This window comes from Bacillus rossius, chromosome 1 (genome assembly GCF_032445375.1).
Source record: "Bacillus rossius redtenbacheri isolate Brsri chromosome 1, Brsri_v3, whole genome shotgun sequence".
NCBI lineage: Eukaryota > Metazoa > Arthropoda > Insecta > Phasmatodea > Bacillidae > Bacillus > Bacillus rossius.
Window position 1 is genome coordinate 44,068,023 of NC_086330.1, and position 288,358 is coordinate 44,356,380.

The 288,358-nt window shown below is 37.7% G+C and overlaps 1 protein-coding gene across 4 annotated transcripts; it reads left to right on the forward strand.

Moving 5' to 3' along the window:
• Positions 1-272,476: 272,476 nt before the first annotated feature.
• Positions 272,477-280,037, forward strand: LOC134535406 (uncharacterized). Of its 4 annotated transcripts, XM_063374507.1 has the most exons (6): positions 272,485-273,120; positions 273,648-273,790; positions 275,968-276,222; positions 276,301-276,366; positions 276,442-276,572; positions 279,375-280,037. In XM_063374507.1, exons 1-6 carry the CDS (start codon positions 272,897-272,899, stop codon positions 279,486-279,488), a joined length of 933 nt encoding a protein of 310 aa, XP_063230577.1. In that variant the 5' UTR covers positions 272,485-272,896; the 3' UTR covers positions 279,489-280,037. The 4 variants fall into 4 exon arrangements, with proteins under 4 accessions (XP_063230553.1, XP_063230570.1, XP_063230561.1 ...); XM_063374500.1 differs by having other exon boundaries at positions 272,480-273,120; positions 276,301-276,572; XM_063374491.1 differs by having other exon boundaries at positions 272,481-273,120; positions 275,968-276,366.
• The last annotated feature ends 8,321 nt before the right edge of the window (positions 280,038-288,358 follow it).

Below are 288,358 nucleotides of genomic sequence, written 5' to 3' on the forward strand. Positions count from 1 at the left end.
TATTATCTGGTTTTGAAAGCACGAACTACAGTACCTTAAAAAAAATCTAATTTTTTTTTCCAGAAGATTGTTTACTTATCCTCTGTCATTGTTGTTCTTTCAACAGTTTTTATAAACAACGTAATGTGGTAGTTAGTGTTCGCAAACAGACATCATGGTATGCTTTCAAAATTACATTTGCAAAATGGGTATCACCGATACTGCTACTTTAGAGAACTATTATACTTGAGGCATTACATAACCTCACGGAAGTTTTACGAGTGCGCGTTTTTCATACTGGTGCGTATCGGCACATTATCTTAACTACACGCGTATTGCAAGTAAACTCATCTCCCAACTTACTCATGTTAATATTAGGTGTATATATATATATATTCTTAAAATAACGTCACAGCTCCTTGGTTTATTCCATTTCGTCAACACACACATTGCAAGTTGCAAAAAAAGTTTTTGTAAATGTAACATAAATAATCATGTAAAAATTATATATTAGTATATTTTTCATTTAAATTAAAGCAAATGTATCGCTACAAAAAATTACGCAATAGCACTGGGTTCAAATTCATGATCGGGCATTTGTGCGTTCTGTTGATCCAGTACCTATATGAAAGTTTTTTTTTTTAAACCGTTCCCTGATTAACTTTCCAGTATTAATTGGCGCCCATTAATAAGAATAGAAATCTTAATTAAGTTCAATTGTTGAATATTTGATTATATTGTCCATGGTTTCAAAATGTATGCTTGTATACAACATAAATCAAAATGTAATATTATGTGCCAATGTTCGTAAACAATGTGTTGTCCAAATTTATAATACTTATCTTGTATTATAAACTATTTCTTGGCAACTGGTTTCCAAATTAATATTTTATATACATAAAAAAATTAATTCAGTTTTTAATTTAGGTAAGAAGTACGGAAGTGATAAGGTCGTTGGTGGCACGTGCATAAAATGTCCCATAGCCCTTACACGCAAGGCAATGAGTTAACTAGCAATCTTTGCTTCGCAACGCGTGAAAATACGGGACTTCAATCTGCCACCGTACTGTGACTTTGCGATGCAAAATTCAATGCAGATCTATGTATCAGAAGAGCTTCAGTGGAATGTTTTCAAGAAATGCAAGTGTCTTAAATATTAGCTTCCAGGTCACACGTGACACAGAAAAAGTTTTTTTTTCGATGCAAAAAAATCATTGTTTTTATACGGCAAAACAAATTTCGGCCTTACAAAATTTTACGAGCAACAAAAATTGATTTTGCACACTTAATAATAATGTACAGTTGAGTTGACGAAACAGTTTTGTTGAGTCAACAAAATATTTCATACTATAAGCTATTTGAACGAACTGTATTTTGTTTAGGCAAACAGAACCTTTCTCTCAGCGTTTAGTACGAAGCTTGTTTCATTTTCGAGCGAAAAAAAAATGTTGCGATAAGGTAAACTTTTTTTTTGTTGTTGCAAAAAAATCGCGTATTTCAAACCCTTTGCAGGGCAATTTACGCGCCGGGTGGATAGCGCCTGTTTCCTGTTAGACTTCCGAGGCCATTTCGCGGCGGCGTGTGCTGGAGCGGGAGATTAATGCAGGCTGTTCACTTGTGCACACTTAGCTACTCTATGACCGGGCCCTCGCACCACGGCGACACATTGGAGGCGACGGCCCGACGTAACTTCTTACCGCGGGGGCGGAGTGTGTTTTATAGCTGGCCACATCCACTCTCCCGTGCCGTAAACATCTTGGCATTATGTGCCCGATACATCACATTCTCGCAAATAAAACTCTTTCTGCCCCCCCCTCCATCCCCGCCATTCCCCACCCACAGACTCATACACTTTCTCCCACGACAATTTATTCCGGCACTCCTGTGGCCCAGGAATATTTCTCGCCTCCGCGATACACATTAAATGGTCTTCATCACGGAGGTACACGTTTTATGACTTGAATTTAAAAAAAAGGTTCTGCGGGAAAATTTTTGCTTACGATGCTGCAAGGACCCCACAAGATATACATAACTTAAACAGCCTAAAAAAATTTACTCTATCTATGTAAAACTAAATTAAAACGGCACAGCTATAAACAACACTTCTTATGCGCTAATTTGTATTTTATTTTAGTTGAAAATACATTACATAGTTAAGCATGGCTGGTTTAGGATATACGGCTTAGGCGATGGATATTATAGTTGTATCAGTTAAGGCTGTGTATTGCATCAGCCTGGTAAAAAAAATTGTTAGTAAACTGAAGTTTTGTTGTTACTGTTTTTCTTCGCACGGTTATGCTCAGAAGATATAAGGACTCCGAACCACTCGGATAACCACTGAGCGCATTTGAATAGGGCGCTGGGATCGACCCGGAGCATTATGAAGTGGTTTTAAGCAGTGAAGTTTCCATACTCGAGCTTACCTGAAAACAAAAAGCCTTTCATTACTCTCCACAGATAAGTAACATCTAACCTCGGTAACGAGCAAATTCACGTGTTCTCATCTTTCGAAATACACTTTTATTACGAAACCAAGACACGAAATCCAACGTAGAATTCTTCAAAATGATGCCGAGAGTTATAAATGTAGGCAAATTGTGTTTCCAACTACATTTATGGACGCGAATCACACGCAATTTCCTCACCCGCAGCTAGAATTCGCTGCCGGGGCAGCTTCGTCAACTATTGGAATCATATGATTAGCAGACCGAAGGTTTAAACTATAAAATGACACAGCTCCGATAAAAGTGAAAAATATTGAAAAAAATAAACACCCAAACCCTGGCTTTGTACTTGATTTACGACAAGGAATTTTATAAAAATAAAAATTACTGCTAATCTTGTTAAAATTGATCGAACAGTTAAAATTAAAGTTTTTTTTTGTAATTGTGAACTTTGGAACGCGCCATCCGCCGCAGATGGCAGCACCGTTGTTACGAATTTCCGTTCCTCGACTTCCGTCGCATTCAAGAAGCCAGCTCCCACCGAGAGCTGGGATGTCGCAACACCGCGAACACAAAGAGCTCTGTTCCAGTAGCGGACTGCGCTTTCTAGGGTCGTGGGCTCGATCCCCACAAGCGCCAGGCAGTCCGCGTCCAAGAAGAGCTGGCGCGTTGTCGGCGGCGGGGCTTCCCCGAGCAGACTTCTCCCTCCTGCAGGGAGGCAGCGACCTCACGTGAGTGGAAGGGTCTCAGCCGGGCAGGGACTCGATGCGTCAGCCACGTGCTTGTATCCCGAGGGAGGAGGGGCAGAGGGTTCCGGTACATCCCTCCCCCCTTGGAGCAACAATTACATTCACTGTTTCACTCATAGCCTACAGATATGATGGAGAAGGGAAGATTTGCGAACTATTGAAATATTTTTTGACATGGCCAGTTTGGTCGCAATGGCAGTTTTGAAGGGGGAAAAAAAACTAATTTTTTTAAGCTTACTAAGTTAGGTAAAAGGGAACTTAAATAAATTGCTACACTAGTAGTAGGTGAACAAATGACCAGGGAATCTCAATCCATGAAACACTTTTTTTTATTATTTATTGGATAACGACAGTTTTGTTGCAATCGTATGCTAGGAAAAAAAAGGCAGTTAAAAAAACCCATCATATTTTGATGTGTTACTAAGTAAAGGAACAGGGGAGTTTTAATAAATGACAAGGGTAGTAACAGGTGATTGAATAGACACATAAAACTAATTCCCTACAGATATATATTGTTTTAATTTTTGGATAACGATAGTTTTGTGATTCACATGCTCATTTGTATTCATCGACAGATTTGTTGATGTAAGCGTGATTAAGACTAATTTTAATCGATACAAACGTACACGCACCCCTCAATCGGGGAGTTGAACCCAGATACCCTCTCCGCGATGAACGGCGCGCTTGCATCCATACGTGCGAAAACTTACCCTGCCCTGAAAAAAAAGTTTTTTTGCACTTTAACAACTATTTTGCGCATTTTTTAAGTAACAGATATAACCTAACCAAACTTTAATTTTAATTAAAATCACGTAAAGTTGAGAAAATCTACCTCAATGAAGAAAAACAAATTTTATTTATTTTATTTATTTAACACACCTGCACTTATCATCCCTTTTAATTTTGCAAAAGATAATGGATTCTTGGTCTCTACGGGTTCTAAAAGCGAAACTTTACAATTTAAAAGTTCATTTGAATGATAAAACAAAGTCTTCAGTAATTAATTTGCACGAGAAAACTAAACAATAAATTCACTTTGGAGATTTGCCCCTGGAGTTTAACAATTGTAACAAACATGGCGACAAATAAAACTTGCAACGGTTTTATGGTTGTCTCTCTATTTGTTTACAAACTAGCTGTACCAGCCACGCGTTTCTGTGGCTCAGTCTTGTTAAATAATGGAAAAGAAAGAAAAGGGAAAGCACACGATTGTTTTGTAATTGCCAAAGAAGTTTCACTTCTATCACGTGTACTGAGTTACACGAGCTCATTTTTTATTTATTTTTTATTTTTTATTATATAAAAACCCGCTCGTTTACGAATGCAAAATTGTGTCAAAATTTGAAAAAATTGGTGAAGAACTTTCGGAGATAAGCTATTTTGTACAAACGAACATTTACAATTTTATTTATATAGATTATCCTTCCTCCCCTTTCCCCTCTCCACTAACGATCAAAACCATTCCTGAGCGTTGCTCTGTAAGTTACGCCTATCAGTCATCTCCTCAACTCACCCTACCGGTTCGCAACGAAGTTTCACTTCGGAAAAAAAAACCGAAGATGCACGAATGCGGATTATTCTGGCGTCTGACTTGGGGGTCAGTGGATAGTAGGTTTCCATTTTTATGCATCCCCCTCGGAAGTTGGGGAAGAGAAGGGAGAGGGGATGTCGGAAAGAATGGTGTTGGCTTCCGTGGAAGGGGGGGGGGGGGAGGGTAGGTAAGGGTTTGAAAAAGGGGGCGGGGGTAGCCTGCAGGTTATGTGTTTACTCTTCGTTGCCGCATGACTGATAAATCACCGCACTCGTCTGCAGCAGGGACAAAGCGGAAGGTGAGAACGAAACGCGAGTGAAAGAAAAATGTAGGGGAACTATTTTTCTTACTTTATTTTTCAGAAAGGAAAAAAAAAAAACTAAATAAAAATGATAAAAAGCCCACGAGGGTTTACGCCATGATCAGCAGCGTGAACGATTTGTTTTAAGTTGGCAGATAATTGTGTGCTTGGACTTCACAACGTAATAAATCCTGTTTGAAATTGAAGTCAGAGTTTCAGTTTTGTTGCATAGAGTTTAGTTCAGTTTGGTTTTCTAAACCTGCAAATTGGCTGGTGATGGCTTGCAACGTCAGCCAACACAGGTAGGATTCGCTTCTTTACCAATAACATGTCAGGCGACTTTGTAACATGTCACCCTCAGATTACCTTTTCAATAAGCTGATGGCTTTAAATCAGCTCTGCGCTACTGTAAAAATTTAAAAATGTTATAATGAATTAATTTAATATAATGCAAGTGTCCTGATGGCAGCCACACTTAAGCAGTTTCCCATTACAGCAGAGCCGGTCAAATATTTTAACAAATGTTCATATTTTAAATAGCATACTGATAGAAAATGCACCAATACCCACTGAGATATATTTTACGAACTTCATATGAAGAAATGAGACACTACGTCATTGAAAATTAAACATTAGTTTGTAGTAAAGGTGTGAATAATGAAACATTAATGGGCCAAGTGAACTAAGTGAGAAAAAAAATTCTCAGTTAATTAGATTTATAGCAATGCAAGTACGATCTACCATCTCGCTTTTGTACTAATAGGTAACGTCGGACAAGCATAGATCAGAATGCTTTGCATTCGTGATTATTTCTTTGTAATTATGCACGAAACAAAATAAAATCATGTTGGAAAATATTTGGCACTTAGATCACTTTGCCCTGGAAATTTCCAATAATATTTCAGCTTACATATTTCTGTGTATTGTCTTGAATTCTCAGAATTTCAGTGCAGAAATGTGGAAAGTTATTTGTTTGTAAGTAACAACCAATAATCAATGCGGGGTTAAAACCAGGCATGTTGATTCTCAGCGAGAGTTTCTAAATTCCCGAGAACACCGAACCCCCCCCCCCCCTCTCCATCAATATCACATCTGTGCTCAGCGTGGGCCCAGATATCGGATTTTTTCTTGTTTGAGAAAATAAAAATGATTTTACCAGCAGGCAGCCCTCCGCTACATTTCGCGATTTAGTTGGATCGCTCCGCCGTGCGTTTCCAGGAGTCAGTCGAGGTATCTTGTCTGGCCTTTCGGAAAGCAACCATGCCGTCCTGTCATCGACACTGCTCTTTGGGCAGCTGGACCGATCTACGACCACTTCCCCTGCACTGCTTTCAACTCCTTATACCATCCGCGTCCAGTTTGCCCGCCCGTATGTCCGGCCATTGAAACATCACTGTTCTCATTGGCTATGGCAAACACTCTTCCCCATGGCTTCCCCATGAAAAAAGGACGCTTGCACTTATCTACGCGGGATAGAAGTTATACATACTTGGCGTAATAAAAACTAACTTTAATTTTGGATGCAAATGATTAATATAAATAAAATAATAAAAGGACTGGAGTGATATTATAAACACGGTTGGTGAACTATGAATTCAATCAAATAAAAAATATATTCTAATTTATTGATTTTTTATTTGTTAAAAAATCTATATACATAAAAGAAAGTCGTGTTAGTTACACTATTTATAACTCAAGAACGGCTGAACTGATTTGGCTGAAAATTGGTAGGGAGGTAGTTTAGAACCAGGAGCCAGACATAGGATACTTTTTATCCTGTTACCCGAAGAAAAAATAAATATTAGTTTAAAAAACTAAAAACATGCTTTATATAGAAAACCAAACTAAAAAATAGAAAATCAACAAATTATATTGTTCACAATAATCATAACCCACTCTCACTTTTCATTTAATTAAATGTCACTTTTCATTTAATTAAATGTCACAATATTTAGTAGACTTTGTTTATATCGCGCCAAAGACAAACTGAAAGAAAAGAGTTCGCACATGAGCGAAATGGTTCTCTTTAAAATGTGCGAACTATTTTCTTTCAGTTTGTCTTTGGCGCGATATAAACAAAGCCTACTAAATATTGTGAAATTACATAAATTGACGAAAATCTTATTTTGCAAATTTAAAAATGGAATAATCTTATCAAATTAGTGTATTGTTTTCGGTCCTCGATAAATCTACAAAGTTTAAATGAAATCTGGCCTTTTAAAGTGGGTCAAAATCGCACCCAAAGGAGTCGGTTACAAACATACAAACAAACAAACATACAGGTGAAGCTAATATAAAGCGTGTAAAAAAAGTGGTGTAACAAAACGCAACTGAAAGCAAAACGAAAAAATTTATCAGTCAAAACATCAGTCTAGCCGTTCATTTGTTAAAAATGGTATAGCAAAACGCAACTGACTTGGAATAACAAAACACAACTGACAGCTAAACGTAATGTTGTCTATGGTTAAGTATGGTTGAAAATTTGACAATTAACAAAAAACAACTGACAGCTCAACATAATGTTGTCTATGGCTAAGTATGGTTGAAAATTTGACAATGTAAAATTTTAAAGTTGACCGGTTCATGTGTTTTTTCGAGGTTCTATTGTCTTATCGTGCCGATATTATCATTAACAATATCATGCCGCGACCAAGACGATCAAATCTTTCCCGACAAGGCCGTAATGCAACTAGGATTCGAAATATTGCAAATGAAAGGACTGAGGAAGAACAAGAAATTGCACGTGGAGAGCGCCGCGTTAGTATGACTCGACTTCGTGCTTCTCAATCACAAGAGCAAAGCGAGGCAGCCCGTGAAACGGCTCGGTTGGCAATGCCAAATCGTCGAGCAAACCTCAGAGATCAACAACTAGATAATTTTCGACGCACAAGAAGAAATTTATCACGTACTGATTTGAATCGAGCAGCGTTTCGATAAGATTGCAGCACTGATTACTGCTTGCATACTAGCGTTCGCATTGGAACAATGGACGTTGTTTGCGAGTTTTGTGGCCCATTGAAGTTTTCCGGAGAAACGCCAGGATTGTGCTGCCTTAGTGGGAAAGTGAAATTGCCATTATTGACTCCGCCACCTGAGCCATTGCATTCATTGCTTCGTGGCGAAACACCCGAATCACGACTTTTTCTAGCAAACACTGAAAAATACAATAGTTGTTTCCAAATGACCTCATTTGCGGCAGACATTATCGAAGAACGAGGATTTAATCCGACATTCAAGGTATTTATTTATTTTTGTACTTACATACAACACAGTAGAATAATAATATACTATACTTATTCTTATGTATTACTAGCTTTTATCCGCGGCTTCGCTCGCGTTATGTTCTTAAGTATCAAAGATCATTTCAAATAAAATAAAATATGGTAATTGTTTTTTTTATTGCGTGACTGGAATCATCAGTATTTAAAAATTCTAACATCCGATTTAGTTTAAAAAACTGAAAACATTCTTTATTCAAATATGTTTCACTATTACAAAAAAAAATCATTTTTAATCCTAACATTTTAAAAAGTTCAAAAAAGGTTGAGTAATTAGATCCACATAATTTTCACTAAATTACAAAATTCTCTTGAAAGTAAACTATAACCTTCAGCATCAATGTCCAAACAACAATCACCGAAGAAAATAGACACCTAACCTCAAAAATTTAAAAAGTTTAAGTATTGCTTGGCGGTGACAGAAAAATAAAATTGAATAGTAAATTGACCGCCGGTATTATATTATTAAACCAGGCGCTTCAATGAAGAGTGCAACCTATGCACCAAAATACATGGCCAATAAAGAATCATTAAAATACTTGATTTTTTTATTTATATTTATTATCTTAATAAAAAATTGAATTTAATAAATCCAAAATCTGCTCATTTATTGACTCTAAGGCGGAACAAAGTTCGCCGGGTCAGCTAGTAAAGTTATAATTCATAATGGAAATAAATTTTACATAAGTGAACATAACCTCGTAAACACTACCTTGAACACGGCCGGGGGACTACTAAACCTTCTACAGACACACTCTGCCAGGGACAATGGAAGCTTACAAGCAACTTGACATCGTTATACATACAGTAACATAGCCACCATTATATAAATACCGTTGATAATACACCTGAAAAAGTTTATAAACATAATTTATATCACTAATATTCACCGTAAATTAATATTCAACCAATATTCAACATCAATCTCTAAATTATACGAATTAAAAGCGCATATATAATTTTTATTCATATGCAACTTTTTTTTTTTTTTTTATTCTGTCAATAAAATTTTTGTTTCATGCTGCGCGCGCATCGCAAAAAAAATTTCTCATATTTATTTAATAACGCGCCTAATGGAACACGGTCATATAGACAGGTCTGGCGACTTACTATCCTTTGCCTTGGCGTGTCTCGTTGGCTTAGTGAAGTTTGCGGCGGCCTGCGACCTAACGGTGCTAGTAGTATGCGAGATCATCATTAAATGGGAGTTTCGTGTATAATATGACATTATTCCTAATTCCGTCCCAATTATTTGAAATTTTTTCCCAGAATACTATTTATTCATTAGTCTGGGTGCTCGGTAAATGTCTAGTCTGTACCAATGCCTTATTATTTTTCCGCATTTGTCAGTTAAGTTGACGTGGTGATAGAGAGACACTCGCTCTTGTATTGCGCCTGGTTGTAATGAAGGTTAAAGCTTAAAATCTTCAAGTTTTTTTTCGTTTTCATACCTACCTAACGACCCCGTTAAAAGAAGAAAACATGGCAAACTGCAATACCAGGAAAATTAAGAGCTGAAATATTACTTGGAACAAAAATAATTACTGGATTAAAAATCACGTTTAGATAAAAAAGACACTTGCTTGAAGATTAAAATGTATAGCAAAAAGAATTTTCTTGTTTTAAGTACGTAATTAAAATTTAAAGCATGGTTTTTTTATGGGAGGTCCTAGTTTGTTCGGGTTCCATGTAATGTTGACGCATTAGCTGAAATGACGAGATTACGTGAACATTAATGAATTATTTTAAGTTCATTGTAAAAAATAAATTTTAATCAATCATATTTAGTATCTTTAATTTGTTTCAATTACTCATATTCAATATTTTTATTTTATATTGAGACTAAAAGAATAAAAAAACTTACAGTTAAAAAAAACCAAAGAAAACTGCCTTTACCGTCGAATAAACTAATAATTAAAAAATAAATTTAGAATTTTTAATGTTTTGTCCAACAGCCAAATAATGCACCACAACTCTGTAGAACTAAAAGCGTGGGGTGCTCTCTTCTTTATTTTCGTAATGACTATATCATAAAATTAGTGACAGAACATTTAAGACAAGTGATATCAAGCCCCCACGTTTCTAGTTATAGGCTACAGAGTTGTGGTGCATTATTTGGCTGTTCGACAAAAACTTAAATTGAAATTTTATTTTTTAATTTTTAGATCATTCGACGATAAACGCTTTTTTATTTTTTAAACTATAAGTTTATTTAAGTTTTGGGTCGCTGGAAATTTTCTCACTAACAAGCTATAGGTATTATATTTTTGACGAATTTAGACCATTGAAATTCAAACCCATGCCTTACCCGGGACTCACTCATAACCCCTCGCACACTCATTGGCTTGCATATTTTAAGGTTCTCGCTGTTCCTCCAAACCTTTAACTGTTCCATGGACAGTTTATGGCATGCGAACAGGACTGTGAAAAAATCATGAACTAACAAGTTTTTATTTCACTTTCCTGTGAAACGATGAAATTAAATAAGAAAATAAAATGGATTCCACGTAAGTTGTTCTTGCCTGCAATAAAATGAAAAAAAAATGCACTAAAATGTTGCAGTGAAGGGTCCGGTTTCAAATGGCGAACACTAAAATTTTCCAAACGCTCTACAGCAAACAAGAATTTTTTTTTTGCAGTTGTAATTTTCTGTTTCGACATTTATCTTTAGAAATATATAGCAATATTTAAAACTATTTGTCTGTTTAATAATGGACACTTGCAAAATTCGTGTTACTCTTTGGTGAGAGTCCAGAGTACACTGAATAAATCGTGTCATTGAAACACGGTTAATTTGACACAACTTTGGACTAGAAGCCAAAAACATAACCTAAAAAATTCACATTACCGAATAATGCGTGACCAGTAGAGAAAGTTAATAGTAGAGGCAGTCATTGAACGCACGAGGTTGACTTAAATTTGCACGTGTTTTTATGTTCAAGCCTGACAGCAAAAAATAACGAAATTCGTATATCCTCTATGAAGGATATTAGAAAATCAAGTAAGTTACTTTAAATTATTGGGGAAAAAATTTCAAAACAGAAAAAGTAAGCATAATAGAACAAAATAAAGTCAAATTATTGACTATTCTATCTTCATTTACATGGTTTAAATAATTATGCTCAAATGAAACATCAATTAAAATATAAAAAAATTGTGCGCCAATTTTCGTAAGAATACTCCTTGGGAAACGTATTTAAAATATGGAAAAATAACTCTAGACAAGTTACACTGTCTTTCTTGTAGTGTTACAAACCATTTCTTGACAACTGGTTTCCAATGGAATATTTTGTAAAAGCACAGAAATAAATTTTCTGTGCATACTTGAGTACCACCGTATGTAGGAAATATGCAGCTGAAAGACAGGCGGAGTGTGTTGGTCACCGTGTAACTGCGTAACTGAGAATGCAGCACTGCAGCGTCGCTGCATCGACGCTTTACCGAGAGCGAGGAGTGGGGTGTTCAATATCCCACCTTCCCTTCCAATAACACAGATCGCCAGCTCTAGTTTCAACGGCAGTAGTATATACATACTGGGGATTCCGAGGTCAGGAGGAGGAGTGAGTGTTGGGATCGTCGGGTCCGCCATATTGGATGACCTCGACCTTTAAAGTTTACTAAAAATTCTCTAAAATTGACTATGTACGTGCGTTAGAAGTTATACTTAATTGGCGTAGTAAAAAAAACTTTAATTTTGCATGATGTGAATAATTAATAGAAATAAAACAATACAAGGGCTGGAGTGAGATCATAAATACGGCTGGTAAAAAGTAGATTAAATCAAATTAATTTTTTCTAAAGAAATATTCAGTATTTAATATTAATTTAAGCACACGTATTAAAATTAATTATTAAAATTATTAATTTATCGAGATAAATTTTAATTAATAATGATAATCAATGATTATTGATATTAATTATTTATGAAATAATAACAAATAATTATTAAATATAATTCAAGTTAATTGTACATACGGGAACATAAACGGGAACATAAACTCGTATTTTATAAATACCCTTGAAAATACGCTGTCAGCAATGTTCTCAGAAGTTGATCCCACGACCGCACGGCCCACCAGCAACCCGGTTGCCGGTCCTCCTAGTCTCCGCCGCCTCGCAATCAGCCCGCCATTGTCCCGCCATCGGGGCTCGCGGTCTGACGGCTCCGCCGCCGCTCGCTGGTTTCCCCGGCGCGCGACTCCTCTCGAGTTCGGCCAACGCGTTTGTGTTTGTTCAGTGGGTTTACAGAGAGTTCCTCAGCGGAAAAAGGCCAGTGTTCGCACTCACATTACAGCATGTATCACTATTTTTGTTTTGGAAATGCTGAGTCGGCACTTCCTTCGCCAACTTCCGTTCCAATTGCTGTATCAACCCAATCGGAACAAAATTTATGCCTTCATTGACGTCTGTTTTTTTTCCACATACACTACAAACTAAATAAATCCTGAACTTAAGCTGCAGATAAAAAATGTTACATATACACCAATGTCTCACCTGAGATACGAACCATTAGAACGATGTTTCGGCCGAGTTAGCCTCGGAGTTCAGCATAGAGAAAAAAAAAAACATGATTCTCAACGGAAACTTTCGGCAAAGTGAAGCGTGGGTCTCCTGGCGTGTCGTGTTGCTCATTAATTAAGTCGCTGTAAAATGTTGTTGAAGTGTTGGTTGGGGAGGCCCACCCCTCCACCCCCCTCCCCCGGGTCTGATGATCGCCGGGACCTCGTAACCGACACGTAGTTGAGCCCCGGAGTTGTTGGGCAAGGGACCAAAAAGTGATGGTGAGCTGTGGGGAAGGGGGGGGGGAGGATGGGAAGCTGCAGTAAGCCAACGTTGCCCCAGCAAGTCCTTCTTATCGCACCGCCCCGCCTGCCACCTCACACCCCCCCCCCCCACCCACACTCACCTCATCCAGGCCGCAAGACGGTCCCCCTCCACCCGCCCCTGTTCGTCCAACCGCCGTAACTCATCCCGGGCATAATCCGCAAAGCGCGAACAGATGTTCCGAGACATGGGCCGGAATCTTAATGAGTTCATTACGGCTTCAGCGCCGCGTGCGATTTATGGTTCCCTACAAAATAACACTACTTCATTTGCATGTCAAGAAGTTTCGCGAGAGACGTGGGCGCGGGGGGAGGGAGAGTGGCTGCCGTCGCCTTTCTTACGCCCCTTCCCCCTCCGCCCTCCTCCAACATCCCCCGCAGCTTCAAGCACCGCCGACGTCGCGACAAGAGCGGCTGCTCGCTCGCCACGTAAGAAACCAGCGCCATCATGCGCACCGCGCCCGGAGGCGGCCATTATCAACTAACTCTCTCTCTCTCTCTCTCTCCTCTTCGAGTGCAAACTTGGATCCATCAAGATCCTTGCTGCAACTCGTCTTTTGGACCAGCCTAGCATTCATGCAACCTATGTTGGATAGTCACATAAGACAGTCACTGTCAGGATCACAAATTTACTAGCACGCAGACTTCGTACGTGCTTCACTTCAATGTTTACACTGCGGCCTCAGTACTGCCAGTACAAAAATCAAAAACAGCCATAAAAGTAAACCGACAGATTTTTTTTTCTCTGGTTGGTTATGCACTGTAAAAAAAATTGTACTTTTACAAGAATAGTCATTGGAAACTCAGTTACCAACGACATTACTTAGAAGGTTGCGAGGCAGAGCTTTGTACCATTTGCAATTATACAAACCGCTGCCCTAAAGTTTTACAAGTGATATCGTTGACAAATGAGTTTTCAAGGATTCTCCTTGTAAAAAGTACAATTTTTTAAAAATATTTTATGTCGAATGCTTAAGAAACAAAAAATGCAGAAGGAACGCCTAATCGAACACTAATATTTTTGATTTTATTTGTTATGTTGGGATTTATGTGTGTTTACCAACACTTCTACAGTAACTACCTGAAGTACACATCCTCTTTGACCCAGAACCTCATGTGGGTACGACCAAGAACTAATATCTCACGATAATCTCTTGTTTACGTTTTTAAGAGTCTGGTGTTGATAAACAGAACATCCAGTCCTCAGCAGCCGGGAGGAAATGTGACTTCTTCACATGAGCGATTGCGCAGATGTGATAGCTGCACCAGATCGCGGATGCTGACAAGACACTGTGACAGCTACAGTTAACATTTAAAAAAAAAGCTAAAATTTCTGGGTACTACGTGTTGATACTACCTGTTGATACTATCTATCTTGATGTAGACATGAGAGTACTATTTGGATTTATCTACAAATTTTACTTTACGTTGGGCTTCGTGTCTCATCGACAGTGAAGTCATTAAACATACAAAAAATAACTTTCATTTTTTTACTGTGCCAAAGAAGTATTTGTTTATATATGATAAAACAAGAACCAGGGTGCATTGACAAATTGTTTAATGCTACAAAATAATTTGGTTAAAGAAAAAAAAATATGGAACTTTCTTTAGTAGGTAAAAGAAACCTCCCAAATCTATCCCAATCGCTTTTTTGCAAACAAACTTTGTCCTCAGCATCATCAGTGTAGATTTGGACATTTAAAAACAAACACAACACACTTATAGATATCGGAAAAGGGATTGGACATTTCATTCATAATAGTAAGGAACCATTACAGCTTTTACCTGGCATTATTTCGGGAAAAAATTTGAAAACCAAAATCAAAATGTGACGCTCACTTTTATTGCCCTCAAGGATTCACCCTTCCAAACCCGGGCGCATGGGGGACTGAATGAACTGCCGCCTACCTGGGCACACATGCGGTATGCCGAGCTTCAGGAGAAACCACTTGATTTGAAAACTGCTCAAGACATCTTCGTGGTGTCTGTGAACGAAAATCATTTAATAATACGCTTAGGGCAGATGAGTAGTGGTCTCCGTATTTAATTTTAAAACTTTATTTTTAGGATAGTGAAAAGGGTTAAAACGTGTGTTTTCAGAATATATTTTAAACGATAAACGTTTGGTAAAGATTTTTTAAAGCACTCATTCGAGTTGCATTAAACCTTTATCTTAATTTGCCCACCTTATAATGCTATGGTTACCGCTCAAATATCATAGTTGTCCTATGCACGATGAGAAGACCACGCGCAAGTTCCGAGCCTTGCGCTTAGAGGAGACACCGCGCTAGAAGCCCCAGCAAGCTTAGCACTTATCATACATAGTAACTAACAGATATACACATGATTAGGCAAGCCCGTTAATCGGGGTCATCAGCGACGACTAGAAATGAGATGGCATTAGAACGATACACCAACTGAATGAATGTTACGATGGTGAATGCGTTTGGTGGTGGGGGGTGGGGGGAGTACCGCGGTAAAACAAAACCACCAGCTCACGGCAAGGTGCTCCATGTCTGCCTATTGACGAGGAAATACATCAGGGGTTTGTACTCCGTCAGGCTGGTGACGAGACCACCTGTCAATTTGCTGCAAAACATAACAAGTGCTCTAACTTTTGATGTGTGACATCTTAGCTTCGGTATACGGCATTTGGTGGGAGTTTTTTTTTCGTGAATGGGACGGAAGTAACATGGAACGGAAATGTGTAACCTCAGTGCTGACCAATGTCGCGGATGGTGCAAAAAAAAGTTCACAAAGTCAAAGAAACTTAATAATATTAGTGGATTAGTGAATTTTTAAAAAGATGGGCAGTATTTTAATGTAATTATTGGTCGAAAATCAGGTCCAAAGCCGGGGTATACTATTTTATTTGGTTTATATACAAACCAACTTCGAGATATCCGCTGTGAGCAGCACATATTAAGCTCTAATTAGTGACATAGAAACGATAGAAAAAAATAATAATTTCAATAGGTGGTCGCCAACTTGATGTCAAATTGGCAAGAAACTTACTTTACGATATACCTTTTTATGTTATGAAGCACAAATTGTTTTACATTGTTAGAAATTACAGTTAATATATGGAATTTTCAACGAAAAACTAACCTGAAATATACGAAGGTTTCTTCGTAATCGCAGAATATTGGATCTTCGTCGAAACTACGCCCGATTGTGACTGCGAGTAGAGTCTTTCGTCGTGAATGGGGTAAACACAAGCGTGGGAGGGAAAAAATTACATTTTTTTTTACTGTATATTCAACAAGATTCTGAATGTTTTGTTAAAATAATAAGATTATTATTGCTGATTCATGTTGAAAATACGTTAACTCAGTACCGTTAATTCTCGAAGATTAACCGTAAAATTACGAAGATCGTTGGGTACTTTGTAACCGGCGTTCTTCGTAAATTTAAGGTGAATTTTTTTTTTAAAAGTGTACGGCACAAATCAGCACAAACTGAGCGCTAATTTTTGACAAATTTTGAACTAGAAATTCCACTGTGTGGACGCCAACTTGACATGCATAGTTCACGAATGCGATCATCGTGTTGTCTCAGGGTTAGGAAGGGAGTGTAGGTGTGTGTGTGTCTGTGTGTGTGTGTGTTGGAAGGGACCCTCGATCGGCGAAGGGGGACGAGTGTGGTCCGAAGGACAAGTTTGATGACGTAGCTCGCCGTCGGATCACGGGGTTGAGAGAGATGGCACCCCAGAGGAGCGAGACAAGGGCACGCGCCGCTGAAAGAGACCAGGCGACGGTTGGTATAAAGAAGATTGCTTTGGATTTATATAGGTTTCTTTTTTTTTTTTGTTCGCGTCGGGGAAGAGCAGCGTCCCGGCGGTTGTTAAAGCATCGCGAGCGACGCAGCGCCACTTTCCTTGTTTATCACCTCCGCCCCGACGGCCAGGTATGCTTTACGCGAGGGCGTCTTTTGTGCTGCGGTTGATTGATCCATAAGCTTTTATGACAGGATAGGGATGCTTATTTTACTACGCTGATATTACGTTTCGTACCTTCCTTCCTTCACGCGGTATTTTTTTATACTCATGTGCTTGCAACAAATTTAATACTTATGAGTTGGGCTGATGTGGTTCGCGCTCTCTCTCTCTCTCTTCCTTAAGTTGGTTTTTTCCTTATATGGTTCAGGACCTAATTCCCTGAAGTTATCTTGGACTTTTTTCATGAAGAAGGTAAGAAAATTTATAGTGTTATTGCAACCAATTCACATCATCATTAAATCATTCCAAGTTAGATTGTGTTAATATCTCCAATATGGGAATTAATATTTTTATTCTTCTTATTATTTAATACATATTTTTAATGAGGTCAATAGTGACAGAAGAGCATGGCAGAAGGACATAATGTGCAAATGAATCACGCAATGATTATGAAAAGAAAATATTCTCATATTTTTTCTGGCGTAATTCCTTGAAAATCACTCGGATGGACCTAAATCAGAATTGCTAATCCTGTTTCTAATGAATGTGTGTCAAATGTTTTAGCATAGCACGTTTATTATGAATAAATCATTATTATTTTACAATGATTAAATTTCTTTCTTTATCTAAACAATAAAGCAGTCACGTACAATGAAGTTATTTTTTTTAAGACTGATATTTTTAATCGCAAAATGACCTTATTTAGATGTGAACTTGACGTACTGCTGGCCTTAAGGCATTTTGAGCAAGTGTGTTCATTTGGAGGAGAAAATACCTTTTCATTCTTACCTGTTTACGAGCATCCACTAGTTAATAATATGGACTGTGACAGTGAGCTACTGACGCCTGCGCTATGAGCGTTTTGGTAATTTAGCGTGAATTAGTGCATAGAAATTATATGTTAGCATTCGCTGTAATTTTTTTTGTACTTTTACAAAGATTTATCTTGGAAACTTAGTTGCCAACGATAAAACCTGTGAGATTGCAAGGCAGATATTTGTACCATTTTCAATTTTACAAGTGACATCGTTAGCAACTAAGTTTCCAAGGGTTTTCCTAGGAAAAAGTACAAATATTTTTACAGTGTTCCTACAATTTTGTTCACGAATTTCTTAAGGGGCCCGCCTACCTGGGCTCACATACGGTGTGCAGAGCTTCAGGAAAAACAACGCGATTTCAAAACTACTCAAGATATCCGAGTGGGGCCTATTTACGAATAGCATTTAAGAGTTCGCTGAGGGCCGAAAAGTACTTTTAATTTCGGATTAAGTTTTTAAACTGTATTTTTAGAAGCGTTAAAATGCCTAAAACGCGTGTTTCCAGAGTAATTTATAGGCATAAAACAATCAGTACAGATTCTTGAAAGCACTTAAGGGGCTTGCATAACACCTTTATCTTCATTTCTCTGCCATAAAATGTTACGGTCACCGCTCAAATTTCACCGTTATCCTGTGACGACGAGACGAATGCGCGCCAGTTCAGCGCCTCGCGCTTAGAGGCGACATCGCGCTAGAAGCACCAGCGAGCGTCGCGCTTATCATCCCGCCTCACTAACACACATACACCCCTGACGAGGCGGGCCCCTTAAGTGTGCGGTTTGGCTTTATTATTCGAATATGAAAACTATAGTTGTTACGATCTTGAAAACCACATTTACATTAGGCTCAGCTTGATCTTGGATCGTAAAAGCCAGTTTCGTGAAAAAGTGAGTGTTTTAATTGTTTTTTTGTTTGAAGCGTGATTTTAGTTATTTATCACTTATCTGGTCAGTATTGTCCCTCAGGTTGAAATAGAACATTCTTAATCAATTAAATTGATTAGCTAATCTGGTGTTAATGAAGGTGTTTTGTTTCATGTCACACTTTTCAGCTGTCTGAATGCTTCCTGAAGCATTTGCCAAAAAGTAACACCTTATATTGAACAGAGTGTAGGTACAGTCCGCTTCAACCAAACTGTACAGTCGGGTTGGCGTCTAATGATGTACTTTTACTTGTGCCTTATACATAAGACCATGTATTTTTCTCGAAAGATCTCCAGACGAGCTGTGTGTTAAAACTTTGTAGTATTGTCTGTGTTTCGTGGTTTGTTTCAGGTGCATGTATCCTGTCAGCACACCTATCACAGACATCCAGGGCGTTCTGAATGGCCCGACTATAGTGTTTAAAATTCGTTTTGATATGTTTTAATTTTGGCGTACCGTAATTTATTTTCTTGCAGTTGAAATCTTTTTATCCCTTGACATGAGAATGAGCATGCGAGAGAAAGGCAGAAAACCACTTGAAATTTGCACCAAGTTTTCAAGAAGTAGATTCTGTTTCTAACTTCATCGTGTCGTGCCGCACGATGGAAAGCAAAACGGAAACCTTACAAAACTAAACTTCCAAAATATTTATCTATTTGGTAAATCTTTAAGATGAAAAACGAAATTTAGTTTTTATGTTTGAGTACACTTTTACATTTTTAGTGTGACTTCAATTGTTTATTACGTTTATTTTCAATTTTTACCATAGCTAACAGCTGTCAACATATCTATAGGTTGCTTACTTGTATCTAAATTAAACTTAACCTCACTTTTTGCAGTAGACTAGTACACGTTGTTTGGTTATGCACTTCAGCTATCAACAGGAAATAAAAGATTCCTATAGGGCCTGCACTGTTCTAGTGCATTACATACGAACTTTTATGGACGCATTTGGCTTGGAATGATTTGCTGACAGCCATTATAAGAGTTCGTTGAGTTAATGCCTATAAGAGTTTGTGGTGGTATTGCGACCATACGCTATTAGCACTGTCGTGCTGGAACGACGTACGATGCCTAATCTGATGTGTTGTGTCTTGTTGGTCGTGGCATTGTGACTCCGGCTGTAAACTGCAATAAGGCATACCTGCTTGTGATTGGCGGCCAGAAGCCACTGCACTACTCGGCCGGGCCAGTCAGGACGCGTCAGCTCACGCGCTGGACGACTGTGGCGTGCTGACAGCAGAAATGTCAGCTCCGGTTACTAGCCTGGACAGCTAGTAGAGGTTGGATAGGCCTCCACAGGACCACGGGTTCACTGGGTGATGTCCCAGTGAGATGTGGGAGAACGGGGTGGGCGCCAGCTATGCTGAGAACGTCTAAGAGCTTGGGATGCAGCCACTAGTCTGGTTAGCTGAGTCAGGCAGGGGGTGACGGTGGTGTCTATTCTGAGATAGGTAGCCTCAGTCTCTGGTCATAGCTGGATCTCTAACACCTCTCCTGTTTCGACGTATCCGTATCCACGCCCGTGGGGGCCCCAGGCCGGTAGGGCCTGATGGCTAAGAGGGCTGGGTTAACAAACAAAAAGGGGAGCAATCCCTAGACAGATACTCCTGACAGCAGAAATGAATCTGAAATAAACCCAGCCAACCACAGAACACAGACAATGGCACGAAGTTTCAACATACAGCTGATCTGAAAATCGTTTTTGCGAAAAATACATGGTCCTAAGTATGAGGCTCCAGTACATGCCCAGCATTACCATCCGTCACCCCGACTATAAAGTCTGGTCGAAGCAACCCCACATCGACAGGGGACACGTACAACATAAGTCGTAACTTATTGACAGTTGCTTCAGGAAGCATCAACAAGTGTGAACTGCTGTGATTATAAAAACAGTTGTAGTCGTGGCGCTTACAAACTAGCTCATGTTGGTAAATACGTGGTCGCAACAAAGTATGGAATGTTTTGGGAGGTATGATTTACGCCTTGAAATCTTAAAAAAAAATAGGATAAATAGTTGAAAATTAGGGTTGCACCGAAAAAATGGGGGGAAATCCAAGATGGCGGGGCCTTATCCCCTTTCAGAAGGAGCATTCACACGCTGCTCGCCCTCCCATCCTTTGGCGAACTCTCCGAGACGTCAGGCGGAGAGAAACCGTAAGTTCGGAAGTGCACAGGTGCGAACAGCGTGGTTAGGGTTGGCGAGGTGAAGACAGGGTTTTTGCCGGGTTGAGGGGGGGGGGGATGTGGGTGGTAGAAGCAGACACGCATCGGGAGACTGTGAAATCTCACCCTTTCCTCGCGTCTTACGTTGCCGTGTTGATGGAACAGCTTGGCGAATAAACTGCGGGGAGAAACGTTAAGGTTTCCGCGCAGTCGAGAGGACGAATGGGGCCAGCAGACCTCCCTCCTCGGAGGCGAGTTCCACCGGGACACACGGAAATAAGTACACCGAGCAAAGGACGCCCATATGAAAGTTTTAAACTGGTTGGGTGGTGGGGAGGCTATATCTGGGGCTATGGAGTATTTTTTTTTTTAATATTTTGGAAGACGGATGGCGACATGCAAGTAGCCATAAAATATTTTCAGACACTACCTTGTTAAAAACTTTGTCCTGTTACTAATATGACTTAATCATTTTCTTGAAAGAAAAACACCTGTATACAACATTTTTTTCCCCTTTCCCTGAGAGCTAGGAGCCCTCCCCCTTCCACCCCCCTTGGCCAGTGGTCATAGAAACGAAATAACCACGATACTTTTGATGCTAGAGGTCACAATTGTCGTGCGGTGGTGTTCACTCGCTGCCAAGGTTATTCGGGTTCGATTACCGACATGTGTTCCATCAGGAATTTCTCTCTAGAGGGAAATGTGGTCTGCAAGTGGGTTTTCTCGGAGTACTCCGGTTAAACCAACCCACTCATTCCGTCATTGCTCTGGTATAATCTCATCACCTTTCATAATCTCTAATGACTTTGGAGCTAACGAGACGTTAAACTATAATTTAATGATTCGCTAGTTGGTGCATCCGTGTATTGCTACGGCCGTCTGTAGGTACCACTCATTATACACGACCCTTCTTGTGGGTACGCCACTACCACGCCTCGTATGAAAAAATCTTAAACAGTGCAATAGCCGTTGTCGGGAGACGAATAAATGATCAACAATGCAAAAGCTGTTGCCGTGGAGACTAAGAACGCGCCAACTATACAATAGCGAAATGGCATCAGGAAATATCAAAATTCTGCTTCAGCGGGTCGTTTTCTCGAAATCTCACCTAAACAGTGACCTTCATCGTGTTTTGAAAGTCGAGTGTGCCGAATTTAATCTAGATCGGAGTGAAACTGTAGATTCATATGCAAAACAAACAAACGTAAACTCTTCTTTATATAGGTGCTGACGTCATACTAGATGATATATATATATATATATATACTTTGACATAAGTGGTGGGGGGAGTCAGTCTGCCAGCGGCTTCCTTGCAGGAAGCTTCGGTAGCCATATTTTTTTGCCCCCACGGGTACCGAGGACTCCGAGCTCCATGTTGTAAATATGTTTTTGAAATATTTTTATTAAAATTTTATTAATTGAATTTTTTATAAATTTTAAATTTTTTTTCTTTAAAATAGGATAATAAATAAATATTTTAAAGATGGCGGCTGTAAAGGAAATTGAAACGGTGACGTCATAATCCATGATGACTTCAGAGGCTTATCGGAGGCTGTATCTATACATGGATGCTTAAGCCTCATTATGGACATTTCTAGCCGCTGGTATTTTTAAGGACTAAAACGGGAAATTTTCCCTCGAAACGGAAATTTTTCCTTCGAAAACTGAATTTTTTTTCTCAAAACGGGAATTTTTGAGTCATTTCGAGTCATTTTTGAGGAATTGTGAGGAATTTTTGAGTCCAAGATGGCCGTCGTGACTCACAAATCCGAGATGGGTGTTTTCTCGAGCTCCACGCGCTTGCACCAGGGCCCGGAGCCCCCAATACACACTACTTGAGTGCATTGTTTTCTATGTAAATACGTGCTAGTCAACTACTATCAGACCAAGTGTCGTGTCGCGTGGTGGCTCATTCTGTGCGCGCCCGGCCCAAGTGTCACAAGGTGCGCGCATTGGTCCTTCGGGACGCCACCCGATTAGCAAGGTCGACCCGTCCGCAAGGGTGGTCCGAGTTCGATACCAGGCACGCCAACTCCTGGAGGTTCACGCCTGGGGAACGTGGCGCACGTTGACGAGGAACCTTGGGTTTTCTCAGGGTCCTCTCGGTTTCATTGCCTACGCCCTACGTTGCCGTTAGAACCTGGCCAAAAAAAAAATTTCAATGACAAAAAAGGTTTTGTTAAAATTTTAGGAGTTTGTGTTCATCTCTATCGACCCCACTATGATACGAAATCCATTTAAAAAAAATACTTAATTTCTCGGTTTACGAGTCCCTTGTGAAATAATAACTAAACGCGCTAAACTTAGAAGTTCTACATAAATGCAGCGAAATAAAGTAAACTATGCAAAGAAAAATTTATTTCATATTATTCCCATATATTGCCATACAGAATGTAAGCTTGTTGACTGTAAATATATAATCACAAGTAACGAGTTAGATTCGAGACGTCTGCAATGAGAAGCTCGAGAAGTTTCAATCAAACATTTTCGAGAGATGTTTCAGTTGAAACTATTTAAGTAAGCTATATTTAGAACAGTCGGTTCGCCCGAAGTTTAAGCTCTGCACACAGCGTGGAAAAGGGTATAAGACTTGCAACTGCTGCTCTAGATGTACTTATATTTGGCCTCACAATCGCTTCCACATCAGCGAACGTTCGATTGGGGTCTCGAGCGGGCGAAAACTTTCACAGGAAAACATTATCATTCCACTGTAATTTTGTATGTGCGTCACTTCCATCCAACACATAACTAATTCAGTTGTTTCCCACTCATCTCTCAACGACACGTTAAAATGTTGACGAGAATTTCAGGGCGATATGTAGAATACCCGGTTATATAAGTGATATACCCAACGAAATGTTGCCGCATAGTTTATGGCTAGGTTACGGGTGGTTTCCGCCAACCGCCATGCTTGTTCACTAAGACGTTTATCTTGTTTTTGTGACGTATCCCTGATTGGACGCAACCCGCAGGACTCGTAGCGCGAGTGTCTTGTATTCGCCTGTGGGGTAGGCTACCCGGCAATGCTTGCACGCGGCGGAATCAAAACTTTTTCGTTCATTCCACCACCGCGGGGCACCGGAACCTTCGTCCGGAAAGCATGCCTTAGAGACCGTTGCTACTAGCAGGGGTGTACAAACCCCTCTGTTTGTGCACGGAGAAACATGCCGAGTGAGAGCTACCGACGTCATCACCGCCACTCGCTACCCGCCTCACAGCGAAGCTCTGCCCCTTTCGCTTAGCCGGCACATGGACGTCATCAACGTAAGCTGTTGAATGTGACGTCACCCATGGTCCTGGGCAGCGGGTGCAAAACCAGTGTCAGCGAGTGGCTACTCGCTCAGCGAGTATGGTGGAAGTACGAGAGATATTCGTAAAGCAACCTCCGTTTGACGTGAAAAAATATTTTATAGACATTTTTAGCTTACTATATGTATAATTCACATTTTCACATATTCACCATTCAGTTCCAAGCACTTTACGCAACGCTGAATCAGTTTATTTAACCCTTCTGCACAGAAATTCTCCGCCAGAAATTTAGATTGGAATGTGATCAGGAGTAAATACCCTTAATCCTTTTTTTAAAGCAGTTTTTATCACTATTTAGATCTGTTTTAGTTATAAAGTTTGCCTGAACTTTATCTTAATCCCGTATTGTACCTATGTTCTCAGCAAACATGTACAAACGTCGGCACCCTGAAGTCGGTATTTGTAATCAAAAAGCCAACGAATAAATACATTTATTGGAAAGAATTATAAATTATTGTTATCTCAAGATTGTGAATGAATGCTCATTTATAACTGGAATGTTTCGTGATGTGGCTCATCTTACCCTCGTCTTTTTATCACACATTGCACCCAAAATGTTTTAACAGTTGTTTACTTCTTGAAATTACGTATTAAACTTTGCCACACGTTTCAAATACTTCAACTATAAAAATGAAATACACGAAACTCTCGGCACACTTCTTTGACGGTTCAAAATTTTGTTTGACTCATAAACAATAACGGAGAAAATGAAACGTAGCAGTTTAAAGATGAATAAATATTTATGTAAGAAAGCCAGCAATAAAATGTGATACTATTCATACCACTATTTTACACATTTTTTAATGGATCAATTTTGCCTTATTGGTCAGTTGGGTTATTAGGTTATCTAAAGAAATAGGCAGATCGTTTGGTACAGCCACAACTTGACACTAATTTCTAGAGAAGAACCACTTGGATATTTTTACTACCCACAGAACTCATTGTGAAACCATGCTGGTTCTATTTTTAAAAAAATTGGCAGGAAATATTTTATCCAAAAATATAATTTAAAATTGGCTTTACATTACTTGGCTTGAAGCACAGGAGTGACAAATATTTATATTTACGAGAAAAGAAAACATTTCCCTTCTAGCGTTTAAAAATACCGACATGTCAATAGTATATATTATAAGAATTAAAAATGTAAGATTTAAACACTGATAATATAGTATTTAAAAATAATTCTTACACTGTTTATAATGCCTAGAACAAGAGAGTTTATCTTAATACAGTGAAAACAAAATAAAATATCCATTAATACAAAATTCATGTTTATAAAACATGTTTTCACCGTCCCTAGAAATTACATAAGCGTTTATTGCAAAATATGATTAGTATGTAATAAAAATATTTTTTATTCCTTAGGGAAGCAACATAATAAAAATGGTTGATATAAACATCACAATGTAATGAAAATATACAATGTAAAGTTTCAATTAAAATAATAATGATATTTTTTTTCAGGGTAGGACAGCTAAAATCACTTAGAAAGTACATACTCATACAAAATGCAATTATTTTCCTTTGTAATATTCGAAACTTTGGTACATTACAATGTTACAATTATGTTAAGAGAAACAATAGTAAAATTTTTATTTTGTAACCGTAAGTGTACCTAATATATAATTGTATTGTATTGTTACTAAATAAGAACATTTGGTAATGTATAAAACTATTTGCAAGTTTTGTTACAGCATATTATAATTTTTTTAGCTTTTTATGCATGTAATAACAAAAAAAAATATATTAAAGTTATTATTTTCTATTCTTTGGCAATTATATCACATTTATAATTAAGATAATCGTGCAATGTATTTTAAGAAACTCATTATTACAAATTACGAAATGATGGTCCCTTCATGTTGTGTTGATAAGGTTTAACTGCATGTACTGATTGCTTGACGTCACGGCGAATTGTCTCTCTTCTCATTGATAGTGCAGGGGGTGAGGCCTTACTTAAGGCGCTCGAATTTAAAGTCGGGAGCCGCAGAAGGGTATACCAACTAAATGCAGTGAGAAGTACGGTCCCTAGGCAAAAAAGAATGACCTGGATAATAATTGAAAACATCACTGCCTGTTTACTATTTAATATTCCTGCTTGGCATCGGCTTGGTACATTAAAATACAGAACCATTTACACAAAACTGCAGAAGATCTAGATCTCGCATTAAAGAAAAGGACATCTAATGTAATCACATATTATAAACACTATATTACGGGTAATTTTACAAACATTTAGAAAGGTTAAGTTTTTCCCTAACAGGTCCGTTGATTACACTCCTGGATGACGTAATAGTCTATAAAAGTTATTTAGGCACAATTCCCAATATTTTGGTCTAACCGGACTCTCGTTTCGACGTAATTATGCGAGTCTCACATCCCGCACCACAGCAACGTGATAAGTCTGGCTTGCAGTTTACGTAAATTCTCACGTAGCGTAAAAAGGAGAAGTAGAGTTTATTTCGCCACATTACGATTCAAGAAACTAGCAAGATAATGAATTTGAGTTTATGATCAGTCAAGTCTCTCTGCTCATTGTTTTTCCTTAAAAAACCAACCCGATCTCCGGTTGTTAATAGCGGTTGCGTCGAGGCTTACTTGTAGTTGCGCAGCATGGTGGACGATAACCCGGGCTGGGCACTGGTCGATGTGTAGGTGAATGGAACAGCCTTTTCCATTTTAGCAGCGGCGCAACACGCCTGCACCCGACGAGCCGAAGTCGACTCCACCAGCCGCCAGCACCGTCTCCCCGCTCGCCAGCCGCAGACCGTCGCAGGTTAACGCGTCACCATGACGTCATAAGGCTTCGCGCGCCGCGCGGTGTTGGCTCGCGGAAACACACACAAGCGCAGCGCCGTGAATGTCCGTAATGCTTATGTTTTAATCAATCTTCAGGACGAAAATGAACCAAGTGCCAAACAATCTATCATAACATATGATATAATTAATTACCAAATTAAAAGGAGGCGTGGCAAACGCCTCAATATCCCCCCCTTAAAAAAAAAACTAAATTAACACCAAAAACCAAAGAAATTTAGGTAGCTTCGAGCCACTATAAGGCGAGAAAACGGGGAAGCACTCAAAACACGCCATTCAAACAAACGACCTCAAAGAAAAGCAAGAAGAAAAAGCACACAGTGGGAAAAAACACGCGAAGAAAAACACATGAGAGAGACAAAAAAAACAATGATTAAGACCAAACAATGCTTTGTGCCACTTTCCCGTTTACTCGTTAACATACAACAACATACTTCAAAAAAAAATCTCTATTCACATGACTAAAAAGGGCAAAAACAATCATTTACTTTGATCGGGTGTGAACCTCTTAAGATGACTAATATGCGCCTTACGTGTCTCAAAACTTTTGTCCACACGCTGCAAAAGAACGGTTACTCCCCCTAAATGCCTTATCACCTTGTAAGGCCCCTGGTAAGAAAACTCTAATTTAGCGGTTTTGTGCAGCGCTTTGTTACTGATGGGAAAACTTTTGCAGAGCACCCAGTCTCCCACCTTAAAAGGATTTTCCAAGCGCCCCTTATTATATTGTTTCGCAACCTTATTCTGAGCGTTCTGGAGATTTTTTATAGCTTCTACCCATTTACTTTCTAATAAACGTGGACTACTGATCGCCCATAATTCCTCTCCTATACCCCAAACATTTAAAAGAGGGTGTGGTATTTTCCGCCCCAGAAATAATTCGGCGGGAGTGAAATGAGTGGCGTCATGTTTAGCCATGTTAAATCCTAAACTCAGCATATCCAAATTTTCATCCCACTGGCGATGGTCTTGATGATGATAAATAGTAAGTGCAATCTTGATATTTTTATTCACTCTTTCTACCAGGTTTGGGCAAGGATAATGCGGGCTGGTGTTAATGTGGCAAATTCCCCAACGAAAACACATGTTCCCAAATATTTGACTATTGAAATAGGCCGCATTGTCAGAAACCACATTCTCAGGTGCTCCAAAAATTTGCCATATTCTTTGCGTAAGAGCCTTGACAATTCTCGCCGCTTTCATGTCAGATAAAGGTAAAAAAAAATTAAATTTAGTGAAACCATCCACAATAATCAAAAGACAATTATTTCCCTCTCGAGATCGAGGCAAAGGACCAAAAATATCTATGAAAACCTTCTCCCAGGGACGCGTGGGCAGAGAAACGGAGTATTTACCCAATTTCGAATTTACGGTTTGTTTACTTAACAGGCAACTTTCACACGTGTTAACATGATTTTGCACATCTCTTTTCATATCCGCCCAATAGACTTCATCTCTCAATTTATGATATGTCTTGTCCACTCCTCCATGACCCCCAAACGCACTATCGTGATAATATTTTAGCACCATAGGCCGTAAGAGCTTAGGAATATAAAGTCTTTTCTCTTTCCCACTTTGTTGATAATATAATCTATGCTTCACTAACACGAAATTCTTATTTTTGCCCTGCAGTAAATCCCGCATTATATTTTGCCCTTCCAAATCTTGTTCTAACACCTCCTCTACTTTGTTGAATAGTTCTGGCTCCACAGTAAAACGCCCACACCTGATTACTTCACTCTCGTCTTCCAAATCCTGTTCACCGCCTTCCTCCTCAAACATCCGCGAAAGGGCATCCGCGACCACATTGTCCTTTCCCTTTACATGAATTATTTTGAACCTAAACCTAGTGAGCCTCATTACCCACCGCCCTATTTTCCCTAGTTGTCTCGGATGCGAAAACAACCAGGTCAAAGCCTGATTATCCGTGTAAAGGTCAAATTCGTCATGCTCTAGATAAGTGTCAAAACGTTCCAAAGCATACACGCAAGCAAGGGCTTCCTTTTCATATGTGCTATAACCTTTTTCATGTCTATTAAGTGTTCTTCCAGCAAACATAATGGGTTGTAGACCCTTGCCAAAATCTTGCAAGAGAACCGCGCCTAACGCGACACTCGAAGCGTCAACCTGCACTACAAATCGCCTCTGGAAATCTGGTAACGCTAACACCGGTGGGTGGGAAATGGCTTTTTTCAAACCGAGAAAAGCGGCCTCCTCTACCTCACCCCAATTAAAAATAACCCCTTTTTTTCTTAAATTATTTAAAGGGTAGCACAAATCCGCATAGTTCTCAATAAAGCGGCTAAAATAGCCCATCATGCCCAAAAATCTCATGATGCCTTTTACATTACGAGGTCTCGCGAAATTTACAATGGCCTCAATTTTGTCAGGGTCCATTACAATTTTTCCTTCCCCAACAATGAAACCCAGGAACCGAATTTTCTTTCTGGCCCAACAAACTTTTTCAGGATTGACTGTTAACCCTGCACCTCGTAATTTTTGCAAAACCCCTTCCACATGTTCCAAGTGTTCCTCGAAAGAATTAGAAAATATACAAATGTCATCCAGAAAACTAATGACATTTTTAAATTGATATTCTTTCAGAATGTAAGATAAGATACGCGATAAGCATTGTGAGCCAAAATTTACCCCGAAAGGCACTCTTTTCCATTGGTACTGTCCCCACGGGGTAACAAAAGCCGTGAACTTCTTGCTACTCTCCTCCAACATGCATTGGTGAAAAGCAGCATTAAGGTCTAACACCGTAAAATATTTCGCTTGCCCCAAATATTGCAGCACAGTTTCCACCTTGGGCAGCGGGAAACCATCTAGTTTTATGCGATCATTCAAGATTCGGTAGTCCAAGACTAAGCGATACTTCCCCGGTGTTTTTTTTTTTTACTAAAAAGGCGGGTGAAGCGTACTCTGAACTCGCTTCTTCTATAACATTTTGCTTAAGTAAATCATCTATGATTTCCCGAAAAACTAGCATTTTGGGAGGAGCACATTGATAGGGCACACACCTCACCGGACGTTGATCAATTAATTCAATCCGGTACGGCATCAATTCACATTTTCCCACCTTTTCCGTAATTACATCGGGATAACGAAAACAAATATCCCTGATTTCGTCCTTCTGTTTTTCTGTTAAGTGTTCCTCCACCCCCTTTAAACCTCCGCAACAAACTTCAAATTTATTCTTGGGTGCCTCAAGACTAATTTTGACTTTTTTATCAAACGCGAAGCATAACCTCCTATTCTTACAATCCACTATAGCTCCCGTGCCCTTTAAGAAATCCCATCCTAAAATCAATTCTTCGAGTAGTCCAGGCATTACCCAAAAATCACGTGTCCAGGCAAAATTTCCTATTTTAAAGTGCAAACGTACTTTCAAGGAGATTTTCCGGCTTTTCCCGTCAGCCAAATGTACCTCAAACCCTGGCTCCGTTTTTAAATTTTTTTTTAGTTCGGGATGTCTCGTTATTAACCTACTCAAAAACGCCTGCTGTACAAATGAATTGCTAGCCCCGGTATCAATTAAACCCGAGACTATCTCCTCATAAAAACTTACCCTGACACACATATTACTTCTAGCTTTCAATACCGCCAGACGATGCTTATTTTCAAAACGAAACCAGCTAACCCTTTTTTTTGTAAACAATTGCGAGACAAATGCCCCCACTTGCCACAAAACCCACACACTCGTCTAACGTTATTCCCCTGACCTTTACTCTGCTTCTTCTCTGCGCATTTAGCGATGAGATGGCTCTCACTGCCACATGCATAGCACTTCTTTCTAATTTTATATTTATTACTTTGATCATATGCTGAAATTTCGGACTTTACACCCACCTTATCAACTTCACTGCACCTATCCACTCTCGTGACATTCAAGTCCGCTTCCCCATTTATCCCCACGCTACTTTCACCCTCTTTTAAAATGTTTGATTTTTCCTCCTCTTCGCATAAATCGGAAACCCAACACACATTATCCACCTCCACCGCCCAATTACTAATATCGAACAAGTTGGTGGGCCTCTCCACAAAGCTACACTCCCTCCTAATGTGGGGATGCAAGTTTTCTAAGACTAACCGTATCCACTCCATTTCCCTCATTTGGACATTAAGGGCCGAACCATGGTCCAAAATGTCATGTACATAACTCAAAGTTTTTTCCCCTTTTCTTTGAAAACGACGGGTTTTCTCTATTATAAGTTCCTCTCTAACTCTACAAGGACATAAATTTTCCCATAACGCCTCCTTGCAATCAACCCAGGACATATGACTCTTATAACGCGCAATGAGTATATCGTAAGCTAAGCCTGTGCAACGCGAAGCAACAGCTAAAATTAAATCGCTCTCATTGGAAAAATAATTTGCGTTAGCTAGCTTGTCCACGGCCATGCAAAACTCTAATATATCCTCTACATTTGCTGACTGCAGTTTCGGAACGTTTTCTAGTGATCGCAAAGCAAACTTATTTTTTAGAAAATATGTACTAAGCGAGCCAGACCCACTCGCTTCAGCCTGTTCCATTTGCCACGAAACTCTTTCTCCTTTCAAATGCGCCACAATTTTTTGTCTTAAAACATCTATGCTTTCGTCCGCACTGTGCTCGACTGACGCAGCTTTTAAATTAGTCATAATCTCCTCTTTATGTAATTTATATATCCAAGCCAATGCCATACTGGTGATATAAAAAATCAAAAAGTATCTTAAACACCGAAAACTACCGCGTCTGCGACTCTGACTAGCAGAGTAGCGCAGTTTTGAGGCCTTACTTAAGGCGCTCGAATTTAAAGTCGGGAGCCGCAGAAGGGTATACCAACTAAATGCAGTGAGAAGTACGGTCCCTAGGCAAAAAAGAATGACCTGGATAATAATTGAAAACATCACTGCCTGTTTACTATTTAATATTCCTGCTTGGCATCGGCTTGGTACATTAAAATACAGAACCATTTACACAAAACTGCAGAAGATCTAGATCTCGCATTAAAGAAAAGGACATCTAATGTAATCACATATTATAAACACTATATTACGGGTAATTTTACAAACATTTAGAAAGGTTAAGTTTTTCCCTAACAGGTCCGTTGATTACACTCCTGGATGACGTAATAGTCTATAAAAGTTATTTAGGCACAATTCCCAATATTTTGGTCTAACCGGACTCTCGTTTCGACGTAATTATGCGAGTCTCACATCCCGCACCACAGCAACGTGATAAGTCTGGCTTGCAGTTTACGTAAATTCTCACGTAGCGTAAAAAGGAGAAGTAGAGTTTATTTCGCCACATTACGATTCAAGAAACTAGCAAGATAATGAATTTGAGTTTATGATCAGTCAAGTCTCTCTGCTCATTGTTTTTCCTTAAAAAACCAACCCGATCTCCGGTTGTTAATAGCGGTTGCGTCGAGGCTTACTTGTAGTTGCGCAGCATGGTGGACGATAACCCGGGCTGGGCACTGGTCGATGTGTAGGTGAATGGAACAGCCTTTTCCATTTTAGCAGCGGCGCAACACGCCTGCACCCGACGAGCCGAAGTCGACTCCACCAGCCGCCAGCACCGTCTCCCCGCTCGCCAGCCGCAGACCGTCGCAGGTTAACGCGTCACCATGACGTCATAAGGCTTCGCGCGCCGCGCGGTGTTGGCTCGCGGAAACACACACAAGCGCAGCGCCGTGAATGTCCGTAATGCTTATGTTTTAATCAATCTTCAGGACGAAAATGAACCAAGTGCCAAACAATCTATCATAACATATGATATAATTAATTACCAAATTAAAAGGAGGCGTGGCAAACGCCTCAGGGGTAGGGGGAGTGGCACTTTAAGTCCTCAACCAGGCGAAGCTCCCTTAAAAATATTTTAACGAGTAAACATGCTTTATAAATCTTATTAAAATATTATGACATTAATAAATAATAAACAGAATAAATTCTTTGAGATTTTAATATATTGAGTTTAATTAACTTAATATGTAGATGCTTATTACTAAGTCTGAGAATTATATATGGACTAAGTTATTAATAATTACACAGCGTTTATTAAAAGTATTTAAAATTATTTTTAACAACTGAAAATTTATCCAGTGCATCTTTTACCTTTCTGAGAGAGGCGGTGGTACTACAGGCATTCCCTCGTCCTATTTGAATACACCTCTGGCCGTGACACTGGTAGCCTCAGAAGGTGGAGGGCCCTTCGAACAAGCCGCATGCCCGGGGCATGTTGCCGCATGCCCGGGGCATGTTCGCGCATTGGGGGGGAGAGGAGAGACAACCTTCCTCCCTCTGAGGTAGATGATCTGTCAGAGAGAGCTCGCGGAGAGTGATTGTGGAAGAGAGAGGGAGAGAGAGAGAGAGAGCGTGTGTGTGCGAGGAATATGGAGGGAGAAGGACAAAAAGTATTCGAAAAAAAACTGTGCTATGACTACTACAAAGTAAATATTTGGTGACTATTAGCCTAATTAATTTTTGAACAGTAATGATGTCTTTGGTTGCACGGTCATTAACGGAAGCTTACCTAAGACCTTGCCATATGCCGATTTACTTGCATTTGTTTGTCTAAATTGCCAACTTTGTCACTAAATATTGACTAAATATTATTATTTGCGATCTCTTAAGAGTCAATAACTGATAGTAATTATCATCCATAACGCTTATTAAATACATGTCGAACATGTTTGTGACTTATCAACAAATGCAAGAGAAAATGTGATAAATTCTCAGGAATAATGTCCTAAATAAAAGTAATGACAAGTGAATGAAACAACCAATTTGGCGATTGAGAACAATATGGCTAACTGCCATGGGAAATAATTTCATGCCCATTTGAGTGTATGTGATGCAAAATTAATTATCATCCGCAAAGCACTGTCCAAACCACAGAAGCTAACACAAAAGGTTTTTTTTTTAATAATTGGTTTCTGATTTCAGAACTACGTTCAATTGACGTACGTAAATTATGATATATATCGCTTAAGTATTTCAAAACAAGGAAAATATCTGATACGTCAAAAAAAATGCGTAGTATCATGAAAAAAAGAAGCGATGATGAGTAAAAAAAAATTCCTGGTGGATTTAAACGCCCGCAAGGCGTCCTCTACGAAGAGAGAAAGAGAGAAAGAGAGAAAGAGAGAAAGAGAGAAAGAGAGAAACAGAAGGAGGAGGTAGAAAACGGAACGACACGCGTGCACGCGGCGCTAGGAGGTCGAAGAAAGATCGTGCGTCAGAGGACGAAGCAAGAAGCGAGGAGGGGAAAGGAAGAGGGAGAATTGTTTGTTGGAAGGAGGGGGGGGGGAGAGAAGGAGAACACAGGACGGAAATATTTTTTTTCTTTCTTAAAAAAAAACAAACAACCGAAAGTATCGGTTTCGCTCGGAACGTGCCGGCGCTGACCGCAAGACCCGGCCTCGCTGCCGTTTCCCGCCCTTAACGATGGTCGCTACGTGACTCCACTCGCTCCCATAAATCTCACTCTAAAATATTTATGAAAAAAAAAAAAAAATCCTTTCGCCCCCTTCTTGTCTTAAAGAAAAGACTTGGTGAGAAAGGGGATCGCAACAAAGGGAACAAAAAAAATAATTCTTCATGTAATAAAAGTTTTAAATGCTTCGCCGCAGTGGGTCGCGAGCCTTGTTTAATATTTTATCGTTTTCTCATCCAAAGGACGGCCCCTTTTTCCTCCTCCGGGAGAAGCGTCGATGCCGCTCAGCTATTCGCGGATCACGCAGCGGTGGTTTGCGTCACGTTTCCGGTTCGCGAGAGAAGCGCCTTGAATCATTCATGCACGCCTCGCTACTCACGACGCGAGTTGCGAGAAACGATACGGATCCGAGCAAAGTGACTTTATTCATCCCGCGCTCACAGAGAACGCGTGGTTCTTATTTCTGAAATATATTTTTCATAGCTTGTTTGCGTAGGGCCAAATTCCCAATACTCGATGGCCACTTTAATTTTCAAACGCGCGGCACCATGGCTTATCTTCAAAAAGATATAACGTTATAATACTAAAGTTACCAAAATTAAACGCTGTTATCTAATTACGATAGTGAATTAATTAACATCTCACTTGTCTCTAAAAATATTCAAAATTAAAATATTTTAAAACCTTTTAATAGACATACGCCATCGCTGGTTTTCCCTGTATGTCATAGAGAATCCACAATAATGAATACATAAGCACACAGAAAAACAAGCCGAACTCAGCCGATGTAGAAGGTGTGAATGCCTTGTTAGCTCAGAAAATTCCGTGGGAGGAATTATAAAAACATTTCACGGCAGAAACGTTCCCAGTGTGTTGACAACTACGAGACAGTTATGATCGTACGTGCCGTGATATTTTTCCACGTTTTTATTTACTCGCTTTATTGTCTTTTTTTTCCCCGGTACAATTATTGCAATCGATTTTAAACTAACTTCCCCATGAGTTAGAGACTTGAAACTTCGAACATGGCTCGGAACAGGATGACAATGCAATATTAACTATTTTTCTTGTCTGTTTGTTTGTCTGTTAAGTACAAATTTTTTTTGTTTTGTTTAGCAAGCCCCTGGATTTGTGGCGTTAGGCTATGCGTAGAACAGTACAGTGGTGCGGGATGCATAAGCCAGCACTCCCAGGCGATGCCTTCTTCACCGAAGCTCCCGGCCAAGAAGTTTTAAAATCGATTGCAAAATTTCGCACACAATGTTTAAAAGCAGAAAATAACAATAAAATAAAAATATTTAATATACCACGTTTTAATAAACGGACTAGTATGTATAAAGTAATTGATGCTAGCTCCATATAGTTATATAACCCCATTACATACTATCCTGAAAATTTGTGACTGTGAATTTTTAATACCTATGAAAATACTTGAAAGATTAAAATCGAAAAACGTGGGGCACATGCAATAGGTAACAGTAACGAGTGTAAAGATTAGCTGTCTTTGAGAAAACTAGCACATTTGCAGTGCAATAAAATTGTTAGTGACTTGGATGAACTATTCATGTGTATATTTTCTACTGTATGAGCCCCATGTTTTCGTTTGAAATATTAAAAGTTTTTCATGGCTATGAAAAAATTCACATTCATAATATGTAATGGGGTTAGGAATCTGTATGGGGTAATAAATCTGTAAGGGACTCAGAAAATTATTTTATACTTTTAAGTCTGTTTTTTTTAAAAAAAACCGTGGTATATTAAATTTTTTGTTTTTTAAAATATTTCTGATTAATTCCTTCTACAGAATTCTCCGTGTTGTCTACGCATTGAGTTATTTGACATAGGCTGATTTTAGCTTGCTTTTATGTGGGTTTGTATATTCATCTTTCATGTCCATTCTTGTGGTTTCTCTATGACATACACTGTAAACCATCAATTAATCATGTCCATAAAAGTGTTTTAAATCATTCTTACTCATGAAATAATGATTCAAAGAACACAAAATTTTGACATTGTATGAGCCATTTGTGCAAGTACTGCGTTTTTATGTCGATAAACCAACTTCAGCAGGCGAAATCGAATGATTAAATGAAAATTAAAAAAAAAAAAAAAAATTTAAAAAAATTATGCTATGGTTGGTGGTGAAACGTAATTATTACAGATTAACGAGAAGCGTTGATAATTGAAGTAAACTGAATTCAATTTAATCTCTTGTTTATACATTCATTTAATTTTTTAAATAAACTGAATCGATATGGGCAAGTTGTTTGCTGAGACGTAACTAGACGGGGGCAGACGGGGCTTGTTCTCCGGGCGTCGCATTTTGGTTTTTGGTTGGGGGGGGGGGGGAGGTGCTGAACTAGAAGATTAATTTTTGCTATAGATATTTACTCGAATATCGTAGTGTTAGAACACAAAATAAAATGTCGTAGGGCAGATTTACTTAATCATTTGTACTGAAAGATACATATAGATACATGTATATAGTCAAATATTGAAAAAAAAACCTGGTATACTTTGCGTACCATTGAACTAGCGATGTATTAAGAATGTAATGACTACAAATAAATCTATTATTTTACCATCTAAGTTGAATAAAATAATACTGCGAATAGTGTAATTAATATGTAGTGGCGATTTGAGGCGTTGTCGGGAAAGGTTTCGGTTTGGTTGGTATGGATAAAAAGGGGTGTGCATAGATGATTTCTTGCCCCGGGGGAAAAACTAGTCTAGTAACGTCTCTGGGTGTTTACGTCTTGAATAAGTAAAGACTGAGCGTATATCTTGAGCTGCAAGCGTGGCCGAGAATAAGTGTCACGGCAAAGCCAACCACCTGTGGCACGGTTGGACGCACGTCGACTATCGATGCGAGGAGTTCTGGGTTCGAATCCTGGGAAAGGCATGGGTGTTAATAAATATTCGTCTCACTTTGTCACAAATATGGCGCACAGTTCTTGGTACAGTGAAATTAATAAAATACGTCGAATTCGTTAGTTATAAATAATTAATTCAGGACACGTGTCTCGAATCAGATCATTAATGTATAAATACGTTAAACACTGTTAAACTCGTATACTTGTTTAGTAGCTTAACTTAAAACAAATAGGTTTACGTATATTACATCATTTTTATAAGATAGTATTAAATTTACATTTGTGTTGTTATTGGGGCGTAAAAATAAATATAATTAATTGTATTACTGACCTTAAACGTTTTAGGTTTAAGTGTTATGCTTTTGACTATGTCACTATAAAGTTTTAAATCCTTTCTGAAAATAAAGTTAGACTTTAATGAGACATTAAGAATTCTTTAATGTTAATGGATTTTGACAGCCAACCGAACTTAAAATGTTTTAATTTTGAATCAAAACGTTTTAAAAACTAACTTTTTCAGCTAATCACGCAAAAGGTTTTATATGTAATATATGGTTGTGAGGGAGTTGAGATACTTAAATGACTACAAGTTTAACATTGTTAAACGTAATAACAAAATTATTTTTAAGTTAAAGTAATGTCACAAAAAAAAAACATTGTGGAAACACATCTGACCCGCCGACTGCCATGTGGTGGTGGCCTTACGCACCACCCTGTTAATATGGCGTCTAGCTCCATCATTACATCGAGCTTTAGCCCAAATTACATCCATGACGACCCTGCCCGAGTAAGAAGTTCTCGTGAGTGTAAATTGCGATGGTGGAAGGAGGGGGGGGGGGAGACATGCGTATTTTCATTTTCGCCCTCGAAGTAGCCGCGCGTGAGGTCGAAAGTGTTTTCCGCGGCGCAACAAGATGGCGGCCGGGGGTGAATGGATGGTGTAATTCCAGAAGTAAAGCGGCCGGCCGCGTGCAGGGAGGAGAGATGGTGGCTCATACAGCATCCCCTCCACCTCTCACCCTCCTGCCCCTCCCGCCGCCGCATCCACCGCCCCAATCTGAATGGAAGACTAATGATATGGCCAGGCACTGACGGAGCGGCCGCCCCGCAAACACGATTTTCCGCGCGGTTGATACAGGCCCTGCCAAAAGTTCGAGGCTCGTCGTCACCCCGCCATTTTTAATTTCTGAAATTGAAAAATTCTTCACCGCCGAGGCGATGACTCGTCAGGGCGTAACAAAAAAAAATAATGTAACACTCAGGAGCGGGGCCGGTTGGTGGAGAGGGAACATCGAGCGCCCCACTCCCCACTTTCGGGCCTGCGTTAGTGAAGCGACGCCGCGAGAGCTGCATTTTCTCGTTTCGCTGACGACACTGCTCGACCCTTCTCGACCCACTGACCACCGCTGCTCGCTGGAAACACGGCGACAAACACGCGCGCACCATCTTACCATTGCACACTTAGAAAACAAGTATTTTATTGTTAAGTTTTATCATCCAATTGAATGACTGCATGTTTTGATTTTATCGTTGACGTGGTTATTGAAGTGTGAAGTTTCACTACTATCGCGCGTGGTGTCCAAGATAAACTGTATATACCTAATTAACGCAATACGAAAATGAGGCAATGGAATAAAATTTCTATGTGTTGCTAAACTGCAAAAAAAAAAAAAAAAAAAAAAGAACAGAAACTTAAATTCTTGGAGTTAGACATTTTAAAATTGTAATGAGGTATTTATGTATGTCTGATATTTTTTTTAAAGCACAGCAGATAACGTTTATTGTATATTTGGGGACATAATTTCGCTAATGAACACGAAATGCAATATTTATACAATGAAACATTCGTAGAAGTTTGATCTGAAGCAAAACTAAAGATACGGCCACACATCTACCCAGCTTTGAGCGAGCAGTGTTCAGTGAACACGCTCTCTGGATCAACTCATCCACCTCAAGATGCGTTTGTGGTTCGATTCCCGGGAGGAGACAAATACAACATGTATGATCTGACCACCGAGCCGTTGTAGTCCCAATCAGAAAATATGTTTGTTTCTGTAGGTTAACCAGACTCTTACTATGCATTTTAATGAATTCGTCAGCAAAAATATGCCAACAATTTTTTTTTAAAACGAGCTGTGGAAACTGGCGTTTGAGATAAAGTAATTCACTGAAAAATCAGCGAAAATCTTCGATAAATCGGAGAACTTCAATCGTAGGAATACTCGAGGAAATACAGGTTCCCGCCAAATGTTGAAGAAGATTAGTTAAATGTAATACATTAATACTTGCTTTCAAAGTTCTAGTAAGAATTAATTTTTAACTGGGGTAAAAATTTTTTTATAAATTTATATCGACAAGCTTTTAAGTCCTAGATAGCAGATTTTATAGTAAAAAAAAAAGACTACAAATTTTTTTCTTCAAACTGATATTAGTTTATGTAACTTTCTTTGCGGTATTTTTTTACACGGCAAATTTTAGTATAAACACAAAAATTTACACAAGCACCATTGTATTGAAAACTTTAAAAACATTAAACATAATTTACACTTTATAGGATTCAAATTTTTTTGTTAAAAGAATTGCCACAAAAAGAAACAATTCTTTGGTTATTTAATAATCTGTTAATTTAGAAATATTTTCATTATTAAGTTATTTCTGAGAGAAACTTAAAAATAAATATATCATTTTAATTCTACTAATAGTCTTAAGCTTTTGGTGGGACCTGTACAGAGGTGCAGTTACAACTGTGTGTAAAGATCTTAAATAATAATAATAATAATAATATTGTGAGCGAGTTTTACAGTACTCGCCTGTGATATGTAACATCTAACCTCATTAAAGAGAAAATTCATGTGTTCTCATGTTGCAAATAAAACTAATGATATTAAACTCGACATGAAATTTAACGCAGAATTATTTAAAATAAAACCGGACGTGATAAATATACGCAAATAGTGTTTTCAACTACATTTCTTGACGCGAATCACACATAAATTTCCGCGCCCGCAGATAGATTTCGTTGCCGGAGCAGCTACGTCAACTATCCAATCAATCGGTTTGCAGACCGAGATTTAAAAGTACGTAATTAAACGCATTCCAATAAAAGTGTAAAATACTTTAAATTAGTACGAAACTCCGGCTTTAGGGCTGATTTTCGACAAGGAATTTTATAAAAAAATACTGCCTATATTGTAGAAATTAATTTAAACAGTTAATACAAATTTTTTTTCCTTTAGCTTTATGAAATTTGGTTCGCTACATCCGCCACAGATAGCGGCACCGTGGTTACACACACACCATCCCATTCACGAAATTACTTCTACCAAATGGCGTATACCGAAAGTTGAGATGATGACAAATAAATTTTTTTTTTTTTTACTTCGCCGACGTGGAAAAGTATTTGAAGATAGGGACGATGTTCATTAGACACACGGGTGTCCTCGTAATTTTGGGAGGTGCTGTACCTACCTAGCGATTCACGTGGCCCCGCGCGCTCCGAAATTGCGGTGTCCAATTTGATCTCGCGGACGTTCCTTTCACGCCCGGGAGATGGATCTCCGAGGCAAATGAGTGGAGCGTCAGCCACGGAGGACGCAGCGCGCCAGTAACACGAGGTGTGCTGTGATTCCCGGCCCTGCAGCCACGGACACATTTCTGGAAATGGAAGGTTTTAAATAATGCACTGGCGCAGATCTGTTCAAGGATTAAATAGCAGGGACCAATAACTAACTTTTATAAACCTTGTATGTTATGTTGTCACCTTAGTATTAAGTAGGGACGGGGGAGGTTTAAACCAAAAGACACCATATTGGATTAAAAAAATATTTTTTCATAACATTTTTAAAATCTTTTATAATTGAAAATTCGGCATCGATAAAACTCATAGGTATCACACAAAAAGAGAATTACAAAGAAAATCAAAATAGTTTCTATTAAAAGTAAAATTTTCAAAAAAAAAATATAACTAACCATAAAGACTTCATAAGGGAAAATATTTTTTATCAGCTAGTCTCTATTAAAAAATGTAATAAATTAAATTATACACTATGCTTTGGCGAAGCTAAATTTTGAAAATCAAAAGAGGGGAAAATTTTAAGGCCTAAACAATTTTGAAACCGAAATTGTATCATTCGGTTTGTATCTCTCCCCCAACAAACAAAATTCCCCTCTCCTCATTTTACCATTGATTTCATGATTCTTTTTTGTTTTGTTATTTAACGTAAGTGTAAGCAACTAAGAAATGTATAAGTACTCAAACACAGATTTCATCTTCAGCCGTTGAAAAGTTTATATATACAAACTAAATGTTGTCAATGTGTTGTGTTGTTTGATTTACATTTATTTGGAATTCGAGTAGCGATTTCTGTTGATGTGGTGGGCCACAGCCAAAGTCTTGCCAGGTCGAAAATCTGCCCTTTGGGCCAATGAGTTGGCCGTCGCTGACTATTTAGTTAATTATTTAGCTATAGGATGCTTGCTTATAGGTTCATATTTGAGAATATAGTATGAATAAGGATCTACTCACGACCACGCGGTTTGACGACAAAGTTGTTCGGAACGCCCTGTAGTTCTGGTGGTCGTAAAACCGTGGTGTGTAACATCCTGCCTCACTATGTTTGTGCCTGATGACAGGAACAGATGCCAGTACCCGAAACGTCGCATCTGTTTTGTCATTAGAAACCTACTGTATATGTCAGTACTGTCGTCGTTGTCCAAAATACGTGTTTAGGTTCATTTTTGGGCATATCTGATCGACATAGATGATTTAGGCTTGTTCTCCGTGGGTTTATATTGTCATTAATTTTTTTAATTGTTGAGTTTTATCCATGAAAACAGTAAAAAACTGCAATTGCATATGTCAAAAAATTGTATTGAATAAAAATTCACTGTTGCATGAATCTTGGAAAGAGGTTGTGCTGTTTATATTGACCTCGTTCTAGAAAAAGCTATATTTTTGATGTGCAACATCTTAGCTATCGGTATTCGACATTTGGCGGTAGTAATTTCGTGAATGCGACGGAAATAAAGGAACGGAAATGTGTAATAACCACGGCGCTGCCGTCTGTGGCGGATGGCGGGTTCCAAAGTTTACACAGACAAAGGTAAACCTTATAGTATTATCTGTTTAACGAGTTTTAACAAGATGCAAGATGGGCAGTATTTTTATAGAATTCTTTGTCAAAACACATGTCTAAAGCCGGGGTTTAGTATATTTCAAGCCTTTACTCACATTTATCGGAACAGTTTTATTAGTATAGAGTTTAAGAAGTCGCTCTCCGCAAATCGAGTGATTCGATAGTCGACGTAGCTTCTCCGGCAGCGAATTCTAGCGGCGGGTGCGGAAACTACGTGTTATTCACGTCCAGATATGTAGTCGAACACAAGTTGCGTATATTTATCACGCTCGGCATTATTATTAGGAATTATACGTTAAATTTCGTGTTCGAGTTTCTAATTAGAAGTGTATTTGCAACATGAAAAATAAAAACACGAAATTGCTCGTTATCGAGGTTACATGTTACACACCACTGGCGAGTATAGAAGGACTACCGAACATTTTTTTCAATTTGAATTTTTTTTGAGTTTAATATAATGATAATTTTACAACCGAAAAATACACAGTTATAGTTCTAGTCAGTGATGCAATAGTCAAGTTCTTCCCTTTGTAAAAAGTTCGTTATCGGCGCATGAGTTCGTAGGCAAGATAGTAAATCCAGCAAAATCGCCCGATAGCAGCATCCCGCTGTGAACGCACCCGCCCGGGGAGGATCTCAACGGCAACCTCAGGGACAAACCTCGCCTCCAGGAAGACTCCCGTCCCCCCCTCCCCCATCTGCTCCTCCAGGCGCTGCACCAGGTTCCCGTGGAACCCGCGATCGGATCGGGGGGAGAAATGGGGGGGCCGTTCCGAGAGGAAAACAAGCTAGGCCCGTCGACTGGGGGGGTCGAATGATCGTGATCGAAAATCGATGGCGTAGGAAATGCAGGTGCGCGTCACTCCTGCCCGCGAGCTAGATCCCGCGACCTGAATAAGAATATATACTGCCACGATGGCGCCGAAACAATGTAGCAGTCAAAACCTAAACGTTGTGGGCGATGGGTGGACTACTTCAAGTTCATAACCGCTAGTAAATAAATTCACAAAATTTGCACTACAAAAATCTTATTTTAAAATATAACAATTGCAAATGAATAAATAAGGTAAACAAATATTTACTCATTAAAAAAATACCAAATGTAGGAGATAAATAATACAAAATAAAATAAACGAGGAAGCGTTATGAGATGATCCAACGATATTATGTTATTATATACCAACAAACATTGGCAAAAAAAAAACATTTGCTCAGGAAAGAACACTTTATTGTAGCAGAATACCAAAAAAGGTGTGTGCGTGTAGTATTGATTATTAGGTATATATAGAGATAAATTATTTACATTTTCAATCAGACTATTCACATAAATATGAATGATACTTATAAAGTGATATGCACAAATCAATAACTCTTTTCCACGCGAATAAATAATGTAGCGTCCATCGTTATCAATTACTTAAACTGAGTAGTAGACAAACACAAGCAGCGTAATGAGGATTCCGTAGCATCACTGCTGCGCCATTCCTACCTCTCCCCTGCTGTCTCCCCTTCCGGCCGTTACAACTAACATATAGCATGCTCTGCTACGTACCTATCATCTCCTCCCTTGCCGTCTAGTGCATGCGTTGGAGTGGCGTTCACGCTGATGCACTCTCCTCCTCTACCGATTCCCCCACCACGTTCATAACTATTCCCCTCATTCGATCGGAATTTTCGTAACGCTCGAAAATTGTAGCCCTCTCATTAAAGAAGTTTCACTTCAACACAAATTTTAGGATAATTGTACCAAGCTAAGTAATTCGTGAATTTTTAAATTATTTTGTGTAGAGGAAGGAGACTCATAATGAGATATATAATTCAGATTGCATTCAGAGGAGCAGGCAGGGGTGGGGAGAGGAGGGGAGATATATAACACACCAATGTAAAAAAAGTCTGTAATTCCCACCAATAAATGGAAAGAAGTTCAAAGCAAAAAGCAGGAAAATATGTTCTATCACTCCTACCCCACCAAATTGAAAGTATGTTTACGTTCCTGATTACATGTACTTCACTTGTAAGTGAAGTTTCAGTGCATTTTACAATAACTACTCAAACAGAAGTGAAAATGGAATTACAATAAACCCGACGACTCCCTCCGTCCGTCATCCGCCCGTCGGTCACGTGACCTGCAGCCAATAGAACGGCCCGGAAAATTCTGTCCGCCCGTCCGTCAAAAGCTTGGCAAGCTCCGACTTTGGACGGACGGACGGGTCATATCCATGGTTCTAGCCGCGGCAGTCAGTTGCTAACCGGAACACAGGCCCGTGGTGTTTGTGCAGGGGGTTCAGATGTTTAGTGTAGTAACATTGCGGTTCTTAAAACTCATGATCAAACAATTGTGTCACGTCCCTGAATTATTCTGAAGAAAAATCATACATAAAAACGACATATATATTAAAAAACAATATAAATATACGAGAGAAAAACATTGATTTTTGGCAGCACCTATTTGGGAAAAAATTATGACGCACGGATTGGAGTCAAGTTGTGAATCGCTTCGCTGGATGCGTGACGTTGACGGACGAAAGACGGACGGAGGCAACGGGCAATTGTAATTCCGCTTTCAGCTGTAGCGATCAACGTAAGCAACTGGCGGGAGTCAGAAGGCCGCTAATTTATTTTCTTTTTTTGCCACGTGACCAGTAACGCCTGAGACTCGCATGAAGTGTGACGCGTAATTAGAAAAACAAATTCAGGAAGTATTATTTTTGAATACATAATATCAATATATCAAGAGCGGCGTGTCTCGCGGATACCAATAAGCACTTAAAACTTGCAACACATGCTTGGGTTGAAGGTGGCCGAGTGGTCAAATCACTCGCTTCCCGACTATGCCGACCCTGCTTCGATTCTCCGAGGGCCCACACAAATGGAAAAGTGGGAATTTGGCTTAGAGCAGACGAGTGTGCCAGTGCATATTCCGTTAACCTCCACCACTGCACTCTATCACTGCCCAAAACAATCGTGGTATTTATCCTGGTCTTGAAGGCCTATGTTGCCAAGTACGTTTTGTTTGTTTGTATGCGTTGCCTGTTACAGTCGTAATAAGTGACAAAAAATTTTCAATATGAACATATGGGCCTAACGATATAAAAAGTAATACATTTTAAATACTAATTTAACCAAACATACTTTGCTATTGAAATATCTACATAAATCTTTATAAAATACCTATACTACACAAGAGAACTTTAATATTGTTTTTAATTTTTTTTGCAATAGGCAGAACTAAAATATATATTTTTTTCGTTCAGCGAGACAAGTGAAATATCTTTAGCTAGTTAAGAGCCGGGCACCGAATCCACCCTCGTGTACTCGGTGCCGAGAGGCAAGTGTTCCGTAAACAAATGAAAAGCGTCTGAGGGAGTTCTGCGCCACTCCTCTCTCGCCTAACCTCACGCGTAATCCGCACGAAGCACGAAAAGCTATTAGCACAAGCGATGCTCAGTAAAAGTGGGTGTGCAGCTAGTTGATACGGAATAGCAAGTACACTGTTAGGCGACTCCCAAGTGGAATGGGGAAAAACTGTGAATTCCAAGAAGCTACTTTTATTATTTGTAACTACCGATTACTACCTGTGTTATTATTTTGAACAGGTTGCTATCGAGAATCATACAAAATATTCGACAGTACAGTATTAACAAAAAAAATCTTTATAACTTGATTATTAAGTATTATAAAAGAAGATGGATTTTTCGAGCCCAAAATGTGGAATTCTGTAGTTTTCATGAAAAGTGTGTGTGGTGTTTTAAAAGAAATTACTCGTAAACGAATTTCTTAAGTAAATATTTAACAAGTCGCCATTTCATAGTCCATCTCTACTCTCGATATAGTATATCAAAATGTAATAAATATTTGAAGTATAGAATATAGGAGAGTATTTTTAAAAAAATGTCTGTGTTTTCCATTTTGATAACACAACACGAAAAACGAATGCACGGAAGCAATTTCCGTTCCTCTTTCGAAAACGAACGCACGGAGGAACGGAACGTTTTCCGTGCGTTCCAGCCGGTATCGGAACGCGGCCTGCGGTCCTGGGTGATAGGGGGGAGGGGTGAGAGTGGGAGAGGGAGGGAAAAGCTGGCTGGGGGGGGGGGGGGGGGGAGCGAATGGTCAATGTCCCGTGTTTCCTCGGCGGAGACCGGACAATGCGCGAGGTATTGTGCCATTCCTCCCCGCCCCCGCGGTCCTACCATTGTGCCGCCTCTGATACCCGTCGTCGCAGGACAATGGCGCGCGCGTCTCCTGGGGTTGTACCAACTGCGCGACGCTACGCCTAACCTCCCCTCCACCGTCGCTTAGAGGCTCTCTTCCGCCACGGCGTGCTGCGATCGGCTCAAAGAGATCTGCTCCCGGAGCGGCGCACGTGTGAAAACTCCGGAGTCTGCAAAGTCCACAAGCCTGGAGTGCGTTCTCTCTCTCTCTCTCACACACGTAGCAGAGAAGGGCGATTCAGGGCTCCTGGTGACCTTCTGACTTAATACAAACTTCCCTGAAACATTAAGGTGTAGCTTTCCTTTCATGATTTTAAACTGAACGTTAAATACTGTTGCACTTGTAGACTTTTTGATTGGCTCAACTCTCAAGAAATTATAAAATAATAACAAAATATTTCTTTCATTTAATTAGCTGCGTAGGTTACATAATAAACGTTTTTGAAGCATAAAAATGATTTATTAAAATCTGATGGTTTACAAAACTGAAACGTTTAAGTTTTAAAGGCGAAGCCACGAGATACTTTAAGATATAATTATTTCATTTTACTTAACTAACAAATTTATACAAGTGTTAGGAATATGTTAAATGACTAATTAAATTTTATAAATCTGTCCCCTGGAATAAATTTAAATCATATTATAAAATACTTATTTAAGCGATCCCAGTAAGCGATCCCTTTTAAACCTTAAAAGTTCCAGTTTAAAGGTTCATTTACTTTCGTATTATATGTACGCCCCCAAAACATTAAAAAATATCTTGAATAGATAATTATTTAAAAAATGCAATATATATTTTTTTATTTTGGAAAACTCAATTTTACAGATCGCTAACTCTTATTCGCTTTATACCGTCAAATATCACACGCGTGGCATATAACGTAACAAAGGTGCGATAAATACTGTCAAAAAAGTGTTGTATTCGTAATCAAATAGCTCTTTTCTGTGGTAATCTTCTCGAACTTCGATGATCTGTGTCTTAATAGCAAAATATGTTTTCATATTAACCCTGCTAGAGTTTGCTATATGTATATTTCGTTCAAGAAACAAGGACTTGAACGCCTGTTCTACAATGACACGTAGACGGAGACGGACCCGTACGGATTAATTTTACCCTAATTTTTTAGCTTAAAAAATTGGGATTTTCAAGATGGCGGCCGTAACAAAAATTGCAAAGACGGCGGTTGAATTCTAGGTCAAGGTCAAAGCTCCCCTCCAGAGGCTGATTGAGGGCTTGTAAACGGGGAATTTAAGCCTCAATATGGACATTTGAAGCCTCTGACATTTTTGGGGAATAAAATGGGAAATTTTCCCTCAAAAAGGGATTTTTTTTTCTCAAAATAGGGAAATTTCTAGGATTATGAGAAATTTTGACGAAATATGACACAAAAAATGGCCACCGTGACGTCATAATCGAGGATGGTGGCCGGCACCTCTTCCTGGACCCTGGCGCAGGTGGAATCAATGTATACTCCTCTCATTGGTTGCCATTTGTTAAGTTTCTGTGCACTGAGTAAGCAGCATACGTGAAAGTGACATGTACCGGGAGATCCGTCTCCTTTTCTATGCCATTGTAGAACGGGCTTAAGGGTGATTCCAGCTCGCTCCCCAAGGGCTTCGTCACCGTTATGGGTGACTCAGTGAGCTGGCTTGACTTTGCACAGTTCTGACGTCGTGACACTGTAATATTTTTGTAAAAAATCAGTGGTTTTTAATCCGTGTACCATTTATAATAAAACGCCAATTATTCGGATTCAAAAACTTAGAAGAAGATACCCTTGTTAGTCATTTTAAAGTTCACGTAAATACAAACTATTTCTTGTTTCCTGAGTTAAGGCCACGAGAGAGGAGTGCCTGTCATTTCGGCATGCCTTCGTGCAGTCATCTTCAAGGGCGATTAACAACTGAAGGCCAGGACGAGTTCGCTGATTGGCCAGACCCCCCTTACAGTCATGGCCACCCACACGGACCAATCTTAGCTCGGCTGCGGATGACCCTATAAAAGTTCTGTGCCAGAACGACAGATCTTCAGTTGTTCATGGCAAAACGTAGGACACTATATTTTTTTCCCCACGATCGTGGACACAACCTAGGATTCCACAATCTAGACAGAATTTAGCTAGCATTAAAGAAACTGACTCATATATCGGCTTGCTGAAAGTTTCTTGAATGCCATTCGGAGAACGGCCTGGCAGCTGAATGTTGAGATGTTTTCCAATAACGAACGTATTTATAATGCTTAACATATCCCTTAGTAGCACAGATGAAATCGTCTTTCACGCCTGGCTGTTAGACAGTGTGCAACGCACGTAACATAACGCTTGTTTCCCACCTCTTACGTGGTAATGGTGTACAGTGTAGGTATGTAATTTTTTTATACTATCCGATTCATTTCACCACAGCTTCTAAACTGTCATGATTTATAATTTGTAAAATGCTTGAATTTGCGGTCCTCAGCTTAAGGTTTGGCCGCTCCCGCTATGTTTAATAATTGCATAACGTCACGTTATGTTTTATATAGGAACAATTAAATGGATGTTCCTTTAAACACGCAAGCGTTGAATTTTGTGATTTTTAGGAAATATTGTCACCATTATATATGTTACTTGATGTTTGTAAAAATAAGTAAGACAAATATACTTAGTAACAATTTTTTGCCTGATTAATTGTGTGATTGACACTCACCAGAAGTTCATTTCTTGGCTTCCGCAGTTGAATAGTGCATACAAAGTAGATTCAATATTGTTATTTATGAACTTTTGCTTCATAACAAATAGAAAAAAATACAAGAATTCAACTTGGTGGGTAAACCCGAGTGTTAAAAACATACATTAACGTTTCGATTCACCGATTGTGCTTTAATCGTTTCGTCTGGAAACGTCCCACCTTAATTCACGCAGCAAAATAAACGTAATAAATGAGTTAGGTTTTTCACTAAATTATTCGCATGAATTTTTTTCACTTTTTATAAATGCATTCCTAAAATCTCTTTATTTGATAGTGGTTGCTAAAAGTGTTTTGCCTGGATCAGGCAAATGTACTTATTTTTAGGAAACACAATTTTAAGCAAAACGATGAACCGTCAATTTGCATTTATTTTGGTCAAGGCATAAATGTGTTTTCCAACTTTGATTCAAGTTTAGTTTATATTGTAAACAAAACCCTTATTATCCTGGCAGCTCCAAGCACAGCGTAAAAAATATTTTAAATAAAAATAAATAAAATATGAACGACAGTGTACGATATGGATTTGATAAAAAAAAATTCACACACTAAAGTGCTATAAAACTGTGTTAAAATTTTTTTTTCCATCTCATTATCCCAAGCTAAAACTGAAAATGAAAATTCCTATACCGTAGCTGTTGTGAATAGAGTTTAGCGGTAAGTTACGAGCTTCGCTCGGCTGTCATTTGGGAACTGAATCATTAATTAAAGTGTGACGATACCGCCATTGTGAGCGCGTCACAATGAGGCCAGGTGGCTGCAATGGTGGCTGCTGGGTTGCAAAGCCACTTTGTAATTAATGGACGAGCCACTCGAAAATACGCAGGGAGATCATTTTAATGTTCGCGTGGAATGACGCTCATCCAGGCAAGGAATTTTTTTATTCCTCATTATTTATACCCATATGCTTTACAAAAATATTTTTTTCTTACTCTCAGTTTTACAAAAAATAATATATGTGGAATTTAAGAAAATATTGTGTTTATTAAGTCGATAGTTCTAGGATAATTTTATGAATAAATACTTAGTCTACTTTGCTCAGTAATTTTTTGTTATGAAGTAGGCACAATATTACAAATAAACATTTACACACATTTTCATGAAAATCTTTCAGGAATTATTTTGGAAAGCATGTACCTTTCAGCTCTAAAAAAAGTACTAATAATTTTTTATTAACTAAATAAAAGAGAAGCTATTAAAAAAACAATTTCTACCAACACCGAAGCATTCGTAGTATGAAGACCAACTATTATATGTAGACCACGTAAAATGATGTTGCCGTATGAATTTCAATGGTATTTTTTTATTTACTAATGTGAGCCAATAACAAACAACTATGTCAATTCTAAGAAATGTGTGTGTATTTTTTTTTGTTTTGTACAGTATTAATTTATTATTTTTTTTGTTTTCCTGTGGTTCTTTATATTTTTTGTTGACTCCTGTAATGGAAACCGTACATTTTAATTATTGTCGAAAATAACAGTTTTACACGATGACAAAGATGAGAAATGTCTTTAATTAAAGAGTATTACCATTATCACAATAGTTCGTTATCACATAATGAATGTTTGTGAACATTGTAACTATTTTTGATGTGAAACATTTTAGCCCGTTTGTATACGGCATTTGGTAGGAGTGATTTCGTGAATGGCACGGAAGTCGCATGGGACGGAAGTGTGTAACCACGGTGCTGCCATCTGTGGTGCATGGTGCGAATCAAAGTTCACAAATTCAAAGGGAAACTTTATAGTATTATATGTTTAATGAATTTTCACAAGTAGGGCAGTATTTTTGTTTTTTTTAAATATCCTGGTCGAAAATCAGTTCCAAAGCCGGGATTAGCATTTTTTCAAGTTATTATTTTTTTTAGCTTTTATTGAAGCCATTTAGTTAAATTGTTTAACATTTCGATCTGCTAATCAAATGATTAAATCGTCACAAAGCTGCTCCGGCAGCGAATTCTAGCGGCAAGAACAGAATCTACGTGTGATTCGCGTCAAGCAATTCAGTTGAAAACACATTTTTCGTATATATGTATCACGCTTGGCATTATTTTAAAGAATTATACGTTAAATATTGTGTTCGAGTTTCGTATTATAGGTTTATTTCCAAACATGAGAACACATGTATTTTCTCGTTACCGAGGCTAAATGTTTACACGTCCCTGGCGAATACTGAGAGACTCGCTCACATGTACTTTAGAAAATGTACTCTATTCTGCAGAAAATATACCAAGAAAGGTGGTGAAGTAGTATGGCACTGGACTCAAACTCGGGAGAACGCGGGTTCGAGCCCCGTTTATCCATCCAGATTTCCATTTCCCATGGTTTCCTGAAAAAGCGCTCAAGGGAAATGCTGGGATGGTCCCTCAAAATATACCTACCATGGCTGAATATTTCCCCAATAACCACGGAGTTAGGAATCGTCAGAAGACGGCAAGCTGTTCCGTAGTTGAAGTCACTATTTGACCTCGCATTCGCCGAATTGTAACGCCCCAAAACATTGTGGGAATGGTGGCTTGACTACGTCTGATGATGGTTAGTAAGAGTCTCCGTCGTTAAACACAGCAACTTTAATAAAACACAGTCACTTAAAACTGTTTTCACAATGGAAAAAACTACACTTTAGCCGATATTTTGGGCGTATAACCAAATGTCGCAGACCACGAATTAAAAAAAAAATAATAAAAGACAGCGTGTAACTCAGTACACGTGAAAGAAGTAAAAATTCTTTGGCATTTCAAACCTCGACTCGTAAGTATATCTTAAGGAGTAAAACGGCAGAGAGAGAGAGAGAGAGAGGGAGAGAGAGAGAGAGAGAGGAAGAGAGAGAGGGAGAGAGAGAGGGAGAGAGAGGGAGAGAGAGAGAGAGGGAGAGAGAGGAAGAGAGAGAGAGGGAGAGAGAGGAAGAGAGAGAGGAAGAGAGAGAGGAAGAGAGAGAGAGAGGGAGAGAGAGGGAGAGAGAGGGAGAAGAACGAGAGAAATAAAACCATTATCTAAATAAAAATGAATTTTACTCACTTCAAAATAAGCTCTACCCCGTTGTGTTACCTTCTGCCCAAACACTCCCTTACTAGATGCCAGCAAGTCGGATGACGTCAGGCACAGGAGGGTCCCTATCGCCGCGACCCGCCTATCCCTGCAGCATGGCAGGGTTCAACCTGAGCCGCACGCCGCCACGTGGAGCCCGCTCAAGGCATCGCGGCCCGACGAGTTCTCTGCACCGTCAGCTACATATTCTCCGCCCTTTTCGCGTCAGAAGTAGTTTCACAACAATGTTTCATGAAAACGTTGCATTGAAATTCGGCCTTGAAATTTTACTCCCATCGCGCCCAAAGAAGTTTCACTTCAAAAAATTGGCTTCACCCGGTTGCCATGCAATAGTGCAGACGTGGTCACCTCCTGCCAATATCCCTGATCGGTGGAATAGTGTGTAATATTCTCTACGCAATGACCCCATTTATGACAAGACTATAGTGATAAGAGGTAAAGGAGGGGATGTGTGGAATGGCCATGCTAATAATTGAAACCAAAATGAGAAAAAAACCCGTTCCCATCTAGGTAATTTTTTTTTTAAATTATAATCATGTTTGAAAAAATTCCTTGCTGAATTTTTACCCTCCTTTTTTTTTTCTTTTAAACCATACTTAATAATTCATGGTGCATTTTTCAGGATTCTCCCCAACCCGTTATTTTCAAGATATGGGTCCCACCAAAAGTTTAAAACCAATTTAATAATAAATGATTTTAAAGTTCTAAATGGAGTTGCTTCTTAACCCCAGTAAATCTTTAAAATATGTAAAATTACTATCAAATGGCTTTTGAGTTCCAGATAGCAATATTTATAATGAGCAAAATATATGTGATGATAAATTAATCTCCAAACTGCCATTGGCTTACGTAACTTTCTGTACTAGTCACGATTTTTTACAAACAAATTCACATATTATTGTGATGAATTATTTTTTTACTCGATACTTGTTTGTCCAACAAAAAACCCTTCAAACTCCAATAATTTAAAAAAAATTGAATTTTTTTTTAATACTTTCTAGAACTCATAATTTGTGTTTGTTTGAGAAAAATTGCTATAATTAAGAGCTATTACTTAGTCTATTAATTTAAGTTGTAAAGAGTTGTTAATAAGTCATTTCTACCAGATGATTAGAAATCATGAAACTATCATCTTAAATCTACTCATGGTGCTAAACATTTGGCGAGATCTGTTATATATAAACTTCTAGCCTGTATGAAGCTACTTTTTTTTTGGCAACCAATTGATAACGACAGTGAATTAAACTTGAAGAGCAGACACCCCTTCCACGGACCAATGCCTTCATGGGCACGAAGCACGGCACCAACTACAAAGTACAGTTTGCGAAGCTCCAAGGCTGGACGGTAAACCTCGAGCGCTGGCAGTTTTCGACGGGTCAGCGACGAAGGCGCGGTATCCCCCCACCTCCCTCACACCCGCCAGTTCGACGGGAAGCGCGGTCGGTGTTTAATGAGGGCCGGCGCAGCGGGCACAAAGCCGTCGACACCGCCTGGAGATCCAATCAACTGGGCGGAGCGGGTCCGGCGCAGATTGTCGGAGCGCGCGACGTCGCCGGAGGATTGCCCGAGGATCAGCAGCCGTGGGAGGTTGTTTGCCCTGGGCGGGGAGGGGGTACGATCCTGACCCCTGCTTCCCTGCAAGGGAGGGGTGACAATCCTGGCCCCCCGCTTCCCGTCAAGGGAGGGGGTACAATCCTGGCCCCCCGCTTCCTTGCAAGGGAGGAGGGTACGATCCTGGCCCCCCTCTTCCTTGAAAGGGAGGGGGGAAGTAGCCCACGGTATTGTTGGGGGTACATCCCGTTACAGGTCATTATTTTATTTTTACTTTCGTCGTGGTTACGCTTGTAAACATTTTAGTGTACAAACTTGAACAAAATAAAAAAGCAGCGCATATTTTTTTTGCATAATTAGCTGGAAAACTTGAATTTTTAACATTTTTTTGCAGTATGGATAAGGAGAACTAAATAAAATAAAAAATGTAAAATTTTTGTTTTAAAAGGCAATGCTAGTTGCAACTGCACGGTATGTTTCAATTTTATTTCAGACAAAAAAAGTATACATATTTATTTAACCTTTAGAAATCATAAAAATTCCGAGTATTTTAAAACGCTAGCAAAGTTAAAATAATTTTTTTGAACAAATCAAACCATGTCACATAGTTGAAAGATAAATTTGCTTCGAACCTAAAAAGTTCCATTTTTATTTTCCGTGAAAAATATGTCAAAAGCTGAATTTTATTCACAGTGTTAAGAATCAATTAAGCTTGGTAACAAACCTTGTGCGACGCACTGTAAAACTGCAGTAAAGTCCTTTATGACAGCGAATCACAGCCATCCATTAAAATTTTTTCCATTAATGCATTTTCTACCGTAGACTCTATCGGTTAAATTATCGAAATATCTAGAAACGTCATTATGTTTTTTTAAACGGCCAGCAAACAAAAATATTATATATGTACAAATTAAGGCCACAAGAATGTATGAAAGAAGACGAGCGACTCTTCTTTTTACGAACGGCTGCATAAACGAGCGTGTAAAGGTCCTGTGACACGTCAACAAAAATGGCTGATATCCTATAAATTATGCTCTTCAAGAGACTAAAGGGCCATTTAAGGTGGTATTCTTTAACAGCCAAATAGTTGACAAAAATTACACTGTTCAAAAATTTCACCCTAAAATTGCCGAAAAAACGTGTGTTACAAACTATCCAGAGGTCTTCACAATGTTCGTAAATTTGCTGGTATAAATGTGACTTACTTTGAATTACAACGCACAAGAATAATCTCTGTATGTAAGAAAAACATTCAAACTCATGCAAACACACGTTATTTCTTCCACGTGTGCGTTTATCCTGTTAATGTAGAAAAATATAACTCGGAATTTGAAATACGGTGTTGTTTCAACGAAGATCCAGTTACTTTAAAAAAAAAAAAAAAAAAAAAAAAAAACCTTCGTTTATTTAAGGCGAATTCCTCGTGAGAATAATCCGTAAATTAACGGTAATTTTGAACAGTGTAAATACTGGTTTTTTTTTGCCTATATAAATTATTTATTTATTTAGTAGAAGTATAAATTTAACTGCTGTCTAATGCTATCAATTTATGTCATTGATTTTACATTGTGTTTATACTATGCTCGCTTTTATACTACATATTTATTTATTATATACTTTTAGAAGCATATTTTAAATTTTTATATAAATTCAAATTGATGTTAGTTTTCACGCTTCAAGTTGCGTCATTGTCACTCACAAGTTCATATTCTGTGATTTCATAGTTCGGCAAGCACAAAAATATCCTACAATCCCATTTACAAAATGTCTCTTCAAAAAGGCATGGAATAAAAAAAACAACATTCTGGATGAAGTAAGGTCTTAAAGTTTGAGGACAAATACTATTTAGAAAAAATCGTCTACCGCTAATGTACGTTTACTGTTAACTCCATACCACTTTAATTATTTATACAAATTTCTTTTTAAATTTTCTTTTTAAAGCAAATTATATTTTATCCCTAATTAATTGAGGTATTTACTAGCACCAGATGAAACTTGAGTTTTGAAAACTGTAGTTTCCCATGTTCAGTGCCTATTTATTATAGCACGTAATATTTTTTTTAAGAACTAATAATCACTTTAAAGAGTATACTTGCATAAAACGTTTTGATGTCAAACATTTTTTCAGCTTTATATTTTGTGTGTGTGTGATTTTTATACAATTTTTCTCATACATTAAAGTATAATAAATCATTTGAATATAAAACCAAGATAACAACAAATAAAAGCAAACATTATTCATTGCGGTTTTGTGATTTGAAAACATTCCAATGTGGACAGTCCACTGTTGAAGAGGTTTTGATCACAAACCACTAAAAATTTACGCCCATTGATTCTGATGCTGCTTAGAGGATAATAATATCAAACCACGCAGGAAATGCAGCCAGTTTGTTTTTAACCAGCTCTTGGATCAAACGGAGATGGATATAATTCCAACCCAGTTTTTTGTTTAAATGGCTCATATTAAAATATAAGCGAAGTTTCCACTAGATCAATTCGCTCAAGCTTAATAAAATTAACAAATTTAGGTTTTTCGTATTCGCAATGAGACAAGACACTAAAAAACACTTTTTACATTAAATTATATGATGTTTTTAAATGTTCTTGGATACTATAAAGAAATGTAAGATTGTACAATTACCAGCAACCAAAAAACGTGTGTTTACTGTAAATGTATTTTGTAATGTGTTAATTTTTTGTTTGTTTTAATATCTTAAATCTAATGCATGGCATAATAACCGATAAGTGATTGTTCTTGTAATTAATAATCCATGCCCTTTGTATGTTTAATGCTAATGATAGGATTTTTTATCAATATAAGAAGGAAATCTAAAATCTGTTAACACGAAACTATTCAAACATTACAGAGAAAATCAAATTTACACAAAACAATTTTTTTTTGGTTTAGGAAATTTTTTTTTCAAGTAGGCATGTATTGCATGTAAATAACTTTAAAAACTTTACTTTTACCTATATTTAAAATTGTTCGGAATATTTTTTAATGATTTTGTTGATTTTAATGCTAGTGACGTTATAACTGCAATCGTACAGCTAATCATATCAGTACAAGAAAGTAATAAAATGATAATGTTTTAAATGTTGAACTTTCACCGAAAATCTGTGAATATCTCAATGTATTTTAAATATTGTGATAACTATGGCCCTGGCTAAAAAATTATGACTGTAATAATTAATATATATATATTTTTTGCAAATTGTGTACATCATTATGTTACACAGTTAATTGAATTGTTTTACTGCAATAAATGTACAAGCAGTAAATGCAATGACTATACCATAATACAAAACACGCAATTTGGAATTTTTGCTGTATTTAGTATACTTCTTTATTAACAACTTTTGTAAATAATACTCAAAATGATGGAAAAACATAATTAATTCAGGAATTTTATTTTTAATATGGGATAATTTTTTGTCTTACGAAAAGAAATTGAAATAAATATTCAGCCTACCTTAGTGTACCAGAACCCACAGTTTATTAAATATCTGTTTCCAAATAAAAAAATACACCACCCTGACAAAACTAATATGAGTTAAATCGATAAATAACTACACGCAGTCTTAAAACCACATTCTTTCATTGGATTCAACCAAAATTTCAACCTCGAATTGTTTATCTAATCAGGTTCAGTGCATTTGTTGGCAATACCTTACGATAGGACGGGATTACACCGGAATAATTATTTTGTGAAAACTACGGTCTACAAGTTCTTTAAATTGTTATTGCAAAGGGAAATATTGATTATATTTTTGTGACATACGCCATTGCGCATTCCCCTATGTGTCATAAGAAACCTCAATAATTGACAAAAATGATGAATATGCAAACACACAGGAAAAAAAAAGCCAAAATCAGCGGAAATAAAAAAAAATTATAAACATAGAGAGCTCAGAAAATTTCTGTAAAAGGAGTTAGTCAAAACAATATTACGGCACAGACGGACTCAGCGGGCTAGCATCGACGAGTCAGTAGCAACAAGAACGGCAAATTAAGACAGAAAACGACCTTGGAACACTCAGAGACAAACAGACGAAGAAAACAATGATAGTGAACGGATAACGTGGACAACACAACGAAACTCGAGACGTTCAGCGTGGCTACTTGGCCACGGCAAATGTAAATTTACTTTAGTTTCACTGTTAAAATTGGAAATATATTTACGTCACCTATATGTATATTTAAAGTATTTTCTAATTTAATGTAATGTTTGGTTACTACTATTTTTCCTTTCATTTTGATTATAAAGCTGTTATTTCTAACTTTCACATGGTTGGTAAGAGTTTTAATAGTTTTGGTTTTACCGTTGTGAATGAAGTGTTTGACCGCACGACCGCTGGGAGCGCGACCGACGACGATGACGTCACGCACAAGGACAGCGCTCGAGCGGCGAGGCGCGTGAGGACGGGCTTGCTGGGTGACGCGCGCGACGATGGAAGTCCGTTGCGAACTCCACGTGTGCCGTACATCGACATTTTGAAGGATCCACGTGTCCTTTGGTGGACGAAGCTGCTAACGTTTAACAAAGACGAAACAATGTTCTACCGTATCCCACATCGTCCTACTGTTTCCCAACGTATCCTGCAATTACCCACCAGGACCAATCATGTCCCACCACTAAGTTCCTTCCACGGGATTCTCGTGCTGTCTGATATTTAAGTCTGAATGTGTTCGTCTATCATGTCGTCGTTGTGTCGTTCATAATACCTGTTTAGGTTCATCGTTGGGTTTATCTTTTCGGCATCAGCTGATTTAAGCTTTTTTTATTCTGTGGGTTTATGTTCATTTTTATTTCTTATTTTGCAATTCTGAATTTTTCCCATGACAAATAGTGAACAACTGCAATGGCATATGTTCAAGAAATTGTATTAAATAAAAATTCCCCTTTACATGAAACATTTAAAGAACGTATGTCCCACCATGTCCCAAAATGCCCACCATGTTCCACTTTGTCCTACAATGTCCCACCAGTATCCCAACATGCCCCACCATTTCCCACTATGTACTACCATGCCCCACTGAGGCCCACAATGTCTTACCATGTTAAGCAAGAAGATCAAGAACGTACATTAGCTATTCGTATCGTGCACTTGTGGAACCCAGCTGTTATTAAAAAAAAGTCTTATTAACACAATACGGAACCTTTATTAAATACTACATCCATTTTGGTTGCACAGCAAACGGTACCAAACTTTGAAAATATGTTTTTATTGAAATTTATTAAGGGTGTGGCACACAGAAAATTTAAGTATTTAAAAAAAATAATAATAAACGCACCAAAAATTACTATGATATTTCATTGGTAGTTTTCGTATTGTTATTAACGGTACCCAAAATATTTAGTACTCTTATTATGTTCGGAGATATAATTATTAATCTTAAAAGCATACATACTTACCCCCTTTAACCCCTTATGGGTTGAATTTTGCAAAATATAAAAATTGTGATCGGTAGTTTTCATATGTTTATTATTGGTACCCAATATAATTTGTAAACAAGCCAAAAGTACCATGCCCCCAACATGAATTTTCTATTCAACAACTGGTCTTGCCTGGTCCCTGACAGTACATGCTCAAATGATAAATGGACATGGCTATAAACTGAATGTACATGGCTGCTAACTACGTGCTTGGCTAATGAATATACATTCTTAGCTATCAACTGGGCGTGGCTGGTTAATCGACTGTCATGTGGAGATGTCAGGAAAACACATGTCAAGGCATGAAAATGACTCACTTCGCCTTCTAAGAAGCCTTTAGAAAGCGAGAAACGCTAGTAATTTTATTTTTTGTACTTGTAGAAATTAAGTAATTATTTTTTTATTTTTTTATTTATTTTTATGCTTGAACCTGTTAATTTTTTGGTAATTTTAATTAAATTATTTTTTTTCTGCATCTCGTAAGGATCGAATGAAGGATGGATATCGTCTAATCAATCATTATTTAACAAACAATTTTTGATTAATTTGTGGAATTTTTACCGAATTTCTATGTTAATAATTACAAATTTCCAAGATGGCAGCCAAAATGGCTTCGGTAGCTTACTGACGGCTGGTGGATGAGAATTTTAAGCAGTGTATAAGGTTTTTTGTCATATTTTATTGAATAAATATATTTTTTTAACTGAAATTAATTTTTTCATCAGTCAAGGATCGAAACAAGGACAGAAATGAATAAAATTATTAAATTTTTTAATAAGCGAGTATTTTGATAGTTTTTGGATTTTTATCGAATTTCTAGGTTACTATTTACGAATTTCTAAGATGGTTGCCTATATGGTATCACTGGTGCTATTTCATTTCTACGACCTAAGCATCTCACAACCGTTTTTTTCTCTCTCCCCACTCTGGTAGTGGGCTGTGGGGGCTGTGAGGGGAAGTTAAAACAAAATGGCGCCCACTGAAATGGTCAAGCCAATAAGGAACCGTTAAAGAAAAAAATATAAAAAAATATAAACAAAAGTTATATAAATAAAGCGTATTTTCGAGTAGTTCCATGTGAGAAAGTATCAGGGGACCAGAAGTCACAGAAAGGTAGTTAAAGCGCTCCCCTAACCAGGGTTGTTTTGGCGGGCAGTGGCCGAGGCTGCAGCTGTGTTCGCACCGCGGGGGTCCCAGCCACTTTCCCCCTTCAAAGAAGTCCCGTAATAGGGTGTTCCTAAACTTACCACCACTGCTGCTCTAATAATACAGGAAACCAAGACTTAAAAAGGCACAGACCTGTGAAAAATTTGTCCAAAGCTTAATTTTTGCACAGTGGTACAGCCGACTATGATAACAACATGCCAAAAGTTTACCGCGGTATAAGCGGCTATAAGCCGCGTGTTTCCTTCACCTGCAGGGAATTGCTCTCACTAGAGACCTGTCTGACTCACAAATAAAAAACCTAAACCTAAAGTAAGGAAAGAACTATTCAGTTTTTAAGATTGGCCATATATTTTGATGAATGTAATTTAGAGAATAAAATAAATTTCACTGCCAAAACTATCCTTAAGTCATCAGTGTGATGAAAATTATATTAAATTAGTGAAAACTATAAGAGTTTTAAAACCGATAAACCTTCCTTCAATTTTAAAGTACTCATACTATAAAATAGGGAAAAAATATATAATTTTTAAGTTGAGTATATCAAAAAATCTGATAAATTTTAAAAATCAAGTAGAAATCTTTTTCGTTAAAATGCAAATATAACTTGGGAAAAACTCATATTTCTATAATTTTGCAGGCGCACTGGCCAAAATGTTTTTTTTTTTCGTATTAATATTACCAATGTTGTACCATTATAATAAACAATTGTTAAAAAACAGTGCTTTTAACAAGATACCCAAAGTGATAAACTGCAGCATTTAGCGAGAATAAAAAATATTGCAGTACATAAAAATGTACGATGGAAATCACTTAGTGACACGAATACTGAAGGAGACTGAAAAATAATCTTAATCCAAGCCGTAGATAATATTATTAAATTATTTTTTAAAGAACAAAACAAAAACACGTTCTAATGTTGTATGAACTAAAAAGAAAATAATTAATCTTTAAATATAAGAAATGTGTTCAACAGCGACAGAATTAACTAGAATTCTGTATGACAAAAAATTTTAATGCATGAGCTTAAAATAAGATCCAGGTGAAAAACAAATAAACAAATCAATTAGTTTTAATGAAAAAAGCGTGACTTGACATGTATGTTTACAGGTGTGTGAGTGAGGTAAGCTACGGCCACACAGGGCGCCATGCTCGCTATGTTCACTATGTTGGCTATGTTTGGACGACGCCAGGTGTTTGGTTCTCGGCTATTTTTCTAAAAACGTCGCTGGCTTCGGGAATGTGCAAATAAAAATATCTGTTTCCGCCCGGAATTTCACTGTAGCCTACTTTCTGAGTATTCTTTCAATTAGTAGCCTATCACGTCGACGAAAAATTTGATTGAAGTACAAAAATAGCCATGTTTAATAATAAGAACGATAAAATCCATAGTAAGCAGTGTATGCAAGATATTGTCTGTGTTTAGATTTCAATGGTATGATAGGAAACTGTAATGTATTTATTCCTCATGCAACTACTACATCAAATGATGAAATTATCCAAATTAATATATTTTTGGACAAACTGCATGGACTCATTTCATTTTTACGTTTACATACTGTGATGCCAGCAGAATATTATCATCATCGAATCATCACTTGAATCCCACGGCATGCGTCTATCCAACATCGTGAACTAGACTGTGTGGCCAATTGCTGCAGCGAATATAGCGAACATGCGTAGCTTTCTGTGTGGCCGAAGCTTTCGATGTATCTCGGAGTCTTCACTGGATATTTTATTTTGTGGCTTTTAAGGCATTATAGGATACTTAATTATTGTCCCAATTTTTTTCAATAAAATATTTCAGTTTTGAATTGTAATCAAAAAGACACAATAATATACTTAAACCAAATGTTTTATTTGTCTAATGTATCTTTACCATTAAAACTCGAGGAATGATGGAGTATGGGTCTTAAAAATCAGTCAGCTAGCCTTTACTTTTAATTTGAATTTGAGAATAAAATATTTAAACTTTGTATTGTTTCTTATCGTCTTAAAATTTCAAAACTCCATTTAGATATAGCCTACAGGAAATACATGTTGCGGCTCTCTAAAAAAATTTAGAATCTGTTTAATATTTGGCTGATCTCTCTCAAAATTCTTTCAACCCCTGGTCTTACTTATTCACTGATTTTATATTAATTAGGTAGGCGATTTTTTCTGGACTGGAACACACATATACAAGTAAACATTGGGTGCACAAATAGTCTTCTGTTTGTAAGAAAATAACAAATTAGGCATAAATTAGTCAATTCACTGAAGTTACCAATTGTAACAAGAAAATCGTGGTAAGTTATAAATAACATAGGTAATAATAGAAATGATTTTGAAAGGAATCATTATTTAAACCGATTTTATGTTTTACACAGATAAGTAGGGTACTTATAGGCTATCCCATTTTAATAATTTGTGCTGTGGTGGATAAAATTCTGAATATAACTACATTTTTTGACAAGGCAGCTATATACACTCATATTTTACTTAAATGAGGCCAACAAGAACAAAAACTCAAATTATTGTACTTATAATTTATTTCACAACATGTCTGAACGGCGAATAGAATGTGAACAGACCCCAAGAAAATTCAGTCATCAAGGCGAGGCGTCAACCCAAAAATATACACGATGTAAGGCGTTTCCTAGGACTATGTGCTTACTATAAAGGTTTTTTGACTAGGTTCGCAGCTGCTGACCGATCACCACATCATCTGACTCAGGAAAAGATACAGTTTTTTTTTTGGATTTCATGGTGTGAGGCTACCTCTCAGAACCTTTAGGAGTCACTATGTTCTGCCTCCATTCTTGCCCACATTTATCATAATAAAAACGAGCAGACATGGGCTGGGTTCTGTACTTTTCCAGGGTCATAATGAAAGCGAATGAGGTATCAAGTTCACAACAAAGCTTTATCCAAGATAGAAAGTAAATAATTAATATAAAAGCACTTCCAGCTGTAGTTAAGACACTGCAGCATTTTCACAAATATTTATGTAGGAGATAATTCCATGTACGCTGACCATGCTCCACTATGTGTTATTTGCAATTCAATCACACAAAGGAACAAATCACTTGGTAGAGTGAACCAATACAGCAATGCAATTGCTAAATCGCACACCACAAGGGCCAAACTCACAGCAATGCTGTTGCCCTACCTCACTGACCATGCAAAGTAGACTGCAACCATTGCAAAAGGGGAGAGAATGATGAATAAGTCGAAGACATACGAGTTACGACTGATGTTAACAACGAGCATAAATAGGACTGTGCTAGCCTAAAAGTGAAACAGCAACAAGACTCTGGCCTAGGGATACAGGAAATTATCATATTGTCGCATTCCAGAATTTTTCGGTGTAGCAGGCTTTAAATTTCTGTTGGTTTTCTGGCATCGCACATACTGATGTGTGGCATGAGATGACCATAGATCTGGTGCTACCTCGTGCTAATATTTCTGAGTCGCTCTGTGGTGAAACAGGGGGCTTTGTCCCTTGGGGAGCGAGCGACTCGGAGCTCACTCAGCTAGCATGTGCCCTGATTGCGAAATTTGGGGCCCGCGAGCCCTAAGTCTTCTGTAATTGGTAATGATTAGTCAGCCATCTGTTTGTAGATTGGTTTTTGCGGTCGAGGAGATGCCAGGGGAATGGCGGTAAGAATTGACGTGATAAGGTGCTTCCGTCGACATATCCTTGATGATAAATCCCACTTGCGACATGAACCCCTGGATATTAACGAACATGTTGGTGGCAGAAACTATACTGAACTGAACTCTTTTCTGCATTTACACTAGTATTTACACTACTTTGTCCCGGACATTATATGTAGCCAGCCTATCGTGCATAATAAGAGCATACGCTTCAGTGTTTGCAGACGCGTTTTCTGCAGCCATAATCTCGATTTTGCAGTCTATAACTCCAGTATTATTCCGGTCGTCCTGTCTAATCACGTCAAATATAAAGAGAGGAGCAATACTTTTGAATTAATTCGGGTATAATATCGGGGATGGTAACTGAACATAATACGATTGCTGATATTGTGCATACATCCGGTAAGCGAGCAAATATCTTCCATTTTCAAAGCCTGCATTCATATCCAGATAAGGGTTACTTTCAGAGTTTAACAAAACTTTAATATTTTTTATCTTGTCGTGATTAAATGTAGAGCAGTCTGCTCTTATATCTTTTTGTTTGTTTGTTTGAAATGCTACTATAATGTATCGCGGCTTAACTGCAGCAAAACTAGATTTTACATTCCAATTTATGTTTTGAGACTGGGTAAGATTAGGGTAGGTTTCCAAACTCCAAAAACGAAAAGCAATGTCGATATTTGTACCTTTCTCGACAAATTTCAAAAGCCTAATGCGTTCTGCCGTATTCACTTGAACGTGAGGAAGAAGCCATTCGATAGTGTGTATGGATAAAGTTACATTTTCCGGTTGGTTGCTTGTATCGAGAAGTGCATTTGCCTGGGTGTTGGCTAAAAGTATCACCAACTCCTGCTTAGCATTAATTATGATGTGCTTGTAATCTTCTGCATATCCCAACATCATCGCGAGAGGAATGCAAATTTCAAATCTTCCGCCTGCATATAACGACAACTTGTAATCTGGTTCTATTCACCATCAGACCATGTTAGCCGCGGATAGTTGATTATGGGTTAGCGATGAGTAATTTTTTAAAGTACAAGTAATTCCCACATCTGGCGTTTGGTTGAGCTTGATACCATTTAATTCGTAAGATATTTTACTGATCATGTGAAGAATACCATTACGTACGATCTTGGTAGTTGTAGGAATATCACCATCATCTTTTAAAAGTGTGCCTCTAAATTGCAAAAAAGAGTTGCAAGGTACCGTATATATATCTTGGTTTTGTACAGAAATTCATATTTCCGACGACAGAGGATATGGTCCAGAAAGATAAGGTAAGTACGAGTGTATTTCGGTCTTTGTAATAATATCTTCGTAACTAACTGCATCTTCCACGTTCAGGATTTTCGTATCCATTCCTAATCACTTTATACCCGAGTTGATTCAAGAAACGAATGTTAGCGCGTGTTAACACGCTCGAGGTTTGTGTTATACTGACTGTAGGTTTGGTAGTGTCAGTTAATTTATAGTTTTTTCGTATAAAATTAAAACCCATCTCTCTTCAAGTGTAAGCGCAATGTGATTTCATTCTCTCTAAAATTTATCAACTTATCGTTCTGGTAGACTATGCGGACGACAATTTCGTGTATGCTCTTCCCAATGACCGGTGAGTAAATGAGTGTTTTAGGCACTTCTACAACTTTGAACCCAGGAGGGACTAGCACGCTAAACTCGTGTAGCGTATGGTTCGGTCTACCATTAAGATATGATCCGCTAACCTAATTGCAGTTTACTCTTATAACATTTACAGGAAGACTATTCGGTAATGTTGATAGGGCCTACATTTAATTTACCCCCTTCGTAAATTTTATTTTGAAACCCCAGCATTGCTGCTAAAGTATCCCGCTCCCTAAAGTCAACATTAGTGCTACACATCATCTCGCTTTATCGAGTGTTTGGGTTACCACGAAGATAAAACTCTACATCATCTTGTAGTAATGCTTGCTTAATGTATAATGCGATATCCTCGATTTCATATGATCCCGTGGATACAGATATTACTTTCAAAACATCATTTTTCATATATCGTATTTTACAGTTTGCCCTATCGACACTCGGGACGGAGAAATATGTTTGAAAATCGACTAACGCGATACTCCATGTGCCTTCCAAATTCAAGGCAGGAAAATAAGTAGATCGGAGCTCCGAGCTTTTACCCGATAGGATAAAGTTATCGACATAACTGACTTGTTTTTGTCTGTGTTAAAGCTCTTTTATAAGCATATTATTTCATAATTTGTTAACTAAGAAGCGGAGGCACAAGTGACCTCAATTCCATTGATTAGGCAACTGCTCTGCTTTATAATTATTTTTAATGTAGTGTCACGAAAATACTTGCGTAATTCCATAGGTGGCCTAAGATTCCCGAAACTGTCATAGTATTCTGCCGCATTACCGGCCTTTCGGTATGCTACCCAATGTGTACCGCACCCATGCTTACCATCCAAATTTACGATTGCGCACTCCCTCAACTTGGGTTTGCGTGGTAGTTCATCATGCATGTATACATTGCGGAAATATGGTAAGTTGTGTGTAATAGCCGGTCCTGAAACAGGCGCCAGGCGGTGGTACCGGTGCCGAGCCACCATCTTAGATTTGTGACGTCACGGCGGCCATCTTGGACTCAAAAATTCCTTAAAATTCCTCAAAAATTCCTCAAAAAACCACTGTTTCACTTATCGTTACGGTCGCCATCTTGGATTATATAAATGTTGCATGTTTCATTACGCCCGCCATCTTGGTTGAGTACTATGTCATCGTTACACTTTATGTTAATACCGTCATATTGGATCCTATTAATGTTGCATGTTTCGTTACGGCCTCCATATTGAAAATCTTTATTTATTATCCGATTATAATGAAAAAAAATCAAAATTCATCAAAAAATTAACTTATTAGAATTCTGATTGATTATATCGATTCCCGTCCTTGGTTCTAAACCGGTGAGGGCAAAAAATAAAAAAAATCAACACATCCTTACTCCACAGAAACCACCTACAGACTGACCCCCGCCACTTGTTTCATAGCATATGTGCTCCCGATTATCAATGTCAATATTATGATGGTTTTCTCCGTGTGCTCCTGATTATTCTTATCAATATTTTGATGGTTTTTTTCCGTGTGCTTGCGATCATTCCTGAGGTTTCGATCAAAGGTCAAGGTCACACCCATCCAAGATGTCCGCCGTGACAACACAATCCAAGATGGCGGACTGTAAGAAATCTGAGAAGCACTAACAGGAAGGACGAACTTCCTTCTCCTTGGATACTATCGAAGCCATCCTTCTTATGCGATCGATAGTGAGCATCCCGCATCCCGCAAAAAATAAATAAATATTATTTACCTGCAAGCAACACGTGGCGTCATCTGATGTTGAAAAGCGGAACTACTTGCAGCAAGTACCTTTGCATGAGATAAATTAACTCTCACCACCGAATAGTGCTACTGTTGTCAGTTACAGAAATGAAGTTTCGTAACCACGTGGCCAATTAGTCATGCAATCTCGTAACCATGCATTCTGGAAGCTTCGTAGTCCTATGGCCTCGCGATCACGTAACCTTGAAGACTTGCAATCGCATAGTCTCGTAACCTCATGGCTCGTAGTCTCGTAGTCATGATGTATTGGAGCCTCGTAGACTTGAAGCTATGTAAGCAAGTAGCCTTGTAATCTTATAACATAATGCTGATGGTGCAGATGAGGCAAAAGAGAAAATTCCGTCGAAGACAGATGCGGCAATTGGAGCTTTGTAGACGAGTAGCTTCGTAGTCAAGAACTCATGCAGACTTGTAGTCCTGTATCCATGCAGTCACGTAAACTTGTGTTCTAGAAGCTTCGAAGCTCTGTAGCCTCGCAGTCTCGTAAACTTGAAGATTCGTAGTCACGTAATCTCGTAACCTCATGGCTCGAAGTCGCGTAATCATGATGTCTTGGGACCTCATAGAATTATAGCTACGTATCCAAGTAGCCTCGTTGACTTGAAGCTACGTAAGCAAGTAGCCATGTAATCTTATAACATAATGCTGGTGGTGCAGTTGGAGCAAAAGAGAAAATTCCGTCGAAGACAGATGCGGCAATTGGAGCCTTGTAGACGAGTAGCTTCGTAGTCAAGTACTCATGCAGACTTATAGTCCTCTATCCTCGTAGTCACGTAAACTCGTGTTCTAGAAGCTAGGTAGCTCTGTAGCCACGCAGTCTCGTAAAAGTGAAGATTCGTAGTCACGTAGTCTCGTAACCTAATGGCTCGTAGTCGCGTAGACATGATGACTTGGGACCTCCTAGAATTGTAGCTACGTATCCAAGTAGCCTCGTAGACTTGTAGCTACGTAAACAAGTAGTCATGTAAATAATAACATAATACTGGAGTAGTTGGAGCCGAGTGGACTTGTATTCTTGTAACTTCAAAGACATGTAGTTTCGTAGCCACGGGGTCTCTTAGCCATGCTGACTCGTAGCCAGGTATAGCTCGTAAATAACTAGATCCATTTAGACTCGTAGCCTTGTGTCCTCATAGTCTCTTAGACTCGTAGACTTCTAGCCAAATATATTTGGAGCTGATGAGACAAAAGACAGTTGGAGCCAATGACTGTAGAGGCCAATGACTGATGGATTCAATAGACTGATGGAAACAATAGACTGATGGAGCCAATGAATATTGGAGCCAATGAATATTGGAGTCAATGAATATTGTAGCCAATGACTATTGGAGCCAAAATACTGATGGAGCCTTTTGGAGCCTGTTGGAGCATTTGGAGCAATTGGAGCCAATGAATATTGTAGCCAATGAATATTGGAGCCAATGAATATTGGAGCCAATGAATATTGGAGCCAATGATTATTGGAGCCAATGACAAATGTGCTGCCTTTTCGTTGATGGTGCTGCCTTTTCGTTGTCGGTGCTTCCAAATGTGCCGCCTTTTCGTAGGCGTTGCTTCCAAATGTGCTGCCTTTTCATTGACGGTGCTTCCTTTTTGTTGATTGCGCGTAGTACATAATGTAGTGATTGAATATTTACTAGTTTAAAACCTCTTGGTGTAACTAAAATATTTTTCAAGGTCACTTGGTTCTTTAGTAGGTATGTATAAAAAATGTCACGATGGATTAATTGAATATAATTAGCTAACGACGAAGGTCATGCGGTCCTGAAATTACTAGCCTATACATCTGATATTGACATGACTCGGTCTCATGGACTGAAGACTATTGGTCTGTATGTGTGGCTTTGTACATGAACAGCTTATAGGTTATTCAGATTATTGAAAAATTAGACTTTCGTGTTAGGCTAATCGACACTGTATTAATTCGTTGGTTAGGTATATTGACTTGAGTTGTTTTTCGTAGAGTGAATGATTAATAAACTCCGCGAAAGGTAATAGAAAACAGAATCTAAAATTTATTTAATAATTAGTTACAACTGTCTTGGTAGTTATGTTGCAATGGTAGAATGTTCTAGAATTCAAAATGGCGACAGTAAAGTGAAAATTCAAAGCCCCATTAGTTATGATGTAATGGTAGAAAGTTCTAAAAACAAAATGGCGGCTAGAAATTACGTAATCCAAGATGGTGATTGCATAATGGTAAAATCCTAAATCCGAATCCTCAAGCCTCATTGGTAGTGACATAATAGAAAGTTCTAGAATTAAAAATGACAGAACATTCTAGACAAAATGATTGTCGTAAAATTACGTAATCCAAGATAGCGGAAATTCTTGGAAATGATGTAATCAAATATGGTGACAGGAAATGACGTAATCCAAGATGGTGGCCGGAAATGATGTAATTCAAGATGGCGGCAGGAAATGATGTAATCCAAGATGGCGGCCCTAAATGATGTAATCCAAGATGGTGGCCGGAAGTGACGCCAGGGGTCAAAGGTCAAGACCATGACGTCAGAGGTCAAAGGTCACGCATCCTAATTCTAATCCCCGATCCCCTGTCCCCGGATCCCCTATTAATAACTACTGTTAAGGTAGTGGATGGTCACAGTGAGATCCGAGAAGGCTGTTCTGTTTATTGTCACATTACATGTAACCAGATTCTGCCATAGGAAACTAGAAAGCAGAAGATTAAAAGCATCAGAAAATCATATATAATCATAATAATAGTCCTACCGTCTTTATTGATGGCAAAGTTAAGACAGTACGCCTTTTCTTACTTTTAACCACTGTTTTGCAATCACATTAAATATTGAAATATTACAAATAAAGCATGACATAAACAGTGTGATTTTCTGTCGCATTTACTTGTATGAAATTATAGCTGTAAAAGAACACACAGAAAATTTATTTCATAAGTTACGTTGGAAATTTATTCTGGTACATAAATTTCAAAATAGGGATACAAAACGTAGACTTAGATTTTCATTGAATAAAAATACAAAGCTACCGCTGTTAAATCCTTAATACAACAGCAAGGTAATAATATCATCTTGAAAATTACTGATATTTGTTCCTAAATTTTTGGGAGTTTTAAGCTATTATGGACAAAAAATAAATATTGACTGTTTATTTCCTTGGCAAAAAATAAATTAAACTGTCATCAAAATTTTAGATATGCTTGTGATCATACGGTGTAAGTGAATTTAAAACACAGACTCCAAAAGAACAAATTGCACACTTTCTTCATAATTTTTTCTATGTATAGACTGTATATAAAATTGCTGTTCTTGTTTATATTTATGTAATTGTTTCGCTTTTCAGTTTTTAGCTGAGATCAGCTTCTAAATTTAACGCAGCCGGTACGCATAATTATAACAAGAATAAATTAATTTATATTAAGAAAATTAAACCTACTTTGTAGCAATAAAAACTTATATTAAAAATTAATTTAATTTAATTATAATTGTATTCAAAAATGATAGGAAGTCTCAAAAATGTAACATAAAAATAAAAATGTGTGGTGCTTGATAGCCTATCAGTTGACTTGAACTTCTTATCTCCAGTTATTCTGAAATTTCATGTCTTTATATAATTTTAATTATAATACTTGATGTGATTTGATTTTTATTTTGTATCAATAGCTATTAATATTTGCCAAATCAATATAAATACGTAAATAGGAAGGTTGGTATAAGTTGACTCTAATTTCATATAGTCATTTATTCAGCCATTCAAATTAATTTCCTACATTTCCTCAATTTTAATAACGTTACGTACGCCTAATACAAATCTGGCCTCAGCCCTCTATTTAGCTCGAAGCTTTCGCTTTCTTTTCTAGCCCCCCTGTCTTTGAAAATACTTTTTCACGATGGGGCGTCCAGCCGACTCTCAAGGGTCGCGGACATCTTGTTGTCAACTTACCTCCCATGGCATTCTGAACGCCGGATACAAAGCTGCTCCGAAGAGCAGAGTGGAAAAAAAAGTCTCTGTAGGAACTTAAATTATGTTTTAGAGGGATTCGAGCCAATGACAAGGTTCCGATTCATACTCTGTTATCTGACACGTATATTTATTTTAATATTTTTCTTTTCTTGTCCCTAAGGCTGCGCAATGTAACTACAGATAAAAATACTTATGTGTAACAATGACTTAAGATATATCAGAACGTTCGCCCTGAGTATTTAAGTTGTAAACAAAAAAAATTGAAAGCATCAAATCATTTAATGAGAGTCTAAAGACAAATAATATGCTAATAGTAAATAGTAATAATCAATAAAAAACTATTTTGTGGGTTTTAAAAGTTATTCGTTTACATATATATTTTCATCAACTTGAAAACTGGATTGTTCAAAATACGAAGTTTTTTATGTGATGAAAGTATAATTTATTTTAAATGCAAATTATTTTCATGATGTTTATTAGTTTTTTATAAATTCGTTTTCTTTTTACCAATCACTGGTTAGTTTTTAGAAATAGTTACGGCGCAATTAGTGTCAGTGTACCTACAAAACCTATTTCCAGGAAAAAAGCAAGCACGTAAGCAAATATAGAATTTAAAACTGCAAGAAAACTAACATTTGGTACAATAAATTATAGTCAACATTTCATTAAGTTGTCAAACAAAATTATTGTTCATCTGTAGTAAGGTAAATTTGATAATTGAAACATTTATATTAAAAAATTACATGGTTAAAAATAGTACTGTTTTTACTTTTACAGTATATATATATATATATATATATATATATATATATATATACATACACCTTTCTACCGCAATCATAACAAATTTTTGGTTATGCGTTTTATGATACTAATATATTCTTTACTGTTATTTACAAAGCACAATATTGGAAAAATCAAAACCATTGTAACAATTCCATACACGAATTTGTATTTAATTAACTGGGCTATCCGACCTGTTATCCACACTTTTTGAACCTCTTGACAAAACACTTTTTTTTTTATGTGCCAATACGATTTATCTGAGAAAAATAAAGTAGCATAACGATTGAAGTTTAACGAACATTTATGATGCATTTATTACAAACCAATCTTTCTATATACGCATCTTGTAAATAGTACAACTATTTTTTTTAACGGGGTGGGTAATGTTTAGTAAAAATGAGATCGTTAGAGACAGAAACACACATTAACACTATTCAGGTATATTGCAGAAGGTATTGGCCATGGCTTGCAAGTAAAATCTAACTCTTTTTATACCTAAAGTAATTTACAGAAACCATGGAAAACATGAATCGGTATGACTGGTTCGGAATTCTAGCCCAGATTTTTAATATCGTGTCACTTTGCTTTATTGGCAATGATATATTTTAGTTATTGTAACGAGGCTAACACTTCAACATTATTATAAAAACATGACAAAATAAAAAAATCCTTTCGGCACCTCCTACATGCGTGAGTAGATTTATAAGGAATTATTTATTTTGGAAATGTTCTGAAAACTTTTACAAATTCCTGAAACAATTAAAAATTTGAATGTACCTACTATATGAATAATATGTTCACCAATATTAAAAAAAATATATCTATTAAACATTTTCTTATACTCCAAGCAGTGAATATATATTAAATATTCTTTTTTAAACGAATTTATTATTATGCCTCCTGGTAGTTATGCAATTGGTTTAAACCTTCAAACAGTTTTTTTTTCCATCATTCGCACAAATACGTGGTCGTTTGAAAATTTTCTTTTGACAAAGATTTGTGGTAACAGTCAGATAGTCAAAAATAAATACGACTAAAATTTTTAATTCACCCGTTTATTTTTTCAGCCCCCTGCAACAATGGCTCGTATTATCAAAAATATTTTTAAATGAAGTTTTGAATAAAAATTATAAAATGAACTCAAAATTTGAACGGATTTGATTGTGAACCTACCAAGGGAGTTACGATTTTAGTTGTAATTTAACCTCTCTTTTTTCAACCCCTTGCAGCAACGGTTCATATATGCAATCAAAATTAGTTTCAGTCAAAAGTTTTGGGCAAACGTTGTAAGATTAATAAAAAATTCGTACGGATTCGATGTTGTGCGTAGGAAGGGAGCTTGAATTTTTTCGTCCTCTGACACTTGTTTATTCCAACCCTGGCAGTAATAGTTGGTCGTATATTTTTTTGAATAAAACATGTTATGTATAGTAATTTAAGGTTATAAAAAAGTATTCAATATTGTACATGTGTTGTGTATACGGCTACATTAGTGTTTTGAGACATTTAGACTGTTAACTTGATCATTTCTTAATAGTTAAGCAAAGAGAGAAAACATTTAAAATGGAACCATGCATTTAATCCTTTAAGGAATAATGTGTCTTATGGTGAAATTATATACATAACAAAAAATTCGAACCTGATAATTTTGACAAAATTTTACAAAAATATTAAAACTTTTTTCTTAGTTTATATATTTTTTCAAACCTTAGAAGAACTTTCCTTAGCGGAATGTTAAACCATAGACCAGTATCCAAACATTTATGTAGGTGATTCAAAGTATAAGCAAAATAGTGATATGAAAGGATTTTTTGGTGATACAAGATATATATATATATACATATTTGTATATAATGTTTGATTGTATTCATTATTAAAAAGAGTTAGTACAAGTAGAATAATTATTTACATGAGTTACAAAATATAAAAAAATCTTAACTGCTCTCTAATAATTTTTGACGAAATTAAACTATAAGGGATAAATAACTTGAAATTTTTAAGTTCATATATATAACTGTATAAACTCGTAGCATAATAACTGGTAAGTTTTCAGCAATAGTTACGGCGCAAATAGTGTCAGTGTACCTACAAAACGTATTTCCAGGAAAATAGGTAAGCACGTAAGCAAATATAGAATTTAAAACTGCAAGAACACTAACATTTGGTACAAAAATGCGAATTAAATATCGAGACTATTATACACAGTGCCATTTTTTAAATGTTAGATAGTAAATATTGTAACTAATAGTTAATAGAACATAAAATATAGTTACAATGTCTTGACCAGATTTAAAGTAATGTATGTATTTTTAATGCTTTGATACTGACTCCAAAGAAATTAAATTTTTCATCCAATTTAGATATCTATTAAACAGGAAAAAAAAAAAACTACTGAAAAAATGTGTATCTTAGGCCATTTAGTAAAAATTAAACTTCAAAAGCTCTGTTACTAACAAAATTTCACGAAATATTGATAAACATAAACGATCAGTGACGTTGATATTTTTTATTTAAAATATTTAAATATGCTGGTAGTGGCACAGAAAGCTGCGCTCACCTCTCGCAAAGTGATGAGCGCCTGATACCCAGCTCGCCTGAGCCTCCAGTGCTCGGGCCTGTCACCCCCCCCAGGGGTCCCGGGGGAGCTAGCCAATGAGGACAATGGGGCGGGCCCATACTTGGCGGTAGGTCTCGTGGAGGGAGTTCAAAGCAGTGAAGGGGAAACGGTCGGTGATCTGCACAGGTCGTGCATCTGCGAACCGACCGGTATCACTTGCTAACTGACGTCTGGTGGATGAGGGATTTAAGAAGGTTTTAATATTTTACGTCATATTTTATAGAACAAATATTTTCTACCGGAAATTAATTTTTTTTACATCGAGTAAGAATCGAACCAAGGACAGAAATCAATCGAATCATAATTATTTAAGTAAGCAAACTTTGATGATTTTTTGACTTTTTTTTCTTTTGAATTTATAGCTAAATAATTACAGATTTTCAAAAATGGCGGATTTCAAGATGGCGGATATGGAGTCGTCAAACATGGCCGCCAATCATAGTCAATGAGCGGTGGACACGCCGAAAATGGCTGATTCCTGACCAATGATAAGACACAACTGATTAAACCACCAAGCCACAGGCACATTATAACATTAGGCCCGTATGGTCTATTATATAAATAAAATCCTCTCTAACTCTAATTTCCATACTGTTGAATACTGCTTCTGAAGAGACGGCGAATCTCAAGTAGTAATTAGTGCTTGTTTGAAAGGTTGAGCCCAATTACGGTAATCACCGATACTTGACTTCTGCATCCTGTTATTCACTAATTTCCTGTGTAAATACTCTCAAATATGACTTGCAAATACTATGCTTCTGGCACTTTTCATAAAGAACAAATCTGAAATACAAAACTTTTCGTTAATTAGGTGATGTGTTATCCTGACAAATATACAATTGTCCATTCATCAAGGAAGTTTGAGAAAGTGTAGGTATTACGAAATTCAGTCTATTAAATATGTTTAATATTTTGAATTATCAAACGCTATTTATATTTGTATTTCATATGCGTAATTTAGCGAATAAAATTAAATGATACATTTCAAAACTATTGGAAGCAACATTTTTAAAAGCAAAATTTGCGAATTTATTTAATGTAATACGTACATATATTCACTATTTCTTTAAATAGTAGTTTACCAAACAATATGGAATTTAATATCCCGATATTAACCTATTTTTATAACTTTCTTATATGAATTAAAATTAATAATTTTGACTAGCCGATCTGAAGCTATGCTTATGGAGTCCAGAACTGCTTCAAACATTTATTTAAAAATGACGTAACAAAAGACATCTGAAATAATTTTTTTAATTTCATTAATTTCTCAATAAAATTCAAATAAACCAAAGGCTGCATTGGGTCGTGGAACCAAATAATCTATGATTTTTATTAATATCTGTTCATATAACACAGTGCAAGATTCTTAAGCGTGTAAAATATTGACAAAATAGGACAAGAGATAATATGTGTCTAAATAAAGAAGTAACATATATGTTCAAAGCTAATTAATTGCTAGCACTAATGTAAGCAAAGTTCTTATCACGTTTGGATTTATTGGTTACAGACTATTTCGTCAAAATACAATAAAAAAAGCAGCACGTGTAACTCAGTACACGTGATAGAACTGAACCTTCTTTGGCAATACAAACCTAGACTTGTAAGTATATCGTAAGGGATAAAACGGCAGCGAGAGAAATAGAGAGAAAGAAGACAGAAAGAAGATCATTTTTCTACATAAACATGAATTAACAAAATTATTACTCATTTCAAAATAATTGCTCAGGATATCAATAATTACTGATAAATTAATATTGATTATTAACAATAAATATTACTCACTGTTGCAATACTCATAACATAAAGAATTTTTTAGTAAGTATCAAGTCTGGGATTGATTATAATAAATTAGTTTTTAATTTAATTTTATATTTTGTATATATTATATGTGATCGAGCATTTTTCTAGACTGATTTTGTAGTTATGCAAATATCAACTTATCATTGAGTTAAAATGAAACAGATTTTGCCAATAGGCTACATAAACATACTGCAATGTTTCACGAACATTGCATTAAAGTTTAGTCTTGAAATTTTTCTCCCATTGCTCCCAAAGACTTCAAAAACGATTGAAATTAAAAGTATTTTTTTTTCTTAAATGAACCGCAATTTTCAAACATGTGCCGTAAATTTTAATCGGTGACCAACGATGATATGCATCAAAAACATCTGACCCGCAGAAGTGGCTGCACATAAACATTTTTTTTTTCTCGCCTCGCGAAAGCACTCGTCTTCATGCACATTCTTCCAAGAGCGCACTTGCCTCATTCCGACGTCACATTCGATCTCGCAGCCGGCCAACGGGAGACCGGTTCTGTTGTCATAAATTTTCCGATGGGACAATGAGCTGACCTGCAAAAAAAAAAGTGTGGGCGGAGGGGGGGTTGGTTAAAGGGGAAGAGGTACACTGGTCCCGTTCTCTTTGTCACAGACTAAGCCCCTCCTCAGAAACCTTCTCCGCGACTGGGGGAGAGGCGAGGTCTTCACGCCCGCTTGTGCGCCTCGAAGATAAAACTGTTCCCAAGTTTTCTTATCGTCCCGTTGCTCGGCTCGTGAGATTAGCCCGCCTCAGCCTGTGGCTTAATTACTGTGTACGCGACCTCCGGGGAACTTCGGGCCGACGAAACTCTGCCTTCTTGTACCTGTCACCATTCGCGAGAAGACAGGCTTTTGATGAGGCTGTTCGTTAGCGCCGAAGCATTACTTTTACTTGTAATGTGTTGACGGGCTCAAAAAGAACCCACAAGACAATGTAAACTAACTTTTTTTTTTTAACGTAAATAACCGTAAAGACGTTAATTATTTACCACAGTATCCTTGCAGCATAGATCTCACTACAGTAAAACATGTCAGTTCAAATAAATTTTGTATAATGTTGTGGTTTGGCTTTGAACACCGTCTAAAACCCGCGCGTGTGTTCAGGATTTGTTGGTCTGTAAGGCATGCTCTAAATTAAGGCGGAGACGTCAGAACAACGTGAAAGCTGGTTATAATACGATACATTTATGGCCAAAGAGTCAGTAGACAAGAGATTAAGTTCTGACTTAGGATGCAACGTGTTATGTTGGCTCAAAGCTGAAGAGAAGTTCAATGTCTTGACACCATCAGATGATTATTTTATATCTACGTTTAGCCTTGTTTAATTTGTGGAAATTTTATGGGGCTTGAATTCCACATAAATTCTATTTATACATAATTTTTTTCCCATACGTTTTGCATAAGTAGCTGTCAAATGTTTTTGCGCAATGCGGATAAGGGACTAAAGAACTGAAACATTTTTAGGTTTATGCTGCTTAAAGACATGGTTTTAATTTATTCCAGCAAAGAATATTTAATTTTAGACAGCCTTTCAAAAATTCTCAGAAATTGTGGGGATTTTGACAGATTGGTTATAAATTGCGCGAAAGTGTGGAAATATAGGTATTTACAGGAAATTATTGTATGTGTTTGTAATATATTTTTGCATGGGAAATAACAATAATACAAATTATTTAATTTATAGGATGCTTACTGTTAGGACTTTTAACGTTTAGAACATATTTATTCAAATATCTTTATCAAGGTCAAAATATGCATTTTCATACAGCTATGTTCCCATATCTTGTAACTGAATGTCCCCGAAACCACCCAAGCCTTGTGCAATGAACTCTGCTGTAATTATAATTTCGAACTATTTATTCCAATTTTTTTGCATGTCAGGGAACAAATCATATATCCTAGACGTTCTATACCTTGTTGCAACCACACATTTACTAACAGACAGGCTCTAGTATGTAAGCGCCGTGAAGAATCAGCTTAATTAGTTCACGCGGGAAACTACAACCAATCGTCGTGATGATCACACAAGTTCACAGGTGTTGACTTCAAACAAGTAGCAAAAGCTAATTTCTATGCTATGTCAAAAAAAAAAAGTAGTGCGTGGAGTCCCTCTGCGCGGAAGAAGTGAAACTTCGTAATGTGGAAATGTGAGGCGTTTGCCACGCCTCCATTAACTTCACTTTTATTATTTGTTTGTTTTAACGTCCTTTTGTAACAGTAACGTCGTTTTAAATTGATTTGGTATTAATTATGATAGATTGTTTGGCACTTGGTTCATTCTCGCCCTGAAGCTTGATTAAAACAAAAGCATTACGGACATTCGCGGCGCTGCGCGTGTGTGTGTTTCCGCGAGTCAACACCGCGCGGCGCGCTGAGCCTTATGACGTCATGGTGAGGCGTTAACCTGCGAGGGTCTGCGGCTGGCGAGCGGGGAGACGGTGGTGGCGGCTGGTGGAGTCGACTTCGCCTCACGGGTGCAGGCGTGTTGCGCCGCTGCTAAAATGGAAAGGCTGTTCCATTCACCTACGCATCGACCAGTGGCCAGCCCGGGTTATCGTCCAACATGCTGCGCGACTACAAGTAAGCCTCGACGCAACCGTTATTAACAACCAGAGACCGGGTTGGTTTTTTCAAGGAAACAATAAGCAGAGAGACTTGAGTGATCATAAACTCAAATTCATATCTTGCTAGCTTCTTGAATCGTAATGTGGCGAATTAAACTCTACTCCTTTTTTCTTTTACGCTACGTGAGAAATTACGTAAACTGCAAGCCAGACTTAACAAGTTGCTGTGGTGCGGGATGTTAGACTCGCATAATAACGTCATAACTAGAGACCGGTTTGACCAAAATATTGGGAATGTGCCTAAACAACTTTTATAGACAATTACGTCATCCAAGATTGTAATCAACGGACCTGTCAGGGAAAACTAATGCTTTCTTAATGTTTGTAAAATTACCCGTAATATGGTGGTTGTAATGAGTGATTACATTAGATGATTTTTTTTTTAATGCGAGATCTAGATCTGCAGATGTGTGTAAATGGTTCTGTATTCTATGTACCAAGCCAATGCCAAGCGGGAAAATTAAATAGTAAACAGGCAGTGATGCTTTCAATTATTATTCAGTTCATTTTTTTTGCCTAGGGACCGTACTTCTCACTGCATTTAGTTGGTACTCCCTTCTGCGATCTCCGACTTCAAACTCGAGCGCCTTAAGTAAGGCCTCAAAACTGCGCCACTCTGCTAGTCAGAGTCGCAGACGCGGTAGTTTTCGGTGTTTAAGATACTTATTGATTTTTTATATCACCAGTATGGCATTGGCTTGGATATATAAATTACATAAAGAGGAGATAATGACTAATTTAAGGGCTGCGTCAGTCGAGCACAGTGCGGACGAAAGCATAGATGTTTTAAGACAGAAGTTTGTGGCGCATTTGAAAGGAGAAAGAGTTTCGTGGCAAACGGAACAGGCAGAAGCGAGTGGGTCTGGCTCGTTTAGTACAAATTTCCTAAAAGATAAGTTTGCTTTGCGATCACTAGAAAATGTTCCGAAACTGCAGTCAGCAAATGTAGAGGATATATTAGAGTTTTGCATGGCCGTGGACAAGCTAGCTAACGCAAATTATTTTTCCAATGAGAGTGATTTAATTTTGGCTGTTGCTTCGCGTTGCACAGGGTTAACTTACGATATAGTCATTGCGGGTTATAAGAGTCATATGTCATGGGTTGATTGTAAGGAGGCGCTGTGGAATAAGCTTTGTCCTCGGCGGATTCGTGAGCAATTAATTATGAGTAAAGTTTATAGATTTCAGGAGCTAAATGAAACCGTCTTGCATTTTGTGCAGGAGATTTTGGATTATGCAAAGGCACTAGGAGTGAGTAAGACTGAGGAGGAATGGGTTAGTCTTGTTCTTGAAAATGTTTGTCCACAGGTGCGTCATGAGTCGTGTTACGTGAACAAGCCACATAAGTTGTCAGATTTATTAGAGTGGGCAGTGGCGGTGGAAAACGTTTGTTTTACCAGCTTTCAGTTCAAAAAGCAATTAAGTCAAGGCGCGGTGGGCAAAAGCAGTGAAAGTTCGCGAGGGCCAAATAAAGTTAAGAAGGGAGGTACGTGTTTTAGGTGTGGGCGTTTAGGGCATTTCGCTCGTGACTATCGGGTTTGACTTGAGGTCTAGAAGTTTTTTTTATCGTCGTATTGGTTAGTTTTTTTTTGGGTGGCTGCGCGACTTAAGTATAGGGCTAATGCTGCTGAGTAGGTTTCTTATTGCGCCTTACGTGTCTCAGAGGTGGATTACTGTTACTACCTCCTAGTAAGAAATGTGTTGCTGTTTGTTAACGAGTAAACGGGAAAGTGGCACAAAGCATTGTTTGGTCTAAATTTTTGTTTTTCTTTGTCTCTCTCATGTGTTTTTCTTCGCGTGTTTTTTTCCTACTGTGTGCTTTTTCTTCCTGCTTTTCTTTGAGGTTAGTTGTTTGAATGGCGTGTTTTGAGTGCTTCCCCGTTTTCTCGCCTTATAGTGGTTCGAAGCTACCTAAATTTTTTTGGTTTTTGGTGTTAAATCATTTTTTTTAAGGGGGGGATATTGAGGCGTTTGCCACGCCTCCATTAACTTCACTTTTATTATTTGTTTGTTTTAACGTCCTTTTGTAACAGTAACGTCGTTTTAAATTGATTTGGTATTAATTATGATAGATTGTTTGGCACTTGGTTCATTCTCGCCCTGAAGCTTGATTAAAACAAAAGCATTACGGACATTCGCGGCGCTGCGCGTGTGTGTGTTTCCGCGAGTCAACACCGCGCGGCGCGCTGAGCCTTATGACGTCATGGTGAGGCGTTAACCTGCGACGGTCTGCGGCTGGCGAGCGGGGAGACGGTGGTGGCGGCTGGTGGAGTCGACTTCGCCTCACGGGTGCAGGCGTGTTGCGCCGCTGCTAAAATGGAAAGGCTGTTCCATTCACCTACGCATCGACCAGTGGCCAGCCCGGGTTATCGTCCAACATGCTGCGCGACTACAAGTAAGCCTCGACGCAACCGTTATTAACAACCAGAGACCGGGTTGGTTTTTTCAAGGAAACAATAAGCAGAGAGACTTGAGTGATCATAAACTCAAATTCATATCTTGCTAGCTTCTTGAATCGTAATGTGGCGAATTAAACTCTACTCCTTTTTTCTTTTATGCTACGTGAGAAATTACGTAAACTGCAAGCGAGACTTAACAAGTTGCTGTGGTGCGGGATGTTAGACTCGCATAATAACGTCATAACTAGAGACCGGTTTGACCAAAATATTGGGAATGTGCCTAAACAACTTTTATAGACAATTACGTCATCCAAGATTGTAATCAACGGACCTGTCAGGGAAAACTAATGCTTTCTTAATGTTTGTAAAATTACCCGTAATATGGTGGTTGTAATGAGTGATTACATTAGATGTATTTTTTTTTAATGCGAGATCTAGATCTGCAGATGTGTGTAAATGGTTCTGTATTCTATGTACCAAGCCAATGCCAAGCGGGAAAATTAAATAGTAAACAGGCAGTGATGCTTTCAATTATTATTCAGTTCGTTTTTTTTTGCCTAGGGACCGTACTTCTCACTGCATTTAGTTGGTACTCCCTTCTGCGATCTCCGACTTCAAACTCGAGCGCCTTAAGTAAGGCCTCAAATGAAAATAGGAAGGGGTAGAAATTGATTTTTTGTGAAATCATATTGTTTCTTTAAGACAAACTTTATTAACATTGCTTACAATTCACAATTGATCGCATCTTTTAATTATCATTCTAGAGTGGAGAAATATACAAATACGTATATAACATTTACAATGGGATTATTATAACTAAAGTAAGATACGAAATGTTTGAGTTCAATTTGTTCAATATTTCTTGCAAAAACTGCATCAATGGTAGTTCCCCCTTTGGTTTTCACGACGCTCACACTGTTTACTTCGTTGCATGGCAAGAATACCACGCGCAGGTATACTACGCGCATGCGTTCGAGTGACACGCATTCACTCTCGCTCTGTCTCTTTCTATTACCCCTCCCCAGGAGCGTTGAACGTTTAACGCAACAGTGCTTTCATACCCCCTCCATAGTAGCGTTAAACGTTTAGCGCAACCTTGTTGGAAGTCGCATTAGAAGTTTCACTTCAAAAAGACACGGAAGCTTTATTGCAAGCGGTATAAAAATTTTGACATTGCAAGATGTCCCTTAGGACTAACGCTCATAGCCGAGTGACGTATAATCGTGCACCATTCACGGATTCACGGGACTATGACGTCACCGTTGTTCGGTTTGAGCGGGGAGCCTGATCAGCACTCGTAACCGCTTACACGATGGGGCAGGGAGGGGTGTTAATTGGTTACGCAATAGCACCTGCCTGATTAGAATGCAGCACATCCTGTCGGAACAGCCCCCAAGCCCGACGTCACCAGGATGGGGAAAAAAAAAATTGTCATCTACATGCTGTACAAGTCCCGCGCGAATTGTTTCTCTTCTTCCCCTTTCCCTCTGCCCATCCGCGTTACATTTATTTTCTATTGAAAAACGGAGAGGAGAAAAAAACTGACAGTGACCGGTTAAAAAACTACTAGCCGTAAATCTTTTATATTTTTTATTATTTTCTAGCTGAAGTATGTAACACATATTATAAAAAAAATAATATCACATAAAAGTATGTAGCAGCAGTTTATCCACCTATGTTATTCTAATTTTACGCATACATGTGCTGGTGTATTTTTTTTTAGGTAGATTTCGGAGAAATACTACCTATTGTAGCCGTAACAATGGTGCGACTTCCGGAATTTTTTTATGTAGTAGGTATTTCGTATGTACATATCACAGTTTATTAACACGATACCTGCCGTAATTTTTTTTACAAATAAATTCCAGACTGATACATAAAATACAGTATTGGAAAATCTCGGTCGAGTTCGTTACCGGGTAATATCCGACCAAAGGGGTAGAAATGGAGAAGGTTGATTAAAAACAGAAAAATAGCTATAAGTCCTATAATATGAAATAAACTTAATTTTTTTTTCAGCAAGACGTCAATGATTGCTTAGGCTATGAGTAATGAAGAGTTTTGTCTGCCTAAAGTATCTACAACTATCTTGACTGGCTGCAATAAATCAACGATTGAACGTAATATAACAAGTAGGATTGATATCAAACACTTTTAATCAAATAAATTTTTTACGACCAATCGTGAAAAAAATATATTGTTGGAGGACAAAAAATATAACTCCCTTCGTAGGTACACTATCGAATCCGTCCGAATGGTTTATAAATATTTTAATTTTTACCTAAAACTTTTGTCTGAAATAATTGTTGATAAGACGAATTATTACTGGAAGGGGTTGAAAAACACAGGGGTATAAATAAAAACAAATCCCTTTCGGCACAGCCTACAGACGTAGGTAGATTTAGATGTACCTATTTCTTCTGGAAATGTTTTGAAAATTTCTTTAAACTTCTGGATCATTTTTAGAACTTACATTACATACTTTATGTTCACCAATATTCAAAAAAATATCGCTATAACATATTATCATAGTCTATGCAGCGAAATTATTTTGAGTGTTTTTAACTCAATGCATTCAGCATCTCGTAAAGATTTTCATATTATGCCTACTAAGCTAGTTGTGCAATTATTTTTGACCTTCCAACGCTATTTTTCATCCCTTTCACTAATAAGTGGCTGTATAGTTTATTTTTGTTCAAAGTTAATAGATTGTTAGTAATAAATTCCCCTGTTTTTATGGAAATAGTCCGTTTCATCAAAAATTGTTTCAGCCTAAGGTTTTAGATAAAGTCTAGGTGTTTTACAATAAATTATTACGGATCGGATAGTATATATATATATATATATATATTATATTAAAAAAGTAATGACATTATATTTTTCTAACCTTGTTATTCCCACCCCTTGTAGTAATGGTTTGTTAGACAAAATTTACTTAAGAAAAATTTTTTCAACAATATTTAAATGATATACAAAAATAAATATTAATTCGATAGAGTACATGGTAGGGAAGAATTATTTATTTTCTTATTTAAACCACAGTTTTTTAACCCCTTATAGTAATGGTTTGTTTTATCAAAAATAGTTTCAGAACAACGTTTTAGATAAAATTGATAGGATTTACAAACAATGTGAACGTATTTGATAGTATGTCTTCTAAGGGAAATAATATTTTATTTTTGAATTTTAACCCCATTTTTATCTACCCCTTGCGGCAAAGGTTGGTTGTTTACAAAATTATTTTAGACAAAAGTTTTGTTACATCTATAAGATTTACAAACTATTTGAAGGTATTTGATAGTCTGCCTACCAAGAGAGTTATGGATTTTTTTTGTCATTCAGCTCTTGTTTGTTATACACCTTGCATATCTAAAGGTTGGTTGTATAAAATTATTTTAGATGAATGTTGTAGATACAATTTATGGTTTTACAATAAAATGAACAGATATAATTGTGTACATGGTACGGAAATTATGTATCTTTTTTATTTTTACCACTTATTTTTTTAACCCCAGCAACAATTGTTTCATATTTAAAAAAATCGTTTTAGACAAAAGTTTTAGATAAAAAAAAGATTTACAAACAATTTGTACTTACAAGTTATCATACGTTAAAACGGATGTGATATTTTAAATATTATGGGAGTTATAACGATTTTATTGTTTTTCAATAAACCGTCGCCATTCCTACCCCTTTGTTGTAATTTTGCCCATTAACGAACTCGACCGAGATTTTCCGTAACTATATTTTCTGTATAAGTTTGGAAGTGATTTGTGAAAAATTAAAGCAGTTATAGTATCCATAGACACATGATATATATATAGATAGATAAACATATATAGACTTTTGAATTGACGATGGTTTTGCGGAATTTTACGGAAGTCGCATCATGGTAACAGCTACAATAGGCAAATATTTTTAAATCTACCTAAAAAAATTTATAGTTTCCGTACCATGTACACTATTAAATCCTTTCTTATTTATTGCAAAACCATAAAGTTTTGCCTAAAACTTTCGTCTGAAATAATTTTTTATAATAACAACTATTAATGGAAGGGGTGGAATAACCAGGGGTTGAAAAACAAAAAATAAATATTATCTCCCTTCTTAGGCATACCAATGAATCCGTACAAATTGTTAGTAAATCTTATCATTTTGACTTAAAACTCTTGTTTGAAACAAGTTTTGACACAACTAACAATTGACGCAAAGTGTGGATAAAGAGGGATTAACAAACAAAAATAAATTCATAACCACCCTAGTAATCACACCATCAAAACCGTTCATATTGTTTGCAAATCTAATAATTTTTATCTTAAAATTTTCTGTTGAAAAAGTTTTTGTTAAGATGTGCCGTTACTGCAATGGGTTGAAAAAAACAAAATAAAACAAGGGCCAGAAGACGAGGCAGGAAATTGATTATCGACTAAAAATCAACACTGATTTTTTTTTGTAAATGGCACAGAAAAATTTGCATAAAATTAGAGATATTTATATTTTTTTTTTTACATTTACATGAAAATAACTTTATCCCTACAAACTAGTGTTCACATTAATACTGGGTTTGGATTCTTGTCCTCCCAGTACCTGGAACTGTTAAAGTTATTTGTAAATAATTCCCTGAATAGATTTACAGTATTAACTGCGCACATTATTATGCATTATTAAACAAAATAAAGTCCAATTATAAAACATTTGATTAACTTTCTCATAGTTTAAAAAATATGCTTGAATGAAACATCAAATAAAATATAAAATTATGGACCAATTTTTGTAAGAAATACTCAGTATTAGATGTCTCGAAAAAAAATCTAATTTATGCAGAAATCATCCTAGCCATTTGTCGTACAAAATTGCAATATCTTTCTTGTTGTTTTACAAACTATTTCTTGGTAACTGGTTTCCAAAAGAATCTTTTGTAAAAGAAAAAAAAGTTTTCTTTTCAGAGCTAAAAATAGCACCCATAATAAAGTGAACTAAAAGTAAGTCTTAAAATTTTACATTTTCTGAACAATTTAAGATGCCACACGTGTACATCCATTAAAAAACCTATTTTTCAGTTAAGAATCCCGGAAAATTACTCTCGAAAAATTTCCTTAAGGTTGATTTCAAACTAGTTTAGAGAAGCACGAATGTTTCGTAACAGCACTAACACTGTAAATAAATATTTTTTTTTTACATTTAAATGTTTCTAGCACATTTCTTTGGGTCTTAAAAAAATGTTATGCAGGAAATCCGTGTTTATCTTAGTTTCAGCGAGAACGTATATTACTAGTCCCTCACGATAAACCCGTTAGTTTTATATTTGTTTGAACAGTTTGGCAACTATGTAGTTTACAGGTAAATTTATTTCTAAAAATTAAAGAGAATAGAAATTCACGTACTGTTCTTTGAAAACGGGAAGAATAGACAGAGTGTTTTTTTTTTTGTTATTTCGCCGGCGTTCCGCGGAGGGACTGTGTCCCTGGGAGAAGGGATGAGTGTGGTGGTGGGGGTGGGGGGAACGCGAGAGGGCCGCGCACTGCATGCCGGTCACGCAGATCCGCTGAGTGCCCCGGACTAGGGGGTCGTTGTTGTTGGCGGTCAGCGGATCGACCTGCGCCGCGAGGGGCGGAACACTTGCTCCAGGAGAAGGGGCCGATCACAAAAAATAGAAAAAAAAAAATTGGTTGCCTATAAAGTCGGTTTACGGACGATAGTTTAACGTGACAACGTCATAACAAAACATTAATGAAATGATTGCATACTTTATGAATAAAATTGAATCATTTTTATTTTAATAATAAAAGAATAAATACTTGAAATTATACTAGTAATCAGATTTTTAAAATGCAAGAATATTTAACCTTTATTGCCGAAATTGTTGTTGTAATAAGCAATGAAAACCACATTCACTTTTCACTTCACTTTATAAACAGTCGAGTGGAAGAGTGATAGATGCGGCGCAAGCGTACAATGAGCGTAACGGGACACAGCGTAACGGAACAATGTGCGTAACGGAACACTTTTTCGTGCGTGCAGCTGGCGTTCGTCGATTTATTAGACGTTGTCACGTCAAAAAAAAAAATGAAGGCTGATGCAGTGTTGCTCCGACTCAATAACCGGGACAATTACACCAAGAGACTAACACCGGACAGCTCTATACTAACGACAAGGGCCAGAGTGAAAAATAACCTAGCGTCAATAGGTGAGACCACGAGATATTTTATAGATAAATCACTAAACTATATGTTGAACTATACATATTATCTGGTGTCAAAAGATTAACTTCATTTTAAGAACTGTTTAAGCACTGGTTGTTTATTCCCCCTTATAAATCTTTATGATTTTTAAATATTTTTTTTTCTCTAAGATATAATAAATTTATTTTCGTTGTCATATTGTTGTTACACTATGTATCAAATAGCTTCATTGTTCATACCAGTCATGCCGTCTTATATCCATCGGACTGACGTGAAAACAAAGTCAGGTTTTCTCACAAAAAATCTTGGAGCTGTCCGGTATTAAATTCTAATTTACTTGACCGTGGGTTGTGGAAGAGAGTTCACTGCCACTCTGCCTTCGGCTTTCAATCACCGACCAATCGGGCTCCGCTTCGTCGCTCATGTTTCTGTTGTAGATTTTAATCAGTCCGTTCGTTTTGATTTTCAGTCTTTTTTTTACAAGTGGAACCTTTTTTACAGCCGGTAAGGTTAGACGAGGAGATGGCGTCATCAGAGCGTAAAGAACGTGTAACGCTCAGGAGTAACGAAAATTGCAACTATCAGGAGTAGAGCGATCGTTGGCATGTTTGCAGTATAGCACTCTTGCATATTTGCATAACTCGCAATCTTGCATGAATTCATATACATTCTTCTACCTCTTTCTGTGTAGTTTCACATTTAACCCTTGTGTTTCTTTTTATAATTTTAATAAAGGGTATAAATACCGAAAGGCTTTGCAGTAAAATGCAAACATTTTTATCTAAGCCTAAATACACGTAAAAAATTGGAAATGCAATAACTTTTCCTTAAAAAAAATTAATGTCCACTGCCAGAACATATGCATACACAAATGAGATTTTTTTAATATATGGCATCGCTCGAAACAAGTGGAAATCAAATACTTTTGACAGGAACCTAATTAATGTTTCCAACGTATTGACTCAACGGTAGAGCTCCTGGCTAGTGAGCTAATCGACTTTGGTACAATTCCCAGTCGGGTCAAAGATTTTTCACTGTGTGTCTGTTAATATGCGGAATTCAACGGTAAACTACCAAAGTTTCAGCTCGCCGTGGTAACGGCTTGGGTACAATGTACCCTCCGGGTATCATTATCTAAGGTTCCTAATTCATCTGAATTATTAAATGTTAGTACTTTATATATTGTAAAATTATCTATAACCACTTGATGATCAAATGTTTATGTCAAACATTTCCAAGGCTGGTGAACGGCTTTGAATTTTAAGCCAAACCACTGGTTTATTACTTAAAAAAAAAACAATTAAAAAAACGTAACACATAAAGTCTTAATAATGTTTACTTCAACAAAGTTGTACAACCATCGTAAAACTGGTCGTAAATTATGATTTGATTGAAATAACATGGAATAACAACTTTATTTTCCAAAAAAATATTTGTGCATTGTATTTTATTTAATGCAGATTTTTGGACATACGCTATTTGCAATTTTGCACTGTTTTCCATGGAAAAGTTCCAAAAACAAAAATAAATAAATAAAATATGACGATAAAAATTCACAGAAAACCTCACTGAATCAGTTGATGTAGAAAAAACGGAACAAACAGTCTACTGTTGTATCGTGCTCTCTGTAGTTGTATTGTGCATAGTACATTTTTATCCTCATCGTTGTGTTTATATGTTTGCTTGCGTTGTCCAGGTTTGTTGTCTCCCTGCATTTGTTCTGTTTTACCGTTGTTATCCCACTGTGTTGGTCTGTGTTGCTATATACTATTTTTCATGACTAAGTTCCTTCAACGGAATTCTTGTGCTGTCTGAATTTTATATGTTGATAATTTTTTGTCCGTGCTGTCGTCGTTTTTGTGTAGTCCATAATACTTGTTTGGTTACATCGTTGGTTTAGTTTGTCTGGCACAAGCTGATTCAATCTTGTTTTCTGTAAATTTGTTATCTTCATGACAAACAGTGCAAAACTGCAGTGGCGTATGTCCAAAAACTGCATTAAACCAAAATTCCCCATTGCATGAATCATTTCAAGAACGTATTGTATTTCATTTTAAATGGAACTGAAATAATCATGTAAAACTTTAGAGAGGCCTACCTGTAAATATTAACATTTACATGAAAGCCTATCTGGACACACATACGGCGTGTAGAGCTTCAGAAATAATCACACTATTTATAAACTGTTCAAGATATCCCAATGGAGTCTGTTTTCGAAAAGCATTTAAGAATACACCGAGGGCAACGAGTAGTTCTTTTTCCGTATTTCGTATTTAAAATTTGTAATAATAAGAGTGAAAATAGCTTACACGGGTGTTTTCAAAATAATTTTTAGACATAAAAACATTGTAAAGATTTTTGAAGCACTCGAAGGGACTTGTATTACACAATTATTGTCTTCATTTCTCCACCATATAATGCAATGGTTACCTCTAAAATATCATAATTCTTCTATGCACGACGAAAAGACTGCACGCCAGTCCATAGCCTTGCTCTTAGAGGCGATACCGCGCTAGAAGCACCAGTGATCGTCGCGCTTGTCTTCGCGTCTCACCTACACAGGTACACCCCTGACGAGGCGGGTCCCTTAAAAGTGGGTGGTATATTAATTAATAAGCTTTCATAATATTGTGTTTTTGCTAATTATTCCAAAGAATTTCGTAACATAATAATTGTTTATTTTTATAAAATGTTTCAAATATTTTGTAAGTATTTATTTAATAGTTTTTAAAATCTTGAAGGTCAATATTAATGTCAAATTAAGAACGTGTAATCGTTTTCTAGTTAATCGTCTGTGTTTAGCCTTTGAAATGTCCTACTTAATTTTTGTATATAGTTCACAGATAAAATAAAAAAAATATTGGTTTTCTCACAATCCTAAAAACTTGAGTTATTAGGGATATTTTTTAAATCCGAATTTTCATTGATTTATAAATGATAAAAAATTAGATAATGCGTATCAAAGGTTACACACAAAAATAATTAAAAACTGTACACAACACATTTACATGCTCTTAGTTAATGTTAGGATTCACATTAACAAATAGACATTTAAGTTTCAAAAAAATTCAAATAAATACATATTAAATTTATAAATAACTCTATAAACAATTAAAGATAGTTATTTACTCAAAAATAGATCATTTCTTGCATACGTTGCTATGCCTCTTTCAATTTTTATCTCTATCTCTCTATGTCTCTCTATATATCCATATCTCTCTATATCACTCTATGTATCTATGTTTCTATCTTTATCTCTATGAATATCCCTATATATATCTCTCTACATCTCTATGTATATCTATATACATCCCTCGCTATATATTTCTAATTCTCTCTATATATCTGCGTATCTATCTTTCTCTATATCTCTGTAACTCTCTGTATATCTTTATCTCTCTATGTGTATATCTTCCTATCTATATCTTTATCTTTACAAAACAGAAGACGAATACACATTCATTTATATATCTTTTTACCTATCTATATTTTTACTTGTCACAGGCGAGATATAGGTATATTAGAACATGCGCGTATTCGAATGTTACGTTGTGTCAAAATTCCCAACAAAAAAATATCGTTAAAGAACTTTCGGACATTGAAGAATTTGACCAAACTAACATTAAAATTTTTATTTGTATAGATAATGAGCAAAAGCACTAAACTATGGATTTTATTGGATACTATCTACTTAACACAATATTTATAGCGAAATCAGTGATTATAATTGCAAAACACGTCACCTGAGCCCCAGGCGTTGTAGGCGGCAGCCAGGGTGCTAAGCAGACAATTACTTCGAAGAACCAAGAAGAAGGAATTTTGTTAAACAAAACACCTCTCACTTTTCCTCCGCCGCCCCTAACCCCCTTCTACTACGTTCCCGCGAAGACAGGGCGGGAAATTCTAACGTCTACTTTTCCACCTGACGCCATCCCAGAAGCTTTTATCTCGCGTTATTCAGTTATCTCTTTCTTCTCGCTCTCCTCGCTCCGCTTCTAGATTGATTTTTTTTTCCTTACCTTCTTTTCTTCCCTCCCCGTCTCCGCACCCCCTCTCCCGCTCAGCCGCAGTTGAAAGGACCGGGGAAAGGCGTAACGCAATTTCATGTCCGTTCGCGCGCCAAACGCAAGGCGCCGTGAAGGGGTAAATAAAGGCGAACGCGGGCGTGACCGGACCGCCAAATACGTCACAAATATTGCTTAGCGCGCGAGTTAAAAAAAAAAAGGGGGGGGGGGGAGGGGAGGGAGGAAAGTGCCTGAAAAAATTTGTATGACCCCACACGAATCAGTAACACAGTAATAATAGCAGCGAGAAATGTCTTCCAGAGAAGTTATGAGGCTATAAAATGAATATTAATATTACTTCCTACAAAACACCTATGCGTTTCTTTTTTTTTTTTAAGTTTGTCAGTTCAAGATAAAATCTCGTGTATTCGATTCCATGAAGGCTCTGTCACAATATCGAATTTTCGACTCCAATAAGTAATATTTGACAAACAAAGATTGAGAGGAAAAACATTTGTGCGAAATAGCGATTTCCTCCATCAAATTAAATTGGACGGATAACCTCAACAATGTTTTTAGATAATTTCACACTTTATAAATTTATTATTTTACTGGGACTACTAACTTTTTTATTTCAACGTTATTTTATTGTTAAAGTGTTTCACAGTGCTGAATATAAAACGTGTTTTATAAGCTTTTGCATTCCTAAACACTACAAGTATTGTAAATTTAAATTATTTAAATACACATTGAATTATAAAATCAATGTTTTGCGATCTTTAAACAATGTAGACACAATATTCGCTTTTGCCTACTGAGACTACATATAAACGATAGTTAGTTTAAGTAAAAAAATTATCTCCCATATGTTTACTCGAATTATCGCTGTGTTGGCAATAATGAAAATAACGTTTATACAAGAAAAACACGCCCTAAAAAATTTAATTTTTTTCAAACCAATCTCAGTAAACTGTTTTAAAACATACAAAACCAAAAAAATGAGATACCGAAATAAGCCATGAGAACTCCCTGTCTAATTAGGTTGTGAATTTCATCTACCGTTTATAAATGTGGACACAATACCTCAAGACTAAGAAACATTCTCGTTTATGATGATGTACTACGATATTTTTTTAGGTAAAAATACTTCATAAATCTTCAGTTAATAAGTCACTTGACTAAGTTATAAATTATAAACATGTTGGCTTAACATATTTGCATCAGAATGGTTCCGTAATCGGTCTTTAAAATGGCTTACATACTTGTATTGGCATGTCATAGTGTTCCACATTTTGCAGAGCATTTATGACTAAGCGTAGCAGCATGTTCTTAAGAAATCAATAAAATTTTATCCAATAACGTTTTTGATATTTAAAGTATATTTTTCCGCCTTTAGTTAAAACAATTTTAATTTACAGTAACAAAATGAAAAAAAAAATGTTATTTCAGTATAGATCTTCAAATAAAATATCTTTGATTAAATTAAAAAATGGTTTAATTTTTAAACATTTTGTTACAAATTTAATTTGAACTTCTTACGTTATAAAAACGCAATCAGTAAAAACTGAAAAATTAAAGTAAGTCACAATTTATAAATAATGATACGTTTACCAACACTATTGCTGTGTAGTGAGAAATCTATGAACCCATATTAATAATGCGACTTTTGAATGGCTGTTGTCAATGATAGCAACAACATTCTTACAATGTTAAATTACGAACACAAAAATGTTTTACAGATTTTTTTTGACTACAGGCTGGAAGAATTAACGAGTTGAGTGATATCTAAAATTAACTCCGAAATCTTCTAATTTATAGTGCAAATGTTTCCAGCTCGTTTTTTTACAGTTACTGCAGTTTGAGACCTGTCAATGGAAATGCCTGTGTTTTAATACATACTTCTTTTCCAGAGAATTATTTTAGTGGCCCAGATTCTTCAGATAGAAAAACTTAAACTAATCACAGAAGTAGCATAAACATAAATCGAGTTTGAAAAACCATTCTGTTGCGTAATGAATCCGAGAAATTTTCTGGTCTATATATGCGCATGGTGAAAATTCGACTCATATAAATGTCAGTTCATATATGTTTGAATTATTTGAAGGCAAAAAAATATTTTATTTTTCTCGGTTCTTTTCCTTGAATCACCTGCATGCATGTCACACTGTGTTTCACTATGTCCCACCATTCCCCATCATGTCCAAACATTTCGCAACATGTCACAACATATCTCACCATGTCACAATATGTGACCACGTGTCATCATGTACAACAATGTCCCACAATCTCCTACAATGTCTTCCCATGTTCCACCATGTAACATCATGCCTCACCATGTTCCATCATGTCCTAATAATTCCGACCACGTCTCACTATGAATCTGTATGGACCACCATGTCTCACCATGTCCTGCGATATCCTGACATGTTCTAACACGTCTTCTCATGCTCAACGTTCCCTACAAGTTGGAATTTATTGCTCCTGGTGTTTCCTTTAATTGAAGCGAAATGCGTTTCTTCCTTTCCTGCATTCTATTTCCCGCGTGTTTTTTCTCCCCGCCTTAAGCTACGTTAACAAATCTTCCCTCGGCCAACGAGAGGGACGCGAGAACTATTTCACCTCGCCTTAACGATCCGTCTAGTTGGAGGGGGGAGGGGGCGGGGCTGGTTTACTGCGACCATTCGCAACAGCTGTTCATACATAAAAGAAATGTGTTTCGTTGGTGCTGCAACGTGCTGATGTAGTGCGAATTCACCCCCGTAATAACACTTTAGGATAAGCGACAAGGCTGAGAAAAGAAATACAGTGCCCCTCTTTTATTCAGAGAAATAATTATACATAAAGTCATATATTTCATTGGAACTGAGCTACGAACACGAAAATACTAGCCTATCTTGGCTTATAACACCCAACGTTTGAGGGGGTGGTTTCGTAAATTATTTTACATCCATATTACGTGGAATTTTATACATTTTAACTTAAGCATGAAGTAGAGTTTTAAATCATATGCCATATAATTTTGAAATATTTGATTGTTGTAAAATTTCTATTTTAGGGTATCATTAATGAAAAAAAATAAAAGTTCGGGTTTCCCAAAAAATATATAGTTTTGCGATAAAGGCCAGGTACAAACTTATAAACTGTTTGCCACACGTTTACATGCTCTATGTGCATGCTAGGATTGAAATATAAATTGTCATTTAAGTTTTTAATGGTCATTAAGAATATGTATAACATTGATAAAACCATTTATTAAAAATAACACATATTTATATTATGAATTTACTAATAATCATGGGTAGAAACACGAATATATAGAAGCATAATAATTTAGGGTACTGTCCCTTTAAGTAAAGTTTGGGGTTAGCGTACACAAAAATGACATTAAAACAAGGGTCGTGCATATTTTCCGGTGTTGTGTGATTTTGTGACGTACCCCGGAAAGTGTTTATGTCCAAAGGTTTCTACTATACACGTTCTATGAAAGAATGTTACAATCATTATATAACTATACAATGCATAGTATTTATCTATCACAGGAACCTTGACTGACTAATAACAATATATAAATAAATATATACATATTCAGACAAAACAGCAAAAACAAGGTGAGATGAGTTGTCTTCAAAATATGTAATGAAACCCATGTTTCATTCCACAGAATGAACTATTCAGTAATACGAAACAAATCAACACAAAAAAACTGAACGAATAATAAAATGGACTAAATAACTCAAGATGAATTGTTAGAAATTTATATGTTAATAAATATGATATATTTTTTCATTATTTTAATTTTACTACTTTAGCGAAAAATAATGTTATTTATTTATGAATTGATTTTCAGTGATCTAAGTAGTCAGGTGTATTTTCCTCTATTTAAACTTAGACTCTGAATAAGTGCGCTTTAAATACGTTTTTTACCATTGCTGATATAATATATTTCAATAAATTAGCATTGTTTTTACTAAAACATAAAATTCACATCCAAGGCATTTGAATGGGGACCGCTAATAAGTTTATACATTGAAATTTACAACAGACTGGTTTTGTTATTTTTTACATTTTCAAGATTTTAATGAAATTTTATAATTTGTGAAATGCAGCTACTGTACGGTATTGAAATATCTCGGGGAAAAATTATAGTATTTCTTCGTTAATTATTTTGCAGGGAAAATTTCAAACTAGAAGTTGAACCTCACACGCAAAATCGTATTTCAGTCAGATTCTAACGTCAAGATCAAAGTCTTTCAAAATACCTGACCCACTCGATCTTTTAAAAATTTATCAGTAATACTAACCCAGAGAAACCATACCCTGCTACTTATGCGTAGGACATAATTGTAGTGAATAACTTGCTTGCCTTTGGCTGTTTTCCAGTGTGGTTTTTACCTGATGACGGAAACAGATGCCAGTTCCGAAACGTCGCATCTTTAATTTTTTCTTCATAGAAAGCCCAGTGTGTTAGTCTTTGCTGTGCTCGTTGTGTTGTCCATTATACCTGTTTATTTTCATTGTTGTGTTTGTATGTTTGCTTCGTTGACAATGTTTGTTGCCTGTTTACATTTGCTAATATAGTAGAAACTGTCTCTTCATTGTTAGCCCACTCTGTTCGTCTGTGCTGTCAATTTTTCATGTCTAAATTATCTCCACATAATTTCTTGTGCTGTCTGATATATCCGTTATTATGTTGTCCATAATGCCTGTTTAGTTTCATCATTGAGTACATCTGTTCCACTTAAGCTGATTTAGGCTTGATGTCTGTGAAATTATGTTTTAATTTTTTTTTTTGCATTTTTGAATTTTTTCCATGACAAACAGTGAAAAACCGCAGTGGTGTATGTAAAAAAAATTATTTTAATGGTTTTTTGATTGGTTCTTATTTGTACTTTTGTGATCGCTGCAAGACAAGATATAATCTGTGCCAAAAAAATCTGAATTTTTAAAGTAGTATCAATGGTCTACGCATCCTTATGCCACTGTTCTGTTCTGTTAACGTGTGTGTAAACAACTTTGTGCAGAGGGCATACGCAGGGAGGTGGGATAGAACTTCGAAATGTCATCCATACCAAATCTATTTAATTTCATAATTGCACGATGACTGATTTACGTCATGGAGCAATCAAAACTTTTTACCTACTGTTTGCTTTTTTTAAGGACTGTACTATTGTTTAGGAATCCAGGAGGGTGTGGGCACATCCTCCTCCTTGCCTACGCCACTGGCTCCATGGGGTTGCCAGTGTTAGAAACCAAACACAATGCGATACCTTTCAAGTGACAGTTGGTAACCTCTGATAATATTTTTTTTTTTTAAAAACTGTCAAAATTCGAGACACGTTACGTGGGACAAACTGTTACTTCGTAATAATTGTGTTTGGTGAGGCGCGATGATTAAGTCGAACGCTCGATTGTGCATCTGGCCGGTTGTCGCCTCTAAGCGCAACGCTCATAATCTGGCGCGCAGTCTTCTCGTGTCGCATACGAGATTTTGAGCGGTCACGATATAACATTTAAAAAAATATATATATCGGCGGAGAAATAAAGTTGAAGGTGTCATGCAAGTCCCTTAAGTCCCACCTGAAAAATTATTCTTAAAAAATGTTCCAGATCGGGGTAGTTGTTATCATTCGTCTTCCACTCCCGCCGGCAGGGGAGGTGTCACGGGGATAGTTTAGTCATGGTTGCCGCCAGGGGCGCAACAACAGGGGGGGGGGAAGGTATTTCCCCCCCCCCCTCTGACACCTTGAAGTGAGGGCAAACGGGGGCAAAGAAAGTGCTGTGTAATCAATTTTTAGATGATAAAACTGATTAAATAGCACCATTTTCCACCTTCAAATAAAAATTTTCCCGGGGGAGGACCCCCGGGCCACCCGCTTCAATAGGGGGGGATCGATGATTCTTTATAAAAAGTTATATTGCCCCCCTCCTTTTGGAAATTTAGTTGTTGCGCCCCTGGTTGCCGCCACCGGTGGCGCTGCGCGGATCGCCAGCGAGTGTTTCCGTGGTGAAGTGTGAGGGTGAGGGAGGATGGAGGGGAGGGGGTGGCACGTCGCTTTAATCAGCACGCTTCCCGGTCGCGCCGGGGCTGCGGCCAGCCGTGAAATTACCCTCGCTCCCGACACCCGTACACTTTATTTTTGTCCCTCCCCCCCCCCCCCCCTTCAACTCCTGCCGGGGGCACGAATCATTAAAACTACCGCGTGACCAGCCAATCGCTGGCGTGCTCCAGCGAGGTCTCGGGCCAACTGCGCGAGTTATCGCTCGGCGGACACCGCGCGCTCCCAGAGTTACAACAGCGAATCCTCGTACACTTAGAGGTTCGGGTGTTTGAAAAAAAAAGAACAGAAAAAAAATCGTGTGTTTAATCGATGTAATCATTTCTCACGTCCTAGCTACTTTACGTGGAATTAAACTGCTCGCGATAATCACCAGAGCCTATGTACAGTGATTCGTAGCAATTGCTTTCAATATATTCTTTAAAAAGAAAAAAGAAAATTTTTCATCACCATTTTTTTTTTGTGTTACTCATCTTTTATATGAAACTAGCTGCAAGTACCCCGCGTTGTCCGGGCGAAGGGGACAGCAATTAGTCTCCTTCGGGTCCCGCCAAGGAGAAGGATGGGAAGTGTGGCCAAGCCTTACCGTATGACCGCGTGGCGGACATAATGAAATGACACACACTCACTGTTTGTATGTCAATGACCTATCATTTTCTGTTACCAAAAAAAAATTATCCATGGAGATTGGTTGATGCGCTGCAGCGCCATCTATTGGAGAGCTACAAAAAAAAATGGAAAAAACACTTTGATGTGCCAACATTAATGATGATCAGCCAAACGGTGTCAGATTTTATCAATCTAAGATATATATAATAACATCCATATATGTGTATATATGTATATACCTTCCACACAATTGAATCCTTATTGGCCGAGCAACCAGGGCCCTGTGCCCATGAGACATCAGATATTGCTTATTTCGGTTGAAGAGCACCAACCGGGTTCTTGCTTGCCCCGCAGACAATTGTAATATCGGAGTGTTGTCAGCGTGTGTCATCTTTTACCGTACAACTAAAGGTTCTAAATTTACTTATAAGTATTGGAATCACGCTTTTTTTGTAAGAAGGATCCAAAACACGACGTGTAAGTCAAATCTTTCTTACATCCACATTCAAATAGCTTTTAAGTTTCCATTACTTTTAGTAAGACTGTAAGGCGAGATAAATAAAAAAAATTGGTTGTCTGTAAAGTCGGTTTACGGACGATAGTTTAACGTGACAACGTCACAACTAAACATTGATGAAATGATTGCATACTTTATGAATAAAATTGAATCATTTTTATTTTAATAATAAAAGAATAAATACTTGAAATTATACTAGTAATCAGATTTTTAAAATGCAAGAATAATTAACCTTTATTGCCGAAATTGTTGTTGTAATAAGCAATGAAAACCACATTAACTTTTCACTTCACTTTATAAACAGTCGAGTGGAAGAGAGATAGATGCGGCTCAAGCGTACAATGAGCGTAACGGGACACAGCGCAACGGAAAAATGTGCGTAACGGGACACAGCGTAACGGAACAATGTGCGTAACGGGACACTTTTTCGTGCGTGCAGCCGGCGTTCATCGATTTATTATACGTTGTCACGTCAAAAATTGCTTGAAACCGACTTCAAATTTTAGAAATGTGCCTCTCAAGACGTCAATAGATAATAGCTTTAAATTAAGCATAGCGAGCCAAAATCCAAATTGTGAATAAGTTTCTACTTATTTTGTCTTTTTTACAATTTAGGTTATTTAATGCATCAAGAAAATAGCAGGGAATTTTATTGTATAGGTACTGCGTTACAAACATTAATTGATTTTTACTTGAGCAAAACTAGTTTCATTAAGGCCAGTGAAAACACAGTTTGTTTAGTTAAACTTCATAACTGTTTGGATAATACAACTAGTCATTATTTTTTTTTCATGTTATGTTGGATAAATAACAAAAACGTATTTTAATTGAAACGTTAGGTTATTTGGCGTTATTAAAAAAAAAGTATTTTTCAAGGAATTAAAAAAAAATTTCTGTGAACAGGCAAAATCAAAGAGAATAGCCAGGAAAGCAAATTGAGTGAACGAGGTGTGTGCCTGCTAGTCGCTCCTCTATTTCCTGCTTGTGAAATCACAAACACACTGCCTCGGGACAACCAGACTGTCCTCTCCCCTAGCTCACCCCCCCCCCCCCCCCCCACCCGGCGGGCCGGCCACGCGCGCGCGACCAACCCCGTGGAAAAGGTTCGACATGTGGGACGACCGGAAGCCAGTCCGTGTTTCACCACACTTCCGATGCGTCAACATTCAAACTTTTACACAGCCAGCGGGTATTCGCGTGTAATTTTTTTTTACCCCGAGTCAGATGCCCGAAAAACACGTGTTCTTGTGACTTCGATAATTTTTTTTTATATTTAAAAAAATCACAATGTTTGTTTGGTTCTGTTACGTAAATAATACTCCCTCAAAATTGAGCTCCTATTTTTTTCCCTAAGGGCTACAAAACTGGGTGATTTAAGCTTAAATTAAGTGATTGAATACAGTAAAATCGTGAAAATATAGGAATTCTTGTAAAATGACGGTTATTATTATTGTTAATTATTTTACGATTGCAAAGTGGCACGATTGAACAGTGAACTTTCGGATACGTGTGGGACTGATTGAGAGTCATTGTTTCTTCTTGTCTAGAGCGGCCAACTTAGGGATCAGAAAGTTTTGATGTGAAACTTTTTTTTCCTAACCTAACTAATTACTAAGTGTATTTGGGAGGGGTCTGGGTAGGGAAGACTCTAAGTGCGTCTCAAGCCGAAGCCTATACGCTCTAAGCATGCAGGTTATGAACCATGCAGGAGAGGAAGCATGCATCATGTGCTAGGAGGGGATTGGCCAGCCATAGCAACGTTTTAGCCATGACTAACTCCCCTCACTGACTTTTCTAAGTTAAAACTAGATAAGTTGGGCCCAGGTAAAACCTGCATAGACACAGGGAAAACCCTGGGCACTGTCATGCGGGATGCAAAATTTCATGCATTAATTACAAGCAGGTTGGTTACAGGAAACAGAAGGATGGTTCTGGAAGAAGAGTTGGACAGAGTAGAAAGACTACTATGCAAATGGGCAACTTTTTTTTTTGTTTTTTTTCCTAACCTAAGTTAATAACTAAGTGTATTGGGAGGGGTCCGGGTTAGGGAGAGACTCTAAGTGCGTCTCAGGCCGAAGCCTATACGCTCTAATCATGCAGGGGGTACCATGCAGAAGAGGGAACATGCATATGTGCTAAGGAGGGGGATTGGCCAGCCATGGCAGCAATTGGCGCCATGACTAACTCCCCTCACTTGACTATTCTAGACTAACACTAGAGATAAGTTGGGCCCAGGTAAAACCTCCATAGACAGAGGGAAAACCCTGGGCACTCACATGCGGGATGCAAATTTCATGCATTAATAGCAAGCAGGTTGGCTACGGGAACAGAGGGATGGTTCAGGAAGAAGAGTTGGACAGAGTAGAAAGTCACTACTAAGCAAGTTTGGGAGGGAACTTGGACTTTTTGTCCGCATTAAACTTTATTTGGTTGGGTACTGATCTTTAGGGGGCGACTTCGTCGTTTCCCACCTGGCTGCCAGCTAGCCTGGTGTTTGAGAAGGGGAAAAAAATTGTGTTATGTATATATATATACATGCTCAGGCATATATACATATATATACACACGCATACATATGGTTGGTATGCATGTTGTGTGTGTGCGATGTCACACTAGTTGCAATGGTAGCTGGTATTCAAAATCTCATGCCATCAGAAACACGACCGGCACTGGAGGTGAGGCCTGCCAGGCGAGCCATGCCCATCAGGCATAAAGAGTCAGCCCTAACAACACAGGCAGTGAACCCTGAGGCAGGTTAGAACATACACCTGCGTGCTTCGGACCATTTTGAATAAGCATCATGTTTGGTTATCACATGTATTACAGCCATCTGTGTGTTTATTTAGGTGTAATTCAAAATCTCATGCCATCAGAAACACGACCGGCGCTGGAGGTTAGGCCTGCCAGGCGAGCCATGCCCATCAGGCATAAAGAGTCAGCCCTAACAACACAGGCAGTGAACCATGAGGCAGGTTAGTACATACACCTGCGTGCTTCGGACCATTTTGAATTATTATAATCATGTTTGGTTATTACATAATCACATAATTAATTGTCATGTATGATAATTAGGGCGCTTATGTTCTTAATTTACTTAACTTATACTAAGGGGGTGAAACCTTAAATTTATATTAAATTAACGATTACTTATTATTTAATTATTTAAGAGCTGCCAGCACACATGTGTATTGTGCGCGAGCTTTGTTTCAGTTGTCATGCACACACTGCCCTTAATTATGCGGAAGCATAGGCAGATTTGTTTTGCCAGCCTGCCACGAGTCCGTGGAAGGCCGGCGCGGGAGGTCCGAGCGCCGGCAACTAGTTTTGTTTGGAGGGGGTCGTGCGCTGATTGGCTGTCAGGCTCGGCCAATCAGGGGGCGCCTCGCCCGCAGCTACGGCGGGCGGTGCGCCAGGATTGATTTCGGAAGCTTATACTTCTGTGTATTATTTGGATCATAGTTTCCAAGGGAGGAAATATGTGGATTTAAGTTATTTACGCATTTATCGTAAAAATTTTGGGTTGTGCGGATATAAAAATCTTGCAAAGTTTCAGTGTTAGTTTCACTGTGCAAGTTCTCTACTGGACAGTATATCGGGACGTCTGCAGCGATTCGAATGCACCTATTCTGAACTCGCTGCAGTTTTATTAGATGGCAGTATGCTGCAGTAGCCCAGACTGGGGCTGCATACGTGATTATCGGGCGTATGAGAGCTTTGTAGAGCAGTAATCCATTTTTGATTGTGCTGCCACATCGCCTGCTCATTACAGGATATAATGCGCGCATTCTAACCTGAGCTTGGGTTTGTTTAATGTCGATGTGCTGTTTCCACAGGAGTTTCCTATCCATGTGGACTCCTAGGTATTTAACTACGTCCTTGTGAGGGATTGGCTCATCAAATAGGCGTAGTTGCGGCCTGTTGTTGGCTGGCGGGAGGTTTTTGCGTGTAAACACAATCGCCTCAGACTTGGTCGTGTTTACTTTTATGCGCCAGGCTGTACACCACTGTTCAATTTCAGTGAGCGCAGTCTGGAGCCTGGTAGTGGCTAGCTGTAGGTTATGAGATCTGCTATACAGTACAGTGTCGTCTGCATAGCAGCCTAGCTTGACAAGTCTATGTGCGGGGCGAGGCATGTCGCGTACATATATATTAAATAGTACAGGGCCTAGGATGCTGCCCTGCGGCACTCCTGCTTTAATTAATTTTAGGTCAGACGTTGCCCCTTCCGATGACACTCTAAAGGTTCTGCCTGCTAGATAGGATGCTATGAGTTTAGTGTAGCAGTCCGGGAAGTTTGCTTCATACATTTTACGTATGAGCCCTGCATGAAAAACTCTATCAAAGGCCTTTTCTACATCAAGAAACGTAGCAACTACGTAGTCTTGGACGTTGAATGCGCTGGTTATCTCTTCGGTAAGACGGACCAGTTGATGGGTAGTCGAATGAGCACTGCGAAAGCCAAATTGCTCATTTGGCAGCAAGTTTTGTTCGTGTATGTGTACTTTGAGTCTGTGTAAAATTATGCGCTCCGCAACTTTAGACACAGTACTTAAGAGGCTTATTGGCCTGTAGTTCTGGGGCAGTGTTTTGTCCTTGCCCGGCTTGTGGAAGACTATTACTTTAGCTTACTTCCACTGGGAGGGATAAATATTCAGTCTGAGAATTGCATTAATGCATTCAGCCAGATATTCTAAGGCTTCGTCTGGAAGCTGTTTGAGAACAACTGCTTGTATGCCGTCGTTCCCAGGGGCTTTTCGCGGCTTCATATTCTTGATAGCTCGCTTAATTTCTTGGGCCTGGGTGGGGAGAGGCTCAGAGATAGTGGGCTGGTGCAGTTTAGCGCGGAGTTCGCGGTAAATTTGTGCAGTGAATGGCCTGTCACAAGGCTGCAAATTGGGCTGGAATGCTGTTTCTAAGGTGCTTGCGAAAGCACGCGCCTTGTCCTGGGAAAGAAATGCAAGTCTATTATTTGTTTGGAGGGGTGGAATTTTATCAAATTTATTCAAAATTCGCTTAGTCATTGCCCAGGCACTCCCGTCCTGTACATTGAGCTTTGCGATTTTGGCTTCCCACTGGCTGCTACGCCACAACGAGAGTTCATCTGATATAGCAGTTTGAAGCTCGTTGATTCTGCGTTTGATAATGTGCGTGCGTCGCCGTGTGTATTCGCGGCGCAGTCTGTTCTTTTGCGATATCATATCGCAAATGTATGCTGGCAGCTCGTCATGCACTAACTTAACCTCCTTTTCTGGGATGCACTGGCTAATTCCGTCTTGAATTTTCGCGGTAAAATTGGTTATAGCTTTTTCTAGATTATCACTATTATTTATTTCATCAAGTTCTGAAAGATTTAATGACAAAAAATTTTTAAAACTAACCCAATCTGCATTTTTGTAATCCCTGACTTTACGAGGTGGGTTCGATTCGACATTTGCGTCGTCAAAAATTAAGTGAACAGGGAAGTGGTCAGACGTTAAGTCGTGTACAACTTCGAGTTCGAATCCCGAGTTCACACGTTTATTAATAACGATGTCTAGAACATCTGGGAGAACCCCCACACGCCCTGTGTCGTGTGTGGGCTCCATGGGAGCATGAATTTGGTAGTTGTGATTTAGTTGGTGGTTATAAAGAATTGTACCATTTGGTGTGGCTCGCCTGCTGTTCCACTCTCTGTGTTTAGCATTTATGTCTCCTAAAGCGAGGAAGGTCGGGGCCGCCCCATACAGGGCGTCCAGATCCGCCGCACTTAGGGACCTGCCTGGTCGCGCATACATAGAAATAAGTTTTACGTTTTGCCTGTTAATAGTTAGGTTAATGGCTATCGCTTCTAGATTCTGAAAATCGGGGAGCTGCCATTCTGTGTGCTTTATGCTTTTATGGAAAATAAGGGCTACTCCCCTGCCTCTATGATTTACTCTGTCGCGCCTATAGATTACATAATTTAATATAGTAATTCTATCAGTCGGAGTTAAGTGGGTTTCATTGATCGCAGCTATTTTTATTTTGTATTTTTCTAAGTGGTGAATTAATTCCGGTATTTTATTTTTAATGCCGCGTGCATTCCAGAATAGGAGGGACTGAAGACTATGGGCCGCGGTTGGTATGCAACACTGGGCCGGATTACGAGCTGCCATTAAGCTTGGCAGCCAGTGACTGGACGAAGCCCATCATTGCATGGACTTTTTCTGTTAGGGCAACAGATGGGTCGCACCATATGACCATAAGCTGGCACATAGGGACAATTGTGGCCGCCAGATTTGCATCCGTGTTGAAAGTGCGCGACTGCTCGAGCACTTTCTGGAAGTCAGCCAGGCCCGGTTTCGAGGCTGGCTGTTGTTGGGGCGCGGGCGGTGCAGTTGGCAGCACTGGAGCTGCGTCTACCGCCATGCTCATCTCAGGTGCCGGGGCTACCTGCGGCCGGGAGAGCACGGTCGTGCGCCTCGCCGGGGCTGGCGCGGCCTTGGCTGCCACGAGCTTGTCCTGGGCAGGCTGTCGCGGCCTGTCCGGTCCAAACTGCTGGGGTCTGTCCTGAGTGGGTCGCTGGGGCTTGCCTTGGCCATTTTTGTGGCCCGTCGGGTGTTTTTTGAACCCCTGCTTTCGCTGCCAGGGATTATTTGCAAGCACTGGGTAGTCCAGCTCATTGTAGCTGGGCTCGCAGTGTTGCTCCAGGGGCGCAAAACTGTTGCCACCTGCCTGCTGCAGGTAGTCTCCTAAGCTCTGGGGAGGAGGGTACCTCGGTGGACCCCAGGGATTTTGCCTCGGGGGGCCGAAGTAGCCCGGAGGGGGCCGTGGCATCGGTTGCGGCTGGGGCTGCAATGCAGCTTGCTTGTTTGCGCGCAAGTCGCGGCGAGACTGCTGCTCGCGCTGCTTGCGCACCTGGGGCGGGAGGTGCCTGCGGGTCTCTTTCTTGTACACCTGGCAGCCCTTGTAATTTGCGCAGTGTGCCTCTTTTCAGTGAGCGCACTTCTTGAACTCCTGGTTGCCCCCATTGGGGCAGTCGGGAGCGCGGTGTGGCCCGCTGCACCACCGGCACACAGGGGCCGCGTGGCAGGCCTTGCCAACGTGATTATAGCGCTGGCATACGCTGCATTGGGAGGGGCCTGAGGGGCGACGGTAGTCGTCGACACGCACAAGCATGCCGGCGAACTCCTTGAGGCCGTAGATGCGCTCAGAGTCGCAGCTCTGAGGCACCTCTATCACGAGTGCGTCGCACTTTTCTCGTCGCTGCCGGTTCTCCAGGAACCAGTGGTTCTGGACCGGCAGATTCAGGGAGCTGAATTCCTCCTGAAGGAATTCGGATGTTGTGTGGCGGTGCACCCCGCGCAACACAAACTTCTTGGGCACTTCGTCCCGCTGAAGAAGGATGGAGTGCTGGCCGCCTATTGCCTTAAGGGCCTGGACTGCCCTTTGGTAGACCGGGACGGACGCAGGATTAACCTGGATCTCGTCCTTGCCGCGGTTCTGGCAGGTGAACTTCTCTGCCAGGGCCTGCTTGAGGGCGGTGTACACCCTTGGGTATTGGTGCCCCTGGTCGAGGAAAACGAACAGGGGCTTCACTCTGAGCTTTTTGGGCGGTGCCGCAGCTCCGGCGGTGTGGCCTGCAGTTGGTTGCGGGCGAGGGGGGGAGGGGCCCGCCTCGTCGTCGCTGCTGCCTGCACCGGACACCTCCGTGTGCAGACGCTTGTTGCGCTTGCCAGTGGCAACACTCCAGCCACTTGACTGGTCATTGCTAGGCCCTGAGGGGGCCTCGCAGTCTGCCATCTCGGCAGGATCGCTAGTCATGTCGTAGTACCTGGCGCTCGGGTCCACCCACTGACCGTCCCCCGGGGCTAAGTTAGCCGGGTTCAGGCTAGGCTGTAGGGGATATAACTCCCCGGGTGTTGCCGAGTTGTTGGTTGCCAAACTTACTTACACCGCAGCTTACTCTTACCGCCTGTGCGCATGTAGCACACAGGCACCTTTCAAAAACCGCTGGGTAGCACTAAGAAGTGCTAACCACAGCTTGGGCTTCGTCGATCTCTAGAGGTTCACGGCGAGCAGCTCCGGGACACGTCCATCCTCAACGAAGGCGCAGCTGGAACGCGTAAAAGACGGAGAATAGGTTGCGGACGGTGCAGAGAATTCGTTCCCTTGGGCGGGCTCCACGTGGCGGCGTGCGGCTCAGGTTGAACCCTGCCATGCTGCAGGGATAGGCGGGTCGCGGCGATAGGGACCCTCCTGTGCCTGACGTCATCCGACTTGCTGGCATCTAGTAAGGGAGTATTTGAGCAGAGGGCAAAACAAAAGGGTTTGAGATTATTGTTTTGCACCGCACCACGGGCCATATACGCAAGAAAATGGCGGTATTTCAAATACGCATTATTACGAACGTAGACAAGACCGCGACGCGCGCCAGGTTTGATGCTGGCTGGCGGCCCCGCACGGCCACTGACGTCAAGCGCCGTTCACTCACGTAAGACATGCCACGCGTGCCTGGCCGGATTACAAGGGTTCTCCTACCCCCTCCCCCTTCCAGACCCCTCGCAGCGTCCCGCTTCAGGCCATTGTCAATGACGCTTTTAGCGGCCTGGGAATTCTGTGGGTTTCCCGAGGCCGCCGCACGGAGTGGCGCGAGTAAACACCGCCTTTCTGGACTTTTCCGGCGTCGGGTTTGTCCAAGGTAACGCGACACTTACAACTCCTCCAGTCGGTTCCAGAAATTCTACCACGAGTATAAAAGCAATGACGCCGGCCTCCGCGAGAGTTCCGAGCGAAGAGCGAAGAGCGGAGCAGCGGAGAGTCTCCCCCTCGGGGAGTGATACTGGCGATACGCGTGCGATCAGCGAGAGGTGAAGGCAAGTGGCCCTTTTTGAGCGAACCGGACCTATCGGGAGGCGATATCTGCGAATGAAGGCCTGGGGAGCCAGTCGGGTGCGACGAGCGATAGTTGGGGACTGTACTGCAGCGCGGTGTGGGTGAGTATGCGAAGGAAGCGGACAGAGAGGCGGACAGAAGAGCGAGCTACTGTCAAGCCAAGCTTCAGTGGAACGTGTTAATATTTTAGTGACCAGTGTAAGACTAATTGTTGTGGACAGTGATCTTGAATGCACTATTTGAATTTCTTTTGTAGATACTAGTAATAAATAAAACTGAACAAATTAATTGGGCTATAACTTACCTTGCGAACCCAGTTTTATCTCCACATTATACTCGTAAAATTCGTTGTTAGAAGTGGGATAGCCCCAATTAAAAGATTTAGTATAAAGTTTTTTTGACTAAAATTAAAAAAGTAAAATATTATTACAAATTTATTTATTCGATAATTGGGTTAGTTTAAGAACTTTAGTTTTAAATGTAGTAGTAGTAGTAAAGATAGTGTTAGTTTTTAGTAGGGGTTTAGGTTACCTCGTAAAGAAAATAACAGCGTACTTCATAGGACAGTAGTGATATGCTGGTAGTGTATGTGGACACGAAAGTTGATGGTCGACGAACTTAAAAACATAATGGCTTTCTTGGCCGAAATGAATAATAAAATAGAGGAAATGAAGATTGGTCAGGAGGAAATTATTAATATAATCGAGGGTAACCAAGATAAAATGAAGAATGGCCAAGAAGATATGACGAATAAAATTAATAATGGCCAAGAAGAAATAAAGAATGAAATGAAGAACTACCAGAAGAGGTGAATAGGCCTAATGCTATGAAGACCGAGATAGAGAACACGAAGAAGAACCAAGAAGTAATGAAGAAGTAGATCGATGAAATCAGCATCCAGTTGGAAGGCAAAGTGCTGAGTTTAGAACAGCAACTCGTACAACAAGAATAGCAACTTGCCCGATATAACAACCGTTAATTCATCTTGAACAGGCAACCGAACGGTGTGAATAAGCTGTGACCGAGGAGCACCGTCGGATGATTAAGGAAGTTTCAGCTGCTGCAAACCGGAAGACTAACTCCAAGGATGTTAGCGGGAGTAACTATGACTCTCCAAGGGCGGGAGCCTCTTTTGCATGTGCTCCTGATTATTCCCGTGATTTCTCCAAGTGCTTCTGGTTATTACTGAGAAACCGATCTCTGTATGAAGGATTGTTTACCTAATGAGACATGCCATTTTATCCAGAGTTGCAATTAAATTGTGAATTTCTGGTACTAAATCAGCACTTGTAATATTTTTATCAGGTGGAATTAAAAAAAATGATTACTCAGTCCAATAATATGTGATAAGACGCATGAGAACCGCTATCACGATGGACGAACTTCCTTGTCCTTGGTGTTTAGCGAAGCCATCCTTCTGTTGCGATCGTTAAAGAGAATCCCGCATCCCACATAAAACAATTAATTGTGACTCAACACAACACGTGACGACATTTTATGCTAATAATCGAAACTACTTGTAACAAGTTCTTTTGTATGAGATAACTCTCGCTGATGAAATATTAAAAAAAATTCTATTTAAGTAATGGAACTAATTTGAAACTCTCAGTTTGCATATGGTATTAGTCTCAGTAACTAATATGAATCCTGATTTGGTGTCGGTTGCTGTATCGAAAAGACACAGGTGTAAGTTTTGTAGCAAAAAATTTATCTTGAGAAATAATGTAAGACAACATGAGAAGATTAACTGTGTTAAAAATCCACTACGTAATATGATAAGTTGTGTTCGATGTAGCAAGTCGTTTACGCGAAGAGAGAGCTTAAAAAGACATGACAGAACTTGTAACGCCAAGCCTGCGTACAAGCTTGAGGGCAGCGATGGATCTACTAGTCTAAAGAAGAGTGGTCAGCATTACGACAATAATTTTCCTTGTCTTGGGAGAGATTATGTTCGTGGCTCTTCCAATCTCGACAAAGAACTTAAATTGAAGGACGTTGATGATTTATGGAAGAATGAAGACAGTGGAAGAATCCTTAACGTGAAAAGTGAGAACACATTCAAGCCGAATTCAAGTAGATCTTTCCTACTTTGTAAAAATGATGGACTCCAAAAAGGAAGCATGAAGACGATGAAGAAACTTCGACATCATCGATATCGAATTTTAACGGTAATCTGGGCGAAGACGATGCCTTCTACGGTGATGGCTACAGACACTCTGAGGCTGTTGACAAAGGCATAGACTGTGATGAAGCACCTAAAGCTGACACGATCGAAGACTGTGACGGTGTCCTGAGACAGAAACGATGGAAACGTCGCGATATAATAAATAAATCTGATAAAGCTTATTATAATCATTGGACGATAGTGATTTTAAAAGTATTTATAATAAACATGCAAGGATGATGGTAGCAGAAGAGATTGATTACACATCATGGAAAGATCAAAAAATATTGGTTGACCGGCTAAGACTTTTACATGGCTCGCTTTGTGCAGGAAACTATTCGTCCATCAAAGAAATATCCTTCATACATTTGGTGCTTCCAAAATGTGCTTCCTTTTGTTGATTGTGCTTCCAAATTTGCTGCCTTTTTGATTGTGCTTCCAAATGTGCTTCCTTTTTCTTGATGGTGCTTCCAAAATGTGCTTCCTTTTTGTTGATGGTGCTCCCAAAAAGTGCTTCGTTTTTGTTGATCGTGATTCCTTTCAAAGAACTGAGGGAAGCTGGCTACATTTAATAATGGCTTGTTTAACTTGTATTTGTATAATTTTGAGAAATAAATTAAATATTTGAAGTAAAAATGTAATGATTCATTTCTTGTATTCTGATTTCTAACTAGGACTTAGTTCTCGTAACACAGCTTCCTCTTTTTATTGTGCTTCCAAATGCGCGTCCTTTTCGTTAAATGTGCTTTGGTTGATTGTGCTTCTAAATGTGCTGCCTTTTTGATTGTGCTTTCAAATATGCGTCCTTTTTGTTGATGGTGCTTCCAAAATGTGCTTCGTTTTTGTTGATTTTTCTTCCTTTTGGTTGATTGTGCTTCCAAATGTGCTTCCTTTTTGATGATGGTGCTTCCAAAATGTGCTTCCTAATTGTTGATTGTGCTTCCTTTGCTTTGATGGTTCTTCCGATTGTGCTTCCTTTTCAATGATTGTGCTTCTTATTGTGCCGCCTTTTCGATGATTGTGCGTAGTAAAATCTGTAGTGACTGAATATTTACTAGTTCGAAACAACTTGGGGTTGGTAAAATATTTTTCATGGTCTCTTGGTCCTTTCGTATGCGTAAAACATGTTACGTTGGTCTAATTGAATATAATTATCTGTCGATGAAGAAGGTCGTGATGTTCGGAAATGACTGGTCTATACGTCTGACATTGTTTATGACCCGGTCTCGTGGTACGAAGACGAATGGTCTATATGTATGAGTTTGTACATGAACGTTTTAGAGGTTTTTCAAAGTATCGAAAAACTAGACTTTCATGTTAGGTTTATTGGCAACGTATTTAATTCGTTGGACAGATATATTGTCTTGAGATGTTTTTCGTAAAGTGAATGATTAATAAACTCCGCGAAAGGTAATGGAAAACAGAATATAAAATTTAGTTAATATTTAGTTACACTTGACACTGGTCAATAATCAAACCGAGGACAGTAATCCATCGATTCAATATTTAAATTAATCTGTGAATTTTTCGGTGGATTTTGGAATGTTTTCCCGAACTTCTAGGTCAATAAATAAAATTTTCAAGATGGCGGTCATAATGGCATACTGGAGGCTGTAGGTATAGGATTATAAGCCTATTTTAGGATTTTGAACATGATTTATTGAAGTTAATAATTTTTACATAAAATTAAATTTATTTGTATCGACTTGGGATCGAACTAAGAACAGAAATCGATCGAATCAATAATTATATTAATTAAAAATTTATTTAATGAATTTTGGAATTTTTCCCGAATTTCTAGCTAAATGATTACAAATTATTAAGATGGCACCTAAATGATAAGATGGCGGGTGTCACAGTAATAATAAATGATTATTGCACTCTAGCGGGTAAAACTTAAACAAGTATGATGGTAATGCACTCTATCAGACAAGTACACACACACACAAAAGATGTAATCCTCCAGCAGATGAAGACAAGATGGTGGCAATGTCCTCTTGCAGGTAATATATGTTAACTATCGTTCCTGGTAACGAGTACTGAACAAAAATTGGCGGATCTACGATGGATGTCATGGTCATGGTCAAATTTCAGGTCAAGGACAAAGTTCAAAGTCAATGTCAAATTTTAAGGTCAAGGTCAAAGTTCAATGCCAACAGTCGAGGTCAAAGTTCAATGCCAACAGTCGAGGTCAAAGTTCAATGCCAACAGTCGAGGTCAAAGGTATGGTTAACAAAAAATTATACTAACATGGCATCAGTGCACTCTAGCAGATGAAAACAAGATGGTTGCCTCCAGCGGATGAAGACAAGATGACGGACATCACGTCTACCATCTGACGATATATACCTTGCTATTGGTGGTGGGAGGTCAGTCTGTAGGTGGCTTCTGTGGAGGAAGGATATGTTTTATTTTTATTTTTTGCTCTTACCGGCTTCGAAACAAGGACGAATCGATCTAATCGATCAGTATATTAATAAGTTATTTTTTTAATGAATTTTGACATTTTTTTATTAAAGTCGGATAATAAATAAGGATTTTCAAGATGGCGCCCGTAACGATAAATGAAACTGTTACGACATAATCCTAGATGATGTCAGAGGCTTATCGAAGGCTGTAGACATGGATGCATAAGCCTCTTTTAGGATTTGGGTTCTTTCTAAGTCAAAAGGCTTTTGAGGTTTTTCGAAGTCCTAATTTTTGAATTTCCTAGGAAACGAACGACAATTTTTCCCTCTAAAATGAGCTATTTTGAGTCATTTTGAGTCATTTTTGAGGAATTTTGAGGATTTTTTGAGTTCAAGATGGCCGCCGTGATGTCAGAGGTCGGTCGGTCATTGACCCCACCACACACCAGCGCCTGACGCCTGGCGCCGGACCGGCTCTCCTATACTACTGTGTTTGTCTGGAGTGCATACTTCCCCATGCTCCGAGAATGCAAACATACCTGTGGTGGAAATGTGCTCGTCGGTGGGCCACTGTGTGTGCAGCACAAAGCTAGAATAATGAAGGTTGTCCGCCTCATGCAGCCGCTGACCTTGGTAGAGTTGGTGTCTACTGGAAGTAGCGGCAGCTGTGCTCCTTTGCTCGTATGAATCACGTAGAGTTGGGGGTTGCCCCAACTTGTCGGGGCTGCACATAACTGCTGATCTTCTGCTTCGGGAGCATCGATGCTGCTGAGGAAGGTGGACCGAGGGATGAAGAAGATGGGCCTCCTTCATCGTGCATCCTGGCTGCTGACTAAGAAGACAGAATATTATGGACTGTTTATGTGTAATGTGTGTCTTTCAGTTGTGGAAACACCACATAAAAACAATGTACAGGATTGTTTGTATTATGTAAAAGTGATCAAATAAACTATACTTCCAGCGGCCACACAAAATTCAAGCCACCCACCTTCGATGGTCAGTCCTCGTGGACTGTGTACAGAAGATAGTTCGAGGCAGCTGCAGAAGAGAATGTTTGGGGTGAGGAAGAAAAGGTTACGGCATTCGTCTTGGCCCTGCGAGGATCTTTACTAGAGCTGCTTCAAACCATGATGAGCGATAAGATTGCAAATGCGACAATAGATGACGATCAGGTAGTAAATTATAGTGAATTTTAGTGGGTAAAAAATAAACCAAAATGGCGGTTACACACTTTTGCAGAATAAAACAATATGGGGGATCCAATATTGCTGCCATGACGTCATAATGGCGGAAAAAAAATATGTTTTGTTCAAATTGGTAGGGGTCAGTATGCTGACTGGCCCCATAAAGGAATGACTTCAAAAAATATTAAATTGCTTTCGGCGGGGTCAAACCCAGTACCTCCAAGGTCCATGGCATTCGATGTACATTTTTAATATTTAAAATAAAATTTGGTCACTATATTATAGTAAAAAATGTTTTCTTCAGATTTCAGGTAAATATATAATCGAAGTGTTTAAGATTTAAATGTATATATATATAACAAACGAATATTCTTTGACGTCCAAGATGGCCGCCGTGACGTCACAATCCAAGATGGCGGCCGGATTTTTAACCTCTATCTGCTCCCCACCCTAGTACCCTGTGCCAGATTCGGCCAAATCATATTACTGGACATATTTGTATATCCTAAGTAAGTATTTATTAATTACTCATTTTAAATAATTTTAGTTTCCTAAATATATTGTCATTTGTATATGAATTAATTAATATAGTTTGAAGTCACTTGCTAAAATAATTTACCTGCGTTTTTTTTACAAGTGATTGTATTTGTTTTGGTGCCACGTTTTTTTAGGTTAGAGACACGAGGTTTACTTCGGGACGTAGAGAAAGCAGCGGTCGTATTTCGAGAATGCGAGCACACCCCTATTCCCCCCCCCCCCCCCTCTCTTTTTCGTTTCTCCGGAATCCCTTCCCTCCAGGCATAGCGCATTAGGCAGGTGTTCCAGTCGCAGCCGATGGCGCCTCGAGTGGGCTAGACGGGCAGTAAGTGCGACGATCACTCTCATCCGTAAATCCCACCGATTTACGCGGCCGTATACGCTTTGGAAAGTGTTTTCCATAGCCTCCTTCGAAGGACGTTTCTAGCAACGAAGCTGTCGAGTTAAGTTCTTTCACGTAATTGACTCAGGCGCGTCGGCTGAACCGAAAATAACTCTATGCTCTATACTCTATACTCTATATATAGAAAAAAAATATTCGTCGATCCAATATGGCCACCGTGACTTCACAATCCAATATGGCGGCCTGTTCTGACACACTTTTATCTCCCCACCCTAGTACCCTGTGCCAGACTCAGCTGAACCAAATATAACTCTATACATATAAAAAACAAAGTTCTGAATGACTCATCACGCTGTACGCTAAACGGCTGAAAGTAAAAATGTGGAATTTGGAGAGAATGTTGATTTTATTATATAGGTATCATTTAAGAAGGGATTTTTCAAAATTCAATCCTAAAGGGGAGAAAGTTTGTATGGAAAAGTGCATTGAACAGTATATGGAAAATAAAAACAAATCTTGTCGATTAGCTTGATAGTTGGTATTTGTACTTCTAGGCACAATTATTGAAACACGTATATTTGCGTTTTTCTAAATGCACCCCCCAAGGAAAAAAATGTGACAAAGTATGTATGTAAAATTGTAAGGAAAAAGAAAGGTTAGTTTTGCTTGAAATTTGGTATTCATCTTTTTGACACATTACATGAAACGTATATTTCAGCGTTTTTCCAAATTCAACCCATAAGGAAAGAAAATAGACAGTAAAGTTTGTATGAAAATATTTTTAAAAAATTTGACAAATTTACTTGGAACTTAATATTAATAGTCTTCAATACAACCAATGAAATGCTTATTTTATCGTATTTTTTTTTTTAAATCAACGCCCTAATCGAAAACAGTTTGCAAAGTTTGTACGGAAAAATAATTGGGTCCTTGGAAATTTTCATGACTTCTCCTAGTCGCAATACATTCAGCTATTTTTTTTTTTTTTTGGAAATTCAATTCTTAAAGGGGAATAAAGATGTTTATTTCATTTTTTTTTTCTGTCGATGGTAGTAAAAGGAGTCTGGTTGGGGATGCACATTTACTTAACCATTGTCTTACATACTCAACCCGAATAGGCATAATTTATTTCTTAAAGGATTTGAAACTCATTAATACGTAATCCATCCCCCGCGCTTCTCACCACGCGACACCGCCGCCGAGTCCCCCCGAGAATTACCGAATCTTCACGATCGACCACCCAAACGGTCAAACACTTGACAACACACGTCACCATCGTTGTATGCTACAGCAACTAAGTAAATCCAGACGATCCAGTTTTCTCACTGAGAATAGCGCCATCTATGCATGGCACGTAAGGGCGGGTTTGAAGCAGTAAACAGAACACTTATACTTAAGGGATAATGATGGAGTGATGGGTGGAGTTACTGTGCTGCTGGCTGGGGACTTTCGACAGACCCTTCCTGTTGTACCTAGAAGAACTCGAGCTGATGAGGTTAAGGCATGCATATAATCCTCACATATGTGGTCCTAAATAAATGATCTCTCTCTTAAGAAAACCGCGAGGGTCCATTTAATAGGCAACATTTCTGAGCTACTTCTCAAAATAATGACCGGAGACAATCCTGAGTTCAAAGGGGAATTATTATATGTTCCCAACCGCCTTCTCTCAGTAATTTCAACGATGTAAGACCTAGTAGCAAGAAAATATCTTAATATATCGGACATACAATCGCAGTCCATGGACTGTCTGTATAACGTACCATACTGACCCTAAATAACAAAAGTGCGATCGCCATTAACGACATTAAACGTAAGTCTTTTTAAGTACCAGAAATTTAGGTCTGTCGATTTAGTTTTGCTAACAGATGAAGCACTCCACAATCCGGTAGAGTTCCTTAAGAGCCTTACCCCACATGGTCCTCCTTCTCACAAACAACTCTTAAACTTTGGAACTCATGTTATGCGATCACGCAACCTAAATCCTAATAAATATTTTAATGATGTTAATGACCTGATCCCTAAACCTAAGTGTCACTTATTAAAGTATCTTCTTCCATGAAAAGACTAAAGCTAGTGGTGGGAATATTCTGCTATAAAATAAATAATCAACATTGCTGCATTCGCTAAAAAAAATTAATATAAAATATATAAATTACCAAATATATACACTTTCAAAAAGGTGAACCTGGATTTACAAACATGTTGCCGTTGTGAAGAGCTAAACCCATAAGTAGTATAAATCATAAAAAATATACCTTCTAGGGTTCCATGCGTTTGTCACAATTAAGTAAATTGAAAAAAAGTTAAACATTTCCAAATTGCCAATGTTCTAAAAATATTCTTAATTTCATGCTATAAAGAACTTCTCAAAATATACCTATACTTAAAACCAAATTACTTAAAAATCTACATTTGCAGTGTTGCCAACCGTGCATGAAAGTCACAAAACATAAAAAAAAATAACCAGCCAAAGAAATATAAGGAATGTTAATAGTCATTCCGCTTTAAATGTCCTGTCCAAAAAAAGTAAAAAAAAAAGTGTGGATTATACAGTAAACGATCAGTAAAGCTTTTTAGTAGAATTCGATTGGATTTAATTTTTTTCTTTACGATGTCTACATGTGGCGGGACGTGACGTAACACCTCAGTGAGCTAGGTTGCACTACGCGTCGTGTTTTGGTCTGTCGTTGGCGGGCGAGCCGGGTCGCGGGGGTCTCTGCCGCTGTCGTGGTCGTGGTTGCAGCAACAGCAAGTTGGCGGTGCCGGTGTTACCCTCGGAGGAGGGTGGGGAGTTGCGGTCGCGATAATGAGTAAGTTGAGAACACGCTCTCCCAGGCACACCTAGCAGCGTCGACCGAGCCGGCGCGCACACCTCTTCCCACCCAATCCCCCTCCGCTCTTCTGGCGACCCCACAACCCGTGGTCCTTCGTCGCCGCAGCTGTCGCCGACGGTCCCCCACCCAAAACCGCTACGCGTGTAATTTCCACGCCTCGCGCAAACAACCCCTCCCTCCCCAAACACACCCGCCACCCTCTCCTCGACCTCCACCATTGTTCCGGTCCATGGCCATGCCGGATTATCGAACGGTGATAAAAGTATCAAAGGGAACCCAAAACCGGAACTGCCTTTTAATAATTGCAATGACCTCAGTAGGTAAAGTCTCCCTGATGATGGCGACTGCAACGTCGACCGAAACATTTGTGATATCTTCTCCTTCGACGGCGGCTGCAACCCGGAAGACAAGCAACCCCAGACAATGACCGCGAAAGCCTGCGATCTTTATTAGGTAACCCCAAATGTCGAAATATTGCGAAACGCGCTATGCTTGCAACCCGCTAGAGAAAATAACCGTTACTGAAATGAAAACCGGCAGTGACGATAAACTAGCAGCGAACTAAAAAAAAATAAAGCAGCTGGCAGCGCAGCCAAGGTAAACAGCCGTTAAACGCACCTGAACTCTATCGGTGCCGGATTACAGAATATGACGTACCTTAGAATGCCGAATTAAAATATATTTTTGTAGTGACCTTCCGCGTCAACCCCGCTGTGGGAATGAAAACGAACTGGACTGAGCTTCATCGTTCTAGTCGACGTGTGTGGCGATGAGATGGTGACGGAGCATTGCGGAATGAGGGGGAAACAGGAGGACCCCGAGAAAACCCACTGGCTCACGGCAACGTCCGCCGCGTTTCCCACTTGTTTAAAATGAAGAATCACCACCGTGGGTACGCAGTACCGTGGTGTACTGTTAAAGTTTTTCACATTACATTTACGAAGAACACTCGTTTCAAATTGTCCAGTGCTCTTCGTAGCACAGTTTACTTTATTGAACATTAATACATTCACAAGAATAATCACGGAATGTTAAAGAAAACTTCAAAAACTTGTCTAGTCTGCAGTGAAAACACTCTATTTGCTTCCAAGTGCTACCCAGCTTACCACAGAACACGCCAGAAGATCTAGGTAACTGTAACTAGAAGGACACTTCGTTTATTCGATTGCTTTGTTCGGAGGGAATTTCTTGAATTCGTGTACGAAGGTCGTGCCAATCATGGTTAGAAAAGAGAGGTTGCCTCGATACCATTAGGACAATGCAATCCAACCGCCCCCGCTCGCTGCACAATACCGGCTAGCTCGGCTATTTTTACGTTTATATGTCTGATAAACATTCCATATAATGTTTAATCTACTATTTATGTACTTTGATACACAATTAACTCTATTATTGTACTTTCTGATTTTGGCTGTTGCAAAACAATTTCTTTACAAAACAACTCATGTACTTCGGTTTAGTCTATGTTTTCAATGTGACGTATACGAATGTATGGGTGTTTTTTTTAATGTTTTCCATTTAAGTATTTTTAATGAAGGTTTTTATTGGCACCAATACCAAAATTACGAATGTGAAATTGTAAAAGTGCTCGTATGATACTAAAAACAATAGTGACGTCTTATACAGGCATGTAGCGCTAAAGTAGCTACAGTAGATAGCACTAAGTAAATATATATAACCTAGTGTTTGAGTTAGCTAAAGTCCTTATTCAAAACAGAACTTTAGTCTCTACATCCGTTTAGTTATTTTATAGTACTAAAGGAAAAAAAAATAAGAATTAAAAATGAACTATATAATATAATATGTTCTCAAAAATAAATGGTCGTTTCCTAAATTATTACTTAAAAAAATTCCTGTTCAGCAAAGCCTACAAGTGTAGGTAGATATCGAAGAACCTATTTCTTCTGGAAATATTGTGGAAATTTCTATAAAATTATGGAACATTTTAAGACCTTAATGTATATAACATATTTATGTTCTCCAATGATCGATTAAAAGTTTTCTCTTTTTCCATGCAGCCGTAAATTTATTAATGTTTTTAACTCAATGCATCCAACATTGAATAGCTTAGAACGAACTACAAATTATGCCAACTAAGGTAATCATTCAATTTTTTTTACCTTAAAATTATTTATTATCCTTTGGAATAATACCGTGGTCGTCTAAAATTTTGCTTTGCACCAAGGTTTAAAATAAATTCAAATGGATTTTATACTAAGAAAGTTTAGATTTTTTTAAAAATTTTAACCCCTTTTTTTACGATAACAATTCGTTTAATCGATAATTGTTTCAGTTAACGTTTTAGATAAAGTTTAGGGTTTATTCAATAAATTATAAGGTTTTTGACAGTATACTTTCACGCATTGTTATTTCCACCTCTTGCAGTAATGGTTAGTTAGATAAAAATTTATTTTAACAAATTTTTAGTGAATATTAGAAAGTTTAACAAAATTAAGAATGTATTCGATAGCGTAAATGGTAGTGAAACTTTATTTATTTTCGTATTCAAACCCCTGGTTATTCTTACCCTTTGCAATAATTACTTATTTGTATTATCAAAAATTGTTTCATTATCAGAAATATTATTATTATAAGAATTGTTTTACCACCCGAGTTATAATACGTTTAATCGGATGTGATATTCACTATATTATGGGAGTTATGGCGATTTTTCTGTTATTCTAAAAACCTTGCTCATTTCTACCCCATTGGTTGGATATTAACCATTTACGGAATCAACCAAGATTTTCCATTGTTATAATTTGTTTGGAGGTTGTTTGGAGTTTGGAAGTAATTTGTGAAAAAATATAGCAGTATCGTGTTCCTAAAAATGTGATATATTTACCTATATGAATATAAATAAATATATGTATGACGATGTTTTTGTGTCTATGGACCATGAAACAAAAAACTATGTAAAATTTTTCCGGAAATCGCACCATGGTAACGGCTACAACAGGTAGTATTTCTTCGAAATCTACCAAAAAAGAGCGCGTGTAACTCAGTATATGTGATAGAAGTAAACCTATTTGGCACTTCAAACCTCGGCTCGTAAGAATATCATAATGGGTAAAACGGTAGAGAGAAAGATAGCGAATAAAGACAATTGTCTAAAATAAAATTAATAGGATTTAAGGAAAGTATTTAAAGGATAAAAAAAAAATAATTGTAGCCCAAATATCAGTTCTGAGCGTGTGACTGTTTCTTTAAACAATTCTGCCATTTGAAACAGGCAAAATCCCTGAACGAAGTATGAAATTCAAAACACGTAGCGATATCTATGCAGAAAATGCAGGGACTGTCTCAACAGCGCTCTCTACGCTTCTGGTTGAATAACGCTCTCTACTTGGCTGGTAGCAAATATAAAATTCAAGGCATTCACAGATGACTGTATACCTATATCTATTTTATGAAACAAGTGCATGAGCACACATTGTTTTATTCTTTCGTTCATCTGTCTCTCTCGGTTCTATTCTTTTGGTGTGGTAACAATCATCTTACAAAGAGGAAAACGAAAATGAGCCCAGCAAGATATATAGCACAGTGCTTTCTTTATATCTCTTTGGCCAAGTACTTATTTTCTGTCCTTTTCACGTCAGAAACGTTTCACAATAATTTTTTACTCTCAACGCACCCAAAATAGTTTCACTTCAAAAACTTGTAGTTTTATCCTTTGTACAGCTAGCCAGAGAGACTTTGACTAATTGAACACACACTTACTCCGTAGATTAATATCTCCATGGTTACAGCTTTACTTCATACGTAGAGATGACGGAGTGCTGACAAGAGTCCACAGAAGTTATTTATCATTTCCTCAGCTTGCGGGGTTATTTTCCGCGGCCCTGTGTTAACACTCGGCAACAAATCGCTGCACCGTCGTTTTCCCCGTCCAACACTTGGAAAGGCACGGAAAATTGTAACCCTCCCTTATCCAGTCTTCTTGCGAGAAAACAAAGAGAAAGCAGAACAATTTGCAGCAGCGTCTCCATTGCCACTCTTAGCAATTGAATATGCTGATGAGCCGGGGGGTTGGGAACTCTTTGCGACCCGGGGCATACAAATGAGGGGAAGGGAGAAGCAGTGCAGGGGGGGGGGGAAGAAACTTAAGGGCGGCTGGGATAACGGAGGTTCGGGGCTGAATCCCCAATGCTCCTTGCCGGCAGGATCGATGTGCCCTAATGAAAACTTGCATCTGCATGCCCCCCTGCTTTTCCTCTTTCCTCCACGGAGCGTTCATCTGCCATTCCGAAGGGAAATACGTGGATAGCCTCCCATGGTTGTCGGGAGGAATCACTGTTTCTTTCCAACAGCCATCAAGTACCTCAAGGGCTTTAAAGCTGCACTCAAGACACCCTGAAGGAATGTGCAACAGTTGTTGGGAGGAATCACCGGTTCTTTCCAACAGCCACCAGGTTCATCCACGCCTTTAAAGCTGTACCCACGAATTTCTGAAGTATTTTGCAACGGTCAGACTCGAAACATTGATTTCCTTAATTTATTTGTTTTGCTTTTATGTATATGACTGACTTCTAAGTTATTATTAACGGAGACATGCCAGAGAAAAAATTTCAAACGGGGAAAGAACTTTTCCATGAATTTTGGAAAAAGGATTTATCCTGTCATTCGCATGTTGTCATTTCGACAAATTATAGAAGACCCGCGACTGTAGTTCAGTGTTTTCTTTCATAACTTCACCGCCTTAATTGGACATTGGCAATTACTATCCATTACTATACATCTGTTACGTCCCATTTGGAGCGAAGGAAAGCTAGAGGCGCACTATGGCCGGGTTATTAAAAGCTCTCAGACGCAATTCAAAAGCCCAAAATGATGGTGGAAATAGCTTTATGTCTTTACTGCTCTTTTTACTGTCACAAGATTTTAAGTCAAATCATTTTGAAATAATTTTTTTTGCAAACATTGAAGTTGTGCGCATGACAGCTATCAGAAAACAGAAGAATCATACAGGTATATATGTAGAACTATAACAATGACATGAAATTTTTTCACAATGCTTGTTTTCTCAGGAAAAGAGGGAAAGCATGCCATTAGTGTTATATAGGAATTTTTTTTCAAATTTAATTATTAGTTATTAAATAATATAATGATAGCTAATTTTTTTTAACATTTTCAAAGCACCGTGTAGGACTCGAGAGACGAATATGCGTTTCCTGTGCGTGCACAGTTGGCCCTTGTAGCATCCTTTCAGATAAGTCATGCGGGCCTTGATTGTAGCGGACGTAGAACACAAGTCTTGCTGAAGTGAGCGTAAAACACACTCGTCCAGAAAAAGTTTAGTTTTATATTTGGTTCTTGTATCACGTTGCTTTTCTATTGCTTTTATTAAAAATTAAATGTATTAACAATATTGTGTTATTTTTTTTATAAAATTCTGAATTCCAACTGTTTAGGAACGATACGACATTCGTAAAATACTTTCCTGTCATTGCAAATCTTGGTGCAATAGTATGTTATACATTTTTATACAATTAATTCCATAATTAACATTACTTTCATTTTTAATTTTAGTAATCACCGCTTTATTTTACAAGTTATGAGGATTTGCAAATTTATAGAATTGTAGAAATTCAGTACCTACATATCTCAGTGTTAAATATACATATATATACATAAGTAGTACATAATAGTTCCTCTGGCGCCAGGGTCCAGGGTCCGGTGCCGAGGTGCCGAGCCACATCTCTGATTCTGACGTCACGGCAGCCATTTTTGACTCAAATATTCCTCTAAATTCCTCAAAAATGACTCAAAATGACTCAAAATTACCCGTTTTAGGGAAAAATTTCTCGTTTTCTTCCACAAAAATTCGAAAATTAGTATTTCGAAAACCTCAAAAGTCGTTATGCCTTAGAAAACACGAAAATTCCTAAAAGAGGCTTAAACATCCATGTCAACACCCTCCGATAAGCCTCTGACGTCATCTAGGATTATGACGTCACTGTTGCAATTATCATTACGGACGAAATTTGAAATTTTTTATTTATTATCTGATTTTAATTTTAAAAAATAAAATTTATAATAAAATTCAATTATTAAAAATTTAATAAAAATATTTAAAAAAAAAATATTTCGGCACGGAGCTCAGAGTCCTCGGTTCGAACCCGGTGAGGGCAAAAAAATTAAAATGGCGACCAATCCTTCCCTCACTGTGGCGGCTGGCAGACTGACCCCCGCCACCTATGTCAAAGTATATATCGACACCGTTGCAACTTCCGTTACGGTCGCCATCTTGAAAACCCGTAATTTTTATGTTAGAAAATAAGGAAATTTTTTAAAAATCATAAAAAAAATTTAATAATCGATTTAAATAATAAAAATCTTAAAAACCTCTGTTGCACTTATTGTTGCGGTCGCCATCTTGGATTATATAAACGTTGCATGTTTCGTTACACCCGCCATCTTGGTTGAGTAATATGTCATCGTTACACTTTATGTTACGTCCGTCGTATTGGATCCTATTAATGTTGCACGTTTCGTTACGGTCGCCATCTTGAAAATCCGTAATTTTATGCTAGAATATCGGGAAAAAAATTTAAAATTAATTAAAAAATAATCAACCGAATTAAATAATAAAAATCCTTAAAACCACCGTTGCACTTTTCGTGACGGCCGCCATCTTGAAATCATCCGCTGGAGACCACCATCTTGTTTTCGTCCGCTAGAGTGTGCTGATACCATGTTAGTATAATTTTCTGGTCACCATACTTTCGTCCTCAACTGTTGGCATTGAACTTTGACCTTGACCTTGAAATTTTACTTTGACCTTGATCTTTGACTTTGACCGTGTCGACCATCATGGATCCGACATTTTATGTTCAGTACATGCTACCAGGAGCTACTGCCTGCTAGTGGTCATTGCCACCATCTTGTTATCAACTGCTAGAGTGCGCTGACGCCATGTTAAACAATTCTTACCCGCTAGAGTGCAGTAATCATTTATTATTATTGCTGTGACACCCGTCATCTTTTAATTTGGCCACCATCTTGGAATTGTGTAATTATTTAGCTAGAAATTCGGGAAAAATTCCAAAATTCACCAAAAAAAATTGGCAATCATTCTACAGATTGATTCAATCCGCTCCTGTCCTTGGTTCAATATCCGATCGATGCAATAATGTTTAATTTTATGTAAAAAAATAATAATTTCGATAAACCATGTTCAAAATTCTTAAAGAGACTTTAAATCATCTACTACCACTATCCTATAAGCCATCAATACCAACATCTTGGAAAATTCGTAATAATTAACCTAGAAATTCAGGAAAAATTTCAAAATTCATTAAATAAATTTACAAACATTATACTGATTAATTAGGTCGACTAAGGTCCTTGGCACGATCCTGAACGAAGCTAAAAGAAATTTAATTTAAATACCAGAAAAGTGTAAGGTTCGAGATATAAAGCATCACAAGTTCTTTTACAAACATAATATTTATTACACAATTTCTATCCTACTACAGGATCTTATAAACATTTAGCCCTGCATAGACGTGCAACGACTACTTCTTAGCTCCAACATCTCCAAATGCTCCAACAGCTCCAACAGCTCCAACAGCTCCAAATGCTCCAAATGCTCCAAATGCTTCAAATAGTCCAAATACTGCAAATGCTCCAAAGATACAATGCTCCAAATGCTCCAACATCTCCAAATGCTCCAACAGCTCCAAATGCTCCAACTGCCTTTTCTTTCAACAGCTCCAATTATATTGGGCTACAATGCTACGAGTCTAAGAGACTACGAGGCTACAAGGCTACAAGTCTAAAAAGATCTAGCTGGTTACGAGTTATACATGGCTGCGAGACTGCATGACTGAAAGACCGCATGGCTACGAAACTGCATGTCTTTGAAGCTACAAGGATACAAGTCTACTCGGCTCCAAAAGCTCCAACAGCTCCAACACGCAATGTACGCAATGTACGCGCAATACATGCAATTTACGCGCAATAATTGCAACGATTACACAGTACACACAGGAAACGAAATGAAGAAATAGTACACACACAGGAAAAAAACGGAATGCACACACAGTACACACAGGAAACGGAACGTACACACAGTACACACAGGAAACGGAACGAACACACAGGAAACGGAATGATCACACATACAGTAGCGGAAACACAGACTTAGTTGGAAATCAGAATACAAGAAATAAAAACATTAAATTTTTACTTCCAATATTTAATTTATTTCTCAACATTACACGAATACAAGTAAAAGAAGCCATTATTGTATGTAGCCAGCTTTCCTCAGTTCTTTGAGTACGAAGGATATTTCTTTGATGCACGAATAGTTTCCTGCACAAAGCGAGCCATGTAGCCGGTCTACCAATATGTTTGGATCTTTCCATGATGTGTAATCAATCTCTTCTACCACCATCATCAAAGAAGGAAGGCTTCGCTAGACATCAAGGAGAAGGATAAAATGACATAACTCATTAGGTAAAAATCCTTCATGCGGAAATCAATTTCTCATCTGTAACCAGAAGCACACGGAGAAAACCACCAGATGTCTAGTCAGGAATAATGAGAAACACTAGACATCTGATTGTTTTCCCTGGGTGCTTCTGGTTACATATGAGAAATTGATCTCCGCATGAAGGACTTTTTACCTAATGAGTTATGTCATTTTATCCTGTGATGCAAATAAATTGTTAATTTCTGGTACTAAACCAGAACTGAGAACATTTTTTTATAAGGTGGATTTCAAAAAATAAAAAGCATCACTCAGTCCAAAAATATCTGATAAGACGGAAGAGAAACACTATCACGAAGGACGAACTTCCTTCTCCTTGATGTCTAGCGAAGCCTTCCTTCTTTTGCGATCATTAGTATATCACATAAAATAAATAATATTTACCTGCAAGCAAAAATGTGTCGGCATCAGCTGTTGTTGACAAGCAGAACTACTTGCACCAATTTGCTTTGCATTAGATAACTTAACTGTCGCTGATGAAATATTTAAAAAGTTATATTTAAAAAATGGTTACAATTGGAAAAATGTCAGTTTGTATCTAACATTAGTCACAGAAGCTACAATAAATCATCGTTTGTTATCTGCAGCTGAATCGGAAGGAATCCGCTGTAGATATTGTGGCAAGGATTTTGTCATGAGAAGGAATGCTAGACGTCATGAGAGGAATGATTGTGCTAGATACCCACTACACAAAATGTTAAACTGTAATCGGTGTAGCAGGTGGTTAACACGAATTGACAGCTTAAACAGACATGATAGAACATGTAAAGCCAAGCCTACTTACGGCATAGAGGACATCGATGGATCCACTAGACTAAAGAAGAGTGATCTGCATTACGACAATAATTTTCCTTGTCCTGAGCGTGATGGTATTAGCTCACCCGATCGTGACAAAGAACATAAATTGAAGGGTGCTGATGGCTTCGGGAAGACTGAAACTAATTGAAGTATCAATACCGTGAAAAGTGAGAATACATTCAAGCCTATATTCAGTAGATCCTCCATTCTTTGTAAAAATGATGGACTCCTAAAAAGGAAGTAAGAAGACGACGAAGACACGTCAACATCATCGATATCGAATTCATACGGTAATCTGTGTGAAGAGGATGTCTTCTACAGTGATTGTTACAGTGACTCTGAGGCTGTTGACAAAGGCATATACTGTGATGAATCACCTAAATCTGACAAGATCGAAGGATGTGGCGGTGTCCTGAGACCGAAACGATGGAAACGACGTGTTATAATAAATAAATCTTATAATGCTTATTATGATCACCAGGACGATTGTGATATTAAAAGTATGTATAATAAACAGGCAAGTATGATGGTGGTAGAAGAGATTGATTACACATCATGGAAAGATCCAAACATATTGGTTGACCGGCTAAGACTTCTACATGGCTCGCTTTGTGCAGGAAACTATTCGTGCATCAAAGAAATATCCTTCGTACTCAAAGAACTGAGGAAAGCTGGCTACATACAATAATGGCTTCTTTTACTTGTATTTATGTAATGTTGAGAAATAAATTAAATATTGAAAGTAAAAATTTAATGTTTTTATTTCTTGTATTCTGATTTCCAACTAAGCCTGTGTTTCCGCTACTGTATGTGTGATCATTCTGTTTCCTGTGTGTACTGTGTGTACGTTCCGTTTCCTGTGTGTACTGTGTGTACATTCCGTTTCCTGTGTGTACTGTGTGTACATTCCGTTTTTTTCCTGTGTGTGTACTATTTCTTCATTTCGTTTCCTGTGTGTACTGTGTAATCATTACATTTATTGCGCGTAAATTGCATGTATTGCGCGTACATTGCGTACATTGCGTGTTGGAGCTTTTGGAGCCGTGTAGACTTGTATCCTTGTAGCTTCATAGACATGTAGTTTCGTAGCCATGCGGTCTTTCAGTCATGCAGTCTCACAGCCATGTATAACTCGTAACCAGCTAGATCCTTTTAGACTCGAAGCCTTGTAGCTTTGTAGTCACTTAGACTCGTAGCATTGTTGCCCAATATAATTGGAGCTGTTGAAAGAAAAGGCAGTTGGAGCATTTAGAGCTGTTGGAGCATTTGGAGCATTGTATCTTTGGAGCATTTGGAGCATTTGGACTATTTGGAGCATTTGGAGCATTTTGAGCATTTGGAGCTGTTGGAGCTGTTGGAGCTGTTGAGCTGTTGGAGCTAAGAAGTAGTCGTTGCACGTCTATGCAGGGCTAAATGTTTATAAGATTGCTGGCTTTCGCAAGTGATCCTGTAGTAGGATAGAAATTGTGTAATAAATATTATGTTTGTAAAATAACTTGTGGTGCTTTATTTCTCGAACCTTACACTTTTCTGGTATTTAAATTAAATTTCTTTTAGCTTCGTCCAGGATCGTGCCAAGGACCTTAGTCGACCTAATTAATCAGTATATTGTTTGTAAATTTATTTAATGAATTTTGAAATTTTCCTGAATTTCTAGGTTAATTATTACGAATTTTCCAAGATGTTGGTATTGATGGCTTATAGGATAGTGGTAGTAGAGGATTTAAAGTCTCTTTAAGAATTTTGAACATGGTTTATTGAAATAATTATTTTTTTTACATAAAATTAAACATTATTGCATCGATCGGATATTGAACCAAGGACAGGAACGGATCGAATCAATCTGTAGAATGATTGCCAATTTTTTTTGGTGAATTTTGGAATTTTTCCCGAATTTCTAGCTAAATAATTACACAATTCCAAGATGGCGGCCAAATTAAAAGATGACGGGTGTCACAGAAATAATAATAAATGATTACTGCACTCTAGCGGGTAAGAATTATTTAACATGGCGTCAGCGCACGCTAGCAGTTGATAACAATATGGTGGCAATGACCACTAGCAGGCGGTAGCTCCTGGTAGCATGTTCTGAACATAAAATGTCGGGTCCATGATGGTCGACAAGGTCAAAGTCAAAGATCAAGGTCAAAGTAAAATTTCAAGGTCAAGGTCAAAGTTCAAGGTCAAGGTCAAAGTTCAATGATAACAGTTGAGGACGAAGGTATGGTGACCAGAAAATTATACTAACATGGTATCAGCACACTCTAGCGGACGAAAACAAGATGGTGGTCTCCAGCGGATGATTTCAAAATGGCGGCCGTCACGAAAAGTGCAACGGTGGTTTTAAGGATTTTTATTATTTAATTCAGTTGATTAATTTTTTTAATTAATTTTAAATTTTTTCCCGATTTTCTAATGTAAAAATTACGGATTTTCAAGATGGTGGCCATAATAAAACATGCAACATTAATAGGATCCAATACGACGGTCGTAACATAAAGTGTAACGATGACATATTACTCAACCAAGATAGCGGGTGTAACGAAACATGCAACGTTTATATAATCCAAGATGGCGACCGCAACGATAAGTGCAACAGAGGTTTTTAAGATTTTTATTATTTAAATCGATTATTAATTTTTTTTTATGTTTTTTAAAAATTTTCCCGATTTTCTAACATAAAAATTACGGATTTTCAAGATGGCGACCGTAACGGAAGTTGCAACGGTGTCGATATATACTTTGACATAGGTGGCGGGGGTCAGTCTGCCAGCCGCCACAGTGTGGGAATGATTGGTCGCCATTTTTAGTTTTTTGCCCTCACCGGGTTCGAACCGAGGACTCTGAGCTCCGTGCCGTAAAAGTTTGTTTTTAAATATTTTTATTAAATTTTTAATAATTGAATTTTATTATAAAATTTATTTTTTAAAATTAAAATCAGATAATAAATAAAGATTTTCAAGATGGCGTCCGTAACGATAATTGCAACAGTGACGTCATAATCCTAGATGACGTCAGAGGCTTATCGGAGGGTGTTGACATGGATGCTTAAGCCTCTTTTAGGAATTTTCGTGGTTTCTAAGGCATAACAACTTTTGAGGTTTTCGAAATACTAATTTTCGAATTTTTGTGGAAGAAAACGAGAAATTTTTTCCTCAAAACGGGTAATTTTGAGTCATTTTGAGTCATTTTTGAGGAATTTAGAGGAATATTTGAGTCAAAAATGGCTGCCGTGACGTCAGAATCAGAGATGTGGCTCGGCACCTCGGCACCGGACCCTGGACCCTGGCGCCGGAAGAACAATTATATACTACTTACATATATTCAAATAAAATTCTTGATAATGGGTTTAAAGAAAATGATAAAGAAATTTAAAAAAATGTATACAACCTCTTTATTATTGAAATTAACAATAATTAAAAATTGTAACACGATTTAAAGGGTTTATTAGATTCTTTTATACCCAAGAAATCGGTAAAGAAAAACAATGTGAAAGAGACTTTCAGTACTCGCAAGAGATGTGTAACATCTAACCGCCGTAATGAGCAAATTCATGTGTTTTCAAGTTCCAAATACACTTAAAATAATTACGATACTTAGACACGGCATTTAACGCAGTATTTTGTGCTTAATAAATGTACGCAAATTTTGTTTTCGAATAAATTTCTGGTCGCGAATCACGTGTTGCTCCCACATCCACTATATAATGTAACACCCGATAAAAAAAGAAAAGAAAGTAGACTGGAAAAATACTAAACCCCTAATTTGGACATGATTTTAAACAAGGAATTTTATTAAAATACTGATTATCTTGTAAAAATTCATAAAACAGTTAACATTATAAAGATTACCTTTGGCTTCGTGAACTTTGGTACACGCCATACACCACAGATGGCAGCATCGTGGTTACACATTTCCGTTCCAAGAGGCTTCCGTTCCATTCACGAATTTACTCCCGCCAAATGCCATACACCGGGAGCCAAGATGTTACGCATCAAAAACGCGTATTTCCAAATATACATACATATATTTTTTGCAACATTTGAGGTTGATTTCTTCTTAAATCAGAAGCATCTGGCGTGTGGCTTCCTTAGGCGCGCAAGAGCAAGGAGCAGAAGGCAGAGGGTTGTTTGAAGCGAGAGGTGTGGACCCCCAGTTTCGCGTCGACGCCTGGTAAGTGTGATCGATCGACGAAGGAACAGCCGCGCGCGGAACAATTTCGCGGATCGCCGCGCTCTTACCCGCTGATTACCGCGAGACGCAACCCCTCACTCCCCCCCCCACCCCCACCAACCATCCCCACCCACAAGAAGCACGCGGGGCCAGGCCTCCGCCAGTTGCAGCGGAGGACGTTCGTCAGGTCGTCCACGGAATATGAAGCAGTGGAAAATGAAACCGTACTTTGTGCGACATGTGACGCTATCTGTCGGGTGGGGCCAATAACTACTGTCATAAAGCAACTCGGGCGGATGGTTCAAATACAAAGTCTCAGGTCTACAACGTTTGACGCACTTAATGTTGTTTTGTAGTAAGAAAGCATGTTCTATAAATGAATAGGAGATGAAACATTCCTGGTGTATAACACCATAAGAAAAAAGTGGCTACCGAAATAAAGTGAATTAATTTTCACTGGTTTGTTTGCCTGATGATATGCATAACTTCTCGCAATCAATGTGGCTATGTTAAAAAAAAAATATTTATATTATGAGAGCTTCTATCTAGTGGGTGGGCCTGAAACTTCTTCAAAAAACTAGGTGTCAGTCTCGGCAATTGGAGTGTCTCCTCCATTAGTGCGTCGTCAGACGGCTGTTGGGTAAAACGGTGAGTGATCCTAGTGCTTATCCTCATTAATATCCGGACTGTTGGAGTCACTGACGGCTACCCAGATTCTACCCTCAAAGGGCGCACTTACTGGGACGCAGTTTGGATCAATTCATGCAGGTGAAGATGGCCTGATAACATGTAGGGTAAGGACCTCAACCTTATCACAAGTGAACTGCAAGCAGGTTATAATCATAGGCATGGCTTCAGTACGGGATTTGGAAGGGGGAGGGAGGAGTTTAGTGTTTTTCAGACTACGCAGTGCCAGTAACAATCATGTCATCTCTCTTCCTTAAATTTATATATATATATATATATATATATATATATACACAGGTATAATATATTCTGATAAAATTTTACGCGCATCACGCGCAAACAAATTACTAAACAAATTAAAAAAATATAATTGTAGCTGATAAAGAACTCTTTTTTTTTTGGAAGTATTGCAGTGTGTTTGGGAAAATACGTTTCCCAAGGAATGTTTCACGTGTAAAATATTCCAATTCAGTCAAGGCACCTGTGGCGCCTTACTTGTGCTTGTCCGTGTTACAGTTTAACAACAGGTGAGTAATCAAGATTATTTTACGTGTTCATTGGCTACTGGTTCATTTATCTTTCTTTACGGATCGCACTTGATTCGGTCAGAGATTATTTTTTCTTCTTCATTGGCGTCTAGTCATTTAGGACATGTCAAATAACTTGTGATCCAATGACAAGTGACATTCAAGTGTTAGACACTCTCGCGTTCTAGTTTGTGGCCGAAATAATAACGCAGATTTTGGAGGTCTCCAGTGCGAGCATTTTCATGCCATTATTTTACGAGGCGTGTCCGGGAAGTACGTACCTTTTGGTTATTAAATGAAAAAAACTCATGAAAAAATGGTTTTATCGGAAGTTTCAGTTTACGACATATCTACATCACATTTACACATAGTCGCCATTCAGTTCCAAGCAATTTTCTCAACGCTCTTCCAGTTTATTTAACTTCTCTGCATATAAGTTCACCTACGGGACATTAAACCAGATTACAATCGTAATCTTGTACATTTTGCTGTAATTATTGACTCATAAACCAGTTGACAATCGAAACTTGTACATTTTAATGTAATTGTCGACTCATGTTGCATTAAATCAACCAAAATGAAGCCCTTTCCGTCCCAAGAAATGGTAGCCATCATTTTTCGACTCGAGTACGGAGATTGCTTAAGCTTTTTCCGGAGATGTTTACTAAGCGCCTGTGCTTAGGCTACACGCATTGCGTATAAACTCCATGATGGCCGAGTCGTCCGTTCCGTTCCCAGGCGGCGAGCTTCTATCCAGAGGGGTTACATAAACTGTTGGAAGTGAATGGCGTCTATGTGAAAATGTGATGCAGTTATGTAGTAAACTAAAAGTTTCAGTAAAACCTTTTTTAAGGAGTTTATTTTCTTTAATGACTAAATGGTACTTTATCACCTGACACGCCTCATATTGTGTTTTATCACCTTTGACAACATCTAAAGATGTTTCATTAGGCCTTTATAAGCATTGCATTCTGTGTTATATAGAAAATGTTGTTATCAGAGATATTCTACACGTTTTCTTCTGTTTATAAAAAGTAGGAAAACATTAAAATTTAAAATTCCTGCCTGAATAATTGCGTTTTGATCATTCACCAGATGTTTTTAACGTTACGTCTAATAAATCGATGAAAAAAGTGTCCCGTTACCCACATTGTTCCGTTACGCTGTGTCCCGTTACGCTCATTATACGCTTGCGCCGCTTCTATCTCTCTTCCACTTGACTGTTTATAAAGTGAAGTGAGAAGTTAAAGTGGTTTTCATTGCTTATTACAACAAAAATTTCGGCAATAAAGGTTAATTATTCTTGCATTTTAAAAATCTGATTACTAGTATAATTTCAAGTATTTATTCTTTTATTATTAAAATAAAAATGATTCAATTTTATTCATAAAGTATGCAATCATTTCATCAATATTTTGTTTTGACGTTGTCACGTTAAACTATCGTCCGTAAACCGACTTTAAAGACAACCAATTTTTTTTGGGGAGGGGGGGGAGGGGGGAGTAACACGTATAAAATTACAAGTAGCTTCTAAAGAATTTAATTTTCAGAATATTTCTTCAAGAATAGTGAAAAATTCAAAATGACAGGCGAAGACAAGCCTTAAAAAACCTTTCAATTATTTGACACTGCATTATAAAACCACTCTATTTGCCAAAACATGGTTTTGCGACATTTTGTTTTTAATTTGAGAGTCGTCGCAAAAACAATTTTTGTTTGACCTGTTTAGTTTATAATATAAGTAAGCTTGCGTTGTCGTAAATATGGCGCAGCTACTATTTTAATAACTACTTAGTGTCCATCAATACTCTGATACATGTACGAGTACGTATTCCGGCGGTAAATGGGTCATCCTGTTTCCAGTAGCTGTACCTTGAGGCGTGGTGACTTACAGAGATGTAATGTATTCATAAACTTTACAACATAAATTTTGTGAGCTGTGGTACCTAAAGCAAAAATATGTGTTAATTAACAAGTTATGTTTTATGCAAAATATTTCCTCATAATAAAGGTGCAACTACAATTATCTCTTCTGGTATTTGATGACAGCATTCACGTTAACGCGCTTTAAGTTACGTCTGCAGTTGTTTTAGTTTATTTTTTAGTTAAATGCTTTCTTCGGAATACCTTCATTACCGTGTCCATCACTTAACAACCAGTGCCCCTGATTTGAAGCAGCTGTTTCAAACTAAGTGTTGTGAGTGTTGCACCCCTGCCAGGCGTCGAAGTAGTGCAGTTCTAAATTTAATTTTATTTTAGTTTCTCGCGAAAACGGTGAGGTATATGGTAGTATAACAAGGCGACATTATTTGTTACTTTTGACACGTAGATTAATCATCAGCCTCTAAAAACTACATTAGTCATCCACATCACCAACATTTATGGGAAATAAGGATGTTGCATTAAATTATTTCCATTAAATAATTTTACTTCAGAGACAATATTTGCAGTGTTTGTAGAACTTGGTTCAATTATACATTACGCAGAAACTAGGCGTTTCATCATAAATTGTTCTTTTATTAATTAAAAAAAAATGCTTCCGGCTCAGCTGCAACTTCGAAGCAGTCTTAGGAAGCATTTAGACGAGATGTTGTACATATTTTCAACTTATTGTTACGTAAGGGAATCTGCAGCAGAAGTTTTTCGGACGAATTCAGACTCAGCCTGTATATAATTTTTTGTGTTACAAGCAAAGCAATTTAAGTCAATACAAATATTAAAGTACAAGTTAGCATAATGGACTATTATACTAGCTTTACCAATTGATCTAATATAGTTAGTTTATAAAAAAAGTTAACACTTTAACAAAAAATATATTGTGGTAGGAACCGTATTACGATGCCACAGACCAGTGCTTAGAATAGAAACATATATAGTTTGTTGATAGCATGCAAATGTTTCTGTAGAACAGGTATGAACTAAGGTTAAGATTTATATACACATAGTTACCTTGTCAACATGTTTCATAACTAACGTGTTTAACACAAAGGCTTACTGAAAACTTAATTAATACCTATACCATTCTTTTTATTTTTAACTTATCACAGAAATCGTGTGCACACAAATAATGACATAACGTCCCCACTTGCGACCTTTGACGGCTGTGTGCCAAAGAGTGCGACCCTACGGAAGGGAACTACAAGAAGGGTACGTTTTGCAAGCGAATTTTTGGGAAATGTAGTTGCTAAAAAATTTTACTCTAATACTCCGAGTGAAATATTGGACATTTTCCAACATATTTCTGAGGAATATATGAAATGTGTGACGTTACTCCTTGATTATAATATTTGTAAGATTTCGTTTGAGGTAACAAAATTTTTTTTGATACATTATCCCGACAGGTTATCACCCCAATTATTTTACAGAAATAATTTTACCATAGTGACAATATTGAGGTGTTTGTAGAAATTAGTTCAATTAAACATCATCCAGTTTGCTTAAAGTGTTAAATATAAAACAAATACTTTCTCTATTTTTATTGCAATGAACTAGTTTGTTCAGCTCCAAATTCAAAGGCATAATATAAGAGCTTTAGAAGAAAATTTGGAAAGTGAGCAGTGTATAAGTTTTGAACTTATTTTTTTCGTAGTTAACCTGCAGCAGAAGTTAGTTAGTCCAGGCAAATTAGACCAAAAAAAGGCCGTGCTTCCCGAAAAATCGTCCAAAGCTGGAAAGTGTTTTAATACCTTTTGGGGGTCCCAAATAAGAGTCCTGTTAGTTTGCGACGGATTCTGACTCCTGCTTAAGTTTTGGGAGTCAAAAAACCGCGGAATTTTCGCACTTTGTATGGTTTTTCGTTTACAACTCCTAAACGACGCATCCTGAAAAAAACTTTACTCATGGTTTTTTTTAAGAGGATTAAATTCTGCGTCGAATGGTTTTTACTCCGTCAAAACCGGCTTAGCTGTTCAGCCGCAATCGATTTCTGAAGTGGGGCCATATTTTATCAACTAGGCTAAAAAGTTGATTATGCCCTTTGAATGGATCATATGAATCATTTGATGATGTTTTATTCAATGACAATCATCCAGGGGCGGATCCAAGAGTGAAGGGAAGGGGGGCACGGCCCCCCTTTGGAATTTCAAGTATAATCCTTATTTTTAATAAAATATTAAATATTAATTGTTCTGGGGTTTCAGAAATTATAGGATTCGTGCCCCCCCCCCCCCCCTCCTACTGGATCCGCACCTGGACACTCCAAAATGATGTTATGTGGTTTCAAAATATAAGAAGGCATTATAATGAATAATGTTTTATTGATGGTAACAAAAGATGTATACATGTAAACGATAACGGTATTAGTTGTGTACATGAAAGATCATAATATGAAAGATGTACAAGGTACTCATGTTGACGATTTATTTCGTCGTTTAGGAGAAGACGGTCGCTCTTCGCCGATCACGTCATCTAGCTCCTCATCCTCGGAATCTTGAGAATGAGGATTCATTTCTTGCTCTCCTTCGATGATATCAATCTCTTCGTCACACTGGGTGGCATCCAGTATAACATCCTTGTCTTCAGAGATGGAATTGAGGCATGCGTGCCCTTTGCAGGTTATGCACATGGTGGTGCATTTTATCCCTGCCTTTCTACAGGAGCAAGCTGCTTTGCACCCTTTGTTACATGTGCACGATATGGAGTTGAGAAGTTCTTGTGGGGCCGGTGGATCAGTCGTTGTGATGGGAGTAAACCCATTGGTGGTTATTTTCCATCCCCATCTTTCTGGATCTAGTACATTACTCCTCCATACCTGCACCTGTAAATAAACTCTGAAGGAGTGCTGGCGAGCAGCCGCTTCTGTAGGAGGCAAGGACGCCAAGTCGAAATTCTTTTTTGAAAGCGACCTCTGGAAGAGGTCAAACCTCACTTGATTGAGGGACTTGCTGCTGCCACCCGTGTACAAGGTTTTTAGAAGTGAACGCCTGCCTCTGCATCTTGATCAGGAGTTGCGATCGGGTCAAGAAAAATAGAGGCCTGATGAAGGAGGTTTTGGTCTGCCATGAATTTCTTAAATTTTCCCCTGGCAGAAAAAATGAGGATGTGGTGTCGCACCCCGTGAAGGCATGGAGAAACAGTGCATGCTTCCTCATGTTTTGAGGCAGCCGGCAATTGCTCGGACTGTAAACGACAGTTTCCTGGTTCTGCTTCCCGGGTTTAATGAGGAACACGTTGGAGATGGGCTCTTTAAAGACAGCAACATGAAAGAGCAGGACCAACAGATCGGTGTCCTCTCCCACTATGAAAACATTGCCTCCCTCTATAGACCTCTCCATTGCTGTGCTCACAATCAGAGAATCTGCATCTTCCAAGGCTTGTTTCACGTGAATGCCCTCGTCCATCAATTTGTTTGTCAGCATCAATATGAGACGTTTCTTGTTGTGATCATTCAACAAGAAACTATCTTTCGGCATTGTGGCCTTGGTATGTTCCTGGAATATAACCGACGAAGATGACATAGCACGGGCTCTTCGCGCTCTTTCAGCAGACTTTATACTCTTCTCGGCCACATCCTCTGGGTATCCATCGAAAACTATGTTGATACTGTCAGACTTGTAGTTGGATTTCACGTAATTTACGTACTTGTGAATGATATTGGAAAACTGTTCTCCGCTGTTCCACACAACTCTGTGCAGGAGGAAACCACCATCCACTACGTAGTCTGCATTCACAGTGAAATCCACTTTGATTGGAGTGAACAGCTTGTACAGTTCAGATTTTCTACTCTTCCGCATCATGCAGTCATCATAAAACAGTGGGAGTGGGTACGAGGCCAATTCGAATCCAAAGTACGATTCAAGCTGAAGCTGTGATTTCATGTGAAATGGAATGCGGCGGAAAATCGTGTCCGGACTGATAGGGGCTGATTCTCCGTTGATCTTTGCTGTAGCCTTCACGGCTCGTAGAGGCACCACTAGATTTTTTCTGCTAAGTTGAAGTTCTTTGAAGTTTTTCCCTTCAATGGTTTTCATACTGGCTGTGCCCTTTTCAAAAGCTTTGTGGCAGTTGATGCTGTCATCTGCTATAACTCCTGTGCTGATGGACATGAGGGAACTCATTTTAGGGAATGGGTCATGGCACTGAAACCATTCGCTGAATTTCTGCAAATCGCTGTCGTCCCTCCGTATTCTGGAGTTTGTCGTGTCAACATGCTGATCGGATGTTGAGAAGGAGACCTCACAGTACTCTCAATTTGATGAAAAACATCCACTGCAGTGGGCATGCCAGCGATCCACCAGGCTAGAGTCCCATCGCTGATTCCCCGCCCACGGGATAGCCCTCCACAAGAAGATATTGCTCTCATGAGCACTTGCTCGATGGTCATATCTGACCATATTCCGGACCAATGCTTTTCGCTACGCCTTATTGTGAAGTAACCTTGTACAACGAACTGTAGATATTCAGCATGGGTCAGTTTTTTATTGAGCTCCTCCATATCCTGCAGGTAGAGTTGACTAGCTTTTGCGTAGTTGAAGTGTCCGCTGGCGTGGAAATATGGAATCATGTTTCTTATGCTCTGCAGGTGTAACATCCAATTCCCAACTCTTTCAGCCTCGATAAATCGCTTGAGGACTGACACCATCCTGAAATACTGCACCCACAGCCGTGCTGTGCTTCCTCGTTCCTCTAAGATTTCCAATTGTCTTTTGAACTTTTCCATAAGACTGTCAACATTTGGGTTGTTAATGTCAAATATTTCTGATGTAAAATCCTTTATGAGATACGATAGTGCATCAGTCTCTTCGTCTGTCAGCTTTGTTTCTTGAGATGTGGACATCGTCTGTAGAATTATTTTGGCCAAAGCGAGCTGGGCCAATATATGAGCTCGTACAGCTCTGGAATAGTAGTGGCCTGACATCATTGTTTTGTGGATGCCATCGCGAAGCAAACACTCCACAAATCTTGGAGGCCGCTGCCGTCCATAATGAAGCCAATTTTGCCCATGTAGGACATGAGCAAATGAAAACCCCCAAGCCGCACGGCAACATAACTCAACTCGCTATTTGGGCCGACAGATGCAAGAATTTTCCTTGCTTTTAACCAGAGTGGATGGTCCAAAGTGACAAAACAGCAGCGTTGGCGGAAAATCGATTGCGGCTAAATGGCTAGGCCGATTTTGACGGAGTGAAAACCATTCGACGTAGAATTTAATGCTCTTAAACAAAGCTATGAGTAAAATACTTTTCAGGATGCGTCGTTTAGGAGTGGTAAACGAAAAACTAAACCAAGAATCAACTTTTTACCCAAGTTGGTAAAAATTGCCCAACTTTGAAAATCGATTGCGGCTAAACGGCTAAGCCGATTTTGACGAACCAATCACCATTCAAAACATAATTTAATTTCATTTAAAAAGATTTATGTAGGATGCGTCGTTTAGGAGTTATAAGCGAAAAACTAAAAAAAGTGCGAAAATTCCGCGGTTTTTTGACTCCCAAAACTTAAGCAGAAGTCAGAATCCGTCGCAAACTCACAGGACTCTTATTTGGGACCCCGAAAAGGTATTAAAACACTTTCCAGCTTTGGACGATTTTTCGGGAAGCATATGTCTAATTTGCCTGGGCTAAGTTGGTTGCATTATGATTCATCTGAACTCACAATCAAGATAAAACCAAGCGCCTAGCGCATCCAAGCGCGGGAATTCATTATCAGATTGTCATGCTGCAGAGTGTAAATGAGGGGAGGGGGAAGGGGTTCGTGATATAATCAGTAAATTTCGGAGAAGAAATATAGACCATTTGCAAATGTCGGTTCATGCACACATTTTCAAAAAAGCATGATTTCCGTGACCCTTATAAAATTTTTCGTGAACTGGATTGGAAAACTTTGAGGGATTGTTTCGAAATAGAAAAAAAAATAAGCCCTTTGCATGGATAAGTTCTTAGATGTTAAGTAGGACTGGAGAATATGTGTGCTGAAAACATTTTTCAGACAACTTCGTTCGAGAATTAATAAATACGTATTTTAAAATGTAAATACTCTTTTCTTTATCTAACGTGCTTGCATAGAGAGAAAAAATATGATTAATACAATCTTCAATGAAATCCAACTGAATTTTGTTTATCAGATATTTCACCTAAAATTATGGCTGACATATTATTTTCTTTCTTCAAGTTTCATCTTCAGCGGCCTCTTCGGAACAGATTTAACGAGAGGAGAAACTTCCCTGTGATATTACTCCAATTCTTCAGTGTTTCCTTTCACTTGCACTGCTATTCATCAGGTCCGCGATCGCTCGCCATTCATCAAACTTCCCCGAGGAGCGTGTCGCGAGGGCTCAGCCGTCGACCCGGGGACCTCGATGTAAGGCGCCCTCGCCACCCCACGGGATCGAGAATAATCGATATTTGTTGTTTAGACGAGGAAAAGCACTCGGGCCGGCGGCGCGCTCCCTTCCCCCCCCCCCCCTCCACCCGCAGGTGGGATTAGCGCGAGGAAGTGGAAGGGGGGGTTGTCCCACGGCGGCAAGGGCCTAACTCGGGTTTCTTACGCGGAGAGGCGGCGATCCATCACCCTCGCGGCACGAGAGACCCCCGGAGTAGAACCGACACGGCGGCGGACGAGCGCGCGAGGAGTCTTTTTGCGAGCGGCCGTCGCCCGGAGTGATAATCACTTCCCTGGCGCGCCCGCAAGAAGTTCTCTTCCCCGGGAAACAACACTCGAAACAAAACAACCAACTTACAATCTCATTTTTGTCTCCATGCAATAATTTTTTTTCGAGTAATTAAAAAATTAATTAATCCATGTTGATGCAATAAGCTTTCTGGTACCTGAATGCTAAAGAGCAAATTGGAAACCTGTTACAATTTGAAGACATTCATAAATCTTCTTCAATGAAAACAATAATGACATTAGGTGACTATTTTACGAAAGAATATAAGCTGAATTGTTTAAAACCTTGATTAATTTTTCGTGTTATCCGCGAAAATATAAGGGTTGTAAATATTGCAAGAACTCACAAACGTTTAGACAACATATTAGAATTGTGTTTGTTAAATAAACTACGAGCAACTTAAATAATATTAAAAAATATATATTGTAATGCAACCTTGCGCGTTCGTCAAAGGAAAATATATCTATATAAAGAAATATTAAGGGGCCTGCCTACCTGGTACTATATTTGATATTGGGACAGAGTAAAAGAAGCGTTAAGAGCTACACTGATACGCGCGCTAAATGCCTCGTCGCCTATGTGCGCAATCCATTAAGCGGGCGTGGTGAAGAATTTTAATCGTTATAGGCCTACGCGTGCCTGAGAGACTTCAAGCAATTACCGTGTAATCTCATAGTTGGAAATTGTTAAAACAAAATTTAAATTCACACACTTGGGAGAATTCATGACGGTGGAGTTTTCATAGAGAGGTCTATACATTTACAAGGAATAGAAAATTAAGAAAAGTAAGAATGTCTATTTCAGGTACTTATAAGGGCGAAAATAAATCTTTACATAAAGCTTAATGTTTTTAAAAGTAGGCATCTCGTTCAGTAGATAATTATTTCTGTGCAGAAATGCGTTACCGATACATTCATTAGTTTCCTCTAAAACATGCATTCAAAGCACTCTATACAGTGCAATGATTTTCTGCCAGGTAGGCTGTCAATACATTTTTTTGTCCCAAGATACAGCTGTGCAAAATGACAATAATTTTTTCTTAGATTATGCCTGGAATCATTATCCCCTATTGAACATAGATATAGGGATTGAGCCCTCATTTTACTATTAATAAATTCAAAAGTGTGATGTACATTTTTGATTACTAAGTATCTACATGTGGAATTTAAAACATCATATTTTCGGTATTTCATCTGATATTTTAATTGAAATGTGTGAGCCCAATAGGTTACCTACCAGCCAGGTTGTATGACATGAAAAAAAAATATGGGTTAGAAGGGAGAAATACTGTAGCATGCTGACAATTAGGCATTTACACATTCACACAAAGCCTCTGTCGTGACATGGAGTAGGTTAAGTAGATTGAAAATATGGTAGCAGCGATAAAACGGCGCGCCGTCGTACGAGAGCGCCAATAACTCAGCAATTGTGCTTCCATGAGCTCCGATTCTCAGCGATATCACAAATTTAATTTAAACCAAGTTAGTGGTCCCCACGGCGTGGTCCATTAAAACCGCAGCGCGTTCCAAGTGAGCCTTTGACAATGCACAGCGCTTCAAACGCGCAATGGCCACCGGGATTCCACTGGCTGTTGCGAGCATCGCTGTCTCGTCCGCGCGTTCCTCCCGCGCCGCGAAGGGGCGTCGCACTCGTCCAGGCCCTGGGACGCACTGCGCGTCGTCCATTGTCCGCGGAGCGCGCATGTTTGCGCGGAACGCCGCACGGCTATGCCAACTATGCCGCCGCCCCGTTCGTCATCTGCGCTGGCGAGTAAACTCCGCCCTCGACGTAGGTATCCGGTGGTGCAGTCCAAGCCAATACAGCTCCCGTCTGCGCGAGTCTGCATTTCATGCGATCATAAATAGCAAATACCGGCATCGGTTATGTCCTGATTCACATACTCGATCCTTGGCAAATATCTTCAGTTATTACTGCGTAATGCATTCCCCTGCACTACCAAAATGATTAGCATTAAGTCACACATCACCACAAATGTCTGCCTCCGCCATTATTACTTTGGTTTTCTGCTCAATGGAACGTGAAAGGTTCTTTTCATAGCTTACGTAATAAAATAAAGAGAATAATTCTGAATATTGAAGAAGTTAGCTGACTATCTCCCAACCCCCTGTTATATGAGATGACATTAACATCTGCAAGCACAAACAATTGCTTCAAATTTTGTTTGAATTCCTTTCTGGAAAACGAAAGGATGAGCTTGAGTGCTTAGACGTTTTTCTTTACCAATCATAATTTCGACGGTTAGAGTAATTTCCCAACATTCATGTTAAAATTTCATATTAAAACTGTGCAGTTTAATTAAAGAAGTTAAACTACGTGACGCAGTTTGATGCAGTGCTAACCATAGGGCTATGAGTAAGACATGTACGAGGGTTATATTAAATTTAATTATTTTAAGAAAGTATATATTTAAAACTCTTATAACAATGATTTAACATGCAACGCTCACGGCGTTCTCCATAAATTCTTCAAACCAATTCATAATTTATGTTCTGATACATTATGAGTAAAATTCTGTGAATGATTTTTTTATTTACTGCTGGTGAGTATAAATGTGCATACTGTATTCACACAAAATTACAGTACGCTAACGCTTAAGTGGACCACCAGTTATCTAGGCATGACTTTTCCACACAAAATGTTTTATAGATAGAGAAATCTGATGTTCATGATGAAAAAAAATATTTTTAAGTAGACACTGTACTTCATCCTTCACTGTACGTAAGTACTAAATAAAATAAGACGTTTTAACAACTGAAATACTTATAAGTTGATCTTCTACATAAATATTTTAGTAACTAATTACGAGGGAAGAGTCATCGACATAGTTACTTGTGTGATGCACGAACAACGAGTTCTGTTTCGGCTTGACCTCGGTGGTATAATCGCCGTGAAAATATCTTGACAGCTGAAAGACAATACATGGCAAAGTCTCCCTTCCTGGTTCGACGAGGGCTTGACCGCAATCGTGACCACGACGAACACGAGAAGTACGATTACCCACAAATATAGAACTCGAAAAAAAAAAATTTCAAATCGTTGTAGGAGAGAAAATGATTCCTGTTGTAACAACGGAAAGTCATTGCTGTTCTGTGTCTCCTTTCATTTTAAAAATCAGCAAATGAAATAACCTTATTCAGCAGTGACATAAAAACCGTACGTCCCATTACATGTCATTATTTTATATTTGCGTTCCACACTGTTAAAACCCGCCAAATTTTTGAGTGGCTGAACTTTCACCAATTGAATATATATATATTTTTAATATTCAATTTCATTCTTTTAATTCAAACTGCACAAAAACGATTAGAGTTCAACTTTTTCAGCTAGTTATGCAAAACGTACGCGATATATAGCTGAAAAAGTTGAACTCTAATCGTTTTTGTGCAGTATGAATTAAATGAATGAAATTGAATATAATTTCAGAACTTTATAGGTCTGAAGTCAATTTTACTGTCTACTATGTTATGCGGTTTAATTTGTTTCAGAAAAAAGAATAGTTTTTGCTAATCTTTTAAAATCCTCTAAAATGTTATGGTTTTAAAAGGTTAAATAAAGTTACATATTTTTTTTCTGAAATTTCATCTTGCAGTAGCCACCAGCATTACCTTTAAAACCCAAAATTTTCAGTTTTTTGAAGTTTTACTTCTTATACGAGGTTCACATGTCTAACGCTTTCTTTACTTTCTAACACTCCCGAAGATACGAGCCCGGGGGGACGGGAGAGGGATGGCCGATGTGTGATAGCTCAATGGCGCGGGGTTACGGATGGCAGCCACTGCATTTGATTTAATATACTTTCAAGTCCTTTTGTAAACGTTTAAATACTTTCTCATACTCGTAATTTACAACTCTAAACTCTCAACTCTGTGACTGGATCCGATGTTAGCACTAAAAGTGTGACAATATGTATAGACATTTCCAATAGGGTTATTGATCATATTTATAGTTTTCCTAAACCCACTGATTCGTTCTCAGATTCCGTTGAAGACACGTACAGGCACTAGTAAAAGTCTACTTTCAACGCACGATTAAGAGTGTTTCAAATATTATACTGTAGTACCCTAAAAATTTCCTCTCCCTCTTATGTGTGAAGTTGCACTTGTGACGACCACGCGCCAATGTATTTCTTGGAATTTAAAACGAAGAAGGCAATCATAAATCATCATATTTCCATGATAATATACACCAAAGAACTCTGCTTTTACTCGGTACCCACATATAAGGTTAATTGTGAATAATCATCGGGGGAACAGTACATCACGTGGTATAAACACACCTACTATGTCCAGACAGCTAACATAAAGTTACACGCCGAGTTAAGCTGGCGACGAGCACAACAAATTGCAAAACAGTTGTCCAGAGTCCGTTGCCCGCTTATGGAATCTATACCACATTTATAACACCATCCAGTCCTTTTATTTTCATGCAAAATTGAAGTAAATTTTTTTATTACGCCAAGGCAAATATAACTTATAACGCGCGTTCATAACTACTTGCACCCATTTTTCTTTAATTTGGTTCTCCTTATCCATTCTGCACAAAAATATTAAACTTTGACAACTAATTATCTGAAGGTATGCGCTGAATATTTTTTTCTTTTCATTTAAGTAGTTGAAAATCGGCCATGTATAAAGTCTACAAGTGTAACCATGTTAAGGGATACATCCCTTAAACAAAATTAAATAAAAACCAAAATACAAACTTTTTTTGATTAAATGGACAACTTTTTAACTGTTTCAGAAGAACATATTAATTAAGCAGGCTCTAGTAAAAAAAATTAATGAACTGTTAGTGTTTTCCTTTGTGAGTTATAACCCTATGAAAATGTGAATAAAATATTAAATGTCAGTTTAAGTTTAATTATTTTAATCCCTATGAAATTATTATATTACGTTCTACAAATTACCTACATAGTAAATAAATGTTTCAATTGTAAGAATTAAGGGTCTGACATTTATTTTCTTAGAGACTGTAAGCGGAGTCTTAAAAGTCATAGACTTTTTCAACACATACGCAAAGTTTTGTCTTTTGCCGCGAAAACGTCTATTAGCTCGTTACCGTGATAGTCGATCGAACTTACTTGTGTAACAAAATACCGTCAGATTTGAATCGCTAATAACTACGAGACTAATAATGCGTGGATAGACCATAAAAAAAATTGATGATTAAATCACATACTAATACAAAAAAAACATGTTATGATTCTGTCCCGGAGTTATCTCGAAAAATCTACGGGGCGGACACGATCCACGCCTTTCTCTGATTTATGTTTTTTTTCTTCTCCCTTTTAAAATTTGCTGTCAGTTCAGTGGTTTAATATTTCGATTTCATTTATAAGAACGCATCAATATCGCACATTTGTATGAGTGGCGTGAAAAAAATAAATAAAACAAGGAAGTACTTTTTTTTTCTTTAAATCTAGTAACTTTTTCCGGCCAAAGTTGGTACTGAATATTGTTTGCATGTTGGCCATGCTCGGGTTGCGAGAGTTACCTCGAGGACTTGTTGACGGCGCACCGCCTTCCACAGCTCAGGTGCGTGAAACTCAATGGATGTCCATTTCCTCTCCCATTAGGCGTCTATGGACGCACAAGACGATTCAGCTTTAAAGTGCAAATAAATATATCTACCTAAATTAAGCCTTGGTCTCACACAGAAAAAAACATTTTTTGCCAACACTTTTACAAAATATTATTTTGGAAACCAGTTACCAAGAAATAGTTTGTAATACATTAGAATCCCGCTAATCCGAACTAATTGGGAACGAACTCTGTTCAGATTAGCGAAAATTCGGATTAGGCGGGATTTTCTCATATAATGCCATATATTGTCTTTTGAGGCGTATTTAGTGTCTGATATGTCAAATATGTACCAGGTTGCGAAAATGCAGAAGAGTGCGTTGAAAAGTGGACGGCCATTGACGACTGTGGCCACAGATGAAGATATCGTAGCAGCTGTGCAGGGAACGTCAACTGATCTAGATGCAGACGACAGTAAGGAGGAAGGGGACGCGCCGACTAATGTTGTTTCTCACACTGCCGCAGCCAGTGCCCTTGATCTGGCTTTGCGCTACGTCGAGCAACATGCCGATGCAACCCCAACAGATGTTATGTTTATGCGGCGTTGGCGAAACATTGCATCTTCAAGCCGCTTTATTGCTTTGCGTCAAAGGAAGATTACTGACTTTGCCTCTTAGATAAAGGTTTGCTTTTTTACGTTTTGTTTTGTGTCAATCCTGTACATAACATGAATTCTACATATAGTATGTAAGTAAAAAAAAAATTTTTATACGTACATATGTATTTAAGTACTATGTATCTACGTAATCCTATTTTATCTCTTTTCAGTTAGTGAAATAGATAAATTACAAGTTTCTTATGAACATATTAATAAACGTACAACATTACTTGAAAACACTTGTTTTTCTTTACTTTTCCTAGTTCTTAATGATTAAAAAAAAATATTTTGTCCTAGCCATGTTCGAATTAGGCGGATTTTCGGATTAGTGAGGTTCGGATTAGCGGGACTCTACTGTACTACAACAAATATATTGTAACATTGTACAACACATGGATATGATTATTTTTGGATAAATTAAATACGTTTTCCGAGATACAACAAAGTATTTCTTACTAAAATTGGCTCATAATTTTATATTTTGATTGATATTTCATTTGAGCATAAATTTTTTTAACCATAGAAAGATAAAACCAATATTTAATAATCGGACATTATTTTATTATATTATGCATATTAATGTGCTTCGTTAATACTGGAAAGCTATTCAGAGAACGGTTTGAAAATAACTTTAACTATTAGAGGTATTGGGACAACAAAAAGCATAAATGCTTGGGTAAGAATCCGAACTCAGTATTACTGGGAACAGTATTTTTTAGTGGTACAGTGTTCGCATGTAAATTTTAAAATTTAAAAGTATCTGTAATAATAAATTAATTTATGTTCTATTTACAAAAAAAAAGTATAGTGCACACGCTATGTTGATTTTTCAAATTTTTTTCGCCATTACTTTTATTCTAGAGTTATTTGTAAATTTTCGCGCAAGTATTTTAATTTTCATAACTTGCGCGCTTTTTTGCACCTATGATGTTACAGTAATTGAATAACTTTTTAAAATACGCGTGGCAGTACAACACTTGTAAGGGTGGTATCCAGTTATAATTTTAGAAATTGCCCTTAAATTAAATAAATAAATCAATAAAATCAACATAATACGTAAGACTGGGCGTTAGGGAATCCTTCGAGAAAATGCTCTAAGTGATCTACGGAAACGGTAGAAAACAAATCTTGAACCGCCAGAAAAATATTCTAGCGCGCGGCCTCAGAAGGCCGCCTAATGTTTCACCACTGCACCAAAGAGTGTTTGTATGGGAAACTGGTAAGAAATACGCGAGACTAGTGATTTAAGAGAACTTGGCATCTTGGAGTGTATATATGTTTTGGTAAAATAAGTGTTTTAAGTTGGTTATTCTAATTACAGTAGTAGTATCTAGCGGCGTGGAGTGGAAAATGGCTAGAAAGCAATGCAGTGAAGTGTGTCGCGCTTCGCCAATGCTAATTTTCCGGAGTTTACCATATTGTTCAATTGCGATATTTGGTGTCTGCGATTTTTTTTATACAAATCTACGGTTTTACTCCGGCTTTGATGAAATTTTGCACACTTGGTCACCATATGCATGAGATTTATAAAAACCTCCCCCATTCTACTTTCACATCCCTTAAATCAGAATTTTTATAACTGTTGAAAACATTTTACAAACTGGACGTTTAAAATAAGATGAAATTAACTCTTCATCTCCAGACGTTCTACACGAACAAAAGAAAAAAATAAACATTTAGTACCCTCGAGCTTTGCACAAAAAGGTTCTCAATACATAAAAAGAACATTTGTTTGTTCATTTTCCATCTAAATTAAATCTTTAGTTTAATTCAAGCCTGGAAAATTTTTGTACCGCTGACCTAGGAAAAAATAATATGTTTCTTGAAGTACTAAAATAATTGTTGCTGCTCATTCAGTTATAAAATTAAATTTGATTCACGGAAAACACTCATGCGTGCTTTAAATTTAAATTTGAGCAAACAGCTTTATATTAGTGAAATTTTATTGAAAAACTTTTCAAACTGCTTACTTGAATCTGTTGTTTTTTTTTAAGTTTGTTCGTGTGTCTCAATGTTACTAATTTATCAGTGACGGGTTCGAAAATCGCTTAGTCGCAAAGCTTTCTGATGCACTTAGCTCTGTATATATATATATATATATATATATATATATATATAAAATTGAAAAAAAAAAAAGATCCACAATAGCACCCCTATTCAATGGTAAGACAAAGGTAAACTTTTCCTTATAGCTATCGCTAGTGTAGTCCATATCACTATGCGTTGTTTTTGTAAATTCGTTTTAGTAGCTATGCTAAAGTAAATTGTGTTTTATCAACATAAATTTACTCAACTTTATAGGCTACCTTTGTTCGAAAACACTTCAAAATCAGTTCTTTAATAAATATATGATTCAGTCACAATCATCCAGACATGAATTTTTTAAAATTTTATTAGAATGACTCACATAATACAATAGAATAATGAAACTTTATAGCAGTGAAAAAAATATTGATTGTGGTCCATTAATTTCCGAGTTTATTTCTTACAAACACAAAATAACAAACAAACAAAATAACACTCTTCATTAAAAAAAAAAAAATATGTGTACAGAATTCCCTCTGATTTCGTAGCGAGTTCATTCATTCTGACCGCAGTTCAGCAATGAACCGCACTGCTTTGCCATTTAGTAACTTCTTGCCAATACAATGCAAGAAATAAACATCAATACAGAACTTCAAGCAATAGAAATTCCACTTGGAAACTGTTGGAACAGTTTTAATGAATTTTGAAGGTAAATGTCACTTTCCCTCAGTACTTTTAACTGTTTCATGTTTAGAACGCAGAATCATTTCTATGATTGAAGTGACTGATTCGAGTTGGGAGTGCACCGTTTGTAAAGCAGCGGACTGTATGCGCCCTTTGGCCCCCGTCCCCTCCTCCCCCCCCCCGAGGGTCAAGCGATCAGTGCCGGCAACCGTGCGGAATCGAATTCCCCTCGACTCTCGCGCGCGCGACGCCAAACCCATGCGCGCGCCGCTCGACAAAGCTTTGACAGGTGGCGCCCGTTCACGGCTAGAGCACAAAGCTCGTCGCACGGTGAATGATTTCATAATCGTTCCCCCTTCCCTCCCCCCTCTTTTTGCCAACAACTTCACATCCCTTCCCTCCTCCCTCTTTCAAAAACCCTTGGCTCCAGGGTATGCGACAGTCGGTACTGGTAATCGCATTTCCAGGCGAGCGAGGTTACGTTCAACTATGACGGGGAGCCAATTTCAAGGCTCATATGCTCGGCAATGGTCAACGAGACATCATAACCCAACAGCTCACCTGGATTTAAAGGAAAAAAGTCTGGAACTAAACCGTTTCAATCTGTCTACTTAATAAAGCTCTAACACCGACTTACTGACAGACAACGCAACGCCTGTATCGGTGGACCTAAAGATTTTAAATTAGGATGAAATATTCCTTGAGTACCCTAAGGGTGCACTAAGGAGGAATTTTCTTTAAATACCATCCCTAAAGGGGTGAAAAAGGCGTGGTAAAGTTTGTAAGAAGCGAAAAACCTCTCAATGACTCACTCATCACGAATTTTCAGGAACTATAAGACCTACAGACTTGAAATTTGGCACTTATATTCCTTTTGCTACTTAGACATCCGGAAAGAAAGAATTTTACGAAAATCATCTCCCAGGAAGGTTTTCCGGAGCGTTAAAATTCAAAATATCACGTATTTCCACAAAAAGTTCTATACAATTTTGTTAAAGACCAAAATTTCCCCTTCATGAACTGAGAACGAAGTTTTCCAAAAATCGGTTCCCAAGGGTGATTTATCCCGGACAACGCCCGGTAGTTCAGCTAGCCATGAAATAAAATACTAGCAGCGAGTTTACTATAAAGGTAATAGTCGTCGTGCTATTGATGGAAAAGTAATGAACACTTCTACAAAACCATGCCTTCATGCAAAAATGCTCCATTGGAAATTACTTTGCTTATTATTCTCTGTTAAGGAGAAACATTCCCCACCATCTTGGCTGGACACAATATTGTTTTGGTCATAAGTTTGGTTTAAAAATATCTATCCTAGTTATTGTCACTACAAGGCATTAATAATATATTTTAAAGCTTTTCTACATTGTTATTGTTAGTTATTATTTCTAAAAGAAATTTTGCGAGAGTTTTAATTCATGCCATAAATCCGAAGATGCGCGAACGCTAATAATTCAAGCGTCTGTCTCAGGGATCAGTGGAAGTTAGTTTTCTCAACCACAACCTCGCTACTTGAGCTGCGTCAAACAAACAATGGACCCTCAGGGGCCGTCATGCATCGCTTGGCGTGGAGCGCGGGTTCGAACCTAGACATTACGAAGTCTTTTTTTTTTTCAGCGCCGATTCGGTGCGATGAACCCACTCGTGATTTCCGAGTTTCCGTTGCATCTAGCCCCGTCAAAAAACAGGTTTTTATAGACTCAAAACAGGAGGTAATGGGCCGCAGTCCGCTGCCTGGTGGTACTCCTCGCTGGCCTCGGGGTTCGATGCCAAGGTCGGGTACTCGGCCCTTGGGTTCGCCATGGCGATGATGAGATCCCTGTTGGCCAATCTGAAATTACTGCTGGGGGTTTCTTCATTAAGCAATTTCATTTGAGCCTCTGTGCGTTCCCGTGTGACAGATGGAGCGAAACCGCTTCCGCGCATTTTGACGGAATCGAGCGTTTCAGTCTGATGTCCAGTTGGTTTCCAACCATTTGGTTCATTAGACAAGGACATCATGTTGAAGCCAAAAAAATAATACATTATACATTCCTACTTGAAAATATTTTTACGGAAAAAAAAGGTTCCGTTTAAGTTAAAAAAAAACTAGCGTATATTTTTATTTATTTTGTCTTTGCGTGTTGGATAGCCTACAGTTCACAAGGCTGGAAACCACAACCACAAACCGTACAGTTCCGAAGTTTATCGTAGTAAAAGTTCAGGTTAGGTTAGGTTCGGTCAGTGTAATAAATAATAGTTCGTTATTTTTTCCAGGAGGTTAGGTAGGGTAATCACTACTAAAATTAAAGCTTGGTTAGGTTAGCGTTATTATTTATAATACTCGTAAAATAACGTAAAATATAAAAATCCTTGCAATATGGTGATTTTTTTTTTTCACCAGTGATCGGTAAAATTCGGAGAACTCCGGAACTGTTCGGGAGTGACCCTCATCCCTGTGAACTATAGGCTTCCTCTGGTTGGCGCTTCACGTCTCTACACTACCTTGGCTGCAGGGGCATGTTGCAATACACCTTCCGGCGTGCGGGCGCCCACAGACCTGGGTCCACACAGAATTCTAATTTGATACGTTAGTATCACATTAATACTTTCAGAGCTCGCCAGGGACGTGTAACATCCAACCTTGGTAACGAGCAAACTCGCGGGTTCTTATGTTGCAAATACACTCATAATACAAAATACGGACACGAAATTTAACGTAGAACTATATCAGACTAATTGAATACATTTAAATATGTAGTTAAAAAATGTTTGAATTCCTTCTGATAGCAATGAGGTAAGCTATTTATAAACGTATAATACATATAATTCAATAAATAAAAATTAATACAACAAAAGTGCAATTTTCTGTGATTTACCCAAAATAAAGCCAGCAAGCTCAAGTACTTACTAAAATTAAGAAAGCCAACTTCAAAGGAGAATTTATTATTGAAATGCTTGTAAACTGCTTAGTGTGCCTTAATACCAAGACACAAAAGTAAGCAGTTAAAAGTAGTTGAATTCAAAGTAGTTATCTGGTAGATTTTCATTAATTCGTATGCACAGAAAGAATTCTCAGGTAATTTGAACTATTTCTATATTTATTTGAGTTAAAATAAAAGAAAAGACTTGCTTTGAATATTTTCAATCTTATTTTGCAAGTGTAGTATAGTTCTGAATAAATTGAAATAAGTACAATGGATTGAAGAAAATATTGTTCAATTAAAAATACAAAACAATAAATTATTGATACAGAGCCCTAAGTAAATTTCTGTTGAACTCATGACAAATTAATTAATCAAAATTTCTTCTTACCTGCAAATAAACAATTGCACAGAAATAAAATCAGAAGAATTGATTATTTGAAAAAAAAAAAATCATTTTTTAAGCATACAAATGACATGTAACATTTGTTTTGAAGAAATTACTAATTGAATTAATTACTTAATTATTTAATTAATTAATTGAAAAAGGTTGTTGTAGAGTTTTGTAGCCAAATAAACTTTTATAAATAATTCCTTCTTATATTGGTAAGTAGTAATATTTTGTGATCGCGTAGAGCTTAGACTTCCACATTATCACACAGACATATTAACATTGATACACGTAATTAAAAGTTATTCCATAATTCCGCCTTTCGAAAGCAAAATAGGCAAATAATTACGCAAAATTCTCGCCAACCAGGATTTGACAGTGATTAATTAACGTTCCGTGGGTGAGTAAGCAGTTACTTAACCAAGCATGGCAGAGTGCCCAAGCTGACAAAACCAATCTCTCTTGAAAGTACAAAATCGAATAAATTGAAGCTGACTAGTGATCATATTCACCACTCTTTCCACCGGAATCATGGCTTGATTTTTTTTTTTCATTGCATCATCGGAATCAACTTACATGAAAGAGTGTAAACGGATTGTACCACAGTTTTCTTTGCCACAACAAACAATGCTTTGTAGCGACATAAAAGGTAACTTTTGATCAACAATTTTGTTTGATATTAAATTAATTTAAAAGAAAATTTGCATTGTCATTTAAATAATACAACAATTTTCTTAATGAAGAAATTTGTTGCTGTTGGAGTCAAAGGTAAGTTTGCATTTCAGACCAAATAATTGTAACTTGAAATAAATATGAAGTACATCCAAATAAACAAAACATGTGAAAGAAAATAATTACAAGCAATCATAATTAAAACAAAAAAAAATATTTGATATTTTTCTTTGCCTTTATGAAAGTGGTTTTAAGGAATCGTCAAATTTGATTGGAAATCATTACGGAAAGCAGTAATCTTCAGTTTTTCATACCACCGATTGAATTATATTATTTAAAACGTAATTCCTGTACTTTTAGGTGAATGAGTGATCTCTAGCACGTGGTCCTGTTCATCACTCGCGCTATAATAGATTGTGAAGCGGTAGTGAGGGCACAAGTATAGCATAAGTATAAAAATCGATTTAGACAAAATTCTAGATTAAAATAATAAGTTTTAAAAACTGAAAAAATTCGATGGTGTGCCTACGAACATAGTTATGATTTTAATTTGGTCTCCAACCTTTGTTTTTTCCACCCCTTGCAGTTATGGTTTGTCGTATCAAAAATGTTTATAGACAAAATATATTGGTATTATTCCTACGAGTTATAATACGTTCAAACTGATGTTGTATTTTTCATATTATGGGAGTTACAGAGATTTTTTTTGTTTTTAAAAAAAAAAACCTTCCCCATTTCTACTTCTTTGGTCGGAAATTACCCATTAACGAAATCTACCGAGCTTTTCTCTAGTTAGATTTTTATGTATCATTTTGGAAGAGATTTGTGAAAAATTGCGAAATTTATCGCGTTCACAATATTGTGATTTATAAAGATATGTAAACAAATAAATTATATATATATGAACTTTTGAGCTCAGGACGGTTTTTGGGTCTACGGACCACGAAACGAAAAAATATAAAATTTTTTTTCTGGAAGTCGCAACATGGTAACTGCTACATTAGGTACCTAGTATTTCTACGAATTCTACCTTATATATTATATAGAGCGTACATTTTGCATATAGCTGGCAAATTTGCATTTTTAACGTTTTAGTGCAGTATGGACAAGGATAATGAAATAGCTGCAAAGAGTATTTTACTGGTTGCTATGTGATATGGTTTAAATTCTTTGAGAAAAAAAATAATTATTTAAATTACCTGGAAATATTAATTAATCAAAAATTTAGTAAATTTAAAACGCAGAATGAAATAAATTTTTTTTTCTGAAATAATTTAAAACCTTACCACGCACTAGCCAACAGCATTGCCTTTAAACCCAATATTTTTTTCCGTTCAGTTATTTATTCCATTTGGTTCTCCCTATCCACAGTACCCAAATTTTTTTTAAAAAAATTCAATTTTGTTAGCTAATTATATAAAAAAAAGAATGCACTGCATATATGTATATATATTTTCATTTGTTTCGAAGTTCTGCGACTCTAGAAGTCTACAAGTTTAATCGCGTTGGACGTGAAAACAAAATAATGGCCGGGAACGGGACACGCGCGCTCAGACCCGCGGCGAGCGAGCCCCGAGGCTATTCTGGGCTCGGTCTCGGGAGATGACGCGGGGAAACGCTGCCTTTGAAGGAGGGAACGGAGGCCAGCGATCTCTCCAGGGCGGAAGAGTTAAAGTGGCGAGCACGAGTGGTAGGGAAGACGGGGGAAGGTATAGCAGACGGAAGCAAGACGGGGCGGATGGAGTGCTATGTCAACACGGCAAGGATACTTGTTGGGTTGTGGTGGCGGGGGAAGGGGGGGGGGGGGGGTGAGGTAAGAGAGGATGCGCCATCATTGCGTGAAGGTTGGCTCACGGTTGAAAGATGTGTAGGGACGCGATGCGTGTGTGTACATTGCGTAAGATAAAGAAACAGCCTATTCCCGCGGCGCTGTTTATGCTTCACGTTACGTCTTTGCGCGTGTGTTCGCGAGGGAATTTGCGAGATTCTATTTCACGTCTTAAAAATTTATTAGAATCTCAGCAGACATTAGGAAACGGAGTTTAAACATTTTCATATCCTTGACTCTCAAACCACCGTTGAAACGAGATGGAAGTTATTAGATCAATAGTGTGATGAAAGTGTGAGCTAATGAAATTTTTGATAATAATTCAACTGAGTTGTGCGTAAACGGTTGAACTCAAAACATTTTTTTTTCTGCGTACTCTGATTTTATCACACGAGTTCACCTCAGCTGTTGTAAAATAAGCTTCCATGGATCTAAGGAGCACAAGTGTAAGACAGTGATAACAGTGATACGTGGTGAAAACGCATCTTATACATCACGGTATTGAATTAAATTCACTTAAATAAGAACTTGATGTTTGGTGATTTACTTCACGTTTTTCCCCCGAAATTTCTGAATAGATGGATGACAGTACATGAAGCGAGTTTGCTAGCTGCTTGCCCACGTGTTCGCTTGTCGCGAATGAAAACTCTCTCGATGTGTTCACGCTGCTATGCAATGAATTAACTTTTCTCTCTTTACAATCACCAGGAGAACTGAATAATGGTCTACTTTATCTCGCTACTCGCTGGCCAACGCTATGCTTAGATTAGTCATCGAGTCTCTAGAAACAGTTGGAAGTACTATATAATTTAAAAAATCATCATTTCAATTAATTTTAATTCAAAATAAATAAATAAAAATAGAAACATGATTTAAGAATGAAACTCTAAACGTCACGAACCTCTCGTGTGCGTGTAAGCGGTTTTGATTTGGCCTGATGAGCTGGTCAGAATGAGCAACAAAATATGAATATGCAAACACACGAAGAACAAGTTATTGATGTCAAATAATAAAATAACCTAGACAGCTTATATAAATATGTTCTAACTTAATTCCTTCTACGTAATTCTCTGTGTGCTATCAAGGACATTACTGGCTTGCTTTTCCACGTATTTACGTGTTAGTATTTGCCGTCCACTCTTTGGCGTTTATTCCAAACCAGCAATGGCGTACGTCCGTGAAGTTTGAAATGGAATGTGACTCTAACCCAGGAGTACGAGAGACTGCGGAGTCCTTCCACGAGGTCACAGAAGCCCCCGAGGAGTCCCAGTCCCCCTGGGGCGTACTTTCAGAGCTCGACAGCTGGCCAACTGCTTTCGACCGGACTAGAGGCTCCAGCGCAGCGGGGCGCACACCGTCGGCCGTCGCTCGTCGTCCGTCATTTTCCACACGACCAACGTCTCGGCGCTCGAATATGCTATGTCGAGACCCCGCGCATTACACAGCCCTTCACGAAATCTTCGTCCTTGGAACCCCGGAGCCCGTCTACTGTTTCTCGGTGCCCCGACGAGAATCCTTTACGCCACGTAAAGACTCAACTCCCTCCCCCCTCCCTCGCTCCACCCACGCACATGCCTACGCGCGCGGTTTCTGAATGGAAGTCTAATGAAACGGACCGCGTCTCGACTGAGCTCTGCGCCGCAGACTGCGCGCTCCGCGGTGCCCTTCATCTTCGGTAAAGGGGGGTGAGGAGAGGGGTAGCTCATTTGCTTGGATGGCGAATCACGGGGCGCAGCCAATTCAGAACCTCTCTCCCCCCCCCCTTTCGGTCTCACCGACTCTCCTTCATATCACTCCTTTGGGGAGACCTAACACCATCTCCTTTCATCCTCTGTTTCACCCGAGCCGCGGGGGGAGATAAAACACCGACCGGGCTTCTCGCAGGGACCGAGCGCCATTGAAGGCCGTCTCCGTCACGTGACTTCCGAATCAGGAGCGCGATTCTTCCCGCCGAGCACGCCCGCGGCAGATCCCAATTTGTCGCGACGAGAATACTTGCTACCAAGCCGCGATGTTTGGAATATATATTTTAAGCAACTTCAGCCGAGTGTGTTTGTGTTATGTTTGTGTGTGTGGTCGGCGTATACATTTTCATGTGATAAGTTAATTAGCTTAATATGTAGGGTTAAATAATGAATCATTTCTTGTTTTTAGAGTAATACTGATAAGTTTATTTTGTAAATAATATTTTTTTTTAATCTTGTTTATACATCTTTTGAAATTTTATATTTGCATTGTATACTGTATCTCTGTAAGAAATGAGACTAGCATTAAAGGTCACATTAAAAAAAACATATATTATTACTTATATACTTCACAGAGTTTAAGTGTGAGCAATTATCATAGGTAAGTAAATTTTTTAAGAGATCACTTCTTTGTTTTACTATTTGATGTTTATCTGTATTTGGAAAAGTAATATATATATAGTTTAAAATTTTGTAAGTGTAAGATAGGGCGGTATCCACGCCTTAACTTAACTCCAGGTGGTAGTAAGGGTGTTTGGTCGCGGTGGGTGTTTGTGGGTGGCATAAATGTTAATACATATATTTCTGTCCTTTTACCACGCATGAGGACTTATGAAAAGATCTCAAAGTTTCTTGAATGGTCTAGAAAGTTCCAAATTGTGTAAAACGGTTATAATTGATCTGGAATGTTTTTAGAAAGTTCTAGAAATATCTGGAACGATCTAGAAAATTCTAGAATGAGTGCAAACTATTATAATTGATATAGAATGTTTGAGAAAGTTTTACAAATTTCTGGCTTCATCTAGAAAGTTCCAAAATGTCCAAAACTGTTATTATCGAGTTAGAATGTTCGAGAAAGTTCTAGAAATTTCTAAAATGATCTAGAAAATTCTAAAATGAGATCAATTTAGCAAGTGTTGTAAAAATAAATAAAAAAAAAAAATAATACTAAAATAAAAAATGTAAATTTTTTAATATATGTCTATATATGTACCATGTAATATGTATATGAATAATACAATATGTAAAAATGTAAATAAACCTGAATTTTTAATTTATTAAACTTTTTCTTAAAATTATTTTAATTCGTTAATTATTTTACTCTTTTAGATATACTCTATATATACCGCATGTTTAATGGCCGAATAAGTCTCTCAATATCGAAAATAGAAATCTATAATATCTATGTTAAAAAATGTATCGTTATATATTTTTTATACCATTAAACATGCGATGTATCTTAACCGGAGCAATTCCGGGTTTCGCTGCTAGTATATATATATATATATATATATATATATATATATGGATTTGACGAGATAAAAAATTTGATTATTTTATTTCTTTTCGTAAATCCATATAGTAAAACTTACCCAATGCATATAAAAAACCCTGTGGAGGTTAAGGGACCAAGTCTCCAACGAGCGAAGGATATCTTTACATACGAAATCTGCGGTTCACTGACTCTGTGGCTTCCGCTGTAGTTCTACAGACTCTATGCACCGAGTTGTGTGTAGTTACAGATTACGGTTTTTCGGGAAATTTTTTTAAATATAAATTCTCTTGGTATTATGTCTGGAAAAAAATATTAACAATACGCAGTTATTTCCAAAGTCATTCTTGGACTTCGCGGCACACCATACAATACATGGTTCTTATTCGCTCTCTCGACAGCGAAACGAGATTCTCTCGCCGATCACATTGTCAGTGACTGCAGCCAAACTGACGTTGAATTTTCCTGCGATAAAAACACAAAAATACCACTAGGTATTGTTGCAAACAGTTGTACTTGGCGGATAATTTTTGCACTACAGTTATTAGACTTCATCACGTGGTATTCCATTTTGCAAATTATCCTCGGGGCATTTTTTTTTCGCGAATAGAGTTTCAGATTATATTTGTTGTAAAAACAAAACCTTAGCATGGTCTATGTTTCGTGATTGATTGAGATTATCTCAGGCACACGAGTCAGCCATTTTGTGCGGAAGCAAACAATTCCTGAAAGACTCTATCAAGTAACGCAATTAGCTTCTCTTGCAGACAGCCACCAGTCACAAGGAAGAATCCACTTGCTCCAGCATACCTTTTTGAAGTCTAAAAGCGCTCAGTTTATTTTTTGAGAAAAATACCGGCCTCTAGAAGAATAACTCCCCTTCCCCCCGTTTATTTAAGGGCCAATGAAGATGCGCATGTCGTAATATCAAGAGAACGTGATTTGCGGGTTTTTGTGGCCAAAGTATTAACTACTTGACGGCTTTTGGGAATGCTCAACGTTTCAGCATGCCGTTATTCAGCCATCTTAAAGGGCTGTTAGCAACTCAAGGCCTGGTGTCTTGGCACAGTATTCACACAGAAATGACGACGGACAGACACACCAGTATCCTTACGAAAGTGGCTTCAACCCAAATACCAAGGAGAAGTTAATAATTACCCCTTGTTAAAATAAAATCTAACAATCAAAAAACAAAAAAAGAAGAAATGGTTCTTGCTTTCAAAAAATGTTGTGAGTCACAACAGTCAGTAGAAGTTGTAGTTATGGACATTAAGCTGTTAAAAATTACAGTAAATTTACGGACCTTTTCAACGAAGAAATTAACTCAAATAAACGCTAAGTTATTCATAATATCAATAGAAAAAGTGGTCCTAGAAATTACGCGGTATTTTGACCTCCTCGTTTTATATTTCGTTATAAACAAAGTTAAACACACAAATTTACAAAATAAAAGTGTTCTTGCTGTTGACATAGCCAGTTTGCAAATGTTTTGATAATAAACCAAGCATTTTCTTTTGGGTTTATGTTCCAAGTAAGTAAACTCAGTGTCAGTAAATTTTCAAAGTTCCCGGGATAATTTATTACCAGCGTTCTTCGTAAACTGAAAGTAAAAATGTTTAATAGTGTATTTATGGAAAAAAAATATATTTGTTACTCTGAGGCTGTTTGTTATACATTATGATATGTTCTTTCTTCCATATTTCTGAATTTTTTTAATCGTGTGGTTATTTTCAGGAGACTCGCTTATTTATATATTGCATAAGATGCGTAATCGCTGGCGAAGCGCCGAGCCAAGTGTCGCAATGGTATGACGTTGGACTCATATTTGAGATGACCCGAGTTTGATCCAGTCTAATTAGGATTTTCCGGTGGTATACCGCAACCATTTGAAGTAAATGATGGGGCGGTTACTTATAGTACATGATCGAGTCCTTCCCCAATTACTCAGTTTTATGCTACGAAGGGTTTCATTGTAACATATGACCTAATAGTCAACCAGACATAAAACGACATAAAAAAAAATATATCTTACTAATGAAAAATTTCTTCATGTAAAAAGTCTGTAAATCGTACGAAACTGTCAAAAAAAAAGCTTTTAGCAATGGCTGCTAACATTATTTAGAACTAAAAAATAAAGTTTTAAAAATTTTTTGTTTGCACGTTCGTTCCGGCAGCAATCTAAACTACTTAATGGATTTTAATGATTATTTTTAATATAAGGACTTTATTAACTTGGCTATATATAATTACAAAATTCGTCCATCTAAGGGGATTTAAAAAAATGTATATATGGCTTTGAAATAGTTAATCGTCTCTTAAGCTAATTAAACGTAAGAAAAGATACTGGGTATCAATAATAAATAAAAGTTTTTTTTATTAAAATTAAGAGGATTATAATTTCTTTTGCCATTCGAAATCAATTATCAAAGTAATAATGAAAATACTAGCACTAATTATAACTTCATCAATGACATGATGCCTGAATTTATTTTTATACCTACACAATCTGGTAAAACAGCTGAGAAAAATGTTTTCGTTGGCTTTTTGTTGAGTCGGGGAAAATTCTTCAACATACATTTTCACGCGATTAGTTATGTGAGTACTTCACCCGTCCAAGCTAAATCAGTCATCGAACCGACAACACGAATACTATTGTATGAAACAAACTGACCCGTGAACGTATTATATTGCGACAGTGATTGATTACTATCCATCATTCTCGGGACAGTGATTATCCGTCACTTCGCAACAGTGAATATCTATCACTCTCATGACCATTATGACCCATCACAATCGCGACAGTGATTAAAATTCACTCTCGCGATAGTGGTTATCCGTCACTCTCGGGACAGTATTTATACGTCACTCTCGCAACAGTATTTATCCATCCCTCTTGCGACAGTAATTATCGGTCTCTATCGTGACAGAGAATATTCGTCACTATCATGACAGTGGTTATCCATCACTCTCACGAAAATAATTATCCATCACTTTCGTGACAGTGATTATCCATCACTCTCACGACAGTGATTATCCGTAACTCTCGCGACAGTGATTACCCATCACTCTCGTGACAGTAATTATTCGTTGCTCTCTGAACAGTACCTAATTATTCGTCACTATCGCAACAGAGAATATCTGTCCCTCTTGTGACATTTATTACCCGACACTCTCGCAACAGTGATTACCCGACACTCTCGCGACAGTGCGGAACTTTCAAGTGTTAACGGGGCTTGTGTTCGCGCGGAGCTTGTCGAAATACGGGGGACAAACTGGGACATAGCGGCCCAGTGACAGCTGCAGAAGGGATTTTCCGTCCAACAATCACTCAGCCCTTTATGGAATACCATGGCGTGTGGAGGAAAGGAAAATTTTCATCTTAAATTTACGAATTATTCTGAAATATTTTCAAATTTACGGATATCTTTCACAGTTATGGATAATAAGATAACTTAACTAGAATTTGAACTTACGTGAATTATCTTGTATTATCAAAACAAAATTTCAACCCATAAGTTTATTCTGTTTGCAACAAAACACAGAAACTGTATTTCTTACGAAGATAAATTGTTTTGAAATTGCGAGGAACTCTTCGTTTATTTCAGGTGCATACTTCGTTGAAAATTTCCTAACTTTACTGTTATATCTGACAGTGTAGTTCATGTTATAAGAAAGCAGCAGGGATAAATGACAAAGTTTATATCAAGCCCTACAACTAACTTTTGTCTCTGCCACACATGGATACCAGCTGAAGGCGCATTACCGTAGTAAACAAGAATCTAAACGTTGCTTTTCGCAGTCCACGGGGTCGACATGAGGAAATTCGCGTTTTGGGAACCAGCTGGAATTAAGCATTAACTTGGTGTGATGTGATGGTTGGAGTCGTTGAGAAGATGGGAAGGACGGGTGGAACGTTGAAGCAAAGGAATAAGTCTGGCTGAAGAGAAAGTGAAAAGGTTTTTCTCTGCTGGGATTTAAATGATCCAAATTACGAAGTTGTGTGTGTGTATATATATATATATATATATATATATGATGTTTGAGCAAGGGTTTTCCCCTTAAGTAGCTTTAGGAAATAAATTTAAAAATAAATGTTCCCTGTCCAAAAATAACATTGCAGAATGTAATTTTTTTTTTGTAAATGGAACAGAAATATTCATGTAAAATTACATTTATTTGTAAATTTGTACATTTACATGAAAATAACTGTATCACTACAAAATGGTGTTTGAAGTAATACTGGATTAGGATTATTACACAGGTAATTATTTAATCTTTGTGTTTACCCAGTATCTCCAATAGTTAAAGTTATTTGCAAACCGTTACCTGAATATCTTCCCAGTATTAACTGCGCACATAATAAACATGATATAAAACAAAAATGCCAAACTGTTGAATATTCGATTATCTTTTTCATGGTTTAGAAAAAATATTCTTGAACGAAAAATGCATTAATATAAAATAAATAATCTGCCAATTTTGTAATAAATACTTAGTTATACCTCAAAAACGTATTATACCTATACATTAGAATCCCGCCAATCCGAACTAATTGGGAACGAACCCTGTTCGAATTAGCGAAAATTCGGATTAGGCGGGATTTTGTCATATAATGCCATATATTGTCTTTTGAGGCGTATTTAGTGTCTGATATGTCAAATATGTACCAGGTTGCTAAAATGCAGAAGAGTGCGTTGAAAAGTGGACGGCCATTGACGACTGTGGCCACAGATGAAGATATCGTAGCAGCTGTGCAGGAACGTCAACTGATCACGATGCAGACGACAGTAAGGAGGAAAGTAACGCGCCGACCGATGTTGTTTCTCACACTGCCGCACCCATTGCGCTTGATCTGACTTTGCGCTACGTCGAGCAAAATGCCGATGCAACCCCAACAGATGATATGTTTATGCGGCGTTGGCGAAACATTGCATCTTCAAGCCTATTTAGTGCATTGCGTCAAAGGAAGATTACTGACTTTGCCTCTTAGATAAAGATTTGCTTTTTTACGTTTTGTTTTGTGTCAATCCTGTACATAACATGAGTTCTACATATAGTATGTAAGTAAATAAAAAAAAATTTAATACATACATATGTATTTAAGTACTATGTATCTACGTAATCCTATTTTATCTCTTTTCAGTTAGTGAAATAGATAAATTACAAGTTTCTTATGAACATATTAATAAACGTACAACATTACTTGAAAAAACTTGTTTTCTTTACTTTTCATAGTTCTTAATGATTTAAAAAAAATTATTTTGTCCTAGCCATGTTCGGATTAGGCGGATTTTCGGATTAGCGGGGTTCGGATTAGCGGGACTCTACTGTATATGCAAAAATAACCATAGCCATGTATTGTAAAAAGTATTAACATCTTTCTTGTAGTATTACGTGTACTAAACGTGAAGTCCTACCACGCTAACGGCGCTATTGAACCCGATGGTAATCATATATTTATTTTTACCCCACGCAGTTGGCTGCAAGAGAAGAATTTATTCGCCCAATTAAGGGATGTTCGTTCAGAATAGCAAGCAACGGGAAACTGGCGAGTCTTAAAGAAGCAAGAAGAATAATAATAAGAATAAAAACAGCAAAAAACAAAGAAGGAACTTTGTCCTCGCGAGGAGTTGCGTGCACAGCTTCAAATGCGAATACTTCCCCGGTTTTATTGTCTGTTGTTTAATTAGGTGTCCACGGGGCGGAAGTCGAACTCCCGGTCGGAGATAGCGCGCAGCCGTAGCAAGCCACGGCCAGGCATAAATCGCCACGCTAACGTTTCCTGTAAGCTTACCATTTTCCACTTTATCGGTCGGCAGGAAAAGGGAAATCTTCCCTCGCCCATACCTCGAGGATTGGAAAACCATACATAACCCAATTTAATGGCTCACGGTACAGTGCGAGGGTGTTTGCCCGCTCCTACGGGAAGGGCAGGAAATAGGAACGGACGGTCCGTAAAAAAAAAAATCCTTGAATAAACGACCCGTAACCTACTTCACAAATACACAAAACGACATTAACATGACCCTGCCGCCCGGCCCGCCAATGCCGCCATCATATTTGTTTTCCCGCTCTGGTAACGGAAGAATATTTTTACACTCAAATGATTTTCTTTCACATTAAGCCCAATACACTAGAGGCTAATACCAGGCAGCTCTATAATAACAAGACAGGGGATAGAGTAAAAAATAACCTAGCGGCAAGAGGTGTGTCTACAGAAATTTTTATAAATAGATTGTTGAATTATATTTTATGTCAAACGATAAACTTTTTTTTTTTTAAATTTTTAGCACTGGAGATCTATCCCCCATTAATCTGTATAATTTTTAAATACTTTTTTGTAAGAGATAAGATAGTTTTAATTTTGTTGTCATTAAGTTCGTACCATGTGTTTTTAACAGCTACAATATTCGTACCATAGAGGTGAAAAGTAATTTTTGGTTATAATTATGTTTAAGGCTAATTTCTTGCAAATGTGTTGGTATTATGATTCTTTACTAAATTATGGCATATGTATGATTCTTCCTAGCGACAAGGGCGTAGGGAAGGGGGGGGGATCATAGGGATCCATCCCCCCCCCCCCCGAAATGTGTGGAAGGGGTGTTTTTTTACCTCAGTTGAGTTCGGAATTTTTTTGTATCTTAAAAGAAAGATTGAAATAATTCAATTGCCACACATAATTGTTACTGAGCCATTGTAACCATATTAATTATTCAAGTAGTTTAATCTTTCTCCGATAGATGGCAAACAATGCCAAACGATACAGAACAGTGTAGGGAATTAAAATTCGCGTGAAAGTATTTAAGCATTAACAATGGCATTTTTACGAACTGATGTTTGCAACACTGTTTGTTGTTGTTGATGATAATGATACTGTACTTTGTTGACACTGGCGTTTTATTTATATTTTATTAAAGCTTAGTGTGTCGGTGATCTCATTTTGTGATGAAAAAATTAATAATCTAAAAAGAAAACATTCACAAGCATTTGAAGCTACTCATAATACAAAGAAAACTATCAGTCATTATTTTAAAAGTGAACATGTGGATCGTGATGATTCTCAAAGCACCACTTCGCTTGCTTCATCATTGTACTCTCAGTTACAACATCATAATTTACCAGCACAAGGCCAGCCACAATTACCTACCACCGAACCTGATTTTATCAACGTAAGTAGTAATATATCCGTTGATACTTGTGACGATGTTTTAAATAATCAATTTGATGTTGGTTTGTATGTAAATAACAAAATACTTGATTATACTCTGAAATACAACATAGTAAAGATGCCATGGACTCCACCAGAGAATTTTAAATTTCCAGCTGGTAACAGAAATTTAAAATTTCAAAGGCATTGGCTAAGTGAGTTTACCTGGTTAGCCTACTCAGAACACTTACAAGGAGCACTTTGCCATGTTTGTTGTGTGTTTGCAAGTGAACAAGTGGGTAAAGGAGAACATCAGCCTGTAGGGGCGTTAGTAGGTCAAGCATTTACTCGTTGGAAAAATGCAAAAAGTTACTTTAGACAGCATGAATCCAGTAGCGGATCCAGAGGGGGGGGCTAAGGGGCTCAAGCCCCCTCCAAAAGCATCTGGGTCCACTATTGTTTTAGTGTTTGCCTTGATAAAGCCTAGCCTCAGCTGGGTTAAGCCCCTCCCAAACCAAAATCCTGGATCCACCACTGCATGAATCCACATCTTACCAAAAAGACTCTAGTATGCAGAGAACAATACTTTTGAAACTTTGTGAAACTCGATGGGTTGAGCACCAACAGTCATTGTTTTTGTTTCATGAACTTTAAGATTATATATGTGAATCACTGTTAGAGCATCAAAATATTAGTCATGCAGACACTTCTACAAAGGCATTCAACTTTCATTGTGCTTTACAGCAGAGTAAATTTATCATTTCACTTGAGATATGTTGCGAAATATTTGTCTTCACAGTCAATTTGTCAAATATTTTATAAGGTAAGAAGTGCGACATTTCCGCTTGTGTTAAGTATGCAGAATCGCTAAAATTAGAAATCCAAGGTCTGCGCAGTAACGCCACCACTAAATTCAATACTATTTATTCCGCTGCAGTAAAACGGGCGCAAGACAATGATTTTGAAATCACTATACCGAGGAAATGTGGAAAACAAGTTCAGCGTTCATATTATGCTACAAGAAATGCAGAACAATACTACAGGCAGTCAATTTACATACCTTTCCTAGACTATTTTATTAATCAAATTGATCAAAGGTTCTTGCTTCACAAAAATGTTTTGTGCTCATTAGAATTTCTTCTGCCAAGGAAATGTGTTCACCTTTCAGACATTGATATTCGACGCAACATTCAAACTCTACTTGAGCAGTATCCTAAAGACATATCTCAAACAGTGGCTGTTAGTGAAGTCCAGATGTGGCGACGAAAGTGGCTACAAGAAAAGAACACTGTTCAGTTGCAGAGTGGTTTTATTGAATCACTGAATATGTGTGACAGTAATTTCTTCTCATTCACTCACAAAATGCTAAAATTGTCGGCTACTTTGCCAGTTTCCACAGCATCAAGTGAGAGGTCATTTTCTACACTCCGTAGACTTAAATCATATCTGCGCAACAGTATGTCAGAAAACCGCTTGGATGGATTAGCATTGCTTACAGTTCACCGAGATACAGAAGATGATCCTGAAAGTGTTTTGGACATATTTGCAAGAAAAAATCGCCGTATACTATTCTACTGAAAAATTAGAAGTGACTTAAAAAACAGATCTGTGTACAACATTTAGAGTGCAGCTAAAGTTTTTACTAAATTGCAAAAATTGTACAAATCACAAATGTACATTATATCATAACACAGTTATTAATGATGTTGCTAATGTTTTGACATACATGTAAGTGTAAGATTATAATGTTTTTTTTTCTTTAGCCAAATACATGTCTGGATGCATAGAGAAGTGGGGGGAAGGGAGGAGTGGCAAAGCAATTTTTGTGACTTCTGAGAAAACCAAATATTCTCGGAGTATAATATATTGGTAGAATGAGCATACAGTACATATTTTGTGTTCAAAAGAAGGCCAGATTTTCTGGAGTTATTGTTACCTTCGTTATACTAAGGGTGTTGTAATTTTTTGTGAAATTTTTAAATTATAGTAAACAGCCTGCATCTGTTCCCGTTCCTCATCCTTTAGACTTAAGTAAATTTGAATGTTTTGTGATGCCTGAAGAGGACATGTTTCTGAATTTGTTTTATTTCTTTTGTAAAAGTTAATTTGTGTTATTTTAATATCAAAATAAATAATATTTACAGCAGTACAATATTCAATGTTATATTATGAAATCTGCTAAAATAGCACCATTTTACACGTAAAAATCCAAATTTTCCCGGGGGAGCGCCCCCGGACACCCCGCTTCGTAAAGGGGGGTGGGTGAATAGCCAAATGTTTAATTCCCCCCCCCCCCAAAATAAAATCCTGGTTACGCCCCTGCCTAGCGAGTTCTTTTTTAATACCATATAAGCCTTTATACAGCTACGTTTTGTTTTGCTATCCAATTGCTAACCAGTTGACTTCAACTTCAGAACAAACACCCACACTTTAGACTAATACCTCCATTGTCCATACTGTGCATACCGTCTTCCATCTAAAGGACTGATGTGAAAACAATCCCAGTTGTTCAAAAATAAATCTTGGAGCTGTCCGGTATTAGTCTGTAGTGTATTTAATTAAATTGATTAAACCCAAACAATTATTTTTGAATGAAAAATTGTATGCATAAAAAAACAAAAAAAAAAATTGTATTTTAAATTGTTTGTAATAAACATGAGATGCTAGCATAATCTTTTAAAGACAACATTTATACACCCTTTTACAACAACTGCTTTATAAACAATCCAAGTACATAAGAAATTTGCTTATATCATTAGGGACTAATTTCATGACATATTATCGGCCTCTTTGTTATAATCCAATATTTAAACAATATGTTCTACTGCGTAGATGTTGTATACAACAATAACAACGTATAGTTGGTAGTTATTACGAAAACGTTAAGACGAAAACATATAGTTGCAAAGTTTTCTTTAAAGGTTTTAACTAAGGAAGGCATGCGCCCATAATAATCATATTTTAAAACAAATGTTATGTCTAATTAAATTTTCGAAAATATTGCAACTAAGCAATAAACCAGTGGCCTACAGGTAATATTTGAGATCTTAAACCTACTAAGAAATCGTCGACAACATCAAACCAATATAATTTTTCTGGCGTGAAACAGAATCTTAGGTATTTCCATAGAAAATTATAGAAAACCCATATAAAAGAAACAACATTAAGTAAAAGCGTAGGCCCTTGGTGTCCCAAGTTTCATTATATCTTAGATTAACTAGATCACAGATAACACTGAATTAATACAAAAAGCATACAATAATTATTGTAGATGATACCAGATGTTATAATATCGTGTACATAAAATTGAGATATTTTGAATCAATTATTATGTATCTGATTATCTTTTACATGATTTAAAAATATTATGCGTGAATGAAATATCAATTAAAAAATAAAATTGTGCGCAAATTTTTGTAATAAATACTAAGTATTATATCGAAAAACGTGTTTTACGTATGCAAAAATAACCTTTAGCCATGTATTTTACCATTTTGCAATATCTTTCTTATAGTATTGAAAATTATTTCTGGGCAACTAGTTTCCAACTGAATCTTTTGTAAAAGTACGGAAAATAATTTTTTCTGATGTAGTCTAATGACCAAATCCCTTACATCATCAGCTGATAAAATAAAGGTACAAACAAATAAAATAATGTTCCTGGTTGTTTTTTTAGTTGATTGTTGTAACTTCAAAGGTCTTATGCAGTTTTAATAATGGCATATCTTTTGCACATTGAGTGACGATATTTTAAATGTTTCGAACCACAAACCATTCACGTCTGCAGAAAGAGAAAAAATGCCATAGCGTGATATAAAAAAGGGCACATCCTATGCCGTAAACCTTCGCTGCTCATTCGTGCTCCGGACCTTTCAGCGGCATAGGAGCACCATCGGGAGTTCGAGCAAGCGGTAACACCGTTACGTATCGACGCCTCGCTAAGATGCGACGTTGCCGCGACACCAACCAGACTCTGGGAAAAGTCCCTGCTCGCTTTGGAACAGCCCTACAGTTCCCCTTTTATTTACAGGAAGCCATAAAGTGTTCGTCAAAAATTCTTAGCTGCTTTTTCCCCCCCAGAAATATCCAATGCATAAGTTTTACGCATGCACACGGCACTAAGAATCACACACATAAATTTTCAACTTTAGTTTGTCTAAAAGATTGTGTAATTTTATTTATTTTATAACCCTTGTTAACGCAAATTAATTTTTTTTTTTTTAAAGTTTCTAATTGCTTGCAAAATTACCGATTCGAAAAATCTCAAAATCTAAAGAGGTCAAGAATCGCCCTCACACCCGGCGACGCCGTTTGATCTTTTATTAACATTACTATTATTCGAGAGATTTACTTCTAATTTCATCACGGCGCGGTTCCCCTACATTTTATGTTACGTCTAAAAAAATTTCCGTCGGAATTGCACCAAAATATTATCTGAAAGTATTTAAAAATCCACGCAAAATTTAAATTTTTATTTATTTACAGCTCGAAAATGACGTGTTGAGAACGTCTGTGAACAAAGACAGCCATCGGAACGTAATGACGCGGTCGGCAGCGAGAAGGGAAGCGAACCAGCCGGGTGTTCGTTGAGTGACGGCGGGCGGGCTGAGTGCTGCTCACTCCGCTCACTCCGGCCGGCGGAGAGCGCTAGCGGAGCTATGCCGAGCAGTTGTGCCCGCCGACTGCACCGCGCGGTAATGGGCCGCGAGAGCCACGGGCCAAGAGCCGGGGGGGAGGGGGGGGGGGTGGCACACACGTGCTCGGCACGCCATTTGGTGGTAACGAGCCCCTGCGGCGTCGGAGCGCGCGGCCATTGATCTCTCTCTCTCTCTCTCTCTCTCTATCTCCCCCCCCCCCCTCCTCTTCCACCCCATAGGAATATCTCCGCGGACCGAGCAGAATACCCCGGGCCCGTTCTTGCATTCGGACGCGAGCCTTCGAAGCCGTTTTTCCGCAAGCTCTCGCCGAAACTTCACTAACGAGTCTCTCAGCAGATGCCGCATCCGGAGAGCTAAAATAGTTTGAAGGGGAAAAATAACAATTAGCTAAAATATGCAAATGTTAACTTTAAACGTAAGAAATTCAAATAAAAAAAATGTGAATGAGTTAAAGAATAAATTTAAAAAATGTATTTATTAAAAAAGAGGAATTCAATGTTAGTATCAAAATGTCTTTGGGTGCAGAACATTGGTGTAGACGTGCAATGAATATCAGCATTAAGGTTCACGGAAAATCCACAAAGTTATAAAAAGAAGATACAACACTGCTGAAAGATGTTCACAATATATTTAAGGGAAAAAAAAACCGCTGGTTGTGAAATATCCACGGATCTTCGTTAATTTTTAGATTATCTGCGTTACTTTACAGTTGCTGATTCCACTTTCCTTTAACATGAATCCACGAGAATAATCTCAGTGTACCCACTTTAAAAAAAATAAAAAATTCAAAAACTTGTTAAGTCAACGGCAACGCTTTCCGGTCTACTCTTTACCACGGAGCACGTAACAAGGAAGTTGTAATACGGAGCAGTTTTTATGAAGATTCAGTTATTTGAAATTGCGAATAACTACTCGTTTACTTAAGGTAAATTCTTCGCTGAAAAGTCCGTAAAATATTGTTTTTTTTTTCTAAGAGTGTATTGGGAAGCAGAAATGCATTAATTATCATCTACGGAAATTGCACTACATGATTGGAAAAAAAATTGATGATAAAATGACTAACAAAATAAAATGAGTTTAGTTGCACCTGCAAAGTAAATAAATATGTAAGTAATTTTTGCTGAATGTGTTTCTTCTCGTTTTATTTCTTTCGGAGATACGTTATTTTATTACCTATCGCTTGGTTTGCATCAGAGATACGATTTTTGTACCTAAACTAAACGTAACCCATTTTCCCCTTTGTATAACTACAAAACTTTAAAAAATTGATATACATAATTCTTAATGCAAGTTTATTATGCTCTGATTCTACCTCTTGATTAATTAGAGTCTAGTATAGCCTATACAATATTCTTAATAAAACCGAAACACCCATTTTACTTCCTCAGAAGTAATATTCCTGAGTCGGTAAAAACATTTGATGGTTTTGTTTGTTTACTATTTATTCTCAATATCTTAACCTAATCCATTATAAAAACTAAGAATGTTATAATAATCTTATTTTTTTTTATTTTGTAAAGATGCAAGACTTTCTAAGAATTTAAGACTTTGTAAGACTTTAAGTTAGACAAATACCATACTTACAATAAAAGTTTCATCGCAAAACTTTCATTAGACACGCATGTCTTATTAGAAGTTTTGAGTATTTCCTAAAACATGAAGATGCTGAACGTGGTTTAATATTATTCGTTGTATTATTCGGGTTTTCGCTGAAAGTACATTGTAAGATTTGCGTAGATTGTTCAGAAAAGAAAGAAGGAAAAGAGATTTTTTGTTTGTTCTATCTCGCGGGGTGCAAAGAACAGTGGCTGCCAGGCTATCAACCCTTGAGCGTTGAAAAGGTTTCAGGGGTGAGGTTAAAGTTTTGTGGAATGGAAAGAAGGAGGGAGAAGGGGGTGGACATATCTGTTGCTAAAATGAAGGCCCTCATTCAGAGTGAGCCCGGACCAAATGGTGCTTGAAATTGCGTCGCTTCGCCGCTGCAAAAGAAGACATTCATACCGGCGGTCGCGAAAATTCCCTTTCCCTAACCCCTGAACCACCTCAGCCCCCCACCACCCACCACAGAACACTAGGTTTGGCTGCCAGGAATAGAGAATAGAGAATTGGGGAGAAGGGAAGTATGGAGTTTTGAGCACGCGTAGGGAAGGGAAGGAAAGAAATTTGTCGGGAACGAACTACTCAGCCACGCAAGAGTAAAAAGAAGAAAGAAGAAAAAATAGTGGAAGGAAGATTTGCGTGGCAAAATTTATGTCTACCGAAGAATAAAAGCGGGAATGACCCACAACGCAAGGTTTAATTTCCTTACGTGCCGTTGCGTTGGTATTTATGAAGGGGATAAAGGCGATTTGCGGAGCGGATGAAGCGAGAAATCTGGCTCGCCGCGGGGTAAAGGGGAGTTCTCGTGACGAGACCGAGAATTACGCATTCACACTTCTGTTCCCTGGTCAGGATTCTCGCGCGCAAAAAAAAAAAAAAAAAAACATGCTGTGGAACAAATAATTGTATCCAGCATGCAATTAGAATAAAATCAATTAAAAAAAAAACCGTATAAATTATAGCCTCCACCCCCCCCCCCCCCCCGAAAAACAAAATCATACTCATGAGATAACCTTTCTGTCTGTGTGCTTGCCTGTGTGTGAGTATGTTTGTAACAGATGCACCAACATAAATTTTTGTAAAGACATTTTTTTTAGATTGATAGTAATAAAATAAAATACATAGTATATACACAAATGAATAAAAGCGTTTTTTCTGTCTGTGATTTTAGAATTACAACGTATTAAATATTTTTATATGTGAAAATTAGACACATTATCCATATTTCATGTTATAAAATTGTGAATGGACTGAAAATATCTATTGAAATAGTAACGGAAAAAATCCACGTTGTAATGATTTACGGGAAAAAAAAATTCTGTCTGTAGATATTATTCAACTCAAAAATGCTGTTATTGACATAAAATAATATTTTAAAAAAATTATCTCCGAAAATCATTTCAATTCTGAGTTATAACTTTACTGCTTTTTCATTTTTATATACACTTTGTGTGTGATACAGAACGCAATATATTTAATATATTTTTACACTCACATTGACACACATGCGTTCTTCAAATAAAATATTATATTACAACTTCGTAGTAACGTCTTCAGGACTTGAGTGTTTTACTTGCCGGACATAGAGAAAGACCGTGCTCTGTTTTTATATAAAACAAATACTTTTTACTGAACAAAAAAATCATTTTCTCTCGCTGTTTTTTTATTAATAAATGACAATGACTACGCGAGCCGATCTTGACTGAATATGTCGGTTTGAAAGTTTTGAATCTGATAACGGACTCTTTTGAGTAAGTCTTGACTGTTAGTTTCGAGTCTCCTGTTTTTACTTGCCCCCCGCCATCCTTGTTATTCAGCGTCTCCTGACGCGATGTCTGCGTCTCCTCCTCCGGTCGTCCTCTTTAGCCAAGATGTTCATTCCCCAACCTCGTTCACGAGCCCCAGGAGACGGGGAACCTGTCGATATCTCGACGCCACAGCTGTCTATTACTTCACCCCCCTCCCCACTCCAAACCCATCCTTCCTCGCCTGGTGCGCCAGTCTTTGACCCCGGCACAATTACAAACTTCACTTCGGTGATCCAACAACACCTTGCGCCGTACCTCCTTTTCCTCGACAAATAGATATGATTTATATATTTTTTAAGAAGGAGAGGTAGTAATAAAAATACGCTTTCTTAATTCCATCAGTTTTTAAACATAGTAGAATTTTCAAACTTTTGCTTTATTAAAGCAGAGTAAATAACTTACTGGAAGTAGTAGGTATATAATAGTCGCTCCGAGGACTGGAAGCTGGGTGTGGAGCAGAGTGCCGGTGTCCACCATATTGGATTGTGACGTAACTGTGGCCATCTTGGACGACCTTTGACCTTGACATTTGATCTTGACTTTAACAAATCCAACATTTTGTTTTCCGCCTTCTTGAATTATGACTTCTTGTTATTCGCTAGAGTCCAGTGATAATTAGATAATTATTACCCAACAGTCAATTATTGTCACGTCCGCCATCTTATCGACTGCAATATAGAAAATCTGTAATTAATAAACTAGAAATTGGGAACAATCAAAATAGTTAAAAAAATTATCCATTGATATCACGATTGGCTCGATAGATTTATTTCTGTGGTTCGATTATTTGTCGATTCAAAGATTAATAATTTTTGGTAAAAAAAATTATTTGGCTAAATATTACTGTAATTTAATATTTTATTATAAAAGTGACAGATTTAAGAAAAAAACATTAAAAATTTTTACAAACATTATTTATCATGTAAATTCTATACTACAAGTATAAACAGTCAAATAACTAAAATATTTAGTGTTTCTTTATTTCTACAGTCTTCTTTGAGTAAAAATTGAGTCCTTTACATGTATTGGTATTTCTTTTCAGTTTATCAGTTCGACTAATTGGTACGCCACATTTTTCACACAAATATTTTCACAAGTATTTTCGATTTCATTAAAAGGACGGTGGCATTTTTCATGATGATACGCACTAGACATGTTTGCTAATATGTTGCCACAAAATTTACAAACAGGTATTTTGCTTTAACTTAACTGACCCAAGGAGATTTCGTAAAGCGTTTCTAGCTATCTTAGTTATTGAAATTAATTAAATGAAACAGTATTCTTTGTGCAGTTTTCGGGCATCCACTTAATTCATGCCTGCGAGCATTTTATATTTGTAGTGAATGACGTACCACAGTATTTTCACTGGTGCGATGAATATGCCAATGAACGTTTGTTGTTCATTGAAGTCTCCGAGGTGTCTGGAAACAATGGCTAAACTTCACCAACGAAGGTCTCCGATGTTTCCACTGTTGGTGAAACCACACACGTTAAAGCCCCCTGCAGGGATGGGGCACTATAGGTACAGTTGCTACCGGAACCTATGCAGCTAGTGGCACAGATGTCATCCAGATCTCTGCAGCTAGTGGCCCAGATGTCATCGGGATATCTGCAGCTAGTGGCACATATGTCATCGGGATATCTGCAGCTAGTGGCACAGATGTCATCGTAATCTCTGCAGCTAGTGGCCCAGATGTCATAAAGATCTCTACAGCTAGTGCCACAGATGTCATCGGGATATTTGCAGCTAGTGGCAAAGATGTCATCGGGATATCTGCAGCTAGTGGCACAGATGGTAGGTTTACCATCAAGTCAGCGTTAATAATTTTAAAGACGCCATCGAGTACTTAATAATAGGTGACAATGTGACATATGCACCAGACTAGTCAAACTAGACGATCCGCATTGCACCACAACCAGAGGTGGACTGAGATTCGCACCGTCCAGTCCTCACATATATACTCGCAGCGACTAGTATGTGCCGTGTGTCCAAGCAACAACCTTTTGTTAATTAATACGCGTACGAAAACAACAACCTTTTTCATAAATACACGAGTAAAAAAAATCAGTCATATTTAATTCCTTAATTTGAATGTTAACTTTTACTGTCTACAAATTTAAGATTAACTGATCAGATTCGAACTTGGATAAATGGTAACAGAGTTAGAAAAACTACAAGGTTACAAGAATACACGACTACACATCCATATAGAAAAAAAATCGTCGTATAAAAACTCCAATAATTTCAAGTTATTTGTAAGCCCTTTACTCAATATATCTGCAGTATTAAAATGAGCACATTAATAAGCACAAAAAAACAAAATAAAGTCGAATGATTGAAAATTCAGTTAACTTTTCCACGGTTCAAAAAATTAATATTTGTATAAACCATCAATTAAAATATGAGATTATGCGCCAATTTTCGTTAGAAAATACTCGGTATTATCTCGAAGTAATATATTTAATATATGTAAAAATAACAATAGCCATGTGCTGCACCAAGTTTTAATATCTTTCTTGTAGTGCTACAAACTATTTCTTGGCAACTGGTTTCAAAAGGAACCTTCTGTTAAAGTACAGAAAATATTGTTCTGTGCAAACATCCATATACCTATCTCGAATGTCACTGTCCTTAGAGCAGTTGTTCTCAACCTTTTTGAAATCGGGACGCATTTATAATCCTACAAAAATTCTAGACGCACCATATTCAAATTACTGAGAAATAAGTTATGATAATTAAATAAACTATTACAAAAATAAAATACACCTTATATTTTTCATCCGTGCGTTTATAAGAAAAACGAGCTTAATATGTCCTATCGAGTTGCTGAATGTTCGGACGTATATTCAAATGAAATGGTATAATAAGGTATTTAAATTTATTTTTAAATATGGAAAACTATTTCTCTGGTTTAGTAGACGTTATAGTGTCGATAAATAGAAAAAAAACACTGATCTGCTATTTTAAAATTTTGTTTTATCTCCTTCAGGACCAAACCCTGGTTTTTCCCATGGTCGATTCAATGTTTGCAAAAAAAGCCGCTTGCTAATTTGTTTTTTATAAATAGCAGATTTAACCTTCCACAAGCTTCCTTTTCTGATGTAGATGATTACAAATGTGAGCGCGGTTTCATCACTCTCCTCGAGCCATGACGCTGGAAGGAGATATTTCGAAGAATGAAGCAATCCACTAATGAACGCTACGTCGTTCATTCATTATCAGTGGAAGGCGAGTGGCGAGCGAGGAGACTGGGTGGAAGCTTCTCGACCATCATTTTATTGGATCGAGCTAGCTCGCCCGGTTTACAAAACCACTCGAATTTCAACACACGGCGAGCTCACTAAATTACTCGCCACTCGACTTGATGCTTAACAGGCCTTGTGTAAACCAGCCTTAAAGTACCTAGGATGATGGAGCGGGGGGAGGGATGTCATGTCGCCTGAATCATGTATATTATTTGTTACTCGTGTTAATATGATCAGAATAAAAAACGTATCCGCAGTTTGAATGGTTACCATTCATGATTGGATAAAATTCAACCACCGCGCACATCGTTGTAAACAGGAGAATTTCAGTGCTCAAATCTCGGTAAAAAGCAATTTCATACGTTCTCATGTTGCAAAAAAAAAAAAATTATAATACGAAACTCGGGCAAGAAATGTAACGTAAATTTCTTTAAAATTAAAATACGCAATTTTAAACTACATTTCTTGAAGCCAAGCACACGTAATTTCCGCACCCACCGATAGAGTTCGCTGCTGGAGCAACGGAAATTTAATCATTTTAGTAACAGACAGAAATTGTGAACTATATAATGAAACGGATACAATAAAAAATAAAAAAATAATTACGCCTAAAAAAAATTTAAACTCCGGCTTTGGACCTGATTTTCGACAAGAAATGTTACTAAAATACTGTCCATCTTGTTAAAATCATGAAACAGTTAATACTTTAAGTTTACCTCTGGCTTTGTGAACTTTGGTTCGCCCCATCTGCCACAGATCCCAGCACCGTAATTGTTACACATTTCCGTTCCACTCACGAAGTTACTCGAATATAATGTGTATACCGAGAGCTAAGATGTTAAACATTAAAAATAAAATATATTTAAATAATCGATTGCAATATTTCATTTTCTTTCGTGATCGATCATCTCTCGCGGGGTTGATACAATCGATCTCCGTCGACCGCAGCCCGCGTGAGCTGCTGCGGATGCGGGGTTGACCGCGAGGCAGCGAGGCTCCTGGATGTCTGGTTTCCGGTCGCCGCTGCGGGCAGCTTCGCAGACTCGCCACCTGTGGCGCGCTGGTCGCCAGATGACGGGCGGGGCAGCGCCGTGATTTACGGTCCCGACGCGCGACGCGCATGCAAAACAGTCTCTCGTTTCAGCGGACCGTTAGGTTTGGTCGGATTCGCTTGCGGGGGATTTGCCACTTTAAATAGCAAGGCAGCGTCACTGACGCAAAGAGCTGTGAGCTAATATGCCAACGAAAAGAGTGTACAAAAAAAATTCGACGCAGGCAATGCAGGCTATAAATATTCCGCTTCAGTTTTTTCAAACTTTGGCAAATGCGTCATATTTTTTACCTCTACGCGTGCCTTGTCAGTCGTAATCCATGATTTTTGGCATATTTCCAAGCAATAAGCCGGCGAATAAACGTAGGCCACGTCTATTTAGGGAAATTAGGGAAATTAGGGAATTGCAACATCTGAAAAGATATAGATGTGATTGGAAACTTTCTAAAAATATATAATCAAGTACTTTTACGGATTTTCCCCCCAATAAAAGCATAAATATACGTAATTTATTAAGGAAGGTTGACATACTGGGCTAATAGTGCAAAATTTGCATTGATCTAGCCTTTACGCATTTATAGCTAGAGTTTTGTATTTATCTTCTATTGCGTGCTTTTATACCACTTTAAAAATTTTACGTTACCTTTATATTATAATATAGCGATAAAACTTAAAGTTAAAAAAATCCCTTTTGGCACAGCTTTTAAATGTAGGTAGATTTCGAAGTTCCTATTTCTTCTGGAAATATTTTGGAAAATTTTGTAAACTCCAGGAACATTTTAGGAACTTAATGTAGCATACATTAACATCCTATATGTTCGCCATTATACAAAAAGGATAGATTTAACATTTTCTCATATTACATGCAGCAAAAATATTTTGAATGTTTTTTTTTTTTAACTTAATGCATTCAGCATTGAATAACTGAACTAATTTCATAAAATGTCTACTAAGGTAGTCATGCAATTATTTTTGATTTTCATACACTATTTTTCATCCCTTCCACTAATACGTGGTAGTTAAACTTTTTTAGACAAAGGTTTAAGGTAATATTAAGTTAGTTACTAATACATTACGACGAAATTGACACTTAAACATTGTTTCTGCCAAAGGCTTTAGATAAGGTTTAGACGTTTTACAATAAATTATAATGAATTTTATAGCATAACTATTTATAAAGTAATGCCATTTTGTCTTTCTTCCCTTTATTTTCCGCCCATTGCAGTAATGGTTTGTATTATAAAAATTTGTTACAGACAATCGTTTTAGCTAAAATTTATAAGATTTACAAAAAATTTGATTGAATTTGATAGTGTACCTACTAAGGGATATATATATATATTTTGTCCTTCAATCCTTGTTTATTCTACCCCTTGCATTAAAAGTCGTTTAAAAATTTATTTCGGACAAATGTTGTAGATTATAATTTAAGGTTTCATAATAAAACAGATTAAACAATGTGCGTGGTACGTAAATTAGGAATATTTTTAATTTTATCTCTTTAAATTGTCAACCCCTTGTGACAATGGTTAGTCTTATCAAAAAGTGTTTCAGACAAAAATTTTAGGTTGAAATTATAAGATTTACAAACAATTTTAACGGATTTGATAGTGTACCTACTAAGGAAGTTATACATATTTATAAATTCTACCCCTTATTTTTTCAACCCCTTTTATCAACGGTTAATTTAATCAAAAATTGTTTTAGATAATTTTTAGATAATAAATATAATATTAATACATTATTTGTACAAATATTATGTGTCTACGAAGGGAGTTATGACTTTTTTGTCCTACAACTCTTGTTTTTTCAACCCCTTGCATTAATGGTTGGTCGTATCCAAAACTTATTCAGACAAATGATTTTGGTATTACTCATACGAGTTATAATACGTTCCAACGGATGCGATGTTTTTCATATCATGGGAGTTTCAGCGATTTTTATATTTTTTAAAAAAACTTTCTCCATTCCTACCCCTTTGTTTGGAAATTGCCCATTTATGAACTCGGCCGAGATTTTACACTACTAGATTTTATTTATCATTTGGAAGTGATTTTAAAAAAGTTAATACACTTATCGTGTCCACGAAATTGTGATATTTTTAAACTTTTGATGTGACGATAGTTTTAAGGGTCTATGAACCATGAAACGAAAAACTATATAAACATTTTCCGAAAGTCTCACCTGGTACGAGGTACAGAACATTGGAGTACACCCATATGTATATTACATTATGTCTTTGCCACCTAATGGCTATCTTCATTTGTTACTTATTTATATTTGTATAAAACGGTTGGTAAAAACTTATTTTTGAGTTTGTCGTTCAAAAATATTACCGGTTTGCGGAAAATTTCCCGATAAATTTCATGGATAATTTTCTCCAAAAAATACTTTGCCCAAAAACTATCATCTCTTCCGATGGGTGCGGGCATAAACCCCTGTGGATTGTAAACTAACTGGATTTAGCTTAACGCCCTGTCCTTATCGAGGTAAGTGGAAACGAATTTAATGTGAAAGTATGCTATTGGATCATTGGCGGAATGAGAGGGCGTACTCCTAGGAAATCCGCCGGCCACAGCAACGTCCGCCACGCTTCCCAGTTGCGAAAGACGAATCCGGGGAAACGCGCCCAGTAGCGGTCCTGGACTCTGCTGGGCCCTGGGCTATTTATTTCTACAGGGGCCCTCCTGTGGAAAGTTTAAAACATTAACTATTTCAAACAAAATATTAAGCCAACTTGAAATTTAAGTTTCGACGATGGTTCTGCTAATTTATCTTAAGAAATTTTAATATTTTTTTCCTGATACATTTTCCTCAAGTTATCTTTACAAATGCTTAAGATAAAATTATACGACGAAATTGCGTAATTATACGTGGCAATATAATACTTGAATGTTTTTTTCTAATATATGTAGTAATGAAATTAAAAATTTGTATTGAACAGTATTTTAATTTACATGCCAATAAAATATATATTTTTCTTTTTCCCATTAATGTCCATATTTTTAATAGAATACCATGCAAACAATAAAAATGAAAAGCACTGGCGCGTGGTAAGCTTATTCTGCCCCGCAGCCGCCCGAGTCATCTTGGTGTTTGACAAGTGATTTGACCACTCAACTACCGTCACTCTCTTCAAATCATCTGATAATATAATCTGGTACTTTAAAACCTAATTCAAAATAAATTGTCTATAAATTAAACCATCGTCACAATAAAAGTTTTCAGAAGTATTTTTTGTATGTATATGGTTCTGCTATTTTATTCATGAGACATTAGAAACACCAAAGCCTTAAAAAATAAGGAACACGTTGTTTTTCATGCAGTAACACGTATAACATATTTTATCAAATAAAAAAAAACCGCAGGTAAAGCGTCTTTGGCTTTATCGTCTATTACTTTGTGAGTTATATTTTCCCCCAACCATTTTTGGAACCAAAAATAAAAATAATAACTAAAATAAATGTTCAGGGGCAAAGTGTCTAAGTGAAATAATCTAAGTGCCCATATGACTTTCAGTGAACAGCCGTTGGGAATAGTTGTAGTGTAACAACAAATAAAAGGGAGGTGGGCTATAGCGTTAAAAAACAAGAAACAGCCCTTAAATAAAGAAACGAAAAAAAAAGGAAGGAAAAAATCAACATGGCGTGTGAGACCGGGCCATAAAAAACCGCACCACCTACGTAAAATATAATAATAAGTAATAAAAACCTTGAAGTTCTTTTTCGAGAGAGATCTATCAAATGCGTGAGTATTTGTTTCATTTCAATTTCTTACTCCTCGAAGAAAGTTAATAATCACGCCGAAAAGTTACTCACCGATTGGGAAAGTTCAAAATAAAGAGTGGCAAGCCCACTGGCAAAGCTACTTCATTAAAATAAGTTGGCCTCAAATAAATGTGTTTTTTTTTTTTTTACAAAAAAAGTACAATTATTTTTAGAGACAAATTGCGAGAAAATTTAATGAACCAAACGCTGGGGGGCTCAATTCTTCAGCAGGGCTACAGATACAAGGTCATCGTAACTTACGTGCAGTGACGTAGTTGGCGCCGTCCGCATTCTGCGCCATCCCGGCTCTCACGTGCCGAAGAGCTCGCCCCTGGCTCACCGCCGAGAGCAGACCCGATCTTCATTCCGTAAAAACACATTCCAAATCCGTTACACCAGCACTCCCGCATTTTCGTTTCGCAACCGCACCAGTCAGAAGGCCCCAGATGTCTTAGCTGGACTCACAACGAACCGTCTCGTCCGTCCGTAATCCGTAGAGACCTGCAAAATTCGCGGATTCATTTCGTGATATGCTACAATTCAAATAATTATACCTTAGTGCTGCTTCTACCACTGAATCACTGTTAATGTGGATTAATGATAGCCAATTAGAGACCCTCGCTCAAAGAAGTGTCGAATCACAGATACTCAGTTGAGACGACTCACAAGTCAGCAGCCAATGAACAGGTGTCATTTGCCCGAGTGTGTAGAGTGTAGTTGAGTCTATCCTGGAGGTCATTGAATCCGCGAATTTTGCAGGTTTCTAGTAATTTGTCCATCACCCATCCGTCCATAATCCGTCCGTCAGTCACCTATCCATCCGTCAATTAGTAACAAGCTTCAAACGGTTTACCAACTTGACGAAAACTAAAATCTTTAACGTAAACTGTAAGATGTAAATGAAATAAACTTAAAATTATACCTAAAACATAGGTACTGAAATTATGTTAAATCTATAATAAAATAAAATAGACAAAATATTATTTTTTAAAAGTTAATAAGCATTTAAGTCCAGTGCACACTGGTGACCTGGGTCACAAGTCTTAAAACTCGCTCGTACAACATAAATTTCTGCAGTTATTAAAAATTAATAGCTAAGAATGAATTTACAGTTTAAAAATTGTAGTTAAGGATGAAGTTCTTTAGGAACTAGTCGGAAGAATACTTTATTTTAAATATGCAAAAAAAAAAACAGTGTAAATTATACAATGAATTCCTTTGGAATGTATAAAACGTATTGTTTTTCTGAAGAAACAAGTATTGTTGTACTGTACATAATTATGACAAATACGGAGTCACTACAGACGAGTGCTAGAAAATTTACAAATAATTAATTTTAGCGTTAAAATAATGTATTTTAGCCAAAAATTATATAAAATATATTCTTGTCTAACGTGCAACAATTTTTAGTTTTAAAAATTTAATTAATGTATTACTCGAACAACTGAGCTTTTGAGAGAGACTTTTATTTTTTTCGTTTTCTGTACATTTTTGCCACAAAATTTGTTTAGTAAAAACGTATTACAAAAACGAGATACCCTATTGTGGTTAGAAAAATAATTTCATTTGAATAATTACTTCCGTGTGGTTTCAATTATGTATGTATAACGTTTAGAATGGACAAATAAATTTGCATTTATTTAAATTCAAACTCACCAAAAACCGTTACATCGGAATTCAAAACAACGCAACACGGACGAGTATTTTTTTTTTGCGTCGGTGATTATTTTTTGACCCCACCCACTTCGCTGACATGCATCAAAGTTGATTAATGGTAGAGGGTCATCGGACGCATGTTCCTCTCTGCCGTGTGCCACAGTCCCGTAAAACTGCTAACAGCGAACCCGAACTGAACTAATCATCTGGCCTAGAAAGCGTTGGGCCTAGTAGATTCTGTCGGCAGCTTATCTGACATTATGTTATGTAAGCGCTAAATATGGGTTTTATTTTAAAAAAATCTTCAAAGTCATGTAAAATTTGAACTTTTTTTTATTATAACATATTTTGGAGAGAAAACACGAGAGCCAGTCTTTTAGTGATGTGTAATATCCAACATCGGAAACGAGAAAATTCACGAGTAGGCCCTACTCATAATCTGAAACGAAATTTAACTTAGAATTATTCCAAATAATGCCGAAAGAAATAAGTATATACGCAAAATGTGTTTCCTCCTACATTTCTGGATGCGAATCTCTCGTAATTTCAGCACTCACCCCTAAAATTCGCTGCCGGTGCAGCTACTTCGACTAATGCATCATTTGATTAGTAGAGCGATTTTTGGTACTATTTAATGAAACACCTCCAATAAAAGCAAATAATAAAAATGAAAAAAAAAAATATTAAAACCCAAATAGGGGCCTGATTTTAGACAAGAAGTTATATGAAAATATTATCTATCTTGTTTAAATTCACTAAAGAGTTAATACTATAAAGTTTATTTTTGTATTTGTGAGCTTTCACTCACGCCATCCGCCACAGATGGCAGCACCGTGGTTGTTACACATTTCCGTTCCCTGAACTCCGTCGCATCCACGAAACTATTCCCACCAAATGCCGTATACCGAGAGCTATGATGTTACAAATAATAAAAGGATTTAATTATTTAATTATTTTTGTAATATTACATTAGAATTTTGGTGTTCTACACATGGAATGGAAAGTCTTTGTGAAACTGCCCAAAAAAAAATTCACCTCCAAATAAAAAAATAAACACTTATAGTTAATAATTGGGCAATATACACAACGACCCTACTTAACGTCGAAAATGTGATGCTTGTTGCGTTGCGCCTACGCACAAGTCTCGATCTATGTACCATCTCGTTGCTTGCGAAGGGGTTGTTGCAACCGCGAAAAAAAGTTAACATCACTGCAGGAATATACGTTTACTTAAACTGGAGTCGTGGCATTAACTTTCCAAGGATCATCCAGAAAATTTTTTTACAGAACAGTCTCAGTTTGAATACGTATGTTATTACCACACATAATATCATTCATGAGAACTGCAGGCGTCCAAATCCCTTTCCAGCCTTCATCATTTAAATTTTCAACACCCCTTCTATCGAAAGCACCATACAAGCTAATCCTAAGATGGCACATTACAATGGTTTATCTTTCTTCAATATCCCTTACTGTGTTGTGCGTGTTACCAAATCTAATATGCCGAAGGTTGACCAGACTAAAATCCAAACATTGGCCTGTGTATATTGTGTAAAATAAAAACGTTTTCATGAGTAGGTTGACACTGAAGGTATTTTTGATGTGTAAATATCTTAGCTCTCGGTATATGGCATTTGGTAAGAGTAATTTCGTTAAAACATAGTAATTTCGTTAAAATGGAACGGAAATGCGAGGCAACGGTGCTGCGTCTGCGTAGAAGTCTCATAAACCTCGAAAAGATGGCGGACTCACGTGTAGCAACATAAACCCGTATATCGTCACTTTGGTAAATATTAGGGGGCATGCCAATTGTGTTCGTGTGCAAAATGAAGCTTTATGGTAGTGAAACTACCGTGGAATATATTTAGCAAACTAAAATAGTCATAGCAAAAAGTAATCCGAAGTTTTAAATTACCTAAAAATAACTGGCTTTTCAATAATTATAATATATTTTCTCCTCATATTTTCCCCAAAGTTCTTGGTAGCATGAGGTCCGTGGTTCAAATCTCGAGGAAAGAAGACTTCTTTTTCCTTGTTAATAAAATTACGTATAATTGAATATTTTATAATAATGTTGAATCAGCTCAGTAAGGTTAAGGTTTGTTTGTATGAAGTATTCGCAGACTAATTTCAGTCGTTTAAGTAAAAACCAATACAAAAACAAAAGCTTATTGTTAAATGTTTTTTAAAATGTTTCATGTTAATATTTTATTGTGGAAACTTTATAGTATTAAATGTTTAATGAATTTTAACAAGATAAGCAAAAATTAAATATAATTACTTTTCGAAAACAATTGTCCGAATCTAGGATCTACTGGACTAAAATTTCAGTTTAAAAATTTATTACTTCAAATATAGAACCACGATCTTAATAGCTTAGAGAACAACCAAATTTTTAAATATCTTTGACACCATGTTTGTCCAAAATTATTATTTTTGGAAAATAAATTATATTTATTTATAAAGTTTCTATTATATTTTATTATGACTATTCAAATGTACAAAATGATTGTTCCACTTCCATAAAGATTGCATTAGCAAACCAATTCGCTTAGGTCATCCCCCTTGGGTACACCATCTTGACTGCTTCGGCTCGTGGTTATAGCGTTTCTGTATGCATGTGCATTAGAATTTCAACCTGTCAGATTTCCGTTGTGCAATGTGCGCTAATTTCATTTCATTTCTGGTGCATACTACAAACTCACCCTCAACGTGCTTCAAGAGGTATAACATGAAAAACGATAGTAACTTAATGTTAAACAAAATTAAGGCTTGTTTTTACAAAAGGGAAAAAATATTTAATTTTTTTTTCTCCAAAAACAAATACTTCTGATATATTTATCACGCTCGGCATTGTTTTAAAAAAGAAATTACGTTAAATTTGGTGTCCGAGTTTTCTATTATAAGTTTATTTGCAAAATGAGAACACATGTATTTACTCATTACCGCGGTTGGATGTTTACATATCACTGGCGAGAACTGAAAGACTCACTCACATTTTATTCAAGTTTATTTATGTTTTATTGGAGCCGTTTTATAATATTGTTAAACATTTCGCTCTGCAAATCGAATGATTCAAAAGTCGACGTAGCTGCTCGGGCCACGAATTATAGCGGCGGGTGCAGAAACTACGTGTGATTCGCGTCGAGAAATGTTGTTGAAAACATAATTTTCGTATATTTATCACGCTCTGCATTATTTGAAAAAATTCTACGAAAGAATTCGTTTCCGATTTTCTTTTTTTTTTTTTTAAAGTTTATTTGCAACATGAGAACACGTGAATTTGCTCGTTACCGAGGTTAGATGTTTCACATCTCTGGAAATTACTTATAAAGACTAGGTTTTTTTTTCCTGTCTGTAAACATTGGTATTTCTAATGTAAAACCATCTGCAATCTTGCGTTGAAGGTCCCTGCTAATGAAAGACAGTATCGTAGCCCGGCGGTCCAATGCACATCGAAGCAGCAGGGACTCCGTCCGTCTCTAATTACAACAAGCGTCTGCTAGGTTTAGCGCCGCTCCCCGGGAACTAGTTCCGGAAGTTGCCGCGGGACTTGGCAGAGGTGTGTTTGGCTAGCTGCGCGCCAGACTGAGGTAAATTACGTTAACCCCGTTCGGGCGTAAGTGGCCCGTCGGGTGCTGCGGAGGAGGGGTGCGGGGGTAAAGGCGGAGGTCCGGCAGCAGCGCGCGCGCCCTCGCCCCATTCCGCGAGTGGTTTAATTCCGCCCCGGGACTCGAGACCCCCGCTCCTTCTGCCCCATTCGACCGGCGTGCCCTCGTCGCCATGGCGACCGCAGGAGGCGAGAGGGTCGTCGCCGCCGCGCAGGGGGTCCACCCTGCCCCGCGAAGAAACGAAACATCTCTGCGGTTCTCGACAATACCCACCTCTTGCAATACCATTCCCGTTCCGCGATATTGCTGTTCCACTAGCAGACTGCATTTCGGATTGATCGCCAGGGTCATGCATTTCCCGCGAAAATAAACCTAATTAAAACACAGTAGCAACGTCTGTGGTTCGTGATTGGTTCGAGTGTCTTTCACGTGCATTTCTACCGCCAGCACACCAATCACATTAATTAATTCAGCTCGAAAGCCAATGCGTCCAGACTGACTCGTCCACATTCGGCAATGGCTTCTATTGTAGTCGGCCATCATTACAAGAAAATAATTCGCTGTTTCATTTTGCGATAGGCTAAAATTCAAATACTGACACTGTTCTGCTGTTTCTGCTACTGGCTCACAGTTCACCGGATGTCACTGGGCCAATTATATTGTACAAAGAAGAAACGATTCACAGACAACCCAGTTCAGACGTCCCATAGGTCAGCAGCCAATGAGCAGGTGGCATTTTCCCGGGTATGCAGAGAACTTCAGAGTCCACACCAGAGGTCACTGAACCCGAGAATTTTTCCGGTCCCTACATATTAATAGAGGCCGGAAAAAATTACGGTGTCGTTTCGCGATAGGCCGGAATTCAAATGCGTTAAAACTTTTGAAGCTTCAGTGATTGAACCATAGTTGGTGTGAAGGACTCTGGGCCAATGAATAACACCAATCTAAAGAAGTATCGAATCACAAGCATCCCAGTTAACAGGTTTCACCATTAGCCGATGAAGAGGTGTAATTTTTCCGAATACATAGAAGATCATGGAGTCTATCTTAGAGATCATCAAAAAAGAGAATTTTTCCAGTCCTTACATATTACAGGTTATATAGCGATCAGATAATTTTACGCTAAATATGTTCCCATAGTGATAACTAGGGACCTGCAAATTCATTTGTCCGGCGACAGTATAGAACGGAAATTTTAGTTTATTTGACACTCGTTGGTAGATCACGGATTATTTTACACGACCTGAAAAAATAAAAGCCCAAGAAAAACACACAAACAAAAAATCTCACCGCATTATATGTGATCCAGGAAGAAATTGAAATGTGACTACAGCAAATTTATACGAGTCATCGAACTGAACAAGCTCATGTTTATAGATTCTTACGTGGCTCCAGAAATTAAAGCGATTTCCTCAGGTCTGTACATATGATTAGAGACCGTAAAACATTGCGAATTAATTTATTAAAAGGCTAAAATTCAAATAAATATATCTTATTGCTGCTTCTGCTACTGGCTCAAAGTTTGTATGGAGTAGGCTACTATGTGTCAATGAAAAAGCTCAACAGAATATGTGTAGAAACACAGGCTACCCGGCTTAGACGTCGTACAAGTCAGAACAGAATGAACAGGTGACATTTCCCCCAATATGAAGAGGACTGTAAAGTCTACCCTTGAGGACATTAAAACCGAAATTTTTTCCAGTCTCTAAGAGTTTGGATTTCATGATTTTTACAAAATAAATCGTAAATTAAACTTTTCCTTAAATGTAGTAGAGAGCTTCCAAATTAGAGTTACTTTCTATATCCTGGTTAAGAATTCACAAACATGTACTGAATCAAGCCGTTGTGTTTTCTTTTGTTATTGTCACATACGACGTTCTCTCGGGAGCGCCCGTCATTAGATCAGATTTTTTCTTTCAATTATTGGTAAAATAATAAGTATAATACAATAACGTGATCCAATAATCCAATGACAAATAACATTCAAGTGTAAAAATTTTTGCGTTCCACACTGTAACGAAATAAAAAAAGCTAGGTTTTCAAGTCTTTACTCATTTTTACAGGCACGAATATTTCGCGGGTTAATTTCACTCCAAAACTCACAGAATAATAATTCTTGACTTTTAGAAAATATTTTTTTCCAAACCATTTTCCAAGAAATATTTGGTAGCACTACAAAAAAAATATTGTAAAATTGACAACACATGGCTATGGTTATTTTTTCGTTAATGAAATACGTTTTTCTAGATATTTTAGAGTACTTCTTAGAACAGTGGCACGTAATCTTATATTTTAATTGGTTTTTCATTGAAGCATATTTTATAAACCACGGGAAATATAATCAAATATCCAATAATTGGACCTTTTTTATTATGCATATTAATGTCCACAGTTAATACTGGACAGATATTCAGGGAACGATTTAGAAATAACTTCAACAATAGGAGTTACTTGGACAACACAAAGCATAAATGCCTGTGTAATAAACCGAACCATATGTTACTGAAAACACTTTATTGTAGTGACACAGTTTTTTCATGTAAAACTACAAACTAACAAATATCTGTAATTTTCATAAATAGTTATGCTCTATTAAAAATAAATCACAGAGTGGACTCTACTTTCCTTTTCTTAATGGGAATGATCGTTGGTCGCTAATTAGATCACGCCCTTTGTCAGGTAACCCGTTATTGATTAACTATTTCTTCTTCTTGTTTACAAACTGGCTTAGGATCGTCAAGGGCGTGGCAAGAGCAGTGAAGTCCAATAATCAAAGTGAAGCAGAAGTATGAGTGATTTAAGTATACTTTGTTATCCGATGAGTCCGCAAAATAATCGTAGCAATACTGATTATTGGGGGCATGCATATTTCGTGAAAACATTCCGAGACTATCTGAAATTTTATAGCATCTTAGCATCGAATGTGTTTCGTTATTGGGTGAGTTTCTTTCAAATAGATGTCGATTCTGACGACACCAATCACAATAATTCAGTGAGGAAGCAAACACCTCCTGAGGAGCTTGGTCAAATAAGGCAAAGACTTCTCTCGCAGACGGCCGCCAATCACAAGGAAGAAACCGCTGGTGTGGGTATAACTCGTTGCAGTCTAATAGGCTCTGAGATTTTTTTTTTGCGAAAATTTAAGATAATGGTCTGAAATTCAATATGAAAATGATATAATTCTTCGTTAGATTTTTTTTTTATTGAAAACCATAATACTTTTAATCCTAAGGTTATTTATATTATTAGTTTTCATAGTGAGCATCTCATTAATTTTTATTCTAGTAAAAGATTATTTTTTATAACTGCACTTGAGTAAATGTTTATTCTGGTCTGCAATGCGATGGTGCATACAGCAGTCACAGCCACAAGTCTAATAGAGCTTTACGCGTAGGGAGATAATCTCTATGTTGCAAGTGAATATACTATAAACGAAAGGAATAACGGAATTTCAAAGAGTAGTTATATTAATCACTGATGTGGGAGACTGACGCTGAGGTAATTCCCAACATCCGACAAGTATACTGAGTAATGAAAACTTTTGAAACGAGAGAAATGTTTATTTCGAAACGTAACATCGATCGGGAGTGCAACGTGAGACTGTGAGAAAACTGATTGATCCGCGCAATATTAAATTCGAGGGTCGGCTGGTAATGTATGAACGCCGGGCGGGGCTTGATCGCAACTGTACTCTCTCGCAGTACTCAACAAGAACCAGTTACCACTGCAAATAACAGTGCGGTTTTAATATGTATATGCGACCAAGGCCTAAGTATGCAGGCATGTCCCGATTTGGTGAAAATTTTATCTCGTTCTGCGCGCATACGTCACGTTGAAGCTACCCATAAATATGTATTGGCGTTAATTCGGCGCGAGTTTAAACTGGTATTTAATAATTTGAAATGAAAAACTCTTAAATTTCGTGTAGTATGATTGCCCAAATAGAAAGAAAAAAACAAGTATTAATTAAAGAAAAAAACTATATTTCCGTTAAAAACTAAAACTTGGCAAAATTGAAAGTATCCGCAATAACAAAAATAAATTTTAACAATTGTTGGCTCACAAAGAACGTTGGGTTATCAAATTACCTTTTTTATAGTTCCTGATCTTGAGAATTGGTTTGTGAAGTAGGGTTAGACAGTTCAGAAAAATTTACTCTCGATAGAAACACAACATTTAAATTAGGTTTTACTTCTAATTGTCTTTCAAAACAATAACATTTTTTTTTCAAAATTTTATGTAAGCTACAGATTTATTTCACTATCAACTGAATTATTAATATTTATGTTCACAATATTTTATTTAGCCTCCAAATATTTATTTACTTGCCACGTCAATTAAAATAGATGTTTATTTGTGCCATTAGATGAACTAACATCAAATATGAAAACAAATATAAATTTGTCCCAACGCTTTGGTTGGAGATGGAAAGGCAAATATTAGCCGTTAATTACATGTGAGAGCATTAACGAATTTTGGTCAGGCATAAATTTTGAAGTGTTTCTATTAATGCTTCAGATAAAGTTCTGTTTTGATGTTTGGTTAGTTATTATAAATACGGATAACAATATGCAGGTATATGAGTTTTGTATGTGTGTGTTAGCCAAGCTCTGGAAAGCGGGATGGAAAAATTTCAAACACAACGGCTGAAGAAAAACAGAATTTAAAAACACAATTTGATTGTACGTTTAATAAACGGCAAACATTTATCTTAATTATTTATTTTGCAAGTATTACAGTGTGTAAAATTTCTAAACTTTAACGTAAAAAGAAAGTGGCTATTTCAAAAGAGGGTGAAACAACTAACAGATTATTTTTTTGGCATCTACCATTAAAATAAAATTATTTTCAGTGCAGTGCTGTGATTTTACTGTTTTTTTTTTTTTCAATTTAAAAGATTATGTAATTATCGGCGTGGGAAACAACAAAGCCGAAGTCACTGGTACAAATATATAGCTTCATTTCAGCCAAATGATTGCTGTAAATGTACATCAATAAACAACAATCCGAGCTATATTAAAAACAGGCTACAATTAAATTATCTTGTCACGCTCGTCCATTTAAAACCTAACTTCCGACAGAGACAGAAAAATACGCCGTTGAAAAAAAAACGTATTAGGTGTAATAGAGGTAATTTAACTAAATATACGTATCAAATTTTTCTGCTGATTTAATTTAATGGAACCTTAACCACCATAAACTTAAAAATTTGCTAATTATCGTTGTTCGAACAATATGTATATTTTTATCGCAGGAAAATTCGACTGCCAGTTTAGCTGCAGCATTTATTTCGTCACTGGCACTGTGACAGCCGAGAGAATCACGTTCCGCCGTTGAGTGAGCGAACGATAACTATGTATGTTTCGCCGCAGAACGGCCGTAAATGACTTTGAAAATAACTACGTGTTGTTAATATGTTTTTTTCAAGCATAACGCCAAGAAGACACTGTCTTAACGCAATTTTTTTTTTGCAAAAAAAAAAGTTTCTTCATATGTAATTACAACTAACTGGAAGTATTAACTAGTTTTTATCCAGTAACCGGTAAAACGACTCAATCATCGTTAAATGTTAGCCAGCGGCAGGAACGCTTGAAAGATGTAAGTAATTGGTAGAGACCGGAAAAATTCGCGCTTTCGATGACCTCTAGGTTGGACTCCACACTTCCCTACACACTCAGGCAAATGCCACCTGCTCATTGGCTATTGACTCGTGACACCTGTCAAATGGGACGCTTGCGATTCGATACTTTTTCTTGGATGAAGGTTTTTCATTGGCTCATACTCCTTCAGATAAACTCTGAGTCAATCACAGAAGCAATATGAAGACACAGTTGTTTGGATTCTAGCATATCGTGAAAAGAATCCGCGAATTTTTGCGGTCTCTAGTGATTGGATTTTAGAGCAACGCGTGATTTATCAGCGAGTCGGTGAACCAGACCGAGCGTGGAGGGCGAATGGAAGCAGGGCCACGAGTCCGGCTGGCATGCTGCTTCGCGGCGTGCTCCAACGAGACCGAAGACACACGGCTGTCGCAAGGAGAAATCGCAGTTTCGAGCGGGAGCTGGCGTTCGGCGAGGGAGGTCGAGGAGGTAGCGGGGATTTATCGCGCGCCGTGTTCATTAATGCACTGGTTGCGCCGCGCTCGTGAATCCCTTCCCAAAACAATAACTATTGTAACCACCCCTTCTTTCCCCCTCTGCCGTCCCGGGGTTGTTTATCCCGGGACTCGCGTCGCGCGGGCTTCAGGAGTGGGGGGGGGGGGGGGGGGGGAGGCACCCAAGTCTGCGGCTCCCCGCGCAGTTTCGGTCCCGGAGAAGGATGGGCCCGCGCGGCGACCCGGGTCGAAGGCAAGACGGACTGGCGGCCCGTAGGCCCGCTCCGAACTCCAGGTCGTTATTTCCCTTCCCTCACCCTTCTCGACAGACTGGAGACGCGGACCTCGTGGGGCCCTTGGCAGCAAGGGGGTTTGCCAGGGTTTCCAGAGGCCTTGCAGACGTGCATTTTACACTACCGTACGTACCGTGGCACTGCAAGGTACCGAAAACTTACGCACAGGGACACCCGGGTGAAAAAATTCGCGGTCTCAATGATTTCCGGGATAGAATACGCAGTCCTCTGCGTACTTAAAAAAATATATTTTTTTCCCCTGCTCATTGGCTGCCAACTAGCGGGACGTTACAACTGGAATGTCCGAGATTCGTTACATCTTTGGTTCAGGTCTCTCACTGGGCTGGAGTCCTCCATACAAACCGTGAGCCAATAGCTTATTCATCTGAAAGATGTAAGGATTGGAATTTTAGCTTGTCGCGAAATTAATATGATAATTTTTTTCGGTAAATGCTTATGTAATAAAAAAATGTTTGGTATTTTCATAATATCTATAATAAAGTATGTCCATAAAACAATTCCCCAGCAATGAAATTTAATAACGTCAGCTGTAAGCTTTGCAGCTGTTAGTTCAAGGTCACAATTAAAGAGTAACTCATGCAGTAGTGCATGCAAGAATACTGCTTTGTTGTTTTCTCACTTGCAGCGCGAAAGAATGGCTTTTTTTTCCCCAGTTAATAGAGGGTGAACTTGCAAACTTTATTTGGCAACAGGATGGAGCCCCTCCTCATTAGAATCTCGTTTTCGAGAGTGGTGCAACGTCGAAGTCCCTGACTGTTGGATTGGTCGTGACTGTCGAGACGACAGAGGTCTTTTTCGCTGGCCGCTGCGTTCACCTCGCATAACGCCAGGTGATTTTTTTTTCCTTTTGGGATTTAGACAAGATCGTGACTTAATTCCGCCGCTACCTAATGATTTTTAGAGCTGATACAAAGAATTGAAGAGGCTGTTGCTTCCATTTCTCCGGACGTGTTAACAAAAGTGTAGGAAGAATTGAATGTGTGTCTTATAACTAAAGGTGCACATATTGAACATTTGTAAAAAAAAAAAAACTAGGTTAGTTTAACTTCAATTTGATGTATGACTTGTTGTCAAGAGTCTAAATGAAACTGTTATGATATACCATTGAAACTACGACTTTCTTTTACGGACATCCTGTGTTTTTGCTAATACAATGTTTCATAACCAAATTTCCACGTGAAAGATTTAACGTAAAATGTAAGGGACTTAGGAAGGTCAGTGAACTAGCAATGTGAGGCAACGAAAACGCCCTGCTGTTGCCAGTGGGAAGGACCGTTTTTGGCCGGCAGAAGGGGGTGGGGGGCGGTCCCCGAGTCCGGTGGCGGCTGAAGGAAGGCGCTGCTGTGTTCCGTCGACCAAGGGGCCGCCACGGTTGGTCCAGGGCGTACCTCGCGATGTGTCGACGGGAAACACATGTTTTTACTATGTGTTACATCTTGTCTTTCGGGGTACGTAATTTGGTGGGGGTGATTTCGTGAATGGAACGGAAGTCGCATGGAACGGAAAAGTGTAACCACGTTTCTGCCACCTCTGGCGGATAGCGTCAACCAAAGATAACAAAAACCAAAGGTAATCTTTATAATACTAACTGTTTAACGAATTTCTCAAAATGGGCAATGTTTTTAATAAAATTCCTGGTCGAAAATGTGGCCTTAAGCCGAAGTTTATTATTTTTTTTTCAAGTCATTTCCGCTTTTATCGGAGCCGTTTCATTATAAATTTTCAAATTTCAAATATTTCGATCTGCAAATTGAATGATTTGATAGTCATCACAGCGAATTTTAGCATTGGTTGCGAAAACTATGTATGTTTCGCGTCCAGATATTATTTGCGTGAATATATCACACTCAGCATTATTTTAAAGAATTCTACGTTAAACTTCGTGTCTGATTTTCGTATTATAAGTGTATTTGCAACACGAGAACACATGAATTCTCTCGTTAGCGAGGTTTACACATCTCTGGTGAGTGCTGGAAGACGGTGAAATGATTAAAATAAGTGAAATAGAAACTTCTTGACTTGAAACTGTAAGTTTAAGACGCGCATACCAGAATTTCCGTAGTGCAAGAAGAAAACAATTTTTTTTTCATCTTCCTGATTCGCGGTAACGATACAAGAGGAACTTAACAACACGAAATTTGTTTCAAATTCGACAGTTCTCTGAAGTAGAACCACCGGTACCCGTTTCATAAATCTCATTTTCAATGAATATTTTTTTTACGAAGACTGACTACCATATAAAATTGTTTACAAATAATTTGACAAAATAACTGTGGCAGAAGGACATGTAGCACGCTGTAATACTTTTCAGAATTGGAGTTGCTTGGCTTCTGTGTTGTAGTCGCGTCGAAGGCTACAACCCAAAAGCAAAGCAACTACAGACAATGGCCGCGAAAGCCTGCGATCTTTAGACAACTGTTGATTATTTCGAGACGAGTTACATGACACAGACAATACACACAGATAAATAGGTCAAGCAGGATATTGTTATAAATATGTGTACCTCGGAGGCATAATGCACTATGTCACATAAACCATATATTTCACGAGAGCAGTTTAAACATGTTTTTTTACTCAATTATTTTCTACCCAAAATATGTGAATTGTTGACATTTCGTAGATCTTGGTGTTATATGCTAATAAAAACAAAGTCAAACTGTTGTCAAGTTTATTGTCAAAGGTGCATTTTGCCCAAACGTGGATATAGTGTCTTATGCTTTCGAGGTACTTATATAAGTTAGAGTATAAATTTTTTAAGTAACATAAAGGTTCTTAACTACATGAACTATACTACAGATAAATCTCAACAAAAGCATTGTATTACGTAACTAGTTTTTAATAACAAAAGCAATAATAACATATAAACACTGTACGAGATTTTGTTTTTATAGAAGTGGTATCAACCCAAGCCTCCCCTTTCTCTGTACACTTTGTTGCGATATGCTATAAATTATAAAATTTAATAAACATTGTTCCAGATCAGTTGAATTTATACTTCGAAATCACTGGGAATGCATTTCGTCTCAGTAGACGTAGGAAAGAGGGGGGTGATTTTAAAATTAATTTTATGGACATCTAATAACGAAAATCATTTTGAGTTTATTCGACAACTTAATACGGCAATATTGCTTCCACGTTCCTTTTCGGACACAATTTTTATGTAAATGATGACTTTCATAAATAAAATAATTATTTTGGTAAATTTAATATATGGTAAAGTTGATATTTATAACACTCCTAATACTTAACTAGTTCATTTTTTAATTTAAAAAATATATATTTTTTTGAACTTGTCAACACTTGCACATATACTAGGTCTCTCATTATTAAAAATTTGTAAATTTTAACTTAATCAAATTAATAGAACATTAAACAAATGGAAGAAAAGGAAAACATATTTTTATCTCAAACACATGAACAATAAATATTTTAATGTTTCACTTTTCGCCAACGTGCGACACAGTAATAAAAACGTATTCTGGTTTTGAAAGTGAATTAAAGGTAAATACTGAAACATAACCAGGCATACCCAGATAAATTTGCAGATCACTAGAATTTTGAAACCCTCTTACAAAGCGTATTTGAAGTGCAATATTTAATTTCTTAGTGTTTGAAAATAAGATAATTTTGTGGCGTTAAATTGGGCTATATAATAAGTTGAGCCATGTGGTGGAAATCGTTAGACATAACATAGACAATATTTGCTTCGTTGTAAGATGAAGATTAATCAAATTTAGATTTTTAGCTAAGTTTCCCGTATTGTTAAAATAACAAGAACTATCTTTTAACATTTTATTGAGATTTTACGATTAAGGAACTTAATCAAACGTTTAACGTGACGCTAAAACTGACGTGAGCAACATTTTCAAAACGCATTGGAAATATAATTTTTCAACTGTTCATTCACAAGTTCATGAATTTTACAGATATTTGCGACTGTAAGTGACATTCCAAATACACAATTAATTATTTACATAATAAATATGAGGATTTCCTTTGTAAATTAGTTTTGATATACATAATTCAGAATTTATTGTAGGTTCCTTGAAATAAATTTAATTATTTTAGTAGGAAAAATAAATTGTAGGCATAAACAACTTTGCACATGAATGAAACTCTAAAAACAATTTTATTTTTGTTTTTGTGAATAGTTTGATATAAAAAATTAATATTCACGTTCAATTTTTTTGTCCAGAAAAGTGGACCTACATTCCATATTTCGCATTACTAACTGCTCACTAAATGTTTTGCAATCAGACCAAGCGTATGTATATTATATAATTCTGTAGGAAATTTTTTTCTTATAAGAATTTTAAACCCAAACAAAGGAGTTCTTGGGTGCAGAAGTAAATAAGGTAACAAATCTTGATACAAGTTAAGCGTTACAAATGTTTAATTCACAATTTAGAGTGTGTTTCACAATGAAAATTCATCCACAGTCCAAGTTTGGTAATAGGCTGTTTATTATTGTTCTCTCTCTCTCTCTCAATTAATTCCGACGTCTTTGTGCGCGAAGCCGCAGCTGCCCCCCACCCCCCCCCCCTGGCTCCCCCTCCTTCTTGTTTTAAGGACTGTTTACCTGGACTTTCGTAATTAATGCCAAACAGGAAGAGCTGCGCCCGAAGAGAACCCACAGCGAACTCCGGGGTTTCAGAGAGAGGTCGAATTCCTCACCGAAGTTTCAATTACAACTCTTTCAAGCAATCTTAATTAAATCGCATTTGCAAAGCTAACGAGTGATTCCATTAACTTGATAAAATGCTGCCGTCAGGTTTTCACCTGCATCTCGTTTCCATGGGTATCCAGGTGCAGACGCCAAAATAATCGGCGCGCGAGCGTCTTCGTATTTTTAACTTGCCAGTGAAATAGTTAAATACAGGTTATGTCTGGTGTGCTACAATACTAAAATTCTTCAAACAAGCGTACTTTATTTCATCTTGTGTTCGGCAGGGTAGGTCTCCGCTCGTCTATATGATCGCAATTAAAATGAAGGTTTGGTAATATTTAATACAATTTTTTTTGTATATACGAAATTATAGTTTTGAACTGTTATTCATGGAAAAAAAATAAAAAATGCAAAATAAGAAATAAAAATGAAAATATAAACCCACAGAGAACAGGCCCTAGTACAGCTGATGGCGGACAGATAGACCCAACCATGAAAATAAAAATGTATTATGGAAAACACAACAACGATAGCACCGACGAACACAATACGTTTCCTGTGTCAAAACCTTTACGACTTTTCTGGAACTGGCATATGTTTCCGTCACTAGGCACAAACAGACTGATATCGGACACTGATATCGGACAGACATACTGCAATGGCGTATGTCCAAAAAAATTGTATTAAAATAAATTCTCCATTGAATGAATCATTTAAACGTAACAATGCAAATACAAAGGTTATGTTAGCGAAATTTAAAATACTATAAAACGTGGAAATGTATGAACTCTCAAATTGAAATTTTTTTAATTTTATTCCGAACGTGAATTCTCACGGGAGATCGGCCAACTTAGGATATGTACAGGACTGATTGAGGGTTAGTGAGTCTTAGGATTTCCCGTACATAAAAGAGTTCTAACCACCCCCACGTCCATAGGCGGGAAAACGCGTCCCACCGGTAGCCACATCGTACGGGCGAAGTTTTTCTTGAGGATTGGGAACTAAATTTACCTCTAATCTAAACAGATTATAACATAATCTCTGAAACGTTTTTCCTGCCCAGTAATGTATTCCATCAACAAAAGTTTCAGTTTAAAGTAGAGAGATAGAAATCTAACGAGGCTTATCTTGATTTCAACAATTTTTTGGGCCATAAAAATTTTCTGACTTTCGTTTTTTTTTTTTTTTAATTTTCTTCAGTTAAAGCATAATACATATATACTTCAATAGAATGCCTAAGTTAAAAGTGAATGGTTGCTACAAATATTTTACCTTGTGAAGTCATTTACGTTTGTATTTTTTTTTTATGTTTACAATATGTAATTATTCTGTCAACATGCAATATGTTAGACTCTTTGAAAATCCCTCAAAAGCTTTGCCCACCTGGGTATATACACGGTGTTTATAAGGATGGGAAAAAAACGCACAATGTAAAAACTTCTCAAAATATCCTAGTAGGCCTTTTTACGCAAATCATTTAATATTGCGTTGAGGGTGGTTGAGTAGTTCTGTTTCCGTATTTAGTTTTTAAACGGTATTTTTACAAGAGTGAAAATTCCTTAAATGCGTGTTTTCAGAATTTTTATTTTATTTAAAGAAAGCCCAGTTGTGATTATTCAAATCACTCAAGGGCCTTGTATTACCCATTCATCCTCATTTCTCCGCTGTAAAATACCATTTAAAAATTATAGTTGCCAAATGCACAACGGGAAGACTGCGCACCAGTTCCCAGTCTTGCGCTTAGAGACGACACCGCGCTAGAAGCACCAGCGAGCGTCGCTCTTATCATCCCGCCACACTAGACCACATACACCCTGAACCGGTGGACCCTCCCATCACTTTGTGTTAAGCCCAGGCCACGCCGAGAACTTCAGCTAGTATTTATTTTATAAAATTTGTACAAAAAACAAACTGTAACTGATGGTAGTGGCCAACTGCATAAGTTATTGTCTTTTATAACAGGGTGGCAAGGCATGTTAAAAACGTTTCTCGGCTCGCCGCCCGCTCATCTGAGATTCTAACAGAGAATCTTACTGACTGTCACGGCTGAGAGAGACACTGAAACTGCCATATTTACACTTTGGTCCTCGTTTGGTTGAATTTTCAGGAAGTTCTTCTTTCAGATGAAAGTGAGCATTCTCTCACTACATGTTACAAATAACATTTAAAGGCCTATGAGCTGAGAGACTCGACATTGAGGAACTTGGGACAAAGCTACAAGACGCTAGTGAGGACATAACAAACAAGCAGTGAACCCTGCTTTTGGAAGGCGTAACTTTCTAATAAAGCTTGTGTAAAAGACAGATTCGCTTCGACCTTGAACCGGCCATGGCCAGTCAAAACTTTCGTTTCTGTCTTAAATAATTATGTAACCTGATAGAAGATATTAATGTTGAACAGCTATTAATAAGTATGCCATTTTAAAACTAGGAAAGTTAATTAATGGAACGGTTTTATAAACATTTAATACATGTGAGCAAGACTTCATTTACAACATTATTGTGTAAACACTGTTTCATGTTATGTATTTGGTATTGTTCTGTATTTACATTGGTTTGACAAGGTTTTTTTTCCCCAAAAGTTGTATTTATTATTTACATAATTAGTAATGTTTCAGTATACATTGTTAAATATGGTGGCATGTTCTATATCTCGGATCACCCGAATTCATGTGTAATTCACAAAACTAAACAAATAAATGACATAAAAAATATACATTTTTTTCTAGGCTGCCACTATTCGTGAATTATATTAACTTACTTTTCTAGTATTTAATAACCAAAGTATTAACAAAAATAATTTTACTCTTTCTAATGAGTTTTAAGCACGCCAAATACGTGTGGTGGTCAAATAAAACTAATTATCCTACTTTTCCAGTAAATAATCGCTTGTACGTGTTGTTGTACAGCCGAGAAAAAATTATGATATTATTTTTAAAATGTTCACAGCAAATAATTTGAAAACATGTATTGAGTAGTAATTATCTGTTACAAATGGCTGAAAAATTGTTAAAGTCAAAGGAATATACATTTATTACGTCACTAGGATAATGATATAACATGCTATGACAATAAACCTACACTTCCTAGAAGTGTTGTAAAAACATTCCGTCAAAGAAACCTGATGGTTAGTTCACAGGACTTATGATACACCTACCCCAATGTAAATATTTTCATAACCTAATGGATGAAAACGAGCAAAGACATGTTGGCCTAAAGGTTGTCGTGCCATGTCGGGTCTACGTATGGTACATTTTTACGTCTTTGACGTCCACCTTTGGCACGACTCTATCCGGGTAGTTCACATTTCATTCGCCCACGAGTCGGCAACACTGCTTGTCTAAATCTAAAGCTTCCGATGTTCAACACCGGCGAACCACAAATACATGTGAGACATAGAAAGCCTAAATTTCGATTGCTTCTACAAGCTTGTGAGTAGCCTTATTGATTTTGTGCTTGTGATGAGCATAATGCTAGAAACTGAAAAAAAAGTCATTATTATTTTTTTCATGCAAACGAAAACAAAAACAGAAACTCATCTTCAGTTTATTTAAAATCATAATTTTTAAGAAATATTACAACAAATATCTTATTAATCTAGCTTAACTTATTACAACTTATCTGGCATTAAACATCAACGTTAAAGCTAAATTTTAAGTGGTTTTCAGCAGATCATATTTTCATTAGTTGATCTCAAAACACTAACGCGAATTAATTATTTTTGTGGAAAAAAAATACATCCTTCTATATATCTCTAATTCTCTCCTTTATAAAACTATATATATCTGTATACCTGTGTATATGTAAATCTATAGGAATTGAATTATTAAAAATCTATGTTCTTACCTATCTATGTTGTAACTATCTTTTTACCTGTCACAGGTGTGATATTCGTATATGAAACACTCGCGTATTTGAATGCGACGTTGTATTAAAATTTCAAAGCAATCGGTGAAGAACTTCGCGAGAGTTAACATTTTGAACGACCAAAAATTTGCATTTTTATTTACATACATATCTTGTAACTTAGATAAAAGGGTATAAAATCAATCTTGACGAAGAATTTGTGTAAAATTGTAATTTTTAAGGAATGCATTTGATTGCAAAGTCAGCAGCTTGGCTGTAAACATTGCAGAGAACACGCCACCATCACACACACACAATTTTACGTAGAGGCATTGTGGGAGCGATTGACACCGAACATGTCTCCTCGTTCTCCCCAATTCAAACAAAAAAGGCACTTGCTGTTCGGAAGCACGGCAGAAGAAAGATGGACGTGTTGAATGCCAGTTGGCCCACCGCTCGCCTCTGGGGAAATCAACCGAGAGAAACGGCACTTGCAATAATAAAACGACTATTTTTAACTCATGCCCGCGGCAGTGTTGCAGAGAATTCACCAATGAGAGCAAAGGTGTGACAATTTCCACTTCCCATCCCCCCCCCCCCCAAAAAAAAAAAAAAACAAAATCACCAGAATAACTATTTTTTTTTTAAATAAAATAACTTTGATCTATTTACTTTCATAACTTTCAAAATTAGACAATCAGTCAGTGCTGTAGAATGGATTTTATTTTAGGTTGTGTGTTTGAATGAGTGCTTCTCCTACTTGTCTAATATAAATCTGCATTGCTGAATTTTGTATAAAACAAATTTGTCTTGAAAACAAATAATTATAAAAACAATTATGTTGTCAGATAATGTAAAGTATCTTTTATATAACTTATATTTTTACCACCGAGCAAAATGGAAAGGAGGGGGGTAATAGTGGTACTGATACAGGGTCTACGGGCCATAAGCCAATTCCAGTTAACATTGTTAAAATTATGTTTCTACTTTGTTACGTTTACTGCCGTTATTTCCGAACGGCGGGGACTGTGGTGCGAAGGGGCCCCATTTTATTGTTTACGCGACTGTACCTCCAGTCCCATATGCGTCGAAATCTTCCGAGTCGCTTCATCCAAATTTCGTGTCCGGTGTTACGAGTTGACGTCTTGGCGTCGCGCTGATTTCAGGACCGCTTTCCGGAATTGAACGAACGCAATCGCAAATCCCCGGTAAATTGGTCGCTGAGGTTTTGGAAAAGGGAGGGGGGGGGGGGGAGAGAGTTGCTTCTCGCCGGTTGTCGAAGGCGGCAGAACGGAAAGCGACCAGAAGAGGGCAGGAGGACGGTCGCGTGTAGCGATGGGGAAGGACAGAGGAGGAAGAGGGAAAATGAATAGGGGTTGGTTAGGGAGGCGTAAGGGAAAAGCTAGCAAATAGCCGTGGATGGGAGGGACTGCAATTACAGTAAGAGCGCTTTTGTCAATATCCCTAGGGGTGGTTCCACCCACCGTTTTTAGCACTTGGATACTACCGCCAGGACATTAGCGCCGACGTACAACACACAAGCTCCCCACTCTACCTTCCCCCACCCTTTATTCCAGCCACGCAAACACTGACTTTCTTACACCTCTGCCTCCCCTAGTCAGATTACTAAAAAGCTTTATTTTTTATTGTTTTCCGAAATGAAATTATACCGCGCCCTCAACCTACTACCAAAAGCTAGTAGGCGATACTTAGCAGCACATATACATAATTAGGTAGATTTCAAAGAAATACTGCATTTTGTAGCCGTTATCATGTTGCGACATCCGGAAAATTTTTATATAGTTTTTCGTTTCATGGTCTATAGACCCCAAAACCATCGTCAATTTTTCTTAAATAACTTCTAAACTGATACATAAAATTTATTAGTGGGAAGTCTCAGATGAGTTCATTAATGGGCAATATCCGACAAAAGGGATAGAAATGGAGAAGGTATTAAAAAAAAACAGAAAAAAACGTTCTAACATATGGAAATATCACGTCCGTTTGAACGTTTTACAACTCGTAGGAATAATCCCAAAATATTTTGTCGGAAGAAGTTTTGGACACGACCAACCATAACTGCAAGGGGTTGAAAAAACAAGGGTTGGCGGACAAAAAAATTCATAACTCTGTTTGTAGGCATAACACCGAATTTGTACAAACAATATATAATCTTATAATTTTTATTAAAATTTTTTGTCCAAACCATTTTTGACTAGACGAACCTTTGCTGCAAGGGGTTGAAAAAATAAGGGTTCTTAAAAAAAAATCACTACTCTCTTTGTAGCTAGACTATCAAATCTGTTAAAATTGTATGTATATTTATAATTTTAACCTAAAACATTTGTCTGATTCAATTTTTTGATACGACGAACCATCGTTGCAGGAGTTTAAAAAATTAAGTGTAGCATTAAAAAAAAATTGGTAATTAAATTCCTATGTACACTGTTAAATCCTTTATCTTTTAATGTAAAACCTTAAATTATTATCTAAAACATTAATCTAAAATAATCTTTTATACGACCAACCATTACTGCAAGGGGTAGAATATACAAGGATTTGAGGATAAAAAAATCATAACACCATTCGAAGGTTCATCAAATTCGTACAGATTGTGTATTAATCTTATAATTTTAATATAAAAGTTCGCTTTGAAACTATTTTTAATTACACGAACCATTGCGGAAGGTTTTGAAATAATATGGGATATAATTATATATATATTTCTTAACTCCCTCAGTACGTAAACTATCAAATCCTTACAAATGTTTTTGTAAATTTTATAATTGTTTCTAAAACTTTTGTTTGAAACAATTTTTGATAAAACAAACCATTCCTGCAAGGAGTGGAAATAACAAGGGGAGCAAAAGGAAATGTCATTACTTTTATTTTCATTATAATTTATTGTAAAACGCCTAAACTTTATAAAACCTTTGGCTAAAATTTTTTTTGATGAAACGGACTATTACAGTAATAGCAGGAGTAGAAATAAAACATAAACTTTTTTAGAATCAAATTAGTCGGAATTTATTAATACTATCTTAATATTACCTTAGATCTTTGTCCAAAAAAATTTATACCACCACGCATTATTGCAAAGGATGTAAATAGTGTTTTAAAATCAAAAATAATTTCATGATTACCTTACTAGGCATAATATGAAATTAGTAAAGTTATTCAATGCTGGATGCATTATGTTAAAAAACATTCAAAACCTGTTCGCTGATTGGAATATGAGAAAATTAAAAAACGATCGTTTTTGAATATTGACGAACATATAGGATGTTATGTCGGCTACATTAAGTACTTAAAATGTTCCAGGAGTTTATAGAAGTTTCCAAAATATTTCCAAAGGAACAGTTACTTTGAAATCTACCTACGCCTGTAGGCTGTGCCGAAAGGGATTATTTTATTTACTTTTGTAAACTGGTTAGGAAAAATATGTTCACTTTGAAATCGTTGATACATTCTCCCTCTTTGGAATATAAAAAGGGATTCTTCTAAAATTTTTAAAGATTATGTAGGGAATACTTAAAATTAAATAAGAATAAAGTTTAACGTCTAATATATTTAAGATTTTATTGGTGAGAAAATTTTAAATTAAGTTTTTAAAAAATTCTTTTACATCCATAATTTATTAGTCCCGATTTACAGAGACATTGTTTTCTTTCGTTTATCAACTATTTTTTAATCCGTGCTTGACTCATAAAATTAAAAAAGAGTAGCCGATTGATGAGATCTTCTAGGCTAGAGAACTTGCCCGGTATCCTAACTCCTGGCTGTCCACGTACAGCCACAAATATTCCTCAACTGCCGAGAATATTTCATACAGTTCCATTATCAAACAAAAACATTCAGGATGCTCGGAGGCGTTTTCGTGGAAGGGGAAAAAAAAACCTCATAATGAACACGTAGTAAAGTAGAAGGGCCCGATCTTCATGAGCGAGCTGCCTCGTGGCGCGGAGTAATTAACCGCCCGCGCAAGAATAGTTTTTCTCTTTCCGCCGCCGCTGCGGCTGACCGCTGCGGAGTCGCGAGTCCTCGCGTCGGCGGAAGTGGCGCGGACGACGCCAAAATTTAATCAGCGCGACACAAAGAAACCCCGTTAGCGTGCGGCTCCAGTGGCATTCCCCTCCCTTTCTCCCGCGAAGAGACGACCCCGCGCCCGCAAACTGCGGACGAGTTTTCTTTCTCCCCCCCCCCCCCATACCCTCCTTTTGTAGTTTCCACCATCCGGAACCTCCTGTGCCATTTACGGGAAGGCTGTTTTTATTAGTGAGGAGATAATGAAATATGTGCGTGCCGGCGACAGACGTCTCTCCCGGTTAAGAGAGGAACAACGAGAGCGCGTGGGTACGAAAAGAAACGGAAAGAATGCTCGTGAGAGCAACCGGCAGCCGGGGACTTCAAAGCGGTCTCTCCCTGTTGTGTCACAGAAGATTTCAACTCGCACAAACACAAACACACACATTGTGAGACTGACAAAAAGCTTCCCAAACGACTACTTGTGTTTGCTCGTCCTCTCGGTGACTCCTCATCGGCGTTTGCACAGTGGAAACATCGTGTCTCGCTGGCTAGGACCAGCTACGCCGCCGTAGACATAAGGTAGGTACGAGCTCGATTACCCAGACTACTTCCTCCACAGAGGAGCAATCAACCTGACGCCTGAGCGAGGCGCCACGTTTACATACTCTACTGTGATGGCATTTAATAAACTAAAAACTAACATCTACAATGTTTTATTAGATGCTCGTGAACTACTACTGAGAAATTCTGATACGATACGACCTTTAAAAAAGGTTTCTTATACTTGCGTTTGTAATAAATGTTATGTGAATGTATCTTTTTGGTAACATATCAAAATAATACCATGTACGTATTACAATTTGACAACACATTTTTGTTTTTGAGATAGAGAACTTTTTAGGAACTGGAAACCTATAGAAAAAATTCGTTCTTAGAATTATTCTTGCAATGGGGAAGCTTGATTTAAAAGATTTTCATGTTTGACTGTGCAGACTTCGTTGTGTTTACCAGATTAAATGTTTTTTTTGTCAGTGTTGGGTTACGCCGTTTGTCGCTGGGTTGTCCAAAATTGTTGTTTATCTGTATTATCTGTTTTTGTTAAAATTGTCTTGTTGTCCCACTGTTTGTCTAATCTGTGATATTTTTTTCTGACTTATAAACACAAACATTATTTGAGCCGTATCAATTATTACAAGTATGCAAGTTATAAGTTATGTGGTTCTAGTTTGTAATAGTTCTAAGTTGTAGTTATCTAGTTTGGGATAGTTCTAAGTTGTGATTCTATAATTTGTGACAGGTTATAGAGGTTTTAATTATGGGTTCTTAAGTCCTAATTTATGACTAGAGACCCGGAAATGTCGCGGAATCGTTTTGCGTCAGGATAAAATTAAAAGTCTGTTTTTACTCTACCATCATTTGCTTTTACATTGGCTCATTTCTAATCAAGAAACCTTTCGCACATGTTAATCGACAGTATCTGATTCTTAGAATCTGGAAAAATTCGGGGTGTCAATGTCCTCTAGGATAGACTCCACGATCCCATATGAAATCGGGAAAATTACACCATATCAATGGCTAATGACTGGTGCTAACTATTAACTAGGTGTCTCGTGATTCGATACTTCTTTCGTTCAGGGTTATTCATTGGCTCAGAGTCGATCAGGTAGTTTGTTGTCCAATACGGAAGCAAAAAAAAAAAGTTACATGCATTTGGATTTTACCGTATCGCAAAATGAAGCCGCGAATTTTTTCCGGCTCTACTTATTCACTTGCTTCTCCACTAGCTGGGCATCGTAGCCTAACAGTCGCAAAGGATCATGTTTATATAACTGCGCTCCAATCATGAACACGGTGCGAGATTATGAATGTTTGCATTCTAACTTGTGACCAAATGAATCCACGAATATGACGTTATTCTACTCAAGACTAAGGGCATGCATTTTTCGCGAAAAGATTCCGAGACTATGTGAAAGTGAAAACACGCTAGCATCGCCTGTGTTTCGTGATTGGTCTAGTTGCTTTCAGGCATATGTCAGGTGTTATAACACAGATCACAGTAATTCAGTGCGGAAGCAAACGCGTCCTTAATGACTCGGTCAAATAAGGCAACTACTTCTCTCGCAGACGGTCGTCAATCACAAGGAAGAAACCGCTGGTGCAGGTGTAACGTGTTGCGGTCTAATAGGCGTTCAGATTTTTTTTTTTTGAAAAATAATTGCCCTTGCTTATGACGAGGAACAAGCAAAAAATCGCGATTTTAATTACATATAGGTTAGACTCCATTATCCTCTACGCACTCGGGCAAAGTACTTCTTCTCATTGGCTACTGACTCGTGATACCCGTTAACTGGTTTTTTTGTGTTTCTATACTTCTTTTTTAAGGCTCTTCGTTGGCCCGGAGTCCTTCAGATAAACTGTGGCCCGATAACTGAAGCCGTTAAAAGGCAAACGTGTTTGGATTCTAGCCTATCGGAAAATTTATCCGCTAACTTTCCAGGTGTCTGCTTACGACTGATCTAAGTTGTGACTTTCGAAGTTTATGCGTGGGAGCCCTTGTTCGTGGACTCACGAGCCAAGTAGGAGAAGGGTTAGGGGGGAGGGGACAATGCATGCACCGGGGGCTCGTCTGCTGAAAGGCCGGATGTTGGCAAGGGCTCGTGGGGGTGGTTACTCCCCTGACGCTGTAGGCCTTGTATGGCGTGGAAATGAGGGGGGGAGGCACTGTTGATGGAGGCGTATCGGCACATCGCATACATCAGCGGTTCGCGGGCCCCGGACATAATGCGGTGACGGGCTCGTAAAAGCCGGGCTGCCGTGTGTCGTTAAATACGGGGCCGGTGAAGTAAGAGGCGGGAGGTGGGGTTTGATGTCCAATTATGGCCGGCTGCCCGCCGTAGCGTGGAAGGTGCGAAATACTTTAGCCGACCACTGGGCGCGGCTTTCCGCAGGCCTACCAACACCCTCTAGGCTCGGTCTCACACGCCTAGTTAATTTTTGACATGACAACGTCTAATAAATAGATGAACGCCGGCTGCACGCACGATAAAGGATGACTCATTGTCCCGTTACGCCCGTTGTCCCGTTACGCTCATTGTACGCTTGCGCCGCATCTATCTCTACTCCACTAGATTGGAACAACCATCGATTTAACTTTTTCGAGGCACATTAAACTTGAAACACTCCCATTCGTTTCCTACTTTTCCTATCATCGTCCTATCCTTAACAGAATAACACAGATTGGAAGAAGCTAAATAGCAAACATGTATAAAAGTTATAGTTAAAATAACCTGTTCGTTAAAGTAATAAACAATTTGAATTAATGAGTGAAAATAAAAGTAAATTTATCAATTAAAATGTAGATTTCATTTCACTCCTTCTTTGTATCCATACAAAATAGTGATGATTTAATAAAAATGATTCAATTTTATTCATTAAAGTATGCAATCATTTCATCATTGTTTTGTTATGACGTCACGTTAAACTATCGTCCGTAAACCGACTTTACAGACAACCAATATTTTATTTCCGTTTTCTCGTTATTAATATTATTAAGAGATATTTCTGAGATTTCAACACGACACCTCCCATTGAATATTCACTAAGTGGTGTGCAATGGGTGTAAAAATTAGTACAAGTGATAATAAATACTAACACTTGTGTGACGTCTTACATTCATTATATTACCTACACTTACAAAATATCTATAGAAAGAGTTTGTAAAAGAACAACGAATGCAAGGGAGGTATTATGTTAAAATCTGAGAAATGGCCCCGTAATAAAAGCAATGATATTAAAATGATAAAATAAAATCGACATGTGATGTGATACCGTGTCATATAGGAAGGGAAGGGGGTGGTGCGAGAAAAAGGAACCTACATACGGAGTATTGATTACAAAAGTTTCTATAAAATAATAAATTATAACCGTTTAGTACTTATTACCTTCCTTGGATATGAATACGTATATCATACATAAATAGATAGACAAAGGCTTATAACACCGGAAATTGTAATTTTTTTATTTTTTAAATATTCCAGTTGCCAATAAATAGTTTGTAATTCCAAAGTGCATAGCACATGGCTATGGTTATTTTAGCACATATTAAATTCGTTTTTCGAGAAATCACTGAGTATTTCTAATGAAAAAGGCTCATTATTTTAATATTTTAATTGATGTTTCATTCAAGCATAATTTTTTTTTAAAAACCACGTATATCCAATAACTTAACATTAGTAGATACTGGAAATATATTCAGGGAACAATCAACAACTATCTTTAACTTTTGGCGGTACTGGGTCAACACAAACATAAATTTTTCGGGTAAGAATCCGAACCAAGTACTATTGCGAACAATTTTTTTTGTAGTGAAACAGTGTTTATTTTTTCTTTCTAAATGTACAAATGTGGTTTTTATATCAATACTTACGTTCCACTTACAAAAGAAGTTTATATATATATATATATATATATATATAAATGCAAGGTGGGGTCATGCCAGATAGCTTCATCGGGGCGAGTTACCAGCTCCGAAGTCACGGTCTATTCGCCAGCTCAGCTCGTTGTCGCGAAATGCGTTGTTGCGGAATCTCGCACGAGAGGGCTCGCAAACAAGGCGCGATGCATATTCATAACCTCTTCCGTGGAGAGAGGCATCGAGACCGAAGCCTTCTGCCGTCTGAATTTCGAGCGACGCTGAAGTCATCTATCTCCCCGCTCCGACTCCAGCGCCTGCTCTTCCATCGACGAGGATCTACGAGCGTTAAAGCAACGGAAATAAAGGAACATAAATATAAATGTTAAATTACGGAATTTTGTAAATTTATATGTATAATATTTACATGAAAATAACTGTATCACCGCAAAATAGTGTTCGCAGTAATGCTGGTTTCGGATTCTTATACGAGCATTTATGCTTTGTTTTCCCCAGAACCTACCATGGTTAAAGTTGAATATTCGATGATATTTTCCATGGATTGAAAAAAAATATATATGCTTCATTGAAACATAAATTAATATATAATTACTAGCTGCCCGACCCGGCTTCGCACGGCTATACTAATGGAAAAAAATTAAGCCACACCTCCCATTTACAGTAATGGTAAATAAAAAAAAATTCAGTGAAAATTTATTACCATGCTGTATAATGTACCGATGGTTTCCCGACTCGTGCACGCAACGTACAACTGATGTACCCGTACTTCGCTACGGCAGTCTGCAGGCAGATCACTCTTGCGCCGCTCATTATACATGCCCCTCCTTGTGGGTACGCCACTGCCGCGCGATGCCATGGAGACGCAGAAGGCATGAACAATGCAAAATCCTGTTCTCATGCAGACAAAGTCCCTAATGTTGCCTGGTTTTAACCACCCATGGGATCTAATTTTCGGAAAATGTCACCCTGCGTAACATAAGGAACATTACTGTGAAGTTTCAAGTCTGTAAAAGGGCAATTTTTGATATTTAAAGTACTTGCAAAATTTCAACGGTGATGAGGACTGCACTAACAATGAAATAGCCGTTGCCATAGAGACGAATGAAGCATCAACAAATCAACAGCCGTTGCCATGGTGATTTCCTACCAAAAACTGGAAATAAAAAAAAAATTTAGGGGTGGACTACCCCTAACATTTAGGGGGATGAAAAATAGATGTTGGCCGATTCTCATAGATACCGGATAAGCACAAAAAATTTCATCAAAATCGGTCAAGCCGTTTCGGAGGAGTATGGCAACGAAAACTGTGACACGAGAATTTTATATATAAGATGCGCCAATTTTGTAAGAAATACACAGTATTTAGCTAGAAAAAATGTTTTTTTTTTCACATGTGCAAACATAAACTTTGCAATGTGTTGTAGAATGTTACAATATCGTTCTTGTGATTTTACAAACTATTTCACGGCTACTGGTTACGAAAGGAATCTTCTGTAAAAGTACAGAACATATTTTTGTGTGTAGGCCTATTGTGGGTTTGTTGCTTTTGCGCACCCGCACACCACCACACGTGAAGCTGTCTTCTGCTGTTGTGCTGCCCAACTTCACTCCTATCTAGGACCAGATATAATTTTTTAAACAATTCACATTAAATTTCGCCCAACAATAGCATATAAAAGGACATCCTTGTACTGGAGCTGGAACGGAGAGCTGGAATCTTGGATTGTAACGCCACGGCGGCCATCTTGGTGTAAAATTTCGTCACAAGTTACTAAAAAATCGTTATAATTATCAGAAATCTCTCTTTTTCAAGGGGAAAAAATCACCCTTTTTATTAAAATTTTCTTTCCTCAAAAAATTCCTTTGGAAACGGGAATTTTTCCTCAGGGAGAATCAATTTCCTTCAGAGAAGGGCAATTTTCCTCATGAACCTTGACCTAAACTTGAAAGTCTTTAAATTTTTACCAAAATATTCGGAAAAATATATAAAAAAAAAGGTTTATTTCATTCATCTCGGTCCTCGGTTCGATTCCCGGCGAGAGCAAACATGTAATGTAAGTATAACCATATACCTAATATAAATTTTAATAAAATTTATATAAAAATATGCTTACGTCACACCTGCCATTTTGGATTCTAGAACCTTCTGCATTATTCAAATTATGACGTAATTTCGCCATCTTGAAAATATGCAAATATTATTAAATAGAAATCAAGAAAATTTTTAAAATTCATAAAATAATTAATCTAATTTAATTTTAATAGAAAATAAACTTGAGTCTGGGAGTCCTGGGGTCGAACTCAGTGAGATAAAAAAAAATGTCGACGGATACTTTCTCGATGGAGGCTACCAACAGACTGACCTCCCACCACTAAAATCAAGGAATATATTATGGCAGCTAGTATGACGTCACGTCGACCATGTTGGATCGGCCATTTCTTTTCATTGGCTAGAGGCCACCATCTTTATTTTCAGTACTTGATACGAGGAGCGCAAGTATCACGTAGTACTGCTTTAGTGCACTGTCACCGTTATGTTTCAGCGATAATATATTCTTTACTTACGGGAGAATACACAGATTGACTAGTGTTTATGAGTAGCGACATTATCCACGTAGTACATATTCTAAAAATACTTTAGATACATGTCAACATGAATGCTGCTTTAGTTCGTAAGTCGCTGAAATCACTGTAATATTTAAATTATTGTATTTGTTTAAAAGGTCACGCTACTTTGACTTGTGTATAGATGGGAATCCTAATGTTTTGCTATTATTACGTTCACATGGGTTGCTTTTAGAGCAACAACAGCATTACTCCAAGGTTTCGCGTATTTTGTTTGACAAAAAGAGTTCACTAATCCTTGGTTGTTACGAAAGAGTAGATTTCTAAAACTTTAATTGCCATTTTTTTTTCTCAGTTAACTTAGGTGATGTATTCGTTACACACATATATACATATATTGATATTGCTAATGCAAATCATATTAAAAATGCGTAGAAAAGATAATGAAATTAAATGAAATTAATCTTTCTCATCCCACAGCGTTTGAGATAACTATATGACTCCATTGTTAAGGCACGTTATCACATGCCATGTAGAATTTTTCGTTTTATATTTAATATGAGAGTTTGTCTATTTACTTTAATTTGTCAAGATTCCTCTTTTGGAATTTTTGTCCCGCCAGAAATATTTTCATCAGATATTCACTAGGTGTAATACAATAGGTGTAAACTTTTTATGACTTGCGCATGTTTTTATTTAGTGAAAAATCTGTTGAAAATATTTGTGACGGAACAAGAAATTCCAAAGAGGTATTGTTTTGTGTTTACAGAAATAGCATTTAACTAATAAAAGCGACAGAAAATTTGAGGAAAAAATAATGGCGTGTGAGTCCAAGCACTGTACTAAGACAGTAGTGACGGAAACATTGGTTTATTTTCGAAATGAAGAAGAATGCTTTTGTTTCGCGCTCGCCGTCCCCGGGTTCAGCGCGTGCAAAACAATGACGGGGGGGGGGGGGGGGGGGGGGTGCACGGCGACGGCCGCTGCGTTTTCCGTGACGGACGAGCGCGATCAATCAATACGCTACGGCCTCCCCCCCCCCCCCTCTCGGGCTGTGTTTCGACGACAATGCGACGGGCATAGTCCACCGCCTCCCATTGTGCCCCCCCCCCCCTTCACCATCCGTCCTCAGATCCCTTGTAGTCGACAATACCTCCCGATATCCTCACGATCTCGGCGCTATCCCGGCGGCGAATGTTTTCCGAACGGCGCTTTACTTCGCCAGTTCCTTTCCTTAGGCCGACGCAGGAAATATTTCTGAAACATTTCTACCAACTTTTGTCCATCAGCAAACCCTCCTACAACTAAGTTCCACCCTAATTGCAGTACTGCGGAAAGCAATGTCCAAGTTCCCGCCCCTTACACGGTAGTCTCTCTTTTCTGTCCCACCAGCTCCTCTCTCATGGAATATCAATCTCTCTCCTGTACTAAACCTGCTTTCCTAATGTGTGACTTATTGCACCGGTCTGATCTGTGCCCAGGAAGCCGTTACCGTTTTTATATTTATACATCGATGCATATCACAGTTTTATGGACACGATCACTACCGTATTTTTTTTCACAAATCACTTCAATAGTATACAAATGTATTTTCTGGCACAGGCTTCAGGCTGAGGATTGATGATTGTTTACATTGTGACGTCACGGCGGCCATATTGGATGGTTGTGACCTTGCCCTTTCACCTTGACCTTGAATTTGATCCTTAAAACTTGCCAAATTTTGCCAAATTTTGCCCAAAATTCCTCAAAATTCGTCAAAATTTCCATTTTTCTGGAAAAAAATTCCGCCTAAAATTCGCAACAAATTCCTCAATTCAAAAATTAGGATTTCTAAAATCCTCAAAAGTCGCTTTGCCTTAGAAACCACGAAAATTCCTAAAAGAGGCTTAAGCATCCTTAGTGCAAGCCGCTCTAAGCCTCTGACATTATCTAGGATTATGACCGCCATCTTGGATTATGTCGTCACCGTTGCAATTTCCGTTACGTCCGCCATCTTGAAAATCTTTATTTATTATCCGATTTTAATAAACAAAATTTAAAATTTATAAAAAAATTCATTTCATAAAATTTTAATAAAAAATATTTAAAAAAAAAACATTTACGACACGGAGCTCGAAGTCCTCGGTTCGAACACGGTGAGGGCAAAACAATAAAAATTAAACAGATCCTTCCTCCACGGTAGCCATCGACAGACTGACCCCCACCACTTATGTCAAAGTATATATACCGTCACCTAGTATGACGTCATGTACGCCATATTGTCTTCGTATGCTGGAAGCCACAATCTTGTTATCGAATACTAGAGTGCGCTGACACCATGTTAGTTTAATTCTTACCCGCTAGAGTGCAGTAATAATTTATTATTACTGTGACACCCGCTATCTTGTCATATGGACGCCATCCAGGAATTGTGTAATTATTTAGCTAGAAATTCGGGAAAAATTCCAAAATTCATTAAATAAATTGACAATAAATATACTGATTGATTCGATCGATTCATGTCCTTGTTTCGATCCTTGGATGATGAAAAACATTTAATTTTATATAAAAAATAATAATTTCAATAAACCATGTTCACAATTATTATAGAGACTTTAAATCCTCTACTACCATCATTCTATAATACTTTACGACCGTCATCTTGGAAATTCGTAATAATTAACCTAGAAATGCAGGAAAAAGTTCAAAATTCATTAAATAAATTTGTTAACAAACAATATACTAACTAATTAATTAATTAGATCGACTAAGGTCCTTGGTACGAATCTGGAAGAAGCTAAAAATAATCTTAATATTTAGGTAAAAATGCCTAAAAAAATTACAGGTTCGAAAATAAAACACAAGTTCCTTTACAAACATAATATTTATTACATAATTTATATTCTACTACAGGATCACTTGCGAAAACCAGCAATCTTATAATCATTTAGCCCTGCATAGAAGCGAAATGACTAATTCTTAGCTCCAATCGGTTTATACTAGACAGAGACCAACCAGAACCGTTACTGACATAGTCCTCCTCTTCTTGACAGAGTTTCTGGGCACCGTGTTTAACAGTTTGCTTCTCATCGTCAGAACTGTAAATTGTAACAGCCAATGTCTTGAGAGAATTTCTTCTCTAGGTCCTCGGAATGGATACAATTTACCATATAAACAGTTCAGTCACAAGTTATAATTTAATTTCCGTACGTTGTTACTTCATAAGTAAGCTGATTGATTATGGTCTACCTGATATCCTCAAGAAAAATAAAAATGTCTTTAGCTCCAAATGCTTAAGACAGCTCAAAATGCTCCAAATGGCTCCAACAGCTCCAAATGACTCCAACAGCTCCAAATGCTCCAACAGCTCCAAATGCTCCAAACCTCCAAATGCTTCAAATGCTCCAAAAGGCTAAAAGGCTCCAAAAGGTTCCAATTGCTCCAACAGCCCAAATGGCTCCAACAGCTCCAAAAAGGCTCCAAATGCTCCAACAGCCTTCAAATGCTTCAAAAGGCTCCAAATGCTCCAACAGCTCCATCTTCAATTGGTTCCAACTGATTCCAATTACTTTTCTTATCGAACTTGGCATGATTACTGACATGACTTTATTATTATACATTTTGACTGGCAGTGGTAACGTTTTTTTACACCTTTAAGTTATAAGTTTTATTTAGAAATCAGATTACGATAAATCGTAGATACCATCTGGAAAGAAAATATATTTATTTATCTTCACGTTTATACAGATACAATTAATTTAAGCCATTATTGTATGTATCCAGCTTCCCTCAGTTCTTTGAGTATGAAGGATATTTCTTTAATGTTCGAATAGTTTTCTGCACAAAGCGATCCATGTAGTAGTCGTAGCCTGTCAACCAATATGTTAGGATCTTCCCATGAGGTATAATCAATCTCTTCTGCTGCATTCATCATTCTTGCATGTTTATAATAAATATTATTATGTCTTGTGTCTATCGTTTTAACACCAACCACAAGGTCACTTTCGTCATCTTGCCAGTGATTAACACAAGCTTGATCAGGATAATTTATTTTATTACGACGTTTCCATCGTTTTGGTCTCAAACCACCATCACAGTCTTTGCTCTTGCATGCTTTTGGTGCTTCAGCACAGTACTCAATCATGACAGCCTTAGATGTGTCAGCACAGTCTTCGTTCATGCCAGCTTCTGATGTGTCACCACAGTCTTCAATCATGTCAGCATCACAAACTTGATCAGGATAATTTATTTTATTACGTCGTTTCCATCGTTTTGGTCTCAGACCGCCATCACAGTCTTCGATCTTGCCTGCTTTAGGTGCTTCAGTACAGTACTCAGCCTGTACAGTATGTCAGCCTCAGATGTGTCACCACAATCTTCAATCATGTTAGCTTCAGATGATTCATCAAAGTCTTCGACCTTGTAAGCTTCAGGTGGTTCTCCATCTTTCACATTTTCATGGAGACGACTAGATATTGGAGTAAATATCTTTTCATTTCTAATGTGGTTACAACTTCCTTGGTTTGTTTTAAATTTTAAATTATTATCTTGATCTAGATCAGTAATTTTAGCATTAGCTTTTTCGCCTTCGTTCCTTTTCCGCGATGTTGTAGCCCAGTCTTCGTTATCTTTATTCATCTTAATTGTACAGGTCTTGTAATGTCTATTCAAGTAATATCTTCTACCAAAGAATTTCTGACACTGACTGCAATGAAATGGTTTTTGACAAGGACCCAAATTACACTCGCTTCTCTCATGTCGTTTAGCATTCTTTCTCAAGGTAAACACCTTGCTACAGTATCTACAGTGATGATGTTTTGATACAGCAACAAATCCAGAATCAGGATTCATATTAGTTACTGATACTAATGCCAGTTGCAAACTAAGAGTTTTAAATTAGATATATTACTTAAATAGCATTTTTAAATTATTTCATCAGCGAGAATTAATTTATCTCATTCAAAGGTACTTGTTGCAAGAAGTTCTGCTTTTCAACAACAGATGTCGCCACATGTTACTTGCAGGTAAATAATATTTAGTTCTTTTATGCGGGATGCGGGATGCTCACTAACGATCACAAAAGAAGGATGGCTTCGCTAGACTCCAAGGAGAAGGAAGTTGTCCTTCCTGTTAGTGCTTCTTAGATTTCTCAGAGATTATTATTTGACTGAGTAATGATATTTTTTTTTTAGTTTCCACATGATAAAAATATGACGAGTGTTGATTAAAAAGCAGAAAATCTATAATTACATGTAACCTTGAATAAAATTACATGCCTCATTAAGTAAAAAAATCCTTCATGCAGAGATCAATTTCTCATCTGTAACCAGAAGCACTCGGAGAAAACCATAAGATGTCGAGTCAGGAATCCTTTGGTAGAAGATATTACTTGGATATACATTACAAGACCTGTACAATTAAGATGAATAAAGATAACGAAGACTGGGCTACAACATCGCGGAAGAGGAACGAAGGCGTAAAAGCTAATGCTAAAATAACTGATCTAGATCAAATTAATAATTTAAAATTTAAAACAAACCAAGGAAGTTGTAACCACATTAGAAATGAAAAGATATTTACTCCAATATCTATTCGTCTCCATGAAAATGTGAAAGATGAAGAACCACCTGAAGCTTACAAGGTCGAAGACTTTGATGAATCATCTGAAGCTGGCATGATTGAAGATTGTGGTGACACATCTGAGGCTGACATACTGTACAGGCTGAGTACTGTACTGAAGCACCTAAAGCAGGCAAGATCGAAGACTGTGATGGCGGTCTGAGACCAAAACGATGGAAACGACGTAATAAAATAAATTATCCTGATCAAGTTTGTGATGCTGACATGATTGAAGACTGTGGTGACACATCAGAAGCTGGCATGAACGAAGACTATGCTGACACATCTAAGGCTATCATGATTGAGTACTGTGCTGAAGCACCAAAAGCATGCAAGAGCGAAGACTGTGATGGTGGTTTGAGACCAAAACGATGGAAACGTCGTAATAAAATAAATTATCCTGATCAAGCTTGTGTTAATCACTGGCAAGATGACGAAAGTGACCTTGTGGTTGGTGTTAAAACGATAGACACAAGACATAATAATATTTATTATAAACATGCAAGAATGATGAATGCAGCAGAAGAGATTGATTATACCTCATGGGAAGATCCTAACATATTGGTTGACAGGCTACGACTACTACATGGATCGCTTTGTGCAGAAAACTATTCGAACATTAAAGAAATATCCTTCATACTCAAAGAACTGAGGGAAGCTGGATACATACAATAATGGCTTAAATTAAATGTATGTGTATAAACTTGAAGATAAATTAATATATTTTCTTTCCAGATGGTATCTACCATTTATCGAAATCTTATTTCTAAATAAAACTTATAACTTAAAGGTGTAAAAAACGTTACCACTGCCAGTCAAAATGTATACTAATAAAGTCATGTCAGTAATCATGCCAAGTTCGATAAGAAAAGTAATTGGAATCAGTTGGAACCAATTGATGATGGAGCTGTTAGAGAATTTTAAGCCTTTTGAAGCATTTGGAGGCTGTTGGAGCTTTTGGATCCTTTTTGGAGCTGTTGGAGCCATTTGGAGCTGTTGGAGCAATTAGAGCCTTTTGGAGCCTTATGGAGCCTTTTGAAGCATTTGGAGCATTTGGAGCATTTGGAGCTGTTGGAGTCATTTGGAGCTGTTGGAGCCATTTGGAGCATTTTGAGCTGTCTTAAGCATTTGGAGCTAAAGACATTTTTATTTTTCTTGAGGATATCAGGTAGAACATAATCAATCAGCTTACTTATGAAGTAACAACGTATGGAAATTAAATTATAACTTGTGACTGAACTGTTTATATAGTAAATCGTATCCATTCCGAGGACCTTGAGAAGTAATTCTCTCAAGACATTGGCTGTTACAATTTACAGTTCTGACGATGAGAAGCAAACTGTTATACACGGTGCCCAGAAACTCTGTCAAGAAGAGGAGGACTATGTTAGTAACGGTTCTGGGTGGTCTCTGTCTAGTATAAACAGATTGGAGCTAAGAATTAGTCATTTTGCTTCTATGCAGGGCTAAATGATTATAAGATTGCTGGTTTTCGCAAGTGATCCTGTAGTAGAATATAAATTATGTAATAAATATTATGTTTGTAAAGGAACTTGTGTTTTATTTTCGAACCTGTCATTTTTTTAGGCATTTTTACCTAAATATTAAGATTATTTTTAGCTTCTTCCAGATTCGTACCAAGGACCTTAGTCGATCTAATTAATTAATTAATTAGAATATTGTTTGTTAACAAATTTATTTAATGAATTTTGAACTTTTTTCTGAATTTGTTGGTTAATTATTACGAATTTCCAAGATGACGGTCGTAAAGTATTAAAGAATGATGGTAGTAGAGGATTTAAAGTCTCTATAAGAATTGTGAACATGGTTTATTGAAATTATTATTTTTTATATAAAATTAAATTTTTTTCATCATCCAAGGATCGAACCAAGGACATGAATCGATCGAATCAATCAGTATATTTATTGTCAATTTATTTAATGAATTTTGGAATTTTTCCCGAATTTCTAGTTAAATAATTACACAATTCCAGAATGGCATCCATATGACAAGATGGCGGGTGTCACAGTAATAATAAATTATTACTGCACTCTAGCGGGTAAGAAATAAACTAACATGGCGTCAGCGCACTCTAGTAATCGATAACAAGATTGTGGCTTCCAGCATACGAAGACAATATGGCGTACATGACGTCATACTAGGTGACGGTATATATACTTTGACATAAGTGGTGGGGGTCAGTCTGTCGATGGCTACCGTGGAGGAAGGATCTGTTGTCATTTTTATTGTTTTGCCCTCACCGTGTTCGAACCGAGGACTTCGAGCTCCGTGTCGTAAATGTTTTTTTTAAATATTTTTTATTAAAATTTTATCAAATGAATTTTTTTATGAATTTTTAATTTTGTTTATTAAAATCGGATAATAAATAAAGATTTTCAAGATGCGGACGTAACGGAAATTGCAACGGTGACAACATAACCCATTATGGCGGTCATAATCCTAGATGACGTCAGAGGCTTAGAGCGGCTTGCACTAAGGAGGAATTTTCGTGGTTTCTAAGGCAAAGCGACTTTTGAGGATTTTCGAAATCCTAATTTTTGAATTGAGGAATTTTGGGCAAAATTTGACCAATTTTGGCAAATTTTGGCAAGTTTTGAGGATCAAATTCAAGGTCAAGGTCAAATGGCAAGGTCACAACCATCCAATATGGCCGCTGTGACGTTACAATGTAAACAATCTTCAATCCTCAGCCTGAAGCCTGTGCCAGAAAATACATTTGTATACTACTCACTTTTAAACTGACACAAAAAATATGGTAATGGTAAATCTCGGTCCAGTTTTTTAATGGCAATAATCCCACCGAACGGGTTGAAATGGGGAAGGTTTTAGAAAAACACAAAAAATAGCTCTAACTCCCATAGTATGTGAAAAATCACATCTTTTTGAAAGTATTATAATTCGTAGGAAAAATACCAAAAAAACCTATGTCTAAATACATTTTTGGTACAAACAACTATAACTGCAAAGTGTTGAAAAAACAAGAGTTGTAGGACAAATAAATTCAAAACTTTCTTATTGAATCACCATAGATTTCGTTCAAATTTATTGTATATATTATAACTTTTGTCTGAAATAAATTTTGATAAGGCTAATCATTGCTGTAAGAACTTGAAAAAACAGGGGTAGATTAAAAAAAAAAAACAATTTCTGTACCATGTACACTATTAAATCAGTTTTTTTTATTGTAAAAAAATAAATTGTCATCTACAACTTTCGTTAAAAATATTTTTCATACGATCACTCATTACTGTAAGGGGTGAAAAATAACAGGGTTTAAAGGAGAACCATTGCTGCAAAGGGTGGAAGAAACAGGGGTTAAAGGCCAGAAAAAAAAACAATTTCACGCTATAAAATCCGTTAAAATTGTTTGTACATATTAAAATTTTCATATTTAAATTTAATATATAAATCACGCGTGGGCTTCAAGCGCAGCAACTCGTTAGTGGTCACGAGCCAATGGCGCGCAGACAACACTGATTGAATGAACCGGGGCTGTTGGATTCCAGCTGCTACTCGCTCCGGTCACGAGCGAGAAACTCTTCCCTGTGTATCGGCACTTCGCGAAGAAAGTGTCTCCGTCGATATTGGCAGTGCGTGACGATCGCACCACAGAGAAATATCAAAGTCAATTTCTCCGCCGTCGCTACTCGTACTCCAACTTCCGGCCGCCGCTGCACACTGTGTTTCCCAGGCCGCTCGTGTCAACAACTAACTCATTATAAATACTACGGCCTGAGTCTCAATCCCCACTCGGCTGCCTCCAGTATTCTCCTATCTTGTCCCTACAACAATTACTCGCCATCGGCGACAAAGTTAAGTCTGTCTGTAAGAGATGCGTGACTCAGCCATACCCAGCTCCTCAACCCGCAGGTGGTAGCTTGATCGTGTAGGATCTTCGGGTGTGTGACGTAGCCTCCTGGTGTTGTCGCTCGGTGGTCTGCTTCTGGTTTCTCTTGTTTAGGTGGTTATTTGGACCTTTTATTAATGTTATAAAATTTAGAGGCATCGGGGATAGAAGCGTAATTCTTATTGAGAGTTCATATCGACAAATGGAGATCGCGCCCTCGATTTTGGATTAAGAAAATAAGGTGTAGGTGCGTATTAATTAAGTCTCTTCAACATTTAAAATCTTACATGATCTGAGATCAAACCAGTGTAAGCCAGGTTGGTTTCTATCATTAATTTGTAGTATTATATATTATTATTTTATTTTTGAATAAATATTATTTTATATATTTAATTTTGTATTATATTCACTATATATTATATGGTACGGTAACAATAACATAAATTTATACTCGATTTTCCAACGGTTAAAACAGCGAAGAACTCCCCAGTCCATCCCATATGGGAGTGGAAAAACATGGCGGACTTCCGCCCTGGTTCGGCGGGAACCCGACGACGGCCGACAACCTCCGAAGTCTGCCGAACTACTAGCCCGCAGTATCACCGCATACATTATGGCGGAAAGAATGTTCCATAAATTTATGTAAGTTTCAGAACATTCCCAGAAGAAAAAATGTGGTTGGAAATCTACTTACGCCAGTAGGCTGTGCTGAAAGGGAATTTTTTGATATTGAGTCGGGCCGCCGTTCAAGACCTCTGGTTGCTAAGACCCTCATCGGCGCATCAGCAACCTCCGTGCATTCCCCCCCCCCCCTCTTTTTTACCTTCCTAGCTTTTTCCTGCTTCCTATCTCGTTGCTTTGGTACCCCCTCTCCTGGTCTGGTTCGCGCCTGCGTGTTGCGTTTCTTCGTTATGATATAAGCCCTGGCCTGGGAGCTTGCCGCCTCGTTCTTGCTGGTTCTGAGAGGAATTGCGGAGGATTACTGCTTCCCGATAGTGGTGAGAGACGAAGGAGTAAGTCGTGGCACGTTGATAGGGGTGTGCTGTAAATTTGGCGTGTGAGTGTTGCGAACTAACGTAACTGAATAATTTAATTTCTGAATTATTGTTGTTCTGGCTTCCCACCTTAAAAATATTTGTCATGACTGGAACATTTTGTTTTTTTCCATATTTTTCTTATACGAGCATAGCTTAGATTAATCCCACCCATGCTTCTAGAGTTAATGGGTAATGGTCTAGGATTTTCCAAGTCTTTATTTATCTATTCCACGGCCGTACTGGGATACGTATAATTTCCAGTATTTATATACATAAATAGGCTAATCACTGACTCTGTAACGCTGTATATGAATTATGTTTTAATGCGCTTACAGTGGAACATTTTCATTGCTCTTTGCTAACCGGTTCCTCTTAGCAATGCTGACGAGATAATATGCACGGGGGAATAGCGTTATATTTTGACGAGGTCGATAACTCCAGCATTTTTCATTGATAAAGCAGCAAGTCGTGCCCCGTTTTGGCCACGTATATCTATTTAACATAATTCAAGTTTTTGGTCTCCAGTTGCAAATATGCATCTACCAACCACTTTTGTGTCAATTTTCCAACGCTAATGATAGGATTAAATTGATCGCGAATATATGTTAAGGCACATTTGAATTGTAGCATGCTGACGTTGTTCCGAACTCTATTCAATTGAGCACCTTCATACGAATCGCACTCCCAATGTGGTTGCTATCATGGTATGTACTAAATATAAACCACAACAAGTAGGAATATTAAATTACCAGAGACAATTAACGACAATGTAGTTTTTCAAGAGTTCTTCATTAAAAACCTTTATTTATATATTTTTTATAATTATATATATAGTAGAAATAATTTTCATTTGCACAATACAACATTGACCGATATAAATTTTAATACATATTTGGTATATATTTAATTAAATAATTTTGATATATTTATAAATTTTCAAGTACATTAGGCGCCTTACAACTAATTAGTCTACTAGTATTATTACTAATAATATTACTAATACTAATATATTACTAATACTACTACTATTATTATTACTAATATTATAAATGCGAATGTGAGTTTGTTTGCTTGTTACGCTTTCACGCGGAAACTACTCAACCGATTATCGTGAAATTTTGTGCGCATATTTTAAAGGGTATAGTAAAGTACATACATATGTCACTTTTTATAAATTAAAATAATATATTTTTTTGAAGGGCAAAAATATTGATATTGGTATGTATGATCGTCCGACTGATAGTTTGAGCAAGTTTAATGACATTTAACGCCATCTGGTATTTCAATAAGTAAATTAAATAATTCACCAATCTAATACTGTAATACCAGCAGTCAATTCACTATTCAATTTTATTTTTCTGTTACCGCCAAGCAATACTTAACCTTTTTAATTTTTGAGGTCAGGTGTCTGTTTATTTTCTTCGGTGATGGTTGTTTGGACTTTGATGCTTAAGGTTATATTTTACTTTCAAGAGAATTTTGTAATTTAGTAGAAAATGATGTGGATTTTATTACCCAAGTTTTCCTGGACTTACAACAAAATTTTAATAGTGATCAGTGATTGTGTGCAAGAGCAATATTGGCGCCAAAAATTTATATCGTTAATAAAATGAACACTTATATTAAAGAAGTGCAAGGGGAAATGAAGGAGTATTTGTCAATATTGTCGCAATCGCCCTCGGTCTCCGTCAAGATCTACAAGATGTCACTCAAAAATAAAAAAAATATAAGATAACACTCAAGTTTTCAAAATAAACATTAAGGGGGGGGGGGGGGTGGTAGCAGTAGAGCTGGTACAGGGATTGTCTAACCTCCTTAGGACAGGGGGTGTAGGGTGTTGACTGAAAGAAAAAAAAAGTATTATTTATCCCACATCGTTTCAGGTTTTATTTCTGGTAAACTATGACCAACACAAAAGTAAATAATTAACTGATTAAATAAATAAATAAAGTCAATGTCAACATACTCTGGTAACAAACAAAAAAAAAATATTAAATACTCTTTTGAAATAAGTAAAAGAGAACGATTATTACTTTTTTTAAAATAACATGATTCTTAACACACACCTCGACCCATCCTTAAGCTAAAATTAACGAAAGAAATTTTACATTGCTGGATACCACAAACTGCCTGCACTCCTGGAAAGAATCAAAACGTTAAGTCATCCTAACCCAATTTTAAAATACGCCCACAACTGTTACAAGAGGTGAAAGAAAATTACGAGTTCGCCATTACTTACAACACCGTCGAACGGCAGCACGCAGCTACCCGCCAAGCCGAGGCTCCGACAGACCTCCAGCACCTCACCGAGAAGAACCACACCGGCGCACCCAGGGTGGCCCCTTTTATTAAATCCACTTCACCACGTCATCACGTCGAAAACACTCCACGCGAAAACAAAAATCCCGGCCGCGATTCCACAAACCAACCGCCATTCCGCCAACCGACGCTATCCCCCCCTCCACCGGTCATGCCAGACTCGCACTTCTGCCACCTGGTGGCGACAAACACCAGCGCGTCACGCGCACGAACAGCAACGCAGCGTAACCAACCAGGGCAGCCAACACTCCCGGAGATTCCAGGACAGGATGACGCAACCGCCCGCGCAGCTGGCCAGGCTCTCGGGCGGCGAACCACGTCACCGCCCCAGAAAAACAGAGAGTGCTAGCAATCTACCGCGCCAGGAAAACAACCGTCAAAGCCCGAGTGTCGCAAACAAGTGTCAGGAACTCACGCGGGCTCACAAAGCACTACAAGCACAAAGCCAAATTAAAAAAAACTCTACACGTAAAATTTTACCGCGTGACATCACTCCGGACGACGAGGGCTTGTGCCCCACAAGCCATGAACCACAACTTTAAATTTACAAACAAAGGATTGAAAGAAAATTTTACAATGTTAACTATAAAGATTACAAAAGAAGCCTGAGAGGCACGAGCCAATTCCTAAAAGTCATAGCAAGACCGGCCAGAGGAGAATCGATGACATAACAAACAGAGCTAGACTTAAAGACGGGTTCGAGGTATCCAAAAATTGATCCGATTGCTTACATCATAAAATTACAATTTCATATCTCCAATTATGAGTGTACATAGTTGTATTGAGCTAAATAAAGTAATCTTGAGGTACAAGCACATTTAAGCCTAACTTGACTGGCCTACAGCCGAGAGAGGCGGAGTATGGTGACAGAACAGCTCGAAGGGGCGGTGGAAGCCATGATCCCGGTGGACGATCTGCAGCTCGTCCCCAAGCCCAGGGCTCCACCTTTTGGAGTAGCACCCCTCAGCTCCAGCCATCTCTGCTGCATGTTGCCAGCAGTGCCATCCGTCAATACTGTGAAACTTTCATACCCAGCATCAGATTCATCAACAACATCAACAATAACAACAAAAAAAAAATTAATCTTAGGTGATTCATAAACATAAACTTACATAGGGGTAGCAACATACTTCAATAGAAAATGACATACTCATAAATTTAACCTTTCATTAATGTCATTTAACAACAGTGTCTAACATAGGCAAATCTCAAACAAGGTAGGTATGGGAATCCAAAAACGCCTAACCATCGATGAACCCAGGTGCCTGTTTACCCCGCAGATTCAATAATTAGGATACAAAACTTACGTCCTACAAATAAAAGTTAACCCGAGCAAAACAAGAAATTTGCAACAAAATATCCTTCCCCTTTTAAGAGGACCGAGGGCACAAGAGGATACGCTTCTAGGTAGGAACCAGAAGGTAGTTCAAAAGTTTCAAAAGTTAGTTGAAGTCCAAAATCTTCACAGAGTCGTAATGGCAGCAACCAGCTGCGGGATAGAACGTTCATCAAACTCATTAGTACAGAAATGTAGCACTGGCTTCTCAACGTAGCAACGCCATGATAGCGGCGAACCCCACTGCGACCAAGCAGTCTCGTCTCTTCTCTTCTAGAAACTGAGAGTCCACACATACATGTCGCAATCAACTGGGGTCATCCGACGAATGCACTTCCACAGGAGTCACACACACAGCCCACAACAATTCCTGGATGGGATAACAGTTACTTTTTCCCACCACCAGGTACAGGCTGTATAGTCCCAGATCCTCGGTAATGAGGATGGACACGATGATTGATGCTATAACAGTTCATCTTCTACACTAGCACCACATGTCGAGTTTAAAGTTGGTCCTGGCTCTCCGAGTCCATGGAAATCTGGTTCAAACGCACAGTACATGACACTGGAAGGAGTATGGAAGGGAGGTAAAGGAGATAAGGAACTCTTTCTTGGCTTAACTCCCATTCCAGCATAACCTATCAAAATAGCAGACACCTAGGGTCATCTCTGGTTAACAAACAAAATCTAAATCTTTATAAACAATACACTAATGTGCCCAAATAATTAGTCGTAACTTACTTTGTTTTAAAAAAAAACATAGCTAATTCTTCATTAAACAACAAATACCATTTTGAAATAATTACAAACCGCGATAACAGTAAACAATTAGGATGAGTCCATCAATCAAAGAAAATTTACCTCATGGTTCGATAAGTGTGATGTTTACAAGAAATTCATCACCAGTGTTACTGGACAATTTGGCCTTTATTACATTTTCATTACGTAATCGTTCTCGTAAGTCCATAGCCTCTCCACTCGTGGAGGCCTCAACAGGCGTGACTGGGGACGATATCTTCAAATTTTTCTGTGCACTTCGTTTAAGTTGAATACACTTCCAGATAAGAAAAGCCAACATACCAATTATAATTCCCAATATAAAAACCATAACAGTAAGTTCAGCATTTAACATAGCGGTCTCATCCAGTGCAGCTACACGTGGGAATGTTCCAATACCCACAAGGTATGGATTTCTAATAATAATCAAAAATAGGGTACCCCCTATCACAAATAATGCAATACTTTGAACATGTCTGACCATGAAACTCAATACTTCAACCGGTTTATTCAAAGAAATGGGCACCAGCGATGACCCCCACTGTCTCAGGTTGGAACGGCGAATGAGGCGCGTCATCCCCTCGAGACAGCACCAGCATACCCATCAGTAGCCACCAGCAAGTTGTCTTCATTATGAGGGCCCGAGTGGCTTTGAGGGTACCTGAAACACTCTTACGAGCGACTTAAAAAAAAACAAATCTTAAATTGACAAGTCACTATTAAACAAAATTACCCAGGACCGAAATGAAATGTATCACAGGTTACAATACACAACAAACGAACACCAAAAACAAATACTTGATGGCCTTACAAAGAATCTAGACACAATACAAACAGGGCACACAATTGACATCACCATAAAAAAAATAAATAAATCAATAAAACTCAGACAGCAAAGAATGGTTTCATTCTTTCCACATTAGTTACCTCATAGCTAACTTTACCACGTTGACACTTTTTTAACCGATACAGATTATCAGATATTTTTTTCTCAACAACAAAAGGACCAAACCAGCGATGCAACAACTTCTCCGAAAGTCCCTTTTTCCGGATCGGAGTAAACACTAACACTTCCTGCCCCACCTTATAACTCACCGCTCGTCTTCGTTTGTCGTACCTGCGTTGGTCTACTCTATCTGGCTTGGGATTGTTATAGCAAAACACATCATTATGCAAAGAAACATTTTTGGTCCATCTACGTAATTTTGTCTTAGGTCCTGAAGGCATTAACCTGGGGTCAGACTGTTGCTTCTTAGTCACATCAATATCTTGCACAACAAAAACAGGTAATTCTAACGTTTTCTCTTTGCCCCTTAGGGTTCTACTACTAACTTCCTCTGCTAAATCATTACCTGCAAAACACACTGAAATTCGTTGATGCATCCTAGCCTCGTTGTGTGAATGCTCTTTTATCCTGACACAACCTAACCTCAAAGTAGGTTCTGATTCAATTTTGTTTACTTTAGGAGGATCATCTTGGGTTCCTGACTTCTGAACTTGGTTATCACAAGGGGGTGCGTTAATTTTATCATGTTTTCTGTGTCTGTCCTTAGCCTCCCTCACCTCTGCTCCTTGTACTGGAATGCCTGCAGTGGGATGGTTTATTGTAAATAAAGTATCTCTGTTTCCCTTACATGAGATTACTGCCTCAAACTTAGTAAGAAAATCACATCCTAAAATAAGACCACGGATTGGTGTCTCTACCAGTCCTACTGGGTGATGATAAAAAAATTGGCCTAATTTAAAACCCAGCATAACCATGTGATTCAAGTGGTGGGTTTGTGCAGACACCCCTGCTACAACTCTGTGTTCTGCTGGTTTCCAAAAACGTTTAGGAATTAACTTACTGTCCACTAAAGATACAGCTGCGCCGCTATCTATAAAAACGGGGATCTCTGTCCCAAAAATCTTAGTTTTTAGACTGAACACCCCATCGCACTTAAAAAGGGACATTGTGTTTTTACAGAATGCATTCCTAGTCTGTGCATAACTTTTCCTGCCTAGTTTCCCTGTTTTCTGCATATTTGGCTGTGAGCGACAGTTCCACTGAATGTGTCCAGGCTTGTTGCATTTAAAACAGATGGGTCTCCCATCAAAGGTCCTCTGGGGTCTAGCAAAGGTTCTAGAACCGGGATCTTGGGTTGTGTCTCTAGGTGTACTGTTGTGTTTCTGTTTGTTAAGATTATTTCTATTTTCTCCACTAGGTCTGAAATTTTGTAAGTGTATGGGCTGAACTCTTAAAACTTCCATTTCTTCACGCAGTTGCTTTAACTGTTTCCCCAACTCCATTAGTCTGTTTTCTATTTTTGAATCCATTGTGTCTGCCTCCCTGATATTTCGAACAGGAACTTGTTCTGGTTTTACTGCCCCACTTCCCTTTAATCTATCATGACTCTTCGCATAGTATAGACCTGCCTCAATGTTTCTTAAATTTCCTAGCAACTGGTCTACTGTGTTGTTAGGAAACAGCATAACTTTCTCCACAATATCCGGTCGTAAGCCTCTTAATAAATATCTCACTTTATTGGCTTCTGGCATTTTGGGGTCAAGCCGATTACAAAGGTGAAGAACGTCGTAAATAAAAGATTCAAATGGTTCCTCCCCACCCTGTACTCTTGATTGAAGTCTTATTTCCAGGTCTTCTACCTGACCTACACGAACAAAAGCAGCCTTTAAAGCAGTGGCTAATTCATCAAACGTTTTCACATTTTCCAATGTTGACTCATAACTGTCATACCAGCGGCTAGCTGGTCCCCTGAGAAATGTGGGTAAATACGCAATACAGTTTTGGTCATTCCAGCCATTGACCTTGGCTGCTCTCCTAAACTGTTTTATAAACTCATCGACATCTTCTATTTGTCTCCCCCAAAAATAGCTAGGTTCCACAAAAAATTTTCCTGCCTCCATTGTGTCGTGGTAGTCTTCTCTAGGTGCTGAGTTTAACAAATGCAATTTTTCTTGTATCTTTACCAGGGGCTCCTCATCTGAACTACTATTTTCACAAATATCAGGTATCCCTGTCTTGTCGTCAGTACATAGGCTAAGAGTGTATTGATAAGACATGCCCAAACATAAAAAAATAAACAGAATACTCAGTGTGTGGACATACTTAAACTAAAAAAATAATAATCATGCTCCTGATAAACATTCAGCCTCCTCACAAATGTTACCTAACCTGGCTTAAAAAAAAAATCTTAAATCAACTGCTTATAATTACACACACACAATACCAAAAAAAAAACCAAGTGAAATACTAAAGTGCAATGTTTTAAACAAAATTACTTAACTTAATGAAAATTTAAAATACTTAACTCTATAACAAGACCATTTCATTTTTACACTTATTCAGAGAACATGTAAGTAGGCATTCTGTCTCCACTCCTCTAATTAAAACCTGAAAATGGAAGGTATGCAAATTAAAACTCCTGAAAATGTTGTTCCTTGCTGATAAACATAACCACTTATCTCAAACACTGGCTGAAAAAAAAGAAAATGAATACCATTACAAAATAGGCCAAATTTAAAAAAAAAATAATAATAATACTTTCTCATGCTTAAAACATTTATAAATAACCTGGCTGTACCTCGTGACCCCTGAAACAGATGGTTAAAACCAAACATCACCATTACACCAAACAAATTTAAAAAAAAATAACACACACCCTACAATTAGACATACCCGGCGCCTCCACCATTTTGTCGCAATCGCCCTCGGTCTCCGTCAAGATCTACAAGATGTCACTCAAAAATAAAAAAAATATAAGATAACACTCAAGTTTTCAAAATAAACATTAAGGGGGGGGGGGGGGGTGGTAGCAGTAGAGCTGGTACAGGGATTGTCTAACCTCCTTAGGACAGGGGGTGTAGGGTGTTGACTGAAAGAAAAAAAAAGTATTATTTATCCCACATCGTTTCAGGTTTTATTTCTGGTAAACTATGACCAACACAAAAGTAAATAATTAACTGATTAAATAAATAAATAAAGTCAATGTCAACATACTCTGGTAACAAACAAAAAAAAAATATTAAATACTCTTTTGAAATAAGTAAAAGAGAACGATTATTACTTTTTTTAAAATAACATGATTCTTAACACACACCTCGACCCATCCTTAAGCTAAAATTAACGAAAGAAATTTTACATTGCTGGATACCACAAACTGCCTGCACTCCTGGAAAGAATCAAAACGTTAAGTCATCCTAACCCAATTTTAAAATACGCCCACAACTGTTACAAGAGGTGAAAGAAAATTACGAGTTCGCCATTACTTACAACACCGTCGAACGGCAGCACGCAGCTACCCGCCAAGCCGAGGCTCCGACAGACCTCCAGCACCTCACCGAGAAGAACCACACCGGCGCACCCAGGGTGGCCCCTTTTATTAAATCCACTTCACCACGTCATCACGTCGAAAACACTCCACGCGAAAACAAAAATCCCGGCCGCGATTCCACAAACCAACCGCCATTCCGCCAACCGACGCTATCCCCCCCTCCACCGGTCATGCCAGACTCGCACTTCTGCCACCTGGTGGCGACAAACACCAGCGCGTCACGCGCACGAACAGCAACACAGCACCAGGGCAGCCAACACTCCCGGAGATTCCAGGACAGGATGACGCAACCGCCCGCGCAGCTGGCCAGGCTCTCGGGCGGCGAACCACGTCACCGCCCCAGAAAAACAGAGAGTGCTAGCAATCTACCGCGCCAGGAAAACAACCGTCAAAGCCCGAGTGTCGCAAACAAGTGTCAGGAACTCACGCGGGCTCACAAAGCACTACAAGCACAAAGCCAAATTAAAAAAAACTCTACACGTAAAATTTTACCGCGTGACATCATATACAATCATCACTTGAACTTTCGGGTGTACCCTCACATAAACTTCGAATGAAACTAAATGTACAAGTCATGATTATGCGAAATCTAGATGCTCCTCGACTATGTAATGGAAAGAGGTTTGGATCATACATTGGGGCAGAATATACTCTGTGCCACCATTTTAACAGGTGTCGGTAAAGGGGAAAGTTTTATCATACCTCAAATTTCAACTATCCCCACTGATATACAGTTCCAATTCAAAAGAGTTAATTTTCCCGTCAGGCTTAGTTTTGCTGTTACCATCAACAAAGCGCAAGGGCAAAAATTGCAGGTAGCAGGGTTGCATTTGGAAAAACCGGGATTTTCCCATGGCCAAATATATGTAGCCTGTTCGCGTGTGTCAAATGCCCGAAATCTAAACTTTTTAAAGAAAAATTAATTTATTATACGTTAATACTTTGAACTTTTTAAAATGTTATTATTTTAAATGATTTTCTTTTTGTAATAGTGAAACATATTTCAATAAAGCATGTTTTCAGTTTTTTAAGCTAAATTGTATGTTAGAATGTTTAAATACTGTTGATCCCAGTCACGCAATAAAAAAATAATTTACCATATTATTTTATTTTCTTTGAAATGATCTTTGATACTTATTTAAGGATATCAACGCGAGCGAAGCCGCGAGTAAAAGCTGGTTACGGTTTAAACATTTTAGCGTTTATCGTCCATTGCATCGGGATTAGTTAAGCGAGCGATGACGGAAATATTTTAAATAAAAGACCATATATCTGTCTACTAATGGACAATGTTATTTGAGATCACTGTATTGTATTTTATATGTAAAATTAAATTAAAAAAATATATATATTTGTTTCAACCGTCCCCATGCCAGGGTCGGTTAAAACAGTGCCTGGGGTCAATTGAAACACATGTAAATAATATAAAATATAATAAACAAACATGTTTTATTCATCGTCTAATAACATTTTACGACTCGTACTGGCACAGTTGAACATCACAAATATATATATTTAATCATATTCAAGTCTTGCACGATACTTATAATCTATTGCGTTAATGTTAATATGTGAAGAGTGGTTATGAAGCACAAGTAAAACTTCATGTGAAGAAGAAGCATTTGTATGTTTCTTAAAGTGTTCCAGGAAATGAATAAATGTTTCATCCTGAGTCCAGCCAGAAGGACTCGCATTTCCAGCAGATCCTATTGGTCCAGCCCTGATAAAGTGATCTTGGTATCGCACTCGCGGAAAGACGAAGAATGGAGGGATAGCATTTCCGATGGCATTGACCACAATTGCTGCTGTGACTAAAGTACCCCTCTCGGCTGAAGTCACTGAACCTACTTGACGAGCACCACGTCTAGATATTATTCTGTTGGGTTTTAGCACAGTAGTTATGCCGGTATCATTAGCATTATATATATTTTGTAGTTCAAATTTATAACGGTCCATGACAGTAGCCAAATTGTAGAAAGCATATACGTTATTTTTATTAAAGCTAGTCGCCCTAGAAAGACTTGTAGCCTGTGCTGCACGTTCTGACAGTTAAGGATTTCTTCTCATAAACATGCGAAACCATTATTCGCCAGCCTTTTCGTTGTTATCCCAAGTCCGAGATCGTGATAAGTCGTACGTGACGGTTAGTTCGTATGCCAATTTCATAACATAATTTTAGTTAGACCAAAATGTATGTCTGCACATCTAATTAAATATTTAGATAGCTCATGCTCTTTTTCCTGGTTAAACACTCGATTGTGATTCATATATTCCATTTCTTGATTTTCATTGCCACCAGTCGCATATCGTTTACGTACATACCTCAACAGGGAACAGTGGTTCAGTTCATTCTTTTCTGCGCTATTCTTAACGAAGATCCGACTTTTTACATCTTCATAGGCAATTTGTACGTTGGTAAGTCGGCCTGACCTCTCGTAGTCTTCCTTTGGCGTACCATTGGCATCTAAGACACATGAAAACTAAATAAATAAACTTTCAACCATACCCACAAAACAATTAAACTGTCCCCAACCTCCCTTCTAGGTATAAAACGGTTCACAGTAAGAATGATAATAAATTTGTATAAAAACTAATCTTACATCCCTATCCAACAAACTTCAATTAAAATGATACACAACTCTCAATACTCTAACTTTAATAAAACCATAATAATTGCAAAAATTTAGGCTACGAATAAACAATACTTACTTTTCCGTAAAAAAACACAATGGGATCTCCTATATACAAGCACAATTCGCGAAGAGCGACGCACCACTAAAATTCGCGTTTCGACTTGTCGCCCGCTTTGTTTTCCAATTGTACCTCTCACCCAATCACACACGGGGTCGAGATATCCGCTTTGTTTCAAACGTCCACCGTTTCAACCGTACCCAGTCTATCCTACAGTTGCTGCAGCTTAGAGCGGTACAATCAACGAAACTTTCCCTGGACAAATTTTATGTGTTGTATAATCGTATTTATTGTAAAGTATGCTTTCTTCACTATAGTGTATGAGGGCTTTCGATTTATAATCTTTTTGTGTTAGGAATCTGTCCTTGTTAAATTGGTTAATTCTGAATTTTGGCATTTGGTAACTGTTCTGCGACACTTTTACCAGCATACTCTGCCTGCTTTCCCCTTGCTAGCTCGTTGCTCCTCACTTGTATTGGGCGTTTGTTTCGGTGAGCGGAAAATTTGCTTGTATGTCACGTGAGTGCACCAATGAATGCAATGCGCTTTAGTATTTCCCAATCTAATTTTGTATTTACACTGTTTTATTCTGAGTCATTTTAGAACTCGTGTTCTTTCCATTTTACGCAAATTTTACCCGTTGCGTGGTAAGATTTCATGTCACTTTAAACACTGTCTGCACCTGCTTGAAATTAATTATTTAGATCTGTTACTCCCAACGATGATAAATCGCTAATCCTGAAAACTTTTATTCAAGGTTGTCTGGTTCCCTGTATATCGAGCGGCTTGCTAAGTGTTGTGATATGGTTTGTATAAAACTGCATATAAATCGTGGACGTTGTGTATTATTTTGCTATTTGTTTCACTTGTTACTTTCAGTCTTTCCTGAAACAGATAAGGTTCCTTGTTTGTTTTCCTGTGCGGAATTGTATAGTTTTGGCTGTTGAGACGACCCGACATGTTGCAATATAAAGCATTTAGGCAGCGAAGAACGTATTTTCAGAGCTCATACTGTAGTCTAATAATATGCTAGCTTCGTCAAAATTATCACGCAAACGTGATTTCAATTGCCTAAATATCACTAGGTTAAAGTCACTAATATTCAAACGTGGGCAATGACACTTAAATTAAACAGTTTCATATTATTCGTGGACCATTCAATACGATTCTTGCTACATCCATAAATAAATAAACTGCTGACAAAAATTTTGACATTTCATATCCATAAATACTCTTTAACGTATCATAAATTACAAAGATAATATAAAGTGGAAAATTGCGATTTTTTTTCTTTCCCATAGCTGTTTAGCAATTTTATAGTAAGAAAAATGCCTGTTTGCAAACATACCTTCCTCTTAGACTACATCATTTGAATTTTCTCTATAACGGAGTGTCATTTCTGTCACATATTCGCATCCATCTTCTTGAAGATCGTTGCTGCGTTGTGACACTGCCTTCTTCCTCAGTGATTAATTACGTTTTCTTTCAGTGGAAACTGAAAAATGGCTTGAAAGAGGTTGGAGCAAACACGTCTTTACACAAATTTTAAAAACAAACTTTGCTTGCTTTAGAACTATTTGCATTTCACCACTTTCAAAATTCTGTTTGTAAAGGTTTCCCTCGTTTGTATAATGTGAAATTAAATATTAATAAACAGTTTATGAAATATTGAATTAAGTATTTCGTCTATTCAAAGTAAGAAATAAAAATACACTTAGTAGTTTCATTAACACACGTGTCATATTTTAAAATTTTAAATAAACATTGTTTAGAGACTTTAATGATCAAGATTATTGAGGAAAAGATTTTAAAAAATACACTGAGTTTATTATCTGAAAAATTAATTCACTTATATTGTTAGTTTATTTCATTTTTTGGTATTATATAATTAGTTTTATTAATCTGACCAATTAAGCTGGACTCCCAATCATCCGTTTGGTCCGTCCGTCACCCGTCCGTCCGTCAATCACGTGACCTGCAGCCAATCAGATGGCCCGAAAAATTCCATCCGTCCGTCCGTCAAAACCATGCCAAGCTTTAGCTTTTGACGGACCAACGGATGGTCCACCGCCTTGTAAAGTCGATCTTCTTCAATACGACTTTCCGAAAACAGTGTTCGATTTTTTTTAATTTGCAATATATAGAAGGCTGTGTCGTATTGACCGATTATTATTGTCATAATAACGGTAAATATTGCTTATGAGAATGAGCTTTTCGGAAGAAATGCTGATAAATTACGTCCGGGAAAGGGAGCATTTGTATAATATATATAGTAAAGACTATCGGGATAAGCAACTGAAGGAAAAAGCCTAGATAGAAACAGCTTCTTTCTGTTTCCTTTTACGCAGTAATAAAAGAAGCATACTTTTATTTGCTGCTGGCATGACTAATGTTATTTTTAAGACGGCACCCGTTTAATCCACTTGTCAAAGCACGGTTCCCGCCTGTCAACTTATTATCACATTCATAAAAACAAACGTTAATTATCCCAAGTAAATTATTTTCACCAAAAGTTTACCTACAATTGAGAAAGTATGTGGCGGAAAGTTGTAGCACTGATATTTATGAATAGTGACGGACGGACGGATGGCGGATGGTTGAGAGTCGGTAATAACTGCCGAGAGAAATAACGGACCGAAATCGACGGACGGACGGGTGACGGACGGATGAAACGGATGATTGGGAGTCCAGCTTTAGATTTATGTCCGCAATTATAAACTTCAAATTTGTTTATCATAGCTAATTATTCAAACATTAACGAAAATTAGAAAATGAATATCAATATTTTTACAACTAATCAATAAAACATAGTGTCGTAGTCATTTACCATATTAGCAAATTTTTATATTTATGGTAACTATTGTGGTGACTGCCGATAATATTAGTAGTATATGTTGGCCAGTCTGGGGCCTGGATTCTGGGTGTGGAGGCGGAGTAAATGTCCCCTAATTTGGATTGTGACATCCCAAGATGACAGCTAATTTGTCATCATCGGTTTGGAGGCTGGTGGATTTAAGCTTCTTTAAAATTTTTTGACGTGATAAAGTCTTATAAATCGATGAACGCCGGCTGCACGCACGAAAAAGCATGACTCATTGTCACGTTCCGCCTGAGCCAAGCGTGCAAGAACCGGCCAACCACCGTGCGAGAAAATCTTTTATAATATAAAACAGGTTAAGGCGGGCTTTTTAAAAGCAGCAATATAAAAAAATGGAATTATTTGTTCAATTTCATCATTTAAAATTAACAATTTATTGGCATTGATTTTATTTCATTTTTTTTCTATAACTAATTGTCCGTGATTATATTTAAACAAATTATTTGTAGAATTACGTAGAATTATCGTCCGTAAACCGACTTTACAGAAACCCCCTTTTTTTGTTATATTTTATTGAATAAATAATTTTTTACCTAAAATTACCAGTTTGCATCTTCCAAGGATCGAAGCGAGGACGGATATCGATCGAATTAATATTGTTATAATAAATATATGATTTTTTGAAGATATGTTTTTTTCCGAAATTCATGCTTAATAGTTACAGATTACCAAGGTGGCGGTCAAATGACAAGGTAGCGGGCACCTTGGCAATAAATAATTACTGCACGGTAGAGCGTAAAAATTAAACTAATATATACATAGTGGCCTGTAGCAGAAATAAACAATATGTCAGATCCAAGATGGTGGCCACCAGCAGACGAAAACAAGATGACGGTCTTGACGTCATACTAGCTGGCGGTATATATATCCTCACATAAGGGTGGGAGGTAGTCTGCCGGTGGCTTCCATGGAGGAAGGATGTCACCATTTTTTATTGTTGCTCTCACTTTGTTTAAACCGAAGACTCCATGATGTAAGTGCGTTTATTAATTTAAAAATTTTTAGCATAATTTTTTTATAAAAATTAATTTTTCCAAATTTTTTAATAATAATAATATTTCAAAATGGTGGAGCTTTTGTATTAGCGGATTGTTTTTATTTTTTATTTATTAATATTTTTAATTTTTTTCTGATTTTCTAGCATAAATAAACTGATTCTCAAAATGATGGTATCAACGAAAATTGCAATGGAGATGTCATATGGCAGTGACGTAATAAAGATTTTTTATTAAAATTTTATTTAAATTATAAATAATAATTTAAAAAATATATTAATAATTTACATGTTTAATTTCGCCGGGAATCGAACCAAGATAAATAAACATTTAAAGAAAACCAATTTTTTTCAAAAATATTTGCGATTTTTTTTTCTCGAAATTTTTGGTCAAAAACTAAAGAATTTCAAGTTTACTGTCAAAGTCATGGTCGGTGGCTTAGGGCGTTTTTTTTAGGTGTCTTGAGCCGTTTTTTTTTAAAGGCAAATGTATTTTGAGGTATTTGAATTTGGAATTTTTGAAGAATAAATGAGAAATTTTACCTTAAAACGGGTATTTTTCCTTCAAAATAAGAAAATCTTAGAAAATTGTAGGAATTTTGAGACATTTATGAAGAATTTTGAGGAATCTGACTCCAAGATGGCCCCCGTGACATCACAATCCAAGATGCCGGACAGTGTCTCCTCCTCCGCACCCAGAACCCAAGTGCCGGACCGGCCACCATATATATTTTTTCCATATAGGTAACTGTATTACATCTCCCGTTAATTAGCATTATTATTTATATTAATACAATAAGAACTCAAATGAACTTATCCTTTTTTTATAGCAAAAACCACTCCCGTAAAAATCCAAGGTTAATTAGAATTATTATTTATATTAATATAATAAGAACTCAAATAAATTTATCAATTTTTAGCAGAAACCACGCAGTTAATCCATATAAATTTAGTCCCATTATATTATTAATTTTTTATCAAGTTAGAAATAGTTTGAATTTAAATAATTTATTTTTGATTATTGTAATAGAATATCCATTCTTCCCTTGAATATTTGTCTGTTTGTTGGTTTGTGTTTTAGAGTATCACGTCAATACTACTGGACCAAAATTGAAACGCTATTTGTTTAAAAGCTTATGATTAGAATTAATAACTGGTGTTTATTTTATCTCGCTTCAATGACGACAGTCGGAGATATAACAATAAAACCACATATTTTCACAACCATGTGCAACCAACGTATGGTGAGCTCCCATTTTTACCAAGTTATACCAATGCTACTATGTTATCAAATCTAATATATTAATTCTATCATCTAACAACTATTTCACAATAGTATAAAGAAAAAATCATCGCGTGATTGTTCGCACGGAGACACACACTAGTATATTATAAATCATTTAGTTATGGCCAATTTGTTTTTCAAACAACCATAACTAAAGTGTGAAATTCTCGTGGTTAATGCACTTGAACATCTGCGAACTACTTACTGAAATCCTACAGTCTCCGAAGTCAATTTGAGAAAACCACACGCACTGCAGGAAGCACGCGTAATCAACACACCGCTCGTTCAAAGCGAACACGCCATTAAACGATGATCAATAAAGTGATTGATCAAGTTCAGATAACGGTGAAGTCCTGAGCAATTTCGCTACGGTATTTTCCCGCGTCACTCGAGAATTGGCCGCGCTAGACAGGCATAAATTTTTTCCAGTCCCACTGAACCCCGCTGATGCGATGAATAATGCGTGGAGGGATGTCCGTGATAAATTGCAGTCTCGTAGCTCACACACGCGAATTTGTTCGTTTCCTGCTCCCCTTCCCTCTTCTTTCACCAAAACCCTATCATTCCACCACCCCTAGTCACATTCCGGATATCCCCCTCGTCGTAGCCCAGTGCCAGGTGTTTCCTGCCCAGGCGGCAATTTTTTTTATTCCATAACCCCTACCTTTCCTACTCGAACGCTTTTTCACTTGGCCGAAACGCTTCCTTCCGCGCGCCATTCGTCTCGCAAATCACTCGCAGGGCTCACTCGTGCTCTCTCGGGCTCTCTCGGGCTCACTCGGGCTCACTCGTGCTCACTCGGGCTCACTTGGGTTCACTAGGGCTCACTCGAGCTCTCTTGGGCTCACTCGGGCTATCTTGGGCTCACTCTGGCTCTCTCGCGCTCACTTGGGCTCTCTCGCGCTCACTTGGGCTCACTCGTGCTCTCTCGGGCTCACTCGTGCTCACTCGGGCTCACTTGGGTTCACTAGGGCTCACTCGAGCTCTCTTGGGCTCACTCGGGCTATCTTGGGCTCACTCTGGCTCTCTCGCGCTCACTTGGGCTCTCTCGCGCTCACTTGGGCTCACTCGTGCTCTCTCGGGCTCACTCGTGCTCACTCGGGCTCACTTGGGTTCACTAGGGCTCACTCGAGCTCTCTTGGGCTCACTCGGGCTATCTTGGGCTCACTCTGGCTCTCTCGCGCTCACTTGGGCTCTCTCGCGCTCACTTGGGCTCACTCGTGCTCTCTCGGGCTCACTCGTGCTCACTCGGGCTCACTTGGGTTCACTAGGGCTCACTCGAGCTCTCTTGGGCTCACTCGGGCTATCTTGGGCTCACTCTGGCTCTCTCGCGCTCACTTGGGCTCTCTCGCGCTCACTTGGGCTCACTCGTGCTCTCTCGGGCTCACTCGTGCTCACTCGGGCTCACTTGGGTTCACTAGGGCTCACTCGAGCTCTCTTGGGCTCACTCTGGCTCTCTCGCGCTCACTTGGGCTCTCTCGCGCTCACTTGGGCTCACTCGTGCTCTCTCGGGCTCACTCGTGCTCACTCGGGCTCACTTGGGTTCACTAGGGCTCACTCGAGCTCTCTTGGGCTCACTCGGGCTATCTTGGGCTCACTCTGGCTCTCTCGCGCTCACTTGGGCTCTCTCGCGCTCACTTGGGCTCACTCGTGCTCTCTCGGGCTCACTCGTGCTCACTCGGGCTCACTTGGGTTCACTAGGGCTCACTCGAGCTCTCTTGGGCTCACTCTGGCTCTCTCGCGCTCACTTGGGCTCTCTCGCGCTCACTTGGGCTCACTCGTGCTCTCTCGGGCTCACTCGTGCTCACTCGGGCTCACTTGGGTTCACTAGGGCTCACTCGAGCTCTCTTGGGCTCACTCGGGCTATCTTGGGCTCACTCTGGCTCTCTCGCGCTCACTTGGGCTCTCTCGCGCTCACTTGGGCTCACTCGGGCTCACTTGGGCTCTCTCGGGCTCTTGCGACCCAGAGCAAACGAGCTGGTAGAGCGCGCTCGCGAGCCGAGCGCAAACAGGCTTGTGGTCCCGTAAGCCAGACAGCTTACTTGCCGGCAGAACTGTGCGTGGTCTGCGCTCTAGTCACTTCGTTTAGGTTATAGGCCAACACTATACTTAACCAAGTCACGCCAAAAATTAATAAGTGCGACCATGAAAGTAATAGTTTAGGAAGTCGGTGTGTGCAAATATTTTCATGTTAATTACCGCCAATTACTTTTCTGCGTGACAAATTCGGACGAGCAGAATAAATCATTTTCTCGGCCATAAAGTCCGTTGCAACTGGTGGGTATGTAAACCACCATTTTATCAACGACACGTAGGACTGAGTGAGAGAGTTTCAGACATAGTTGCCGCCTGCCACTACCCAGGAATCAGCGAATCTCTGCCCGCCCGACGTGCCGACCAATCGACCTAATCGCCCTAGGAGTAAGCCCTACGGACCACTAGTGGGGCATGTTTGTGACGTTGCCCGTATCGTGGGTTCGCTGGTGCAAGTCCAGTGACAGCAAGATGTTACCTGCTCTGGTAGCATTGTTGAGCTAGTAACCACGTGGACGTGCGAGGTGACGGCCAAGGGCGAGGCGGGAAGTTGCCTGGGCTGGGTGCCTGATTGCACGGTCGTGCTCGTTTGACGAGTGTGTGCACGAGTGTCGACGGACTTACGATATCTGGAGACACGGTGACTAGGGTCGAGTGACGTCACCGCGACGAGGAAGAAGTAGAGACCCCGCCCCAGTTCCGGGGGGCAGACCACGGCAAGGAACCTTGGGTGAGCTCTTACCGCGCTTCCAGAGCTAACGGCACTCGCTTGTCTTCGGAGCAGTGAGTGCCTGGCTTCCGGATGCCGCGGTGTTCCGAGCTCGCTTTGGCTGGGCGTTTCCGCGCGAGTCGTGCCGCGAGGAGGACGACGAAGGCGTCCAGGAGTTCGCGTCCACTCGCGCCTGAGGCGGGTAGCGACTACTACTTCTGCGCACGCTGGGGAAGACGTCAGAGCCGGGAACAGCGGAAGCCCCGACAAGAGTGAAGCGAGTGGTTGTGTCGCCAGAAACGGCGTGGTTCGGCGGTGGTTATTTAAATAATATAGCTTGGCTCCTGGGTTGTAGCCGCGTCCCTGGCGAATAATTCACCGAAGTTTCGGTCGACATTGCAGTCGCCCTCATCAGGGAGCAGTTACTCACTGAAACGTCGGTGAATTATTCGCCAAGGGCGCAGCTACAACCCAGAAGCCAAGCTACTTTAGAAAATGGCCGTGAAATCCTGTGAACATTGTTAGGTTATTTAAATACTTAATTCAAAAGTTATGGACGCTGTTCTTATATTCTATAACTGTATTATATTGGTGCTAAGCTCCATTTTTAATGTACGCTGGTATATATTCACATTTAAATTGTAATACAGAATATTTTTTTCTTGTCTTTGATATGTAGAGTAATATTAGAACTAGTGGAGACATTTGCAGGTAATAATGAGAAAATTTGCCATGTCATATGAACTTGAGCAAGTACCCAGCAACCCTAGTTGATGAGCACTGTTTATTTTCTTGTAATTTGTTTTTATTGTGAAGGTGTTGAAAACTTTGTTTTAACCCCATAATGTGTTTATGTTCACAATAAAAATCATTTAAAGGTACTCGACAAAGTGAAGTTGGCAGTTAAAATCCACAAGGCTCAAATAGTCATTTGTGTTTTGAATGAATTGTATCATACAGTCGCCTTATGCAGTCTGTGAATATATATATATATATATATATATATTAGTATTTTTGGAATCTTTTGGGTGTGGCTAATGCACACCTTCGCATATTTATCGTCCGTTACACAAAGGCAATGTAACAAAGGAAAACAAAATTTTTATTTTGAGCTGTTATTATCTTTAATGTTTAATAGATAAACATATACACAGTATAGGCATTTATCATAAATTTACAGTACATATTATTATTAATGTTAACTTTAAAAAATACATTAGAAATTCCATAGGTTTATAAAAAATATTTACCATTCGTAACTTATCATTATGCCTAACAGATTTGTGTGGTAAATTTACTAATAACTTATGACGGTGTGCCTACATTAAACTGAGCACCGAGTCAAGAACATTTATAAATTAATAATTTAAACATTACTGTATGTAGGCTGGAATTTGTGGAGAAATGCTCATTTGGCAAATCAGTTTAGGTTATTATTTTAAGTCGAATGTTGTACCTGCCACAAATTTCAACAAGTTACTCGTATACTTATTGCTACATGTGGTACTGTGAATAGCTGCTGGGTCGTCACAACAGGTTGGGAGGAGGGGGTAACAAACCTATATGTGTCTTGGAATTTGGGGAAAGGGTAGTCTGCTGATGTATATCGTAGAGAAATAAATTGTAATATATTTTTATTAGTGTATCCATCAATGATCAAAACGAGAACGACTGGAGTACATGACTTAGGAGAGATTTAATGAAATATTTTTCGTATAAATATATTATTGTTTTATATAACTATTAATATAATTATTTTACTATATAATTTTCTGCACGTGTTGGGTTTGAACCAAATCGTAAGAAGTAGTACGACGTATGCTTATTAAGTTATTAAATAACATATAAATTTAATTTTTAAAATATCTCAAAAAGCCAATATGACGTTCAGTACGGCGGAGTATAGAAAGTCCTGGAAAAATCTTCATAATTCTAAAATAGTGGTCTCTAAAAATGTCTGTAACTCAAAGTTGCGGAATCCAAGATGGCGGTCGCGAGTCGAACAATACATCAGAAATCCCGAAATAAGTATGAGGTCTGTGGCAATATTTGCAATGCAAGCGACATGTACGAATTTTTGGCTGTGAAACCCCTTTTGGTAGTACACCATACCCACAAGCTAAATTTTAAAAGTGTAACCGACAGCTTCAAATCATTGAAGTTTTACTGAAAATCTGCTGAAACTGCTTCATGTGAATTAGAGAATTTGTACAGTTTGTTTAGTGATTAAAATGTGCTCACCGAAAAGTTATTTTATTTTTCACAGAAGTGCAGTAAATTGTAATTATCTTAACACAAGTTTACAGTAAAGATTCCACTGACATTAAAGTCACGAGTCTATTTGTCAACGGAATCATTAGTGACTTCTATTCAACATATTAGTTTCAGTGATCCAGACTACGAGTGCGAAAACAGGCTCCCAGGAACAAATCCAAGACGCGTTTAAGGCCCCTGCCCACCCGGGACACACGGTGTGCAGCGCTTCACAAAAAAAACACGTGAATTAAATAAACACTGCGAAAGTTATCAGAGCGGCATCTGTAAACAATGGACATTTAAGAATACTCTAGGGGCGGTGTGAAAAGTGCTTAAACTCGTTTTTCAGTACAGTTTTTAAACATGAAAGTTTCTTGAAACCACTCAATGGATTTATATTACACATTTTATATAAATTTCTCCACTAATTAGTGTTAAGGTTAAAGATCAAATTTCATAGTTGTCCAACGCACGACAAGAAGACCGCGCGCCAGCCCATAGTCTTGCGCTTAGAGGTGACACCTCCCTGGAAGTACCAGCGAGCGTCGCACCTCATCCCACCTCACTAACATAGTTACACCCCTGACTAGGCGGGCCAGGCCTGCTTCTACGCATACGGTCAGCCCAACGTTGATCGTCAGCGACCGCAACACAAGAACGTAAACCTCCTACCAAGGAAGAACCTGCAAAAGAGGATTTATATATATTTATACATGAGCTAATTCCCGGCATGCTTTTTAATGTTTTTAAATTAGATACACACACACAAAGCATCTCTATATCCCTCTCTCTAATTATCTATTTCTCTATGTATCTATATACATCTCCATCGCTCTCTATCTCTCTATCTATACGTCTACTTCTCTCTACCTCTCTTTCTCTCTATTTACATCTGTCTTTATATTTATATATCACTCATATATATACCTATATCTATATATCGCTATATACATATATATATATGTCACTATGAAATTAAAATATTAAAAATATATTTTTTACCTATCTGTATTTTTATCTAATTTGTTTTACCTGAACAGATGAGACGCAGGAACATGCGCGGTGCCCTGATAATACGTGCGTATTCGAATGCAACGTTGTGTCAAAATTTCAAAACAATCGGTGTAAAACGTTCGGAGATTTAAAATTTTTAACGAACATTTACATTTTAATATGTATATATTTATTTATATATAATTTTTTTTACTAAATGTAGATGAGCTCCTACGTTAGCTGTGGGGGATGATTTTCGAAGTTTTATAGGGCTGAGAAAAAAAAGGAGCGTGAAGGAGGAGGAAAAAAATATTTTGACGCCCGGGACATCGCCGCTGTTGGGTTGCCTATATTACGCGCGCGGCCGGCGTCACATGGGCGTACAAGCCTCGTACGACAGCCAGTCGTCACCCCAGCTGCCGCTTGGAGCTAAACTTCTCTCTCGCATTTGCATCTTCCCCCTCTCCCGCACCCTGAAAACACGCTTCTAGGGTTGTGGGGAAGGCCAGTGGGGCCGTACGAAGCCTGCCGAAACCCTGCCTGTTTTAAGAGGCATCCCTCACCCACACCCTCGCATCGCAGGAAAATCCACACTTTCAACACTCCCTCATCCCCCCTTCCCTCGGCAAGGGAAAACACAAACCGCCACATCCACGCTACACCCTCTGAGCACACACCGAAGCCAGCGTTCTGAGAGCAAAACATCTCTCTGCTCGTGTGCATTTACGTATTTGGTTAAACTTTAGCCAAAGTCTGCACTGAGAAAACGTGTATAAGGTAATCAAAATTGTGTACTTGAAACCCTCCAGTAATACCACATGTCTGAATTTTAAACACCCAGAAATGTTTTAGTAGGAACGAGCCAATAAATCCTCAAATCCTAATGTATCACTGGGGTGCCAGATGACAACAGGAAATAACTAGGAAAGCGTCACCGTAACTTTTAACACAACGTTTTTTTTTCTTTCAAAATTATAGCCAGTTCATAATAATATGTGACATGCATCAATTTTTCAATACTTAAATGCTTCGAAAGCGTATACCAGGTGTTACTTGGTGATGGCATAGCTAAATGGAACATATAAATCTAACATTACTAATCGTAATGCCTCACATGCATTATACATAGGCAAACAACCCAATTAACACGAATATACCATCATATAAATGTGGCTTATTCTACTACAAAAGAAAATAATTGAAAAAGGACATAAATAAATTAAGCCAAATTCTCACCTATGAAAAAAATTTTAATAAAAAAATATCCAATTCAGAATGCAATAACAAGAAAAATAATATTTTTAATATAAAATTACATGGATAATTTAAGCAAACAACTTTTAATATAAATTCATTTGGTATCTTTGCTCACTTTAGTACTAGTGCGAATATGATACATAAATACCAACAAATATTCAAATATAAATATATTATCAGGGCACCGCGCATGTTCAGAGTCAGTGTTCAACAGTTACACATAATAAATCCAAGATGGTGGGACGCGTCTACCCAGCACACTATTCGGTAAATATTTAGTGTACGGATTAGCGCCAAAAAAAATCGTACAAATATGAAATAACTTTCATTATATGCTATTTTACGTCCTCTTTTCATAACCGCCTGCGGAGATAAGAAATTCCAATTACTTTTGGAGATAACAGTAGGAACGAACGTAATTTTTTAAAGCATAAAAATTTGAAACGTTTAAAACTCACTTAAGTTGGAGGCGGCCTATTGGTTCATTTGAAAGCCGTGTGAATGTGCAGGTATAGTGATTAAAATTTAAAAATTCGATATCTCCAAAAGTAATTGGAATTTCTTATCTCCGCAAGCTGTAATGAAAAGAGGACGTAAAAGAGCATATAATGAAAGTTATTTTAGATGTTTATAAATTTTTTTTACGATAATTAAAATTTAAAAATTCGATATCTCCAAAAGTAATTAGAATTTTTTATCTCCGCAGGCGGTTATGAAAAGAGGACGTAAAAGAGTATATAATGAAAGTTATTTCATATTTGTACGATTTTTTTGGCGCTAATCCGTACACTACATATTTACCCACTATTCTTCGAGTCAGCGAGAAACCACACAGCAGCTTGATGAATTTCTCCTGGCCGAGTGCCACAGGAACTGCTTGCTCGGACGCCAATAACTAAACGTCGCTCGATGTACGGAGGTACAAAGTTTATAGAGTTAACGTACGTGTGAAATCTCTGCCGTGCTAACAGATGAATTCGACGCGAGAACCACCGCCCACCTCCCTTTCGCACCTGTATAGCAAAACGTATTTTATTTTATCATGCAGCTTAATTTTTATTATTTGCTGGTGTGTTTTTAAAAGTATTTGTTTCAAAAAACTCAATTCAAAACTCAATTATGACTAAAAATTATTCCTTACGAGTTAGGTACATTGAGGCTACTAAACAAAATCTAGTATATTATTCTTTAAACAGTTACACGTGGTTTGATGACTAGAAAGACGTCAAAACTAGATTAAAAATAACATTTCATAGACTTATACCTACATGGTTCAGAGCACATTTCCAAGGTGAGCGGTTATGGTAATGTGATTTTGTGTAGGCGTTCCTATATAATATGTCAACCAAACATTGATAAACATTTAACATAACTGTTTAAAGATGTGTCGCATATGTTTATTTAACCTAACTGCAAAAATATATCATTAATATTGAGAATTTAATTTTCAAACTCATACTCCAAGTACATCCAATTAAAAATAAATTTGTACTATTGAAGTGTTGTTCGTGATTTTTTTAAATCACGAACAACACTTCAATAGTACAAATTTCAGTTCAAATATATTTAATGAATGTGAGGATGAAAAGGGGTTTGCAGGGAAGCGAATACACTGACATAGCCCGTGACATAATTCTTTTTATGAAGATTTCTACTAGAGGCAATACAGCAAAAACATCTAGAGTACGCCCCAGAGCATAGTAAAATTTCCTTGGCGCGTCTGTATTTTGTGTAGAAACGAGATACCTTGCAACGGTACGTTCCTCACCCATATACAAGCAAAGCTCCAACGATGTTGAATTTTTTATTAAATGGAGTCTACAAGCACTCGCTGGGGTGTCATTTAGTAAGGTGACTTCAACATGTCTACGACTTGCCACTTGGCTTCCTGATACTACTACAGCTGGAGGGAATCGCCTTTCCTTCCGACACCAGTGAGATTTTTTGTCTTGTGCCAATTGACGGACGAATCAGCCCCAACCTTACTATTTCAGATGATACTGAGAACAGTGTCACACTACGTAGTTAAACCGGAGAGGTTACCAGTTTATACTCAGCGTGTTCTTTAACATGTGTGGTTTAAATTTTTAATTTTTATGAATTTACTTTACGTATGTTTGAGAGACCTGCATTTTGCACTCTAATAAAAGCCGTAGAAAGAATATGAGGCGTTGCGTACACCTATGCACACTTGTCACTCTATGACTTGACTTTGACGCTTTAATTTAGATTAATATTTTGACGCGCCTATTTATATTATATATTTTTTGTCATGAAAAATTTTAAAGTGTTCAACGCTTTGGATTCCCTTTAGCGATTTCTTGGTCTTAAGTTTATAGTTTTCTCATATGTAATGTTTTTGTCCAAAGTTTAGTGGCTGAATCGAACCTTTTAACTATTGCTACTATTGTCGTACGAGAACCGTTCGCAGGTGTAGCACATTTCTGATATTAATGCCTTTTTTTTTGTGTGTTGCGCTCTTGTTCGCGAAAGACGCTATGACATGCACGGAAGCCGAATTGGACACCATACAGTCGTGTGCAATTTTGTCGCATTCCTTTTTGTATTAAATATGTTAATTCGTCATTCCGTGCAAGGTAACTGAGCCTTGAGTAACTCGCGCCAGGTTTGTTACAGACGAGCGCGTAAGCATTTGAAAGTGCGGGCGAGACGCCCAGGGTAACCGAGGCTTTGGACACATCTTGCTCGGGTGTGTGCGAACAGTGGTGTGGCTGAGTTACAGCCTCGCTACACTAGGTGAACTGTTGGCAACAATCTTTATGAACGTACTGGCACCATGGCGTTTAGAAAATCTACAACGATCGCGAAAGTTCAAATCGCATTTCTGTACCCCAGGCAAATACCTGAAGAGAACTTAGTACACATTTTTGCATGGTGCATGCACGAAGCTGACACTTAGTAATTATTTTTACAGACTTACTCGGCAAACTTGGAATTTTCTCTGCGCGTCGTAACTAATGATTCTAATGGCCTATATCTTTTTTTTTCCACATACCTGCAAGTAATACAATTTGTGGTCGTTTTCCTAAACGTTTAGTACACATCGTGAATTGATTTCATGGGACTTGAATTGTGAACTTTAAGAATTTAGATTTAGAGTATAATTTTCTGAAAATATTTGTAAATTATTTTGTGAGTTTATACTTTTTTTTTTTGCATGAATACCAACAGTTTCAAAAGTAAAAGGAAAATTCAGTGAAATCAAAAGGATCCAGAGACAAGTCGTTCTGTACATTATTACTGATGACACTTTGCCACATTTCCTGTGATTATCACCATCCAGTAGCTCATCCCGAGGTTATTGAGAAAATATTCCTTTCAAAAATTTTAGAGGTGGTTGTTAGTTAACGTTTTGTGGTTTACAAATGGTTCACGTCAGGTGGGTTTACAAATATTTAGCCAAAAAACGCTGCGGAAAGTTTAGCCGCAGTGGCAAAGACCCATCGTGTGACATCTTCCTAAGGCCCGCTTAGCCTGTCAGGTAAGTAAAATCCAAGAAAAAACGTTGCAAGTTAGTCACGTGAAGGGTATTTAACTCTTCCTTGTAACGACTCTGCAAACGGCACCAACGCGTGTGTTAGGTGGTTTATAAACTAATCTACACTATTTTAAAATTAAAACCGAAATATGTCTCTTGGTTAGTTTTTTTTTATTCGAGCATCACGCAAAAACTACTGGGCTGATTTTGATGAAACTTTTGTGGTTAAAAAGTTTATAATTAGAATTAAAAACTGGTTGTATGTATCTCACTGCGATGCTGGGAGCCGGAGATATCTATCAACTAAACCAAGGTTTTTCAACCAAAAGCAGCTTAATATAACATAAGGATAAAAAAGAGTTAAAAATAGAGAAAATATATTAATTTAGTTTAATAATAAAAATATAGTCTCCGAAGCAAACCAATTAGGAGGTAAAAAACCAAGGAAAATAATAAGAAATGAGAAAAATAACCTTCAAAAGAGGTGAAAAGTTAGTCAACTTTGATTTATTAAAAATCATACAAAAGAATTGAATTTATTCGAACGGTAACATTTTTGACAAAGTTTATTTTAGTACTTACCGTTTGCTACTATTCTGATTACACGAACGATAAAAATTTTGATACCTGTATTAGACATAAAAATAAAAATTCGAACGTTTCAAAAATCTTAAAATAATGTACCTATATGTAATGAGATCAAAAAGGGGGAGGTTAAATATTAATTATTCTGTGCATATAATCAAATTAAACAAATGTGGAAATGTCAGAGATGAAAATATCTAAATAAAAGTTAAATATACGCGTGTTTTATAATTATAAAATAGGCCACCTCATTAAATGAAAAAAAAAGAGATGTAAGATTGATTTCATCCAGGTAAAATATTTCCGAACACAATAATACGAGAGTTATAAAATCGGCGAACATAAACTAAATTTAAAATTAAACAAGATTACTTTTAACAACATTAAAAATTTTCACTTTTTAATGGTTTGTTATGAATTTAGTCTTAAATATATTTGATATTTTACGTTGCGATTTCATTTCGTTAGAAGAATTGGAATTATACAGCTAAATTTCTTATAGCGGTGCAATATCAGGAATATTTTGGAGTTCCTACGAGCGAATCCTCAGGTTATAAGGTAGTTAATCATGAAAAAGACTATAATGGTGGAGGTTGCAATCGAGCCCATACCCCCAGAGTTCGAAGACATTAACACTGACCCGTACAGTGCAGCGAAACCCAAAATGTACGGTTGTTGGAACAATTTTCTGTATTTACAACCCATATAGGCTTCTCTTACATCGACAGTTATCTCATGGGTTTTCAGTGCCACCTTACGACTATTTCTACAACACACAAAACGAATGTTAACTATGGTTTAGAATACTGCGTACAACAGATGATTCTATTTCATAAATGTTCTTTTGTATCTTCCATGTGTAAGGCGAGCGCAAATTCAAAAATAAAAAATAAGTAAATAGTCAAATTGCTGTACATTTTTATGAAGTCGCTGTATTATTTTGAGATAATTTCATTGGATTTTTCAGTTAATACTTCAATCAGGCATAGGTATAACAGCAACTAATTTGCTTGAAAATGATAGCCATTGCCGAACTTGTATATTTCGTTCGAGAAATCTTTTGAAGATTCAAACTGTAATTTAATTGATGATAGTGTGAGAAAACAGGGTTTAAAAAACCAACTGAAGGGCATTCAAACGGCGAATACTTCTCTCATGGAAAGGAATTGTTGGCGGCTGCAGAAGTAGTCGCGCTATTTCACTTCACCACAGGGCGCGTGTCGCCTCCTTTCCGCGCTGGTGCATTAACCCGAAATTAAGATCCCAGTTTCTGGTCACGTTCGTCACTTCAATTCAATTCCAGCCGTTGGTTGGAAAGGGGAGAAGGGGGGGAGGGAGGAGAGGGAGGGGGTTGGTTATTCGTCCAAGCGGAGATAACTAAATATATTTAAGGGAGGGAGGGTTGGTGTGCAATCGGAAGTGTGCAACATCTCTCCCCGGGCGGGAGTCTCGGTCTGGTCCCGAGGGGTCGGGATGGGAAATGGAAGACGGGCTCGTGGGGTGGAAACGGAAGGGGGGTGGAGTGTGTTTACTCAGCTCTCCGCAGTCTCTCCGGCTGAGACGTGCTCACCTTCTGGGCGACTGGTTCCCCGAGGGTTGTTTGGGAGGGGGGGGGGGGGGTTGGACGGAGGAACCCCCTAGCTTCTCTCTCCTAGCAGGCGACGATGCGGCAATGAGGGTTCCGCGTTGCTCGCGGTCCTCCGACGGGCCAGCTTTTGGCCAACCCTCTCACTCTCTCTCTCAAGCTTCTTTCGTTTCGCCTTCTTTTCCCCTCTCCCTTCCGTCGGCGATCACCGAACCGTCCTCCATAACGTACGTGCGGCTTCTTCCTCACAATGCTCAACGGCACTCTTGAAAGGAAAACCAAGGATTGAAAAAAAAAGGGCGGGGGGAATAGTTCCGTGTTGAACTTACTCTGAAAACATTTGAGGGAGCGACACGCAAATTTACCCAGGCTTGGCATGTTGGCAACAATGTATTTAAAAGAAATTCAAATTGACCATTTCAAGCTATGCAATCAACTTGCACTAACTAATCTGTATTATGTTTACTTGTCCACTTTGTTCTGCAGTTATTAATTTGCCATCTTATACTGTAGGAAATTTGAATTCACAAATAAAATAAATATTGTTTTTATTGTTCATATATTGGTACTATCCTTTTAGAAACGGAAAAATTACCAGTATCTTTAAGCCCTTTACGTTATTCACAAAGTCATAGCTTATAATTTTTGCTATGAAATGTCTAGCCTCGATTTACAGAATTCAGTGAGATAATGTTTCAATATCATATTTTTTATTTTTTGTAAACAGTTAAATACTACTTATAATTAATTGCTAAATTTTCATTATAATTTTGTATTTTAATGTGTAGCCCACATTTAGGTCTAAAAAAATATTTTCCGGCGGTTACAATTTTCCTACAGAGTTAATTTACAATTCAGGTATAGTTTGATATTAAATTATTATAATGCATATATTCGGGTGCATATGACTAAATTATTATCGAATACACTATTATCTATTTCCATGAGAAGAAGAATACATTACGCGTACATCAGTAAAACTAATAGATTACAAAAAAAAAAATTAGTGAGATATATTGATTGACTTTATTCAAACAGGTTTCGTTAGTTTTGAAATTAAATTCCACATATTTAGGATGATTTTCTTGTTTTCAAAATAATATGTGAAGCCTACATCAACAATCAGTAGATAATTATAAAATTTAGATAGCTTAGAAAAAATACTTATCAGAGGTAGTGAGAATCAACTTAGAATACTTCGATGGTGCAATAGATCAGAAAATTTCATGGTTTTATTTTATGAAAAATCAAAAACCTAAGACCTGTATTTTTTGCGATGTCTTAAATAATTTTACATGCCCAAAATGAGACGAATCAACCATAAACACACATTATGGGGGATGAGATATTGGGTTTTTCCATCATTTTTCTTTAATTATAGTATTGAACTCTTTATCTAAATTTTTGGTATGTCAAGGTGTAAATCATAAGTGCCAGACCTTATGTAATTTGTTGGAACCACATATCTACGAACAGGCTCTAATTTTTGCGCGCCGCGAGGAAATAACTTATTATTTAACGCGGGTGACTACAACTGCCATGGTAATCACACTTCAACAAGTAGCCAAAGCTAAGTCCTATGACACGTCAACACTGAGCATTTAGCACAGAAGCTTTTTTTTTGTAAGTGAAGTAAAAATATTTGAAATCGCAATATATCCGGCCATAACCCTCAATAAAATAGTCCAATAACATTCAGGTAAGTTAAGGCTAGACTGATTTATTTCGAGCATAGCAGCCAAATAAAATGTTCACTAAGGCACGATAAAGACCATTGTAATCAAGTCTAGCCAGCAGGTCAGTGAACAACCCTGGTCTCCATTTGTGCTGTTGGTTAGAGCCTCTCCAAACCTTCCCTAGAGGGAATGTAAGTTTGAGTACTGGGGACGTGGAAGAGAAAAACCACAATTTTTTAATTGAGTTTTATTTTGCTTTTCCATTACTTACAAACTGCCCTTTAAAAACAGTGGCAATATTTATCAAATAGTTTATATGTGAACCAATATTATTTTTGCTGTTTAGATAGCTTGAAAACATGTTTTCCTTTCATTTCGATATTTCATTTCACTTGGATATGATATGCGATGCACAATAATGTTCACTCCCAACTATTATCTTTCACATTTATTGAATTTTTTTGGCGCTTGTTAAAATAATTTTTGTTTCTGCTATGTACCGCTACAGCACAAAAATAATAACGCATTATTGGTTCTTAAACTTCTAGGATTGTATAGTTTATGCTTCGCAGCTATTTTCCCGGTCGCATTTTTGTAGTTTTGTAGTTTTCGTTTTCGTTCAAATTAATTTCCATCAAAACTCTGTCTATTTATTACTACATACTAGAATCGCGCCTGAGGTTGGAATAAAACTGGACATAGCAATGCTTGTCACGTTTCAAATAGCGGTGAGTTTTGCAACAGTGTTTCACTACGACCTTTACGTTAAAAAAAGTACGTATTCTTGGCTGTGGGAAGAATATCTTGCCTCTCCGCGAGAAGACATCGTCGCTGCTTTTTTTCCCTCCTGCCAGGAGCACAGCTTTTTAATCTAGTTCTTCCCCGAGGCAGCTCTGATCTCAAGCTTCAGATAAACTAGAATAGAGTCTGAAGTTCGATGTTGCTGCCTCGCTAACCAGCACCCACGAAAGTTTCCCCTCTTTCTCTCTTTTTCTCGTCACATTCCAGAAAGTCGCTCCGCGAAAAACTTTCCCACAACACGAGGAGGACAGGCCTTCTAGGATGCGGTGCGTGCGCAGTTTAAAGGAAACTTACGCAACAGAGAAAAAAAAACTTATCTGTACTGTTATAAAAGATTCCTTTTGGAAACCAGTTGCCAAAAAATTGGTTTGTAGTGCTGCAGGAAGATTTTGCAACTTTGTACATGGTTATTTTAGCATTTATGAAGTAAGATTTTCAAGATAATACCGAGTATTTCTAACGAAAATTGGGGCATCAGCTTATATTTTAATTTATCGTTCTTTTAAATATCATTTTTACCATGGGAAATATAATTAAAATTCTATAATTGGACTTTATTACGCTTATTAATGTGCGAAGTTTATACTGGAAAGCTATTCAGGGAATGGTTCACAAATAACTTTAACTATTAGAGGTACTGGAACAACGCAAAGTATAAATTTCTGGGTAAGAATCCGAACACAATATTAGTGGCAACACTATTTTGTAGTGATACAGTTGTTTTATGTAACTATTCAAATTTACAAAAATCTATAATCTTACATGAATATTTCTGTTCTGTTAAAAAACAAGACAGTGAAGCTTACGTCACATTCTACATGGAAGTCGAGGAACGCGTTTAGCTCCAGAAGACAAGCTGCTTAAGAACCCCGCCTACCCGGGTACTCACGCGGTGCGCAGAGCTTCAGGAAAAACAACGCGATTTAAAAACTTCAGAAGATACCTTAGTAGGGTCTGCTTACGAAAAGCATTTAAGAGTTTGCTAAGGGCCGAAAAGTACTTTTGATTTCGGATTAAATTTTTAAACTGTATTTTTAGAAGAGTAAAATATCTAAAACGTATGTTTTCAGAGTAATTTTTAGGCGTAAAACAACCAGTATAGATTCTTGAAAGCACTTAAGGGACTTGCATTACCCCTTTATCTTCATTTCACCCCCATATAATGTTACGGTCACCGCTCAAATTTCACAGTTATCCTGTGACGACGAGACGAATGCGCGCCAGTTCAGAGACTTGCGCTGAGAGGCTATACCGCGCTGGAAACACCAGCGAGCGTCACGCTTAACATCCCGCCTCACTAACACACATACACCCCTGACGAGGCGGGCCCCTTAAGAAAGGAATTCATCGTTAAATTTGTTAAACTTCGCGAAAGAAAAAAGAAAAAAATAACTTATGCTGGGTTAGTCTGAAGTATATTTGTAAAACTCTGTTCACATTTTACAAAAAAATGCGAAATAAGTCTTATCTGAAAATAATTTTATGCCATTCAAGCATGCACATCTTCAACAAAAAATTTATTTTTCCCTCGACAAACATTAGGATTGACAATGGCGGAAAAAGAATATCGTTAAAATATTCCCATTAGTAGTTAAAATTCAAACTGTTAATATTGGCATCTAATGTAATTCCTCTTTTAATACAACAATTATTCAGACACTTGCGTAAGTTTTAAAGAATGATGTACGAAACTAGAAGTAGTATGTAAATGGGCATACTGGGACTGGCGCTGGCGCGTGGTGCCGGTGCCGGTGTCCGCCATCTTGGATTGTGACGTCACGGCGGCCATCTTGTATGGTTGTGACCTTGACCTTTGACCTTGACCTTGAATTTGATCCTCAAAATGTGTCAAAATCCGCCAAAATTGGGCAAAATTTGCCCAAAATTCCTCAAAATTTCCATTTCTGTGGAAAAACATTCCGCCAAAAAATCTCAAAAAATTCCACAATTCAAAAATTCCCGTTTTCGAGAGAAAAATTCCCGTTTCGAGGGAAAATTTCCCGTTTTTAGTCCTTAAAAATCCCAGCGGCTAGAAATGTCCATATGTAGGCTTAAGCATCTATGTCTACAGCCTACGATAAGCCTCTGACGTCATCATGGATTATGACGTCACCGTTGCAATTTCCGTTACGGCCGCCATCTTTACCTTTTTTATTTATTATCCGATTTTAATGAATTTTTTTTTAAAAATTAATAAAAAATTTACTTAATAAAATTTTAATAAATACTAATAAAAAACAAACATTTACGACACGGAGTTCGAAGTCCTCGGTTCGAACCCGACGAGTGCAAAAAAAATTAAAAATGGCGACCGATCCTTCCCCCGTGGTGGGTGCTAGCAGACTGACTCCCACCACTTTTTTTCAAAGCATATATATCGTCACCTAGTATGACGTCATGTCCGCCATCTTGTCTTCGATGCTGGAAGCCATCATCAATGTATCGTCGGCTAGAGTGCGCCGATAACATGTTAGTTTAATTCGTATCCGCTAGAGTGCAGTAATCATTTATTACTGTGACACCCGCCATCTTGTCATTTGGCCGCCATCTTGAAAATCCGTAATTATTTAGCTAGAAATTCGGGAAAAGTTCCAAAATTCATTAAATAAATCACTCATTAATTTACATATTGATTCGATCGATTCCTGTCCTCGGTTCGATACCCGATCGATGCAAATAATCTTAATTTTTATGTAAAAATACCTAAAAAATGACAGGTTCGAAAATAAAAACACTGCAAGTTCTTTTACAAACATAATATTTATTACATAATTTCTATTTTACTACAGGATCACCTGCGAAGGTTAGCAATCTTACAAACATTTAGGTCCGCATAGGCGTGAAATGACTAATTCTTAGCTCCAATCGGTTTATACAAGACAGAGTCCAGCCAGATCCTTTACAGACATAGTCCTCCTCTTCTTGACAGAGTTTCTGGATACCTTGTTTAACAGTTTGCTCGATATCGTTAGAACTGTAAATTACTGCAGCCGATGTCTTGAATGCACACTTCTTCACTTTGTCATCGAACGGATAAGGCTTTCCATATATACAGTCCAACCACAAGTTATATTTCAAAGGTCCGTTTGTTGCTACGTCATCAGTAAGCTGATTGATTATGTCCTGTCTGATATCATCAAGAAAATTACAAATGTCCTTTGACTCACTTAACGTACTTGGATAATAGTAGTCTTTCAATGTTCCACGAAATGCAGACTGCGCCAAGTAGAAGCCATTATCGTTCACTTGTAATGCTCCGATCACAGTCTTATGTTTATTTTCATGTTCAGATGCCACAGCAATCGGTTGCTGCACATCAGTTTTTTTACTTGTACGCTCACGAGTCACCAATCTAAACTCAGGAGTCGTAATTGCTGCAGGTAGTTCAGCAGTAGGCGCACGGACTTCACCTTTACAGTTTATCGAATGTTGGCGCAAATTATCAATTCGAGTAAACCATTTATGACACTCGTCACAGCGAAACTTCATGCGAGAAGGACTCTTCGTACATTTACTCCTCTCATGTCTCCGTACATCATGTGCAAATGCAAACGTCATGTCGCAGTAGCCACAAGGATGCCTAGTTGAAGACAAACCCGAACCAGATGTCGCTGTTACTGCAACTGAATCATTTCCAGGCATACTCTTATGCACATCAATGCATCGTTGTTGTATAGAAACCTTTACTTTCTGCCGCACTGCAGGTCCTTTACATGTCTCCAAGTGATGCTTCAAATTAGCATTTCTTGTAAATTGCTTGCGACACTTAATACAACCAAACATTTTACGATAAGGGTTCTTGGCACATTCTCTCTTCTCGTGACGACGAGCATTGCTGATGTTTGAGAAAATCTTGTCACAGTAACGACATCGATGTTCGTTAGTTGACGATTCGCCATTCATTAAAGCCTCCATCGAGGGCGAAACAGCGTTCGTCGAGGTTTCCTGTACAGTCAGCACTACCGGCATTAAAGTCTCTTCTGCTGGTGGTATCACATCTGTTGAAATCCCCTCCAATGTTGACGTCATCGTTACCAACGGGATCTGCTCCTTCTCCGTCGTAGCTGTCGATAAGGTTCCCGTAGTCGATGGTACAACCTCCGAGTTCAACGTTAAAGACGGTAAAGATGCCATCGAGTTCGCAAGAACAGGTAATTACGCGATTTATGCACCAGATTAAACAATCTAGGTGATCCTTACACCGCCGTCGTCAGAAACAAACTGAGCGTCCTGCTGTCTAGGACTCGCTTATATACATGCACCGGATGGAATAATACGCTAGTCAAATCAAGAACAATTTATTATAATACTAGAGTCAAAACAACATTAAAAAAATAGAAGCACCATCAAAAAAATAAAGGAAGCACACTTGGAAGCACCGACAACGAAAAGGCAGCACATTTGGAAGCACCGACAACGAAAAAGGCAGCACCATCATCGAAAAGACCGCACATTTGTCATTGGCTCCAATATTCATTGGCTCCAATATTCATTGGTTCCATCAGTCTATTGATTCTATCAGTCTAGTGACTCCAACAGTCATTGACACCAACGGCCTTTTTCTTCATCAGCTCCAATGATATTTGGCTAGAATGCTACGAGTCTAAGAGACCATGAGGCTACAATTCTACGAGTGTACAAGACTCCTCCAACTACCTTCAAGTGTATAAAGCTCCAAATGCTCCAACAGCTCCAACACGCAATGTACGCGCAATACATGTAATTTACACACAATAAATGTAATGATTACACAGTACACACACACAGGAAACGGAACGTACACACAGTACACACAGGAAACGGAACGTACACACAGTACACACAGGAAACGGAACGTACACACAGTACACACAGGAAACGGAACGTACACACAGTACACACAGGAAACGGAACGAACACGTAATATTCACGCAATTGACACACAGTACACGCAGAGTACACGCAATTTACGCAAAGTACACCCAATGTACGCAATGTACGCAATATATATATGTAATGTACACACAATGACTACGCTTCGTTCGCGCAGGACAAACATTTAATGAAAACGAAGCACGTTTGGACGGAAATTCTATAAAACGAAAGCTCATTTAACGAAAAGGAGGCGCATTCTCTCGTTCATTCAACTTGGTAGGATACGATCTTCAATGATAAGTTAGGATATAATCTCTCCATCAGTCTATGAATCCAACAGTTTATATTTCCATTAGCCATCGACTCCAACAGTCATTGACTCCAACAGTCATTGGCTCCAACAGTCATTGCCTCCAACAGTCATTGTCTCCAACGTCCTTTTGGTTCATCAGCTCCAATGATATTTGGTTAGAATGCTACGACTCTAAGAGACTATGAGACTACAATTCTACGAGTGTACAAGACTCCTCCAACTACCTTCAAGCGTACAAAGCTCCAACTACTTCAGCAGCATTATGTTATAATAGTACAAGGCTACTTGACTACGAAGCTACAAGTCTACATGGCTCCAATTGCGGCATCTGTCTTCGTCTGAATTTTCTCTTTGACTCCAACTCCGCCCGCCAGCATCTCTTCGATCTGCACCTCGATTATGTTATAATAGTACAAGGCTACTTGACTACGAAGCTACAAGTCTACATGGCTCCAATTACGGCATCTGTCTTCGGCTGAATTTTCTCTTTGGCTCCAACTGCTACAGCAGCATTATGTTATAATAGTACAAGGCTACTTGACTACGAAGCTACACATCTACAAGGCTCCAATTATCACATCTGTCTTCGTCAGCATTTTCTCTTTTGCTCCCACTGCTCCAACAGCATTATGTTATATGATTCCATGGATACTTTGTTACGTAGCTACAGGTCTACGAGGTTCCAATGCATCATGTTTACGAAGCTTCCAGAACACAGGGTTACGAGACTGCGAGGCTACAGGACTACGAAGCTTCCAGGACACGAGGCTACATGGCTACGAGACTACATGACTCTAACTGATTACAATAGCACCACTCAGTGGTGAGAGTTAGGTTATCTCATGCAAAAGTACTTTATGCATGTAGTTCTGCTTTTCAACAACAGATGTCGCCACATGTTGCTTGCAGGTAAATAATATTTAGTTCTTTTATGCGGGATGCGGGATGCTCACTAACGATCGCAAAAGAAGGATGGCTTCGCTAGACTCCAAGGAAAAGGAAGTTCGTCTTGCATGTTGGTGCTCCACAGATGTCTCATGGCGTAATATTAATTTGACTGAGTAATGATATTTGTCAATTCCACCTGATAAAAATATTGCAAGTTTTGATTTAGTAGCAGAAATTATCGAATTAAATGTAACTCCAATTAAAATGACATGTCTCAATAGACAAAAAAAAATCCATGCAGAGAGTGGTTCCTCAGAATAGTCAGAAACACTTGAAGAAACCACAGGAATGATTGCAAGAACACGGGAAAAACCATCAAATTATTGACATTAATAATCAGGAGCACACGGAGAAAACCATCATAATATTGGCAAGAATAATCAGGAGCACACGGAGAAAACCATCATAATATTGACCAGATTAATCAGAAGTACTCGGAGAAAACCACCACATGTTTTCCTTGATATCATAAAATTACAGGAAAAAAATATTTAAAAACAAAAATAAATTAATAAAAAAATAAAAAAATAAAAATTTGCATAAACAGTTTCTGCTAGCTTGTAAACTTATCATTATTGAGCAAAGATAGAGTTCTTGTACAAGCCAGAAATTTATGCTATTTTTTTATTTTTTTATTTTTTTATTAATTAATTTTTGTTTTTAAATATTTTTTTCCTGTAATTTTATGATATCAAGGAAAACATGTGGTGGTTTTCTCCGAGTACTTCTGATTAATCTGGTCAATATTATGATGGTTTTCTCCGTGTGCTCCTGATTATTCTTGCCAATATTATGATGGTTTTCTCCGTGTGCTCCTGATTATTAATGTCAATAATTTGATGGTTTTTCCCGTGTTCTTGCAATCATTCCTGTGGTTTCTTCAAGTGTTTCTGACTATTCTGAGGAACCACTCTCTGCATGGATTTTTTTTTGTCTATTGAGACATGTCATTTTAATTGGAGTTACATTTAATTCGATAATTTCTGCTACTAAATCAAAACTTGCAATATTTTTATCAGGTGGAATTGACAAATATCATTACTCAGTCAAATTAATATTACGCCATGAGACATCTGTGGAGCACCAACATGCAAGACGAACTTCCTTTTCCTTGGAGTCTAGCGAAGCCATCCTTCTTTTGCGATCGTTAGTGAGCATCCCGCATCCCGCATAAAAGAACTAAATATTATTTACCTGCAAGCAACATGTGGCGACATCTGTTGTTGAAAAGCAGAACTACATGCATAAAGTACTTTTGCATGAGATAACCTAACTCTCACCACTGAGTGGTGCTATTGTAATCAGTTAGAGTCATGTAGTCTCGTAGCCATGTAGCCTCGTGTCCTGGAAGCTTCGTAGTCCTGTAGCCTCGCAGTCTCGTAACCCTGTGTTCTGGAAGCTTCGTAAACATGATGCATTGGAACCTCGTAGACCTGTAGCTACGTAACAAAGTATCCATGGAATCATATAACATAATGCTGTTGGAGCAGTGGGAGCAAAAGAGAAAATGCTGACGAAGACAGATGTGATAATTGGAGCCTTGTAGATGTGTAGCTTCGTAGTCAAGTAGCCTTGTACTATTATAACATAATGCTGCTGTAGCAGTTGGAGCCAAAGAGAAAATTCAGCCGAAGACAGATGCCGTAATTGGAGCCATGTAGACTTGTAGCTTCGTAGTCAAGTAGCCTTGTACTATTATAACATAATCGAGGTGCAGATCGAAGAGATGCTGGCGGGCGGAGTTGGAGTCAAAGAGAAAATTCAGACGAAGACAGATGCCGCAATTGGAGCCATGTAGACTTGTAGCTTCATAGTCAAGTAGCCTTGTACTATTATAACATAATGCAGCTGAAGTAGTTGGAGCTTTGTACGCTTGAAGGTAGTTGGAGGAGTCTTGTACACTCGTAGAATTGTAGTCTCATAGTCTCTTAGAGTCGTAGCATTCTAACCAAATATCATTGGAGCTGATGAACCAAAAGGACGTTGGAGACAATGACTGTTGGAGGCAATGACTGTTGGAGCCAGTGACTGTTGGAGTCAATGACTGTTGGAGTCGATGGCTAATGGAAATATAAACTGTTGGATTCATAGACTGATGGAGAGATTATATCCTAACTTATCATTGAAGATCGTATCCTACCAAGTTGAATGAACGAGAGAATGCGCCTCCTTTTCGTTAAATGAGCTTTCGTTTTATAGAATTTCCGTCCAAACGTGCTTCGTTTTCATTAAATGTTTGTCCTGCGCGAACGAAGCGTAGTCATTGTGTGTACATTACATATATATATTGCGTACATTGCGTACATTGGGTGTACTTTGCGTAAATTGCGTGTACTCTGCGTGTACTGTGTGTCAATTGCGTGAATATTACGTGTTCGTTCCGTTTCCTGTGTGTACTGTGTGTACGTTCCGTTTCCTGTGTGTACTGTGTGTACGTTCCGTTTCCTGTGTGTACTGTGTGTACGTTCCGTTTCCTGTGTGTACTGTGTGTACGTTCCGTTTTCTGTGTGTGTGTACTGTGTAATCATTACATTTATTGTGTGTAAATTACATGTATTGCGCGTACATTGCGTGTTGGAGCTGTTGGAGCATTTGGAGCTTTATACACTTGAAGGTAGTTGGAGGAGTCTTGTACACTCGTAGAATTGTAGCCTCATGGTCTCTTAGACTCGTAGCATTCTAGCCAAATATCATTGGAGCTGATGAAGAAAAAGGCCGTTGGTGTCAATGACTGTTGGAGTCACTAGACTGATAGAATCAATAGACTGATGGAACCAATGAATATTGGAGCCAATGAATATTGGAGCCAATGACAAATGTGCGGTCTTTTCGATGATGGTGCTGCCTTTTTCGTTGTCGGTGCTTCCAAATGTGCTGCCTTTTCGTTGTCGGTGCTTCCAAGTGTGCTTCCTTTATTTTTTTGATGGTGCTTCTATTTTTTTAATGTTGTTTTGACTCTAGTATTATAATAAATTGTTCTTGATTTGACTAGCGTATTATTCCATCCGGTGCATGTATATAAGCGAGTCCTAGACAGCAGGACGCTCAGTTTGTTTCTGACGACGGCGGTGTAAGGATCACCTAGATTGTTTAATCTGGTGCATAAATCGCGTAATTACCTGTTCTTGCGAACTCGATGGCATCTTTACCGTCTTTAACGTTGAACTCGGAGGTTGTACCATCGACTACGGGAACCTTATCGACAGCTACGACGGAGAAGGAGCAGATCCCGTTGGTAACGATGACGTCAACATTGGAGGGGATTTCAACAGATGTGATACCACCAGCAGAAGAGACTTTAATGCCGGTAGTGCTGACTGTACAGGAAACCTCGACGAACGCTGTTTCGCCCTCGATGGAGGCTTTAATGAATGGCGAATCGTCAACTAACGAACATCGATGTCGTTACTGTGACAAGATTTTCTCAAACATCAGCAATGCTCGTCGTCACGAGAAGAGAGAATGTGCCAAGAACCCTTATCGTAAAATGTTTGGTTGTATTAAGTGTCGCAAGCAATTTACAAGAAATGCTAATTTGAAGCATCACTTGGAGACATGTAAAGGACCTGCAGTGCGGCAGAAAGTAAAGGTTTCTATACAACAACGATGCATTGATGTGCATAAGAGTATGCCTGGAAATGATTCAGTTGCAGTAACAGCGACATCTGGTTCGGGTTTGTCTTCAACTAGGCATCCTTGTGGCTACTGCGACATGACGTTTGCATTTGCACATGATGTACGGAGACATGAGAGGAGTAAATGTACGAAGAGTCCTTCTCGCATGAAGTTTCGCTGTGACGAGTGTCATAAATGGTTTACTCGAATTGATAATTTGCGCCAACATTCGATAAACTGTAAAGGTGAAGTCCGTGCGCCTACTGCTGAACTACCTGCAGCAATTACGACTCCTGAGTTTAGATTGGTGACTCGTGAGCGTACAAGTAAAAAAACTGATGTGCAGCAACCGATTGCTGTGGCATCTGAACATGAAAATAAACATAAGACTGTGATCGGAGCATTACAAGTGAACGATAATGGCTTCTACTTGGCGCAGTCTGCATTTCGTGGAACATTGAAAGACTACTATTATCCAAGTACGTTAAGTGAGTCAAAGGACATTTGTAATTTTCTTGATGATATCAGACAGGACATAATCAATCAGCTTACTGATGACGTAGCAACAAACGGACCTTTGAAATATAACTTGTGGTTGGACTGTATATATGGAAAGCCTTATCCGTTCGATGACAAAGTGAAGAAGTGTGCATTCAAGACATCGGCTGCAGTAATTTACAGTTCTAACGATATCGAGCAAACTGTTAAACAAGGTATCCAGAAACTCTGTCAAGAAGAGGAGGACTATGTCTGTAAAGGATCTGGCTGGACTCTGTCTTGTATAAACCGATTGGAGCTAAGAATTAGTCATTTCACGCCTATGCGGACCTAAATGTTTGTAAGATTGCTAACCTTCGCAGGTGATCCTGTAGTAAAATAGAAATTATGTAATAAATATTATGTTTGTAAAAGAACTTGCAGTGTTTTTATTTTCGAACCTGTCATTTTTTAGGTATTTTTACATAAAAATTAAGATTATTTGCATCGATCGGGTATCGAACCGAGGACAGGAATCGATCGAATCAATATGTAAATTAATGAGTGATTTATTTAATGAATTTTGGAACTTTTCCCGAATTTCTAGCTAAATAATTACGGATTTTCAAGATGGCGGCCAAATGACAAGATGGCGGGTGTCACAGTAATAAATGATTACTGCACTCTAGCGGATACGAATTAAACTAACATGTTATCGGCGCACTCTAGCCGACGATACATTGATGATGGCTTCCAGCATCGAAGACAAGATGGCGGACATGACGTCATACTAGGTGACGATATATATGCTTTGAAAAAAAGTGGTGGGAGTCAGTCTGCTAGCACCCACCACGGGGGAAGGATCGGTCGCCATTTTTAATTTTTTTTGCACTCGTCGGGTTCGAACCGAGGACTTCGAACTCCGTGTCGTAAATGTTTGTTTTTTATTAGTATTTATTAAAATTTTATTAAGTAAATTTTTTATTAATTTTTAAAAAAAAATTCATTAAAATCGGATAATAAATAAAAAAGGTAAAGATGGCGGCCGTAACGGAAATTGCAACGGTGACGTCATAATCCATGATGACGTCAGAGGCTTATCGTAGGCTGTAGACATAGATGCTTAAGCCTACATATGGACATTTCTAGCCGCTGGGATTTTTAAGGACTAAAAACGGGAAATTTTCCCTCGAAACGGGAATTTTTCTTTCGAAAACGGGAATTTTTGAATTGTGGAATTTTTTTGAGATTTTTCGGCGGAATGTTTTTCCACAGAAATGGAAATTTTGAGGAATTTTGGGCAAATTTTGCCCAATTTTGGCGGATTTTGACACATTTTGAGGATCAAATTCAAGGTCAAGGTCAAAGGTCAAGGTCACAACCATACAAGATGGCCGCCGTGACGTCACAATCCAAGATGGCGGACACCGGCACCGGCACCACGCGCCAGCGCCAGTCCCAGTATGCCCATTTACATACTACTACTAGAGTTCCAAAATATTTAACTATAAATACAGGTTTTAAATTATACGTTACCAATTTTTGCGTGTTAATAGTAATGTCGCGTGTTTTCCAAATTTCGGATACATTTACCCACTAGCAATCGGAAAACCACGTTACTCTAGATGTTCTGAACTGTCATGTTTGTAGTTAAACGCTAATCAGTTGAGTGGACTAGTCGGGGGATCAACTGGGGATCTTCTTTAAGGAAATAAACAAACGCTGTTAAGTGGAAGTTTTCCCCGCTTTATTTATCTTTTATGCCCTCTTACCCACTCCCGGGCGTGAAATGAGTCTTTGCCGCGCCGTCGTCGCCCTGCGAAACTAAAAGGGCGGAGGTGGGCGGGTCGTGAATTGTTTATCCGCCGCGCAGGCAGGAGAGTGTCTCACACCGCCCTCGTCCCCTCGGCGTCAGAAGGGCTCGTCCAAGCGACGCGCGCAAATGGTCCCGGAGAGGGGAGACAGGTGCGCGCGCACTCGTCGCCCCGAGAACTTTCAGCCTTTTTGAATTCCGTCCTTGGTTCGATCCTTCGTCAGTGCTAAAAGTAATTCAATCGAGTAACATAATAATGCATTTAGTTATTTGGAACGTGACAAGAATTGCTATGTTCAGTTCTATTCCAACCTCAGACGCGATTCTGGTATATAGTAATAAGTAGAAGATGGCCTCAAGGTTCGGAGATGCTTGCCCTATATGCATGTAGTAGGCACAGTGATAAGTATTTACTACAACAATTGGTGGATTATTTTATTTATAAATATACTTATGTTTCATTCAAGAATATTTTTTTAATTCATGGAAAATTAATTGAATATTCTACAGTTTGGATTTATTTGTTTTGTATCATGCTTATTATGTGCGCAGTTAAGACTGGAAAGCTATTCGGGGAATGGTTTACAAATAGGTAACTTTAATTTTTGGAGGTACTGGGACAACACAGAGCAAAATATTGCGAACACTTTAATGGGGTAATACATTTATTTTCATGTAAATGTACAAAATTTACAAATATATATATAATTTTATATAAATATTTCTGTACCAATTACAAAAAAAAATTACACTGTACGTAAAATTGTCTGCAATTTAAAATTAAACTAATAGTTTATCTCAAGAAGCAATTGTAGTCCCGCTAATTATAATGATCACGTATTTACAGCAAAGAGTTGAAGTGTGCAATAATTTACTTTGAAGCATTACAATAACATATTTTAACAAATTATTTTCTAAATATTTACCTTGCAAAATGCGTATTTTTTAAACTGTGTTTTTAATTTTCTTCATAAGTTTCGGCCGGGTTTATGTAACTGATTCGTTATGACAGACGAAAATTTACGGGCTCAATGACTTCTTGGTTATTTTCCACAATCCTCCAACTACATGGTAAAATGTAACATGCTTATCGGCTTTATTAAAATTTGAGACCTGTAAGCCAGGAATGTTTGTGATTCCATAATTATTTTGTTGAGGGTTTTTTTTAGGTTCAGAGTTTTCAAGATAAACTGTATTCTTATTACTAAAAAGGAAAAAGATAAATGTAATAGAATTAGTGATAGGTTGGATCCCAATTTTCTCGAATCCAAATCTCGAATTGGAATCTCAATGAGTACCTCGATATTTCTCTCAATTCCGAATCTTATGTCTCAAGAGTCAAAAATAAATTTATTTACAGGAAATGAAAAATATAAATTATGGGTTTGAAACATTCAACCCTTAAAATATTTGATTCACAAACTAATTTTCCGGAATACAGACATTTTGAAATAGTATTTATATAATTACATATTAAAAGTACACTAATTTGGGGAATGGTAACAGGATAGGTATGAAGAGAAAACGAATTACCTAGTAAACGCCCGAGGTTATCAGCGTTGCATTTTTTAATTTACTTTATTTCCTCTAATATTATTCTTAGAATCTTTTCCCGTGAATACCGAATTATTTTGTTTGTATTTGAGGATTTGATTGGCCCATTCCTAGTTTGAAATCTAGCATATTAACAAAAAACATCTGTTTTATTCTGGTCTGTAATAACAACAGGCGTGATAATTTCACAGATAAATTTTACTCCAGACTAGACTCAACGTGCCCTTTTGAAATGAGAATGTTCATTGGTCGATAACAAAGTCACATCCTTTGGCAGGTTACACGCGGTTGGGTAACCACTTCTTCTCCTTGTTTGTGAAGGACTCAAGGTCGTTAAGTGCGTGTTAAGAGAATATAAAGTGAAACATATGTTATTTTGCAATGACAGATTTGATAATTTCGCTAACTGCCGCCAGCCTTTTACTGGCGACAGGCGACCTGCCACTCTATCCCTTCTGGAGTGAGACCCGATGCCCCAGTTCACGATTAATTAACGTAATTTAACTTACAGTAAGTATTACTAATGAGTGCTCAACGCCATCTTACATTCCATAGTTTTAGGCACACGTGCTGACTTGGCAGCCTGTAGGGCATCGAATGAATTCGCTCACCGCCAGGGGTACCAACCCAGACACGCACAAGCACCAATGCGGACCGCAAGGCACAAGCTCCCGACACCAGCATGGTTGGAACTTTCTGTCCCTGTCCAACTCTTCTTCCTGGACCATCCTCCTTGTCCTGCACTGAACCTGGCTGCTTACTGCTTGCAATAATCAACCACGCATGAATTAACCCAGGGTTTTCCCTGTGTCTACGCAGGTTTTACCTGGGCTCAACTTAACGAATCATAGCCTAGATCTAAGATAGGGGAGTAAGTCATGGCATCAATCGCTCCAATGGCTAGCCAATGCCCAAACAAAGCACATGATGCATGCTACCCTTTCTGCATGGCTTACACCCAGTATGATTAGGCGTATAGTATTCGCTCTAAGGCACACTTAGGGCGGGATTCATAGTCGAAGGCTTGTTTGGCGAATAAGTAATACTTAATGAAGTAGTGCTTATTCTTCAAGTAGTACTTATTCCAGCAATGAATTCATAAACCTATACTTGACGAAGTAATACTTGAACAAGCACTACTTACATTGGCCATGCTGTACTTGATGAAGTATCTCAAAAAGTAAAGGACGAATGTTGTGTCAACGTAACGCACGCAAATATACTGCTGTAAATACATAGTTTACCTGTTTGAAAATAAAAATGCCCACGTTTCAAACCATATATGCGATTAAAATAATGAAATTAATACGTAAGATGATATTTATACTTTATTTGATAGTAAACTTGAATAACATAAATATGAACATGTATTAAAAACGAATTTACAACTACATAAATATGTTTTGAATGTTTGTGTTGTTAAATTATGTTGGCCATCATGTGTCTGTTATCTATAAGCGGGTGAAGTTAACCACGTGGTAGCGAAACAACACGCTAGCTGCAGAAGAGGTTATGTACGTAGCCTGTATTGTTTACAAAACTAAGTGGCAACGATTTGTTTCGTTTCTTTTCCCCAAATTTAATTTGTTTACTCTCTCAATTTTAATTTAATATATGGAAAAATTAACGGGAACTAATACCTTACATAACCTATTTCTTACAACAAACAAATCCGTACCAGTACTTGAGTCACCTAGATAGCCGACTTCATGAGGTATTACTTATATCAATGAATAAGCATGGCTCATTTGATTATGAATACTTGCGAAACAAGGCAAACTTATTTCATGGCTGTGAATTCGTATTGAGCACTACTTATTTGACGCAGTGCTTCGTGAAGTATTACTTGAAGTAGTCCTAATAAGCAGTGTTCTTTTTGTTCACTATGAATTTAATGCCATACTTAAGCATGCATTTAAGCAGTAGTTTTTTCAAGTATTGCTCATATCACCACAATGAATTCCGCCCTTAGAGCCTTACCTAACCCAGACCCCTCCCAAACAAATACACTTAGAAGTTAGTTTAGGAAAAAAAATACATATGCTTCAAGTCTAATTTTTTTACCCGATGACTCTTATAAATAATTTATTTTGCGAGATTACGATTTTTTTTTGTACACAGCGCGTATGTAGTCTATGTTTGTTCCAGTTCTTTGTGTCAGCCACCGGGCTGGTTATGACGTGCGATTTGGGAGGCGATTATCGGCCTTTCCTCTCTCGTCCGCTGTCTCTCAGCGCGCTACCTCCGCTCGGCCTGTCAATGTTTGTGGTGACGGGAAGGGTGGGAGGCGTGTGTTGTAGCTCATTCCAGACAGCTAATCTACGTGAGCGGTCTACCAGGAGAGGGGGGTGGAGGAGGACAGCAAGCACATTTATCGCTCACACAACGCTCACACCGGGACAGATATGCTGCGTCTGCACTTTAATGAACAATCAGCAATATCGAGGGGTCACTGAAAAAAAAAGGTTACCAACAAACAGAACCTGGAAAAAAACAAACTATTTTTATGTCAACAGTGAGACTGAATTGTATGAACTTTTCAGAAATTGCTCACGATCTGAAACATCTATACTAATAATAAAAATGTGCGGCATGAAAATTCTGTACATTGGATATGAACTGATGAAAAAAAAAAAACTTTGTAAATGGTCATTAACAATACTTAAAACTCGAAAATATAGCTTTTAAAATGTTTGTTTGCTTGTTTGACCCGACCTCAAGAGATAACTACTGGACGGGTTTAATGAAACCTTTTTTATTAGTAAGCTATTTGGCTAGGTTATATATAATTACAGAATTACACCCCTTATATGGCAAGAAAGTGATAAATTTCGTTTTAAGGCAGTTAATTATATCTCCAAAGCAAATCAAGAATAGGAAAAAAAAATTGGGTACCTGTAAAAATAAACATACCAATTGTATCTATAGTCCATCCACGGTAACCTCCTACTTTTTTAAACGAACCTTTGAAAAAACACACCAGGATGCAGCATGTTTGGTTCGTTTGCAAAAATACTTTCCATCATATGCATATTAAACATGCATTAACACTAAATTACCGTATAATGATGTTAAATAAAATTTTACAAAAAAAGTAACTATCTATGTACAATATTATTAATATTAATGATCTCGCATGTGTGTAAATGAAACAGTGAGAGAAGTGGTGTGTTGGCAATGATTAGAACGAAATAGTTCCATAGCCAAAATATATATTTTTTGACTTTCCGCGTGTATTTAAGAATTTGTTTGGGTATTTGTTAAGTTTGAACATTTTTTTAAATCTCTGGTGAAATAAAAACGTTATGTTAACGGTAAAAAAATATTACGTGCCGAAACCGTGGTCGCGCATTAATAATGTTAATAGTCACTTGTTTGTTTTCTCTTTCAGCCGCTTTCAGCAGCTCTTTAAGCAGTCTGCAGTCTGTACGCCATTTTGCAGTGTGTTTTAATATATTACTGACCGTGAAATAACGTACAGTTTGTGTTTCAGGATTTTGTGTTAATATTGTGTATTTTAACTTTGTTATATTATTTATTATCTACTATTGTAATGATGGAATTTGTTATCGTTTTGATATTTTGTGTGGTTCTTGTGATTGCTGTAATGGTAATTGGTTCCGGGATGGGGAAAGCTACTTCGTCGCAGCGTCAGATGGACATCATTAACGTCGCTCAGAACTTATATCTTTTAATTAGGAAAGGCGACTTGAAGAAATGTGACGTTACGCAGACGACCGCGTTTCTTCTCAACATCGCAAAGTCAACTGTTCTCAAGTAAGTAGGCTTTTTTCGTTTTCATGCACGTAAAAAAAATATCGACTGTGTCCTAAGTATTGTCGGCCTGTGTTTTAACTCACGAGGTTTTTTGTGTTTTATTTCCAAATTATATTTTTTGGTGTGAGACAACACCGCCATGTGGCATCTCTGTTGAAAACTTAACCTAAAATCATATTAGGCCTACTCAGGTCCTAACAATAACAATATAGGCACTTTCAAGTATTTTTATGGGTGTGATACACGTTTGTTTATAACGATGTTTATAAACTTTATGATAGGTTTAACTATAACATAAGGGAGTGATTTTATAATTTGCATTTAATTAGTTTTTCATCTGTTTGGGAGATCACAAAATAAATAAAAAAACACTTCATTAATTTCGTGGACAAAGTCTGTCATGTTTCCATTTAGTGACCACAAAGCAAATATTTGTGACAAAATGCCATATTTGGAACACTGCCTAACTGCGTATTGTGAACGGGTCCCCGGAAAAGTGTTATGACAAATGTTTTTTTTTTGGTTAGGTACTACAAGAAAGACATTGAAGAAGTTTCAACACCAGGAAAAAAGAGGAAAAAAAGGCCACAGGAAGGAAAGTCACTTGATACAGTCGACGATTTCACAGTAAATGCAATCAGGAATGCAATTTACAGGATGTACGCTGAAGGTAAAAATTTGATACTGAAGAGTAGTTTCGATATCACTGGGGTAGGCCCTACTTAATTGTATTCATTTCATATATCCATATGCAGATTGACCGGTTCAGTTTTTTTCCCGATATCATCTGTCCTTTAAAAATACTTAACATTTTTGGGTGGTTTGTTAGGTTTCTTTATTGATATGGTATTGATATATAGAATATTGTGCAACATATTAAATACGTACACGTCCTTTTAAGGTTAGGTTAAAGATAGAAAGAAAATTGTTACATTCTAAAACTACAAGTAATGTTTATATCGTTATACACAGTACACATATTAAATAACCTCAACTTTTATGATGTATCAGAAGGTTAAATAATGACTATTTCCAGTATCAATAATATCCAGTTGTGCGCTTTAGCAGTAATTGGTTACAAATTAGTGAGTTGTGGTCTAAGCAAGCATGGTTATTAAAAAAAAATTGGGATACTTAATTGGCTAAATTGTACTGTGTGGCAGGGTCCAGTACAATATATATTCTATTGCAAAATAGTGTCTTCCCCCGCCTAACCCTTTAGAAAATATAGGGGTATTGTTATTTTATAAACAATAGTCCTACTTCATTGTAATGAAGTATCATATGAAAACACAACTTAGCCAGACAAACTGTGTGTTAGTGTATGAAGTAACAGAAGGTTATAAAACAGTAAAAGTTTAGTATCGCGTATCCGATTCGATACATTGATCCTGATCGCATGATCCTGCAAATATTGATCCTGTGATTGATGATGCTTGCTTTTCTAATTTATTACGTTTAAAAATCCTGTACAAAACCAAAAATAAAAACCTGTGATGTAGTAATGAGTTATGATTTAAAGTTGAATAATAATGAAAATATATATGTTTTATTAAACTTATGATAATTATTCTTGCTATACCACAATATTTGATTATGTTCAGGATCTTTGATCTGAATAAATGAAAAAAAAACATGCACCACACGATCAATAGGATGTACAGGTTCATGCATAAAGATCTAGGGATCACATGGGATACACGATACAAAACATTTACCTACAACACAGTGTAGAGCTTGTAACTTATTGATTGCTAAATTGAATGCTGAAATACTAATGGGTAAATATTTACTTGGGCGGTATTTCCGAAAAAAAATGTTAAAAATCCGAAAATACCTTTATTTTATGCTCTTCAACTTCCTCTTTTCATTAAAAGTGGCGGAGGTAAGAAATTCCAAATACTTTAGAAGATATCGAATTTTTAAATTTCATCATATGTAGTTGAGCGGTATTTGCGAAAATAAATGTTAAAAATCCGAAAATACCTTTATCATATGCTCTTCAACTTCCTCTTTTCATTAAAAGCGGCGGAGATAAGAAATTCCAAATACTTTAGGAGATATCAAATTTTTTAATTTAATATTTTAAAACTAAAATGGTCGATTAAGTCAGGTCAGTTACATTATAAATACTTTCAAACTAAGGTAATATTAAAAATAATGTGAATTAATTTTAATTATTCTTTAGTTTTAAATTATTTATAATGTAACTGACCTTACCTACCTAACAAACCCGTAACAAAGGATGTACAGTAACAACTCACGTAAATTTTTTTGTTACTTATTACTTGCGCAACAATATCAAAATAACAAATAAGACTTTAAAATTAGAAACGTTAAAAACTCACCTAAGTTGGAGGCGGTAATTAAACACCGTTTTAAACAATAATTGAACTAAATAATCACGTATTAGTTCATTTGAATTCTGGCCTATCACGAACAAAAACGTGACATCATTATCCAATAAAAAAAATAGATACTTGTACGTAAACAAGAAACAATGGTGCACGCACGCCACAGGAATGCGCTGGTTTTGTGCTGAAATTTAAAAATTCGATATCTCCTAAAGTATTTGGAATTTCTAATCTCCGCCGATTTTAATGAAAAGAGGAAGTTGAAGAGCATAAAATAAAGGTATTTTCGGATTTTTAACATTTTTTTTCGGAAATACCGCCCAAGTAAATATTTACCATTAATTTAAAAGTATTTTTGAAATGTAAGTTTATTAAAACTATTTAATAAATGTAAATTGTGCACTTAAATTATCTTCTACGGGGTTGTGGTTTCGCTTAGTTTTGTGTACCTCTGTTATTTCATGTATTGTTAATGTATGCAATAAATTTACAGGTTTGAATGTTACAGTCGACACCATTTTGAAAGAAATCAGGGAAAGACAAATAGATTATTATGGTGGAAGATCAAGTCTTCATAAATTGTTAAAGAAGATGGGATTTTCATGGAAAACTGTTGATGGACGAAAAGCTTTGATAGAGAATGAAAACATAGTATTGCAGCGAATAGATTTCTTGAGAAAGTATAAAGAAGAAAAAGAAAGAGGTGCCAATTTCATATTTGTTGATGAAACATGGATTTTCCAGAGAGGCAAGGCATTAATTTATTTGAAAATTTGTTCTGTGGTCCAATACAAAGTATTTCATTTCCATTTCATATATTTTTCAGGAACTGTATCAAAGTCATGGCAGGACAAGAGTCTACAATCTGCGAAGAGACGTACTGTTGGAGATGGTAAAAGGTTTATTGTTGTTAATGCTGGAGGGCGCACTGGCTTTGTGCCAGGAGCAGGATTACTTTTTGTTTCAGGTCAGAAGACTGCAGACTACCATGGCGAGATGAATGGGGAAACTTTCTTGATGTGGTTTGAAGACATGTTGGTGCATCTTGAGGAACCCAGTGTCATCATAATGGACAATGCTTCATATCACAGCACCCAGGTATGTGCAATGGTAAAGCAGTGTCTTTTTATTGCTCAAATTGTAATGTGAAAAATTTACATGTGTTTATTATTGTGTATAAGTACGAATATTCGAGACTAATACATTTTGCCAGCAATAATTGTTATCTTAATAGTATGCCTACACTACATTTTTATAAACTATAATGTTTGAGCTGAAATTGATTACACACACACACACACACACAGATATATATATATATATATATATATATATATATATATATAATGTAATTGAATTACATTGTAGTGCAAACTAATTTAGTAGAGGGTTTGAAATACCAAATAAAATTTTTTTATTGCAAACAGCATTTGAAAATGACATAATTACTTGTTTGGTAAAAGGACCCACTTTATGAATGCTCTGTTGCCCTACTTAATAAATTAAAATAATATTTTCAAAAACATTTCTAGTCACTAAACTAACATGCTTTGTTAAATTTAGAAATTCATTACGACAATATGCCAAAACACATGTTTGCTTTGCATAAGTACAGTAGAACCCTGTTATAATTTGTTTTTAAGGGGCTACAAGAAAAAAAAACATAAGCAGGAAATTCAATTTAGTACTTTTTAGTGTGGATTTATTGCCAATGGACTCAACAAGCTGCATAAAGATATATTTGATGCTCCAATTTGCTTGTAGCAAGCCAAAAACAATTTTTCTTTAACATCATGGTGCTTCCAGCTTCTATCTGCTTTGTCTTTACTTACACATTGTCTCATTGCTGTAAAATTGTCTCATTTCTGTATAATTGTCATAATTCACGACAGTGTTTACAGTGGAAATGCTTAAGTCCAGTTCTTTTGCCACTTGAACATGTGATTTAAGTGAATACATTTGAAAACACACAGAATGGCTAAAAATTTATGAATTTATTTGTTTTCCAAGGGTGTCAACAGGCAGTTAACTGCTAACATACACATATACATAGACAGTATAGACAAAGGCTTTTAATTTTTTTCGTCTTCTAAAATTTTATGAAGTGAACATTACAAGCACGAAACGCATAATTTGTGAAACATTATATCCAGGAATTAAATACATTGTCCTTATAGGGAAAATATTGGACTTGAAAAATAATACATTATAGGCAGGAAAACTTTATAAGCAGTAAAATTGTAACAGGGTTCTACTGTCATGAATTCTTATCAGCTACTTGAGTATTTAGTTAAATGTTGGCACAACGTAGGTTGAGAAAACACCTACAACGAACTGGACCAAGGCTGCACTGATCGCGTGGCTGGAGAAGAATGGGATAAAACATGAAAATAATTGGTTGAAAGTGGAGCTGCTGAGAATAGCTAAACAAAACAAGCCCCGAATACGGTATATTATTTCGTTTTTTTTACAGCATTTCTTTAAAAGTGAGATAGTTGCAAAAAATTACGTATACACCTTGTTCTAACACACTTTTCAGATATGAGGTAGACGAGTTGGCTCGTAACTATGGCCACGAAATTCTACGACTCCCACCCTATCACTGCCACTATAATGCAATCGAACTAGTTTGGGCTCAATGTAAACACCATTACAATAGTAACGTGGGGCGGGCCAAGAGATTTGACAATAATGCAGTTGCAGCCATCTGGAAAGAGGCTCTTGATGCTTCCACACCAGAGAGGTATTTTCATGTTGCATGACCAATGGGGTATTCCTTTTGAAGTAGAAATTGTTTTATTTTCCTGTAGAACATTCCTCAAGCTTCAGCAAAACCCTTACCATACATTTTTACATAATACGTAAGTATTGTTGCCTAGCAGCCTGGTCCTACCATTCCTTTTGATAACTTTGTGTGCTAGTGTGTGTATAGTGTGATTATCATTTTGTGTATATTCATATACCAGTAATACAGTTTTAAAACAATTGGTAAAAATAAGTGGTTTGAATTTGTGTAGTTGTCGTTTTGAAAATGTGTTGCATGTATGTGTTTGTGTTCGTGTTTGTGTTTGTGTTTGTAATTTTATTCCCATGTGATTCATACATATCTGTGTAGTTTCTAGATCTAACAGTGGTGACTTATTTGCAAGGTTTTTTTTTTTTTGTAATTGCAGTCCATTTGCAATTGTTTCATTTCCATAAATAGTTTTGTATTTATTAGTAATTGTGATATTACTTTCTGTTATGCTTAATCTTGTGTCAATGACTTTAAAGTTATGGTGGGTTCAGTGCTGTAGGCAGATTTCAATATTCAGATAAAATTTCAACGTAGAGAATTTTGAATATTTTCATCTAGCGAACTTGAATAGGTATTTACACATGTAGTTCTTGCACATTAGTATTTTCAAAAGTTATGTTATTATAGTGAAATACATATACAGTAAATCATCAAAACTATTCAAAAAATTAAATTTTCGCTATATCTCACTGTTTTTGTCTGGGACAAATTTTAACCAAAAACAAACACAAAACTTATGAAATAAATATTTTATCATATGCATTCTAAGCCTTTATTGATAACATATATAATATTTACAGCTTTATTATATCTTGAATAAACCACTATAATTTTTTTTTTTCAGATAACATAAAACAAAACATGTTACTTCAAGTATTAAATATAATAGCTTTGATAGTTGAGGAAAACACATTAAATGAGTTTTGTTGTGTTTAAAAATACTTTCTTGTGGAGTGAGTTCAAAATTGTATGTAATAAAGAGCATGCCATGCATTGTTTACTATGCCGTTCTGACAGAAACAAACATATTTTGTTATAGAGTGGTTTTTGCTATAAACAGGTCATTTATATAGAGGTTTTACTGTATACATTAATTTTTTTAGATGGGCGAGGTGTGTGGATCACGTGGAGAAGCTAATTCAAGCAGACTGGGAGAGAGAAGTCCACATAGACAGCGGCACCATTCCTCCACTCATCATCCACCTCGGCGAGGATAGTTCAAGTGAAGACAGTGACAGCGAAGAATTTGAGGTTACGACACAGCAAGTAGATGGAGACAGTGAAGTACTGGCAGTTCCTCTTGATGATTTACCCGGGTGTTCTTATTGAGGTCTGTATGTAATAAACACCTGGGCAACTGTAAGTATTGGGGTTTGAAACATTTTTTTTTCTTTTATGCATTCCCATGAAGTATGTTGATTACTGGAACTTTATGTATTAACTTTATATTACACGTATTATGAAATGAATATTAAATTTCATTTCTGGATTCGTATAGGTGTATGTGAAACATTTTATTTTGTTGTGTGTCTTCATTTTTCAGTGAACTTACTTGGAAAACAAAAAGCCAGTCCCCATCCAGGGCCACAAATAAATAATGCATATAAGTGGTATAGAAATTACTGTCAATTCTTCACCACAATTTTACTGTTCATAAAATTATGATTTTGTCTAATAAGTATACTCAGGAAAATGTATATAACCATATTTTTATTTGTGGCCTTAACCGGCAAAATGGTAGGGGTTTATTAAATAAAAGAAGAAAATTCATTTTTAAATGTTTTCATCTGAATTTGTTAATTTTATTAAACCTTCAATCCTTAGTCTTTTCCAGATTGCTTAGATGGACAGCCATATGTATAATTTACAATACTTTTTTTTTCAGATGCAGAAAACTGTGTTGAACTGTACTAAATGATGATATTTATTGCTTACATAAATGTTGTAAATTTATATATTCTCCTAAAAATTTACTTTAAATTATATGTTATTTCTTTAGCTAACAAACTTATTTTTTAATATTTTTACCATTGGGTATCATAAATAATGTTATGAACATATGCATGTATACTTAGATCATATTCAAATTACTTTTATATATATATATATATATATATATATATATACATACATACACACATTGTTTTGACAGCTGGTGATTGTAAACAAACCATTTGACATTTGTCACATGGCAATGTTTTTGTTTACATACGGCGGAAGGATACATAGTGACATTAAAGTAGATCCGGTGAAAAGCAGGGCTTCAGAAAAGTAGGAGGTTACCGTGGATGGACTTTACCACAGTTTGACCAATTTGATTTTTTAAAAAAAAAATTGCACACGTACTTTCGAGTCCATTACAACTAGAGGAAAGAAAATAAAATAGCACATTGTACTCTTGTCAATTTATATAAAATCTTGTCTTATAGGATGGTAAAAAAAGGACAAGCTTTTATTTATTTGAAAAATGTATCTCTAAATCAAGTTAGCAAGACGTAAAATATTTGGTTGGCTTGGTAAAAATAATAAATGACACATTATTAGTTTCACCATTTTGCGGGATTTCACCCCTAAGGGGTGTGAAAGATGTAAGTTAGAACTCAAAATGTAAAACGTGAATGTAGAGATTGGACTATAATTATTTAAATTTTCCGATAATCTACACGTAAGAGGTGAATAAGCGTTGATATGTTTTTGATATATTAAATATATCTCCCAAGGAAATATATTAGGATATATAATATACATATCTACTATTTTACCATTTTGCGGAATTCAACCTCTAAGGCGTAAAAAAAGGGGTAAAATTTATTCTATTATAACTTTAGGTGAGAAACTAAGAATGAACAACATGTAGGTTTATGAAGAGTTACGTATTTTTTTCATTCATCGTAATTCATCATTTATGGGTTGAGTTTTGATTTATTAAAAAAATATAAGTATCTCAGAAATAAAGTGAGACATAAAATATTACGTACAAATAATAAAAATAATAAACAACAAAATTTTAAAAATATTTTTGCGAGATTTCACCCTTAAGGCGTGTAAGAGGCGTGAGTTTGGTTTTAATAAAATAAATACATATTTCAGAATCTACTACAATTAAAAATAAGGAACAGAATTAATAAAATAAAAATAGATTTAAAAATTTTGATTTCCTTATTTCAATTTTTCTTAATCCTATCTGTTGGGGGTGACAAGAGGTGAGTTTTTTTCTCATTATAAAACATATTTATATCCAAAGTAAATCAAGCGTGAGTTAAAAAAACTGACAATGAAGATTCCAAGCTATATATATATATATATATATATATAGTATTACCTTGCAGGCTATTTTATTTTTCTTGAGATTCGACTGCAAAGAAAAAAAAGGGGGTGGTAATAGCGGTTTTATAGTAAAAGATAATATCTACAAAGAAAATCAAGTGAAATGTAAGTAACTGAGACACATAAGGTGTTTTTACTATTTTTAGACATTCCACCACAAAGGTAGTGTAACCGCCCTGTTGCTTTACTCCAGCAACACCGCGGTCAACAATCTGTCCTCACACTCTTGCCCCAAGGAGGGTCAAACTTCGCGCGGGTGGCACGATCCCACCGCACGCGACAGTACAAAATATAGTTCCCCTTTTCATTCCGCAAGTGTGAAATGCTTTAAAACCAAACAATGTAAGAGCAGCATTCAAATTCTTTAATTCTCTCATGGCTGTTACTGAGTAGCATGATTCAAACTAACTCCTAAGAACATTAAACTATAACTCTATATTTACATGTACATTTAATTCACTTGATTAGCACAACAAAATATTAAATGTAAGGTCCTTGAGTCTCTATAGTTCCTTGAGTGTACTTTTACGGTATTAGTATTATGCATGAACTCGTTTGCTGTCTGTCTCTAGCAATCACGGCCTAAGTGGCTAATGTTACACCTCACGTTAATAGCATCCAAAAAAAGGTACGTCCACATAAAAAAACTAGTAAGACACGGGCCCGCCCTTCGCCTATTCTGACAACAAGGTGTTTGTGCGTCGACTCCTTACTTTATACGCGTTGACTGGGCCCCAGCTGGTCGTCCACGCGGCCCATGTTGCTGTCGTCGTCGCTGGCTCGCGAGTACCGTCTCACAGGCTCGCGCGCCACAGCTCTGCGCGTCACTCCGCCACGTCATCGTCGTGCACCTTCGACCGTCCTCGGGATTGCTCGGAACACCCGATGCCCACTAATCACTTGGCGTCCATTTAGCAAACGATTTCAGTTTCATTTTAGCATCCTAACGACATTACTTTAACAAAATGACAAAAACCAATAAAAATGAGTATTTTCTAATTAAACACAAAAATAAATACTTCTTCAAAGAAAATAAACTAACGTAGGCAACAGCTAACTAAACAATGAAGAAAGTTACCGAAACCGGTAACAGTAGTGAAACGACGATGAGTTATTGTATATAATAATAAAAAAATACCTCCTAGCAAATTAAGCGGTAGGAAAAAAACTGAGAAAGAGATCTACTTGTCCCGTTACGCAGGGTCCCGTTACACGGTGTCCCGTTACACTGTGTCCCGTTGCGTTGTGTCCCGTTGCGCTGTGTCCCGTTACGCTCATCCAGATGGCCGTCGTGACGTCACAATCTGATATGTGCCTCGGCTCCGGCTCCACAGCCAGAAGCCAGTTTCAGGAGCCCCCAATATATACTACTCACACATACATCTGATTCACTTTGATGATTCGAATACATTGCTCTTGGCAAGACTTTGACGATTTTGACAAGGAGAAGATGTGGTTATCCTATCACACGTAACCCACAAAATTATGTAACATTGTAATTGGAAAATGATTATTAGAGACCAGGATTCCTTTTTTCGATACGCTGAAATCAACGTACTTGTACCTTTGAACTGCTTCTACAGTTAGCTAACAGCTAATATGAAGGTATTTGGGCCAATGAGAAGCCTTCAAACAACGACGTATCGAATCAAAAGTTACCCAATTGAGAAGTCTTATAATTAGGGCCATGAACGTTTTCGCGAAACGATTTACAGACCAGCTGTTTGTTACAATTTTTAGCATTGTCTGTGTGTCGTGGTTGGCCCATGTCTGTTTGTCAGCACACCGGTCCGGAAGCAAATGCATCATGGATGATCCATCCAAATAGTGCAATGGCTTCTCTTTCAGACGGCAGCCAGTTACAAGGAAGAAACAGATGGCTCGGGGATACAATACATATTGCAGTGTAATGAGCGATTCTTTTATATCACAAAAAAATTTATAACTAAGTAGACAGTGGAAACGTGATATTTTCCTTCGTATCCAGAGGAATTTTTTTAGTTCATCCCGTAGGTTACCGAACCTGCCAATTTTCTTGTCCCTAATGATGATTCACGTAGGATATTCGAGATTAGCCCGGAGTGAAATGTATATGCGAAATAACCGCGGCTGGGTCAGTTGTTATTCTACGTTACACACAGACCAGAATAAATCAAAACTGTGTCTCTTCCTTCCTGGAACACTGTTCGCATTTGAAGCGGCGAAAACTGTGTCGGGCTGCCACCTTTCTGGCCGGCCACTGGGAGCGCTTTCAACTCCAGTCAGGCACAACAATAACGCGACGAGGTTTTAACTATCGCCATGCAGTTTTTCCCACTGACGTCAGTGCGGTAATTGTTGCTGAGCTGCGGCGGGAAGTGGCCTGGGCTCCACGCGATATTTACACATAAAACGCAACGAGCTCTGAGCGGTGGACCGCGCGGTTCGCTGTGCGCTGCGCTGAAGCCGGCATTTCCCCCCGGAATTAAATTCTACTCCCGTCGACTAATGAATCGTCATTTCGGCATTAATTTATGAGACACAAATATGAGCGTGATTCGTCGTGTGCAAAACGATGGAAACGACTCGCACCTCTCGGCTCTTTGCTTTATTGTTCCTGTCAAAACGGCGTTTAATTTGTGGAAGTTGTGAGCGACGCCAATTTCGCTCAACGCAGAAATTGTTTCCGTCCAAAATAAACGCAGCAAAAGCCAAAATATATTTCCTAGAATGAAACTTTGTTTACAGAATGTTGCTACAACGATTCTTTTATTGAAAAGGTAGCTTACTATTGACACATAACGATATTGAAAAATAGCACGCCCGCTCCAGCTGTTCCATTACTGTTTTCAGATAGCTTTCGGGTTTCTGTGAAGTCCTAGCGCTGTCTTTTTCACTATAAATTTATACTGCAGCTGTCAAATAAACTTACACCCACACACGAACAATTGAATTATGGTCGACTATAAATGAAGGACGTTATATTTTGTATGAAAATACATAATTTTTTTGTCTTGTTCCGAAATAAACGGATGATATCAAAACACAAAATGGTTCGCTAGAAACGTGAAAACTTCTTTCTGTGAAGCGTTGTCAGCGTATATAAATGGTTTTGTTTTACATTGTAAAACATGATTACAAATATACAATGTTCAAACTACAATTGAATACAATTAAACCTTCTGTTCGCTCTATAATGAGTTTTATCGTTAGTAGAGTGGAAGCTTAGCTATGCGACGTAAATCCACAATTTAATTGGCTTCATTCTTACGGCAATTAAAACGCGTGAAATACCATATTTTTACATTAAGACTACATCTAAGGAAAAATATCATTACGTTATTCCTCGTCTTATTATATAGTTCTTTATGTTTTAAAAATGTCAGAGGTGACATTTATTTCTCCAGGTTGAAGAACTGAATAACGTTAATTTAAATTTGTTCTCCTTTTATGTAAAATAATATTTCTGAGTTGATGGACGTGTAATAACCAGAAATATTTTTTTTAATAAAAAAAGCTATTTAATGTACAATTTCGAGTTGTATTTTACAAGCAGTCTGGAGTCAAAACATAAATTTCTACTTTTCTTTCTTGAGTGCGAAAGTAACTTCTTTAATTTTGACATACCCCGCGCCACTTTGAAAGCAAATGGATGTCCTTTAACTGTTCTAGCTGCCAAATTGCACGTTGCCAGACTCGAAAGAGGACGTACAATCTAGCAGAAAAGGCACATATATTTTATTATATACCTTATTTAATTTTTGAATCTGGTATATGTACTGATGACCGGATAGTCAAAGGCGTAAGTTTTCCATGCCAGAGTTACAGCCTGTTATGGTTCGTGTCAACTCACTTTCTATGTATTTAGTATAAAATTAAAATTTAACATTTCAATAAGAGACTTAACACTGATATGTAATGGAACATCGACCTTTTGTGCCAAAGACAGAGAGATGCTGGCGCACTCTTGAAACGAACATAGAAACAAAGATGGAGACCTCCGTGAACGAAACAAGATGACGATGTGATGTCATAATCCAAAAATGGAAATGTGCTAATGTCCAATCAGAGCGGGAGTTTGCTTCTGTGTCAATTGGCGAGATATAGCGAATTGGTTCATCTTGGTGGTGGTCATTTTGTATGCGCGGGAATGTGCTAATGTCTAATAGAGTGCGAAATTGTCTGGAATCTAAGATGGCGGCTGAAACGTCATAATTCAATATGGCAGAATCCAAAGATGGAAGCGAGGGTCCAGTTTTAGGGTCAAATTCCAATATCATTCGTGATGGCCGCTGTGACATCACAAACTAAGATGGCGGACACCAGCACCAGAACACATGTTCTCGGATACCCTATTATATATTACTAGAAGCTTCAACTAACGATTTTTCTGATCAATTATGTTACCAAGTTGAGAAGTCCTATAAGACAACAGCCAATGAACACTTGACATTTGCTCGAGTAACCAGAGCATTTTCGAGTTTATCCTAAGGTGGTTAAACCTGCGACGTTTTTGTCCGGTTCCAATCCATACCTAATGATGGCGAAGGCGTTTCGCTAGGCGGGAACACTCCCGAGCAACCGGTGGAGGACAACCGTCCTACACGAGTCTTTTAACCGGCGAGAAGTGGGGTTGGGGGGAAGAGGGAAGTAGGCAGTGTATCGGAATCCCATTACAAGGGATCCTCCGCGCTGACCCTCTGGCCCACATCCAGCCGTTTGCGAACCCCCCGCCCCCGGAGATCGACGCTGCTCGTGTAATGGGGACTCTTGGACGGGCGCCAGCCGACACCTCGGGATCAAGCCTGTCCTTTTGGGCGCCGGAGCGTTGGTGGTGGGTTTACCCAAGGCGTTATTGCGCTCGCTCTCCTGCCGGCACCGCGATTTACACGAACCTCCCTCCGTTCCCATCCTTCCGCTTTCTGATATCTCCCGGACATCATTAGAGACATGTGAGATTATCGTTGTTATTTGGAGGTAAACCTTCAATTAGAGAACGGAAAAATTCTCGGATTTATTTCGAGATTGGATCCAAGCTCGTTTACCTTCATGTTGCTTCAGTGGTGGGGCCAAAGTTCACCTGAGCCAATGGAAAAACCTCCAACAAAAGAAAGTATCGATTCACAAGCATTCCATTTAACAGGTGTCACGAGTAAGTAGCCAGTTAGCAGGTGTAGTTTTACTGAGTACATAGAGAAAGGTGGAGTCTATCCTAGAAGTAAATGTTTCCGGTGTCTTGTTATACGTTTAGCATTATACGTGTGAATATTTATTTTGTTGGGTCATGGGTAGGTTTAGGAATATTTTGCGGATTGATTTTACTACAGGCTAGAATAAACTTACTCGTATATTATCAAGCCTTTTTAAAATACTTATTGTTTACAGCTAGGCAAAAATCCTATGGCAGGTTGCACATGATTGGTATAATTATTTCTTGTACTTGTTTATAACTGGCTCAGGGTCGTCAATGGCACAATAGGCCAATCATAAACTGAAGCAGATTTACATATACGTGATTCAAGTATACTTTGCTATACCCAATGAATATGTTAAATAACCCTGTCTTCAGCCATGGGTATATTTTATAAACTCAGAAGGAAAGAAGGCAAATCAGAAAATCCCATCGTTACAAAAGTATCCTTAAGATCAAATATTGGCAGACGTGGCAGGCAACCATTAGCCAAATAAATTGACTTGTTTGTGAATAAGTGTATGAAGTCATAGCAGGTACCAATCAAAAAATATCTGTAAATTTATAAAAGATTCCTTTAGAAATTGGTGGCCAAGAAGTAGTTTGTATTTACAACACATGGCTATGGTTATTTTAGCACATATCAAATACGTTTTTTTAGAGATAGTATTGAGTATTTTTTATTGTTGCATTATTTAATATTTTATTCAAGTACAATTTTTTCAAACCATGGAAAATAAAATCGAAAATTAAAATATCAAATTGTTTGTTTTAATATTCTTATTTAAGTGTTGGAAAGTTATTCAGGGAATAGTTTACAATTAACTATTTCAGGTACTGGACTACATACAGCATAAATTCCCGGATAATAATCTGAACCCAGTATTACTGCAACACTATTTTGTAGTGATACAGTTGTTTTCATGTAAATGAAAACATTTACAAATATCTGTAATTTTACATTAATATTTCTGTTACATTTACAAAAAAATTACAGTGGAGGAAATAAAGTGATATTTGAGACAACTAGAAATTTGTGGGTACTTCGATCCACAGGACAGACTTTGTATGACTAAGCTTTTTAGGGAAAAATAAAAGTTTTTTTGCAAGTGGATAAACGTTGTTGATGTTACTGTGAAATGGTGCGTTTTCACGCAATACTTACGTTTTCTCAAACCATTTAGCTGGGTAATATCTACTCCATTCTCATCGCTTCTTATTGAACTCTAATGTCTTCAGTGTTGACAAAACTTTAAGACCTAATCCATCAGTAGAAACTGGATAAATTCGCGTTTTCACCAACATCTACGATAGACTCCGCGATCCTCTATGTACTCGGGCAATTACACTTGCTATTTGGCTATTGACTTGTAACTTTGTTACCCAAGGTGTTTTTATTCGACATATCTTTTGGTGAGAGTTTTCCATTGGCTCAGATTCCTTCAGGTAAACTTTGTCCAATCTTGGAAGCAGCAAAGAGATAAAAATGTTTGGATTCTAGTCTATCGAAAAATTAATTTGTGATTTATTTCCGGTCTTTATCCATCAGTCACTACTAGAGAGAGTTAGGCCTTCTATATCGCGAAAAAT

What these genes read in the sequence shown, in the direction of transcription:
- LOC134535406 (XM_063374483.1), top strand. Translation starts at nt 272,897, where the DNA reads ATGATGGAATTTGTTATCGTTTTGATATTTTGTGTGGTTCTTGTGATT. An exon ending in TTACAGGATGTACGCTGAAG is followed by an intron (nt 273,791 to 275,967) that starts GTAAAAATTTGA and finishes ATAAATTTACAG; the next exon opens with GTTTGAATGTTACAGTCGAC. An exon ending in CTTCATATCACAGCACCCAG is followed by an intron (nt 276,573 to 279,374) that starts GTATGTGCAATG and finishes TAATTTTTTTAG; the next exon opens with ATGGGCGAGGTGTGTGGATC.